This window comes from Trachurus japonicus, chromosome 10 (genome assembly GCF_045865225.1).
Source record: "Trachurus japonicus isolate A0001 chromosome 10, Traja_1.0".
Taxonomy (NCBI): domain Eukaryota; kingdom Metazoa; phylum Chordata; class Actinopteri; order Carangiformes; family Carangidae; genus Trachurus; species Trachurus japonicus.
Genome location: NC_140916.1, coordinates 20,451,325 through 20,735,370, shown reverse-complemented (window position 1 = coordinate 20,735,370; position 284,046 = coordinate 20,451,325). Strand labels below are relative to the sequence as shown.

The 284,046-nt window shown below is 42.0% G+C and overlaps 19 protein-coding genes and 3 long non-coding RNA genes across 32 annotated transcripts in view; 11 read left to right on the top strand and 11 right to left on the bottom strand.

The window, feature by feature from the left end:
* Window positions 1-19,434: 19,434 nt before the first annotated feature.
* LOC146979934 (CCR4-NOT transcription complex subunit 6) lies at window positions 19,435-32,026 on the bottom strand. The gene is made up of 12 exons (XM_085789978.1): window positions 31,952-32,026; window positions 30,717-30,838; window positions 30,053-30,239; window positions 29,285-29,370; window positions 29,082-29,186; window positions 28,848-28,916; window positions 28,212-28,369; window positions 27,340-27,494; window positions 26,017-26,171; window positions 25,558-25,791; window positions 24,712-24,914; window positions 19,435-24,486 (listed from the first exon to the last, which is right to left on the bottom strand). The coding sequence occupies exons 2-12, from the start codon at window positions 30,826-30,828 to the stop codon at window positions 24,271-24,273; spliced, it is 1,680 nt and encodes a 559-aa protein (XP_085646104.1). The 5' UTR covers window positions 30,829-30,838; window positions 31,952-32,026; the 3' UTR covers window positions 19,435-24,270.
* A 489-nt stretch (window positions 32,027-32,515) lies between these two features.
* Window positions 32,516-40,195, bottom strand: simc1 (SUMO interacting motifs containing 1). The gene is made up of 10 exons (XM_085789962.1): window positions 39,648-40,195; window positions 37,484-38,599; window positions 36,106-36,353; window positions 35,886-35,955; window positions 35,546-35,706; window positions 34,642-34,725; window positions 34,288-34,419; window positions 33,828-33,984; window positions 33,458-33,542; window positions 32,516-32,760 (listed from the first exon to the last, which is right to left on the bottom strand). The coding sequence occupies exons 1-10, from the start codon at window positions 39,786-39,788 to the stop codon at window positions 32,549-32,551; spliced, it is 2,406 nt and encodes an 801-aa protein (XP_085646088.1). The 5' UTR covers window positions 39,789-40,195; the 3' UTR covers window positions 32,516-32,548.
* Window positions 40,196-52,722: 12,527 nt separating this feature from the next.
* On the top strand, window positions 52,723-56,187 carry adra2db (adrenergic, alpha-2D-, receptor b). The gene has a single exon (XM_085789961.1). The coding sequence runs from the start codon at window positions 53,149-53,151 to the stop codon at window positions 54,418-54,420; it is 1,272 nt and encodes a 423-aa protein (XP_085646087.1). The 5' UTR covers window positions 52,723-53,148; the 3' UTR covers window positions 54,421-56,187.
* Window positions 56,188-98,357: 42,170 nt separating this feature from the next.
* slc34a1b (solute carrier family 34 member 1b) lies at window positions 98,358-109,969 on the bottom strand. Of its 2 annotated transcripts, XM_085789975.1 has the most exons (13): window positions 109,911-109,969; window positions 108,742-108,815; window positions 108,490-108,651; window positions 107,902-108,048; window positions 107,464-107,607; window positions 105,673-105,784; window positions 104,955-105,150; window positions 103,931-104,026; window positions 103,647-103,713; window positions 103,345-103,512; window positions 103,021-103,137; window positions 99,807-99,931; window positions 98,358-99,499 (listed from the first exon to the last, which is right to left on the bottom strand). In XM_085789975.1, exons 2-13 carry the CDS (start codon window positions 108,800-108,802, stop codon window positions 98,906-98,908), a joined length of 1,989 nt encoding a protein of 662 aa, XP_085646101.1. In that variant the 5' UTR covers window positions 108,803-108,815; window positions 109,911-109,969; the 3' UTR covers window positions 98,358-98,905. The 2 variants fall into 2 exon arrangements, with proteins under 2 accessions (XP_085646101.1, XP_085646102.1); XM_085789976.1 differs by lacking the exons at window positions 107,464-107,607; window positions 109,911-109,969 and having other exon boundaries at window positions 108,742-108,967.
* Window positions 109,970-112,617: 2,648 nt separating this feature from the next.
* On the bottom strand, window positions 112,618-117,222 carry LOC146979930 (uncharacterized). Its single transcript, XR_015036921.1, has 5 exons — window positions 117,003-117,222; window positions 113,266-113,371; window positions 113,113-113,190; window positions 112,968-113,021; window positions 112,618-112,873 (listed from the first exon to the last, which is right to left on the bottom strand). It is a non-coding gene; the product is annotated as an uncharacterized LOC146979930 (long non-coding RNA).
* A 738-nt stretch (window positions 117,223-117,960) lies between these two features.
* Window positions 117,961-128,814, bottom strand: rgs14b (regulator of G protein signaling 14b). Of its 4 annotated transcripts, none has more exons than XM_085789959.1 (15): window positions 128,617-128,814; window positions 125,350-125,371; window positions 125,034-125,185; window positions 124,822-124,914; window positions 124,088-124,231; window positions 123,809-123,985; window positions 123,633-123,714; window positions 123,423-123,523; window positions 123,060-123,272; window positions 122,444-122,520; window positions 121,960-122,086; window positions 121,212-121,293; window positions 120,279-120,329; window positions 119,550-119,639; window positions 117,961-119,093 (listed from the first exon to the last, which is right to left on the bottom strand). In XM_085789959.1, the coding sequence occupies exons 1-15, from the start codon at window positions 128,737-128,739 to the stop codon at window positions 118,810-118,812; spliced, it is 1,818 nt and encodes a 605-aa protein (XP_085646085.1). In that variant the 5' UTR covers window positions 128,740-128,814; the 3' UTR covers window positions 117,961-118,809. The 4 variants fall into 4 exon arrangements, with proteins under 4 accessions (XP_085646085.1, XP_085646086.1, XP_085646084.1 ...); XM_085789960.1 differs by having other exon boundaries at window positions 118,518-119,093; window positions 119,550-119,646; window positions 120,289-120,329; window positions 122,444-122,517; XM_085789958.1 differs by lacking the exon at window positions 128,617-128,814 and adding an exon at window positions 127,931-127,990 and having other exon boundaries at window positions 118,518-119,093; window positions 119,550-119,646; window positions 120,289-120,329.
* A 1,531-nt stretch (window positions 128,815-130,345) lies between these two features.
* LOC146979928 (uncharacterized) lies at window positions 130,346-131,305 on the top strand. Its single transcript, XR_015036810.1, has 4 exons — window positions 130,346-130,520; window positions 130,653-130,704; window positions 130,799-130,864; window positions 131,030-131,305. It is a non-coding gene; the product is annotated as an uncharacterized LOC146979928 (long non-coding RNA).
* A 42-nt stretch (window positions 131,306-131,347) lies between these two features.
* Window positions 131,348-133,074, top strand: LOC146979927 (uncharacterized; the record flags this gene model as incomplete). Its single annotated transcript, XM_085789955.1, has 4 exons — window positions 131,348-131,378; window positions 131,485-131,742; window positions 131,945-132,043; window positions 132,885-133,074. Coding segments are annotated over 4 exons (471 nt in total), but the record flags the coding sequence as incomplete, so codon positions are not given.
* Window positions 133,075-133,800: 726 nt separating this feature from the next.
* arl3l1 (ADP ribosylation factor like GTPase 3, like 1) lies at window positions 133,801-137,988 on the top strand. Its single transcript, XM_085789954.1, has 6 exons — window positions 133,801-134,075; window positions 135,091-135,234; window positions 136,378-136,494; window positions 136,937-136,987; window positions 137,103-137,288; window positions 137,494-137,988. Exons 1-6 carry the CDS (start codon window positions 134,058-134,060, stop codon window positions 137,542-137,544), a joined length of 567 nt encoding a protein of 188 aa, XP_085646080.1. The 5' UTR covers window positions 133,801-134,057; the 3' UTR covers window positions 137,545-137,988.
* Window positions 137,989-140,851: 2,863 nt separating this feature from the next.
* LOC146979925 (soluble guanylate cyclase 88E-like) lies at window positions 140,852-149,839 on the bottom strand. Its single transcript, XM_085789953.1, has 18 exons — window positions 149,590-149,839; window positions 149,278-149,418; window positions 148,400-148,539; window positions 148,097-148,231; window positions 147,612-147,735; window positions 147,392-147,511; window positions 147,196-147,280; window positions 146,713-146,799; window positions 145,806-145,923; window positions 145,170-145,299; window positions 144,827-144,973; window positions 143,546-143,692; window positions 143,297-143,453; window positions 143,110-143,219; window positions 142,921-143,010; window positions 142,019-142,177; window positions 141,773-141,910; window positions 140,852-141,629 (listed from the first exon to the last, which is right to left on the bottom strand). The coding sequence occupies exons 1-18, from the start codon at window positions 149,707-149,709 to the stop codon at window positions 141,477-141,479; spliced, it is 2,301 nt and encodes a 766-aa protein (XP_085646079.1). The 5' UTR covers window positions 149,710-149,839; the 3' UTR covers window positions 140,852-141,476.
* Window positions 149,840-151,489: 1,650 nt separating this feature from the next.
* On the top strand, window positions 151,490-156,717 carry LOC146979924 (myozenin-2). 2 transcript variants are annotated; one of them, XM_085789952.1, is made up of 6 exons: window positions 151,490-151,594; window positions 152,120-152,220; window positions 153,219-153,382; window positions 153,921-154,002; window positions 154,689-154,872; window positions 155,715-156,717. In XM_085789952.1, the coding sequence occupies exons 2-6, from the start codon at window positions 152,133-152,135 to the stop codon at window positions 155,896-155,898; spliced, it is 702 nt and encodes a 233-aa protein (XP_085646078.1). In that variant the 5' UTR covers window positions 151,490-151,594; window positions 152,120-152,132; the 3' UTR covers window positions 155,899-156,717. The 2 variants fall into 2 exon arrangements, with proteins under 2 accessions (XP_085646078.1, XP_085646077.1); XM_085789951.1 differs by having other exon boundaries at window positions 153,921-154,074.
* rbm22 (RNA binding motif protein 22) lies at window positions 156,249-162,777 on the bottom strand. The gene is made up of 11 exons (XM_085789950.1): window positions 162,713-162,777; window positions 161,361-161,414; window positions 161,224-161,253; window positions 160,967-161,099; window positions 160,742-160,842; window positions 159,935-160,107; window positions 159,526-159,726; window positions 159,204-159,368; window positions 157,674-157,762; window positions 157,249-157,377; window positions 156,249-157,021 (listed from the first exon to the last, which is right to left on the bottom strand). The coding sequence occupies exons 1-11, from the start codon at window positions 162,764-162,766 to the stop codon at window positions 156,867-156,869; spliced, it is 1,284 nt and encodes a 427-aa protein (XP_085646076.1). The 5' UTR covers window positions 162,767-162,777; the 3' UTR covers window positions 156,249-156,866.
* Window positions 162,778-164,723: 1,946 nt separating this feature from the next.
* ndst1a (N-deacetylase/N-sulfotransferase (heparan glucosaminyl) 1a) lies at window positions 164,724-207,492 on the top strand. The gene is made up of 15 exons (XM_085789949.1): window positions 164,724-164,938; window positions 196,416-197,439; window positions 198,877-199,359; window positions 200,096-200,183; window positions 200,516-200,670; window positions 201,587-201,772; window positions 202,893-203,021; window positions 203,768-203,950; window positions 204,454-204,550; window positions 204,774-204,897; window positions 205,843-206,017; window positions 206,138-206,308; window positions 206,701-206,810; window positions 207,045-207,147; window positions 207,275-207,492. The coding sequence occupies exons 2-15, from the start codon at window positions 196,894-196,896 to the stop codon at window positions 207,392-207,394; spliced, it is 2,670 nt and encodes an 889-aa protein (XP_085646075.1). The 5' UTR covers window positions 164,724-164,938; window positions 196,416-196,893; the 3' UTR covers window positions 207,395-207,492.
* A 1,249-nt stretch (window positions 207,493-208,741) lies between these two features.
* LOC146979921 (uncharacterized) lies at window positions 208,742-209,063 on the top strand. Its single transcript, XR_015036920.1, has 2 exons — window positions 208,742-208,802; window positions 208,835-209,063. It is a non-coding gene; the product is annotated as an uncharacterized LOC146979921 (long non-coding RNA).
* Window positions 209,064-210,432: 1,369 nt separating this feature from the next.
* Window positions 210,433-215,789, top strand: cd74a (CD74 molecule, major histocompatibility complex, class II invariant chain a). Of its 2 annotated transcripts, none has more exons than XM_085789948.1 (9): window positions 210,433-210,627; window positions 211,895-212,064; window positions 212,437-212,537; window positions 212,720-212,767; window positions 212,862-212,948; window positions 213,039-213,117; window positions 214,331-214,534; window positions 214,652-214,708; window positions 214,821-215,789. In XM_085789948.1, the coding sequence occupies exons 1-9, from the start codon at window positions 210,542-210,544 to the stop codon at window positions 214,826-214,828; spliced, it is 840 nt and encodes a 279-aa protein (XP_085646074.1). In that variant the 5' UTR covers window positions 210,433-210,541; the 3' UTR covers window positions 214,829-215,789. The 2 variants fall into 2 exon arrangements, with proteins under 2 accessions (XP_085646074.1, XP_085646073.1); XM_085789947.1 differs by having other exon boundaries at window positions 212,711-212,767.
* Window positions 215,790-217,733: 1,944 nt separating this feature from the next.
* On the top strand, window positions 217,734-222,431 carry LOC146979919 (osmotic avoidance abnormal protein 3). The gene is made up of 17 exons (XM_085789946.1): window positions 217,734-217,791; window positions 217,878-217,945; window positions 218,039-218,089; window positions 218,197-218,325; window positions 218,416-218,490; window positions 218,578-218,660; window positions 218,797-218,907; window positions 219,149-219,277; window positions 220,051-220,187; window positions 220,279-220,490; window positions 220,591-220,656; window positions 220,747-220,861; window positions 220,938-221,062; window positions 221,272-221,391; window positions 221,577-221,744; window positions 222,098-222,248; window positions 222,352-222,431. Exons 1-17 carry the CDS (start codon window positions 217,737-217,739, stop codon window positions 222,423-222,425), a joined length of 1,869 nt encoding a protein of 622 aa, XP_085646072.1. The 5' UTR covers window positions 217,734-217,736; the 3' UTR covers window positions 222,426-222,431.
* A 52-nt stretch (window positions 222,432-222,483) lies between these two features.
* On the bottom strand, window positions 222,484-223,844 carry LOC146979918 (putative UDP-sugar transporter protein SLC35A4). Its single transcript, XM_085789943.1, has one exon. It carries the CDS (start codon window positions 223,842-223,844, stop codon window positions 222,867-222,869), a length of 978 nt encoding a protein of 325 aa, XP_085646069.1. The 3' UTR covers window positions 222,484-222,866.
* On the bottom strand, window positions 222,921-225,773 carry LOC146979917 (SLC35A4 upstream open reading frame protein-like). Its single transcript, XM_085789944.1, has 3 exons — window positions 225,481-225,773; window positions 224,983-225,081; window positions 222,921-224,653 (listed from the first exon to the last, which is right to left on the bottom strand). Exons 1-3 carry the CDS (start codon window positions 225,493-225,495, stop codon window positions 224,456-224,458), a joined length of 312 nt encoding a protein of 103 aa, XP_085646070.1. The 5' UTR covers window positions 225,496-225,773; the 3' UTR covers window positions 222,921-224,455.
* Window positions 225,774-226,189: 416 nt separating this feature from the next.
* Window positions 226,190-236,235, top strand: hmgxb3 (HMG box domain containing 3). Of its 2 annotated transcripts, none has more exons than XM_085789942.1 (21): window positions 226,190-226,384; window positions 226,903-227,063; window positions 227,223-227,397; window positions 227,558-228,061; window positions 228,182-228,283; window positions 228,437-228,571; window positions 228,693-228,937; window positions 229,304-229,413; window positions 229,512-229,592; window positions 229,828-229,910; window positions 230,008-230,115; window positions 230,263-230,403; window positions 230,994-231,301; window positions 231,467-231,594; window positions 232,946-233,077; window positions 233,221-233,405; window positions 233,499-233,721; window positions 234,032-234,165; window positions 234,531-234,650; window positions 234,822-235,031; window positions 235,412-236,235. In XM_085789942.1, the coding sequence occupies exons 2-21, from the start codon at window positions 226,924-226,926 to the stop codon at window positions 236,006-236,008; spliced, it is 3,861 nt and encodes a 1,286-aa protein (XP_085646068.1). In that variant the 5' UTR covers window positions 226,190-226,384; window positions 226,903-226,923; the 3' UTR covers window positions 236,009-236,235. The 2 variants fall into 2 exon arrangements, with proteins under 2 accessions (XP_085646068.1, XP_085646067.1); XM_085789941.1 differs by having other exon boundaries at window positions 229,301-229,413.
* A 2,858-nt stretch (window positions 236,236-239,093) lies between these two features.
* On the bottom strand, window positions 239,094-249,904 carry csf1ra (colony stimulating factor 1 receptor, a). 3 transcript variants are annotated; one of them, XM_085789938.1, is made up of 22 exons: window positions 249,756-249,904; window positions 249,334-249,454; window positions 247,389-247,670; window positions 246,945-247,232; window positions 246,722-246,858; window positions 246,472-246,637; window positions 246,157-246,358; window positions 245,671-245,786; window positions 245,360-245,471; window positions 245,035-245,234; window positions 244,620-244,711; window positions 244,374-244,500; window positions 244,157-244,261; window positions 243,851-243,961; window positions 243,503-243,665; window positions 243,331-243,413; window positions 243,085-243,188; window positions 242,608-242,730; window positions 242,383-242,494; window positions 242,194-242,293; window positions 241,028-241,139; window positions 239,094-240,639 (listed from the first exon to the last, which is right to left on the bottom strand). In XM_085789938.1, exons 2-22 carry the CDS (start codon window positions 249,383-249,385, stop codon window positions 240,493-240,495), a joined length of 2,934 nt encoding a protein of 977 aa, XP_085646064.1. In that variant the 5' UTR covers window positions 249,386-249,454; window positions 249,756-249,904; the 3' UTR covers window positions 239,094-240,492. The 3 variants fall into 3 exon arrangements, with proteins under 3 accessions (XP_085646064.1, XP_085646065.1, XP_085646066.1); XM_085789939.1 differs by having other exon boundaries at window positions 247,389-247,667; XM_085789940.1 differs by lacking the exons at window positions 239,094-240,639; window positions 241,028-241,139 and having other exon boundaries at window positions 242,190-242,293.
* A 540-nt stretch (window positions 249,905-250,444) lies between these two features.
* On the bottom strand, window positions 250,445-277,146 carry pdgfrb (platelet-derived growth factor receptor, beta polypeptide). 2 transcript variants are annotated; one of them, XM_085789937.1, is made up of 23 exons: window positions 276,519-277,146; window positions 266,447-266,518; window positions 265,641-265,946; window positions 265,085-265,342; window positions 264,290-264,420; window positions 263,643-263,811; window positions 262,639-262,819; window positions 261,529-261,644; window positions 261,248-261,371; window positions 260,888-261,099; window positions 260,320-260,414; window positions 260,050-260,182; window positions 258,791-258,895; window positions 258,338-258,448; window positions 257,004-257,160; window positions 256,631-256,797; window positions 256,136-256,248; window positions 255,463-255,585; window positions 255,229-255,340; window positions 254,310-254,409; window positions 254,108-254,213; window positions 253,184-253,476; window positions 250,445-252,054 (listed from the first exon to the last, which is right to left on the bottom strand). In XM_085789937.1, the coding sequence occupies exons 2-23, from the start codon at window positions 266,490-266,492 to the stop codon at window positions 251,907-251,909; spliced, it is 3,306 nt and encodes a 1,101-aa protein (XP_085646063.1). In that variant the 5' UTR covers window positions 266,493-266,518; window positions 276,519-277,146; the 3' UTR covers window positions 250,445-251,906. The 2 variants fall into 2 exon arrangements, with proteins under 2 accessions (XP_085646063.1, XP_085646062.1); XM_085789936.1 differs by having other exon boundaries at window positions 263,643-263,804; window positions 264,280-264,420; window positions 276,519-276,896.
* A 4,509-nt stretch (window positions 277,147-281,655) lies between these two features.
* cdx1a (caudal type homeobox 1a) overlaps window positions 281,656-284,046 on the top strand; it is a 3,864-nt gene continuing 1,473 nt past the window's right edge. Inside the window, exons 1-2 of the mRNA XM_085789935.1 lie at window positions 281,656-282,181; window positions 283,278-283,426. Of these exons, the coding sequence (XP_085646061.1) occupies window positions 281,836-282,181; window positions 283,278-283,426 (495 nt within the window). The 5' untranslated portion in view covers window positions 281,656-281,835. The remainder of the gene's footprint in view (window positions 282,182-283,277; window positions 283,427-284,046) is intronic.

The window sequence follows — 284,046 nt, the reverse complement described above, 5'->3', positions numbered from 1 at the left end:
GTGTTTATACAAGAACAAAATCTTTGTTCACCTCATATATTTGTGCTAAAAAACACACACACACAGAAACACTGACAGAACAATGGTGTCATGGTAATATGACAATACAGAGATGTCATGTCAAAATGAAGACAACATCAAGCTTGTAGGCCGATCATTAAGCCCAGGGAAGAGCCATGGACCACGTACATGTGCTGTGTGAAGACAAGCAGCCTGCCAGAACTGAGATCTCTTCCTCTGTGCCTCTCAATGTCACTCTCACCCTCCTCTGTCCCTGGTGCATTTCTTTTTGCTTTTTGTCTCATCTTCTTCTCCCTCTATCTCTGAATCTCTGCATTCCTCTCAGTGGTGCTGTTTGTCCACACGGCTCTCTCTCTTTCTCTCTCTCTTTCTCTGCATCTACAGTATAGCCTACACCCGAAAGGAAAAGCCACATGAGAGAACCTGGCGTACTGTACGATGATGGGAGCAGAGGCCACACACATCATTCAGCCCCGGCAGATATTTGTTCTCTTTCTGTAGAGGAGGGCAACACTATTAGACTGCTTAGAGCCATCCATCATCCTCCGCTCCGACTCTGCGCTCAGTAGCATCTCTCTTTCAACTTTTTGGAGGTCAGAGGAACAGAGTGAGCCATCTCAGCATTCCCTGGCATTTCTGCTCCGCGCTGGCGACGGGGCGCCGCGGGGCTCGGCTACGACAGGAAGGAAAAGGCTACCGTTTCTGCAAGAACGGGCACGGGGTCAAACTAATAGACTGGATACTGACAACAAATATTCAGGTGTCACCAGGCACAGGTTAAAGAGATGGCGGGGCGGCGAGTACAGGTGCCCCCACTGGTTGTGTAAGAGGAGGAGGTAGTTCAAAGGCTCCTTCTGCTTACACAACAGACATTTACCACCTCTCTGCTGTCTGTCACCATGTTACAGGCTTCTGTTTAGCACTCTGAGGAAATGTGGATTTTCTGAAGACTGCTGCTTTCTATCATCTTTTGCCGATCTGCTATCGCTACAGCGTAATGGTGGAACATTCCCTGGAAAGATGGTTTCAACTTAAAAAGTATTCAAACCAGAACCAAACACTGCCACTCCAGGCTTCTCATTACCAGCTGTAAAAACATCGGACACAAGGTACTGCAGCAAGAAATTAAAAGAACTGACATCAGTTCCTAAGGATGTTAATACAGCCATAAAGTGTCCATCTGTGGGTCTGCTGAAGAATTCCAAACATGCACAGATGCTGAAACAAACAGCTGCGAAACACACACCACCAACGCAGCCAGAACATGAAAAGACAAACAGGTTGATGGATGGGATGGAAGCTGATTCGGGACAATGTCAGATAATAAACAAAGGAGGATGAGGTCAGAGTCGCTCGTCGATACAAGCGCGTTTGTGCAGATGAAGCTCTCTACCTGGTCTCATGACAACAACAGAGCCATCATGTGATCTCTATACCACAGGACGCAAAGGCGCTTTTCCCAGAATTCTCAGGGGCTCACACACCAGCTGCATCATTATCTCTTCTCACCTCAGCTCTTCCCTTCACTTCCGTCTCTCACAATAGCTCCCTCTCTCTGTAGATTACTTGTCAATCCCTTCTTGACAAAGTTAGTGTTGGGCATTGATAACGCCCTTCCCTTCACCCTGTGTGATGATGGATACATCACAGCAACATGTGGAGGGAGGCCAAAAGTGGAGAACAAGCCACAAGGGTTAAGAGTGTTAACACAGCCAAGACTGACTGTGCTTTTACCACCAAAACAATCAGAGTGGTTGTCAGTGCCCAGCATACCATATGTCGTCACATGACTCAGGCCTAGCCAGGCAGCACGTTTATGAACTTGTCTCATTTGAGCAAGCAGACGGACACAATAACAAGTGAAACAGTGATCAAATCAGTTGATGATCTGACCTTGTTTCTCAAAAGAAGGCAGATGCGATATCATATCAAGGTGCTTGTTGCAGGCTGTGTGAGCGTGGTGAATACAATATGCACTCTCAGGCAAGCAGACATGCGCTCATTCACACGCTCGCCTTGAGGATGGCTGCAGGACAAAACGGGCCGCATGAGACAAGAAGTGTTATATGATAAAGCAACTGAGACTGCATAATGAAATGAAGAAATGAAAGCAGCGAGTGGCCGCAGAGGCAGCTGTCAGTACCTCTGCTCTCAGATGTTGCCTCTGGTCGATAGCGATCGATACTCAGAGACAAAATGCCTTCCAACTGAACACACACACACACTGCATGGCTGAAAGTCTCTATGAAACCCGGCTAACTCATTTGTCTCTTTACTTCTAATTCCTTGTCAAAACTGTCATCGCATTACAGTCCCTATTGCCTTTCTTTGTTTCATATGCACGTTCAGTTGCTCACTAGATGCCAACAGGCAAATATTAGTTACATCAACTTATCACACATGTATTCCAGCTAAATTATGGAAAACTGAAATATAAAAGTGGCTTTTTTAAAAAAATCTAATGTTCAGAGTAAAGTGTTCCCCACACCACACAATGTATTGTTTATGATAGAGAAGCAGTGCTCTTTTATGAGCTTATACTGTCTGCTTGTCATATATCCACTTCAGCTCTCATTTCTTATCTTTTCTATACACTGTTCCTTGCGGTAAAATGTTCTAATTTATTCAACCTCTTATCAGATGATTGTTCATCTTTGTCCAGTTGTCTCTGAACTCCTGGTCTATGTCTTTAACATGTGAGGAAGTTCTATTCCCTGAAGAAGAAGAAAAGTTCATAGGTCAGCTAGAATAAATCTGCATGCTCATAGTTTGTTGTATTTGTGTCACTCTTAACTGTTATTATTGCCATTTATAACCTCCTGTTAGCGATTTTCACAGACAGACTGCGGTTGGGGGGTAAGAGTGTGTCTGACTTGAGCACCTCAGAAATACCGCTCTGCTATTTGTAGATGAGGTGGGACACGTTGCACTTCACTGGGCTGGTTCACAACACCGTGTGAAAGCGTTGAGATAAGAGTCAGCACTTCCAAGTCTAAGGCTATGACTCTAGTGTGCCAGAAAACGGTGAGATTACTTTCTCTACGATGGGGCTGAATTACTGTCCCAAGTTATAAGAGTTAAAGTATCTCCAAGTCTTCTTCACAAGTTAGGGTGAGAGGGAGTGGGATAGGTGGATCAGGGTGGCAAGTGGGAGATGAAACAGACCATTGCTGTGAAGAGAAAACTGAGTTGAAATATGAGGTGATCTACTGTCCGATCTTCCCTAGGATCCAAAAGATGAGATCACATCCAGGGGACTGCAGTGAGTTTGCTCTGTTTCAGTGGATGGACCCCCAGAGTCCAGCTGCTGCCAGTTGAGGTGGTTTGTGAATCTGATTATGATGCCTCTTGGGCACCTCCCAGTGGAAGTCATCTGGGCTTATCCCACCGGTAGCAGATCTTGGGGGAGGCCTAGGACATGATGGTTTCCAGCTCTTTCTGGGGGATGCTGGAAAATGTTGCTGGGCAGAAACACATCTGGCCTACCTTATGTGACATGTTGCCACAGCAACCTGAGCATGAATTGTGAGGATGGTAGGATGGATGGATTCAATGGATGGAGCAGTTTTACCTTGCTTGTCTTGTAAAAGAGATTACAGAATATTGGTCAGTGTTGCCAATATTGTGTTGGTCTGAAACCTCTACACACCCTTTCAACATCATCAACACAACCACATGTTAACATCTAAACTAAATATTTAACCATGCTGTTATCTAGGTTGAACATGTTTGAGGTAAATATAGGAAGTAGGAAAAAGTACTTATCTGCATTTCAGATTGTCTCACAAAATTCTTTGTTCCATATTTCTCCCTCAGTGAATTGTTTCAAACTGAAGTGTTCATGTATAAACACTAAGTCTCTTGAGGTCATGAGTTTGTGGACAGACAGACAAGATGAAATGTGTATCTCCCTCTCACTCTAGACTGTTTTTCTCCTGTCAAACCTCACTGACCCATCCCGCACACTTTCAACCCAGCACGCAGTGTTTTGAAAACGTGTCAGCCGTACTTCCAAACTATGCTGATAACATCCGCACTCCACATGTGTATGTGTGTGTGTGTGTGTGTGTGTGTGTGTGTGTGTGTGTGTGTGTGTGTTTGACTGAATCTGGGCCTGATTATCTTCCAGGCTTTACTCAATGAGCTCTCCATGTTCCTCTGTGTAGAACTGGATCAGACATCTTTGTTGTTTACATGCAAGTAGGAGGCACGTAGGAGTAGAACACAGACAGCCGTCTCTCTTCAGAGATGTGTAAATTCAGCATACCTTCCTGTCACACTGTCCACATTCTCCTCCTGATGCAGCCGCAAACCAGCTACACCCAGAAAAGCATGTAAACAAAACGCTAAGAATGCTGTGAATTGTATTAGATAGGCCTGGCCTACACATTAAATATTATCACATACACAAAAACACATGAGGTCATTTTGAAGTTCAGCGCTTAACCATCAGCCATCAGCCTGTGCAACATTGATATGTAAGTGCGCGGATGAGGACTTTGTGATGAATGTTAGTTGCATCAGTGTTTAAGTTGGTTAGTATTTGGCAGGAGGTGTTCAGGGGCCCTTTCTGTCTGAACAAACGACACTCTGAACTTTTGAACCAGAAGCCTGGATTAACAACTGACCTGGGAGCAGCAGAGTCTGGGAAACTATAATTAAGGTTGATTAAAGAACATTCCTAGGGTCTGTCTCTGCATGTAAAGTGAGCTGTGGAGGTTGTAGGAGACTGGGCCCCCGATCAAATACGTAATTGTAATAGCTGAGAGATGATATGTGTTGCCTCATCGTGCAAAATGCCACAAGAGGCCACCCCAGTGTGGTAATAAACATGTATTTTTTTCTGGGAATTTACAGAAAAACCCATGTACGTGTGTGTTCCCATTCAACCATGTAGCTACACAAAAATGTGCATACACAAAAACAAAAAAATTCCCTGATTGTGTCCCTATAGCAAAATGAACTGTGAGGAAAACAGTTCAGAATCCTTAGGAAAGCCAACCAGTCATTACTGCAATCATCCCTATGGCATCCACAGTATAATTAGCTGAAACAGGCTGCACTGTACCTATAAATACCAGACTAAACAACAGTAAACAAAGGGACAACCGCAGCCAGCAACCTCTTACGTTAAACTTAATTTCTTCCACACAAGCCCTGACAGCAGCAACATCAACAACAACTGTGGCAGCAGTGACAGCAGCAGCAGCAACAGCATAACTCAGGAAACGGACGCTCACAATTAAACCTTGCTCATGTTATTTATTGCAGAAGATGCTATGGAGGGACAGTCACTTCACTGAGGTTCTCATCATCACCCCAAGCCTCTCCTCCTTTTCCTCTCTGGGCATCCATCTTCTCCATCTCATCCCCAACTTCAAACAAATGCGTGCCACTTTTCATTCACTTTTGGTTTTGGCTATAGTGTTATAAATAGCCAGCTGGAGTTAAACCATCCCTATACTTCTGAGACCTCTGGTATGACTGTTGGGAAGCAGGCCCAGAGGACAAACTGGGTCAGGGAAAGCACAAGCATCATGTCGTAAACAACATGGGATCCAGCGGCTGCAGCAGGTGTTTATTGAACCTGTTTATCAGCGAACCAATTGAGCCTTGGTAACTTATTGCTGGACAGAAAGACTTTGCATTGGATTTGTATTTCCAAGTTTTCTGACCTGCTGTTGTCTGTTAAAGGTGCCATATGTAAGAATGTGGCCAAAAACGGTTACTGCAGTCAAATTCAAAACACAGTGATCTCGTTTTTTCTCCCAGCCGTAGCGGCAGCTCAGTGGAAGCAGACCGCCGCCGTGACTGGGAGAGAGGGCTAGGTGGCGCAACATGCCAACACGTAAATTCAAAACATAAACATAATTTGCAGTCTGCAAAAAAAGATTTTTAATGCGAATACTCTGGCTGTACTATTGTTGTTGGTGAGTTCATCATGTTATATGAACATTATTCCTGAGTCTCTGTGACATATTAGGAGGATTTTACGGCCAGTTGCTTTAGATTTCTTACATACTGTACCTTTAAAGGAATTGTTCAACATTTTGGCAAATTGGCCCATTGCCATAACCGCTATAGTCATAGGCTATAGCAGTAGGTTCGTTATCTTTAATTGTCGGTGTAAGCTATTTTTAGAACGGCAGAGCAGAGCGGCAGGCTGCTCAGAGCTACGCTACAGAGGTGTCATGAAGTTCATGGACTCGCTTGCTGTAACTTCACGCTCGGTTTTATTCTGGAGCTACTACACAGTTAGTCAACACGTAAACACACTGTTGCTACTTCTTCAACTAGCCACAACGATACTTGCATTACCCAGAAGCCCCCACTTCTCTGAGCCCACAATGCACACAGCGACACCTTGTGGTGTAACACAATATAACAATCCAAACCGAATCACATCACAGGAGGCTAATGGGATTTCTTGGTTTTCCTCATCAAACTCATCAAATATACAACTCAAAAACTCCAGCACACCTGACCTGACCTGACCTGCACATTGTGTATTTGATGAGTTTGATGAGGGAAACCAAGAAATCCCATGAGCCTCCGTAGCATAGCTCTGAGCAGGCTCTGCTCTGCTCTGCCGTTCTAAAAATAGCTTACACTGACAATTAAAGGTAACGAACCTACTCCTGTGACTATAGCGATTATGGCAATGAGCCAATTTGCCAAAATGTTGAACTATCCCTTTAAGATCACATTGTGTACTATTATAGGCTATAGAAATTTAAAACACCAGTTACAATAACAATATCACATAGGTGGATTTTTCCCTTAATGCTAGCTCTTCGTATTGTTTCCATGCCAAGCTATGGGCAGTTCGGTGATGCAGTGGTTACCGTTGCCCCACAGCAAGAAGGTCTCGGTTCAGATGTTGGGCCTTCAGTGAGAACCTTCAACCTCCTCTGGTCACTCTGACTTTCTCCCACAGTTCAAAGACATGCAGGGTAATTGGCAATTAATAGATGTGAATGTTACCCTTTTTACACCAAAACTACTGGATATAAGCAGATTTTGGAAATGTGCGCACACCTGCTAAAATGGTGATTAACACCTTTTGCACTGCCAGCTGAGTTTGCCTTCCTGTCCAGACTGAGGACACACAGCAATGTCATCTCCTACACTTCCAGAGCACACACACAGACACAGGGGAGGAAGAGTGAGCTGCTGAGCAGACTCTCATCCTCGGTGTGGAAGCTCCAGTCACTGTTGGAGCCTCTGTGTGAGATGCTTGGTCATTGTGTGTTTTTATTTATTTACTTATTTCAAGGCTGCGCTCACTCGTGGAAAAGAACCAGAAAAAATTTAGCCTGTTAAAGCAGAAGTAAGTGATATATTTGTGTTAATATAAGTCTTAAATAGTTATATCTTCCAACAGCAATCGCTTACATAGAGTGTTTGGACTGAAACACGGGTCTCTCAGTCACTCTGCTCTGCTCTGAGCCGAGGAGAAAACATTTATCGTATCCTACAGTTTTTATCCAATGAGGAGAGAGAACGGCATGCAGGGCTGTGTGTGCAGCCAAGGGATGCGCCTGAATGTGGTGACGTAGGGACGAGGACTGTTATGGTGCGTTCAAGGAAACTCGTATTTTTCCGACCGTGAAGTGGTACCAGTTCGATCTGGTACGAGTTCACCGGTCGGAAGTTACGAGTGGCCGTTATAGTGACTTTCACCGGTAAAACAGGTCAGAAAAACACGAGTGGGTTGCCTGAAACGCTACAAAGTCGTAAGTTGTGACTTGAAGCTGTAATTTACGATTTCAAAAGCCTGCCTGGAACGCAGCATTAGCGAAAACGACCGGACCACTTCTGCTTTAACTTGGGTTTTGTACACTGGTGATTGCAACTGGAGCTGATCTGCATCGACCTGAGTACAAGTGCTGATTGTACCCTTTGATCGCACAAAAGCCTGTGATGTTAGCACGTTGTTGTGGGTTTCTAGACCAGTGGAAGGAGCCATTTAGCTTTTTGTGGATGCATACCATACACACGTGAGAGCGTCGTCATTCTTCTCATCCAACTCTAATTATGAAAGCAAGTAAACATATTTTCCAAAATCCCAAACTACACATTTGGGTAACCCTTTAATTTCCAGGCCGTTAATTACGTCATAATATCAAGAAATTACCCAGAAAGAATGATTAATTGCGTAGTAATGTCAAGAAATTGCCTAGAAATAACGGTCAATTTCATAGTAATGTTGAGAAATATAGCCAGGAAATAACTTTTAATTGTGTAGAAATAGCCCAGTAATAATGATCAATTGTGTAGTAATGTTGAGAAATATAGCCCAGAAATAACAATTAATTACATGGTAATGTCAAGAAATATAGCCAAGAAATGACACTCTAGTAATATAGACAAGTTGTAGTAGTAGAATTGCAGTGAATTACTGCTAAGTATTGGGTAATTACAGAGTAAATAGCCTGTCGTTTCCATGATACAGTCAAGTACTTTCAGTGTGATTAACCTGATGTAATTGTAATTTCCACAGTCTTACCTTATGGTTAGCTGCAATATCTGTTTCCCAAAAGCAAATGGTAGATGTGGCAACTGCTGGAAATGTCACCATAGTTAACCCATAATTACCTTTCTGCTGCCTGCAAAGTGTAGTGAGCTTTGTTCCTTAGAAACGTATGGGTAGTTTCAGTATAACTAACATGGTTATGAGAACTTCCACTGTAATAGTCTTGCCCAGTGGAAATGTCACCGTAGTTAACCCATAATTACCTTTCCACTGCCTGTAAAGTGTAGTGAGCTTTGTTCCTTAGAAACGTATGGGTAGTTTCAACATAACTAACATGGTTATGAGAACTTCCACTGTAATAGTCTTGCCCATAACCCATTTGGATGAAAGATGGTAGATGTGGCAACTGCTGGAAATGTCACCGTAGTTAACCCATAATTACCTTTCTGCTGCCTGCAAACTGTAGTGGGCTTTGTTCCTTAGAAACGTATGGGTAGTTTCAACATAACTAACACAGTAATAAGATCTTACACTATAATAGTCTTTCCCAGTAACCCATTTGGATCAAATGTATAAATATTTTCCAACAAAGATAAGCTACGTACCATGAAATGTCACAACATGAACTCTTTTTAGGAACATAGAAGCCATTTCCAAATAATGGAGGAGATAATTACCTTCACATTTTATATTACAATATTCCTGCTATAACCTATCCACCTTTTTCTGAACTTCATAGAAGAAAGGCAAAGTAGATTAGAGTACATGAATGGGATGTTGTCCTGTTAAATCTCAAAACTCATATTCACATGTTCCCATGAAGAAAATACAATGAAGCTGTTTTCAGTTGTTTTTAATAATTTCCCTGCTTATGTCAGCGTATTGGAACATTCCCAGTAGAGTTATTCCCTTTCCGATACCAGTATTGGAAATGCCTCCGATACCACCAAAAATGTTGGCATCGGTATCAGCAGTAGGCTACTGGAGTCCATGTGTAGCCGGGACGGTCTACTGCGTTGTGTTCTGTGCACAATAACACGGGACGCAGGGCTGGGTTCACACTCAGGTTTATTCCTGTATGATGGCAACATAAAACAAAAAGGATGTGAATTAAATGGTCATCTTCTCCATAAAAGTCCTCTCTCAGTCAGGAACAGTGCAGACTGACAAATGCAGCACTATTTCTCCCAAAAAACTATCACATTTCTTCACATGGTAAAACATACAAGTAAACATCTCTAACATAACAATGGAGGCTGAGCAACCACACACATACCTGTATGATGGCCACATAAAACTAAATGGATGTGAATGAAATGGTCATCTTCTCCATAAAAGTCCTACCACACAAAAAATAAAACACATTTAGCATGTAGGCTAGTACATGGAGGACGCATTGACACATGCACACCACACACGCACACCACACACACACGCACACGCACGCACACTCACGCACACACACAGGGAGAAATCGCGGCAAAATAACTGTCTCTCTCTTGCTCAAAACAGCTCTTAAAACACACTACACGACAGAAAACACCATTCCAAACAGTTTTAGATTAACATTTGTTCATTAAATTGGCAATAAAACTCAACAAATGTAACTATTCGGTCCCGGAGCCTCAACTACATACCTCTCTCAGTCAGTAACAGCGCAGACTGACGAGAGAGAGAAGGGAGCGACGTGCGTCATATCCGCAGACTTTCAAAATAAAAGATGGGTTTTGTAAAACTAAAAAGAAATACAAAAATAAAACCACAAAAATTTAATTATATTAACAATAATCCATATTTAAAGTAAAAAAGAACTTAAATCACATCATCAGATGGATTTTGGTGAAATTAATAACAATAAAATGTGTCGTTTCCTTTTTCTATCTGTTACAGGCACCGATCCGATACCACGTTTATCTGTGGGTTATAAATACAACATGCAGCTAGAATAGAATAATAATTATTATAATAATAATTAAAATGATGTTGTGGGCCACAGATAAACAGAAAAAGGAAACTACTACACATTTTGGTGTTTATTTTATTGTTATTAATTTCACCAAAATCCATCAGATGATGTGTTTTGGTTTCTTTTTACTTCAAATATGGATTATTGTTATTGTTAATACTGTATAATTCAAATTTTTGTGGTTTTATTTTTGTATTTCTTTCATCTTTACAAACCCGATCTTTTATTTTGAAAGTCTGCGGATATGACGCACGTCGCTCCCTTCTCTCTCGTCAGTCTGCGGCTGTTCTTGAGTGAGAGAGGTATGTAGTTGAGGCTCCTGTTGAGTTTTATTGCCAATTTAATGAACAAATGTTAATCTAAAACTGTTTGGAATGGTGTTTTCTGTCGTGTAGTGTGTTTTAAGAGCTGTTTTGAGCAAGAGAGAGACAGTTATTTTGCCGCGATTTCTCCCTGTGTGTGTGCGTGCGTGCGTGTGTGGTGTGCATGTGTCAATGCGTCCTCCATGTACTAGCCTACATGCTAAATGTATTTTATTTTTTGTGTGGTAGGACTTTTATGGAGAAGATGACCATTTCATTCACATCCATTTAGTTTTATGTGGCCATCATACAGGTATGTGTGTGGTTGCTCAGCCTCCATTGTTATGTTAGAGATGTTTACTTGTATGTTTTACCATGTGAAGAAATGTGATAGTTTTTTGGGAGAAATAGTGCTGCATTTGTCAGTCTGCACTGTTCCTGACTGAGAGAGGACTTTTATGGAGAAGATGACCATTTAATTCACATCCTTTTTGTTTTATGTTGCCATCATACAGGAATAAACCTGAGTGTGAACCCAGCCCTGCGTCCCGTGTTATTGTGCACAGAACACAACGCAGTAGACCGTCCCGGCTACACATGGACTCCAGTAGCCTACTGCTGATACCGATGCCAACATTTTTGGTGGTATCGGAGGCATTTCCAATACTGGTATCGGAAAGGGAATAACTCTACTGGGAATGTTCCAATACGCTGACATAAGCAGGGAAATTATTAAAAACAACTGAAAACAGCTTCATTGTATTTTCTTCATGGGAACATGTGAATATGAGTTTTGAGATTTAACAGGACAACATCCCATTCATGTACTCTAATCTACTTTGCCTTTCTTCTATGAAGTTCAGAAAAAGGTGGATAGGTTATAGCAGGAATATTGTAATATAAAATGTGAAGGTAATTATCTCCTCCATTATTTGGAAATGGCTTCTATGTTCCTAAAAAGAGTTCATGTTGTGACATTTCATGGTACGTAGCTTATCTTTGTTGGAAAATATTTATACATTTGATCCAAATGGGTTACTGGGAAAGACTATTATAGTGTAAGATCTTATTACTGTGTTAGTTATGTTGAAACTACCCATACGTTTCTAAGGAACAAAGCTCACTACACTTTACAGGCAGTGGAAAGGTAATTATGGGTTAACTACGGTGACATTTCCAGCAGTTGCCACATCTACCATCTTTCATCCAAATGGGTTATGGGCAAGACTATTACAGTGGAAGTTCTCATAACCATGTTAGTTATGTTGAAACTACCCATACGTTTCTAAGGAACAAAGCTCACTACACTTTACAGGCAGTGGAAAGGTAATTATGGGTTAACTACGGTGACATTTCCACTGGGCAAGACTATTACAGTGGAAGTTCTCATAACCATGTTAGTTATACTGAAACTACCCATACGTTTCTAAGGAACAAAGCTCACTACACTTTGCAGGCAGCAGAAAGGTAATTATGGGTTAACTATGGTGACATTTCCAGCAGTTGCCACATCTACCATTTGCTTTTGGGAAACAGATATTGCAGCTAACCATAAGGTAAGACTGTGGAAATTACAATTACATCAGGTTAATCACACTGAAAGTACTTGACTATATCATGGAAACGACAGGCTATTTACTCTGTAATTACCCAATACTTAGCAGTAATTCACTGCAATTCTACTACTACAACTTGTCTATATTACTAGAGTGTCATTTCTTGGCTATATTTCTTGACATTACCATGTAATTAATTGTTATTTCTGGGCTATATTTCTCAACATTACTACACAATTGATCATTATTACTGGGCTATTTCTACACAATTAAAAGTTATTTCCTGGCTATATTTCTCAACATTACTATGAAATTGACCGTTATTTCTAGGCAATTTCTTGACATTACTACGCAATTAATCATTCTTTCTGGGTAATTTCCATAGGTAATTTCTTGATATTATGACGTAATTAACGGCCTGGAAATTAAAGGGTTACCCACATTTGCTAAACCACAATGTAACATATCACGGTTGTAGACCGAGGTTGACAACTCAGATCAAAGAACAGCTCCACAGACATTATGGTGCTGGCTCTGACAACTACCTATTATTTATGTCCTTAACTGATTTGCATTTTCTTCTCTTTTCGTCATGTTTACCTGAACTAAGACTGCAGCCATCACCACTCTCCCTACTCTTTTGCCTTTGGACACACACGCACACACATGTACACACACACACACACAAACAGGAGCTGTCATCCTCCTCTCTAGTTATTGCTGGAGCCTGTGACCCACAGATGCGAGTGCAGGGGCCTCGAGTGACAGACGAATGCTCCTCAGCCCTGAGAACAATTAGCACAGCTAGGACTGGAGACAAAGGGAGGGAGAGCGGGACAGGGAGAGAGAGAGGGGCTGTCATATGGAAGCAGCTCACTGAAGAGAGACGAGAGGTTGTGACCCTACTCCAGCGCACTTGTGTTCAGTCACTAGATGCTCCACACTACAAGACTTATTGACAAAGACAGAGCGACACACAGACAGCGACAAACAGAGCTGAGTCCAGTTCTCACTTCTAATTTCATGGTGTTCAAGTAGACTCTGGCTTCTCCTCGCCCTCGATAGCTGGTAGAGTAATTCCAAAGGGTCTTGGAAGCAAACTCAGCTGAAATCCGCCCATGTTGGTCTCCCAGCACTGTCTGTCTAATTGCGGATCATTAGACAGACACACACTGAGCCCTATCCCCATGAATAATTGCAACGTTATCACAATACACAAGGCATCAAAGCACTGATAAGCGAGTAGATCGTTTGACCTCTCACACCTTGACCGCAAATACATGACGCATTACGTTGTTTTGAGAAAAATCAGAGCATGTATTTTTCTTTCTCTCTCTCCTCCCCACCCCACTGCCAAACAAAATATGTGCTGTGAATTCCTGGCATGACTTCACAGGCACACGTCCTTGTTTTTCTGTGCTCTTTGTGGATAATATATGTTGGTGGTGGCAGGGGTGCTGCTGGTGGAGGGAGGGTTCACGTGTATGTTTGTGAGCAGGTGTGTTGTAGACTGGTGCATCCTTAGATTGTCTGTTCCCTTTCTTCTGTCACATGTTCGGTGTTAATCTTTTCTCCTTTTTTTTTCATGTGACATTTCTGTCATTAATCAATTTTATGCTGTTTTTCATTAATTCCATTTATCACTATCAAGATTGCGTTAGAGATTGCGTTTTTTTGGCACTAAGAATCTTTTCCTTTCCAGATAATAACTTCAACCAGGAGGAGCTCCGGTGGTAATGGGGTTATAGCATTTAACAGAGTAGGGTTATTTATGTTGAAGTTAACTGCTGAAAACATTCATTTCACAAATAGCACCAAAGCAAGTCTGCAGGAAACATGCTCAACTTTAGAGGCTGTCTGCCTTTCACAGACATTTTATGATGTTTTTTTTTATGGCCTATGACATAAACAGCACATGGCATCTTAAAATATGCTAAAGTGTTTGTCCCAAAGCATAACAATAAAACAGAGAAATGGGAAACAGACTTTGGATGACTCACAGTGAAAGAACTTGTCCAGGAAAACTGGACAGAGCATTTTAAAGGAAGATTTTATATCCATTTCCTGTAAGATCAGTCCATTTCAATCGATGTCCCAAGCAACTGCTACAGTACAGCTCGGTTTAACAAGAAGGTGACGTTTGGATAACAGCTTCAGCTACAGTTTGGGTGGGTTTCATTTCTCTGGTTTGTAGAGTTTAACTTCTCTGTATCCTCACGACAGGTGACTGCACTTAAAGGACAATTCCGGGCGAATTCAACTCTGGGGTGTATTTTCATATCATTTTAGGTCTAAAAGAATGAATCTGAAGATTTTCAGTTTAATCGCTCCTGTTTTGCGGTAGTTGCATCTGTCCCCGCGTCCCCACGGCAGCAATGAATGGGAGTGGATGTAAGTTCCGCTGTTTAGGCTGTTTCCAGCCCTCAAAGCCGCAATTTTTTCCACAGACAGCGTCAGATGGCTACTCAAACATGCACCGAGAAGTTTATTTACTTCAAGCAAGCCGGCATGTTTGTAAAACTAGATCTAATTCAAAGTCTGGCGGAGTCTCGCGCGAGCCCGAAGTTGCAGTGCTGGTGTATTCAGGCGCAGTCGGAGCTACCATTTGTGTCATAAACACAGGAATATCAACTCTTTACTTGCTTGAAGTGTACATTTTTTTCCACAGACAGCGTCAGGTGGCTACTCAAACATGCGCCGAGAAGTTTTTTTTTACTTGAAACAAGTAAAGAGTTGATATTCCTGTGTTTATGACACAAACGGTAGCTTTTCCCACTGCACCTGAACACACCGCGCACGGCAACTGGGTCTCGCGCGAGACTCCGGGAGACTTTGAATTAGATCTAGTTTTACAAACATGTCGGCTTGCTTTAAGTAAATAAACTTCTCGGTGCATGTTTGAGTCGCCATCTGACGCTGTCTGTGGAAAAAAATTGCGGCTTTGAGGACTGTAAACAGTCTAAACAGCGGAACTTACATCCACTCCCATTCATTGCTGCTGTGGGGACGCGGGGACATACGCAACTACCGCAAAACAGGAGCGATTAAACTGAAAATCTTCAGATTCATTCTTTTAGACCTAAAATGATATGAAAATACACCCCAGAGTTGAATTCGCCCGGAATTGTCCTTTAATATATTCCACATCTGGCCAGGATGCAACCTGACCACCTGGCTCTTAAAAGCCTAAAAGACACACACATACACATGGATACAGATACACACTATAAAACATTAGACAGAAATATAAGTGAAAAAATAGTGGAATCCACTCAATGTAAATACATAAGTTCTCTTAACATTTACAGTCAATGCTCACATCGAAAAACTCTGCTTTAATTATACATGATCTGTACCTCCTACATCTTACTGTTCTTTCTTTTGATAGTGATGAGACTTCTTACCATGATGAGGATTATATTTCACCCACTCCCCATGCACCCTTGCAGTTTATTTGATACACATTGTCTTCCTGCCATGAAAGCAACACGTGTCAGTGTGATGTCAGTGTGAAGCGTGTCCTAATAAACATAGAGTGGTAGTAAACACCAAAGGAGTGAGAAGTGTGACTCCGTGGCCTCAGCTCCATCACTGGTTTTACATTTAACTGACCTATGAGAAGGCATTAAACCAATTATTTATGTTGAGCAGGTAACTCACAGGAAGCAAGACAACATATGTGTTTAAGATCAGGCAGCTGACAATGTTTTACAGTGCACATCCTCCATCCACAGCTGCTACTGGCCAACACACACACACAGACACACACCAGGTTTCACTGACCTCTCTCAGAACAGGACAAAGCCACACCCCTTAGTTTAACAGGAGTAATAAAACACACACAAACATGTGCTCTTTTACGGAGCAGCAAATACTCAGGTGCCATTCTCTCCACCGGTAAAAGCTTTCGGGGAGTGATCATCATTTTGGACAAATTTGCATTAAATTGTTTCAATGTTTCCTGGTTCTGGTTCTGGTTTCTGTTCAGCAGAGGTCACGATCGGGGTGACCCCTCCTCAAGTCTGAGTGTGGGTTTGGCCTGCTGTGTTGGCTCGGTCCGTCCTGTCTGGCAAGTCCACAGCCCCCGTCAGACACACGCAGACACACACACACACAAACACAGCAATATTTCATGTGTTCATTTCTGGAGCTTTACAACTTGAATCCACAACCATGGAACCCTAAGAAGTATGCTGAGAGCGTGTCAGGAGGAGTTGGCTGAACATCACACAGGCAACTGGCCTAGTAGTCGTGCACACACACATACACACTCACTTTAAGACACAGCAGTGGGAATTTCAGAAGGGATGGATTTTTTTTTTTTTTAAGAAAGAAGAGGCGGGGGGAGCGGGAATAAAAGAGGATATCGAGAAGGAAGAAAACAAGCAGGAACAAGGGAGGAGAGATAGAGAGTCTACATCTGCAAAGGACTTTACAGGCTCTGCAATCATGCTGCCACGTCAACATGAGACGGATAGCTCGGCAACACCGGGTGAAGTTGAGAGGAATCTGTCCTCTCTTTCTCTCACTCTCTCAACCGCCCTCCTCTTTAATGTCGGCTCACACACAAAACAAACACACATTTGGACAGCTGTTCCCGCAATGATATTCCATTTAAAGCAGGAAACAGTTCATGACCTCGAGAGGGAAAATCGCCACTTGGACAGCCTTTGATATTCTCTTCCAACTTCCTAACTCTCATTTTAAACACATTAACTCGGACGAATTAAGGCAACATGTTTTTAAAGCTCCTTGTTTCCACATGTGCAATAATCAGGCAGGGATTATATTTACTGTCACAGTCCATTTCAGGGTAATAACAGAAAGCCCTGCGGCTCTTTGCACATAGCTTCTGCTGCATTAACGGGCATCAATGACTTAATATACAGAGGTGTGTCCATGTGCTAAAAACTGAATCTACTGAAATTTGTCTTCTGTTCTGCAGATCACTTCACATGACTTTTTCTTGTTGTCTTTCCACCTGTTTACATTTTGTTTTCGCTCTTGCATGAGTTTCTTAACTTTCTCATCATGTGCTGTGGCATCATGAAGGAGAGATGGTGGCTCACATCGCCGCTGGACTTTCACAGTAACTGGGACTAATTTCATGGACACAGCTGCTATGTTTGGGAAAAATAAAAATAAAAACGTCCCTTTCCGGTACCAGCCCAACAGTCTGAAGGAAACGTTCATCAGTCAACAAACCCGGCAAACAGACTTGAGTGAATATACCACATTGATTAAAGAGTTGTGCAGCGTTCGCAGCAGCACTTTGTGTTGTTTCATGGCAGGCCGAGCGTGATGAAGGGAGACAAGTTAACAGAGTGTTGAACTGTAAAGCAAACTCTGCATTTCAACTCAGATCCTAGGCTGCAAGTGATGATCATTTTCATTATTGATAAGCCCCCCTGCTGTCTTAAAATATGAACTGTTCATGGGTTGAACAGCCAAGGAGACTAAACCCATGAAAAAACACTGTAGAAGCACAGCGTTTAAAAAAACACTCCCTGAAAAGACCTGGCCATTGACTCAATGAAGTGAATCATTGTTTTTACAAAAGCTGTTCACCAGCAGGCTACGCAGATTGTCTTTAGGCTCTTTTTAGACCAGGCATTTATAAAAAACATTCACCGATTCATTAGTTAGCGTTGATACAGGGTTTCCAACAGATTTAAGGCACAGTAAATAAAACACACACTCAGAGACAAAAAATAAATAAATAATAAAAATACACACAAATTACAAAAAGAAATCGTGTATGTTTTGTTGTAACAATGAGTGGTGTACACTGAATAAATGCTCTCTACATTGTGAAGTAGTTAAACACAATTATTTCATTTTTAGATGAGATTAATGTGTTGAATAAATTGTTGTCAAATTGAAAAAGCCTGATTTGATTGTCAAAGCAACTGTTGATCGATTTTCTGTCTGTTCAATTAGTGATGACACTTGACACTCGATGAAGCACTAAAAAGAGTCAACAATGAAATGAACTTTATCTCCGGTTATAAAGGTATAGGCTACATTGTGTGTAGATCCATCAGCTCTCTTACATTTATCAGAGTCTCTAGCTGATATTTCAGTAACAGAAATATGTTTATTTACACCACTCAGGACAAATGTTTCAGTGTTGTATCTCTATTGTAATGAGATCTGATAAAGCCTCGGAGTATAATTATTATGCTCCTACAGTGTTTAAACTAAACTTTCCGGTTCTACTTCCTGTCTCGCTCTGTTCTTGTTTGCTCTAAATGAGCTCCAGCTGATGTTATGAGCGCTGGGTGACTGGTCCAGGCCCGGGCATCACAACTCCCTCAGTGGACGACATGCATGGATCAGTTTTCAGCGCCTTGCCCAGGAGGTGATCCTTTGGCTCCACCATGTGCGCACATACGATAACACACAAACTGTCAGCTCCAGGCTATTGTAGGTATTAAATGTTAATGTTAAAACTTCATTGATCCCCAATGAGATATTCTCTTTTCATTTGCTGTGCTGGAGGAAAATCAAAGGTCAGGCTCGGCTTCAAAACAGCACCCGTGGTGCTGATTATGGTTCACTGTCTTACTAAAGGACACTTCAGTGGTGAGTGTATTTATTGACAGAGGATTCAACCAGCAGTGCTCAACTAACTGGTTAAGAAACAGGTGTGAAACAAGAGTGTGCAGATTTTATTTTCAAACACTCATATTCACAAAGTTAAAGAACCTGCTGCGAAATCTGAAAAAGTGCATACTCTTGGGCCTCATAATCCAGCCTCTGCCAGCTGTTTGACACACTTGCAGTCTCAACATCAAGCAAACGATGTCCCTGAGAGAAAAAGAAAGACTGGTCTTGTTTAAAATGGGAGAGAGGAGTCATGTAAGCTCTGCAAGCCAGTGATCTGCTTGCTTTCTCCAAAGAAACGGCTGTAAATGTCACTGGACTGTAGAGAAGGTAAGATGTAAATATAAACACTGTCGACAGTTACTATGAGTTGTGCCAAGTGTTAAATCGAGTATGAGGAAGACTGGAATCGAGAAATAAAAATCAAGGAAGCAAAAGGAGGCAAGACAAGAACAGATATAGAATTTATTTTCAATATCCATTGCAAAGAATAAGAGGTGACACAGCTTGAAACAGATAATATAGAATTTATTTTCAACCAGAAGTAGGAAAATACATAGGTAGGTGTAAAGGAAACAAGCAGAACCTGTAGTCAAACGGAAAAAATAAAAGAACAAAACTAGTCCAAAGAGAATTGAGAGGACGGCTAAGGGGTACAACAGAAAGCATTGTTTACCATTCAGTTTCTTTTTAAAACAGTATGTGTTGATTTGAAAACAGCTGCCTTGATTTCTCATCTGGGTTAATGGACATTCTACAACATTGTGCAAGTGTTTCGTCTTTTTTTTTTCGTTTTTTTTTTTTTGCTGGTATTCCATGAATGGTAAACAATAGTTGGTCCAGTGCATAAACACAGTGACACAGATCAATATATGTACTCAGCTGACTACAGATAGACAATCCTGATCATTGAACAACTACCACTAGATTGGCAGGGAGGAGGAGATGAGCAAATATACAAGATGGATGATAAAAGGAAAAAAAAAGAAAGCTTAATACAGGTTTTCAGATCACAAATTGGTCTCGGAGGGTGAAATGGAGTTAAAAAGCGCAAAAAAATTATTGGAAAAACAAAAACAGATTGAAAGATGACAGCTACATTTCCCAGATAAAATATTTAAAAACCCATTCTGAAGGTATCTGAATGTTTCCGTGTCTGTATTATTGCCAAGTTTTTGGAAAGAAAGAAACAAAAACAAATGCATTTGAATTGAGCCGATGGGTTGAGAAACCAAACTCCAACCACAGTGACAAGTATGAGTGTGGATGTTCATGTCAAGGAAAAGGACAAAAGTACCTTGCTTTCCTTACAGCCCTACATTTCATGAAAACTATGATATGGATTTTTTTTTAATAAAAAGAAAGGAAAAAAGAGGAAATGATGCGACTGGTTGGTGGAAGAATTCGCTCTACAACAGAGGACTGAACTACAAGCAGCTTTGGTGTGCACCATTACAAAGAGATGCAGCCTGGGAAAAATCACTCTACGCCTAACAAGCCAACTATGAAACACAACGTAACATGTGAAAAAGTACAAAGCCAACAACGTGATCACTCGCTGAAGCTTACAGAGTGACAGAACGCAGCTCTGAGATTTGCCCGATTTTCAATCAGAAGCCATAATCTGTGGTTTAACAAGAGTGATGAAGAGGAGGAGGGAGGGAGAGGGGGAGGGGGAGGGGGAGGAGGGGAGTTTACAACCAAAAAGATATTTTTAAAGAGTCAAATCAGTGACTACTTATAGTAGCTAGCTAGTGTAACAGATTTAAGCACTGTGATGCACAAGAACAGAGTGAGATGGACAAGTAGTACTCAAAAAATCATCACAGGACCAGTCTAGCGACCAGCGGCACAACATTAGCTTAGTCTTACAAACACGTTTTACACCAGTCAGAACAGTGTTCTCTAGTACTCAGCTGCAGTCACAAGTCAGACAGCTCTGCTGCCCTAACCTACAGGCACTAGCACTCTCCAGCTAGTACCATGCAACATCCAAAATAAAGCTGAAGTAAAAGAAAGAAGAAAAAGAAAGACGTCTGAAAAAAATGTATCCCTGTGCTGAAAGTTTTAACTCAACCAACGACGCAGGTACTTTTCCTCCAATAAGCAGTCAGTCCTTCATTCTACGAGGCATCATCAGGAACATTCAACTTCTCTACATCAACCCATCAAAGACAACGTCTCATGATTTCTACAGAGGATTTGGTTTGTGATGGGATAAGAGTAAATGGTCGGGGGGAAATATTGAGTAAAAGTAAAAACAATGTAGCAAACATAACACCATCATAGAATTCATGATTTACACAACAACACAATTCAATATCTTTTTAGAAAGGAAACATGAGATACATCTTTTATTCACACTTTACAAAAAAAGCTAGCCTTTAAATCTACTACAATACTAATGCCATTCAGGAAAAAAAAAAGCAAACTGGACACATTGGTTTCCATTGGAAAACAAAACAAAAAGTTAAAAAACAAACATGTAGGGGGCAAACAAATGGGACAAGAAAACTTGATCTGAGGACTAAATTTATATTTCCTATTTACTTGCTTCCCTCTTTCTTTTAAAAATGTCATTTCAACATATACATTAAAGTAATAAGATCTTTACTCACTAATATGATGGGACAGGGGGTGAGGGGAGCTGCATCTGAATCTACTAAGTGCTCATCATCCGTTGTATCTGTGTGTAAAAGCATGGCTGTTGAAGTCGTCGTCTCACCACTGACACGTCTCTCTTGTCGGTCTGGGATGTGACACATTTGATTCATAGCAACGTGTTTGCCTGGCCTCCGAGAGAAACAGCTCAGCTCGCTGCCCCTCATCCCTTGTTCATCCAAAAGCAGCCTTCCACCTTTTCCAATATAGAGGTAGGGGGTCCACAGATGGCACTATAGCTGCAGTGACGAGGGTAAGAGAACTATACAAAGTGGTTGAGCAAGGGGGTGTAAAAGACACAGCTTGAGTAATATAGTGGGTCGGTAAAGTCTGAGGTTGGGCGGTTGAGGGTTAGGGGGAGTATTAGGTTGATGGACAGGCTTATACAGAGATTTAAAATTCATGGCCAGGAGAGGAGCTAAGGGCTTTGTACTTTAGGGGTCTGAGCATGGAGCCGTGCTGGGGTACGAAGAGGGAGCAAAACAATCCGAGAGTGGATTTTTAGTGAAGATAAGACATCCTACTCATGTTGTTAAAGTAGAGGGGAAAGGGTCGGTGGGGAAAGCATACCTGATTACTAGAGAGCTCAATGAATAGGAAGGATATACACATCATCATAACATTGTCACAGCTCATAAAAAAGGAAATCAACATTAACAAAACCCAAAAAAAGGACATAAAATCGTCACAAATGTCTCAACAGTATTTAAAAATAAAAGGAGAAAAGGTTGTTCAGGCGTTCGCCAAATGTAAATAGTGCAAGACGACGACAACTGCTACAGTGAGGCACGATGTTTTGTTGTTATGTGTGGGATTTATATAGGTTGTATCAGCCACATGTCACCGGTGAGAGTGGGTGTGAGATATATAAATGAACAGATGCGGAGTCACTGGTGGGCTGCGACTCGTTCTTGCATGTCCTTTTGTCTAAACTGATGGCAGCAGTGTGGATCAATGGCTTTGTTAATGGGCAAGAAGCAACAGGCAGAGTTTACTCAGTGTCTATTTACAATCGCAGCAATGTGCCGGCAAATCAAATCAACGGCAGAGAAACGGGGAGGAATAAAAACAATACTGATACATCAATTACAGTTAATCTCTAGGGAGTGCAAAGTAGTGACGGCGAACGCCTTGAACAACCTCTTCTTACGTCTTTTGTACAAGCTGGTAATATCAATTCATCTTAACATTAACTGGATAAAAATTTAGCCATAGTTTACAATACAATCTTTTTTTTTCAAATCTGATCATAATTTACTCTTAGTACAAAAAACGCCAGAAAACAGGTCTTTTGTGGTTCATATACAATCATGTAAAGACTGAGTCTAGATTTCTATTCTGTACAAACACTTGTGAAAAAACCACTGCTTTTGTGTATGGAATTTATGGCTGGGGAAAGTCACTACTGGCCTCAGAGACAGTGCTACAGATCTGCCTTCAAATTACCTGTATGCGTATCTGTGTGTATATCAGTGTTTGCTTGCATGTGTGGAGTTGGTTGGCAACTCCAGACAGTGAGAGGAATGCTGGTATTACTCCTGTGTATCAACCATTACTCGCTCTCTCTGCCTAAAAGCAATCAAGATAAGGAAAGATTTGTGATACCCCCCCCCCCCCCCCCATCGCTTTTTCCATCAGCCTAAATCCCCTTGCCCCAAAAAAGGTGATACATGGGCCACACGAGCTCCTAAGCACAAGACTAGCCTAACAACTATACAAGCTGGGGTGAAACAGTCTGCTAACAGGATGGTAGCTGCTCTCAGTTTCTCACAACATCCTTCCATGACAATTAACACTACAGGTTGCCCATGTGTAGCCGAGCAAAACGTAGTTCTCAAGACGTTTTCCCGAGGCATCTGTGGGTTTGGTAGCTAATGCACCAGGGCCGGGGGGGTCAGAGGTGTAGACTATCTTGTAGCACCACGGGAGGCCGTGACCACACAAAAGGCCTCAGCACCACGGAATGACAGCAGGAAATCTCACCTCGTACGAGCTGCGCTACATCCACCTCTCCTGGGACGCACATCTACCGGCTAAGAGTTGCTCTAAAACCCGACCACATCTGAGTCGACAGATGTGCCCACTATTCTAGAAAGACTGAGAAAGTACGCTGGCTGCCCAGAGTACAGGGGAAAACAAGCACAAGCCAAGAATGGAGGTCTGAGACTGACAAGTCTGCTGTCTTTGCTGGTTTTAGATTTATACAGGACATACAGACAAGCAGACCATCAGCTATGGAGCTTTTCAGGTGGATGTCATCCCCTCAGCCACTTCTACGTTTCCCTTTTCTCCGAAACCAAACAGTGCCCCGTGTGACAAAGCTGAATGCGCTACCATCCCCTCTAGTTTGGATGACAGAAGCAAAGTGGGTGGGTGGATTCTGAGGAGGAAAAGGGAGTTCGAAACACAAAATATGATGCACGAACAGGACTGAATTGAGCGGTTAAAAAAAGAACAAAAAAGAAAAATAGAGAAAGAAAAAAAGAAAAATATAGAATATCTATAACATTATACGAAATCCCTGTTGGCCAGACCTCACTGTACGAATATTTTACAGGTTGTGTTTTTTTTGTCTTCCTCCTCCAGTGTGGTGGAGGGAAGAGCTGGTAGTGGGAGGGAGGAAGGTTGAAAGGGAGAGGAGGCTGTGGTTGCAGCTCCCCCTGGCGGTGTGGCAGGGTCTCACTACCTGCGTGCAGGCAGATGAAGCCCATTGACCTGGGGGGGCAAATTGGGCAGGAGCAGCTCCAGCTGGGCAAAGAGGGAGAAGTGGTCGGAGGGGATGTGGGGATGCGGGCAGCCGCTGACATTGTTCTCTACAAGCCAGTGGGGGTCCAGGGGGCCCAAGATACCCAGCACGTTCAGGTGAGGCTTGGAGTAGAAAATATAGTCAATGACACCCTGAGGACAGAGAGAGAGAGAAAGAAAAAAAACAGGGTGTCAGATCTCCAAGAAAACGTTGGGATGTCCTTGATACACTGCCCTTTATAATTATAATAATATAATATAATATAATAATAATTAATCTCACTGTGGCATTTCTTATGTTTTTATTTTCTGGTTCTATGCACGAAACACAATCAACTACAATTAAGTCCAAACCTGTGTTCCATCATCTAAAATTACCTTGAAGTCGAAGGTGTAGTTGGTGTAAGGCATCAGGCCGTTCTCGTAGGCGCTCTTCAGCTTGAAGCCGTGGGTGATCCTGCCGTTGGACGTGCTGTTCTTGCCGTTGCAGTTGAATTTGGTCAGGCTGTCGCTATAACGAAGCTCCTTGAAGTCCTTGTGAGTGCAGTCCACTCCGCCAGTACTCAGGTACTCCACTACGCCTGAACAGAGGGGAGAGGAGACGTTGCCTTCATCAGAATCCAGAAAAGTCAAGTGACACTTCAAGGTCCCAAAAGTCTGTTTCTCCTTTACCATAGGCACCACTGAGTGTACTACTGAGGGTAGCAATAGTGGGTACTTTGGGTTACAAGCAACAAACACTTATAATAACTTATCAACAGTCTGCACATGACTTTTTACATGATGTGAAAATTGTGAAAGCTGTCCACTACAGTTTTGTAGTCATGGTGATATCTTCATATTGTTTGTGTTGTTTTTTCAAAGAAGCCAAAAATGATTAATTTTCTCTAATAAGTTTGACTTTCACTCACACCAGGATCGAGATGAACAAACTTTGGATATGCATACAACAGGATTTGTTTTTGGTTTTCCTCTTTTCTTTTTTAAAATTGACGGAGCAACCACACGAGACATAGATCTGCTCATTCAGGAAGAGACAGGCAAACAAAGCAACAACCTTATACAGTGTTTCCTCTACATTCATTTAGGAGCGGCGGGCTGCCATTCCTTTAAAAAATCCTAGCGGAAACACTGTTATAATTACCTGTTGCTGAAATGATAGTATTGTTGTAGTATCTTCAACTCAATGCATTAACTCCCTTCCCACTTGTCTTCCTCACTTACCAGAGTCGGGCAAGGAGTTGAGGTCAGCGCACAGCACCAGTGGAATGGCATTGGTCTCACCAGAGACAGAGGACAACTTGAGGCTGCGTGTGGCCTTGTCCACTATGTTCTTCACCTCCGACAGGAACATCATGGTCTGGACCAACTTGACGTCAGAGTACTCTGGGTCCCAGTGCATGTGGGCGTTGGCTACCAAGAGCAGCTGCTTCTCCATGCCATGGAGTGACTTTCCAGCTGAAAAGAGGAAAAAGAAACATACAATAAATATACTATACTATAAATACACTACCAATTACTTGCAACACCACCTACAAAGCCATGTTCTGTAACTTCTGTTCCACATGTATGTCAATTCTGGATTAGCTTGACTAGCTTATCTTAAAGAAAAACACAAAGTAAATCTTAAATTACTAGGTAGCCCAATCATTTTCAAAAGATCCAAGTCAGTCGTCTACTCACAGGAGACCTCCATCATCTCTTTGCGGACCTCAAGCAGTACAGCTACCCCGATGTTGTCCTTGGTCATCACCCTGTTCAGCATAGCCTCCGAGCCCTCGGAGTTAGCCATGGCCAGCTGGTTGAACTCCACTGTGTGCTTCTGCACTGCACTGAACCTTGATATCAACAGGAGGCAAGAAGAGAGGTTTCAATAGGACTTCTTAACATTTATGTAGCTAATACACAGACAGTGCTGGATTCTAACTTTCAAACACTAAATAGTAAAATCCAGGATCTGAAGTGGTGCAGTCTTAAGACATGAAATTATTGTAGTGGTGTCCCACACTCAATGTTTACTTATTGGGTTTTTTAATAATAAAACATCTGCAAGCAAAACTGATGCAGCTGAACCACCAGACACTGTGTTTATCCTGTGTAGTATTCTTGCCATATCGATGCCTACATAACCCATAAAACTGAACAATAGTTCAGTCAGGGATTGAAGTGTGTTACGCTAATAGCAGTTAATGCATAAATCCTGGAGCATGGATGAGGAGTAGGCTACTGGAGACTGGAAAACTCTCCACACTCTGTAAAATCTGCATGGTTCCCATGTATTATAAAATCATAACCCAAATCATAAGAACAAAATCCCACAGTTTAATTTCTAGACTAAAGCACAAGTTTCCATATCCATGAATGATCTTCCACCATCACTGTGGTTTTATGGGTATGAGATTTTAACAGTATCTAGCAGACTCAAGCATGAGGCCACATATGACCGTGCAGAGGTATGGTACAAACATTATCAACCTTGATGACTGCTATCACTGTAAAGCTGAAGTATCCTTTTCAAGGTCTGTCTTTTGTGTTCGGCTATGAATGAAGACACCTTGTGGTTTCATACTTCCTGAAACTGTATTCAAGTGTAAGGAGTAAACAGTGATAGGGGCTTGACAAAGATCCTTTTCAAGGTGAATGCAAGTAATGTTAACGCTGTCTAAAGACTACGAACTTCACAGGCCTTTAAATTTACAGGGTAATCAAACTGGTTAGGTAGGTCAGTGGCTGTAACTCCGCCCAGCTAACAGATATGACCTAGAGTGAAAGGCTTACAACGTGGCACTGTTTAATGGATAACAATGCACAATAATAAAAACTGTAATAATCACTCAGGCAATAATATTAGGTGCTAATGATTTGGTTCTTGTTCTTCATTAAGAATAAAACTTAAAATGTATGTTTAACTTTTGAGAAGATGGTAAATTATCTTATGTCCTATGAAGGCTAGTCAACAATAGATACACACCATACGATAACAACTATAAAACTGTAAGTACATACTTCTCTGTCTTATAGAAAATTGCACATCCGTCTACATGTTTACGGTCGGACTCTGACATAGTCCTAGCTCGTGACTTTGGACTGAAGAACCCATCATATCCCTGTTCCTTCAGCTCAGGCAAGAAGAAATTGTAGTACTGCTCCGTCTCAACTTCCTGCAATCAACAGAGAACATGTGTCAGGTTGGGCCACATGAAAGAGATCATGTAAATGTTACAAATAGTATAATTCTACCATAAACTCTTAAATACAAGAGTGAAAAGCAGGAGATAGCACAGTGTTAGAAAAATAACTAAAATTACACAGATAGAAAAGCTGGGAAAATGTATGTACTAATGAAAAGAAACAAGTGACTGTGAACAAGAGATCATTTCTAGACTTTAACCCTGCTCCCTGTGATATGGACATGTGAACAATAAAATATTAGACATTTCACTTTTGAATATATTAACAGAATAAAAAATAATTACTCAAGGATTTTTAGAAATTCATCTCATATCACCACACTTCAGAAAGTAATTATGGAGCTAGCACCCCAATAACTTATTGGTAGTTGCAAACATTCTGACCTGCTCCTGGAAAATTAGTATATGGCCACACAATGTTCAGTGACGACTGTGTGTAAACATTAAACATGACGCTTCACAAAAGGGAGCATTTATTGCAGGGTTATTTAATTGCATAACAATCTACAGATGTTGCTTTAATCGTATTGATTTGATATGTGGCCAAAAATGTCAAGCCACAACTTTAAAGCCCAATTTTCTTAAGATCTTGATGGATCTGCCCAGATATAAAAAACAAACAAGCAAAAAAAACCTTTTCCTTCAATATGTGCAAGCTAATTTCATGTTATGACGTCTATCTCTCACCTGCAAACTGATGATGTCTGCGTTGCAGCCCAGGATTTCCTGCATGATGGATTTCTTCCTGTATTCCCAGTTTAGAGCCCAAGAGGGACAGTAACCATATAGCTGTCGTGTGGCATACTTATCACACAGCACATTATAGCACATCACAGAGAACAGTGCTGAGGGGAGAAACAGACAAAACAGCAGGTCTCAGAAACATTGAAGGTGATGGTTTTTGGTTTCTTTGCTTTGCTTGTATGCACATGGAAAACCTCAATCATATACAACATTTTTCATAATAAAAGATCAATTTGACAAACAATTGTAAACAGTCCATAGCACAAAATTGATAGCTGCGGACACCCCCATTAGCGTCAACCAAAACAAACCCATCCATGGGAATAACTAAATTCTATTTTGTAAAGTTTTAGTTAGAGATTGATTGATTTTGATAGAGATTCCATGCACATGTCAGGATGTACTGAATCTTAATGTGGACATTGATGCAAGCAACATTTTTAGTCTATTCAGGTTGATTATTTTCCCACACCACCACCAGATAAATGTGGCAGTCAGTTTTTATGGATTCGAGTTGGATCAATAAATAAGGAGCAGCTGTGTGTTGTAAAGAAAAACATTTGTGTGTGTTGTTCTTACCTGAAGCCCGTGTTCGGTCTGGTTCTTGGAGTGAGATCCATGACCGGGCTGGGGGCTGCTCTGTTGGTACTGAACAGAGAGAAACAAAGGGATTCATACCGGTGACAAGATTAACTCAGATGTTCAAACAATGATGTCTATAAATAATAATACAATATATATAATAAAAAAAACTGGTGACTGTATGATCTCCTTGTGCCAGCCTCAAAACTGCTAGACAGGTAAGGGACTCACTGCGTTTGATAGCCCCTGCCAGATTGTCTAACAAGTAGTTGAGCAGTCTTCGCGTGCCATCAGGTTCCTGGTAGAGGCTCATGATTTCTTGTGCAAGTGGGTTTCCTGGTAAAGGGAAAAGCAAACCAGGCTGAATCATCTCTATGAGAATAATGGGATTTCAAGGCTAGAATGGCTACAAAAACCAGTGATAAGCCACTCACCTTTCAACCCCAGTGTTTGTAACTGAAACAGTTTCCCCAATTCAAATGGCAGAACCCGCAACTGGTTGTTATTTAAAAGCAGTTCCCTGTGAAGGACATAGGGGAATTTAATCATTGGAAACCAGCCCTCCTGAGAAATAACCACCTTTGTTACATTTCAAAAACATTATTTACCACATTGGTGATAAAGAATGTCTATGGTGCACTTTAGGGCCCGACCGATATGGATTTTTTGGGGCCAATGTCAATGTTAGGGAATTAAAAATTCTGGTATCTGATATATCTGCTGATTAAATTGTTACATTTTTCAGAACATTTTGCTACTTTCAAATACTATTATTGTCAAAAACTGTTGTGTGTGGCAAGCAGCATATGAGCAATTTTAACATCATTTGAAATGCACCTGTTACTTTTCACTATGTTCTTGAGGCCAGCACTGCACTGGATAAATAACAGCACAAGGACATCATTTTTTTATTTTAAATTAGTGACAATATAAGTGTTACCTAAAGCAGCTATCGGCCAACATTTGACCGGTTAACGATTATTCTCAAAGGGCTATAATCGGCCAATTTTGTCAGCGGGCCCTAGTACACTTCCCAACTTCTGACTGATTGTTATTGTGGATATTAAAATTAAATATTCCAATAAAAAGACATAGATTTTTCAAGTTTTCAGTTGATTCTGTTATTTTTCTTCAATATCTTGACAGCTGCTTTCACACCGTTCCTGCATCAGGGCATAAATGCCTTGCCTGAAATCACTCACCTGAGAGACACCATGTTGCCGAGCTCTGCCGGCAGGCTCCTGATCTTATTGGATGAGAGATCCAGGTACACCAGGTTGTGTAATTTGGCAATGTCTGGCGGGATGCGTGACAAAGAGTTGTCACTGAGGTGCAGGGCAGTGAGGTGGGTGAGAGACCACAGGGCTGTGCTGAGACTCCTTACTCGGCCTACAGCAACAGTGGGAAAAAGGACACACAAACACACAACATAGGTCACCATAAGTCAATCAACACGTGTCATATTTGAGATACAATACCCAAAGCTCACAGGTTGCAGCTTGTATTCTGTTACAAATATGGTTATTTAATGGTTGCCCTGATGATAATAAATTGATTATCTTTAGGTTTGGAACTATTACCAAAACATGAAATCTGAGGCTGTAGACAGGCAAAACACAGCTGTCCTTAAAATAGCTATACATTATTATGTTACATAGTATATATCTGATGTATGCAGTAGTACAGTGGCAGACCCACATCTTGGTATAATGCCAGTAGATATACATAGAAAGATGACATTTAAAGTCAGGTTAATGTGTCCAATGTGATTAATCTCTTTCCCAATGTCATATAATGTGTGTGACCACTGCAAAATCAATACAGTTACTTTACCTAGACAAGTAGAAAGTCCCAGACAATACTCACCGCTGATTTCCAGCTCAGCCCAGTATGACTTCTTCCCGTTGGCTGCCTCCTCGCTTGACATAATTGTGTACATCCGCCTGGGATCCGGCGGGTCATATTTTTCCTTGGGCATTCCTATAACACTGCGATAATAAAATGGGTTTTAAATGTCAATCGACAACATAGTAGTTAAAATGTGTCCTGATACACCATCATCGATATAGTAATTTTGTCTGTCGTTTGAAATAACGACTACAGTAACGTTAGTAGCGGTAGTCTTCAGGGGGCCACATTTGCATTGAGCATTTCAATATGCTACCACATGTAGACATGGAAACCAATGCAACTTAACCTCTTTTTGTTTGTTCGTTTGTTTAAATATGAGTAGACTGGTCACGGACACGGTCATTTACATCGCTGTGTGTACTTTAACATGTTGTATAATTAGTACACATTTAAACGGCACCCAGTAAAGACCGTGATTTAATTGAAGTTACATAATAAACAACATTACACTGCAACGTAGAGCAACGTTTGTCATGTTAACCATCGTATTCTCGGTTGTTAACAACTGTGTGAAACTTCAATTTCATTTCCAAAACAACTGAGCATGAAACTAAATTTCTAAAGAAGAAAAAAGAAATTGACAAACAGCTAGCTAAGGTTAGCCGATTAGCCTAGCTGGACCTACATAGGTAGCTACCAAAGTATACATAACAAACGCTAAATGGCTAACGCTAGCTCGCTTGCTAACCAACTAGCAAGGTGGAAACGGACAAGTCAAGTGAGATAAATCGACCAATTAACTGACTTTTACACCCAATCGAAGTGGGTCAGGGGAAAGTGGATTTAAAATTATATTAAAAGATTCAGTTCATTTGTTGTTTACATAATAGCGAGGCACTGGCTCTCGCGTTAACACTAGGCCTCGACACGGCGCATTAGTTAGCCACCGCTAGTTAGCATCCAACAGCAAGAATCATTATCGTCGAGATAAACAAGAGTAAACGAGCCCACAAAGCTGCACACAATGCTGGGTGTCTGCGAGCAACTGCGAGCTATTTAGCTTAGCTCGAGTTAGCTGGCTTGGCTAAAACCTAACAGATACCAATTACTCGAAATTGATCCGACTTCCTATTTAAATAAGCCCCTCTTTAAAAAATAAAAAATAGCCACGGCGTTTTTGACATCTAAATAAGATTCCGGGGAAATTAGTGAAACCAGTTCAGTTCTTAAAGCAAGGATGGGGCTTTTACCTGCAAGAGCATACCAAATCGCGAGGACGACTGCGTGTTCTCTTTTGTTTTCTAGCTACTTCTCACCCCGTTTCCGCTGCTGTATCATGGCGACTGTAAGGATTTTTTTTCTCTGCCGATAACAGCGCTTGATCCTATTGGTTAGCGTGTAGACGGTCCAACCAGCTGTTGAACCTCAGTAAATACAATCCTTGATAGCTGAGAGCTGGACCAAGAGATTGATGATAAAGACGCCACAGTTCAATTTGCTGTGGTTTATGTAGAATTGATGTACGGTAGTTTCAGAATCAACAGTTTATTAATAGCCATAGCCCGTGCAAAGTAGTGATGTAATGGTTTAATCTGCATGGACATCCAATGACAATGATGTTTAATGACAGATTCATGTATGTCTTTGTACCAACAATATCAAAATTAATGTAATTAAGAAAAATAATGCTTATTTTATTTATTTTCTCTTGACAACAAACCGAAACACTGCCTTTATCTAAAATACAAAAATTGTGCAAGGGATCCAGTACAAAAATATAAATATTAAATTAATTAAGTGATTTATACTTGTCCCATTAAAAGAGGCACAGCAAATGGCTTTTATTTTCAGCACTGACAGACATCTAGGAGGTGATCCTGCAGATAAGTGAGGGACTCTTCCACATGGAGCGGTAATTCTTGGCCAAGGTCAGCCTTGGATCTTGACAGGAAGGCCTCCCCAGCTTCACGTATTGCGTCCTTGGATACCTTATCATCGGGCTTGTAGACCAGCATGGCAACTCTGCTTCTTTGTTCAGTCCCTGAGCTGCACAGATAGCCTGGGGACAGATGAAATAAGTTACGAGTAGAAACAGAGTCAAGTCAAATTAATGTACTTAACATGATCTGGGACATGGTAGACTGGGTATCGAAAAGTGAATACAACTTAAACTTTGGAGGAATTGATGACAGTGATAACACATCTTTCAATCAGCATTTATATTATATGTCATAGGAATACAGATATCTTTGAACTGACAATCAGCTTGACCAAGAACATAAATGTATAATGTTGTATATCTGCCACTGCCATGTTTTGCATAACACAAATGGGATGGATGTAAAGCAATAAAGAAAATGCTTTGCTAAAATACACCCATGAGCTCAGGGAAATGGCAAATAGAGTACAGAGAAAGATATTTGACTGGGTGATCAGGATCAGACTTTCCATGTGGCATTACACCACATATTGCACATTCACTGGAATCTGAGGTTTCCCACAAGCTCCAAGCTCTGGCTTCCTCCTGGCAGCAGGACATCGATAAGCTTATCCAAATATGGTAAATATATTGCTTTTTGATTATGATCAGAAATCCCAACTTTGATGGGTAACAAGTAGTCAAAATCTTTTGTATCATTTATTTCATCATTTTAAACCAAACTACCTTACATCGAGAGGATTTATGAGACCACTGATTAATGCATTGAAGATTTTCAAAGAAATTGGGAATCACACATGGTTTACCAGAATCTCACCTTCCATTGCTTTGTTGTAGCTGAGCAGCAACATCCAGAGAAGATGAACCAACTCTTCCCACCGCTGCCATTTCTCACCGCCATCCTGGATAATACAGTCATGGATCAATTTTATTTAACAGTTGCTTGTTGTGGCTGACTTTTGATTTTTTAGTTTTTGCAGTCTTTTGTCAAGGAATATGGTAATCATAGAGCTATCCTAAATTCTTAATTGGATGGTGAAATGAACTTACACCCCCTCATTAAAATTAAATTCACACATATTTTCACACTGCCAAAATCTATTTAACCACTATATGTCAGTTATACAAGGGTTGGCCGACAAGGTAAAAGATGAAAATCAGATATGGAAAATTTAACTAATATTCACCGTAGGGTCTGGAGCCAGAGTGCAGTTCTTCATAAAGTGAAGCAGCAAACTAAGCGACATGGGCAGAGAGATTTTCAGTGGGCATGCATAGTCCAGCAGATGTTCCAACAGCTTACATCTCAGCAGCTTGCTCTGCAGGCTTTCCAGCAACAACATCCTGAGTCAGAAAGAGATTAGTGAATGTAGCTGGGAGCAAGAGGCACATTTTGCTATTGGAATAATTAAAATAGTTCATGGTTGTATAGTTTACAATTAAAAGAATGTATTAAGTTACTTATTTAATACATTTGTGTTTATACAATGCAGAATGACTAGATACATTTAAGGTAAGAGGTAAGAGATACTTAAACTGTCAAAAGAGGTTAGTCTGCCAAGTGTATAAAAGAAAGTACATCTCCCCCTCATACTTCAACTTCAACAGTGACTACAAAAAACTTGCTTTCTCATCTCTCCTCCTCACCTGTGTGCTCGCAAATGCACATCGCTGATGACCATATGGAAGAGCTCCTGGGACAGCTTGACAGAGGTGAGAGCTGGAGAGCGGTCTACCTCCAGGGCCAGAGACAGCATCCTCTGGAAGATGGACACTATCCTGTATGAGAGAAAGGGTACAAAACAGGCTACTTGTATGTAAAAACGACATACAGTAAAAAAAAAAACAACAACCCATAATCATACAAAATTAAAATACATATTTTGTATGTGTTTCAAATGTAATACTTTTTTCATTATTTCAAACTCTCTGATTATTTTCAAATTTATGTTAAAATATAAAATAATTTCAACGTGGTCTCAGACTCTTGGAATCACTGACCTGATTTGTTCATCTCTCTCCCTGGCTGTTTCTGTCTGATCTGTTGATTTTATAATGGAAGAAAAAAGCCACTTGATGATGTCCCTGGAAAACAAACCAAAACACAAAACATCACCAGCATTAATTTCACGAGTGAGAAAGTATTCATAAAAATCTGTACTATTTGTTAGGCACGTAGTATAAAGTGATCACTCTGACAAAGGGTGACTTCTAATATCACAATTGCATACATCCTTCTGTGGCCTTTATTATAAAGCGTTACAATTTTGGGATGTTTGAGCAAGTTATTTAGCTTCAGCACAACTTGCAATCTGATACTAACCAGTCTCACAAACCTGGGGGGTATTCCAGACAGTGGATTTAGTGAAGAAATAAGAGCTCATTGATAATGACTTTTTATATTCCACATGCATGTGCTTGACTCAGAGTTGATTGAACTCAGGACAGATAAAATCAGCTGATCTGTAACTGAAAACTCACAGTTTTCTCATCTCAGAGTTCATCAACACATAGTTTGGGGTCGGGCTCAGAGTTTGTTCCACTTGCTTTTGGAAGGTGTGTTTTTTGAAAACATGATAAAAAAAAAAGTAGGAAGTAGAAATTATGTCATTGCACTGGCAAAAATAAAGTAAATTGTAGGTTACTGTGTTAAAAACTGTTTGTATGAATAACAATCATTCATGTCAGATTACATGTTTTGATATGATCCCAATAAGTAAACTTGCTCAGATGTATTTCAAAAACGTTTTCCACTCTCATTATATAAAAAAATATAAAATATACTAAAATATTCCCTAAGTGTGCATAATGTAATGGCAAGTGACTGCATTCTACCATGGTAATGTGCAATATAACTAAAAAGCTTTGGTCAACTCCAGTGTTCTCCCCTGGTTAGCAAACTCACCTGACTCGAGGAAACTGCTGATCGCATGACAAAGTGGCTTTGGCAATTGAGTGGTGGAGGGCAGAAGCAGAATGCTTCGCATGGAAGTCATCCTCCAATGTCTGCGCAATGTACTCTAGGAGCATGCGCACAACCTCACATCGACATCTCTTTGTACAGTCCTAAGGAGGGACACATATGATGTTAGTTTATTGAAATCACAAACAAGACCTTCAGCCATAAATATGAAATTTGATCATCTACTCCAACAGTTATTCAGCTTCTGAGAGTTTACATCTTTTAAGCATATGTTTCATTCTACTGTTTGTGTGTGTGTGTATTTATTTGTTTTACTGCCTACCTGATTGGCCATGACTGAGGTCAACAACTCCCAGTCCCATGGTACTGTGCTTTTATCAACCATGTGGTGTCTGCCAACAGAGAGAAACTTTAATCCCTGAATTCAAACATGTAATCGGCAGAGGATGGAAAAGAAGCTATAAAGGGCAGATTATATATTTATATAAGAAAGGTTACAAATAATAGATTATAATCAACTCTGATTCCTTTTATTCCCTCACCTCTGTGTCCTCATCAGCAGATGAAAGGCCTGTACACACAGGTGATGCGGACACTGAGGGTCCAACAGAATATTGTGGACTAGATGGGTAGTGATATCTCTGGGGGGGTAGTAACCAGGCTGCAGTAGGTCAGACAAGAGCTGTAAAGTTCCCTCTGGATAGTTCTCATCAATCGTACTGTAAACCAGACTTAGGCTTTGTCGGCATAACACCTCTGGAGTTCCAAAGCCTTCATCTTCGACATCAATCTTGGGGGGGGGGGGGGGAGAGAAGATGTAAGGAGACAACAGAAACATATACATTAGGGGTGTAACGGTACACAAAAGTCACGGTTCGGTACGGTTTCGGTACAACAGACACTAATTGAATGTAAAACTAAAATCTGTCTTGTGTTATAGAAGTAAAAAGAAAAAAGAATACAAAATAAAACAAGTGCATTAGGAGTGTTATAATGCCATTCATTAATTCTAGAGGGAAAAAAACGTGCACTTGACAACTGGCAACTATTATTCGAATTATTAAATTATTATTATTATTAAAAAAACAAAACAATAAACTGACATCAATGTTGGTTTACACAGTTAAATTAGACTAGCAGTTACTTTGGTGATGTTTCTGGTCCTGCCTGTGTTCATAAAACATATTAGGCAGCTACACGCACATCCCCCAAAAAACTGAAGACTAGGTGCTGGACCACCAAGAAAGACACAGGTAAGGAAAAAAGGAGACCGCACACTAGTTAAAAGCTCCCGTGACAGTTTAATGTCACTCACACGTTTCAGGCATCAGCCCTTCATCAGACAAAATGTGTCTGATTATATATAGTGTGCGGTCTCCTTTTCTCCTCACCTGTCTGTGTTCATGTCAAGAGGCTTAAAAGCTGCGGGATAAGTTGTTGCACACAACTTGTCTTTTTCCTTGCACCAGTGATTGACATATCGGGGTGAACATGCGCTACGTGTTTGATACGTTTCTAGCGACTCACCGCGCATCCGTGAAACATCGCCGACGGACTTTGTCCGGTGGACCAGTCGCGCGAGCCGCCGCCGCCGCCGTTTGTTTCATTGAGAAGCCACAGTGACATGAATGAAGCAGACAGCTCTCCTCCTCTAACTTCACTCTCTCATCACTTCTCTTCTTCGTCTGCTATGACGGCTGCAGGCAGCTTCGAGGCTCATTACCGCCACCTGGATTCGAGTGAGGACTCGACTTTTTTTTTTTTTAATATTCATTCAGACGTATTCGTCGTGTGACTGTGTGCACCGAACCGTGACCCCCGTACCGTGACGGCACGGCACGGGACGAATACATACCGTTACACCCCTAAAGGAGACAACAGAAACATATACATATAAAAACAATGAGAATTGTCTCTTACCAAGGCTTGACCTGGCCCAGACAATATTTTCCTGAGCATGACAGGGCACACATAACGTCTGTCTTCTCGACTAGCTGCTCTGAAGTCCATATCAAATCTGCTCTCTTCGTTCACTTCTTCTCCATCACTCCCCTCTTGCCAGAGGACAGATAGTGGACTATCCATTCCTGCATCCCCTCTATATGTTCCATCACCAGATCCTTCGTCCACGCCCAAGGTTTTAGACACCGACACAGCAGGTTCACTGGGGATGCTAGAGCACACATCTGGGCTGTTTGGGGCACTTTCAACCCTAGCCGTGTCTGAGTGCAATTCAGTCATGTTCTCAGCTGGTTTATGTTCAGAGGAAGGTGCTATGTCAACTTGGCAGTTCGAATCATGAGATGCAGTACCACTGTGGGATAGAGAGTCAAGTATCTCAGAAGACTTCAGTGTGGTAGTAGGGGAGGGAGGGGATGGGTGATCATGGAGGTCATTTAACTGTGCACTTGTGAAGCCATTACTGTTACCCTCTTGTTCCTGTCTGATAAGCGAGTCAGCCAACTTAGGAGGAGAATTGTCCAATGAAGTTTTCATGACAGACCCATCTGATTCTGTAGTTGTCCTCAAACTGGTAATACATTCTGGTGCATATCTGTTTACGTCCAGCTGACCAAGGCACAGTGACATTTGTATAGACTCTTTTGTCAAATGCACAGAGCGGTTTGACATTTTCAGTTCATTCACATGTGTCTCAAGAAAAGACAGCCGTCTCAGTTTTACAGCTGGTGTGTGATGGTTGGGATGTAATTCATAGTTCTCCTTTTTTGGTTGTGTTTGAGGATTCACACATCCAACATTACCACAGTCCTGCTGTGGAACAAGAACTGATGAGCCTGTAGAAGAACTCATCATTGAGTTAGGATCTTCTTTTCTTGATATTCGATCATTACCGGTATTTGAACCTTCCTTTTTTATTTTACTGTCACCTGCTGGCGAATGAACTGCCTCCTGTTTTGGCTCATTTGATATCTTGATTTCAGTCAAATCTATAACTGCCAAGGGGGTGGGATTTTGTCTTTTGCGCAATTTTAGCTCTGGAAGAGTCCATCTGGGATCTGTGAGGTCAATAAAAGGCTAGAGAAGGGAGAAAACAAACAGTACGATGTCAAAAAATGCTGTGGTTACTCACATACTTACACAAATAAATAAAAGAGCCTACTCTACTTTGCTTTATTCAAAAATATATTCAAGTGGGAAACTTTGTCCAAAACAGTATAAACACATTTCTTCTCACATTCATAAGCTAATAGTATTTCTTCATTTGTATGTATGATGTTTTTAATGTATGATTTGTCTTGTATGACATGTGTTGAGTGGCAATGTGGGGATTGTGGAGCTGCTGTGCAGCACAAATGTCCGTAAGGACAATAAAGGTCTTTTAAGTTTAGTTTAAGTATAGATTCACAAGTGAATAAAACCTCAATTTCAGCATTGATTGTAGGTGAAAATAGATCAATTTTAAGTTTTCTACCTCTGTCTGTACAATTGAACTTAATCTATTACATGGTATATCAATATCACCATGGGGTCATTGCAAAGTCCAGTGTTACTTCATTTGTTACAGCTCAGTTGGAATCACTAGTGCTTGACAACCCACCAGACCCCTCTCATCGCTGGTATTATTTGGGACATAAATAATATGGTAAATGATGAATGATAGACACAGGAACTTATCCACATTAACCTTTAGGCTACTTATCAACTCCAAGTTGGCAACACATAATTTCCCATTATAGCCACAAACACTAAGTTATTTAGATATTCAATATATCACAGCAGGCATGTTATTGAAAACACATTGATTTATCCTAGCCACATAAGACATGTTTGCAGCATAAGAGCCTACAGCTTGCATAAAGAGATTTCATTTTAAGATAACACTAACGTTACTCTGAACACACATACGATGCCAAATTAAATGTATATAAATTTAAAATCTAAGTATGAGTAACATGTTATTATTTAACCCAGAACTTCTTGCTTTTCCTCACCAGTAACTGTCAGTTTCTGTGGTTTACCTGATGAGCAGCCTGATAAGGGTGATATCAACAAGACAGCTCTTCCTGTTCTAACGTTATCCGCGCCTGTTTCTATGGTAACGGTTACTTAGAAATTAGTTCACCTGCTGTGGTACTTTGACGTCTACGGGGTCGACCTCGACCCTCACGGCCGAGAGGGGCAGCAGCTCGGGCTTGGTGGAGAAGGAGCCGATGACTTCCACATCAGAGTCCTCCTCCGAGCTGAGGGAGATCACTTCCTCCATGTCTCCTCTCAGTCATTCAGCCTGAGAGCTCAGCAGCAACTGTGAGGTAACGCCAGCCCGCTCACAGAAGCACAACCTAAAGCAGCTAGGCCCACGATAGTCGCCATAGTCCTGGAGAAAGACGGTCTCGCGTTAGTGTGTAGTAGTTCCTCATCATGTTTCACACAGAGCACAAGATCCAGCTCCAGTGAGATCTGATATGCAAGCCCACAAAGTGCAGTGTTTCCTTGTTGAGGTCGTCTGCCATATGCGCCTGATGCTGGCGGTAGTTTTAAAACCTGTTCATAGTACCCGCTGTTCATTCAATCCACCTTGGAAAGAAATCGACTGCAACAGAAAAATAAAAGCCAATCGTTCACCTGTTTCAACTTTGCAGTTGGTCGCTTCCTGGTTTTGTTGACATCTTTGTGCATGGCTGATCATAACCGGCTGTACACGTGCCAAGAGCGCCGCCCAGTGTACTGGAGTGCTAACTTGTAATCTGACCCGGAAAAAGTGAGAAAACCAAGGCTCTCAGAAATAAATAAAACAGAAAACGGCTCTCTGTGTTGGGGAGCAGTGAATCAACCCCGTTTTTAAACTAAATTTAGCCTTAGATTGCTGATATTCCAACTACATGCAGATTTGCCCTTATATCTCTTTTATCCTAACCACAGAGTGCACAATCCACACCTTATTTAAAAGCTATGGACATGTGTGGCTCACACAGCCACAATATCACTATGGACAATCCTTGTGAATCTTATCCTTAGGAATAATCATCAGCAGTTATTGTAGGCTATACGAAGCCAAAGCTGGCATTTGTTGCATTTTCTCCCTCAACAGTGGGCAACCTTGTTTGTTTGTTTTTTTGCTACAACCTAATGTTGGGTGACAACATAACTAAACTTCAGAGAAAAAACAAACAAATTCCTCCCCTGCTCTTACCCTATATTTGAAGTGGGGCAATAATTTACTGTTTTTCAATGGGTAGCCCTTAAGGACCTATTTATCAACAAGCAGATGAGGTGGAAGCTGACTCAGTTTTTTAATAGACATAACTTACTAATTATTTTCAAATGTTGTTTTTGCTTCATCTTTTCTCACTGTCACAATGAGTAACATTAACAACGCGATTTAGGATAATTCTATGTTATGCTCACTCACACAAGACCTACAGTATTAATACATCACAGTAAGTAAAGCACTGCTGCTTCAGTTTTTTGTGATGCTAATGATCTAACTGACTGCTCTAAAATAATGTAAAAATATAATCAGCAAAACTTCTTCTCAAAATGTATGTTATCTGTGACAATATGTAGTCTCACTCCTCACCACTGGAGTGCACTCATGTTGTGCAAAAGATTTCAAATATTTGACAAATATGTCTATTTTCACAGGGCGGCTTAACTTCTGTGTGTACAAAGTACGCATATGTGTCTTCTTTGTGATAATTTACCCCCAAACTGAGCTGTGAACAGAAATTAGTATCTGGCCTTATTGGCTTCTCAATCTTACGTAAACTTAACGGAGCACATGCACATGCAAAGAGGTATCTTTGCAAAAAGCAGTCTGTCTGTGTCTCTGGGGTGATATGACGTTAGACACATCAACCCTGCAGCACTAATGTTTACTCCATCCTCCTATAACTTCTCTGTTCCCTGGGGACCTATTTCTGACACTCTGTGAGCCTAGTGGACACGAAACACGTCATACAAACTGTTGTGCTACAGTGATATGAACCCAAAGTGTCAGGGCTGAGCAGGCTGCCGGAAAAAAGATGTAATGTATTTCTGTATTTTTGAAGCCATTTACAAATGACACATTGAACCCAGTGCTACAGCTTCATTTCCTGTAATAAGCCCAGACGAAAGAGTGTTTTTGTGGTACATGCCATCACTAAAAGCTGCATCCTTTTGATGGAGAGCTGTGACATGCTGTGACATCCATACATATGCTAGTGTGTTGAGTTGATAAGGACACTGTTATTGTGATAAGCACGTTATTTAAGCAGCAGAAACAGTTCGCAGTGAACTGTTGTTGGCTTACAGCCTTATTTGTAATGTATCATTTTGTGAATTGAAATATCACTGCAGAAATGCAAGTGTCATGGTCAGGGTATAAAACAGGAAACAAGAAAAATATTAGGCTATTCTATTGCTTGTCCTTGTTTTTCAAAGAAATGTGCATTTCTACACTGAATTTTCATGTAATTGGATGAAAGTAGCTATTAACCACAGATGCCTTTAGAAAAACTGGGCAGGATGAGTCATCGTAGTCAGAAATCCATAACCTAGTCCCACCACCTATCAGTAATGTTAAAACTTTAAGAGGATGGTTATGGAGTGTGTACTGCAAGAGATAAAAGCTGTCTGTGCACACCAGTGTTTTCTAAGACTGGATCTTGGAAATCAGCCTTACCTTTAATACTCAGTGTCACGCTGCGATGAATTCTAGAGCAAACATCCAGCCTCAGTTTGAAAACAAACTATGTTATAAATTTTTGCTAAAAGTAGCAAGTTATTATGGGGGTAATCATTTCCGACACACAACAGTGGTTGATGCCAAATCATTACTGTCAGTAAGTCCACATTATTGTGTTCAGCGCACTAGTTCTGAGAACACAAATATTACCACAATGTGAAACCTAATTCAGCTGCAAAGGGTTGTCCAAGTTCAATTAGACAGAGGGGGATAACTGTGGAGATGTTTTAAATCCCAGGTGGACCTCCCAACACTCTGCTGCCCATACATGGACACATTATGGATGAAATGTTTTATCAGCAACAGAACATGTGTTTTCCTGTCTCAAAAGGTGAACAAAAGCATGTCTGTGCTCATTAGTAGTTACTTTCGCTGGGAACTAATAATGTCTAATATAAGGCCAGCTGGCTTCAGATAAAAATATTTGAGATCTGTGGATGGTGTTGGACTGAAAATAGGAAACTCTGCAAGTCTTTTTCTTAAAGGCTTAAAATGCATGATGTGGATTTGATTCAGTCAGTTTAATATTGTAAGAATTGCCTACTGTTTCTTCATTGCTATAGTCTATATCCATGTGTGGAGCTCTCTTTTCTTAAACAGCTTGTAATGGTGTGTAGTGTAATAAAAACAAAAATCTAAAAAAAAAAAAAATCTGTCTGGGTGTAATATCTCTTCTTCAAGAAGTTGCTGTGAGCAATGGACCAGCTCATAATCCATAATCCATGAAATTGTTGATTTTACATCAAACAAAGACAATATAAGCCTGTGAATATTCTCATTTGTCCAGGTCATAGTTATCTCAAGGAAATTTAAATCGAATGCAACTGGACCGGTCAGATGCGAACATGAACTGATGAAGCCTCTTGGATGAGAGGTGAAACGTCTTCCTAGACAAATAACCAAGTCCAGTTGCATTCGATTTAAATTTCCTTGAGACAAAGACAATATATTGTGAGCTTTAGTGGGGCTTAGTGATGGATTTAGTTGTCTTCATTGTAAAATAAGCTAAGCATCTGCAGGCTGGACCTTCAGGTTAAAGACTCTTTCAAATAGACACTTTGAAGAAGACCCCTCTTTTTTACCCATTGCCTGTTCACACTGAACCAGACTAAGCTGAGCCCGAGATAATGCAGCCGTGTGATTTTACATGAGCATGCGTCATCCTGGAATCTAAGCGTGACGTGTGACACAACAGCGTCGGCGTACTGCCCCGCCATGCTGTCTCTGCCTTTTACACGGATGTCAGCACAGAGTTTCAGCCACTACTGCTGCTGACATAGAGATTGAACAAGAACACACACACATCTCCCATCTCCCATTCATTCATTCATTTTAGACCAAATGGTGAGGTGGAATAAAGTCACAACCTTTTTGTATACAGCCAGTGGACAGTAACAAGGCAAATTTACTTGTGTACTGTACTATACATCTTTGGGTATCTTGAGTATTATTTTGGGGGGATAGGCCTACTACTTGCCTTCACTTACACTACATTTGAAGAACAAATATTGTACTTGTACTCCACTACATTTATGTTGATAGCCTCGTTACTAGATACTTTTGCTCTTATAGGTCAGCTGATTTTTTTCAGTTTTATTTTTTTGTTGGTTTTTTTGCTCATTTCAGGAAGCAAAGAAAATAAACTGCTTTTGCTGATTCGTGTATTGAGCAAATAGAGAAAATGAAATTTCTTTAGCCATTCATGTGCGATAGGGAGTTGTTTGAAGAATGGCCTTGGCAGAGAATCAGGTAGACAATAACATGAATAGAGAATTTGTCACAGATGCACTTTTTTCTTTTAATTTGTTTTGGGATATGTTGGGTGCTAATAAAGATGCAGGAAGTGAAACAAACAAAAGGATCTTCAGCAGCCACAGAAATAGGAATATTCTGCACAGCTGCAGAGTTCAAGGGGCCCGGCCGCACACGAAATGATCAACTTTTTAAAACACGGTTTCACATTTTCTGTGCTCAGCAGCTACTTTTGGTTGTTCGCATAATTTTTGAGCTAATATACAGATTGTTTTATAGCACAAGCTGCATGATTCTTAAAGGGATAGTTCAACATTTTGGCAAATTGGCCCATTGCCATAATCGCTATAGTCATAGCAGCGGGTTCGTTACCTTTATTTGTCGGTGTAAGCTATTTTCAGAACGGTGGAGCGGAGCAGCAGGCTGCTCAGAGCTACACTATGGAGGCTAAAGGAATTTCTTGGTTTCCCTCGTCAAACTCATCAAATACAAAATCCCAAAACTCCAAAACGCTTTCGTGGACAAGTTGTGACCTTTCACAATCACCACGCTATGAGATAATAATGGAACGTTATGAAACAGAGCCGTTTTTGAGGTAAATATAGGGTAAATACAGAGTCTGCTTGCTGAAAAACTGTCCCTGAACGCAACGCGCATCAGCGGTTTTGCATGAATTTACTCTAAAACAGCTCCGTCTCGTAACGTTCCGTTATTATCTCATAGCGTGGTGGTTGTGCAGCTTACAACTTGTCCACAACAGCGTTTTGGAGTTGTTGGATTGTGTATTTGATGAGTTTGATGAGGGAAACCAAGAAATTCCCTTAGCCTCCATAGCATAGCCCTGAGCAGCCTGCTGCTCCGCTCCGCCGTTCTAAAAATAGCTTACACCGACAATTAAAGGTAACGAACCTACTGCTATGACTATAGCGATTATGGCAATGGGCCAATTGTCCAATAAAACATGTAATTCAAATTGATTGTTAATCTGAAAAAAAATGGTTCCTTCAGATCACTGCAACAACACAAACGAAAACAATTTAGTTGTTATTTTCCTGTACTTTGGGTTATTTTAGCAGAGACTCTCACAGCAGGAGCATGGCTAACAAATTTACCTCGGACAGGCTGCAGTAGGTCAGAGGTCACATGTTGTCTTATCACATTTAACAGAGAATGGGTAATATTAGAGCAAAGGAATGGTGAACAAATATCCTCAGGAAGAAAAACACAGTGTCAAAAATAACTTTTCACTTGTTTTTAGAGTGCAAACACTATCTTTAATACTTGGGTACACACTCGGGGTGCGTATTGGCAAGAATCTGGCGATACCGTACATATCACTACACAGGGGCAAGAATACAATATATTACGATATATTGCAATAAAGGTGATAAATAAATTAGCTTACACTCCAGCATCAATGAGTCACATACCTGTACTCTAGCGAGATCTCATTGTTCCGTTGGAGTGGAGGAGTCAAAGGCTGAATAACTGCTGCCAACTAAGAGTTTTAAATGCAACACAAAAATGAACCACCGCCGTGAATGTTTGCATGTGTTGAAGAAAAATCACAATTCCAGGCTCCAAAGTTTACTGTGATGTGGTGAGTTTAATAGTAATCCGGAAAACGGTGAGCCTAGGGACACAGCGGGGTCTGTGACAATATACTGTCCCAGAGTGAAGGGCAAGGGAACAGATATACAGTTGAAGAAAGAGGGGGGGTCATATGTGGTTACATGGGAAACAAAGACATTTGCATCTCAAGGTGGAGAGTGAAAGCATTCGCATCAAAGGTTCTGATTAAAGGTTCGTTAAAGGTTCTGATGGCCAGACAGGATTGAATCAAGAGGAAGCAAAATGTATCAGAGAAACAAAGACCTAGACGAGACAATGTGTTGGGGAAGGTAGCACTGCAATAAAAGTGAAAAACATTGGTTAAGGGACACAAGATCAATAGGGTAAACCAGTGGGGTGTGGAGTCAGAGACACTCATAGGTGTAGGGTTTTGATCTCTCCACTACACCGAATGAATATTTTCTTCCACACATGTCAGTGAGTGTATCTACGTATATTTTCTTACAACCCTTGTGAACACTGGTTGAAAAATCTGTCATTCGCATAACTCCTCAAAGACATACCTGGAGGCATGTAACCTCTAGTCACATGACCACCCCCCGGAATGATTTCACCTGAAACCAAACATAGGACCACCCACTCTTAGGTGAGGGGTGAAACGTCTTCAAACAAGAGAAGAAGTCCAGTTGCTTTTTTACTACAACTCCACAAGAACTCCTCAAAGAACTATAAATAAATTGCAGTTTTTCTGGTAACTGTGTCCTCTCTCTTGAGAGCAATGGTTTTGAATGAATGAATGATGAGTCTCTCTGAGACATCATGGTAGAAGATGTTTAGAATGAACAGACCACATGTTTCCTTCAGTGTGTAAGGGAGGTGTACATGAGGTGGTCAGGGTAGAGAGAGAATCCCGTCGTAGAAATGTGACATGACCACATGAGGAAGAGCGACAGAGGCTGAAGTGAAACAGCAGCTAACTGAAGCAACAGGTGTCAGCTGTCACTACAGGAACATGGCAGAGACAACAAGAGTAAGATGTCTGACTAAGTGAGACAGAGATGGGTAAAAAAAAAAAAAAGGTTTCCTGTCTGAAACGTGTCCAACAGGCACCTCTTCAAGTTTCTGCTTTGCTGTCTGCATCTATGTCATGCTCTTACAGCATGCCTGTCACATGTTCTGCTTCACATTGCAATCAAATTCAGTCACCTGTTTTCTTATGTGGGTGTGTAAAACACTCGTAACATGGTTTAATTGACTGGCAGAGTGTGGCAGGCCCAGAGACAGAGGGAACTGATGTGGACCACAGCCTTATGACTCACTCTGCAATCCATGACCGTGGAGGCTAATGGATGTGGCACCAGGATCCTCTGGACAGCTGTGGAGCCATGGACCGCTGGCTGCAGTCCTGGCAGATGCCAAAACAACCTGTGAACAAGAATCAAACAGGTATGTTGAGTGCATATAAGATGTTTCTGTTGCAGTGTAGCTTCTGTTGTTGATGGAGCTTCCACTTGTTACCTTAAAAGTAAGAGAATAGATTGTTTTTACAGCACAGGATTGATTTCATGGAGCTTGTAAGGTACAATTTCAGTTCAAGTGGAGGCTTTGGTTATAGGCCTTATTAATCTAATATTCTGATGTCTCAGATAAACGTGTAAAGATTCAAATCCCTGGATCTTATTTTGTGTGTGTTTTGATTGCAATAACTGTTTATCCAGTGGCTTGTATCTGTCATCTTTAGGATAAAGAACCAATCATGATAAAAACTAAGATTACAAACACCAGAAATTGTTCTCTTTTCCTTTCTCTAATTTTTTATCCCTGTAAATAATATGCAGAATCTGAGAGAGCAGCATCGTGTGCCAACAAAAATGCTTACGGGTAATAAACAGAGATGTTTTCTGTGATAATAAAAAGGCACAATTATGTTGCGCAGGGTGACGCAAAACTAACAGGGAACGAGGTCAAAGTCAAAAGAGGTCAGAACGAGAGCTCTAATGAGTACTTGGCCTGGTGGCTGGACTCAAAGGGACATCCTGAAAACTTCCACCACAGTACACCGTCAAGAGCTTAGACTGTTTTATAAATGGAGTCAGAAAAGTGGCAAATCATGGAGATTACATTTATATTATTTACCCATTTGACAGAAATGTCCATCCTCAGGCTCACTGGTGTTTTTGTCCTGGTAAATTGAATATCCATTGTGACTGGATACTTCATATAGAAACTATCATAAAATAGCAGAGAGAGAGATTAAACAACTTTATCTGTTTCACTGAACCAACAGACTAAAAACTCATATATCAACAACAAACAGAGAAACTTTATTTAAGTATAGTGGTGCTTTAATTGCTAACACCAATATTCACCAGGGTCACCACCTTACTTTAAAATTTAAATGTTGGATTAATTAGATAACAGTCACTGCAATTCTTTTCTACCAAGTGGTGTGACGGTGGCTTATAGCGCCACCAGCAGATCAATATTTAAACTTAGCGTATTCAACACGTCAAATTCTTGACAAAAAATACAGATTTAGCATCCTCTCTTCTCTCTGCCAACCTGAGGCTTGACTGCCTGCAATTTATATGTTCACAATGTGTTAATCCCAGAATAGATGTTTTTCATCTATTTTTCAGTCATCAAACAATTACGCCTACGTATAATTAGCATTACACCATCTATTTATCTTATTCTCAGTGTAATTCTACGCCATCAAAAAAATCAAATGAATGAAATCACATTAGTGGAGCCATCATGACCCATGTTCTCACCCGTCTACGTCAGCCGATCACTCATACTTATTAGTTTACTACAATGAGCAAAATATAATGTGATGTGAGTCACTGCTGAGTTCTGAGTCAGTGCTTCACTTGTTGAGAAGGGCTCTGCCATTTCTGACAGCGCGGTGAAATGAAATGAGCCCACGACTGAGGACAAAATAAGACTTGATTTGCTTAAGGCCTTCATACTCACTTGTTGGCTCTTATTGCTCATGCATTTTTCTTCATTTTAAGGCATGACCAAAGGCCCACCATGCAGTTAATCAAATCACACCAAGCACCCTGAACATGGGCCACTCCTCTAACCAGCCACAAATTAGTTCTTTCTCTTAAAATGAGATGAAGGAAGTCATTCAGTGAAGTGTTTTTGCAGGAAGCCTATTCTCCCTGGTCTTGGAAATGAATTTCAGAAGTGCCTTCCTCTGCTGCATGTGTACACAACCATTACGGCCCTTATCAGAGTAAGAGAGACTAAGCTTTTCCTTCACTCTAATTCAAAGAGCAGCTGATGAAACAAGTTCCTACTTTAAATGCATTTGAAAACTTATTTCACTTGCAGCATTTACACCACGTATTTGAAAGGATTAAAAAGAGTCAACTATTTTTTTTAAATGACCAATTTACTGAATTGGTAGTACATTTCCTGCCATTGTCCCTAACTTCTGCTGAGATCTTAACGGGCTTCATTAACGGGGTCACACTCTCCAATTCCTATGCAGTTTTGTTCAAAGCTGTGGAAAAATGTGAGAAAAAACGTGTTTGTTTGGGACACAACAAAGGTCAGCAGCCATGTATTTATGCAGACCTGCCAAGCTCACTGACAGCAATAGCAGCGCTCGAAGAAGGTGGGAGAAGTGGCAAGATGTGTGAGCTCGCAGAAAAGAACATGTGAATCAGAGTGAAACACACACACACACACACACGTAATGATATTATCTCATAAAAGTAACAACATCAACAAAATCCAAGGTTCCTTTACCACACACACACACACACACACACACACACACACACACACACACACATGCAAATAATTATGCATGTATTAAGGTAATCATACAGGGTCATGGCTACATTGGCTACGGACTGAATTCCCTAAAGAAAATGTTTACTATTATAAATCACCTGCAACCTGAGATGAGGTTTTTACACAGCACCTCGAGCCATTTATTCCTGGAACATTACATAACGCAGCAGCAAGCTCTTGCTCACATCCAGCCGGAGCGCCTTCCTCTGAGGAAAACAGGAAGGTAAGAGGATTGAGACCGCGAGGGTAACACAGCCATCAGCTGCTTCTGTATATGGCTGCCCTGTCAAGGAGCTTTTCTTTTTTTATCTACATAGTCTTGTATGGTCAATAAACACTGTTATCAGCGTCATCTCATGTCAGCATCATATTTCTGACATGGCCTTTATCCAGAACGGCAAATCAGAAGAGGAAACGTCTCTTGATAGTTCACTGCGAGCACCTCAGCTCCACACTGTTTTAGTTACAGCTAGAAAGTAATCCACCAGTATCTCAGCCATCAGCCCAGACAGGGTGAGAAAAAAGGAGTAGGCTATATAAGTGTGTTTATCTGGCAGTTAAATTGTGTTCGACGAGCAAATCACTGCTCAGCTAATGAAGAATTTCTGGGAGCAGCAATTATCACCAAATCCTCATTACTCAAAACATTACCTGCTGGCAGTTCAGAGTGCTTATCTAATGATTGATGAGTTGACAAGATTAAAGCTCAGGAAATGTTTGCGATGCTCCCGACACTTCCGCGACTTCTCAGTGCTGCTGATATTTCAAAATGTGACAATAAATGAATCTGACATGTGCGTCACGCAGGGGTCATGTGTGTCACAAAGATGTCAAACATGTCACATGCTAAACAGTTCATTAGGTGTGCCCTTTGTTGATGATGACAATGTCCTCAACTTTATTTGTATCTGGATTCACTGAAATAATTGATTGGTGAGAGATTTGATTTGGAATTTCTGAATTTGTAAAACTAATTTGAAAACTTTAGCCACACAGGGCGGCTTGTACGTCTGCCACATCCTAACAGGAAACTGGACCCAGAGCGACAGGATGCTATGCATTGTTGTATTACTTAGAATAGAAAGTACAGAAGCCTGGAAGGAACATGTGGGTGATTATTTTTCATATTTAGTTTTCCTGTATTCACTTTTCTGGGATTGCAAAAAAAATTAAAAAAAATGTATACCATACAGTATGGTAAAGAGTGAATGTGTATGTATTGGCATGAATGTGTATGCCTTCTGTTTGTATGCATGCATTTTCTTTTTCCTTTTCTTTTCATTCTTGGTACATACAGTAGGCTACATCTGCAGCATATTCAGTAGGTGCACGTGTCAGTGCGAGGGAGTTGTGTATTACCTCATACCACAAAGCATATTGAAAGGTTACAAGACACTGAAACAGACATTGTGCAACCATGAATTGTGTAATTTTGGATTAGAGAAGACAAAAGTAGTAATTTGTCTTAAGCAAAAAGGGAGAACCTCCGCGCTTCAGCTTGACAAACTGTATTTGTAGTAATTTGTCTTGTTTCGTTCTCTCTCTCCAGAACTGTTGTCAGCAGTAGTCTGTGTAGGACGCAGAGCAGGTGCAGTAAAAAGACAAAACATTGTCAACAGTTGTTGCATTTTTTTGTTTTCTTTTTGCCGTTGTGAAAATTACAGGTACAGCAAGGCAGTGTATGTTTTTCAGTTGCATGCTGCACAACAACTCAAATATATGGCCTTTCATCACTATATTATCAGTCATTCATAGGTTCTGGTTTTGTGTCTGCACTGTCCTTCACTTTGGAACAAATCCAGACATTATTATTGTCCCATTAATGCTAAAATAAGCTCTCAGATGAAAACAATAAAAAAGATGTAATGTGCGTAATTGCATCTTCCATCAGAGGATTACATAACAAGTTGTCCTCATTTGTAATAATTATAACCGTCTGTAATTTCTTGGATCCCCTCAGGTTTCTCGGTCAGACACAACAGAGCATGTTTGTGTTGGAGGACACTGGGCAGTAAGGTCAGTGTTTTTCTGTGTTTATGCAGCAGGTAGACCCTTAAGGGGATGCCCACACACCGCTGATATATAGTGACAGTCACCCTTTAGATGATCTTCACTGTTTTTTACGTTCGTCCTGGGGAGTGAGATTAGAGCGAGGGAGGAGAGAGTGAAGGAAGAGAGAGGGAAACAAGATAGGCACTCTGAATCCTCCTCCTCTTCCTCCTTCATAACTTCTTCTGTTTCATCTCACTGCAGCCACTAAAACGTGTTCTTACCGAGCCTCCCAACAACTCACTTTCAAGGATGATCACGAATGCACACACACACACACACACACACACACACACACACACACACACACACACACACACACACAAACATTAATGTTGGCATCCATCACACAGCTTTAGCTGGACAGCAAATCCCACACTGACAGGCTTCCAGCAGATGCTATTTATAAAGATTTTTTTTTAAATCCAAAATTAGTGAAGCTACAGTCTGCTCATCAGCTCAACAGATTTTTTATTCCATAGTTTTATTTCACAATGACCCTTGACTGTCCATGTGTGTGTGTTTTTTGCATCACGTCCTGACTGGTAAATATCCCTTGACCACGGGACTGGCTGCACATACTGCCTCATACATGTTATATAACTGAACCTGCAGCACAAACAGAGGCAGTCTTCTCAGCAACAGGTGCAGTCACCTCCAGCTACGCCAACTTTGACCAGTACAGTGTATGAATTATGTAGAGAAGTGATGGTGCATACAAACAAGCCTGTATGCCACTAAAGAGGTGCATGCACCACATAAATGTAGCCTATATCCTTCAGAGTCAAGTGCAGATCAGTCAGTCACTCATACATTAAAGCTCTTTCACTCTGAAAAGAGTGGCCTCCTAATTAGTGGCCCTGCAGGGCTGATAAAGTTCAGAGAAAAATCCAGCTGTGCGGTTTTACCTCTACATCCATCAGTGACTCCTAATGGCTCTGTCATCCTAAATGTCCCAGCCGCCAGTGGGATGAAAACTTTTTTTTCCTTTCTTTTTGAATAAAACATTTATGATTATTGCAGTGGAAAACTACTGTTGAACAAGGCTCTGCAGGCTGTAGCTTATATATAATGAGAATTAAATATGAAAAGAGAGAAAACAACAAAGTGTGAGAGGATGAACTCAAACACGGCCAGCACTGGGCTTGCCTAAAGGAGAAAATAATAATAATTTCAAATATGTGTGTTTCTCTCTCTCTCTCTCTCTCTCTCTCTCTCTCTCTCTCTCCTTTCCTTTCCTTTCCTTTGAGTTTAGAGATGGGTTGGTCCTCCGAGTGATGTCACCTCACTCTCCCGTGTGGGCATTCATTCCACTAGCAGTGTGCATCTAACGTGTATCTCCAAAGCTATGCTGTTCACTAAAACACAGAGCAGCATTACGCATGGCGATGTGATTCCTGGGGAGACGTCTTCGCTGGAGGATTGTGAACTCCCGTTCTCCTCGGCTTTATGGGCTGTATTCGGAGCACGGTGTGCGCGACCGGACTATCTGGAGGAGTCTGTGATGAAGGGTTTGCTTTTTGAGGAGATATATTTGTGCTTGTGCAGTGTTTTCAGTTGGCCGCGCTCTGTTTGTGCTGAACAGGAACATTACGCACGACGTATCCCCGTGCGTTAGTGGAAAGCAGCTCAGCGCACCCGTTCGTAGCTGTTTTTGAAGAGGGAAAGGGTGCAAAACAACCAACATGATACGAAAGGACAAACTGGAGCCAACATGGATTTAACCCTGTTAAATCAGTCGGTGGAAAACATTTCCAACGATGAGAACACCACGGACGCACCGCTCGCCGTGCCACACTCTCAGGCAGCCACTGCGCTCATCATCCTGGTGGTTTCTGTGATCATTTCGGTGACTATAGTCGGTAACGTGTTGGTGATTGTGGCGGTGCTGACCAGCCGGGCTCTCCGTGCGCCTCAGAACCTCTTCCTGGTGTCTCTGGCATCGGCGGACATCCTGGTGGCCACGCTGGTCATTCCCTTCTCTCTCGTCAATGAGGTTATGGGCTACTGGTACTTTGGGAGTACATGGTGCGCCTTCTATTTGGCTCTGGATGTGTTGTTCTGCACATCATCAATCGTGCACCTGTGCGCCATCAGCCTGGACCGCTACTGGTCAGTCACCAAGGCGGTCAGCTACAACCTGAAGCGGACACCTAAGCGCATCAAGTCCATGATTGCTGTGGTGTGGTTAATATCTGCCATCATCTCCTTCCCTCCTCTTCTCATGACCAAACATGACGAGCGGGAGTGTGAACTCAATGATGAGACATGGTACATCCTCTCTTCCTGCCTGGTGTCCTTCTTCGCCCCGGGTCTCATCATGATTCTGGTGTACTGTAAGATATATAAAGTGGCCAAGCAGCGCTCCTCCACCGTTTTCGTGGCCAAGAACGGCCTGGAGAGGCAGCCCTCTCAGTCAGAGACCTGCTTCGTCCGGAAGGACCGCTTTGAAATGGAGAGCCCCAGTAGCCAGAGCTCGGGCAGCCACCAGCAAAGACAGGGGGAGCTGGACGACATCGACCTGGAGGAGAGCTGCTGCGCATCGGATACTAAACCCCGCAACCATCGCTTCACCAAGCGGAGGAAGGTGGAGGGGTCGGACTGCTGCCCGCCTCAGAACTGCCGCCTGTCGTGGGCTTCGGCCCGGGCGTCGCAGCTCTACCCGGAGCAGAAGAATCCAGCTGAGCGACAACAGCTGGCCGCGGCCAACAAGACCAAAGTGGCCCAGATGCGGGAGAAGCGTTTCACCTTCGTGTTGGCGGTGGTGATGGGGGTGTTTGTGCTCTGCTGGTTCCCCTTCTTCTTCACTTACAGCCTGCATGCGATATGCAGAGACAGCTGCTACATCCCCAGAGCACTTTTCAACCTTTTCTTTTGGATTGGCTACTGCAACAGTTCTGTGAACCCCATCATTTACACCATTTTCAACAGGGATTTCAGAAAAGCTTTTAAGAAAATCGTATGTAGAACTCCTAAACGCACATGAACACTGAAAGGGGAACATCTATCAACAGTGCTGGGAAGGATAGGCCTATTGTTACAGAACTCATTCTTCTTGGCTGTTCCCCACCTGCCCAACTCATCCTAATGTAACTGTATCCATACTGAAAAACAAAAAAGATCTAGTCTTGTGTATGCATTTAAATGTCTATGAATAAAATGTGAAGTGGAGCAAAACAAAAGTTAAATATTTGGATGTGTTGTTGCACATAAGACATGGTCAGTTATTTAATCATCAGATATATTTATCTCACTTGAGATATGCAAAGTTTTAATATATAGGTCACTGTATAACAAGTTGTGCAAATCAGCACCTTTGAAAAAGAAATCCTTCCATTGGATCAATCTTTTATGTGGCAGAAAGCAGTAGGAAAGACTTACTGTAGAGTGGAAATGAAGTCATGTATGTAACTGGATTTCAGTGCAGGCAGATGGTTCACAGTGAATGTTTTTTGTGTTGAGATAAACAGAAGATAAATCTCTGACTGTGAAATATAAGCATAGAGATAAACAAGCAACTATCGCCTGCAGGTGTCATTGGGAGAAAAAAAAAAGAACTGAAATCCTATAGATTAAAACAGGGTTTATCACAAGAGTGCTGCCTGGATGAATTGTCTGAGATTATTATGGGCATTTCAGATACATATATTTCTTTGCAACTGCAGTTAAAAGCTCCAGCGAAGCTCATGGCCATTTCTTATCAGTGAACCCCCAAAGTTACGTAAGAGTCTAATCTCACACCCCCACTACACCATCACACCACCTCACACCAGAACAATTGCCAAGCTGAGGCCTGCGTGTGGAAACTCTGTTGGATCTATCTGCGTATTTCATTTCAACCTCACAATAGCTCAATATTTTGTCAGTAAATATTTAAACCTTGTGAGATCGCACAACCTGATTCCAGTGTGATGGAACAGGAGTTTAAATCTGGGTTATGTTGTCCTGCTGATGTCTTTTTTTCACTTTGTGGTTTCTTTTTTAATGCTGTGATGCAGGAAAAGTATCTGGCAAGATGATAGCAAGAAACACAATACATTTGACTGATTATGACAGTTCTGAACATGTTAGAGAAAGGATCATGTAAAAAAAAAAAAAACAGCCCTGCACTCGCTATCCTAAAAATAGCATTTCTGGACACAGTTATTGCAGGTGGAGCTGAATTTCATCCACCATCAAATCTCCTTGGTTCAATAAGAGAGCTTAATATCCACAAGCCATGCCTCATCTGTAATCCTCTGCTTTATAAAACTGTATTATCATAGTAAAAGCCCCTGGAGATATGGCCATCGCTATTCTCTAACTTTCTGGCAGTTGAGAAATTATTGAAAGCAAGTCAGTAAGCTATATGGAAAGATATAAAATATACAGAGTCATTTATGATGAAGACATTCTCACAACTTACAAACATGAGAAGACAATATGGTTGAAGTTGAAGGTATATTTGAGCTGTGTGTCTCTGATTTCCACACAACCGCATGCTCAAAGCATCTGGGACATAACGTGGATGTGAATTCTTGAATACGTGATGTAGTTTGCATGTGGAGGCCTGTGCTTCTCTGGAAAAAGAAACTGGTTATTGAGGAGAAGCCTGACCAGCTCCATATCAGCCTATTGTCTGTATGGGGGTGCTGGGGATAAATACACTATTTATATCTCCTTAGGAATGTCTTCAAAGCTCTCCTACGGCTCACTGGTGCCTTGCCAAAGATAATCACCCTGTTTGAGTGGTTTGATGCTTGAAAGGATTTTTCTTTTTTTCTTTCCGAAAAAGTTTAATTAAGTGGTTTTCGTGAGGTGAGCTCATATTCATGAGCGTGTTGTTGAGCTATCATCAAGAGAAACAAGAGTGAAGGTGGTTGCATATTTCCCCCTCTCTCGGCGGGCGCTATAGCTTTTTATTCATGAGCAGAGTTAGAGAGTCTGAGAGAAGTGGAGCTGGTGCGAGGAAGGAAACTTTATCTCCATGGAATTCACAGACTCTTGAAACAAATGAAATGTCTGGGCCAAGTCATCTACACACAAGGGGGTAAAATTAGCTTTGTGTATCTTCATTTTCACCAGGATGCAAGTGATGTTAATTGGCATGTGTGCAACTTAATGGGATGCTGATGGCACATGTTGAGATACACATAACTTAATTTCCCCAGAGAGTGCGATCATCGCTCCTAATGTATGTTGCATTATCTGTGGTGGAAAGATTTACATGAACGTTGCCATGTAATTTTCTTTCTGATGTGATTACTCTCCAACAGGACACGCACCTTCCCTTTCAAATCTCACTTCCCGGTTCAATTATCTTTTTTAATCAACTGTCCCATCACAATAAGAATGGAGCACAATGCATTTAATTAGATGTATTGCTTTATGTGTCTCCTCACACACTTCATTTACTGTATGTTAGATAGAGTCCAATCTGAGGGACTTAGAGAAGCGCAACATGTTAAATTATCATAATTTTCTCTACAGAGAAAAAAAAAAACTTTCACACGCAAATAAACAGAGATCCCCCACAGTCCGTCACTATTCATTAGTTAAATGCCCTGCTAATTGCATTTTTATTCAAGACAAAATTGGTATTGTTTACACTCTGTTGATTTGCAATGCTTCCCAGCCCGCACTTCCATCTACCAAGCCTTTTATTTACCCCAGACTGTAAACAAAGTTGGAAACTAGTTCAGGAAGAAAAAAGCGGCGCTGTGGCGACCCTTAACCTCCAAAATCCTCCTAAAGGCTTAATGAGAGAAACAGACCAACAGGACAGAGCCAAAACATTTCCTGGAGTGGCACGCTGAGGGGAAAGCTTTAGTCAGGTTCTTTCAAAGGGAAGAGAGAGTGGACGGTCAGCGCCGTTTGCCAGAGCTGTTTAGGGTCAAACAGTGTGGGGAAGGCTATTTGTAGGCACAATAGTTGGAGGAGATGTGGTCATAAATGTTTCAAGATGGGCGCAGTGGAGTAAAAGAAAAGGAGCAGCCTCTTAGGAAAGGAGAGAGAGAGGGAGAGAGAGAAGAGAGCAGTCGCTGGTCCTTTGCTGCATTACCTTGTTTGTCAGACACAATGCAGCATCTGCAGGTAATTGCTTTTTTCAATTGTCTCTAACAAGATAAAGGTTGGACGCGAGCAAGGCCAAAACTCGCGTCAATCCCAGGAAGCTGCGCATCTGGAGGAGAAGAGCCGGGGTGTCATTAGTGTAAATCAGCTGGTGTCACGTCCGAGCGAGGGTGGGACTGAGCTCCCTGTCTCCAGGCCATTCTAATATAGCTCCATGTTTAACACAAACAACCAATGCCTGACTTGGGGCGTGAGAGGAAATCGGGCAGCGGCTAATAGATAGATTACTGGCCCCTGTATTTTTGTCTCTGCATCCAAACATATGTAGATGTGTCTCCTCGCACACTAATAGAGCTACTTTGACATTTTAATATGTTCACAATCATGGTGTGGATGCTCTGCGGCTGGAGGCGTACAGTGTAGGTGAGCTGGGGTGCGTCACATTTGCAGCTTTAAAGGAAAGGTAAGATGATATTCTATATTTTATTTAACAAAGAATCCTACTAACAAGTATTGTCTGTGTCGTCTAAGCCCGATATACTGCTGTTTATTCTTGTATCAAAGACTTGAAATGTTGTCCAAAAACTATTAAAAATGCATCAATGAACCACACTGTTGCATTAAGTGATATGTTCCTTCCTGACCTTAAACATGGGAACTGTAGTTTATTTTAGGGCAATCCCTCATGCACTGTCCCGCTGCTGTAAATACTCCCTAATGCATCAGACCCACCACTGAAAATAGTACAAGACCAAAACACTGAACTCAAAACTACAATGCCCACAAGAGACATACCAACAAATTATTGACCTTTACTCTTGTCACATGATTTTATTTTTGTGTATAATTAAGATCTCATCAACCAGTCATCTTATCTGATTCATTTCTTATGCATTTTACCATTTGTCAGAAGGAGAACAACAGCAGTCTTAGTCCTCTTCTGTCAAACATAAAGACACCTTATTATTAATGATACATCATTTGTGTAACATTCAGTGCCTTAAGGTGCAACACAAATATGGATTCATCCCTGTTAGTTGTTGAGCTGTCTTGTTGTTTGTTGTCCTGCATTGGGTTCACAATAACCATGAGAGTAAATACTAGATATTCATATATATTCATGTTTGAAAAGATCATGTATATATTCATTGAGAGATCTGAAACTTTACAGTTTTATCACTTTATCCACTACATATACTGTAGATCTGCTGCTCTGTGTGTGCGACTTCACATACAAGAATTCCTCCAAACACGCAAACCAAATGTTATTATACAGTACACACAGACAATGGGGTTTTTGTAATTCCACTGGATTGAATTGCTGTTATTGGAGACATTTTATTCACCCCCCACACACTATTTTTCATAAACTTAACATGCTGCACTAAACTGTTTTGTTTTCATCAGGTGAACACAGGCTACATTCAAATCCCAAACATCTGTACAGAAAATGTGATTTCTAGTGAAATTTTCAGTTGTTATTGTGTATTTCTCACAGCCTTTACAAGAAGGCTGCTATTCTTTCTACACTCTAGCACTTGTTCCTGTGCTGAGATGATGATACTGTGCCCCTGATGGACCAGAGTGCATCTCTCTTTCCTTTTATTTTCATCTGTAAAAACAAAAAAACACACACACACCTCCTGCACTTTGCCACATGTTCGTCCATTTGACACATTGTGGAAATGGCAGCTGCACCATTAAAGGGACACCTGTGACCTGTGATATATGTGGGAACTAGAGTAACTGTTAGTTTCACGAACATAAAAACACAGTGTGTGTGTGTGTGTGTGTGTGTGTGTGTGTGTATTTTCAGTCTACGGAGATCAGCTCTCATGTTCTTCACAACTGGCAGCAAACCTCAATGCACACTCTGCTGCTCTGTCCCAGTTTCGCAGTGAGTGGGAAGGAAATGCTGAGGGTGTAATTAAAGGGTCCCCATGCTTGTCTTTGCCTTGGGCCTTTAAGTAACGGAGTGCACCCATGGGTGGGACACAGGCAGAGACTGTGTCACTCTGGAGCAGAAGGTGTTTTAATCATGCAGACTTGGAGTTGTACTCATGAAGCTTGGATTGAGTCCAAGAACCTAAAATGAACTGGATATGAGTGGAAATAAATTGATTTTAACCTGGACTCCATGCAGAGTTAACTTCACTACACCTCCTATCTCATTACAACACTTCAAATTTAAACCCGGACATGACTCTGTCAATCAGTGCCAGCATGCAGCTTTGAGTACCGCAGTGAATAAAGGAATAAGAACTATAAGACAAAGCAATAATGAAGACGACCTCTTTTTTAAAAGAAAAAGATGTTCATGTTATGAATGGAACAAATTGCCTCAACAAGATCAATGTGATTCATGGCAAGAGTTGTATTTTGTTGTCAAACATTTCAATAATAAAATGCTTTCCAATATAAGCTTTCCAAAAAATGTGTGTATTTGATTGCCTTGTTGCTTTCAGCTAAACTATTAATACACTCTTACAGCTCTGCAGCCCTCCTAATCCTAGAAGAGATAGGATTTGTTTTTCTCAAAGCTAAAGCAAGATAGGGATAACATGCTTTTACTCCTGCCCCTGAAAGTCGGAGCAAATTTACATTACCCTGAAAATTTGTGGGTATTTTGGAGAATTTTGTATGCTGCTTATATTCAAGGGAGTGAAAATGCAGAAAGAGTGGTTACACTTTTTAGCGAATAAAACAAAACTGCAATCTGTGTACGTATAAATATCTAAAAGTTTTATCATATTTTTACATCAATTGCATGCATTATGATGGGGTCAGATGGACTGACTGAGTCCACTAGCGTCTTTCAGTTTTGGTTTTTACAAAGGTGCTACTGCAACCTACCTTTCTTACATCGGTTTTCAGCAAAAAGCTGTACATAAATACCAGAAGGCAGTCAGCCACATGTAGTGCGTTACTTAGCAGCAACAGAGGTGGATATTTCCCAAAGGATGTGATGCTAAAACAGAGCCAGAAGGGAACAAGTCATAATATTGGATGTGTTTACATGTTGTTCCAACCCCCCGCCCGCCCCCCAAAAAAAGTTAATGAAGGTGTAAACATTCATAGCAATCAATTACAGAGTAAACTGATCCACATAATGATGTACACTCAGGATACAAATCGTGTGGAGGCCCAGAGAGTTTAACACACTGCAACAGAAGAAAACAATTGCAAACAGAAAGAGAGAACAAATTAAAAAATGCTGATGAGAGGTTCACCTGGTTGTGTGCGTACTATGGAGACATAGTCTTACTGCAAAATACACGATTATAGTCCTTTGCTGTATATCATGCCCTCTCTCTCACTTAACCTCACTGTTGGTGTAAGATTTCAATTAAAGATGTGTGAAGATACGCTATTTCTAAGTAGTCTAATTCTATACCTCTGGAAGCCATGGTCGAGTCGGACCCCTGACGAAACGATATGAATAGAGTAGGGTAGAGAAAGTCTTGTCTTCTTCCCGACGTTTCCAAAACAAATCTACACGCGCCGGCCAGACAAACGTCTTCATGACAGTGGGAAATGCAGTCTTCATTCCGGCAAAACACCACCGCTTTCGTCCACAGGGGCCGCCAAAATCAACACTAAATGAAAAGTCTGTACAGGGGCTTTAAGAAAAAAAAAAAAGATGAACCTGCTGGGACATATTTGTTGTTCAATGCCTTTAACTCTAAAAGCTCTCAAGGAACCAAACAAAAGCCTTCCAGCCAGGTTCATCAATTTTTTGTGTCCCCTGCAAACACTTCTATTGTACAGCACGTTTCTGTATTTGTTTGTGTCCTGCAAAAGCACAACAATTGTTGTGCCTGTGTTGTGTGTCACATTAAATTTGTTTTCTGAATGTACGTTTTTTTCTCACATGTGTAAATTATAAAAAATAATTTAAATCTCTGCTATTGAAAAAGATGATCCATTCATTGCAGCACAGTTTTTTAACTTTTAACTATCAAGTTCAGTGGTGCTGATTGATAGACGGAATATGCTTATCCTTTGTTTAACAATGAACCACTGATGTTGACTCACAATGAACAGAATGAATGCGTAATGATGAATGCGTAATGATGAATTATCACGTTAAGAGGATGAGGACGAGCCAGCTGGTGGGACAGGAAATGGAGAAAGATGTGGGAAGGGAGGAGGAGGGTTCCCCCAGTGCTGACCCCTGTCTCCCCCTCTGGCCCAGAGCTGAATGTGACACTAATGAGACTTGACACTCGCTCCACCAAGACAATCACCCAGCAAAGATCTGGCTCCCATCTGAGTGCTTTGTAGACTCATTTGTCATTGTTTGCGGACAGACGAGTCTGATGAGGAGGTTATGTCTATTTTAACCATAATAATCCAAATATACAAGATTGTGGAACAATTACTCAAGTGTTGCCCCCACCCACCACTCCCTGAGGGGCCACAAGTCACCCAGGTCACCCGCACACAACCTTCATCTTGCAATGGTACATTCTCACAGGCCTGCAACCTGCCCATAACCAGCCAAGCTTAGGAAGGAGAGTCATTTAGTTTTCCATCCCATCATCTCTTTTATCTCCTCCCCTGACTCCAAACTATTTTGGACCCCACAGCTAGGCCTTGCGGTCAGCGCTCCCAAGCACCCAGCGTAGCAGGAGTTTTCAAACTGTAGTTACATAGAGACAGCGTGTAGTGAAATTCAGGAACCCCAAGGATAACAGGAAGTAATAAATCAAAGCAAGGAGTTGATTGAAGGCAATTGCTGAGGAGAAAACAGCTGTGCGAGATAGTGGCCCCTCATATGTGATGGATTCCACTGTGGCATCAAAACAAAACAAAAAGGCAAGCACAGAAGTAATGAAACATCAGCTGACGACACCCTAAGGAAATATGCTAATGCCTTGCAGAGAGAACAACACAAACTATTCCAAACAAGGGGGAATGTTTATTTTCATGACTTTTCACCTCTTTCTACTGAATCCATTTTGCTTATTCCTCTCTTCAGCAAAGCTCTTTAAGAAATAAAGTTTGTGTTGGGTTGGATACTTTGCCAGACAACAGACACTTAAATGTGTGAGATCAGAGGAAAATACAATAATCAGTCCGTACTTTACATCCCACTTTATTTTCCAGCAGTATCCTCTCATGCTTCATCTCTCCAAATTATTTCTCATTAACACCAAAATTCAAAGAACGTGCTCTCTTCCAACTTTCATCATCAAAGAGAAACTCTGTTTCAAAGGGTCCAGCACAAGTTAATATATTACACAAGTAGTACAATACTGAATAACCAGCCATTAATAGAATCTAAACTCTGACCCAGACTACACATTCATCAGGGTGTACATGATAAGATTTATCACCTTGCACTTGGCAAGCTCCCTGAGAGGAAATTCATCATGAGCTCAAACAACTGCTCTAATTCAAGTATTAAACTTTCAGCTGATAGAAATCTGGGGGGCTCTCTGAGGGTTATGCTGGGAATTGGTGGACAAACAATGGCTCATTAAGAGATTTCAGGTGTGGTATTTAAAAATAGTGCTGCTTGTGATAAACTCTAGAATGTGAAAGAAGTATTGTTTAAGTTGGGTTTTTTGTTTTGTTTTGTTTATCTCTTTGTGGAAGTTGGTTTGACAGGACATCAGTCTTTCTGGCGCAGATGAGACGCTGGGTATCTAGTGGAGGAATGGTGCATCGAAGGCTGAAGTACTTTGTATTTGTTATGCCTCATCCAAGTTCTGTATGAATGGAACAAGGAAAAAGAAAAACTTTGTCAGCTCAACACAAAGTCACAGCTCACATCTTTTTATTATATGCTGAGTTTGCTATGATGTGTTCTGCTTGACTTGTCTTTTTTTTTTCAAAACACACACATCAACATGAACTTTGAGTAATGCAGCTTTTGTTACACCATTTACTTAAAGCTACAGTATGTAAGAAATCTAAAGCAACTGGCCGTAAAATCCTCCTAATATGTCACAGATACTCAGGAATAATGTTCATATAACATGATGAACTCACCAACAACAATAGTACAGCCAGAGTATTCGCATTAAAAATCTGCGTCAGTGGCATTTCAGCCTCCGGTCTGCTTCCACTGAGCTGCCGCTACGACTGGGAGAAAAAACGAGATCGCTGTGTTTTGAATTTGACTGCAGTAACCGTTTTTGGCCACATTCTTACATATGGCACCTTTAATTTTGCTATTTTCTTCTTTAATTCATTTTCAATTGCAGGTTGTGAATAGATGCTGGCCTCAAGAATGTAGTTGACTTGTTTTTTCATGTGTCTTTATGTGATGATGTTTTACAACAATTTTCATATGAGATAAATGAATTAAGTATTTATCTACCTATCTATATCTTAAAGACACACTAAAAAAAAAGTTAAATATTCAAGAATGAATAGCTGCTAAATTTATTTAAACAGACTACCTAGCTATATCTTAAAGACACACTAAAAAAGCTAAATATTCAAGAATGAATAGCTGCTAAATTTGTTTTAACAGAATATAAGATACTGCCCACTATTCCTGTGTGTATTGTTTTGTAGCCCGGAGAATGGGACAGTTCTTGTGAGCCTGTTATCCGTCTAGAAATGGGGACTCGCATTTGGGACACACCAATGTGATTTGTTTTGCCAGTGCATCTGCTGGCCACTAGATGTCATTATCAAGTTTGCTTGCTCCTGTTGATCACCTTTCCAGGTAGACAGTTCATCTCTGTTATTTATCAGGTTGTACAACATGTACAGAGTTTTGTTTCCATGCCATATTACCTACTAGTTATAATACACTTGATGCAAGAGATGAAACCAAGTCTGGTTACATGCGAAGGGTTAATACCAATTTGAGGATTACAGGTGAAGGTGAAGGAGCAGTTACGTCATGAGTTTTGAATATGATTCATTGGGATTGCATTAGACAGTGGAAAGATGGAGGAAAAAAAGTCAACTGGTGGAGGCATGACAGTGAAGTATACTCCACAAGGTAATTGCAATGATATGGAGAGATGGCTGAGGAACAGCCGAAGAGGAGAGCTCAGAAGAAGAAAAATTGAAAGAAGTACAACCAGACAAGGCATGGCTTTCCAAAGTCAGACAGGTGAAGAATAGGTCTGAACTTATCTGCTGAGACCGACACAAACAAAAACTGACAGGCGCACAGACAGAGACTGATGGGGCTGGTAAAAAATACAATGATTTCACCGTCTACTGGCTGACCAATGCAGCGGTTCACTGCTTGGTCTTCCAGCCCATTGCAGTGGTGGGATTTCTACCAATAGGTGAGATGGCCAGTCTGACAGACCTCCAAGAGTGGAGAAGCATGACGATGGATGCAGAAGTTTGTTGACAGCTGGGTATGGTTAATTTTAGTGTTTTTTCAGAGACAGGTTGGTTTTCTCCTGTTTGTGATAGCTAACCCCAACTGGTTTGTTAGCAAGTAGCCTACTAGTGCATTTTCAATTTGATATTGTTCAATTGTTTCCCTACAAATGTTCAGCTTTATCTCTCGCCAGGATATGTTGTTAGTTTGACATTTGCAGGAGAGTATTGTTGTCTGCTGCTGGCCTGCTGCTTTTAACGATATTGGAGATAGCTAACTGTGCACGCTAGCTTTGACAACATGCTTGTGGCAGTATGAGGGCAAAAAAAAAAATCAACTTAGATTCAACTTTATTAATTTGTAGCAGGCAAGGTGAGTAAAGCAGCCACTGCACACCAGGAGTTGGTGAAGCAGCACCATCTTCATACTTAGTCCGGAGAGTTTGGCACAGGTCTCCATCAGTAGGCGTCCCCCTGTGATCCATTCAGAAATGAGCCATTCAATATCATGGCCTAACAAGCTATTGCGTTAGAGTCGGATGGAAACAATACTGCAATGTACCTGCGTATGACAAAGAACCAGGATAGTCAGTACACAGCGACAATGATGGTCCACTAAAGAAACAAACAAAAAAAGAAAAACAAGAGTTCATAATGGAGGCTAATGAGAGCTAAACAAACAAACTGCAGAACATGCTTGTCCATGAATCATAACCCTGAACACTCCTTTAACCACCCTCACTCTCCCCATTAAGAGCATCATCTCCTGTAAAACAAAAAATGTCATTTATATGCTTCAATGTCCCTGCGGTCTCTCCTACATCGGGAAAACCACAAGACCTTTAAAAACTAGGATCACAGAGCACAGATGTGCTATCCGGAACCAGGACCCGTCCAGTCCAGTTGCAGTCCACTTCACAGAAGCTCGTCACAGTGTCGCCTCATTAAAATACATTGGGATTGAATCAATCAGACTCCCTCGCAGAGGTGGCAATATTGACACTTTACTCCTGAGAACTATACTGGATAAACATGATTAAAATGTAAAAAATGTGATAACCTTGTATAGACTTTGAAAATTAGCCATCCTATTACTAAGAGGCGCCTCTAATTACTAGATCTTTATGACGGCCAGTCGGCCTGATGGGCTCTTGATCTATTTAAATTATGATGGAGTTTTGATAGATATTTTTATATATATATTCTATGTTTTTATTTTGCACAAGGTGTGTTCTGATTCATGTATTTCCCTTTACCATGTGACTCATCATGTGACCCTCAGGGGAAGGTTTAAAAAATGGGGCGTCTGATTTGTATGAGTTTGTCTGAAGAAGAGCAGTGCGCTCGAAATGTTACTGTTTATTGTTGATGTGCTAATAAATCTGCACATAGGGAGCTGAAGTGTGCAGTCTCCTTTTTTGCCTTTCCTGTCTACATTTCTGTTTGAGGCCAGCACCTTTTTTAAAATTGGATGTGCGCGACCGTGTCTACTCTTCATAACCCTGAAGACAAATAAAATTTTGCAAAGATCTATTTGGTTGGAGGGTTTCTTTAGCTTAAAACCTACAATCCTCTGTCTATTGTTTTGTAGTTATAAAGGACAGTGGAAACAACTTACTCTTTCTCTTCCATCTCTTCATGGTGGTTAGTCAAAATACAACTGGGTTTTCTTTCAGTGATAACAATACCTTGACAGCATATCACCACCTCCATCCCATGCCATGTCAAATAATTTCAGCGGTCCATCGGTGTTGCATTTCTGTCAGAATGCCTTGTTTCAGAAAATGTTTGCGTACGGTAAAGGACACATCAAAATGCCCCAGGGGTTTAAGCTGCTGAATATTGGGTTTATAATTGGCAGTGGAGTGTTATTTTAGATTGACTATATTGGGGGTTCATCACTAATGAGCAATTATTCTTCAGTCTTATGTCAGAGGCTACTAGTAATGACATCCTACAGACCAATTGGCCTCACGGGTTTGACTGCTCCCACCCCCCAACTCCATTGTACACAGAGGGAAACTCACAAGCAGTTCACCAGTCAGTTTGTGTGTCCCTGAACACATGTGGTTATAGATGTGTTATAGATGTATGTAAAACTGTGAGCCAATTGAACTCCCCTGTGTCTGTTACTTGGTCCCTGGGCAAGGTTTTCTACCACTCCTGCTCATGTGTGGGAGGAGACAGGAAGGAAAAGGTGAAAGGTGAAAAGTGACACATTTATTCATGTAAGATTAGAAAGGACAAATTATAAGCATGGTCCCATGATGTATGTGTAGGAGTCACAAACCATGTTATCCATAGATGTACATGTGCCTTCATGCTTTGCTTTGATGCACGTGGATGCACAAGTGGGTGCACAACTTGGAGAGCCAATTTTGGATATGGCCATGTGGGTTGTTGCTCATATTGCCTCCCGAGGGAGCATGTGATGTCTTTCTCAGTTAATTAAGACAAACTACCTATAGCATCAAGACTTAGACAATGCCATATGTCATTATTTTGGATGTATGGACTACCCATATAGATGTGCACAGAGAATACGGCTGGGAAGATCATAGTATGGAGAGGAATGGGAATTTCTCTGACCTCTTGTTGTGAACAACTGTCAGTGTTTAAACTCTAAGACTCTAAAAGATGGACTTTTAAAATACTGTCAAGAAGAGTGTGTGATAAATGCTTTAATATGAGAAGGAGATTCTGTCCTGCATGGGGCACAGTCATGGGTGCACCATGTTATGTCCTTGCAATGTGATCAAGGTGCTGCTAGAGACTGCTAGCTAAATGAGTAGGCAGTGCTGTGTCTCCGCCGCTGCTGGGAACCAAGCTCCATGAAGGGGGAACAGGTGTGGGGAGGGGACGGCCTGTGCACAGTGACTAACAGGCACATGGTGTAAGACAGGTAATCTCAGAGCAGCAAGAGGATGGTTGAAAGAAAGGAGGAGGCATAGATATGTAGAGAGAGTGAGGCAGAACTTGCCAACACAACACCCAGACAGGTAAACACGTAAGAGAAGCAGAGGAGGATAGGGTATGTGTCATGGTTAAAGAATAGACACAGAACAGTCAGGATGGATGTGAGAGAGAAGAGGCAGACTGCAGTGAACTTATTTTTACAAGCCTCGACAGGAGGGCTGGTGTTGTTTCCAAACTGTGAGTCTGTGTATGTGTGTGAGGCATAATGTGGTCCCAGAGACATCCACTGTAGCAGGAACTATCACAGAGGCTGTTTTCAGTACTCTGGCAGTCTTGAGACAGATTTTAGTTGACATGTTAGCATCACAACTGTGCAAGGTACAGCCACAAAACTTCAGATTGAAATGAAGACGGGTGTGATACAACAAATGACTACTGGGCACTCATGGGTCAGAAGAACATCAACATGTTGACAGGTGTTGGCTGGTGTGACCCTGTCGCACAATGGTCTCACAATGGTATTTGTGATGTGAAGCCATGATGTTCATGCTCAGTCTGCATTATGATTTTTTCAGACTGATTTACATGGAGACATGCATCATATGACAGATGCTGTTTATAATTTTCATTAAAAACCTATTGGAAAAGACTCACTGCTGCATTCAAGGATGAAAAATATTAGTCAGTCCAGTTTTCATTCATTCATTCATTTTCTATACCACTTATCCAGCCTATCTCAGCTGACTTCGGGGGAGAGGCGGGAAGTCCAGTTTTGCTCAGATAAAATATATGGATTTCTCAGACATACATGGTTCCTGGGAAATACAGTTTTTTTTTAAGTATATTTTTTGGCGTTTTTGCCTTTATTCGACAGCACACAGTGAGATAGACAGGAAAGGGGGAGGCAGAGAGAGGGGGAATGACATGCAGGAAAGGTCTGCCCGATGCGGGATTCGAACGCCTGCATTGAGGACTGTAGCCTCTACATGGGGCGGCAGCCTTAACCACTGCGCCACGCACCGTCCCGGAAATACAGTTTATATGGTGATCCCCTTATTTTTCATTTAGTGCCACCATCCAGTCAATATTTCTATTGGTTTATGACTGAATTACTGAAAAAGATTCATTACTGAATTTTATTCCATCAGCCTCAGCACTTCCTCAAGTATACTACTAATTAAGAAATGTTAACACCAAAACATACTACACTGAACATAATAGTGAACACAATAGGCTGCCTCAGAATGTTAGCATACTTTAGCATTTAGCTCAGACCTACTGTGATTCTAAACTGCCAATGAATAAAGTTGGTCCATTACAAATCAAGTTCAAGGTTCAAGATTTAAAGGAAAGGATCTGGGTTTGGATTTATTGCAGATTTTGTATAAATGAGTAACATGTAATAATATCACTCAGAAAAATACAACTTATTGGTGTGTTTTTGAATAGTTTGTGAATTATTTGTTTGGCAAACAGTACATTTCCCGATGTGAATCCTCTGACCTCTAATTTTCCCTATTCCATCAGTACTTGCAGTGCAGTTTTACGAATCACATTGAGTTTTGAATGTGACCTTTCTTTGATTAGACTGATCTGATTTGAAAAGGAAGCTGAATGTGTGCAAGTCAAGGTTGGTGGGGGTGGGTAATGTTTGCCAAACATCAGATGGGAGTTCTGACATTTAATTATAATGCCCCTTGCCATGCCAAACAATTATTCAATTTTTAATAATCCTTTTATCCAAGTTGGGCTCTTCTAAATTATGACAAACAGATTTCTTAGTCATTGCTGATTGTAATCAGTCTTAGAGAAAATGTGATCACCAAAGTCTGAAACTTCATCCTCCAGGTACCATGAACGTTTTGTGGCAATATGGGATATTCCCAACCAGACCAAAGTTGCACATGTCATGTTTTCTCAAGGTTACATAAATTCCATATGAAATATTTATGCTTCAGTGTTTACACTCTCCACGGCAACCTATAGCTCACCAAACTCTTCAGAGGGCTGATTTTTTTTTATTATATATCATCCTGTTCTTCCTGTCGCTGGTGATGAGGTGTCACACTGGCTTATTACAGTGATGGGTCCCTGTGGTCTACCTATGAATTATGCAATAGTCAGATGGCTTACATGACAATTCCTGACAATGGCAGCAGTGTAGAAATTCGTAGCATTTTATCCCCTGTGCCTGGATTCATTTCAAAATCCTCGGGCTGGGGTTCTGTTAGAGCTTGAGGAGCTCACACCGGAGTGAATGTGGTTTTCTTGCCAATGGAATTGACTGAAACTACTGAAAAAATGAGGTGGGGGAAGCTGATATGTATGCCATGCCATTGTTTGACATAAACCCATCAAAAAGAAATTCTCATTTGACAGTCTAAAAACACTGTTGTGGGATTCACCTACAATGTTGTGCCTCATACAGAGAGGGTTAGCAGCCACACAGACAGAGAGCAGAGCACAGGTTAAAGTCAGTGATACAATCATTTAAAAAATCATTAGACACAGTAAGCAAATACCAAAGAAAGTGAATGCATAAACAAGTTTTCTCCCTCATCAGCCCATCAAGGTTTCCTGCAGCTTTAGTTCCAACTCCACACTTACACACCTGATTTCACTGATTAGCATGGCATTAACCGGTGAGCGGATGGAGCTTACAGTAATTAATGGACTCAGCTGCTGCAGCATTTGGTTGGAAGGAAACCATGAATCCTGTTTAGCTACAAAAAAAGGACAAAAAACTGTGACAACTCTCAGCCCACAATTAACATTCAAAGCCTTTAGGGCTGGAAGTGACTGTGATGCAGGAGAGTGACAGATTAAAAGAAAGGTTCATCATTTTTCATGTCTGTCTTAAAATAATAATCAGGTACAGTGAAAGAGTTTTGTCTTTGGTAGTAATTATTCCTCCTGTTCATACTGATCACATCGTATTGCAAATTCAATGTAAGTGATTGGACACACATGAAACCATCAAACATTTCTTTCAACATGAACTTATTTCAACGAAGGAACAGTTCCTCAATAACTGCACTTTGTGGTCTTGCACCAGACATATATGTATATTTTTTTATTATCATATCATTATTTAGTACTATAATATTTGTATATATTTATCTATATTTATTGTGTATTGTTTTACAACTCTATAAAAACAATAAGTTCAGAATTAAGGATAATACACCAATACTACCACTACTACTACCTACTGCTAACAATAATAATAATGTTCAGTGGGACCATTATTGTATTTAGACTCGTACCAAAATCCAAAAAAGCTGGATATGTTATTTTACTGAAACAAGATACAAGCATGTTATTATTTCTGTTGCTAAATCTAAGACCTTGAGTAAACACACACAAACACATAATAAGGTTTCTCTCGCTCTGTCTACTTTCTCATGCACCTCTTCCCAGCACACAACTCCACTACGCCGAGACATCTGCATTCAATTAGCAGGAACCTTTCAGGGGCAAACTGCATGTATCACAGACTCCAAAGTTCAACAACAGCCGAACGTCTGCAGTACATCTGTCTTCACGCATGTCTCTGCTGTGAGAAAGAAGCTTTAATCTAAGAGACACAACCCGCTCTGTCTCTGTCATGGTTAATGATGTCTACGTGCAGTTGTGTCACAGTTGAGGAGAGTGTTAAATTGAATTAAACGTAATACGATGTGTTGCTCCAAGTGGACATCTTGGGCGAGAACATTATTCGGCTGTCTGAATCTGGGTAGTCTTACCTTTGGCCTCTCCTGTGCTCATTGACGGGATGCTTAACTGGCCCTCAAACAGGAATCCTCGTCAGACCAAAAGCATCTCCAGATGTTCCTTGAGTTAGTTATCCTGTGTAATGCTATATATGGCCCTAAGTGTCACAGATCTCAAGCCTTCTGGCACTTAGTTGATGGTGATGTTGGCCAAGCTTCCTGTTTTTCCTCAGCACTCCAACTAAGCATGCACCTGCTCCCTGACTCAGCCTTCAGCCACTGTAAGTCCTCATTTTCATTTTCGAACAGCTGCTCTCGCCATTTTGTCTGCATAAGTGTTAACTTTGTTGTTTTCACATGATAACCTGTAACCTTGTGATGCCTGTGGAGAGATTACACCACAGACACATGCAGGCTGTAGGGGAGTAGATCACAGGTTCCATCACAATAAGATATATCAGTTCAATGGACAATGTTGCTGAGGTCTATTTTTTTGTGGAAAAGTGGAAAATGGAAGTCTTTTTCTATTGTTCTTTTCACATGTCACATGCTCTGCAATTCCTCTAATAAAGACTAAAAAAGACAATTTTCAATTGCTGATATCAAAAAATCTGCTAAATACAATTTCAATTCAATTCATTTGAGGGACCAGTAATCAGTATGAGAGAATATCATCTGCTGATTTAACACAATCACTTTAATTCATATCAAATCACAAAAAGCAACTAAAATATCATTTCATGTTTTTATTTCTGGGCTCAACCGGACATTTAAATGAAAAACAATTCATTTTTTAATTAAGATTTTTTTTTAAAGTCCTGCTCTATGAAGTGTCACATTTATAATTTCCACATTCCATAAGAAAAACTGAGTGTGGGTATTAGAAAAGAAAATGATATGGATATACATAGCCTCTGTGTTTCCTCTGAGGTTCACAGCAAGGCTGCATCACCACTTTGTGAGGGCAAAGCTTCAAACAAGGACAAAGGATCACTGGGAATCACCACACAGGTACCAGGGCTCCACGGTGGCTGTTCATGGTTGGTTTTAATTTGACTGGAATTTAGTTTGAGTGATGTTCAGCATATAAAAGAATGACATTGGCATGACTTATCTGCTTGCTTTTAACTAATGTTTACAATTTTTTTTTTTCATTTTTAAAAAAATGTTTGTTTTTATGGGGTTCTTTTTTCTTTTTTTTTAACAGTCTGTTTATTGAGTTTTACATATTACTCAATAGAGTTTTGATTACAGATCTAAATACAGTATACCCCAGAACAGATACCACCCCCCCCCCCCGCGCATCCCTCCGGCACCCAGCCCCAGCAGATGGACATGAATAGTTAAAAGTAAATTAAAGACACTGTTCTTTTTAAATGTTTTGTCTTTATGTAAAGCACATTGAGTTGCCTTGGTATGAAATGCGCTATATAAATAAAGATGCCTTGCCTTATCATATGAAGGTCATAGCATGTGATCAAACCATTCAGTGACCCCCTGCATGAGGGTATTGTTATCTGTTTCTCCACTAATTTTTCAGGTTTTTCCTTTGATTTGTCACCTGTCTGTGTGAGCTCAAGTAGCACGCTAGAAAAATACAATACTCTATTGTTGAGGATTTAATACTGTTCCTTGTGCTGGTTCATCTGGTATTAACATTTATAAGTCCTAACAACCTGAAAGCACTCTGGAGAATGCAGCTCCGCCAAGGCAAAACAATCCAATACATGCACAAACTCATTGATCTCACCACCATAAATGTCTGTCTTTTATGTCCATAACCCTAACCCTACTGAAAAAATGACAAAAAAGATTATTTTTTCACCCAATGAAAGAAGAACTTGGATCTACACCAACATTTAATGGACTTTCCCCTGGCCCATGCCCCATCCCTCTAGTAAGTTCTGTGCAAAAACGGTTCATCCCTCTGTGAGTAATCTTTCTTTCTTTTTTTTTTTCTTTATTAACCTTTGACATCAACACATGTAGAAGCTCATTATGAAGGGCCAGAAGATAACAAATCAATCAAAAGAATCAAATTTCTGTTGTTGTTTTTTTGTTTGGTTTTTTTTTACCACGTTTTAGCCTATACTGTATGTAGGAAGAAAAAAAAACAAAAATACAGAGACATAAAAAAACGACAAACACAGAGACTGAGATGAACCACAACTGTCATATTAATGTCAACACTGATCTTCACTCAATCAGATTTATTGATCAGCCTGATGCTGCACAGCTTTTATTTCAGTCCATTAACACTTTAAAGGGATAGTTCAACACTTTGTCAAATTGGCCCATTGCCACAATCCCCACAGTCACAGCAGCAGGCTCGCCACCTTCAATTGTCGGTGCAAGCCACCCTTAGAACGTGCGTAATCTTTCTGACAAACAAACAAAACAGAAGTAAACACAGAAGAAAACATGAAAACATAACCTCCTTGCCAGAGGTGATCACATTGAAGCTGATTATTTGCAAAACAACTCAGTAGATCCGTGAGTGCACATAAAATGGAAATAGATAACAGTTGTTTATCTTATCTTACAAATTTCCCTGAAACCGTTTTCTTCCCAGCAGGTGTGGATGATGTGTCATGCAAAATAGAAATGGGAGGTGTATTATCTTCAGCTCCCTCCCCCAAATGGAGGAGGCCTGGTTGCCAAGGCTTGGTCCCTGTCCCACTGAGAAGAAAAGGTCAAAATGATCACATGATGTTGAAGTGGAGGCCATGCTGGAAAACTGAAGAGTGCTGCTCCTGGGAGGGCTGGTTTGCAGAGGAGGTAGGAAAGAGGAGAACAAAATAAAAAGGAAGTGTGTGTGTGTGTGTGTGTGTGTGTGTGTGTGTGTGTGTGTGTGCGTGTGTGTGTGTGTGTGTGTGTGTGTGTGTGTGTGTGTGTGTGTGACTGCATGGTACCTATGTGTGTGCCATGTCCAGAGACGGATTGAGAGTCAGCCTGTGCTGTTCTTTCTTGTTTTTTCCCCTTGTGAGATATTATTTCCCCCAGCTCCAGATGACACTGACAATGAAAGGAGAATAATCATTTTCTGCACTATTTTCGCTGCTTTACATTCATTAGATGGGGATCTTTTGTCATTTATGCTCCTGTCTCCAAACACAACGTTCACAGTCCCAGGGGTAAAACTAACAGTCCCTCTCCTCGCATAAACACTCGCATTTGCAGCAGGTCAGGCTGAAATGGTTTGAGATTTTTCTGTGCATGCTTCCGAAACCGTTGTTGGCTTTCATGGATCTGAAAATAGACAGCTGTGAATTCAGTCTTGCCTTTTCCCAAATCCCTCTGATCTTCCAAAAGATAGGCAGATACCAAAAAACAAGCTTTTCCTACAAAGTCACAACTGTAAAACTCGCAGTGGAGGTTAAGTGCACATGAAAAAATACGACTGAAAATGACGATGTCGAGTAACAGATGAAACTAAACTGCAAACACCATGCTCCTTGATACGTTCATTTTAAAAGAGGGACCTGCTGGATTAAATACTGTAGATTTAAATTCACTGAAATCAACCCAAATCACACACACAGTTTTTAGACAAGTATAAGAGAGTAATTTCCTTTCCTGTTAGGTTTGTTTGTCTTTCAATACATCTCAAGTGACAAAATAAAATAAACGAGTGGCTTCCTCCACCAATACACCGCAGCCTCTGTTTTATAATTCCATATATCTCATGTCTCCATCAGCAGCCCGCCATGAGCTCAAAGCACACAACCTCATAAAACCTCAGCTTATGTTTTCTTGAACAAAGACAGCATTTATGATGTGTGAGAACCACAGTCTCTGTTGTTGTAGTGTCAGCCTGCAGAGCCACTGGTGGCTCCGACAACACGCTGGTAGAGCCGCTCTCAGATGTATGAGAGTATCATTGTTGAACATACAGGCAGGTGAAGAGTGGCGGCGAGGCAGAGCAATGACGCCGCTCGTTTCAACTGCAACTCATAAAAGCTCAAATCTGCTGATCTCTAAATCTGGGGAAACACACAAAAACCAATCCCAGAAAAGCACAGAATGGCACATGAGATGTTTTAGAGGCAGCTTTCACAATATCGTCTGATTCCTTTCTGCCTGTCAGCCTTCTTTATCGCATGAATCTTTTATGCTTTTGGTTTATGCAAATCCTCTTTATCTCTGTCTTTACTCTAAGGCACAACCCAGTGGTGCACACTGTGTAGTAGACATCTAAGCCTTCCACAGAGAACCACTTTTAACATGAATCTGGATGAGCAGTAAAAGATTGTTTGAAGACAACAAGGATGCTCCGCCACCTCTTTCAGTTTAAATCCTTTAAATAGAGTCACTGTGTTCACTCCATCCCCTGCTCTTTATCTCAATCTCTCTTTTCATTACCCATTTCTTTGAACCCGGCAACAAGCACTTTATTGTTATTCACTTGCCATTTGACTTCAGTTGAATAGCTCACTTAAACATGTGCTTATGCGTTATCTGCTCTTTATTTTCCACTGATTAACTATAATGTGGAAACTGAGGATTTCCACAAACAAAGCTTTGTGTTTCCGTTGTTGATGACTCCCGCCAGCTGAAGCGCACAATCAAAGCCGAATGAGTCCATAAACAGACACTGACATGTAAGCTGTCACCTGATGGACATGTGGCTCTGCCAGTGTCCATTTGAAGCCAGGTGAGGTGAGCATATGCATGTGTGTGCAAATCACACACACACACACACACACACACACACACACACACACACACACACACACACACACACACACACGTAACACTCACTCCATTAGCGCCTGACAGTGTCATTTCTCATTGGAAACCAAACCAGGTAAGTCCCTCATGCATTACTCATTGCACATAGCCAGGCCACAGTGCAACAGGAACCTGCCAATTAAAATGGATTAATTCTGATCATTGTGCACCTACTTCAACCCAGTAAAGAGGGAGGAGGGAGGGCTCGGAGGAGAGTGGAGAGCATTTCCATAGGATCTTATCATGAGTACGTGTGAAAAGAAATTCACAGAGTGTTTGTGCATGTATCTGCAAGCCTGTTTTTAGTCTGTTTTTGTCCCTTTCTTTTGAGTTTCACACATATTCACGGTCTACTGTTCAGGCAGGGCTGACTGCAAACTGGAAATGACTCTCATCTGGATTGCCATGGCAACCTACGACCCCACCACCTGCCATCCACAGACAGATAACCTTCTCTAGTAATGTATTATGAGCGACAAGAGGGCGCCTCGTTAATTTCAATGAAAGTTTCTAACCCGGCACATGCACGGACATTTGCAGGCCTCTTCGTTGTTGCCCCTTCACAGCGAGAGTCTCTCTCCGCCTGCACAAAAGAATGAATGGAAAATCTCTTGATACGATTAGTGGAGGCTTCTAAGTACAATTCAGTGTAAGGGTGTAAATTGAGAAAAGAGTGAGCTCCTGAGGGACTTGCCTGCCTCTCACACTGTTGCTCAGGACTAATGGGGAGAAGGTTTATAGTTCGACCCCTGCCTCCTTCAGTCTGCATGGTATGACAGAGAAGGGCTACATTATGTAGAGAACATAATTATGTGAATGTGTGGAGTGGCCAATAAGACTAGTTATTCGAGTAGCTACACACAGAGAGAAATAAATGCAAGTAGAGCAGGAAATAAAATTAAATCATGTGTGATGTGATTGAGGTTGGAGGATTTTAATGATTGGGCTTTATCGACATCCAGTTATCACTCATGGGTTTAAAATGAATGAAAATCCTTTCTCTTCTGCCAGCTCTCACTGAGAGAGGTCCGTCTCTGATATTTAGTCTATTTTCAACACTTTCAATGTGCTATTACTTTGACAAAGTGTTTACTCAGCACGCCACATCTATTTTAGATTTAGCATGATTTCAAAAGTACTGAGGTCATTATTTTTAACTCCAGTAACACCCTCTTCAGACATTTTGACTGTACATCTAAAAAGTCTGTTTAATGTGTTTAGCATTTAACCTTTGATATTTAATTCACCGAAAACCTGAAAGTCACGTGAGGTCCTATTAAAATGCATGGGCCTCGATTACGTTCACATTTCACATTTTAAGAGGCCAAAATGTAAAACTGCTACGTTTCTTAGTGTGGACCAATGTAGTCATGACACGTTTTGCTGTGAGACTGGGTTGTTAATTCTGTTGCTTGTTTGTTTTATATTGTTGTTTTTGTTGTATATGTTGTTTTAATTTTTGAAAACCACTCCTGATACTGCAGGTAACCAAGGACACGACTTCCCAATGTCCCAATGTCTAAATGCAGGATACGTTAGTAATCTGAGATCTATTATCTGACAGAGAGTCCTATAATGGGCTTTCTCTGCCAATAAAAAGAGACTTTTTACTCACTAATGATCCTGTATGAGTGATGCTGCATGCACCAACTCTGTGGCTCCTTCCTGGTCGTGGACAACCCCTGTAATTATCTCAAGACCACACAGTGCCTTATAAACCACTATTAAAGGGACAACAAGGAGTTTTTGAAAAGCGAAGCATTTTCACACTACACTACATTTCACACTACGGAGATTCATCCACATTAACGTGAGACTTTTTTATAACCGAATAGAAACTCCTCGTTGTCCCTTTAACACATTAATTTCATAATGTTTAAGGTTTGATGAAGGCACGAAAACGACTTTGTTCGATGATTAAGGAACATTCATGGTTTAGGTTAAAATTACTTTGTGAAGCTCATAGTCACGGTTACAATGATGATCACCTGGTTATGCTTAAAGAATGATCAGACCATGATGAGGCCGTGTTGACTGGTGGGACAAGAGAAATTGACATCTATCTCGTGCCCCTGTCAGGGTTTTGCTGATAACATCACAGGCAGGAACCAAACACAGACACACAGGCTGATGCAGTGTAGTAGCTTTGAATAATTGAAAACAGGCTTACAGTCAGAAGGGTTGACAAGATGGCAGACACGTACCATTAGTACAGACAATGAGGACGTAAACACAGGTAGCAGCCAGGCAGGCACCCAGAGAAGGGACCAAACAGAAGTGCACAAGCAGACAAGTGACAAATGCAGTTATATATGGCAAGAGAGAGAGAGAGAGAGAGAGAGAGAGAGAGAAAGAGAGAGAGAGAAAGAGAGAGCGATGAGAAAGCTGAGATCAGGTGTCTGGGTGGGCAGGGAAACAGGTGAGAGTTGTTTTAGTAAGTAAAACAAGGAAAAAGTCCAGGGACATCTTGTGGATGAAAGGAGAATGGCAGGAGGAGAGGGAATAATATCTGGAGACAAGGAGACAGACAGGGACAGTCCCAAGGCTGTATGGTCCTGATGCTGTAAGGACGGTTTCACTTTTATTTATATTTTTGGTGCTTTTGATGTTGCCCTGTCTATTTAGGGAGAAGGAGTGTCCGACCTCGAACTTACAAGATTGCGTTATTAACCAGACATGTTCATATTACGGTCGTATTGCATCATAGCAGAGCTGTTTGGTTTCAACCTGCTCTGTGTTGCCGGTGACAGGAGGCAAAACAAAATATATTGATCAAAAGGAGCCACAGCTAATTCGTGCCCCTGGTCTCCCTGGTGGATTAATATTGTTTTGTGAAAATGAAATTCAAAAGGCTGCATACAGTTGCATGGAAGCAGGACACCTCTCTGGTTGTCCTCTCATGGTGAGATGAAGGTCGAAACACTCCAAGGCACATGGCTGTGCCGGTTGGAAGTGGGGAGCTGATCAAGCAAATCCCCACTGACACACAACACAAAAATTCACACGCGTTAGAAAAAAACCATGAGCAGGACACGAATGATGCAATTTCTTCTCTTATTTCTCAGCAGGGGGCAGAGAGGGAAAAAACAGAGAGCTGCACAACAGGACATGATGTTCTCGAGGTACAGAATAATTCATTTGGCCTGAACGCAGCACCACTCTGCTCCCTGCACATGAGAGGACTGATAGCACTATTGGTTTGGGTTGGTTCGGTAAATAAGGATATCGGTATACTGTGTAACGTCAGGATCTGGGACGTATTAATCATAGAATTTGTCTCTGCATTTCAGGTTTTGAAATATGAAATCTTTTTTTAAAAACATATGGCTGAACAGTTTTAGCTGGACATAAACCAGCTAAAAAGTGTTTGTCAGGGTTCATTAATTATTTAGTCACAGCTGTGCACAGACATGATAACTTTACTTCGAATTACTCATCCAGATTCTCCTGGCTAATTTTCACAAATTAAATGTCAAAGTTGTCTCATAAATGTTTTGAAAATATATTTGAATCTATGCTGTGCAGGATATTTTTTTTTTTTAGGTAGGTATAAGATTCAGTTTGGGTATATCACACGGTAACGGAAAACTTCCTCCTGTGACATCTGGGTTGCTCCTTTTTGGCTAAATTAATTAAATTCCTTGTCTGGCTGGGGTCGCCAACAAACTGTCATCAACAGGGAGAGAGAGGCCCCAAAAAAGCAACAGGCTTGGACTGAGGAGAGCTCCTGTCTCTCTCCATCTGTACGTCTGCAAATAAATCCACATGGCGGAATCACAAACTGGATGTCACTGTTTAAAGATACACAAAGCAAAATACGCCTCAAATTATCAAATGCTGTTTCTGTGTCATTGTAATTACAACATAATGAATTTACCTCAGCCTTCTGTCGTGGAGGCATGCAACTAAACCAGCACTCCATTAACCTCTCAACACTTTTCTTCCATTCTAGATAAAGTGTGGAAGGTAAAGCAGACAGCGCCACTTGACTTTTAAAGATCAAAAACATGAGGTCTAACCTCTGATTCATTTGAATGAAGAGCACTTTACTTGCAGAGCTGGATGATATAACTGCACTTTACACACTGTTGGGAAAAAAACAACACTTAAGCTGGTAGAAAGGCTTGAAGGGCCGAAGAATTTGAGTACTTAAATTGTCAATAATAATTCCATTACTTTTTAGCACTTGATCATTCAAATGGAGTGGAAATGGGCCAAACTAATGCAATCTAATGCAGGATTTCCTTTGACTTCATGCTGGGAAGATGGAAAGTATAACAATGCCACAACAGAGAAAAAAGAGGGTCATGCCCACTAGAAATAAGACAGTGAATGTGATTATAAAATAACAGGGTTTGATGAAATAGAACAAAGTATTGACAAAGCACTAACATGCAAGTACATAATAGTCTCAGGAAAACAAATCCTATTTGAAAGCTGACACAATGCCAGAAGATCAATGTGACACTGAAGAGAAAACTGCTCCAGTACAGTTTTACACAGCGGTTTGTTTCTTTAATTTGAAGAGCAAACAACCAATGACCTGGTGGACCTGAAAGGCCGCTCACAACAGCAGGGAGTTAACGGTTCATTAATATAATCTGGCTACAGGCCACATAAAGCTCTGTAAAAAAAAACTGAAGTATTGTGGGAAAAACAGAAGAAGGAAAAAGTGTGGGCTCCCGAGCATATTATTTAGATTAACAGTATTTAAAAAAACATGTCAAGACTAAAGAAGAGTTCGAAAAATGGGCGGCCTCGCACCAAACAGCACAGTTACCAACTAGCTGGTGAGCACAGTGGAGATCTGAAACAGAGCCAATAAAAGTTAATGTTAGACTTACAGTAACCAGATACTGCTTCATTGCTACTACTGGATGTGTAAGTAAGCAGCTTTCGGTGAACAAGTTCATTGTATCAGCTTAAAATGTGTCACCTCCGGGTGGCCAAAAGTAATCCATTTTGTGTGTCTAGCTTCAGGGGAAAGGACACCAAAAATGATCTGTATTTGTGCAAAGTGATGTTTAGAACCTTCAAAATGTGTCAAAGTTGAACCATAAACATACTCTGTCTTATGATAACTATGCAGCTGCATGTGTGAGGCCAGCGTTCTGAGGTCACTAGGTTGTATCTATATCTGCACATTTAGCAGCCCAGCGGTGACATAAGCTGGTGTGATAGTGACCAATATTATATCTTATAGGGAAGCATATACTGCATTACTCAGAAGTTAGCAGGTGAACTTATTATAAAGAAGAACTAGTCCAAGGCCGGTTCAGAAATAAAATAAAAAAAAATCCCTGTATGACCGTTTGTATCAAATTTGATACATGGGTTTTTGAGACCTCTATATCCTCACTGTGATTTTTTTCCCCTTGAAAAACCTAATGTATACAATCAGATACATGTAATGGTCAGATAATCCACCAGGGTGAAGTAATTAATACACCAGGGGGTCTTCACTTGGGGCATCCAAAATGGCCACCATCAATCAGTGACACATGTGTTTTATCGTTGATATTTTTGGCAATTTTGAAAAAAACTTGAATAGGAACAGTTACTACATTGATGTAATGTAAAATCATTTAATATTTAATAACTTATTTTATAGTAAAACCGTGTTGAAAATGTGTGTATCAAATTTGATACAGCAGGTTTAAAATGTAATTTTTTTTTTTTGCAAATCTGTCAATAGTCATTTTATTACATTTCTGCATTCCATAAAGCAACATACAGTCTTCTTATTATTTAAAGTTACTGTCCCAGGTGGCTATAGCCTATTTAAGATTTTTTCATCAAATTGCACAACTAAACACCCACCCCCTCTGTCCAAGACCATTGCTAAGTAAAACAAACCGTTGCTAGCCGCTCTGATAAGAGTAGCACACAGCTATGCATGATATTTACCTTATGTTTCATTTTTACCTTCATTAAACAGCTTGGGACTAATTGTAACTTGCCTTGCACACTACTGCTGAAAACCAAACCTGCATGATCAGAGCCTCAGAGCCAGTGGGTCCGAGACTCTGATCATGCAGGTTTGGTTTTCAGCAGCAGTGTGCAAGGCAGAGAGCCTCCACTCTCCCTGTAACAAGTTACAAGTCACTTATCTAACATCACAATTAGTCCCAAGCTGCTATTATTATTATAAAATAATTTAGCAACGGTCTTGGACAGAGGGGTGGGTGTTTATCAGGTGTGCAATTCAGGAAAATCAGTCAATCAATGAATAAATGCAGCCGCCTTGGATGGTAACTTTAAACTAATTTAAGGTTTAAATGACATGATTAGGTATATTTAGATTTGTATAACCATATTGTATTTTCAGTCTGCTGTGTCATGATTGAATATTGGGTTAATGTTATAAATAAATAAATAAATAAATAAGTAAAAGAGTGATGAAAATTAATTTTCTATGTTTACCTAACGCTTCCAAAGTTTGAATGAATGAATGAATGAATGAATGAATGAATGAATGAATGAATGAATGAATACTTTATTTCAAACAAACATGTGAATAACATATTACACTTGAAGCACTAGTCAATAAAAAACCTTGTATGTTTGAAAAGGAATAGGAAGAAGCATTAGCTTATTAATTCCTATCCCTTCTCCACCTAGAATCCTAGGTTATCTTACTTCCTGTATATCCTGTTTTTTTTTTGTTTTTTTTTTAATACTCTCACAAAACAAACAATCACCAACAAACAACAACACCATGACTGCTTGTGTCAAAATAAATACAATAACTAACAAGTATGGCAAAAGTGTGAAAACCTTAATGTTTGTCATACCCCTCTTCTTCCCTGTACCTTGTAAATACCATCTGTTTGTTTGTACCGCTGTTTGAATTTCCTCACGGTTGGACATTGTCTGAGCTCCTCCGCTAGTTTGTTCCACAGTTTCACTCCACATATTGAAATGCAAAAGGTTTTTAACGTTGTGCGTGCATACAGATGTTTTAGGTTCAGTACCCCCCTCAGATTATATCCCCCTTCTCTCAGAAAAAAACATGCTTGAATATTTACTGGTAGTGTGTTATTTGTTGCCCTGTACATGATTTGTGCTGTTTGGAAGTGTACCAGATCAATGAGTTTCAGTATTTTTGATTTTGAGAATAAGGGGTTTGTGTGTTCTCTGTAACCACTGTTATGAATTATCCTGATTGCTCTTTTTTGCAGAATCAACAGTGGTTGTAGTGTAGATTTATAAGTATTGCCCCAAATCTCTGCACAGTAACTCAAATATGGTAATATCAGTTTCATTGGTGGATTTTTTATTGCTGCCTGAAGAAAAAGTTGTTTTCTATATTTAATGTTTTGAAGTTTAATGAATTACAAGTAACACATTAGTTGTATATGTTTTTGTTTGTTCAAAAAAGAAAAAACGGACCATTAAGACCTGGTGTATCAAATGTGATACAAATTAAAAATCAAATGACCGGATCGCTTACTTCTGCTTTAATGTGTCAAAAGTAGAATCACATGATCAGTCATGTAAAAGGTCATGGTAATTTTCTCTCACTCTCCTGAATTAGCACAATACTAATACATCCTAAAATCTTAGATCTGCATATTGAATAAAATGCCCGTTTGGTAAAATTGTACCACAGGCTGTAATTTTTCCATCAGCCACCAAGTTTCAGCCTTAGCTTAGAGCTATTGCTTTGCAATTATAGAACACACTGATAAATGCATCATATCACTCAGATCAACACTGGCTTTGTCCTATCGGGACAAAGTTTTGTTTTGCTCTCAAGACTCTTAATACTGTGGTGGAATTAAACATGAACTGGCAAATGATTTATCGCTCTGCCCGGAATTTGACTATTACTACAGAGAAAACATTTTTATCTGTGTGTGTGTGTGTTTGCGTGTCTCTAAGCAAAAACAGTGAATGGATGTGTATGTTTCGAGGCGGCCTGTGAGAAAGCAGTCATTTTTTTCTGTTTCAGATCCCGAGGATAAACAAACACATTGTCCTGCTTCTTTCTCAGTAATTTGATGGATCATTTGGTCCGTGTGTATATGTACGTCTGTGTGTGTGGCTGTCTTTTTTGTGTTTGCTCCCATGTTTGGGTGGATTCTGTGCACGTGCATGCGATTAGAGGGCTAACCACAAAAACAAATGAACTCAGCCAAACTCATCCATGACTCCTGGTCACGACACTAAATGAGGTACTAGGATATAAGTCCAGTTCACACAGCTCAAGTCTGTGTTGGATTACAGGAACCTGTTTACAAAAAAACACAGCTTTGTTCTGACTCGCCTCTGACAAATGGCAGACTCCATTACACTAACTTCATGGCATCAATGAGTTATGATCATTTTACACATTTTAAAGTGGTACCTTAGCTGGCACTCGTTGATACTGTTGTTATGACACGCTGGCAAGATCTAGGGCTATAAAGACGTGACACAGCCCACGCAGTGGTAATTTCATCCGGTGCAACACCATGTAGCTACAGCAAATTTGGCAATTTGGCAGACCAAGGTGTGCCGAGATGGGTGTAGCGGCGCAGCAGGGGGAGGAGGAGATTCCGCTTGGTGCAGTGACAATTTCGTACCAAAAGACTGCGCCTAAGGTGCGCTGAAAGCTCGCCAGCTCCAAATTGGTCTACTCTTGGCGCAAAGTGCAGCCAGCAAACCTCAGGCAGGTTTAATGTCAGGCACATTTCAATGTAATAACTAATCAAAACAACCACTACTATCATCTCTCTCAGCCAACCTCAAACAGCCTTGGCATCAGATAGTGAGTATTCGGCATCTCTCATCTCAGAAGATTTAAAAGAAAAGAGAAAAAGATAGACGCTCTGCAATGCGTCCTTTATGCTTCTGGTTTCGTCCTTGTTTTGCATGATATTTGTTTATGTTGTGAGCTGTGCACATGTAACATTGTCTGTGTTGTGTTGTGCATGTAGGAAGGGCCAACACTCTCAGCTTTTGGACCAAATTTATGGGTATTCTGAGTAATTAGGCCTAACCTAACCTGGTCCTACTCGAGTAACCGACTCATTTATGCGCTCTGTCTGTGACAAAGTTCAGAGTTAGGTCTCATCTCCTGCTCCGCTTTTACACAGCCATCATCGAAAGCATCCTCACCTCATCCATTACAGTCTGGTTCAGCAGTCTTGATATAGCCTACTTTCAAGGAAGAAATTACAGAGCATCCAGAATCACTGGCTCCCCTCTACCATCGCTGAACCACTTCACCACAAACGGACACTGCGCAGTGCTCGAAAAACTGTCTAGATCCCACTCACCCTGCACACTATGCCTTCCAGCTGCTGCCCTCTGGGAGACGCTAGTACAGGACAATTTCCTCCAAAACAACCCGCTTCAGAAACATGTCCTACCAATAAAATAAACATAGCCTACATGAAAAGCCTGCATATTACTACAGAACAACCCACAACTTTAAGTTGTAGAATCGAAAAAACGCAGCCTTTTAATGTGAATGCACATACAGCCTACTCTAAGACATACAGAACAACCACTGCACTAATTATGAATTAGACAACAGAAGCTGGGCTACAACTTGTAAAAACCATGTTTATAAACACAGCCCAAACACTACTCAAATAATCAACTAAACAAACTTCATGAAGCACCTCTGTGTGGACCCAGTCGCTACATTTCTGGCTCGTAGGCCTATACTACCGTACATAAATGCAAAACACATCAGGCCGCAAAAGGCTACAGATTGGAACAATAGGCTACATAGCACCCGCGGCACATAGTCCAGGCAATTTAGCTCATTTTGGACCCAAAAATAGAACTAATTGTCACAGAAGGTTTTTCACCATACATCATTTCTATGAGGTGTCTAGAACAACATACTAAAAGTCCTAAGAAATCCTAGTTGGGGAAATATGTTTAATTTGCATCATTATTTACTGTATAAAGTCTATGGTGCCGACAACAATACACCCCAATGGGGCTATTTTTTTTTTTACTCCTATCACAATGAAACTTTACATGATGAAAGTATCCATGAAATGTAACATTTTTTGTATTACAAGTTTCTTTGAAAATTAATTTGAATATGCAAATGAGCTTTACACTAATCAAATATGCCCAAATAGGCTTCTTTTTTTCCTTTACTCCTACCACAATGAAACTTTACACAATGAAAGTAGACATTAAAAGTAACATTTTTTGTATTACAAGTTTCTTGGAAAATGAATTTGAATATGCAAATGAGCAATACACTAATGGAATATGCCCAAAATACACCCGAATAGGCTTATTTTCTTCCTTTACGCCTACCACAATCACACTTCACACAATAAAAGTATACATGAAAAGTAACATTTCTGTATTTCAAGTTTCTTGGAAAATTAATTTTAAATATGTAAATGAGCTCAACACTAATTGACTTATGGTCAAGAAGCCATAAAGCCGCAAGCAGCAACAGGGGCCAAATAACTTAGTTCTTAGTCCCGCTCATATGTTATTGAACATAACAGCATATTTAATATAACATCACATACAGTCGTTGAAATGACTTTGATGAATTCTGACTTTCTTCTAATGTTCTCTGCAAACTGGGAGGAAAGTCGTTAGGCTTGTTCACTAATAAAAAAAAATGAATTTAGAAAGCAACTGGAGACAAGACTGTGTAATTAATTCTTAAGGTCAATATAGGTCTTTTAAGTGGCAAGTGACATGTGTGTATGCATGTCAAGTGTGGCAAGTGATAGCACTCTTAGCACTTATTGAATGGACATGAATGTGTTAGTTATTTGGCCCCTGTTGCTGCTTGTGGCTTTATGGCTTCTTGACCATAAGTCAATTAGTGTTGAGCTCATTTACATATTTAAAATTAATTTTCCAAGAAACTTGAAATACGGAAATGTTACTTTTCATGTATACTTTTATTGTGTGAAGTGTGATTGTGGTAGGAGTAAAGGAAGAAAATAAGCCTATTCGGGTGTATTTTGGGCATATTCCATTAGTGCATTGCTCATTTGCATATTCAAATTCATTTTCCAAGAAACTTGTAATACAAAAAATGTTACTTTTAATGTCTATTAATGTCTATTTTCATTGTGTAAAGTTTCATTGTGGCAGGAGTAAAGGAAAAAAAGAAGCCTATTCGGGTGTATTTTGGGCATATTCCATTAGTGTAAGGCTCATTTGCATATTCAAATTTATTTTCAAAGAAACTTGTAATACAAAAAATGTTACATTTCATGGATACTTTCATTGTGTAAAGTTTCATTGTGATAGGAGTAAAGGGAAAAAATAGCCCCATTGGGGTGTATTGTTGTCAGCACCATAAATAATGATGCGAATTAAACATATTTCCCCAACTAGGATTTCTTAGGACTTTTAGTATGTTGTTCGAGACACCTCATAGAAATGATGTATGGTGAAAAACCTTCTGTGACAATTAGTCTGTCGTAAAACGCTATTTTGCCTGGACTAACAGAAGAGAGAGAAGCCAAAAACGAGCAAAGTCGAGCAAACACAGACACTGCTTCGCCAAAACATGGTTGCAAATTTCCTCTTACCTTTGCTGTTTTGCGTGAAAAGTTTATTTTATGGGTAAATCCACAATATCTCCAGTTTCAACTTTGACCGGTGTTACATCTAAATTGATCTGGCCGGGCTTTAGGAGCCAGGGGAAACCTTTACTAGCGCCTCATACAACAGCCTGCACGTCACACATTTCAGGATTCTGCTGATTCTGATTGGCGCTGCCAGTACGGTCTAGAGTGCCTCTAGTACGGTCAATCACATCAACGTGGGTATAGCCTCATTCTATTGGCTCTAACAGTTCAAATGAGCTGTCAATCACTCGAATTAACCAATCCGCTGCAGAGATAGAGCCAGGCGTAACTGCACCCACATAAACTGCTCTCAGTGCAGATTTACGCAGAGCGAAAGTAGTAGTTGTTATTTAGTCCCAGTTGATTCTTTTTCAGTTATTGTGTGAAAAGATTAAACAATGGTTTATAGTGGCAGGTGGTTCCAAGCTGTGCCAAAAATTTACATTTTTGAAAGCTCGCCTGAATATTTTGTTTGATTGTAAAATTTCAATAATTTTGTACTGCTTCACTTCATCCGAATCACCCGCTGCAGAGATCATGTTCATACATTGTACAATCATTTGATAGAGGTTTTGAGCTTTATTAGCATCATTCTGAAGGACACTCATCCAAAAATCTTTTTTTTTTTTTGGGGGGGGGGGGGGTGGCGAACATGAAATTTATTTAATTTCTGCTGTGTGTCATCTTCCTTTACTCTTCATCAGTAACACATATACTGAAATATACACATTTCAGCAATTTCTCATTTTTTTCCCCTTTACTATGACACCAAAAGTATTCAGATAGACCTTGTGAGATATACTGATTTTATTATGGATATGTAATTTTCGAGAAAAGGCCTAGAAAATAGGCTTGGCTTTTACACTTTATTGGACATGTATCCTAGGCCTAGTATTGTTTAGATAGAAATCATATTTGGAAATGTCCATGCAAAAACCATATTAACGAAGTAACTTGATTTATTGAACAATATATTCAGTGTTTGTTTAGCAGACTCAAGAAAGTTGAGCAAAACAAATAGGCTATCCAATTATAAGCAAGCAATAATAACAATTTGGTGAAACAGTTAAACAGTGGACTTTTATCTAATGCTCCTTTACACAGTGCAAAATAAAATTTAAAATGTAAAATTAGAAACACCATAGGCCTCCATCTATGCGCAGTCAGACAAAAATCAAAAATAAATAAAGAAATCAAGGCCTTTTTGATTGTCAAAATGTCTTTGGGAATGTAAAACCATTGAACAAAAAAAAATTTTTTTTTAAAGGCTATTTTTAATGCAACTGAACTCAGAGTGCTTCACAGTTTAAAAGAATGAACAAGTACAAACAATACTCCAACATTTCATCAACACTAAAGTGTACAAACATTTAACAATATTCACATCACACACAGGTTAAAAAAGTCAAACGATCTTCATGCAGCCTACTCCTTATCTCCTCTCCGCCTGCATATGTGTGTGCATTTGTGCGTGTATGATGCCTGCCTATTCATTTTTATTTACAGTAATGCGATCAGCAGTCGACATGCTCAGGTGAGAGCTGATTCCCAAGTCTGTTGATGTTCAGTCCCGCAGCTGAGAAGACTCTTGATGTAGCTGGGGCACACAAGTATTTTGAGGCAAGTTTTCTGACAGTTTTTGTCCCACCACACAAGTGGGTCGCTGGTGAGGGGGATTCACGGCTCCACGGCGTACCGTAACACCTCATTGATCCCAGTCGTCGCAATGGGTCGCAATGGGTCCTCAATTCGGAAAAAGTCTCCATGTAAGTGAACTGGAGTCAAAGTTTTATTTCGTGATCTGATTGAACTGTGTCATGAGAAAAAAATATGACCTCTACCTGTTTAAAACATAACGTTTCATGCCTTGCGCCGATAGTAGACCAGGTTGGATCTGGTGAGCTTTCACGAACCTTCAGTGCAGATTTTTGGCATGAAACTGTCACTGTCACACACCCATCTCGGCGCACCTCGGACTACCAAACAGTGTTGCCAACTCCTCAGTAAGCAAAGTCGCTATTGGCTGTCGTAAAAGTCGCTAGAAGTCGCTAAATGACGTCATTACCTCTGCGGGGGGGCGGCCAGTGGCAGCGGCCAGCTGCGGCGCTCTTTAGCTAGCTATATGTCTGTGGCGTGAAGCAGTGCGTCTTATGCAGCTGCTCGTTGAAAACAGCTGTGATAACGTAATTTCAGGTCCAGAAACGTTTGTAATATCACTGGAAAAAGTTGCTAGATTTGTCGCTAGTCGCTTTTGACAAAAAAAAAGTCGCCAAGAGGGTTTGGAAAGTCGCCAGATTTTGCGAGAAAGTCGCCAAGTGGGCAACACTGCTACCAAACTGCCAAACTGACTGCCAACTTGCACTGCGCAGGCTGCGCCACCTTGCGCCGCGCCATGAAACTAGTTGTCATCCAATAATCAGAGGGTTCAAATCTCGCTCTCTCCCAGTCTCTGTCGTAGTGTCCTTGTGCAAGACACCTTACCCACCTTGTCTTGTGTGCATGCGTATGAATGATCATGGTGGTGGTCGGAGGGACCGTTTGGCGCGAAATGACAGTCACGCTTTCGTCAGGGCAGCTGTGGCTACACACGTAGTTTACCACCACCGGTGTGAATGTGTATGAATGAATAATGGTTACTGTACACGCTTTGGGTATCGGGTAACGATAGAAAAGCACTATATAAATATTATTATTATTATTATAGTGTGAAAATTCATGTCCTGCTGCAGACAAAGCCCAATATTATATTTAATCTTTTCTTGAGAGAATTGAAGAAATGCACATTTATCCTCCCTTGCACAGACGCATATCAGGAGAGCCAGACTGAGGGGAGGACAAGAGCGTCCTTGCACTCACCACTGCTACTACCAGCTGCAGTTCATTCACACTGTTGAACTGATTCAGGTTGAAAAGGTCATGGCTGCAACAATGTGTATTATGGAGCAATACTCCAACAATGTGCTCTTTATTTATGTTCTGATAACAGCCAAGTCAAAGATACTTTATGGGGAGAGTAGACGAGAAAACATTTCACCATGTCTCGCATTTTATATCTGCTAGCTTTAATTTGAAATCAGTGATTTAGTGTCTTTGTAACCCTGCTGCTTCATGCTACATTGAAAACCCCCATCACATACGGTTGTTGTTGTTGTTGTCAGACTTCATGACATCGATGTTTGGATTTAACTGTTGACAGTGGTGGATTCTCTCTGTTTATCTTTAGAGACAGTTTCCAGCCAGCCATGGTAAATAACACCAAACAGAAGTAAACAGCACACAGTGAAACTCACTGTTCTGCTTGCTTAGTGTGTGTACACTCCCATCAGCTAGGCTGTCATCATAACACTGTGCTAAGTCAGATGCTGCTGTTACCAGCAAATAAAAAACAATAAACCAGAGTATGTCCTCAGACCCACTGTGGATAAGTGAGTGCTGGATTGTCTAAACCACTCTGGCTCATACACACCAAACATCCCAAGCTGTATGTCTCACTAAGATTGCCACACACTGGCTTAGCTCATTTCTTATTGAAGTGATCATCAGTGTCACTGGAGGGATCCAGTGATAGCAGGCTACATATTATACTACACCAAACTCCCTGAAAAAGGATTGCACATTACAAATTCCTGAAATAAACTCACATTAATATCAATTATAATTCTTATTCATTCCAAAATCCCACTGTGAAGTGAACCCCAGAGACCACAAGACAAACGTCAAGAGCAGCTTCATTTTGGGGTAAAATGAGAGACATAGAAACCTTGTATTTCTCAATTGTTTGTTAGGAGTTGATGGGCATGGGCATGCATGGGATCTGGCTCATTTAATGGATGATGGATCTACTGGGTCTTTTTTTTTATAACAGTAACTCACTTGTAACCATCAAATTTTCTTAATTTTTAAGTTCCCTTATGAATAAACCCATGAATACATTTCTTAAAATCAGACTTATAACCATTGCTGTTTGAAGCTAATGCATTTAATGAATAATGAATGTGCATTTAATGGAGAAACATGTGTTGTAATTCATAGGGAAAAGGAAAAAATGTTTAAGATTGAAAATATTTCCATTTAAGATGACCCACATGAGTAGTGTAGTAGTAATCAGCGTTTTAGAAATTTTTGTCAAATGCCTGTTAATTGCCTCTACAAAGAACGGTCCACAACATGTTTTTGGGGTCAGTTCAAGTCCAAGAAATGGTTCTATAAAGTTTAACTGTGGCCCAACCATTGATGAATCTTTAACACTGACCGGTTTATAGTTAGATGTGTCTGAGGCAGGAGGGACAGATTTAATGAAGCTCTCTTTGCGTTTAATGATGGTTAATGATTTTCAGCGGGTATGCTGCCACTCAACCATATCATGTGCTCTGGGTTGATGAGTTCATGCCAACTATTAAACTTTGAGACAGAAACCATCACCTCATCTCAGATCCTTTACATGGTCATGACTCATGTTGTCTTTCCTGAGTTTAATTCACAGGATAAATATCAAACATAATGTATTATATTATATAATTATAGATTAGATTGAGGTTTAATGATTCCCATTGGAAGGAAGTACACCATACACTATTAGATGTTTAGATTACTAAATGAAGCTAATGTTGAATAGTATGCACTTTATCAATGAAATAATATACTGCATACAATATGAAGTTCTATTAAATGCGTGAAAAGTATCTGAAAAGTATCTGAAAAGTAAGTGGCATATAGAGCAAAAATAATGAAATAAAAAAGTTTGAAATTCCAAGAGTAACTGTTGAGGATACAGAAATGTTCTTGTCTTGTCTGGAAATCAGGCTGCTGGTCTGATGTTGTTCTCTACTTTTCTCTCCAGTCCTGCTATTTATGTTCCGACTTGTTTATGTTCAGTCGCGTCATGAACAAGCAACAAGAGTTTTAAAATTAGAAAACCAATTTGTTATGTCGACTTCAGATTCAGCAAAGATACTGTCAGGACCCTTTTCTCACTAACTTCACTTTACTTTATTCTGGCTTCTCTGAATGCTGTTTTACTGTCTCGTGTTGCACAAATAGAAAAACATGCCTTCTGATTGTGATTGTTCGTATCACTTCAGTGCTCATGTTTCATGACGTTGGCATATGTAAACATTGACCAAACAAATACTGGAATTAGTGGAATGTATCAACACATTATGCAAGATTTAAGCTTGATATTGCTTATTTCCAAACGCAGCATAAATTGCGTTCAGCGCAGAGGTTAGCACATTCCCACCACACACACACTCAGTTGTTGTATTCTTCCCTTGGTGTATTTGTAATTCCGTGTTTCATCGTGGCAACAAACCTGTTTATCAGAACAATTGAGAGATTTTACGCATCAACATGATGCTGCATCATTTAACATAATGGTCACAAATGGCTGTAAATAAGGATAATAACGGTGCCCAACTTCCTCTTTAAACAAGAATAAATGACACATTCTGTGGAGTAAGTAACTGAAATAAAGTCTGACTCCATTAGCCAACATTCAGTAACACCTAACATGCTGTGAAAACCACCCTCACTATCAGCCTGGCCTGCACACAATAACAGCAGCAACACGGAATACATTAATGCGCATACACAAACATATTTCAAATCAGCCACCCACCTTCACTCTGCAGGAGGAGAGTGTTTCCCCCCTCAAACAATCTCTCTCTTTCCCTCTCCCTTTATCTGTCTCTGTCTCGCTTTCTCCTCTGTTTCATTTGCATTCAGTACAAATGGAGGTAATTATGTGAGTGTTCAGTGCAGATAGAGAACTGCTCAAAACTCATAAAAACTAATCTCTGGTTGATTTATATCAATTCTGTGAAAAGCATTTGCATGCATTCTGATACCAATCTACTTTTATTATGATGAGAAGTTTTCAAAATATCTCAACACTTTCTGAAATAAATTAAGTGACGAGCACTTTCCAAATTCCATAAATAATATTTGATATTGTGTTTTTTGTGTTGAACACTGAAACCCTTTACTGCTAAACTTTCCACTTTTCTGTCTGGATGCAAACCATGCAGCTAAAAAGCAGAGCAGCTCTTCTGACACTGCAGTTTTAACTCTTCAAATTAAATGGTAAAAGGTTTCAGTGATAATTAAGGCTGTGTGTGAGTGGAATTTGAATTGGGATCATCTTCTTGCATTTAACATTATTCCCAGCTGCTGTATAGCAGTGAGAGGTGACCTGGGCCGATCACTCTGCCTTCACCTTTTTCTCCTCTATTACTGTTTAACAAGTTACCTAACACATCTGCTAATGATGCCTGTTGAAGCACAGGGAACTTTTAGCAATTAAATTCACCATAATTTAATACATTTAGACTCATTTGGCAATGGCTATAAATGCCTGATCTTGCGTAATGATGTGCAGGTATGTAGATCTACTGCACTAGAAGTAAAGGTTGAAATGCCTGTTCACGGCTCCATTAAGCATGGCCATACCTTAGTCATTAGAACAATAAATGCAAACACAATGTGCATTACATGGATATCATACTATGTTAATGGCAAACTGCCCACATTACAGAAATAATGTGATGTGGATAAGACTAAACTGAGTAAACTCGTGTATGAGTGGAGCGGCTTCTGCAGGTTTGGGTGAACAGGCCCACACAGTGCTGACTTAACAACAGCCACTGGCAAGGAAAGAACAGTTTGTTTTCGTATGAGAGGCTGAAAGAGTGGATAATTTTCAGTCTATTACTGTGGTAAATATTTTAGAAAAAGTGGGTAGCTAAAGCCTTGTCCTGAAAGCTTTAATAACATGATCTTGAGTGATTTTTGCCTGAATCTGTTCTTCTTTCACATCTGTTTACGTTTCGTGCACATATGCCTATTGCTACAGCTATTTGTTAGCATATAATTTAGTGATGTTTCTGAATGCTGCAACTTCTTAATTAAAAAAAGCAGAAGACCTGGGTCACTATTGGAAAGTAAAAAAAAAACAGGCCAAGGCTAACTGGTTAGATTCAGTGGATAAAATAGAATAGAATAGTTAAGCAATATATCACGACCTATATAATAGAATAGAAAATATCTGTCTGTCTGTCTGTCTGTCTGTCTATCTATCTATCTATCTATCTATCTATCTATCTATCTATCTATCTATCTATCTATCTATCTATCTATCTATCTATCTATCTATCTATCTATCTATCTATCTATCTATCTATCTATCTATCTATCTATCTATCTATCTTCATTTTTAGTAAATGTGCAGAGGCTACAACATTTCACCACCACACTCTTCTGTTGTTTCAGCAGTAATGATGTCTCCAGATGATCATTTCGATCAACTATATCGTATTCTAATCCCTCTCTGAAATACTTACTGCTGCATCATCCACTTGGTGGTGAAACAAATGCTTTGAAAGCAAAATCTGAGGGTACTGAGGATGGAACAGGTTCATGAAATTAGCTGTTAAAAATGTGTTATACTTTTGTAGCTTCCACTGCACAGGGCAAGTTGCGCTTGTATAGCAGAAATAAATTACTTTTTGGTTTCTTAAAGGGCCTGCGAGATTTTCTACTTTATACAAAACACATCCCACCAAAACACCCACAGCTCCATAACAGATTCCTAATTGGATAACTATAATAATACTGGACAGAAATGGAGAGAACTTCCAGTGTTGATAAAACTTGTGTAAATCTTTTGTCTTTTTCTAATAATGTCCAGACTGAACTCTAGTGATTACAGCAGAGAGCCTTGGCAGCTCCAAAGTCTTTACTGTGAATTCCTGGGCACGAGGGCTTGGCAGGACCATGACCTGACCCAGCTGGACTCCAGCACTGATCCAAACTGCACCCACTCAAGTGATAATCAGGGCTCAGGTCAGCTCTCAGTCACATGGGTGTGTTTTGTGAGTGTGTTCAAAAGCAAAGTGTCACGGCAGATTCTTGTCCCTGGCATCCCTGCCCTTTCTTCTCTATGCTCTTGAATGCCTCCAAGGTTCACATTAGATTCAGCAGCATGATGCAAACCTCGTCCAGGCTCTGCTGACGGAGATGGCTGCATCTCATTTAAAACACCAGAACATTACAGTTTTTCTCAGTCGCTTTGGTGCTTTTCTCACATCACTCTTAACATTTGCACAACAGTTAGTGCATTTCTCAGAACAATTATCACAAACTGCAAAACCTAGTGGATAACCTGCAAAAGCGCGTCACTTGCTCAAAATGGATTGTCCATCCCTCAAAAGCAAGTACTCATGTCAATGAAACTGTCAGTGTCGTCAAAATGAGAAGTCCTGACACCATCGTTTATGAACAAGATAGTCAAATGGCTTTGTCATGTTTTCATTAGGACACTTTATTCTCTAAGTGTTTTCCAATGCAAAAAGTGATGATACTACCTGAAAATGCTCAAGACAGCACTATACACTACTTGTAGCCACGTGAAAACTACAGTAAAGTTACACATTACTGTATTTAGTGGAGATACTGAATATGTATGTTTCACATTTCTACTGCATATGCTCTTTGCAATTCTGATTTGTTCACAGCATTGTTCAAAGGAAAAATACACTACAGTCATCTACAACAAACATATAGTAACTGAACCTATAGAGTACTGTAAATCATTCCTGCACATCCAGACGTTCCTGTCACATTTTCATCTACATCACTCTGTCAACTGTAGCGATTGAAACAGATTCAATATTCCCAAAGATACAGTAATGTCATCCTTACATTGTATCTCTTTCAACCTTATGCCATTGTTTGTAATGGGCTCAGTCTCTTCCACCTCTGTGAGGTTGTCTTGTAATCCTATGTGATGCAGAGTAAAATTACAGTAATGTACAGTACATGTAGGCTACTGCATCAACCATTATTACTGTAGTGTATAATACTGTAAAAGTGCTTCCTACTTGTAAAATACTGTAGTACAGTACCGTACTGTAAAGATGGGAAATCTTTACTGTGGTTGCTGTAATACATTACAACACAGTAAATCTGTTCTCTAGTGAAGCTGTAAGTCTAAATGTAAATGTAAAAAAGTTCTTGTCCCACTGTATCTTACAGTAATGCCTGACACAATGACAGCAGTGCAGATTGTTTAGTGCTGAATTACTGTCCAATACCATACATACCTGTTGTTCCTTACTCTAAATGTTTGAATAATTGAATTCACAGTGCTTCTCCCAAAATTTAAAACTAGTTTGACAGATTTTGAAAACTAGTTCAAGAATTTTGTATGTAATGACTCAAGCAATGAAATGAGGACTATTAGTTCTATAGGGAAAGACCATTCAGCGTTCAAAAGTATAGTTCATTTTGACTGACATGACATAAACAAACGATAATGTTGTAAAACAGCAGAGAATTGTATGAGAGCAACTGATACATGTCCAAAAGCATTTGCAATTTGTTCAGAGGAAGGAGAAACTGCTACTATGATGTGGACAAATGACTACATGTTGTGGAGGTTGAACTAATAGTTATGAGAACTTTCATTCTGATCTGAGAATAGCACCAAAGCGACTGAGAAAAACTGTAAAGGGCATGACTGGATCAGAGGAGTATGATGAAAGTGTCTGGGGTGCAAGTTTGCAGATTAGTGCCGTCTTTGAATGGGCACAAAAAAAGAGAGAGGACATATCTTCCTACTGCAAAGTGCTTTCATGGAAGACACACAAGACTGAATGAGCTCTCTTTTGACAGTTCTGAGCCCCAAGTGGCGAATTTTACCAGCAGGCATAAACAGTCTTGTTAATAGTAATATGTGCACTCTCAGGCTTTGTACAGTGCCTCAGAGTGTCTTTCCTTTGTCAACTTCAAAACCAGAACAACATTTTTATCAAATTACAGGAAGTCAACATTTCTTGTAGTATGCATGATCAATTGTTCCTATGAAAAAAGGAAAAGGAACACATATACTGTATTCATGCATTAAATTGCATTTTCTAAGTGTATCTACTCGCCCACTTAGGCAGGCGCACAAACACCAGCACACACAGCACATTCATACAATCCTTTGTAGATAACATCAAGTAGCTAATGTGATGATTCTTTGAATGCTTTGTAGTGTCTGTGTGTATTCAGTCTTCCGCTTATAAGAGATGACATGCTCTTAATCAATCATTTATCAACATGGTAATAAGATTAAGTTGTAAGTCCTGTGCACAGCAACTAAGTGCTTCTTCTAGGTGCCAGCTGGTGCAGGATAAATCACAGTCAAAAATTCAAAAAACTTCCAGCGCACACTAGAACATAGTGTATCTTGTCTATCCTATGTTCTAGTGTGTGCTGGAAGTTTTTTGAATATTTGATGGTAATAAGATTGTTTCATCATTAGACAGCAGTGCCGGTCAGAAAGCAATACATCAACAACTATCTGAAATTAATTGTCACAAATATGAGTAAAAAGTATAGTCCAACATTTTTTATTTACATTGAATATCACACTTTTCCTTTGCATTATCACTTTATTTTACAAGCTTAAATTAAAGAAACATGAGTTTAATACGACTTCTCTTGGATATGAATGTTAAAAACTGCAGTTTTTGAGTTTGACCCCCTAAAATGCCGAGATTACGTTTCAGCAAGTGCATTATCTTTAATATGAAGTGTGGGGTATTAGATCTTATCTGTAACTGAGTAAAAACCTCTATGTGAGACAAGTCCTAAATGGGGACCCATTCCTGGAGCACTGATCTCTGTTACTATATGCTCCACACAGTACTGCAGTCTCTTTTACTTACATTGGAATAACCACTGACAAAAAATACAATCAGTATAGGGTCCATTTAGAAGCTGTCCTGGAGCTTTTGGTCATAAGCTTCATCAGTGAAATGAAAATTGATTATGAATGACAAGTCCTTTAAATGCTCTGTAGATACTGAGATGTCAACATTTTCATACTATGTGACCATTGGACAAACAGACTATGATGAAGATCATATGATATGATGGAAAGCTCCAGAACAATTACTTAAAGAATTTTGAGATTGTTTTGTCAACTTTATCATGAGTTTTGTGAACTGGCAAATCACATCAACATGAGCCACTGCAACTCTTTGTTGATCCGCGGAGCTCAGTTGATTCTTCTGAGCCTTAAGTCTCACGCTGAGCTCTTGTTGGATTTGGGAAGTTATCTCTAATGATCAGTCAGTCAATTATTAGAAAGTGGTTTATTTTCAAAGCATTATAAAAGGGCTTTTCTCAAGTTGTTTTGATATTGATATAATCATCAGTCCAACTACAGTGGAGTGCTGTTGCACCTCTCCAACCCTTTTAATTTAAAAACCCGTACACCTGGTTTGCTCTCATCCAGGTAGTCCAGGACTGGGTTGTCATACGCCAGCTTTTCCTTCCTTTCAGCGGACTCTGTCTTTGGGTCAGCACTGTTCGTCTGTGTCGAGGCGTGGTCCTCTTCCTTTACGGCGTTCCCGTCCTTGTTTCTCGGGCTACAGCAGATGGTTGCCTTGGTGATCAGGCGGTCCAGTGGTTTGAGAGAGTGCATCCACTGAGGCAGGAAGTCCCAACTCTGGAGCTTTGCGGGCAGGTGACGGGGGCTGCGGGCCTGCAACACGTTCACCATGGTGATGAAGACGGTCACACAGAGGAAAGGAGCCCCGATGCCGGCCATCACCCGCCAGCCGGCCAGGGAGAGGCCCAGCACCAGTGAGGGGAGGAGTAAGAAGCAAACAAGAAGGTACAGGACTGCAAACCAGCGGTACTTTGCGGTGCGCTCACCCAGGACACAAGCCATCCTTATTGGCAGACGCGTGAAGGGAAGAGGATACCACAGCAGGATGCCAAAGACGTTGAAGAACAAATGACACAGAGAAATCTATGTCCAGATAAAGACATACAGAACATTAGTGCTAAGGGACCTAATCAATCACAGTCAATGTATTTTTATTCATATACCATATCCTCATAGTTGCCTCCAAAGTCAAGATGCATTTTTGCATAAATTGATATTCGTAAATAGACATTCAAAGTGAAATAGATATTTGTACACTCCCTTATTGTAATATCACTGTCTGTGTTCATTCAGAGGCATCAGTGGAAAATACAGTATATGGTTTTTCCCTTTCTCATTATTCTGCTGTTGTTAAAATGGCTGTTGTATCTGACAGAACACCAGCCTATACCTGTATGGCTGCTGCTAGCTTGTTCCCAGGACTGGCCAGAGCTGCCAGCATGGCTGTGGCAGTGGTGCCAATGTTGGACCCGAGGGTGAGAGGATAGGCCCGCTCCAGACTAATCACGCCAATACCTGAGGCAGACGACAAGAACATGCTGTGTCAGAAGAAGCAAGGCGATCAAATAATGACGGTTAACCAGGAAATGTAATAGCTGCTATCATCTTCATCTGATGCAATATCTGCAGAGCACTAACTACTTTGTGATGCACTTGACACCACTTGCATCACATTCATCAGCTCTCGAGATGCAAGTTGTGACAAATATAAAGTGTCAACAATGATAAACTGCCCTGCGATACATCTGTCAAAGTTAAACCTCCCTAATCTATCTTGTAGAAAGTGGAAATGTTTGATTGGGATGCCATTTGTGAGCAGCTGATAAGATCTGAATTAACTGCTTTTACAAGGAAAAGAATTAGTTTCAAACCACAACGAGTTGAAAATAAATACACTGATTATCATGGTGGAAATCATGGAAGCCTTTCTCCAATACACTTTAAAAAGAGCTGTTTCAATTATTTAAAGTATTCGACTGAAATTACAGCTCAGACAAATAGACGCAACATGAAACCATTTGTACTTTGTGTTTTAGATGGACAAAAGCCAATATTAAAAAAAAAACAACAGTTCAACGACTGAGGCTGAAATATTACTTTGCCAGAAGATGACTAATTATTGTCGAATGAGTGGCTGCTTGACAGCAACTCACCACCAAAGTAGGACAAATCTGCTACAGCTGAAACTGAAATCGTGTGAAAATGATAGCTCTGTCATTTCCTAGTTTGTTTTCAATACATGATACGATGACATGGTTAGAGTGCGGGCTGAAGGGGAGGTAGAGCAAAAACCCAAGGTAAAATAAACGAATGCTTTAATTACATTAAGTATATCTGTGCATTGTAAATCATGCTCTATATGGTCTCTTAAGCCGGTTAATTATTCATGTTTAAAAGGAGAAATTATTCCCACCTCACATTTATCACTGTGTAGCAGGCTGATGACTCAGTCATTGCTGATTTTACATGCTTCATTTAGCCAGTGGCATACAGTGTTGGTTATGCAACCTGTTCTTATAAACTTCACAAGACTCGATCAGTGGAAATAAGCAGCCTTATGTCCTTATTTGGATCCATCTAGCTGGCAAATGAGCCACTAGTCAACATGGAAATTTGAGGAATTTTCTCTTTAGTATGAGAACACAGGGATATCAATTAGTCATTAAATACATGACTGAAGCAATCAAGTAAACGTTTGCTCTGGGTATGATTGGTTTATTATTGTAGCTGTAATGTACGTCTGTTTAGAGGTTGTGGTGTTTGAATTTACAAACCAGTAGCCTTGAGACAACTGGTTCATGTTCTGCTAGATTAATGTGGTAACTGCCTGCTGTTGTTTTAGCTATTTTCTCTCTGGTACATATAACAATGTGAAAAATAATCACGCACAAATTGATATACTTAAAAAAACATAAAAATTAGTCAATCGAAGTGCATACATGCAGCGGCTATGATTTTAAACCTCAACTGCCAGACAGAGAAACCAGAAGTAATGTGCCTGACATCCACCTCTGCACAGTGATAGCCCACCAGGATAAGATCTCATACTCAGCAGAGTTTGGTTCTAGTTTAATGAGACATTACAGAAGACAATTTCCCCAAAGGCTTGCACCAAATGAAACATAAGTCATAACTGCAGAGACTTCACATCAGCCCAAACATCAAACTGAACAGATGTTGGGATCGGGCCCTGACAATAAACACAACTTTGATCATGCAAACACAAAAAGACCCCTGAGAATGATTGTTTGTGTTAACAGAACAAGATCTACAGTATACAATAATACTGAGATTACGTTTCAGGAAGTGCATTATCTTTAATTTGAAGTGTGGGGGTATTAGATCTTATCTGTAAATAAAAACAATATGACTGAGTAAAAACCTCTATGTGACACAAGTGAACACATTTCTGACCGCTGTTATAAAATCACTTGTCACCTGTAATCACTGACACTAAGATTATTACACCTGTAGATAATGAACAGGGTCATAATAAAATTGTCTGTACACTTTATTACAATTCACAAATTTCACAGCTTCCCACTGGAAAACAAACGAGTGAGTGTTTCCAACTTTGCCAACAAGGATTACATGGGGAAACTTTGCCAAAGAACATGAAAGGACACATGATGAATATTGGCAGCACATTCTTTGGTCAGATGAATCCAAAATACATTTGTTTGGATCAGATTAGGTCCATCGTGTTTGGCATGGACTCGGCCAGGACTACCACTGACTGCAAAGTGCTGAGTGTGAAACATGGAAGTGGGTGTGTGCTGATGGGGCTTCATCAGTCAGCTACAAAAGGTGTAGGGGAGATAACAGATGGCATTTTGAATGCAAGTCTGTGTACACTAACACTGAATGGAACCTCACATAATGGACACTAATGAACCAAGTACTGCTGCAGTTGCTCGTCCAATATCGACATTTCATTGTACTTTATAATAAGCCATAAGCTTTTTTTTTTTTTTTTTTTTAATATATTTGCTGCATTCTCATAAGCCGAAGATGTTAAATACGTCTGAGCTGATATTCAACGGGGAAAAAACAATCACCTTTTTCTGAAAAAAAAAATCACTTTTGTTTAAAGGCAAGTTGCTCAAACAAGTGTTGAAAAGTAGAGTTGTGAATATTTCAGTATTTCATACAAAATATTTCAATGGAGAGAAAAGAGATCGAACACTACTTTAACTTAACTAACATTTCTCTTAATCTGAAAAGGCGATGCTGTTTCCAGAGAAAAAGTCAGAGAGCCAGAGAGATTCATTTGATATTCCATATTTTAATTGCTACGATTGTTTTTAAATGCTGTCTGGTTTAACGTCCTCAAGTCACAGAGGTGGGTGTTAGACAAGACAGTGCATTTCCATAAGAACAAAAACTATTAGAGTAGCAAGGCCTCTGCCTATTCTGTGTTCACATTGCCTGGTAAAAAAAAGAAAAAAAAGAAGCTGTTTATTTAAATTGAGGTGCTGCAAAAGCAACAACAAATTACTTATGTTGTCATGAATTTATGTAATTTTTCTTACCACCCCTCACTCCAATGAGTTTGGATAAACGTCTTATACAGAAATTGATGAGACTTTATTAATTTTACTCACCTACTAGTGGAGTCATAGCTGAAGTAAAGACAGAGCTACTCTGGACCACAAATGTCACTCCTGCACCCACAAGCATGGCCACGTATCCTGTCAGCCAGCCAAAGGGATAAGGCAGGTCTGTAAAGATACAGAGAGGAGAGACATTAGCCGCACGAATAAACAATTCGATGCTTCAATCTCTGTGCAACATATTTGGTGTCATTTGCATCCAAAGAAGCCTTGAAATGTTTTCCTATTTTCCTACATTCAGACTGAATTCGATTTATTTATTTACTGCATGCAGATACATGGGGTAACAGCTCCAGCAGCTCAAGGCATGCCCACCTGTGTTGATGACTTTATGGATGACCTTTGCTACTTGGCCTTTAAGAAGAGAGTTGAGCAGCTTAACCAGGAGCAACAGGCAGCTGCAGAGGACAGCTAAAGAGGCCGCCAGGAGGATCAGCCCCACGGTCAGGTCTGACAGCCCCGTGGAAACAAATAAATGCCGACCTGTAGAATGACAGAAACAAAGCATCACGGCATTACCCCACAAATTCAATTTTAACATGACTAAAACTGAGAGAAAAAAATGCGTTGAAGAAATGCATAATGTTGGTTACAGACAAAATTGAGTTATAACTCACACTTCACTGATGTCGGGGACACGACATGACTGGAGCCACAGTTTTCAATGCTCACATTGTCTGCAGACTGTAAACAGAAAGAAAGAAAGAAAGAAAGAAAGAAAGAAAGAAAGAAAGAAAGAAAGAAAGAAAGAAAGAAAGAAAGAAAGAAAGAAAAACATGTGATGACAAGACAAATTAGAAACACAGTTTTCAGTGGCAGCGGGGACAGGCTCTGTTTGGCGCCAGTGTGTGACACAATGTGTCTGAATGTGCAGGAGACAGCGGTGGAGATGAGCCATTACCATAACAAGGTCAGTCTGGCACCATTCTTTCACCAGGCTCCTGTTCCTCATGTCCTCATGTCCCATGGCGATCCCTGTGATCACACACTTGTCAAGCTGAGGGCAAAAGGAAAAATATTCCTTAGCTTTCAGAAGAGCAAGGTTAAATGACTTGAACAACCATCCTTGCTCCTTTAACCAGACGCCCTGTGTTCAACTCTCTCACCTCACAGACATCCTGCTGAAGTGCATCACTATGCTACTGTGTTTACTAAGATCCTCCTCACTCCGTTACTGTCTGTCTGCTGTGTGTATCAAGTTGTTGTCACTGCTTTGCAATTTGAAATTCTTTTCCCATGACAGAGGGAGACAAAAGCTGAACAGTGACCATCAGATTTGCGAGCTGAAAGGACACCTGAGTTTTTATCTTCAGTACAGTGCATGAAAACATTTGACTGTAAAAAGTACTGTAAACATATGCCATCCAGTTCTTGCTAAATACATTTCAATCTTCCTGAAAAAAACATTGGACAATATTTTGGAGTTGTGGTTGATGAAGTTTGGCAAATATCAGAATTTTATCTCAAAAAACTGATTTTTTGAAACATTTTGAATTCTGGTCTCATGGGAACAACTGCAGTCAATGTAAGAATGGTATTTTTAAACTTTAGATTTTATCTTATGAAGCAAAACACTTATCGTTAAAAGATGCAATTTATGTATTATCAAATTTTTGTTTCGATAACAGAATTTCTGACATTTTGACAATTTTTGTCAAAAAATCTGCCCTGACATCTGCTACCTGGCCGGTGACTCCCTGAGTCTATTTGAGAAGCCACACACCAAGTTTCACTGTTGGAAATTAGCTCAATGAGTTAGGAGCTGGTTCTTGGTGTCGGAGGTTATGAGTTCAAGCCCCAACAAGGGTGATTATGATAACACATCAAAATGCTAGATGTCCTCAACTGGAAACTCAAGACAGCGGTGGTGTTACTGCAAGCCTCTAAATGAGGGGGGGGGGGGGATATGGGTCAAATAGTTTTACCTGTATGATTAGCTTGGTGACTGGTTCGGTGATGACTTTCAGCAGCTCAGGAGCGTCCTCCCCGGGCTGGAGCCTAAAGCTGGTGACCAGCAGGTGGGACAGCCGGGCCATGAGGCCGCTCGCCACCTCCAGCGGCAGCAGGACCAGGACGGACAGCCAGTTGAAGCAGTCGTGGATCGTTGCCCCGGCGAAGGCGCTGCAGTGGATCACAATAATTTTCTGTGGTAAGGTCAGCCATCAGCATCATCAGCTACTCTGAATGATTACTTGTTAATCTGCTTTACAAGGCTTAACTGTTTTTGGGATGTGTGTGATGTAATGGGCATTTCAGTTTTGACTCAATCTGTGTGAGACTATTATGAAAGATTAATAAATTATGTTTATTTTACCAGACACAGATTAAGTAACATGCCATCTGTTCAGTGCTGTATCTTTTCATTCTGAAGGGTTACTGGTGTGGGATCAGTGTGGATTGCTGCCATTATTGTAACTGTTATAGAAATAACACTCAGATGGAGGCTGAAGCAGAGGCAGCGAACACCTGTTAATGCTTTCTCTTCACCTTCCCCTGCTTTCTACCTGCACTTTCAACACTTTTTATCCTCCTTTCTTCCAACTCTGCACTTATCCTCTTCACTTTTCCATTTCAATTTCTTCTCCCCTGATCTCCAGCCTCTCCGCCACTCACCCTCTTCCTTCGCCAACTTTCTGAACTTACCGCTGAAACTCGGTTCTCTCTGCTGCTTGCATCATGGCCACTATGGTGTTTGTGACTGAAGTCCCAATGTTGGACCCCATGATGACTGGAACAGCCGACTTCACCTCCAACACTGTGAGGGGGAGAGCACATAGAGAAACAGGTTTCACTTGAAAGACATCTTTGAATTAAAACTCTGCATAGAGAACAAAATGAATGAAGAGTGACAGCGACATTGTGTACATAATTAATACACGCATTTGAGAAATTAACAAGTTTTAATAGAGATGAGAGGTGACTGTAATTTGAAGGGGAGTGGAGACAGTTCACATTCTGCAGAGGGGTTTGTTTCTATGACGATGACCTCAAGGACACATACACATATGAACACACTTACAGACACACAACCATGACTCTGCATCTTTCTTTCTCTCTAATCTTCTTTCTAGCTCCACAGCATACTGATTCACTTTAATCATAGAAAAGGGACGAGACACCTCACAACCTGCACGGACAGGTCATAACCTTATAGGTCTTAACCTCACAATCTTAAATTCATTTTTTTTATTATTAAAAACTGTGTGTTAAATCTACATAATTATGCAAAATGATTCAAGTGTGTCTTTCTAACTGCTAAAGAGAAGTTAGCTTCAGGAATAAAGCAAAAATAGATAAATGACACGAAAAGCTGAAACTTATTTTTTGATGTGACAGAAAAATGTCAGACAAAGATGTTACACAAGGACACAAGTTGTTGGACTGCTTTTTATCCTCCTATTTTCTGTTTGCAAAAAATAATATTTGCAGAACATTTGTGGCTCTTGTAATACTTTACTGAACATAAAATGTGATACTTCCCTCTTTTCTTGAAAGTATTAAGTTAGAGGCATAAGTGGGAGTACTTTCATAACACCTCTCACTTTCTCTTTAATGTAATAATTAGAATTTCTATCTTTTAATGTCACACAGTGTCCTTTGGTGTGACACATTAAAGAACCAAATATTTGTTTTTCATCTCAAAATATCTTATAAAAACATGCACTGTTTGACAGTCCCAACAAAATCCAGTTTTACTCATATGTTATAATTTAATTAAATAGGACAATATGATATGAAAACAGAGGAGGGGGGAGGGGTGTATTTATGCCACACCATAGGACACATTTACAGTGCAGTTTAGCCAGTGCTAAAACAAGATTTCTGTCTCTAATTTTTCAAATATTAGATTCCAGACTATAGTTTTCCGTCACTAATTGTGTTTTACAAAAAGAAATGTCAGCTGCTTTTCTTCATCTCCTACTTGATGGCTGATGGCTAGATGTGTGGATATGTCTAAATTCCCAGATTGAAATCTTTGACTGCCCTAATATTTTAATTTTTTTGGTTACATTTATCTATTAGTTATACACTCACTAATTTTGGTCCTTCATGCTAAGCAGCAAATCAAATAGAATAATTTAGCCTACTGTATTTTCCATAGGGAGCACAGCGTGTGACTGGGCAGGGAGCCAGCGAACTGAGATAATAACCATAAAACTACAAATTAATTAGATCTATTCTATTTGTTATTGCCGCAGATGCACCATGGGAGTTTTCAGACTTTTCTGTTTTTACTGCTATGATGCCGTTCTGTTGACCATTATATCTTTGCATGAGAAATAATCTCTAACAGTCTGCAAGGGCTATTAGACTAAATGAGGCCAGCCTGAACGTCTTTCTGGGTCAGTCTGGTGTAACACTTTAAAGTGCTCATGTTACAGAATGCTGACATTCACATACAGTATTTACAAAGACATTCATGAGCCTACTTACGTCCTGAGGCCACCAGACTGACGATAATAGAGGTGGAGGTTGATGAGCTCTGAACCAGCACTGTAACCAAGATCCCCACCACCAGTCCCGCCACAGGGTTGGACAGCACCGCATTGTCCTGGAAAATATCCCCTGCCACCTTCCCTGGTTAAATATGCCACCCACACACACACACAAACAACCACACACACACACACACACACACATCAGTGCTGCTGACTCAGACATGACACGGCTGCCTTAAGCAATGTTAAACAAGATTCAAACTGCTTGTTTCCCCAAATCCAAAAAGGTCAGTGGATGAAGCTCTGCAGTAAATTATACAGCAGAGCCCCGACAGGACACTGTGAACTGTTCTGTAGTGACTCACGTATTTAACAAACATCAGCTGGCTTTATATCTACCCACTGAGGGGGAACTGAGGGTTAAAGTACTTACCCCCTGCTAACTGAAAGGCCGAGCTCAGAGTGTCCAAGGAGCAAACAAAGAGGAAGAGCAGGATGAAGAGGAGAGGGATCTTGGACAGTTTGATAAGAAGCTGTCTGATCTTGTGTGCGGTCACAGCCGTGGTCTGAGGAGAGCAATCTGAAAGTGGATGGGTATAGTCTCATTAAGTGCCTTAAAGTCTGGGCTCCAAAGTCACCCTTCTCAACGAATGGATCACAGAAAAGACAAAAAAAAACCTGCTTCATCTCTGGCCACAACATCACACTCTCTTTTTTGCTCATTCTTATGATTTTTGTTTTCTGGATGAGGACGATAACCTCAGTGAGCAATCTCGCATGTAGAGAGCAAAGCCATCTGACATACTACATTACCCACATGAGGCCAAATGCTGCTGAGTGGCAGCAGGACTTTGCCTTTATTGCCCAGTCCCAGTCGCTCTGTGTCTTTTGAGCGCGAGTCCTTATCTAATGAGCTTGTGGTTTAGCTTCTGCTCTTGTTCTTTGCCTTTTATAAGAGATCCAACCCACAGACAACACAGGAGATGAGTGTGTGATCTCCCTCTTTATGCCACTCTTGTACCTTCCTCAATGGGGAGGCTGTCTGCTTCCCTGATTGCAGGTTTGTTGTGGTGGTGATTGGTATGTTGGTTGAAGCCCTCGAAGTTGCTGCTGAGGTCAAGGGTGGAACCTATACCGGACTCCCTGTCCTCCTCCAGTGGGAGTTTGCTATGTATCGTCCTACCTGATAAGAAAGAAGGAGAGCACATGCTGTGGGAGATCGGCTTAGGAACAATTCAAAGACACAGGATGGGAATTGAAATTTGTAAGTCACCATTGTGGTCAAGGCCCGTGCTCCTTCCGGAGGACACTATAGTTATAGACCGAGAGGACATGGTGCTTTCAGCGCTGTGTGGAGACACGGAGGTAATTAAAATCACAGGATGTCACCATTGCAAAGGGAGTGACTGTGAGTATGAATGTGTTTATCAGCCACCTGCAGCAGTAAAAAGAAACCAAAGGATGCCAACTTGTGCGTATAATCCTATCTCTCACCATGCTACCAAGATCGACAGACAAGCAATTAGGAGAGAACAAAAGCTTCCCACGCTGTTTATAATTGGCAGCTGTCCTTGATTTGAGGTCAGCTCAGCACAGTTAAACCACAACACGTCGTCTCACCTCTGCACAAATGAACGCCTCGTCACAATCAATAATGAAACATCAGGATCCATGTAACTTGTCTCGTCCTCTGTTTCTTGCAACTGCAAGCCACCTTTTAACAGGGCTCTCCTCTGCCTCCAGAGCAGCAACTCCCTTCAGAGGTTTTCACAATGTTGCTTTAAAGAGACCGTTTTTTCCTACTTTTTCATGTCAGCCACTTTGCCATTTTTTGGAGACTCCAGTAGAGGAGTGAGTACAAATGTGACTCTTAAAAGCAAAGAGGATGGAAGTGGGTTCAGTAATTACAGCAGCCGAAATTACAGTAATTATACTCACTGAATCATTCTCATTCTGTACTGCATCCTCTCTGCACATTCAGAGGTGCACAGGGGCCCTGTTAGCATATGCATCCATCTATATGGGAGTAGAGTATATCCGCCAAGTTCCATAGATTGCAACTGAATAAACTCGTACTTGAGTGTATACTTCTTGTGCGTCTGTACTGGATTTTATCCTCTAATCCACCTGCCACACACTCATCTGTCGCCTTCTGCCACCCGCTCTGTCTATTTGTAAGTTTCTTTAGGTCTGAGTCATGACTTAGATGTACTGCATGTTTATTTTGTTTATGAATAACTAAAATGTTCGTAATTGAGTTTAACCTAGTGGAATAAAAAGATTAATGAAACATCTAGTAACTGATTTTCCAAAGATTTTGTTTTAGCAGGTCACAGAAAACAGAATTTGATTTAGAGTAAAGTTGATGATCACTGCTTTCAATATATGATATTAACGCTCATCCATGTTTGATATTGACATAACAGTATAGGTTTTGCTTACCTTGTCTGAAACAGTCGTGTGTGTTGTGTATGACCCCCTGGAAAAGTGAAGTGTAAAGCATCTTTAAATAAGCGGCCAGGTGTGGAGGTGTCAGGAGGAACACCTCATCCCATGTAGATTAACTTGCTGCTGACCTCATGGTTAATCAATAAGACAAAACTTTAACTTGATGATGCATAAGTTGAGGGAGCACATTGTGTATTAGGTGATGAACGATGTTTGCTCAACCAGCTATTTTTCACCTGATTTGGGGACAGATAAAGCTCCCAAGACGAAGAGGACTGTTTTGATGTGATTAATGATCCTTGCTGTTTGAGACTCACAGCTTCACATGCAACAGCAGGAGGAATCTGACATCTAGTGGTAAAGGATGGAAAGATGCGTGAGCTCTGCATTCTTCCTCAAGTCTGCTCATGCACTCACACAAGTCTCTTTCCGTCACGTTCCGGCAAAGATTGAAGCCAGCGAATTAAATGATGATTTCTTCCATTAAATACATCAGTGGGAGTATTTCAAACACGTACATTGTAATCAGCTTGACTTGTGCAGGATGTTCAGGTACTTAGCTTCTATGCCAGCCAGGACTCAAAATCAAGCATGTTGTGATTGGAAATGAGCTATCGGGTATATATTCTGAGATCCTCTTAACACGTACACACATTTATTTACACACCCCACTACCCAGAAGCAATGTCCTCCTGACCATGGGGGAACGCTGTGATGGGCTGAGTAATTGTTAATAATTAGACCAGCTACAGTTCTGTCATATCAGCAGTGCTCTCATCCAAATCTGCCAAACCTGCTGACCTCACACGTGCATCCATGAGCTCAGAGGAGCAGAACTTAATAACCCCCTAAACTCAGTTGTTACTTTCCAAACTATTATGAGAGCTGGGAGTCGGAGAAAGATAACAGCTCTGTTGTTGTGCAGGCAGCTGGACCGGAGCCAAGGCTGCTGCAGTCAGTGGAGGCAGAGGAAAAATCCTTGAGATTTGGAGCAGCATTAAGCAGTGGCGAGAAAGGAGGAAAAAAAAGATACAGAGATGCTCACAGGCATATGGACACACACATGGCAATGCCTAAAATTTTTGGCATGGCTCCAGAGCTCTTTGGTTCAAAAAAAAAAAAAAAAAAAAACCTCCATACTGCTGCTAATCCCCTCTCCAGATGTGAAAGTCATAGGGAGGTCACAGCCAGCGTGCAGCCCACAGGGATAAACCAAACACAGGCCACGGGGTCATCATACACCGTCCTGCCACTCAAAACACCTGCCATGAACCTACACCTACATCAGTGTGCTGTAGACAGCGTCAGTACTGCTCTCCCCCGAGGGACACCGTGTTATCCTGTGTTAATCTTCCACTGAGGAATGCCAGATGATGCTTTCATTAAGCCCTGTCTGTTATTTAAGCGAAGGGGATCATAGAAACATGTCAGTTAATTATCTCTGGACATATGGTCGGTGATGCATGAACACCCATGTGCTGTAGGTGTGTGAGTTTGGGGCTGTCATGTTGTTTTTATCACTGTTGTGGCAAGGTGACATGGTGCTGTTACCTGGACATTTCCACTGCAAACAGGAAAACAACTGACTAAAATTCTATGTGTGTGCTAACAAAATAACCTCAAATAATATTTGTGCAGAAAAACAAAGCCTTATTCAAAGTTCAGCTTTTCAGGTTTGGTGGGAAAATAAGTAATGTTAACATAAATATTGAAAGAAATCATTGTTTGAATGTCTGTGCGGAGCAGATTTTGACTAAAAGGGGCCAAGTATATTAATGAACACTTGTTATTTTTCTGGGCCACCTGGTGAGTTTATCAACAATATGAGATATGCAAATGACTCCTTCATCCTCTGGGAAATGCAACAGTCTGTCAGTCTTAGAAATATTAGAAAACTATTAGAAAACTAAATGATTGAATGCTCCAACGGCACTGAGCTCCTTGAACTGCAGCTTACCACTGTACAGTAGGTGGCATGTTCAGCACAACTGTTGTGAAAGCCCAGATAAAGCTCAGTGAGCTGTAAACTGTCAGGACAAAAGTTAATCCATAAGTATCCTGACAGACATTTCTCATCCTTTACTTCCTCAGTCTGAGGCTGCAGCCTCTGGGAGGTGCACCAGGACAGGACAGTCTTTTATTTTGTATTTACATATTTCATGTATTCATCTTGTGCTCATATTTGTTTGATTTGTGATCTGTTTTTACTTAATACTTTCATATAAAGACAACTTCCCATTTTGATGGACAATAAAGTCATGAAGTTTTGTTCTACTCTAGCTTCATTTTGTTCCACCAAGGTCTGTAAATTGAATGATAAAATCATTTTACATACATTAGTTAATAATTTCACTGGGATTAATTTGTGAATTATCATTTCAGATAAAGGACCTTTAAATGATCTCATCTGATTATCCCAAGAGTCACAATTACATAAAGCATCTGCATTTCCTATCCTTATATAATGTCTTGAATTATGTATAACTGTTAATAATTATTCTTGAATCATTAGTTTTAGACAGAGATTTGTAGACGCGGATGAAATTTGATGTGAGGGAGGAATTCACTCAACAACATAACTTTATTGTCAATACACATTCAGTTTTGTATGTATATGACACAGTACAATGAAACAGCATCATCATGGGTGTCCTTGTGTTTCCATGCGATTGTCTCTGACTGATGAGTTTGGGTGTGTGTGTTTAATTTACGATGTATTATACAGTTTCCTTCAACCAATCACGCCACTGCATATGTTCTAATCTAGTTCACTACTATCATCAGTACTTTTGTATGTTTCCCTGTGTACATATGTACATTTGTATGTATGTATGACATTTTATGTGTGTATGATGATGTTGTAGCTTGATGGCAGTTCTTTTGTCCTGTTGATGCTTTTATTTGTCATTTAGTTCTTCAGTGGAGGGTGAGGGCATGTCAGAGCCATCAGGACACTCCTGCAACACAGTAAGTATGTAAGTAACGAAATTTACATTTACATTTTACAACAATACTACCGCACAGAGATGCAGGTATAGATGTACACTTCACCTTCACTCCGTCCAGTTCTGGTCTGCCTGGGAGTGATTTTTGTGAGGAAAAGGCCTGTGAGATAACACAGAGCAGACAGAATAGGTTGGATAACTGATGGAGCGACAGAGAGGCGAGGGTATGGAGGAGGAGTGCAGCTGCTCACCTTCTTGGACTGTTGCATCTCCTCTGTGGACTTGGACCTGTTCTTCATGTGCTTCTGAGGAGAGGTGGTGGTGGGGCTCTGGGGAGACGAGAGCCTCGTGTCAGACGTGGCTAGAATAATTCAGATGTTTTGCATGTCAGGCTTTGTACACACCTCATTTGTCTTCTGCTCCATGGCTGGCTGTTCGGTCTCCGGAGAAGTTCAGCGCTGATAGAGAATTAAGATGGATGATATCCTTTGGAAAACTCTGATTGCGTAGCTGTAAAGACAGGAGAAAGAAAAATTAGAAGGTTTTTTTTTAGCCGTTTGGTTTCATGCAACAACAACGCAAGACCGTTTAAAGCCTGTAGTGCATCACTATAAAACCACCGAGTTTAACTGATCCCCACTCTGACAGGCTTGATGAATACCACTCAGTCTGCAGTATGGTCTCTTGTCACTAGATGGCGACGGTGACTCAGGCTTAGACATGTTTCAGTCATCCGAATCTTTTGTTGAGTGATTTTCCTCTCTGGATTTACCCTGGTGTTTGGCTCCAATTATCTCACTAGGATGTACAAACTGTTGCTCCCTTTATTGTTCCTCATTTTGTTTTGAAAAACTTACTTAATTCTCCTGAGTATTGACCTAAATCAAAGTTTCATGTTATCATCATGGATACAGACACTAATGGTAGAATGGCTTGTGCTGGAGGATGATGGTTTATCCCAGTCCCATCAAAAAAGGCATTTTAATGTTATAAATACAGGCAGAGAGAGTCCTACTGGTTATTATGTTTAGACATGTGAAAAAAATCAAACAGAAGGCAGATGAACCTTATAAATGTTTTATGAAAGAATGAAAACCCAGAATCCCTCAAATGAGACAAAAGGGGATGAAGCTGGAAAGATAGGAGAACAAAAACTGCCTCCGACAGAGCTGAAAGGCCACAGCGAGCACCAGTCAACAGTCACAGCCACATCCACAGCTGGTGTCAGGAGCCCCTGTGGCCAGAGACAAAGCACCTCCGGGTCCGGGTCAGTTTGCATGAGAATGATTATTATAGTCCAAAGAGCTCGGTGCTGCCTGTGGACGTCTGCCTCTATCTGACGTCTGACCAGTTCGATCAGATCAAAACACTGGCATCTCAGCATGAACAGGTGGTTTATTGGGGTTCTGTTCTGCAGGGCCTGAAAATGGAGGAGACACAGATGGGTTTCTAATCGCATGGAAGACATCGGGGAATTTGGAGGATGTGGTTCAAAAGCTTGTTCTAAGTGAACTAAAACATCCTAGACAATTCTGTGACTAAATCTGACTAATGTCACATTTGTGTGTTAACCTTTGTCTCACTGAGCCCCGCCCACTCCAGGACAGTAAGAGGAGCAGAGAAAACCAGAAATGTAGAAATCGCTCAGCTGAAATAACTAGAACTGTTGTAACGTAGATGGAAGTGTGTGTGTGTGTTTGTGGAGTACAGAGCCCACTTGCACACACATGAAAGTTATTGAGCAATTCTGTGGATTTTATCACAGATGGTGAAACGATTTCTTCCCAAAAATTGCTAAAAATTTTGACAAAGTCTGTCGAGATCTGGGCTGGTGAGAGAGCACCGTACACAGAGAAAAGATACAACACCCCGGTTGAGCCTGCTGCTCCACAGGAAGCATTCAGCTTTGGGCTCATAAAGAATGAATGGGAGCTGATTGACAGAAACTCACTCACCCACTGTGGAGCCTGACGTCAGCCGCCATGGAAGCACCGCGTTTGGTGCTGCGGGGAAGTCCATTAGAACGTCCCAGTTGGACCGGGATGTGTGTGATATTCAACAAGGACCTACCTGCCAGCCAACATTTACCAACACAATGACCTTTACCAGAGGGACTGGAGGACTTCTTTCATACAAGGCCTATTACCACATACATGACGGTTCAGTTGGCACACCCAGGGGTATACAGGCTGTTATACTCCCTGCACTTACTTTAAAATGTGCATTACACAGCCCTTTGAGGGACAGAGGGGGATAATCTGGGCCTTGATGCATTCATTGAGGCCTGAGTGCTTTCTTTGGCCATCACTAAGGGAAATACTCTGCATGAGAGTGATTACCCTGCGTGCCTCCTCCTGCTTTTTCTCCGTTACCGTCTTGTCTTTGTGTAGATGAGGAATTCCACCTTTGTAATTCAAGGCACAGGACTGGTGAGGACCATGTAGGCTAAACCAGAGGGTGGAAAGGCGACGGAGGTGCTTCGAGAAACGTTTCTGCATCGATTAATACACATGAGGAGGCCAACAACAGACCCAGACAGTGACACGTCCAAAAACACCACACCTCTTTGCGGTAAGCATAATGAAATGTGAACATGCCTAAATGCACAAAACGCTCATACATTATTACGTGGGCACACCACACAAAAGCAACACAAAGACTTTCCCCTTAAAAGCTACTCAAGAACTCTTTCTGCTAGGATGGTCAAATAGAATATTTTCTTTTCAACCCATTTCTTCCTCTGATCGTCACTGGCTGAGACTTCAGTCGAAGAGGAAGATGATAAATCTGGAGGTTGAAAAGTTTAATAACAAAGTATTTTGCCTTTTTGATCCTGAATGAAATGATAATGTGAACATCTATATTACATAAGCAGTAAATCTGCTCCTTTGACTCGAATCCACAGGATTTAAGGCTCAGGATTGGCTGAGCTTTGACTGTTGGGTCGGTAGTAATTAACTCCACAACTGAGTTGCAAACCACGACAAGAACTTCTCAAGTTTTACTTAGATGTGTGTGAGTTTCACAATGGCTGTCTTTTTGCACCTCTCCATAAACGCTACCCACAGTTCATTCACGCATCCGGCAGCAAAGACACAGGAAACATCCCTTCAGTCATGCACTGAGCGATGAGAAAGTTTCCACTCCTCTGGGTCAACTAATCACTGTACTCATGCAGGAGGTGAAATTGAAGCCTTAGTCTGACACTGTCACCTCACCACATCTGTGCTGGTGAACATGCTAATCACAGATCACATGCCAGGATATGTGTATTTATAGAGGCTGTAATAACACACACACACACACACGCACACGCACACAGAGGTGGTTCAGAGCATCAAGGTGAGCATGTGGGCAGTAACTGCACCAGCAGACGGTTGGAGAGCACATTAAGACGGCTCACAGTGACAAGGACATAATGTCCTGTAATTGATGATGATGGGCTGTCTGTTCTACCACATTCAGGTGTCTCTCACACACACACACACACACACACACACACACACACACACACACACACACACACACACACTAACTCCCCCCATCTGGATGGATTTAGTCAGGAATCGCCTGCCACAGCTGCTCCCAGCCAGAACCTCAGATCAACCATGTGCATCTCACCTGATAACTGAGTCGGTGCTGATGCAAACACTGAGCACAGACTCTGTCCTTCACCGGGCTGAGCAGAATCCCTGCAAACACTGATCTGATGGATGGGTTTTGTTTTACACCATTTATGTATTCTTCTGCAGGACTCTCAAAGGCACAGTGGGAATCATTCAGGGGATTGAGCTCAAAAAATAAACACAAGAAAATATTCCAAACATGTTTGTCATCTTCCCCAATGCATACTGGACTAAATCATGAGACTGCACTCAAACTGAAAGTGGTAAATTACAAGGAGATAGGAGGAAGCAGTGGCACTCAGTCTGAATGAAAATGTGAGCTTTTTCTGTGAATGAGATGAGGTGGTTTATCTTGAGGGACCATAAGACATTTAATCAAGCACAGAAACAGAGGAGTGACACACAGAAGGAGAGGATGAATGATGGGAGTGACAGACTGAAACAAGCACAGCAATAGACTCCCCTTCAGAAAAAATGAGATTAATAAAATAGCTGGGGGAAATTCAGACACTCACCTCCTTTCCTCCCGTCTTCCTTCTCTTTTCTTCCCTCAGTTCAGCAGACGTGCAGTGGAGTAGATGGCACTCCTCATCTCACTGCTGCGATGGTGTCTGTGAGAGCACACCCCTCTCTGCCCATTCATAGCACCACCGACGCACCACTCGTACATTTATGGACACACACGTACATGCACACACACATATACCACCAGGTGTAATCAAGGCTCTGTATGCAAATGTGCGCTGCCTGCCGGTCGGAAGCTGTGGGTGTGACAAACAGGTATTGTATGCTGCACGTCGATGCTTACATGCACAACTCTGTTCATGTCTTAGGTTAATTACATCAGTGACAATTACATCTACAAGGTGATGATACAGTCAAGGTGGGCGAATGAGACACTTCCCAAACCTCACGCTGCCTCACATTCTGAAAAATGTGGATGAATTCATCTATGACTCATCTAATTTGTTTTGTAACCAATACAATAGCCAAATGCACCCCATAAGAGTCCTTCCAGGCTCCTCAACTGGAAAAACACCCTCCAGCAACAAGTCCGTACACAGATGAAGCATGCCATTGGCCACAATCTCATCACAAAGAGCCAATCAAAGCGCTCCAATGATCTCCGTCACCGCGCAAAAATGACATCATTAGATGACGGCATTTCAGGACGGTGGTTTCTCTCCAAAACACTTGAATGTGTAATGTAATCAAAGCTGGTCACAAGTCACACCTACACAGGACAAGATACAGATCAGAGCTGCTGTACTCTGCATGACTCACACAGCCGGTCCAGTGGGGCAGTGGGGTCTGGCTGCACTACATAGAAAACCACATCACGTAGCATTTGTCAAGCCAGAAACTGACCTCAGTGATACATCCACAAAAATCCTCTCTGAAGAGTGGAAGCTACAGTAAAAACCTTGTGTTTGTGTTCACCCTCAACAATAAACACAGACAGAAAAGATCACATTTTTATCATAAAACACTTTAATTTTTTTTTCATACACCCTGTGGGATATTTTTGATGATCCAAAGCAACTGATTCACTCTTCCTAGCGCCACATTTCTAATTAATGATCTGGACTCTGATACTGTATACAGACTAAAGTGACAGGACAACGGGACCTGGCCAGGGCTTCACAAAGTGCCATCACAGCAAACGCAACAGCTGCATATATAAGTACTGCAAACACACATTTCAAAACCGCAAGTAAAAGCACACAAAATGAAAATAGTCATTTAAAATATTAAAAAAGTATTCTGTGTAAAAATATTCAATAATCTTAAAAAGGAATAAAACACAAATCGTGCAATACACTTCAAAAACCCCTTCAGGACAGAGGCTAGTTCCTGTTCAGGGACATTCGGAGACATTCAGGCTTAGAGTTCAAAGAAAAGCATGAGCGCAATTTTCGATTGAGAGAAACAGAAGGAATGTGAGCTGCAACTCAAACTGTTAAGCGGTAATCGTCAGGGAGAATCTATTCAAATACATTAGCTCAACATTTTCACGCATTTTGGGGTGCTTTAAACAATTCATAGCAAACATTTTCCCATAAGGATGTGTAGTGTTTTGAGATGACACTATAAATGCTTGCCATGATACCTCTTCTTTCCATATCATCAGTAGCAGATATGGTAGCACCCTGCTGTCTCAGAGCTTATTTGTAAACAATTAAAGAAAGAAAAAAAATAAAAGTGCTTTGAGATTGTGGAGTTAACGTGAGTCTTTGGACGTGATCGGCCACAGTCATGCTGTAAGATGTCTGTTGTGGTTTTTGATCTTGTCTTTGTCCGTCTCACACACACAAACAGCTCTTAAACTGCTGTTTCTCTTACGTCTTTGGTTTCTGATCCGGCCGAGTCAGAGGCTCCCTCCGCTGCCCCAGCTGAGCTCGAAGGTAATGACGTCTTGTCCTCTGATTCCTCTTCAGATTTGGCGGCGGGGGGACTGGTTGCACTGGGCTCCTCTGGCTCCGCTTCCTGCCCCTGGTTTACAGGCACCTGCAGGAAGTCGGGGATCTCCAGCTGCTCTTTGGTCAGGAGGCCTCGCTGGTCTTCCACCCTGGAGCACTGAGCTCTCGTCAGCATGTCCAGAAGCCCTGACACAGAGAAAAATACCCTGTTCATTTTGGCCTCTTATAGCTCATATCAATAACACAAATATAGTGATAAAAACACCTCACTACTCATCAAACCCCTGTCCTGGCTGTATATTAGGGTTGGGTGATATGGAAGCACATTTATTTTGCAATATTGAAGTATTGATGCATGTGTTTTTAATGTATATCTCCTGGAAATACAGGTGAGAAACTTTTATTTATTCATTTAAATGTTGAATTTCGATTTTAAAAGTGGGAACTGAGCTTTGACATAGCATCCACTCTTGTGCTGCATCTTGCCTTTAGAATCAGGCAAGAGCAAATCAGATGAAAAAGATGAAATTAAGAAATATCTATAGATATTTCACCACACTGATTGAAAACCTTTCCTCTGTATCATGTTACAGCATGCTACCATATTCCCCAACCCTCCTAGGTACTGCCGACGTCTCCTACCATCCATGTCGGGGTTCTTACTGGGCTTGGGCTGAGTCCTAGCTCTGTCCATCTGTGGCGATGATCGAATGCCCACGCCTCCACTCCCCGCTCCAGTCTGGGATCAAAAATACAATAGAATTCTGCATTATCAATACATTAAATATTGTTTTACAAGGATGAAATACCAGTAAAATGATAAAACTATGAATTATAAGAAAATTATTATAATTTTTTTTTTAATCATACAAAGATAAAATCCGTCAGCGAGGTTGATAATGTGTGTTGATGTGACAAAGATCAAAGATTTGGTGATGTTCAAGAGCCTGGTGCTGTGTCCAAAAATTGCTCCCCACTTTACTATATAGTGCACTATATTTACAGTCAGCAGTTTTATTAAATGTGTACTTATGATTTTATTTCGTTCATTGCCCAAACAAAACAACTGAAACACAAAATGTCAACTTTTCAATGATAAAGGAGCAGAAAGAAGAATAATCGTATATTATCTGCCCACTCTTTCACAAGACATTCATTAACAAAGCAAACAATTCAGCAAAATTAAAATGTGAATTTTATGCTCTGCATTAGTTCATTAAATATTCCCACAATGGAATTCAGTGAAGGTTATTGAGAAGTCTTTCATGTGTAGCCTTGGCCTTCAAATGATAAGCTTCATTAGGTTCTTATTTAGACAATAACAACCGAAAGCATTTCAGCAGATCACCCTTTTCAAGTCAGTTTATTAACAGTGTCTCACCTGTGAACCACTGCCTCTGGAAATGCTGCTTTGGTCTCTTCCTGTTCAAACCAAACAATGCTGCATTAGTTTCTAGCAGTTATTTTGCTTCCAATGTAAAAAGAAGTCAGCGGACTGCTGGTGATGCTACACAACTTAACTTCCCCATTGTGTTAAACACCGACATCAGCCAGATAAAATATTCTTGACAAGAATTAAACTGGTTCTCCTGGGACACAGCTACTCTAATCGAATATATTTCCCTCCCCCTGCATTCAGTGTGTGGAGCTGAGGTGGGGGGGCGCTGATCCAAAGTGAAGTTGGTTCTGGTTTCTCAGCAGTCAGGAAATGAGGTGAGTGAACTCAAAGTGACACGGCACTCAACAAACCAAATGAACTCAGACATGTCGACCCATAGAGGAGAATGGAGAGGCCGGAGGAGAGAGAGGCGCACACAAAGAAACCAGAGTGGGGCAGAAAAAGAGGAACATGCAGACAGTGACGCAGAAAAAAAAAAGAAACAGGGCAGTGAAAGGACTTTCTCTTCCCCCGCCAGCTAGAAGTGAGCGAGAGCCAAGAAATACAGAGACACTTTCTAAAACCCCTTTAAAGAATCAGTTAAATGAAAAACACGGCACAGGCAGAGGCAGGGGTCGGGCAGTATTCAGAGATCACATGAAGCATCACTGTCATGTCACACATAGTATCTACCAGCAGTGGATAGAAAGGTAGTACTGTATGTGCCTTTATCTGATTTTATTTAACTCAAGTTCATTCACTGGTGGGACGAGTAAGGTTTTTTTTTTAATCTTGTGGCTGCTTGTGCTTTTGGAGGGTGGAGCAGTGCATGTAGTCATGATTAAATGATGCAAAACTGACTTCAACATGATTCTGTCTGGGTCACATAAAAAAATTTTTTAAAAACACTGGGTCGGTGCATTTACCTTTGGCTCTGTCGAGTCGTAGCGTCTTATTGGCCAATCTGAACACAGTGCCATTCATGTTCACAGGCTCCTCACTTCCGAGCTTTAACAAATAAAAAGAAAATAAACACATGAATGATTCCAGTCGGGCAGATGCTGACACACAACACATCAATGCATAACCAAGATGGTGTAATCTCACTTCTTATTCCACAAACAAAATAGTGTAACACCTTCTGGTTTTGGTAACCACATTACAATTACAGATTTGATATGAATATTAACATGCACACTGACGCGTAAACTGCTGCCTAGCAACGGCTGCTGGAGGCAGGGGAGGCAGACGAGAGCTGACAGAAGAGATGGGCAGAATAATAATAGTAAAAAAGAATATCTTTAAAAATGTCAGACAGACACGGGGCGGTGCGTGGCGCAGTGGTTAAGGCGGCCGCCCCATGTAGAGGCTACAGTCCTCAACGCAGGCGTCCCCGGTTCAAATCCCGCGTCGGGCAGACCTTTCCTGCATGTCATTCCCCCTCTCTCTGCCTCCCCCTTTCCTGTCTATCTATAAATATAAATCTATATAAATCTATCTATAAATCTATCAAATAAAAGGCAAAAACACCCCCCCCCCAAAAAAAAAAAAAATGTCAGACAAGGCAGGTTACCATTAAGTGGATTTACTTGACTTGCGAGAAAGTCATTATCCGAGCGACTCCTCAAGCACAGGCTGCACACTGTCTCGTTCATAGAGGCGTACATCACTCACCATGGTGACCAGGGCCTCTTGCGGCTTGAGGTGGTGCTTCTGCATCACCAGAGAGAGGGCGTCCTGCAGTGTCTTACTAGACTTCACCACGATCCCCATTGTCTTACCAGTGAAGGCAATCTCCAGCCTGAAACACAGGAACGTCAGTTAGCTCCCTCACACAGTAACAAGAAACTGAAGTGGAGCTTCACCAAAATCTAGTCATGGTGAGCCTGAGGTCGCAGACTGATCCTCCACCCAGTCCTATCAGAGCAGGATATCCTAATGTGACTTAATATGCCATCTTATATAATTACAGAGTCAGTGCAAATGATGACTAACATGATTTCTGCACAGCAAACCAGACTACATCTTGTGGTAACACAAGGACTTCCCTCTAATATGGTGAGGAGCGATATGCTGTTGTGGGGATGGAGGTGTGAAAGCCTGCTAGTGTGTCAAAGACAGAAAAAAAAGGAAGCAGAGGAAGTGACAGTTGACTCACGCAAACGTCACCCTGAGCTCTAGAGAGACCTGCTGATCTCTCAGTACGGAGCAGTCCTGGTCCAGCGATAAGGGCTGCTGTGGAGAGAGCAACAGTGTATCAGACTGGAGGAAATTAAAGGGAGTCTCAGAGATGTGCGCCTCAGCTGGGGAGGGACACTTTAAAATAAGTTTCAGACATTAAAAGAGGGAGTAGGACGTGGCAGTGAGAGACTGAGAGGATGTTGGAACAGGAACAGGGTAGTCATCTTTTTCACACTGCCTGTTGCAAAACAGCTTTGCAGGGCCATACAGTAGGAGAGTGTGAGCAGCTACTCAATTTAATTTAAAACACATCCTTGTAAATCTATCTTTGTGAGGACATGTCATTGCATTAAGGTATTCCCTAGCCTCTTACCTTAACCTTAACCATCCAAAACAAATGCCTAAACTTAACCATTACTCTAAACCTAATTATAACCTAAGATCTTAACCCTCAAAAAGCCCTTTGAGGACATTTTTGGCCGGTCCTCACTTTTTCAGTCTGTTGGTTAAAAACTCGTTCCGGTCCTCACAGTGTAGCATGTACAAGAACACACACACACGCACGCACGCACGCACAGCAGCTCAGAGCTCACCTTGTCCTTCCCGTGAAGGTAGATGATGACATCTTTCAGCGGGAAGCCTCTCTTTTCACACAGACTGGCCAGCATGTCTTTGATGGGTTGGCCGTTGCGTGTGGGGGCGAGGGAGGCGCTGCCGTCGGGTAGGTAGACGCAGCAGTAGCCCCCCTCCACCTCTATCCGGCTCCCACCTCCCTGATCTGGAGACCTGGGACTTGATTTGCCATTCTAGATAACAGAGGAGATGATTCAAGAGTGGAAAAACGTGCTACAAAATGTATGTATTATTTGAAGGCAGATTTTCTTCACTCCATAAAGTCGTTCCTGTTGAAAATAAACAATACTTTCTGATCAACCAGCTTCAGCAGCAGCACTGACCTCCATGTGCCTGTAGAGGGAGCCAAGCTCCACACTGCTGGTTGACTTCACAGACATATGGGAATCTTTCCGGGGGACTGTACTCTCAATGTTGGAGGTATCTATTGTTGTCAATGGGAGGAGAAGAACAGGCAGGAAGTGTCAGATAAAGTCACAGGAAATATTTTAAGGCATAACACAAGGTCTGCTCTGCCATCTGACAGGCCCTACCTCCCCAAGATCCTCTTTTCTGTCGCTGTTTCTCTGAGGCACTCTTGCCACCTGGTAAGCTGTTAGAGTCTGGCTTCTTGTTCTGTTTGAGGCAGAAAGTGGTGAAATAAAATCATTACAGCACAATCAAAACAAGAATCACTCACTTTGACCAAATCTTATCCCAGTCCATCTACCTTCTTGTCACCGAGCGAGGGGCTGCGGGTGGCCACGTCCTCCCAGGATCCCATGCGAACCGGCTCATGAGAGACCCGAGGTAGAAGTTTTCCTTCTACACTCGCCAAGGTGCAACTCTGGTAAAGAGGAGAGCGCACAAAGCGCCTGTAGCTGTCCATTTTCATCAGCTTAAATATCTGGTGCAGAGCAGAAGCAGCGGTACAGAAAGTCAGCCATGGCACAGAGTGACACTGGGTTATTGAGCTGATAGGAGCAGAATGGCCTCAGTCTGAGCAGACCTGTGCTTGAGCTTTGTTAAACATGTCAGGTGTGGGCTGCTCCAGGTCCTTCTCCTCCGTCTTGGCGGTGTCATCGATGTTGACCGAGTAGGGCGCGCTGTCAGACAGGTAGGTGTGGTAGATGGAGCGAGCCACTGTTTTCAGCTGGAAAAGCAACAGCCTCTTCAGACTGAATCACCCTGATGATTGCTTATGACCCAGACCTCGTTTCCGAATCATTGTCATTTTAAAAACCAGTGACACATCGACAAAAATGAACCCCAGTGACACACGGGCGCAGTTTTCATTGAAGTCTTTAGATTTCAATAGCCACCTACAGAGCCACTCAGTGTGTTTATCTTTTCTGAGGCTCTGTGTTTTCCCCCCTCGAGTGTTTGGGCGCTTCCTTTACCAAGAATCACATCGACCCTTTCCAAGCACCCACACTGCAAGTCAATCAATAAGTCGCTAAAAGTCCACTCATTTCCCAGAGAGCTCAGAAATCACACAACAAAAGATGGTAGCTTTTAAAGTGTCCCATCTGGCCACCCTTATTGGAAAGATCAGCGTTGCACTGTTTCATACATCACTGAAGTCAACAGGAAATGTTTTGTCTACTATATGAAGCATGTTAAGATCATTATACAGATATAATTATGTCAAGCAACCCGCCTACATTCAACTTCTTGTCTACAATGGAAAAGAACAGCGTTACCTAATTCGCAGAGTAAAGCAGTAAAACAGTGTCATCTTACCTCGTCCAATGATGTGGCTGGGATCCTCCTGAACTTTTCACTTGCTTGCCAGAATAAAATGTTCTCTGCACTCACTTCAGACTTCAAGAAGGCCTGTGGTGAAACGTACACACACACACGCTGTATGATCATGAAAACATTAACACTCAATTATTCTTGAACATGTTGCACATTACAACACAACACTAGTACGCGTGTCGAGTGTGACTCACTGTAAAGTAACGGACCCCAGCGGGATCCTCCAACAGCTTTTCAAATGAAACGGCCCAGCTCAGTACGCTGTTGGCGGGCCCGGCCTCTCCGCCCGGAGTCCCTGGAAGGCTGGAGCTGCTGCCTCCACAGCCCCGTGCAGACATGTTCAACTCTACAACACATTCACACACAAACACACCCATTTATCAGAACAGAAAAGCATGACCAAGAATGAGACTGAATCAGATATTTTCTTATGGCGTGCTCGGACACGTTCACACTGTAGAAATGCAGCATGTGGAGGTCTGCCTGTGCACGTTTACGGTTCACACTTACCTCCATCTGACACTGCCTGACTCTGTGGAGAGAGAGAGAGAGCGAAATGAAGAGAGAGCAGATCACTTACAACAGCAGTGAAACAAACCAAAACTTAAGAAAACATCTGACGAGATGAAATACACCTCACTGAGGTCACCAAGTGGTATTACCGAGTAAAATCCCACAGCACTTAATCAAATCAGCTCTCAGGTCAACAGTCACTCGACTGAGAGAGAAAGGCAAAAAACAAAGTAACTGTATCTAATCATCGTAAAAAACTAAACCACAATGTTCTAATAATCATTAGCACAATAAAATATTACACTAACACTTTTACCATGATCTTGAAAGTCAAAAATCACGTTACACTCGCATGTGTTTAGGGTACATTGGCATACATTTAGGAAGTGAAATGTGAACAACAGCTGCATGTGTTTTTTTCTTCTTCGGTTTTTGTTTTTTCCCCTCGATGTAACAGTGTAGTGCAATCAGCCAAGGCTGTTTTCACAGGAAGTGGTTGTGACATTGATGACAATAGCTCATTCAGCTTTCAGCTCACAAATCCACATCTCGTTAAAAAAAAAAAGAGGCTCTTTCCGTTTCTATTCAAGCACGTTCGCAGTTATAACCTGAAATCTGCAGACTCTGCTTTCAGGCCTGTGTTGAGAACAAAACAAAAAAAGTTTGCATATTGATCAAACCCCATAGGGGGGTTGGATTTTAGAAAAAGATCAGCAGGTTAACTGAATCTGTTACAAGTGACTGAGTAAAACCCCGGATGCTCAGATCCATGAAAACACACAGCAAAGCTCAATAGTCATGTGACACTGAAACAGTCTTTAAAAAAAAATGGGTCCTGGGTTTTAACAAAGTCCTCTCTGAAGTTTATGCATCTTTTGACGGTCTGGGTTTCCTCTGGGTGCTCTGGCTTCCTCCCACAGTCCACAGACGTGTGGGTTACAACACTAAAATTGTCACTACGTGTATGTGTGCGTGTCTGCATAGATTCGTCCCGGATACAAAGGTTTATTAATGTAAACTTGATTAAGGTCATCGTCACGAAAAGTCATTTGCAGTCTCCGTGCCATTTGACACAATCTGGGTGCTTATGATGAAAAGTGTTTCACAGAAAATGACTGATAACGTGTTTAATAATATAAAATCTTATTGAAATCTTGCTTTCATTTTCATTCTTTCATTCACAGTTATCCTCCTCCTCATTGTGAACTATCTGTGGCTGACATCCCATCTGTCATTCATGCCTATACAGCTCAGAATAAAGCAGATTTGACTTCACCTGATCATCCTGGCCCTGTCATTTCTGCGAAATACATTGAATGTGAGTCAACTCTGAAGGTTAAATGAAGTCAATTTTCACAGAAAGTCCACTTTATCTTGACCCCGTTTCAATTATAAACCACACCAGAGGAGTCTGTTGCATCATATCTTATAAAATATCATGACTAGAAACAGTTTCTCTAAAAAAACACTCCAGGTAAATCCCAAGAGGCTAAATCTAGCTTTGGTTGGTCATGTGAGTGACAATTTGAGTAGTTTCAGCTCAATACAGGAGGCAAGAACAAGGCCCTACTTCTACTCAGAAATAATTTATTCTCCCTAAACAGATTGAAAGTGAGATGCAATGTGTGTGTCTGAATTTCAGCAACCAGCTCAAAGACAACTTTGAATACACAGAGCTGATAAGGGCTGTTTGTTTGTGCAGGCGTTAGCCTCACTGTGACTGCATCACTTCACTTTTTTTGCTCTAGTGCTCAAACTCACACACCAACATACACTTCATGCACAGTTAAACCGAAGGTTCACCATCATCTTACTTGTGCACTTTTTCGTTCTCATTGATTGCAACAGGATATAACATCTAGGGATTGGGATTCTCCAAAAATCCTTTGACAGAGAGTGTGAGATATGCAAACAAAGTCTATGGGAGGGAAGCATTTGATGCAGCATCAATTGTTGGAACAATTCCAATCACACACACGCACAAAAAAAACCCCAAAGCACAGAGTCTTTTTAAAATGTAGCAACATCCATCTCTTCATCTCATCTTTACATAGACGTTCACACATTTAGCAGTGTTTCAAGAACCATAATGGTCTTGCAGAGAGTAGACCAAAGCCAGCTCAGCCTACATATGACAGATTGGCAAACAGGCATGGCTCCGTTTCCGCTTCTGACTCAGGCAAGCCCGGTCTGTTTTCAGTAGCAACCAGGACACAGCCTGATTGGTTCTGGCACAGCTGAGGAGTGGAGATGGATGATACAAGCCAAAACAAGAAAACCGCACTGCCGTGCTGTCGCTGCTGTGACCTGGATGTCATTTTAATAGTATCGGCATGGTTTAAAAAAAAAAAAAATTAGCAGACCGAGAAAGTAGTTCAAACTTCAAAGAGATTCCTGCTCATTACAAGGCTACAACTTACAAGTACTCACCCTCAACTCCATCTTATTCCTCTTAAACTTGAGCACACTCCCAATCTTGTACTTCCACTAAGTGAGGCACTGATAAAACTTTCTCGTTGACGCATCATAAATACATTAACAAACCAATGGACAGCTGCAAAACCAAACCACAACTCACCATGTGGCCAACAGGAATCCCTAGAGCATTGCAGTTCTTCGCCATGGTGGCCCAGACGCCAGACTACAAGCTGAAGCCTTATGCGATGTGCACACTGTCAGGGGACACAGTAAAGTGCTCCACCCAAAGATTATGCACACTCTTCATACACACACACACAGAAAAATTCATCACTTGTTGGGTCTTCTTGTCACTTCCTGCCTGGAAGGGAAGTCTTGCCATAGCAACAAGCCACAAAAGAGGAAGTATGGTTACTATGATCAAACTGTTCTCAGCCTACATCTTGAGAAATACTGTGATGTGGGAACAGACAGGACAGATGTACTCATTTTGCTTTTGATGCACAGTCACTATATAAAAGTTACTTCACACAGCTTCACATGAGACACTCCAGGAGGCAGAAAAGCAGAAAAAACACCATGTTTCCTCCATGTTCATTTCATATTCATGCCACACAGTGGTTCAATAAAAAAATAAGACTTAGTCACTATGAGAATGTCTTTTCCAAAAAGCACAATTCTCTCATGCTGCATTTTGCAGTGTCATCTCAAAATAACACGTTTGTTTGTCATCATTGTTCTTTGGTTGTAGTAATTAAATCAACGTAGTTAAATTCACAATTAAAACACGTGGTTAACAGCTTTTCAGTAGTTTGTGTTCCCCTTCTCCTTTGCACTCATTCGTACCTTGCTATGCACCGTGATGCCAGCGGCCGTGGTGCACCGTTTGTCACATTTCCTGTTTTGCTGTAGTGCTGCAAATTTTGCCAGGCGGTAGAACCTGTGGTGAAGTCCTCGGAAAGTGACCATGTTCACGGGAAAAACGAAACTAAACAAGACGAGGGAGCTGGACAACTGCAGGTCAGAGTTAATCACCTGCGTCGATCTTACCTGACTGCGCGCGGGCCAGCGGGCCAGGTGGAGCTGGGCTTTTTAATTGAGTGCACATTTGTGACCCCCCCCTCTGTGAGACTGATGGTTTCACAGGCAAAGTTCCGTCAGTTATAAGGTGCAAAGTGTCAGCAACTCTGCCCGGATATCAGAGCTATTATGCAAAGTGGCTGCGGTGCATATTCAGCGAAGGCTTGTTTGGAAAATACTGGCAACATTGTTTCTGAGCTTTGGATAGGTCAGACTGAAACAGGGAAAGCAGTTCAGCCTTGAAATGCTCGTTAACTCGTATAATTCATTTGACTACAGACACGTTGACTCCTCACAGTTCAATGTTAAAATGTCAAATTTCCCACTTAGAAAAATAAAAGTGCAAAGAAATCTGCCTGACTGTGGGCTACTGTGCAAAAAGAAAGAAAACAAAAATAGAGTGGTGTTAGAAGAAGTCAAGCTGTTACTTAAATTAACATCTCAATAGCAGCACTACGTGTTCTGGAGCAATTTTAGCATTGTGTGGTGTTGGTAATGTTTAAGGCCTTTGACACATCTTGTCTAAATTGACACGTCAGTTTTAAAGTGGAGAGAACTTTCCACTTTGTGAGTGTAATGATCAGTATTTGTGCTTCAATTTCCGGCATTCTCATTTATTATTTTTTGTCATTTAGCAGGAGCTGATGTGATTTGCATCTCCAACCTAAATTAATGAAGCCATTTCAGATGGCTGTTGTTTTCTTCAAAATGAGAGGTCACTGAAAAGTCAGTTGTCCTAGTTTACTTTCCCCACAAGCAGACGAACAGCAGCGCAGCTGACCTCAACCTTATTTGTTGGTTCCCTGTCAACAAAGCATTCACAGGCAGGTAACGTAGCTCAGAGCTTCTGAATAGCACTTTCACATGCTTTCTATTGTTGGGGTTATGGTTATAGGCACTGCAGTAATTACTGGTTGGGATGAGGTTATAAAGTTGAGTTGATTGAAGTTAAAATACCATAACAAATAATTAGATGAGGGGACAGCAGTGGCCTGATTTTGATGTTAGAATGGTAAAGCATCTGAAACCAGAAAACATATGCTTTAAGTTTACAGGTTTGGTTGAATAAAACTATGAATTTCAATGATTTAAGCTGAGAAAAAGGATAGCTTATCAGCAGTGCTCTCTACTGGCCACTCTGTGAACATCCTGTGTAAAAAAGGCCATGAGAGACTCCTGTGAACGGTGGTGGTGTAGTCAGTCAGGTTGGCTGTTATCTGAGCAACTCTGAGCAAAATAACTCCCAATGTTTTTCCTCTATGTGATGAGTGCAAAGGCTGTAGACAATTTACATAGGTAAACCTCTGTTTTACTGATAGCAGGCTGTACATCAGCGTGCCTCTCTGCCTTTCTACTTCACTCTCTCTCTCTCTGTCTGTCTTTATTTGTACAAGTGTAATAATCGCATCATTTTATCCTCAGTGTCATTCAACAACATGCAGAACACATCAACTGACTGCCTGTTATCCTTGCCAATGCTCCCATCAACAAACACACAAACAGACAACAGCCCTGTTTGTGCTACGAACTTCCAGAAAAAGCTTTATTTGCATCAGTATCAGTGTTTATGATCTGCTGCACTGTTCCTCTTCCAATGCAAAGACCATTAGGTGACGCACAGCAGAGCAGGTCATCACTCAGCTCTTTGTGAGGAGACAACACCACAGCAGGTAAAATTTAAAAGAAAAGAACACATTATTACATATTTTCTTTAAGTTTTATGATGATATAAAATAGATCATGTTGAAATTGTAAATTTGACATTTATTAAGCTTATTTTAAACCTAAATCTTCTCCAACAGGAAATGGTCATGAGAGCGATATCCCTCTATATTTTACTTGGTCACCTAATTGGTAGGGAGCCTATAATGTGTTTGTGTGTATTTGCTCTATGCCTGCCTCTCTACATTAAATCTACACACCTTACCTTTTCATGTCGTTATTTTAGTTGACGTCGCCTCCGACTGTGTCTCTCATGACTGTCTGACATGTAACTCTACAGACTGGACTTCAAGTAAAAAAACACACGCATACAAAACCTCTACTTACTCTATTTATAGACTGTATCTGTAAATGTTATGTAGCAGCTAATGTACCTGAACAATGCCTGCCATTAAGTAATTGCGAGGCAAGATGCGAAAGAAAAATGTTCTTAATGGCTTCTCTGTTTTCCCTATAGAGTCTTGCCAGTCCTGCCTACAACATAAGTGCATTAATGGTCAGTGCCTTCTTTCTTCTCATTTGTTTTCCTCAAGATAAATACAATGAATTGTACACTATGTAATGTGGATGAAGTATTGTAATTGACAGTGGGGTGTGGCAGCAGTATGAGGTTGACTCTAACATGACAAGCCTGACTAAATTATAATAAGTTTGGTGATTCCTGTCTTGTGTGTGTATCACTGAAGCTTGATAAGAGCAGATACATTGCTGTTTTAATTAATGCCTGTATTCAATTCATTCACCGGTGCCAATTCTTTTTATATGCACAGAAACATATGCAAATATTCCGTCAAACTGCAAAGAAGGTAACCTGTACTAGTATCTTTGTTTGTGACACATAAAACGACTTGTGGGTTATTACTTAACAGTGTCACTGTTTTTCTCTGCTTAAATATTTATTCTGCTCATCAGTCTTTCAGGTTTCTATCAACAGCACTGGATCCGAGGTCAACGAGGGTGATGATATCACTCTAACTTGTGTCCATAATGTTCCGGATTTGAATCGGACGATTGCATGGCAAAAGGACGAAAAGGAAATCGAGGACTACAAAAACAAGAGTACGCTGTTTCTCAAAGAAGTGCGTGCGTCTGTGGAAGGGCTCTACATCTGCACTGTGAACAGCTCATGTGGCAATTACAGGTCTTCACCAGAGAAGGTCACTGTAAATAGTAAGTAGACAGTTCCCTGCTTCCTACACACTGTTACCTGCATTTTAAACATGGAATTCTACATTTGAAAGTAAAATAAAAATAAAAAAACAGGAAAGCATGGTTTTTAACATATGAATAGTGAAATGCTTGAACGCCTCACTGACAGCCAGTATCTTTGCTTTTCTGCTTCTGTCACTGTCTGTGTGTCCTCCTGCTCCAGACAACACTGTGATTCTGCTGGTGATCTGTGGCGTCGCAGCTTTGGTCTTGGTGGTGATTATGGGCCTGGTAATGAAGTACAAGCTGAAGAGAGACAACGGTAAGAGCTCTATTCAGTTGTTGTTTATGCTACTGACCACACAGGGCCCTGAAAGAAACAGAGAAAAGCCTTAAAGGCCTGCTTCTTCCTCAAGTACAGTATGTATTATTACATTCATGGCAATGATATAGATAATAGGTCTATGTTACTTCCTGGTACAGTTCATATATTTTAGGTACTTGAAAATAACAATTTGACATTTTATTTCACCTTAATTAGAGACGCTCATTAGAAATGGTAATAATTTCATATAGTCGGATATAATAACTAGCCTATTAATTATGTTTTCTTCATATTTTAGACATAGGTTCCCTGCTAGTATGTGTGGATATTATATACATTTGGGGTTCAAATGTCTGAGACCATGAATATAAAGACAAACTTGTTTAATATTATTATTTCTTCAATGTAAAAGAAAGTTAAATTTGTGTATGCATTTTTAATACACTTGCATAAATTTAATAAACACAATTAACTTATATGGTCGTGTACACACAACCACAAATTTCACCAAGCCAGAGCCAAGTTAACTTAGCTGTTACTGTGTCCATGACTTTGTAAAACATGATAATCAGTGAACTTTAGAGGTGGATTTTGTTTCATTTGGAAAGAGCAGTTTCCCTCCGTCTCTGTGCTAAGCTAAGATAATCAGCTGCTGGCTCCAGTTATTTATTCAGTGTGCAGACATGAATGTTTCATTTAACTCTGCAATTCCCAAATCATTGAACTATTTTGTAATTTTTGCAGACACTGCTAATCCTAGAGTATGAATTCTCTTCATTTACATTATCAAGTGTGACATTGACTTTGTCCCTCTCTTTCTCTCTCTCTCTCTCTGCAGCTAAAAACAAAGCAAGGATGGCGCAGAGGATACAGGATGGGAGAGCTGGTGGTCCACTTCCATTCACGCCAAGGGAGTCCTAAATAACTATCACATCCAAAATGAACCAATAGCCTACTGAAATTATTTCACAATCTTCTCTTGTAGTATATGATATATATGACATAGAAATAAAAGCTCTTTAACCCTTGTCTTTGAGGCTCGGTGTGTGTGATCAGGTGAGGTTACAATCTTATGTACGGGTCATTTCCAGACGAAGGTGGATCCATTGTGTAACGCAGCATTCATGTTAGCCCCGCCCACTGACCAGAAAGCCTGTTCAGTTAAGGAAAAGAGCCTAGAAATGTTTTAATCCAGACACAGGACAGGCGTGCTCAAACTAATCCCGCTGAATGCTCTTCTTACAGGAACGCACACTACACAGAGCAGCTTTATGGTGGCTGGCATGTAATGGATATATGACCTGATAATGCTCTCCATTCCTCTTTAAGAGAGGGATGGATGTGGGATTTGAGAGATGATTTATGAGCAGAGAAATACTAAATTCCTTGGTTTAACAACAAGATATAATCCCCTGAAGTTTATGTGCTGATGTCTATGCAGACTGCCACTCGTTCATGCTGCCCTCAGTGTCTTTGTTTTCCTGCATTAGCAGCATTTTCCCCTCTCAGCCATATGGCAAAATAGCTGAACTGTTGTTTTTTTTTCCTGCCCATAATATCAGGGTGTGTGAGAGTTTGTCAGGAAGGACTGTTTATTCAGTTTCCTCCTATAGCAGGTGGCCAAGGGATAATCCAGGTAAAGCCACTGCAAAGTGGAGATGGAGGGATGGACAGAGGAAGGGGGGAGGGTGGATGGAGTGGCCTTTGCATGGATGACTAGGGCTAATTCTGGCCTCCTAATCCCAGTCCCGTCCACCCTCCCCCTCTTCCTGCTTGCTAACTCCACGGCGACTGTGCAATTGACGCCCAGGTAGACATTACTATCAGATACACACATAGCACTTAACTCTCCCAAGTTTACGGAGGAGGAAGGGGGAAAATTAAAAAAGGGGGCTGCTTGTACCTGTTTTGGACAGCTAGCCTGGGTGACCTGGATAGCTAACACACCTGTGTGAGCTTCACTGGAGAATGTAGCTGCAGCCTCCAGCCAAGCCACGGGAAACACGCCACCATGGGAGAAGCTCAAAAGGTAAGTGACCTGATCTGGAGCCACAGGTCTTATAAAACCAAATGTGAACCTTTGGTATTTGTTTGACACAGAGGAATTTGTTGTAATGGGTTTAGACTCATAGTATGAGCCATCAAGTATGAATCATCATGTGTTTTCATGGAATTTCTGTGTAGACGCAGCTCCCAGACATGATTGTTGGATTATCTAAATTCCTTGTGTCAAATTCTGTTGATACAATATACAAACTGTTGTTATAGTTATAAATGGAGCCTATAAAGGCCTTTGATGTACTGTTAAACCACACATATACTGTAGCATCTATCACCTTGACTCAAATATCTAAAGCTCAAGCCTGCTGTTGTGCAACCTTGCGTCAGATTGATCACTATAAATTATAAATAACTAAATGGATAAAGTTCAAATCAACACTGGTGTTTTTACAAATAAAGCAACAGATTAATTCTTACAGCATGGGGGGTGGGAGCAATGTAGTAGCTCCAGATATTAGGGCTGGAGATTGGTCGTTGGGTGGGTGGGTGGGTGGGTGGAGCAAGATGGACACTATGTCCATGTGTGTGTGTGTGTGTGTGTGTGTGTGTGTGCTTACCAGTGCTATACGTAAGGGGAGCTTTGACCTCAAACTAGAAAGAGGTCAGTGGGGTTTTCATTAGTTTTTAGCTTTCTCTTTATTTGTCTTGAGATTATTATAAGAAACATTTTGCCTCCAAGGAAAGAAAAGATGTTGCTCTTTCTCTCATTGTAATATTTTGGTTTTTCAGATACATAAAGACAGGTATTCAATGTCATTCTGACCATTATTGTAGTCACACTTTTCTTATTGCTAAATCGTTCCTGTGCTTCCGTATTCTAACCCCAAACATTACAAAATTGAAACATTTGATGATCTGTCATGACGCTTCTCGATTTCAACACAAGATCAGTACCTTCACCCTACTGAAGGAGGCCACGAATGATCTGCCTGGTTCTGTGTTTTCCCTATTCCTCTACCTCACCCACCTCTACCTGCGTGCAGGGCTTACTCTCTGTCATTGAGAAACTGAAGGGATCCACAGAGCAGGAGGTCAGGATAGTGCTGCTGGGGCTGGACAACGCCGGCAAGACCACCCTGCTAAAGAGTCTCGCCTCCGAGGATGTGAACACTATCACGCCAACACAGGTGAGAAGAAGTCATTGTTAAATGTCACACTCACATTTTCACATCCTCACCTCAGGGATACAGAGTTGCAAAAAGCAGGAAATGTCACAAAATGTGTTTTGTTTTGTATTTTGGTTCCATTCATTCATCCTACCAGAAAAAGCTGCGTCACTTTATAACATAATTACCTGACGCTCATCTTTAAGTCTACTTTAGATGAATAAGGTTCATTTGGCATAAATATTCCCTCAACATTTAGTGTTTTCATGGAGCTGTAACCCAGCATTAGGAAGGGCAGGGGGGCTGCAATCTAATCGTGTGAGACAAGCACACTCTCTTGCTCAGAGTAATGAGATTCAGATGACCTTTGCTTTTCTGACACCCAGTGAAGTGAAATGAATGGTCTCACAGTACACATGCTTTAACCACCAATAAGGAAAACAATAATGTGAGGGTGTCAGATCATCCTGTTATGCTACATGTTAAATAACCTTTCAGCTGGAAATAAACCATGGCCTTATGTGACCCTCCTGATTTGCATGATCTCGACACCATTTTGGGAAGATCGCTGCAAGTTCCTTTTTTTTCTTAATCACTCCCTTTGGATGTGATCTAACGTCTAATATGATTATCTAATACCGCTGCATTAATCTGAAACAGACAAGAGACAGAGCAGATGTACTGCCAGCTCCTGGACTAGTGTGACAGCGCATCAGACACAAGGCAGAGAGGATGCAGTTCAGTGCGACATGTCAATAGACACCACAAAGCTAAATCAGACCTGACACATAAACACATAGACTGCACTTGATCCTTCCAGTCTTATCCTCAGATTTGCTCCTCAGCTGGCCCTCGGGATAAACTTGTTATACAACCGTGCCAACTGAAACTGCGTTATGAAAAACAACTACGGATTAACAAAGGGACCATTACCTTGCAAACACCCAGAGTATGTGTCGCACCCCTGCTGATACATAGTAAGATTGAAATACAAAGTAACCAAACTTAATTTAATGCACACACCTGTAATACCAGTCCATTGGCCATTTGATGAATTCTTTCATAGCCATCTGCAAGGCTTTGCAGGTGCAGCACGCTGGCACCACGTTCAACTGAAGACACCGAGGTGCAGTGCAGTGACTCCTGCTTTATGTTTCACTTCAGGGCTTCAACATTAAGAGTGTTGCTTCTCATGGAATGAAACTTAATGTTTGGGACATTGGAGGACAGAGGAAGATTAGGCCCTTCTGGAAAAAGTACCTGGAAAACACAGACCTGTTGGTGAGTGGCCGCTATAAACCCCCAACTCAATAGACAGGTCCAGTCTGGATCTCCGTTAGCTTCCTCAGTGTTGTTGCAAGTCTCTGAAAATACACCACAGAATAAACATGATGGAAGCAAGAAAACAGGAAATATATCTCAAGTATTTGGTCTGCATGCATAGAGTGACAATGCACACACTATGCATACATACATGCATGATGTGTTTTGCTCATGACAGGAAACCACATACAAGACACAAGTTCAGCACCATAATCATACTGAAACTGGACATTTTTTAAACGATGTGACGACTGTTTGTTTAATTGTCAGGTCAAACTGACTTGCTTTAAACTAAGAGAGTCACTGACATGCAGACCAAATACTTGAGATATATTTCCCTTTTTCAGTTTGTTCTAATCAAAATTATTAGGATCTCACTGTTTTGTATTCTTTATTTCAGATTTATGTTATTGACAGTGCAGACAAGAAGAGGTTTGAAGAGACAGGACTGGTGAGCTTGATACAGTTCTCATTTCAGCATGCCAATACATTCAGACAAACAAAAACATACCAAAAATTAGAGTCCATTAAATTGATACAGGTCATTGTTTTGCCTGTGTGAGCAGGAGCTGTCTGAGCTGATCGATGAGGAGAACCTAAAAGGCGTTCCAGTGCTCATCTTTGCCAACAAGCAGGATCTGGCCACAGCATCACCGGCCAGTGAGATCGCTGAGGGACTCAACCTGCACACGTACCGGGACCGTGAGTGGCAGATTCAGGCCTGCTCAGCTGTGTCTGGAGAGGGAGTTCAGGTCAGCCCCACGTTGATTTATTGATCTGTCTTTCAGATGTAACATAATTAACCTTATAACAGCGCTCTCTTCCTTCCTGCTGCACAGTATTGTACTGATGAGTCTGAAGTGATTAGATGGAGACTTTGTTGACCTAAGCAACCTCTTTCTCTGGCTTTGTTTTGCTTTTGATCATTTTCTAACTGCTGTGTTTTTGTTTCTGCAGGATGGCATGAACTGGATTTGCAACAACATTGTGAACAAGAAGAAGAAGTGAGCCTGTGTCGACACCGACCAGTCAAACTGTAAACCACCATCATATAAGGGATTCAAAGAAATATTCCCCTTGATTAAGTATCAACACACCTCACCTTTGACAGATCCTGCTCCCCTCACAGATTTGAACGATAATATTGTTTTTACAAAGTGTGTTATTTTTACATACTACATTTTGCAAATGTAGTTTATTGAATTGAAACATTTCTAGCTACGATAAGTGGATTATTAATCATTGTTCTACCCCAAAAATGTATGTTTTTGTTTCTCCCTTATCCCAAGGATCCTTGTCTGGTGAATCTGTGTGCTTTCGGAAATACTGAGAAAAGTTGAGTGTGTAGCCATGTAGAACTGTTGGGGTTTGTCAGTCACATAGAGACCAGTTCAGTGTGAGTGTAAAGTATGTGTTTTGAGACTTTTCACAGTAAAATGATTTAGTCATTAATGCTCTTGTGCTTTCTTGTAATCGCATAGCACACATACATATACACACACACACACACACACACACACATGAGCCATAAGAGCTGACGTATATACTATGGTCAAATTATAGTTTTAAGAATTGTCAGTGGAAGACAGAAGACACATGAATGTGTCTGTGAATGGCAACCCTTCCCAGAGAGACATGGAGAACAATAACAAGTTGATCCGCTGCTGCTAAGCCATCATTTTGTTTTTTTTTCCACCCCACGATGGCAAGCTCCTGCATCCTACAGTGAGAGAGCGAGAGACTAATTGAAAAGCAAGAGCGAGCGAGAAGAGAGTCTACAATTATGCACTTGCATGGCAGAACAAGATATCAAATCTTCAAGGCACAGCAGAGCAAACAGTGCAGGAAATTACACGCAGAGAGGCTGACTAATTTTCAGCGGGGACACTTTTTCCTCAAAATGTTTGTTTTATATGTTAATTCTGGGACTATTACATAGTGTGTAGACTCTTTTGAAGCAATGTGTACATCTGTTAGAGTTTGCCTGGAAGCCTAGTCTCCACTGAGGCACTTGGCTGTATTACAGCCCTCAAGTCCAGCTGTGAGCACTGTGTGTGCTCCATGCTCAAATACAAATAGCCTTCATCAGAGCAACTCTGAGGTAAAAATCCTTCTGTTTTCAGTCACAAACAACATTGTGCACATCCTTGACTTCCTCATGCAGGTAATCTCATCTCCCACAGGCTTGAGGGCCCACCCCACCCCACATCTTCCTTCACACTTTGTCCTTTAGGCCGACCTTGGTGTATAGGCCATGTCTTCCATTCAGCCATTTTACTTTTACTCAGATGCATTTGGGTTTAATGGATCTTTTGCTTCTATTGTTTGGAGCTGTAATTAACCATCTGAAAGCACTCAAAAATCACATCAGCTGGCAGGCTTTGTTCTGTGTCCTCCTCAGAAATTATGTTAATGAATTTTTTTTCTTTTGTCTGGTATTTATGAGTGGTTTGGGGGGAGGGGGGGGGGGGGACTTTCTGATTTACTTGCTAAGTGTTAACAAAATGACTGAAAATCAGTAGCATAATTGAGTCATCTCCATGGCGACTAAAATTTGGTGCCATTCCTAAAACATTTTTTAGACATCAGCACCCGTTGAGCGAGCACAGCAGGGGTGTGGGACCAATTACAACTTGTACTAAAGGATCATTATGGGCTGTTTGAAAGAGACCAGACGGCACAGGAGCTAGGCCGCTGACGAGATGAGTTTGCATTTTGCAGTGTGTTGCTCAGTGCCGCTTCTCTTACCAACAGGTGGCAGCATTGGAGAGCCTGATCAATCTCAGGGCTCTGCTCTTTACAAGTGATTGACACTCACTTGTTTTCACTGTATATATTTGTTATTCCAAAGCTCACCTTTGATTGGGGAGATATTTAAATCCCTGCAGAGCTCCAAGAGACCACCTGTAAATTATTGGGTTTGGGTCATATTTTAGTATTTCAAACTTACTGCTCTTTTGCCTGTTTAAACTACTCTTACATCTTCATTTGCATACTTCAATACACATCCTTGTGGTGGTATGATGTCACTTCCATGCTAGTGGCCCTTCAGCACGTGTTGCCATGGCAACCCTCCCTGTTATCCGTGGTCAGCCAGCCACCTCGCTTCTTTGGTCCAGCCCCCTCTCTCTCTCTCTCTCTCTCTCTGGTCCTCCGTCTTTGTCATTTCCCCAAGCTCTGCTTATCAAAAGAGACAGAGGCAACACGTTCAGGTAAGAACACAAGACGGACAACAGACATCATATTCTTGTTTGTTTTCATAAATGCAATATGAAATTGTGATGCTAAGACTGCATTTTATTAAGAAGGATGCAAAATCATTGTTTAATGTCATTTGTGCTCATTGTAAAGAGAGAGTACAGTGAATATTCATCTTTGCATGTGGTAAACCAAATCACAAGATGCATTTCTCTCTAAGGCTGCAACAGGTATCTCAAAGTCACAAAGTGCACCCAGCCTCTCGTCATGCCGGAAGTCACCCACCTCGCTTCCATGAAGCCGCAGCTGCCTACAGTGACTCCCCAGCCCAGTTTCACTGCTGCTCCACTGACCCTCAGTGTCCTAACCACCAGCACCACCACGCAGCTCCCACGGGACGAGTTGCACATGCAAGTGCACACCATCCTGATTGTGGTTATTTTCTGCGTGGTCTGCTTGCTGCTCCTGCTGGCCTTCTTTTATGCTTTCTGCTTGCATTGCTCCATCGGTTCATCACCTAAAGACTCCAACAGAGCCAACGGATGCAGCCTGGAACGTGAGGACGCCACCTATAAGTGCAGTTCATCTGATAACCAGTCTGTGGGAAACGTTGTCTGACTGTGACACCAGACCAGGATAGCTGATATTTCTATTGTCTATCAAAGTAATTATGGATTATGCTGTTCTTGGATTTGTGGTGTCTATGGATGTGTGCTGCATTCCTGAAAAAAGATTGTAGCAACTTTGGTACATTTGTTTACCTCCCATTTAATTTGATATTTATTTGTGCCTGATACCGAGTTTTGCACTAACAAGGACACCTGTCAATCACAAATATACATTTATCATTCAGTTTAATGCTGGAATACCGAGACTATTTACCAGGCTTCAACTAACATCACTGGAGTTCCAATGAGATGCAGGTACACATGTTGTGCATGTCAGATCTGACAGACACAGACACAGACACACAGTAAAAACACATCTATATCTACATATCCACTGAGAAATGTGTTCAATAAAAAAAATGTAAAATATATGCAAATGTTGTGTGCATGAATGCCAATGCCTCTGAGTGACAAGACAAGACAAACAACACACCAATCCACAGAAAGCCTCAGCAGTCATCGCTCTTTATTTTCACTGAGCTGACAAGTGTTTACATTGCGCTGTGGCTGTATATTTGACGAGACTGATATAGAATAATGAATACAGACGTGCGAGATGAAGGAATGAGGAGGGAGAGGGACAGAGGAGAGACTCCAAGTGGTTTATTTTCTCAGAGGATGATGTCAAATCTACAAGGTGCAGTGGAACAAACAGTGCAGGAAATTACTGAGCTCATGTCCAGCTGAACCACATGGCAGCGAACACTTTTTGGTAATAAAACATGCAACACGATCAGAAAGTTTTCCAGTGTTGACTTTTTAGTGGCAAGTGCCCCTAAAGTGACTGATGTGATGTATTAATTAAAAAAAGTGTCACTTAATGGAGCTGATAGAGCTCTGAGGCAGCTGTTCAGAAATGATGGCTCCAACTGATATCTATACTGTCAGAGCTAAAGAAGTTACGCTGAGTTTTAGTACCACACAAAGGCCACAAGAGATTTTCAAGCATTACAGTCTAGTCCATGTACAACAGCAAACACTTCACTCCTAATATCTGGCGCTTTAAATGAGCTGTACAAGAAGTGAATTACTGACTGTAGCATCAGCTAACAAACGCTGGTGCCACGTTGCAGTTCACGACACAGAGCACATCGCACTCTTGGAACAGCGGGAGTCACAGGAGCTGCCGCGGGACTCCATGATGGAGTCTCTGCCGTCAGACTCAGGTGAGTCCAGTTCCAGGTGAGAGTCCTGAAGGCCGTCCTGCAAGGCATCCTTATAGTGGGACTAGGGAGGGAGCAGTTGATTTTATTACAGAGTTACTGAGAAGTGTAAAACAACACTAACAGCTAATGACCGCCCAATAAATGAAAACAATCAAACACAGCAAGACAATGTTGTTAAATCAGCCAGCAGATCTTCCCTCTCACCTTATGAACGGACATTTCCTCCACCCGGCACTCTTCAATCGACTCCTCTAGAGAATGGCCTGAAATTTCCATCTTGATGCGATGAGAGCGAATAGACTTGACATCATCTTCGTCCTCCCCGGCCACCAGAGGAAAAACCTGGGGGCAAAGACAGAGGCGAGTCAGGCGATCAGAGATGACGATGGTGGCAATAAAGCAAATGAGAGCATACACCATTCAAGCTTGTCTAAATCTGATTTTTTTTACCAGTCCCTCCCCATCCCCTGTGGCCTCAGGGCCAGAGATGGTGGCCTTGCTGATGGCCTTGCTGATGGTCTGAGTCTCGAACTGAGGACACGCTGCCTGAGCATTCCCATCCTTATCCCTCTTTCCTTTCAGCCAGTAGGTCTCAATTTCAACATTGCCCTTAAAAAAGACGAAGAGAGGAAAACGGTAACGAGATTCAGCTTTGAACCTAAAGATGTCTGATATACAGTGTGTAACACCTTCAAAGACATACAGTACTATACACTCACAGGCACAACTTCTGCTGTGGAAGAACGTAAAATGGCACATATTCAAAATTCCCTGATGAAGAACGACTCACTAGTGTTTTCTTAAGATTGGCACCTGCAATCAGCTGCCTCGGAAACCTTTGGGAGTCACTTTGCTTCCATTATCACTAAATGTGCAGCCTCAAAGTCAGACCCACTGATAAAATAGACTGGCAAAGCAACAAGCAAGCTCCAAATACCAACCTTGAATACTAAGTGGACTGACTCCCCAGAGCCAAAACATTGTGAGTTTTTATTTTATATATATTTTTTTACACTCAGAAACATTTTTAAGTCTGATTGACGATAGGCAAATCTTCCATTAACACAGATTACAGCCTCAGCTCTCCATATAGGCTGTGCACAATGTGGGGATATTCACTTCTTAGAGGACATATATACTTTAAACTTTATTTTATGCATTTTTGTGTTTCCTGCTGTATATGCCCTAATTGCTCTGCTGGGGATAAATGACAGTTCTTTGAACTGAACTGGATTGAATTCAATTGGAAGGATGTTTTCCTCAAATAGCAAATGATAACATGACACAAAGGCTGAGTAAATGCAATTAATCTGGTGGGTATAGTTGCCATGGGGACTGTTTTGACCCTTCACCTTGATGGTAATGATGCCTCTCCTTTCAAAAATGAAGTGACTTCCTTTCAGGTGCTCATAGGTGGCACTGCTGAGCTGAATGTGCATCTCCTGACCGAGACAGAGAGAAGACCAGTCACACAACAGCATCACACAAACCTGGTGCATCGATGTGCGTTATCACCACAGTTGTTTACGTTGCCCTCCTACCTTGCCGTTGCTCTCCATGGCAGATGCAGTGTGGACCGTGTCACCATGCAGACCATAACGGGGCATTTTATGTCCCACCACACCTGCCACCACCATGCCAGAGTGGATCCCTGTAAAACACAACAACAGGTTGGTAAACTCAGTCAAACACCAACATAAACATACTGTCCACCTACTCTTTACCCACCAACACGAATCTGTATGTTGTTGCCATTGGAGGGGTCTTTCAGGTGATCGATGGAGCGCACCATGTCTAGAGCCATGTCACAAATGTTATGCGCATGGTACTTTGTCTTCTCTGGAGCCCCGGCAACCACCATGTAGGCATCTCCAATCGTTTCCACCTTGAGAGAAGAAAACAACCGCAGCTCTTTCACAGGAGAGCTTCTGTGTGAAGTGCAGTACACAGAGGGAAAAAAAACATACACACACGAACCTTGAAGACACGGTGCTTCTCGCTGAGCGTGTCAAACAGTGTGTACATGGTGTTGAGCATGGAGACCACCTGCATTGGAGTGATGTGGCTGCAAATGCGAGTGAACCCCACGACATCACTGAAGAGAATGGTCACATCTGGGAACACCTGGGAGGAAAGCGATAAGAGAATTGATGAGCAGGCAGGTTGAGAGGGGAGGCAGGCATTCATGGATCATTTTTAATGTCTGTTGTACTCTGTGTGGTGTACTCTCACTCTCATCCTGAATTTCTTTATAGCAAAAAAAAAAAAAGAAGTACAGTGGAAAAGAAGCAAGAATTCAGAAGATATGGATGTGTGTGGAGCTACACTGCGCAAGAGAAGAACTCAGTTCTTCTTTAGAAATGTTAGATATTAATTATAATGCAAGTGTTTTGGTGCACATATCTGAATAGCAGTACCACTCAATGTCTGCACATTAAAGGGACAACGAGGAGTTTCTATTTGGTTATAAAAAAGTCTCACGTTAATGTGGATGCATCTCCGCTACCCACACTTGATAATGGGCCCATTTTTCGATAAATATATCGTTTTGTCTCTATCGTTATTTTGTTATTATTAGTGGTGGCGGAAATGCTGGTCGAGCCGACCAGTGATTCTTTACTTTCAGTTTTGTGGTGAGTCATGAGAATAACGCAGCCGAATCGCCGCTTATGGTCGGACCTACGACGGTATCTGATCGTCTTCGAACCTCTGACTTTAATTCTTGATGAATGAAAACATGAGTCTGTCTTGCCCCGGTCAAAGAATTTGCGCAGAGGCTCATAAATGTAGTGTGAAAACGCTTCGCTTTTCCAAAACTCCTCGTTGTCCCTTTAAATGTGAAATGTGTAGGTATAAGCCATGTAGCTTATCTTACAAAGACAAGAAACTGGAGGGAATAGCTGACCTCTGTAAACAAGTAGCAATGCTTTTCAGCCCCATTACACTTTACTAACTAAAATGTTTTGTCTTGTTTGTAATTAATACTATGAATAAGAAAAGTTAACTATCATATCATATCTATGCAGTATATAGTAGCTGTATGTAGAACCGACTGCTGTAACTTATTGTTCAAACACAAGAGTGCTTTATATATTTTCTAACTCTTGGCAAAAGAGCTGATGAACCTATTCCCACTGAGTTAAACTACTGTTTTAAAGGGCACCACATGAAAAAAGATGGAGGTCGTTGTTTCTGTTGCCTCAGGCACTGCAAGTGTTAAATCACTGGTGAACTGTGGGCACCATGTACAGTCCTGACCTCACAAGTGTTGACAGCAGGCTCTCCTTTGCGCAGCCTTTTAGCCACTGGCTTGGGAATCATCCTGTACAGGAGGTCATCGGTCTTCTTCATCTCGTAGTCCAACATCTTCATGCTCTCCTCCAGCTTGCTTGACTTCTTCTGCTCCTGAGCTCACATTGGAGGATAAGGCAGAAAAAAAACAGCAAGTTTCCATCTATTTTGTTCATCTCAGGTCTGCAGGCAGAAGGTGATCTGGGGATGCTAGACTGAAATAAGGGCTTCAGTACAACTTTACATAATACAGACTGACAAGTGAGTCGATCACACATGTAAAATGCATCTGAACTTCGGCTCAGGGAACCTGTATGAGAGCTCTCTTCAGCTCCTCTGACTGCTGAGTCCCTGCCAGAACCAGGTCTCTGCTGGAGTCGTGCATGCTCAGGTCATTGATGTACAAGCCGGTCTTAAACATGGCACTTAGACTCTCCATCCTGCACTCACACATACAGACAGACAGAGAAAGGGAAAAGGAAGAAATGCAGATTATATTGAATTGATTCCAACATTTCTCTCCATAAAAACAGGAGAATTAAAAGGCTGAAAGATAATATCCTATGTTTCCTATTGTATAAATAATGTATGTTTTGTCAATACACAACAAAATGTTTTAGAGGTGGAGGGGGATGTTTTGGTAATGTACTCTGTGGAAAACACTCAGTTGCAAATGGGTTCCCATTACGCTCACAAGAGCTGCACTGTCTGATTACAGGCTAATTAGCAGCTCATTTCATGCATGGTAAGTGATGTTAGAATGGGCCCCTGATTTGATTCACTGCCCGGGCTTTTATTTTCAGCTTCGTAATTCAGTTTAGCTCTTGGTGCTTTTTTAGAATGTTTTACTTTTCAGCTGCAGCATTTTAATAAAGATCTTTGTCAGTGCATGTGTGTGTGTGCATGTGTGTGTGTGTGTGTGTGCGCGTGCGTGCTCGCGCCTTACACAGGAGTTCCCAGGAAGATGATGGACTCCCACTCTGGCATGTATCTCATTTGTCCTTTTAGTTTCAGGCAGCGGCTCCCATCACCCCAGCTTTCCATCGCATTAGCACTGTTACCGTCTAAAAGAGAAACACATTCAAATGCCAGAAACACAGATTTGCAGAGGAGAGTTAGGGTAAATCTCTGCAGTTGATAATGAGTGTAAGTGTGTTAACAGTATCATCCTAGTAGCAGTTTGGTGCTTTTTTAAAGGAACGGTTCAGTGTTTTGGAAAATATGCTTAATTGCATTCTTGCCAACAGTTGGACAAGAAAATCAATACCGCTCTCGTATCTGTAGGTTTGATATCAAGCTGGAGCCGGCAGCCAATTACTGTAGCTTAGCATAAAGACAGGAAACAGCTAGCCCAGTTCTGTCTGAAGGTTGGTGACATTTAATGGTGTTCAGTGGGTGTTGTGCTGGGTTGTTTGTTGGATGGGAGCAGTGACTTCCTGCAGTTTCTCCTGGTTGCTTAGCAATCACACAAAGAAAACAAGACTTAACAAAGTCACCAGCCAAGAAGACACATAATACCCCACAAATTCATTCAGTTTTAGTACAAATTAAACAAAATAAGAGATGACATGTTTTTTTAGAGCTGCTGGTAAGGTTGACTGTCACCTGTGGACAGAGGTCGACTAGCTTTTCCCCCATGTTCTCAGTAAATTATGCTAAATTAAGATAATACCACAGCATCACAAAACAACTCTAAAAGCAAACGATTATAAATCCCCGTCAAACTAGTGCTTTCTTTGTATTTTAATGTATCTGTGTATTGAATTACTTTCGTTGTCAGACAGATAGCCTAATTTCATTATTTGTATGTCCAGGTCTTGCTATGTGCCTGTAGATAACAGAAAGGCCATGACCTTTGTAATCATCTCCAATGATGGACTGGAAAGCCATGAGCTCCACATCTACATCTGCAGAGCGATTGGCGTTTTCATAGTCAGAATCTGTGGGGAAAAACAGGGACAACAATCAGAGTCACAAACATTCATATTCAAAGCCTTTATCCATAACAAACAGGGCTGGGATCAGTTCCACTAAATTTGATCAATTTGAGTTGAATAAAGACATCAAACAATTCAATTTCAGCAACTGAAAGACCTCCTAAACTCACAACTTTAATTCAGCTGTGTTTTCAAAGTTTAATGTTGATGTTCTGAGAGAAAATACATCAATTTTACTGAACACCTGCTCTTTTCTATTTCTATTTTTAATTAGTTTAATGAAACTGAAATTGAGTGTGTCTTTTGTGGCTGCATTGAAATTGATCTGACCACAAGTCTGTGAATCCTCGCCCACCAGACACACACCCCTGCGAGTGTTTGCATGGCTCCCACTCTTACTCTGGACTCGGTTGTGAAGGTTCCTCTCTCTCTTCACAGGCTCCTTGGACATGATCTCAAACAGGTTGTTTGGGTGGGAAATGATCTGTGCACAGATTACAACGTCAGCGTTCTCATCAGCAGCCTGATCAAAGCTCATATGCAAGACACATTTTCCTGCAGATAAGAGGTTGTGACATGTGAAGCGATGCCTTACCATGTTCCAGGTGAATTCCACTAGGGGGCGAGCCAGCAGGAAGGCGTCATTGATCTTCTTCCCATCCAGATCAGGGAAGACTGTAGCCAGGCCTGAGCCTACATTGTGCACCACCATGTCCTGCAGAATCAAAGAATCATGAGCGTTTCATTCATTTAACACTTCATTTGGGTCATTAACTCCCGTTATGATGTTGTGGAGGGTAACTCAAAAGGATTACCTGTCTGAAGACGATATTAAAGGGGAAAACCTCAAAGAAGAAATCCGAGGTGATGGGCAAGATCTCCTGCTCCTCCTCGTCCTCCTTCATGATGTAGCGGTAGGCTGAGTTGTCAAAGTTCAATCTGCATGCACACACACATTAGATTTACATTAACATGGACACTCTCAGATCCTTTATTTAAGTAAAAGCATCAACACCCAAACCAGACACTTTCTTAGGTCGCAAATCAAAGTCGTTTGTAAACTGTTTTTGTATGATTTCTATATCGAATCTTAATCTATGAGGTAAAGAAAGAAGAAAGAAAGAACAAACTGTTCTCACCAAATAAATGTAATGGAGTAAAAATTACAGTATTTCCCTTTGAAATATATTGGAAATACAGTGCAAATACCTCAAAGCATTACTCATGTGTATAGTGAATAGATTAACTTCCAAAGAGTGAGTCTAAAAAAGCTTTGCAAGTGTGTGTGTGAGTGGAGTACCTCATGGTGACATGGGAGTAGTCTCCGACCATCTGCTCAGACAGCACCTCCACATGAATGTCAGTGTCGTAGAACTGTTTCCCCATCTGCCTCAGCTGACCCATGGCGTAGTGCAGGTAGCCTTTACGTTTGCTCCTGCAGGTCACAGAGGGAGAAAATTCAGTTTCTCTCTGAAAAGATTAACGGCCCAGCTTTCAATGTTTTTGCTCTGCTCTTCTATTGATCTGCCCTGTTCTTCTCAACATCTGTCGCCTAATAGTCTATCAATCTGCCCCCTCTGCACTCCTCCACCTCCTCTCAGACCTGTAGTGGAGGGTGACTCCCGTGGCAGACTCCTCCTGGCAGAAGAAGGTTGGGGGCTGCACCTTGGGGTAGCTGAAGCGCAGGTATTCGTGGAGGTTGTCAAGGCCATTGACGAAGTCGCGCACATGACGTCCCAACACCTGCAAGTAAAGGGTAACAGGTCACATGCATTTGCGCTATCTGTTTGTAATAATATTCTTAAAAAGGATTTTAGACCAATATAAGGGGAGAAGTTGAAGTGAAAACATTATTTTTTACATTATTACTATATGCAGTACACTGTCTTTTGAAGCTGTGGAGGAAAAATACAACAGAACCATAAAAAATGTACTGAGACAGATCATTTTTGGAGCCGGATTCATATAAATGACAGCAAGTCAGAATAATTTACCTTTTTTTCTGCTGATGATTTTAACCATTCATTTTATAATCCATTTTTGTGAGCCCTGCTACTTCATGAAAGCGTTACTGTAAATCTCTGGAGGACCTTGTTCTTAATTTGCCCAGAAATGATTTAATAGTGTTGGAGCTCTGAAACAAAACTCACCTAATGGCTAAAAGGAGCTGTGTGCAGCAGACTTCTTTGTGAGCCAATGCCATAATTCTCTACTTGTACACAAGCTACACATTGACTTTTCAATGCTCTGGACTTCATACAGAGGAAAATCTACTGATGAGAAATCAAAACAACAACTCTTTTGAATGAACTGACAGATTTTGTTTTGAAATGTTAACAAAAATGAAGACACAGTGAGTGAGGTGTAGATAGATAGAGTTAGATGTAGACATTAATCTACAGTTGAAACATTTCATTAGCAGGATAACACATTGCTAATTCTCTCACATATCACAGACACAGACACAGTGTGAAATCTTACCTTCAGGATTCTGTCATAGCCGTATTTTCCTACAAAGCCCAGGAAGTAGACACCCCAGGAGTTCATCAGCTCATTGTACGGCGTGCCTGTCACTCCACTGGCTGCCTTTGCAATGCGGGGAATCACACTCTCGCTATACACCTGCAGATACACACATGCAGACAGTATCAGTCAGAAAAATAGATTTTCTGACATCAGGGCCATTAAGCTTCAGAGAAAGAGCATGCCATAGAGGCCTCAAAGCTATTATTATTATTCTCTGTGTACACATAGTAAGACATATTATTCATTTTAGGAGCACAGAGACTTTACCTGATGAGTGACAAAAGAGTGTAACCTGACATCTGCTCTCTCTCTGACCAGCTTCCAAACATCATCTCCATAGGACTCCTTGATGAAGTCGTGAAGACTCTCACACAGCAGCCCATACATAATGTCGCACTGGATTGAAGCTCAAACTGAGCACTGTCAAGACAGCTCCCCTACTGATTGACTTCCAGCAGTCTTCCCAAAGGCACCTGCAAGCAAATAAGAGAAGTTCAGACTGAAGACTTTCTCCGTGCTGCAAGCTGAATTTTAATGCATGCAGCTTTCGGCGTTAAGCTATAAAAAGCCCTGCTTTGAATATAGCTGCTTTTGCCTTCTCCTTCTCTCAACACTACCTGTGGAGTTTTCAACTTCCTCAGACTTGCCAGTTGTATGAGGTTTCATCTGAAGGCCAACAGGGCAAACGGTTTTAAAGGGGCCTTAATCACACAACTCCTTGTGTTTGAGTGGACCTCTATTGTTCCTGAGTCAGCTGTCAGCGACTGGTGGCCATGCACCTCTTTCTATGTGACATAAACATCCTGCGGAAGCCACCTCTCAAACACAGATGACTGAGTCAGGAGACGTCATCCTTTTTTCATCATTGCCCTCTTCTAGAAAAAGACTCTTAAAAGCACTGAATAATTCACAGTCCCTTGTCATAATAATTCAACTTGAAATGAATTGTTATAAACAGTGCATCTGAAAGAAATGGACATGACAGATTGATTCTAATCACTAAGACTCTGTGTGATTTGGCACAGCACAAAAGCTACTTATTTTTTGGTTAACACAAGGCGACTAACCCAATCTGGCTTCCTTTTATAAAGCTAAATTGCTTTTTCTGCTAAACAAACACACTTGAATAAACCCTTAATGGGCAGAAACTCTTCAACTTCCATTGTGTGTCTACAGATGATTTTTATGTGACTCGGGATGACTCCACATTTTCTTTCAGAGGCTCGGAGGCTTCCCACCAGGGGATAGTGGTGTTGTGGAGCAGGGCAGGTGCGGAATCGATATCCAATCTCAACAGGGATAAAGAAAATGTTTTTTCCCTCTGGGCTCCCGCTGAGCTCAATGAATCAATTTGTGGGGAAAAAAGCTGCTCGATAAAGACTAACTTGAGTTCAAAAAGGGCAACCAAATATAAAGTTAAAGGGCATCACTTCTGCTGTAACACAAAAAAGGGCTCATGCTGAAATCACGACTGGAGTCTCAGAGCGTTTTGTAAAAAAAAAAAAAAGAAAACACCTTGGTAAAGACATTTTATTGTTATTCATTACAATCTTTTACACTGCTAAATAAAGGGTATGTACCGTACCTGTAAGTCACAGCAGTGTGCAAGGAAAGGACGTCAAAGGTCTCGCACCATCAATAATAGAGGAGCAAACTGCTGCAGAATTTAACCTTTGACCCTAAACTGGAAAACGGCATCGCAACCCCTGATTGCATCAATTTTACGGCTTCTCCCGTAAAACTGTCTGTTTGTGGGAAACACATGGAGGGTGAAACTTATATATAGCAGCAGAGTTACAAAGGGCTTTACTGAAGGGAGAAAAGACAGAGAGGAAATAGAAATTGTGTTTGTGTGTCCACGTTTGCAGTGGAGAGGTTACACGTTTGGCCTCTCATATAGCTGTCACTGTCTGGACAGCAGCTGTTAGGATGCATGCGCACACACAGAGGGGATCAGATTTTTATTATCAAAGAAGCTTGAGGTCAGGATGTAAATCTTTATACATGCCCCTTCCCCTCAATCACCCCTTTATACCCCCACTCCCCTCCTACCAAACACTCCCTTCATCCGTTTTCACTCTCTTGCCCCTCTGCTAAAATAAACTGAGTGAGGTAAGCACCAGAGGCATCCTGGGGAGGTTTATACAGACTGCCCCTTCGCCGCTGAGGAGTGTCAGAGCGGAGCGTGAAAGCATCCCAGCCCCAGCGCGGGAACGACCACACAACCATCCAGAGCCACTCCAACACCCGACACATAAAAAAGGAGACACAGGTAAGGACTGAGGTGTGGGGGAGAGAGGGCTTTCAACCACCATCAGAATAAGCAGTGACAGAGGGCTCAGCTCACGGTCTGACTGGAGGGAGTGTTAGCTGTGGAAGACATTCGGTCCTTTAATGAACTGAACAGAGTCATACATTTCTGTGCTTTAAAGCAAAAAGGTGTGCTGTGGCTTTTGCTTTGGTTCTGCTGTTGAATTCACAGGTTAATGCACATTTTAATATTTGAGATTTAATCAAAATATCAGCAAAGGCATAACTTGGATGAGCACATGGCCAGAGTAATGAAGTCACATTCACTTAACTAAATGGAGGTGCCCTTAATGAAACTCTAGACTATAATATTTGAATTTGTACTTGTGGTTTACGGTGTACATGAAACACTAGGAGTGTACCTTTTACTTGGTGTGGCATTCAATCAGAAGACATAGATTATCAACTGAAGTTATGCCATAACATATACTATACCATAGACAAATCCTTTGAATAATTATGAAAATGAAATTTGTGTCCATCACAGAAACACTGCAGTGATGATGATGATGATGCAGGCCAGCCAAAATGACATGACTAAACAGAGGATGTTTCAAGCCAAGGCTCTGGCTAAGGAAGCCAGAGGAGGTGAGTGCTCTGTGGATGCATTGGTTTTATTCCAGCCTGTGACAGGACGTTGGCACAGACAATCGACATATGCGTACATAATATTTGGAAGTAAACTGATACACAAATTAGCTGACGTACTGCGTCAACAACTGCCAAAGTGTGTGATCACAGCCGGGGCTGTCAGATGTAATGAAGTCAAACATCAAAGTGTCTTAGCCCACCGCCCGGGGACACGTGGAGTGTGCTACACCCAAATCCCCGGAGTGCCACTGTGTTGTTGAAATTCTCCAAGCATTCCAGCAGGGACCATCCCAGTTGCACCGTTTGTTTTCCAGTTCTGTCCGCCAGCTAGGCTTTGAAACCAAGTTTCGAGTCCCCTAAACTCAGCAAAATGTGACTCCCACCACTGAATTATACACAGGCCGATCAAAGGCAGCTCCTCAAGGGTGGCATATGCCCAGACTTCTCTGAACACTTATCGTGTGCGAGGAGGAAGGCCATCCGCTCTCTTACAGTAGTCTTTCATCCAAAGATCCTATTTATATGCCCAGTTACCCATGCAACCCTGGACCACAACAAATATTACACACCTCTTGACATCATCTGGAGGCTATTTCAGAGACTCCTCTGTACCATGGTATAACATGAGAAGAGACCCTGAGCAAAAGCTGCTCGGATACCAACTTAGTGATGCTGCACACGATTTGGCTTTTTCATATCAGGCCCCCTCAGCTGCTTAAAGTTGACAGAAACAAGAAGATCAGAGGAGACATTAAGATTTGCCAAAGGTCCTTATTAGTCTGTGTTACTTTCCTTCTCTTTCCAAATATCTGGAAGTTGCTGCTGTCACTGCCTCTGCACTGACAACGAAAATGTCATGTTGTATTTTTGCAGGGTTAGAGTCACCTGAAGCAACAAAGACACAGCACAAAAACCCGGGGCACCCAGACTTGCAAAGGGACATTAAATGCGATCACTCATTAAATCCTCTGCATTTGTCTGTCATGTTGTGCCAGTGGGTCTGAACCTGGGGAAGAAGATCAGTGTGCCGAAGGATGTGATGATGGAGGAGCTGAACCTTCCCTCTAATCGAGGCTCTCGCATGTTTCAGGAGAGACAGAAGAGGGTGGAGAGGTACACGGTGGAGAACGCTGCCAATGCTGCTTACGACACCAGTAATGTAAGGAATCGACAGATGGCACATAACACACCATGACTCACATCCACTGAACTATAAACGTACTCTATCTGAATCTGTGTTTCGGATATCAGCGTAATGCCTAAGAACAGATTATTGTCGTGCTCAATATATCAAAGGACTATAATTAAGAGCCAATGAAGTCTGATTCTTCAATGGCTCAGTTCTTTGGAGAATCAACATAGATAAAACATCTTAGCACAATAAAAGCATCTGCAAAATTACTTTTGATGTTTCTCCCAGTTAACACAAAATACAATATAGGTGATATAATACAGGTGACGTTAATGGAAACTCCAATTGAGAATATGCACAGGAGATATTCTCACTTTTGGTTTTTAGCTTGAGTTGAGAAAACCCTGGTGGCATCATCAAGTTTATCTCTGGGTTCAAAATTTAGAAAGCTCCCTCCAAAGCCACTGGGGATATCATAGCACTGCACTCATGGTCCCCTTGAACAAGGTGCAAGTAGCATTTGTGGAGCTCATAAATGAACAAAAGTTGAACTTGGCTCCTTCAGGTCTATCTCGAAGCCACTCATCCTCCACAAGTCATCCCAGGGCCACAGACAGGAAAAGAAAACCAGGCTTTCTCCATCCCTGGTAAGCATAGCCTGGTCATGAACCTACAGAAGACTGTTGCAAAGAAGGGCAGTCCTGAAGTCCTCGCCCCAGGTAAATGGTGAAACAGTGATGAAAGGATTGCTGCAAACAAACTGTCACAAGCCATAGGACTAGTTTACCTTCTGTGCTTGGGCAGGGCTAGTGCCTGGACAAAGGCTGTGCTTGCTAATGCATGGGCACTGCATCCCACTTTGATCTGTTAATGTTTATCTTTCATATGGAAATGTGTTCAGCATATAGATTTGGCAGTGCCAGGAGTGTTGTCAGTTTGTCAAGAGCAGTTATCTATACACATCTTTTGCTGACTGGCGTTGTGTATTTGGTCTGACAGAAGGCACTGCTTATAGCCTGACTGACAGTGAGCTAAGCTCTGTTTATTAGCAGGGATTCGCACTGAGATCTAATTACTGTACTTCCTATTGTTGACGGGTGTGACATCAAAGATATTTGTATGTGTATTAGATCTGCCTGTGCTGAATTAAAGCTTGCTCTTTTTGAAGTTATTGAATGGGTTTTCTTAATTAGTTTCAAAACCCAAGGATTATCCATTTTGCTCAACACAGGAGACCTGCTTTTGCTTACTTTGGATTTAAAACACAGCTTTCACTGTATCCATAGCGGGATGACATTTTTACACACTGACATTAGACTTTTGTCTCTGTCAGGATATTCTGGCCCTCTGAGGGGAGTTCCTCATGAGAAGTTCAACACAACAGTAATCCCCAAATCCTACTGCTCCCCATGGAGTGAAGCTTTGGGAAACAACGAAGAGCTCCTGAATGCTCTCAATACCCAGCTGCCCGAGCTCCCACAAACATTACAGTCTGCCAACTACAGATGCTTCAACAGGTAAACCTGACTCTCTCTGCCTTCTACCAGTCACTACTCTGTTCATCCAAATAAATCATGAACCTTAAATCCTGTTCCGTTGGAAACACAGGCGTTGAGACGTACCCATCTTGAAATAGAAATACATATGACCTAACCATGTTATCCATCACCATCATCTCCTCCCTCGGCTCCACTCCATGTTTCCACAGTTTGAAAATTAATACAGCTTCTGGCTTGCACCTCCTTGGAGTGTGACTGCACGATGGCTATTTTGAACTCTGGCTCTTGAAAGATGATCCACTGTGGGGGCTGTGAGCTTATAATGTCCCCACCAAGACAGATTGCGCACGAAAGGGAATCACCTTTCTCTTGGCACACAAGGAATTGCATCACACCAGTGAGGCAGAACAAAGGTTGAGCTTGGGAAGATGGAGAAATAGAAAATATAGGAAAGATAAACTGAGACTTTACTCAATTAGGATTGTCACTCAAAATTATTCCTGCCAGCCAGTCTGGAAATGTACCCCAATGGAAGGATCCGTTTACATCCTTAAGACGATCAAGAAATGATGACGCTGTAAGTAAATCTGAACTCAAGTAATGGTTGGAGCACAAGTGGAGAGGTTGAGTTCACCACACACCCAGTTTTATCCTGAATCCCCCTGTGGTTCTCTCCTGTTGGCAGGACCTTCAGTTTAAGCCACGGGTATGACCTTGACAGGGTATCGTTTATCGTCTATAAGATTCCCCACCCTTTTCGGGAAGGCGTGCTGGCCACAATACCTCGGCTCATGTTTTGTCAGGAACATAAAACAATGCACTAAGCCTGCTTAGCAAGGACTTTCCTTTGTTTTTCTCAGATCTGCCAGGCCATTCGGGGGCACTATGGCCAGCAAGAGGGTGATACCAGTGATGAGCTTTGAGGCAGTGGAATCCCAGAACTTGCCCGGCATCGCCCTGGACCGCATCTGCAAACGACCCAACTTCAACAGAGCACCCAGGGGCTGGGGAGCTGATTACAGCCCTGAATCGAATGAACTATGAAAAAAAAGGGCTGACAACTTAAGACTAAAATGCTGACATGTGCTTGCTCCTCTCCTCCTGCAAAGATGGTCCCCTCGATAGTCAATGGGCACTGTAGCAGGGGGCGGGGGAGGGCACACTCCTGCGTGATATAGAAAAATGCTGCTGCTGTGTGGTTTGAGCAGCTGAGGCAAACTCTGGATGCTGGAATCAGATAAATGCTGCAGAGGTTTATCAGTCCCACCAAATGTTTTTCTTCTCTTTTCATAAGGTGTCACAATATTTGACACTTCGCTTCACCTCATTTCAGTCTCTTTTCATATTGTGTAACATGGTGTTACATAACTGAATAATAAGAACTCTGACATGACCAATGACAAAAATGAGTCATTTTAATGACAAGTGAAAACAACTTACAAAGAAAGCCTTACAATAACAAGTCTTTATGTTGTTGAATATTGTGTCAAATAAAAAAAACATCAATGTAACTGAAAATTAATAGGTTTAAAAATCCTCCTCAGAAGTTAACTCCATGAATTACTTTGTACGATGCGACAATGACAAGTTTTACCTAAAGTATACACTTTTATATGTACAATGGCTCCGACCACAGGAGCCCTTTAAAAACAACCCTGATCACATTGGTCAGTACTTGTACGTTTGATGTCTTTTACTGTGTTAATCTCTGCTGTTTAGATGCTGCTCTGATACTTTTTGAGTGCGAGTTGTGGCTAAGTCACCTGGTAAGATTCAGGTTGTGTCTCTCTATTCACAGATTGTGCTCCTTCAGTTCATTCACTGCACTGCAGGTGGCATAATAAATCTGACATTATCCTCTAACACATTACTGTCTTTTCTATGCAGTGTATTTCTTCCAGAAGCAGTCTGCAGCTTTCACACTCACTGGCAGCATCTCAAGTGAGAGCACCTGACCATGTTTGACTCAAGGAAAAGAATGAAACCTACAGTACAGCATTTCAGTTTAGCAGCTAATCACCATGGCGTGAGCCATGTGCGGCGTGGGCACCCATGCGCTGAGGATCCTGGGATGGGTAGTGGATTTGACCTGGAGGTCTCATGCTCATTGGAGGTGGCATAGGAGGAGCCATGGGACCCATGTGGTGAAACATGGGTGGGCCGAAACCTGAACGAGTAGTTGTAAAGAAAAAATAGAGAATTAGGCATCTGCCTTTTATTTACCGTGTTAAATCATTGACTTATTTAATGAATATATTCTCATCAACATCAAAAACTAAATATGTAAAAACATTGGTATAAGATTAAAGAGATTACTTTTACACTTCAAATGTATCCTTTTACTGTGCGTGTATGCAATAAGCAGAACCTGTGTGATGAAGGTTAGAGTTTTACCTGGAGGAGGTGGGTTAATGCCAGGGGGTGGAGGCAAAGCAATGTTCATGACAGCAGGAGAGGTGCTGGGGTCCAGGTTGAAATAGTTTGCAGGAGCCTCCTCATCCAACGCTGGTGGTGGAGGAAGAGCTATAGTACAAGGAGAAAACACAAGTTAGGGAAATTAATAATCAATAATAATCCTGGTGTTGCCTCTGCCCACTCACAATAGCAAGAAGAGTTTTTTCATTTCAGTATGTAAAGTTGTCAGCGTGTATTACACCAACGTGGTCAAATAGATTAATGATTCAACAAAAGAAAAAAGTAGATGTTAAATACTACATCAGATTAGACTGGTCTCACATGGCTGTGTCATTATGCAGTCTCTCTCCCTCCAATTCACATATATTACACATTTACAACTCTTCCTGTGTTTGTAGACTCACCTCCAGGCAGTCCAGGTACAGGATCAAGTCTGGTACCCATCTCACTGACACCATCTTTCATGCCCTCCTTTCCTCTTGCTGCCTGAGACCTTAGGAGGAAAAAAACACACACACAAGTTGACCATACTGACCACATCTAGGGATGGAGTGATTTTCGATCGGATCGTCTATCGGCGATCGAAGGGACGATCGTGATCTTTTTTTCAAATGGTGATCTTTAAGGCGATCTTTAATTAATTTACTGCCATAAGATGTTAAAGAAATAATCTCTAGAACCTGCGCTACTTGAAAATGTTTCGTGGAGCAACATGTCTACATACAGAGCCCTTGGATCTGTGCAACAGAGGAGTGAATATTAAACTCTTAATTACACACCCTGTTGCATCTTTTTTTTTCCTTCTCACTTTTTTTCGGAGGTGCATGCCGCGGACGCAGGCTGTGCGGGGTGGGGCGGGTCATTAAAAAAACTGATGATGAAGTCCAGAGTGTGTTATCAGGGGCGCGCTGATGTTGAGGGGAAAGCCGGCGGAGGTGTGAGGGAACCGGTGAGACGGCGGCTGGGAGCATCCGCAGAGCAGGGTTGGTTTCACCAGAGAGCAGACCGGGGAGAGGGAGAGGCGGCGGCGGCGGCGGCGGCGGCTGCGGCGGCTGCGGCGGCTGCTGCACTCGCGCTGCACTGTGACACTCTCACTCCTCACGAGCTCCACACTGACAAGCTACCGGCAACACAGCGCCTCTGTCTGCCCTTTCAAAGTAAAAAGCCGCTGTCTGACGTTTAATAGCGGCGGGGATGGTTGTGGAAATAGATGCGGTGGTGCGGGGCGGGTCAAAATACTTCGGGACCAGCGGGTTGGAAAAAAAAAAACCCGACCCGCGCGTAATGCATGCGCGCTTGTCTGTGTGTGTGGACGACAATAACAGAGAGTGAGTGCTATGCGGAGATGAATGAACGGAACTATATAGCAAGTTTTTTTTTCTTTTTTTTCAAGATGACGTAATTTACCCCCCCCCCCCGCGCGATTGGATCGCCTATCGGCGATCGACAGTGTCCACGATCGAATGATCTGAATATAGGGCCGATTTCCCATCCCTAACCACATCACTTAAATAGCACTGAAATTGTGTTTATCAGCAGCAAAAATGTGTCTGGAACAGAAGATGTCAAGTTCTTGGCTATGGTAAACATACAGTGTCAACAATAATACTCCTCTAAAGGCCGTGCTGACAGTGATTGTGAAGGTGACACTAGCCCTGGCTGTTAAGTAAAAAAAAAAAACACACATGCTTTCCGAGCACTACCTGCTGTTAATGAGAAAATTATCACTGTATATTATCACCTCCCTTCCCAAGTGGCTCTGTCTAGTGAGGCTGATGGTGGAAGCACAGAAATTTTACCAGACGGCAGGAGACTGCTTAAGTCCCATCCACCCAATGCACTGCTGAACAACCTTGTGTTATTGGTTTTAGCATCCGAATGTTGATAACAGACATCTGAGTGCTCATGCTCTACATTCTTAATCAACTTCTTACCTTCCCCACTTGACAGTGAGCCTGCGTCCATTAATGATCAGTTTGTTGAAGGACTTCTCCGCAGCCATTTCCGCCGCCTGCCTTGTGGCAAATTGGATGAAGGCGCACTGCTGCCTCTGGACTATGGTAATGGTGCGAATCTCACCGAACTGGTAAAAGTGACTCCTGCAACAGCACAGAAAAATGTCAAATAAAACCTAAACACTGCATATTAAAATATTTAAAACAAGTGGAAACAGTAATTGGATGGTCATATAATTCTATTATAGCTAAATAACAACAGAAAATTCTGCAATAGCTTGTTGTAAAGGGAAAGCCTTACTTGAGATCTCCGTCTGTGACAGTATCTCCCAGACCACCTATATAGAGGGTGGTGATGGACTTGTCCTCTGGTGGGTCCAGTCGGGGCATAGTTGAGGCCCGCTTCAGCAGCTTGTCAGCCACTGGGTCATTGATTCCATAGTAACGGTCCTTTATGTTCTGGTCAGCAAGAGGATCGTCAGGATCTGTGGGCTTCTCGTGCCTGTGTGAAAATAGAGAACCACGATAAATAAATGTTTACAGCACAACCAATACCAAAAGAAATTCTGTCAAAATGACCCATAAGAATACAATGGTTACTGCTTTGCTTTTGGTAGTAAATACTCATAAAATACATATTAAATTCACATATAAAGAGTAAATCAAGCTGACAATCAGCTCCACTGACTGAACCAGGTTTGACTACTCACCGGTAGGGACACTCTTCCCCTCTCTTACACTCTCCTTTCACCCAGAAAGAGCAGATGTGCGGTCGGTTCCTCTTGTAATATGGCGTTGTTCGGGCTAGCTTCAGCAACATATCACTAGAGCTGGTGGCTTTACCGAGCTGGCCCACTGGTCGCGTACCATCAGAATTGGCTATCTGAGAACATAGAGGAACAAACAGACATGAGAGCTGAGTGATAGACAAATTACAATTCAAGATGGAAACCTAAGGTAGGGAAAGAAAGATGTTCATATACATATCGTATTTACTTTACTTGTTTGGCACATGTACAGTGGGGCCAAGAATAAATACATACAGCATCGGAAAAAATAACAGTGATCAAATCACACTCAGGGCTGTACAGTGTGACAATTTTCCTCACATTTGCTAATAAAATGTATTCTGTGTGAAGAGAAATATGCATCCACTCGCACATGTGCAAGGGAGCTGCGCTGGTATCATGTCTAAAAATAGTGGGAAAAACTAATATTATCTGTTGTCCCATCCGATCTACAGCAGTTCTGATCAATATCAAATTAATTTCACCAATAAAACATGTTCTTTGTGCTATTAAAATTCTTAACTTGCTAGCACCAGTGCTACCATCTACAAAAGTAAACGTACAGCCCTGACATTCTATTTCACCACATATAATTGACAAATGTAAAACTAGGAGCAAAGACTAATAATAATAACATTTGTAAATTTCGACGTGGATATTAAAGCTAATAAAATCACTATAAAAACAATAGAGAAAGCATTTTTTTCCAGCATCAGACAGCAACTGTACCTCTCTCTCCATGTTCTGTGTGTAGTACTCTTTGTTTACATCCGACTTTGGAACCTCATCTTTGACTGAGAGCCCAGTGTCTCGGACCTGGATGGGCAAACCTGAAAAAATGCAAAGGGGGACAAGAGGTCAACTCACATAACTATTTGTCTTTGTAAACTAGAACAAGTATACAAAGACCAATTAACATTTATATATTACAAGGGGACATTGCCAGAGACTCACCATACTCCAGGTCAAGCAGACACGTCTGACAAACATTCTTCATTTTACTGCAGGTCTGACAGACCTCCGTCTTCTTGAAACGCATTCGTGTCCCTGGACACCAGCGGAACACAGTGAAGGGTCGAGCACAAATCTGGTGGGAAAAGGATGAAAATATATACATATGCCTTCTTACAAGGGGTTAAATGTTAAGTATCCAAGTTAAACTACACTGTGTGGGGCATTATAATGATCTGGAACAGTAAGACACAACATACCTTGCATTCTTTCCCATATTTCTCCTTGGTCTGGAAAGGAAAGCATGAACAAATTTAAGATCCGCAGACTCATTGAAATCAACAGAACAGAGAATATCCCTCAAGTTTATCAAAATGACAGTATCACGTTCACTCACCATACGGATGTAGGGGTTTTCTCCTAAACATGTCTGACACAGAATTGGGAAATCCTGAAAGACAAAATAGATGTTCACTTAGTAAAAAGTCAAGCACCATGTCTGATACACATCCATCAGGTCACTGATTCACGTTTCTGAAGCAGCACATTGGTCTTCATTCTGCTTCACTTTCTACTGTGGGCATCTTGGCGGAGTCAAATGTGTGAATACACAAAGTGCAATGGGACTTGTTCATTCCTAGTTTACCATCTGTTGAAGGATGCTGTTTCAGTCCAAGTGCTAGCAGTTGAAAATGACCTGAATCCATCCCAGTGACAACATCAGCCAAACATCTAAATATAAGCAGCGCTGAACCATGTAGTCTAAGGTTGCAAAGTTTATATTCTGCTGTCTTCAGAAAACCAACATTGGCCAAATGCCCTGTTATGTCTAGACTAAAGGGGGAAACTGATTTGTGGCCTTATATAGAAGAGTAGAGAGGTTTTAAGCAGTTTGAAAATCCAACTGCTTTATATACAAACAGTTCACTGGAAAGTACGATTGGTATTTGGGATTTATTCCACAACTTCCAGAGTTTGCTAGTTTCCACTTCTTGTCAATTTGCCAAATGATGACTGACAAAATTCAATGTCCCTCATGAACGAGCAAATATTCTGTGCACTGAACAGATAGGAGGGGGTTAATACACGAACCAGAGTTACTGTAACAGTCTCATTAGTTGAAAGGCATGGTTATTTAATTTTGTCAAAGTTGTATGATCATTAAACAAGCGCGTTTGGCCCGTTTCCGTGGGTGCCTGCTAAGCTACATTAGCATCTTCATAACTATAAAAAAGAAACTAGTTTTAGCTATTAACCTGATCCAAACCCAGAGAACACGACATCGCGACACACTGGCGTGTATGATCAGTGTGATTTTATTAGGTTTTTAAGTTATTAGTCGGTTACTTGACGCAGCTTTTGTTTTATTGTTGTTAGCATACTAGCGCTAGCCACGTTAAGCTTCGACAGCTATCCTTAGCATTAAGTTAATATTAATCTGGTTGTGATTATTTTTATGGCTCATCTGAGATGATAACGCCCAAACCACGCATACTGGTAGTTCCAGGAGATACTATTGTGTATATTTTCCAACAAATTCACGTTAACAATATCGCTTAACACCGACATGCTAGCAGTTAGCAACCACGCTTCCACTACTAGCTAACGGGAAGCTAACTAGCTTTCGAGCCATGTTAGAAGCAACCTGGTCGGTTTTAGGATAATTATACCGCCTGGAACTAAATAAAAAACGTGTTGTGGTTTAGTCCCACTCATTCTTGGGAACACTATATTGTTTAGTTTACTTACCGCGTCTTCCCAGTTCTGTCTATTGTACGTGTTAGATCCCAGGGACGTCGCCATTTTGCAGAGTGCGAGCCAAGCAGCGGCCCAAGTGTCGGCCCACAATGCACCGCGCCAGAGGGCCACGTTTCACCTAAGGGTGTCGCCCTATTTCAAGTTGAGTTTCTGGTTTAGTCACAATCAACCCAATAAAGAAAAAGACATGCAAGGAAATAAGGAGCAATAAGAGCAAACTAAATCTGGCACCTGCAGTTTATGTGTACAGATGTGCATGCTCATGCATTAGTTTGATGAAAATGTAGGCTATTTAAAGCCCATTCTTCTTAATTGTTTAATTTTAACGAGGCTATTTAAAATAAGATTTTGTAACAGAGTGGATGGTGCTAGTGCAACTACTTATAGAGTGTGTGTGCTTTTTCCACTGCAGTGTGAGTGTGTAACACGGACTGATTGGCTGGTGTGTGTGAGCTTGTATAAGCCAATTGTGTAGTCCACTTACAGTTTATCTGCCCAACTGTTCAGACTCAGGTCAGGGTGTCTTTACTATGTGAAACACCAATTAGTGGGCCAGAGGATGTTTGAGATTACGGATGGGCATTAAGCCTCTAATGTTTATTTAAGGTCAGGGTGAGGTTGTGGAGTCAAAGTATAGGGATTAAACGCAGGCCTGAAGAGCTGGCAACTTTTTAATATATCAGCTACAATTCAGAGGGTCATAAAGGAAAGTCACAGCTTTTAGAGTATACTCCTCCGTGGAAAATAAACCCATCTCTATCATCTAGATGTCCAAGTGAGATGCTGTCACTGCGGCATAATCAGTTGCTTCATGCTCATCAGCTAAGTGACACTGATTATTGATCAACAGTTGCTCCCGTGATCATATTTCCATGAGAAAAGGTTAAATTGGAGTCTGTATCGGCTTCCCCCTCCTCCTCATGTTTCTCTCACAGCCAAACACAGGCTGTGTCTTGCTCTGCGAGTAGTGGGGCACCAAAGTAAACCTTCTGGGCATTGCCTTCTTTGTCTTAATGAGTCGTGTGACCCTGTCTCCTCTATCATGTGATGAGGATGAGACTGCCAAAGCTGTTTTGAAGGACGGTTTTGTCTTGGATTTAGCTACTCCGTAATCAAAATCACTAACCTCATGAGTCACAAGGTCAGGGGACATGAAGGTGTGCCACTACCTCACAGCTGCCTTACATTTTAGACCTCCAATCAAATAAATAAGAGCAGTGTCAGTGGTTGTATGCTTCAGATGTGGTATGCTGAGATATTAGTTTCCATTAGGGTGTGATATAAATACTGTGTTTATGTGTCTTTGTTAAAATAATCAGCACCAGAAATAGACCTGTCGTAAAAGTTATTATTCAGATATTTCATTAGATATTACGTTCAAGATATAATATGTTGAATATTTGGTAAAAGTCTAGCCCAGTATCGGAGGAAAATTACATGTCTCCAGAGGAGTGCATGAGTATTATAAGGCCACTATGATTAAGAAGGCTACTGTGAATAATATATTTCTGAGAGGAATATTGGAGTGATAGTTTAAATTTGGAAACTGATTCAATTTATAAAACCACTGATGCAAAACTGGTTAAAGAAAAATCAAATTTCACATGAGCTCACATTGTGTGATCTGCATGATGTGGTGACTAATCAAAATCATCACGACTACCCCTGAGCCCCTGTAGCTAAGAAACAGGAATCATTAAATAAATAAATAAATAAAACTTTCAGGATTATCCCAACATCGAGGCACAATTAAATTCCGACTGAAATAATAACACACAGCACAACAACACGGCCACTGTAATCTCGCTGCTGAAGAGCACGGCTGCAGATAAGCCCCTGCAGAAATATGATCGCACACTGATTTCTTTGAGGAGTTGTGTATATGCATGTATGCGCATATCAGAGACAAAAAAAAGAAAAAAAAAGAAAAAGAAAAGGTGCTGCGCTGGCGCCTCCTGTCGACAGTTATGGGCCACTGCGGGTGCACAGAGCCGCAGAGAGAAGAGAGGCATTCTCAGATTTCCAGATCTCTCCCAGCCGAGTCCGCTGCCTGCGCCGCCGCCGCTTCCACATCCCGGCCGACAGCAGCAGCAAACCCGACACGACGAGGACGAGGACGACGACGACGACGACGACGACATGCGCCCACGGTGCTCGACTCCCGCATCCAACCCAGCCGGTCCGCGTTGTCCCAAACCCACCTAGACTCCAGACAAGGTGAGTATACGTCGACACAACGCGAGGCTCGCCGCGGTGTTTTCGCACGTTTTTTTTTTTTTGTTTTTTTTTTTGTCGGTACACAACCGCCGTCCGTCTCCCAGGCCAGGCTACAGTGAACAGCTTGTCTGGCGCAGACGGAGAATGAGGCCAGTTTTTCGGCCTGACTCTCTCCCTCCTCTCGCTGGAAACATAAAGCCCCGCACACGGACGGTATGTAGCAGCTAGTGGAGGCTCGGTGCAGCTTGCAGCTACCAGTCTGCACGGCAGCGGGGGAGAGGAGAGGAGAGGAGGCTAGGTTATTGTTGTTGCTGCGGGTCATGTCGAAGTTTGTGCCCGGGATAGAGCTGTGTCCAGCTGCCCTGGCTCTGGGCTTTATTATCGGCATTCCTTCATCCAGCCGGACCCTAATGCAGCCCGGTACCAGCGACAACCGAGCAACTTGTTTTTCTAACTTTGCAGCAGCTGTGATGTGCATGACTATAATCAAATGCTCGCCCCAAGTTAGCTGTGACAAATCGGCAACAACGTAGCAATTTATCCACTAATGTTGCTCCACTGTGTCTCTATGGTCGATGATGAGGCCAAACGATTTTCTTCTTTTTTTCAACGCAAATTATAATTAAAGGTCGATACGACTGCCTGCCACCTAATCTAACTGCACTGCACATGACAGAGGTGGACAATAGACTGCCACAGGAATGCAACGATTTTTACCTAACATTACCTAATTAGTCTAAATGATTTCATGGGGAGAATCGGGGTTAATTATGAGCTGTGATGACTTGCTGGGTTATGACAGATGATTCATTATGTAGGAATCCTCTGCATGCTGGTCAGCACTGATTTCTTCCTCCAAACATCCTCTCCCCCAGCCATAACTCATAAACAATAAGATAATGCAGAGTTTTATTTTTCCACAACAGTGTCCAGTTCGTTTTGGAGGCTTCCTCTTGCAGATGCATTCAGTTTGAGTAGTTTTTAATATGTTGTTTATATGTAGCTTAGTGGCTGTTGCACACAGCACCAGCCATGCAGTGTGCTTTCTACATTATGTTCTGTATGAGGCTGCTTTGTGAGATCTATTAATATCTATTAAATGTTATAAACACTTGAGTTGGTCTATAGAAGAAGGGAGCAGTCCGGACCTGCCTGAATCTATTGCCTTGGGGTGTACACGCATGCAAGCGTGCGCCTATGCGAGTAAGAGATTACCAAAGAAGAATGACTCACACTCAGAATGTATTTGGCAAAGTCATAAGGACTTTCCCTGCATTTTACCCCGGCTGCAGAAGACATTCCTATAACTGAAAAGTGTTCCTGCTTTCATGTATCATGAGATTTCTCCCACCGGTTCTTCTCTTATTCTATTTTATTTTTTTATTTTTTGCTGTCTGAAGCCATGTGTTGTTTATCACATGTTTCACCCTGCATTCACAAAAAAATGGCTTATTCCATGTAATTAGATAAAAAAAGAGAGTGCGTGGTTGCTGTCATTTGTTTGTCAAATTTGTGGCGAGCTGAACCTTAAGTTGCGTTCTGTTTATCCGTGCCAACTGTTTGTCTGGTTGTTCTAGCCCTCCATCTGACTGCTCCCACCGGCTGCCAAACATGCTGTGATCTAGCGCTTTCAGCTGATGAAGGCTGCCACTGCTGCCGCAGCCATTTGATCATATATCAGCATCTCTTCACTTAGATATGCCTGCAAAATGCTGCGGCTGGGTTACAATGCCTATGTGGAGGATGATAAAATACTGTTGGAGCCACCGTATATGACAGATCATGTCACCGAGCAGCGTTTGGCCATTCATCAGAATGAGACATGATCACAGACAATGCATCGTATGAAATTTTAGGCTCGAATGGGGAATGGCAAGGAGAGCGTTGCCTGTTGTCAATCACGCCGTTGACTGTTTTATCGCGGCTTATCTCTGCATAGAGGAGGACGTAAATTTAATTGTACTGCAGTAAGTATACGATCACATTTAATGCAAGATAAGGTGGCTGGAGGGAGCTGCAGTGCCCCAAAACATGCCAGCTCTTGTATTTTTCCATGTCAGTGGCCGTTGTAGCCACACTCGGTGTGTGTGTGTGAGGGCAGACCTCTCTTTAGAGTGCACTGTTAGCCTTTGCTGTAAAACCTACAGTTAATTACTTTAAAATGTCCAGTAAAATAACTTAAAAACATTGAACAGTATAAAACTGTAACATGCATTGCATCATGGGAGTTTTATTATAAACTAGAGTATATTACTGTATAATTTCAAAAATGCAGTAGTATACTGTTGTAGCATGGGTCCACAAAACAAAAACAGTTATTTACTAGATTACTTACAGTAAACTACACTTTTGTATTTTCTAGTAAGGTACTGTAGTTTGGATTAGGCGGGAATGCATCTAAAAGCCATTCACCAGTTGCCAGTTACGTTAAACAAAAGAAGAGGACGAAGAAGCGAAGAAGACGGTGGACAAGTAAAGTTCATTCATCAACCTTGGTGGAGAGAGGCTACACCGTTGCGGTAAGTTTAAATGTAGAAATTAAACGTCTTGATTAAACCTGACCTGATTTAGCCTTTGCTTAGCATAATGCTAACATTACTCTGAATGATGTTATTAGCCTGAGATGTTCAGACAGTCACAAACACATAGCTACTTACCGACCAAGGTTAGCTAACATTATGTAACTGTTAAAGTCATGTAGAAGATTAATATCTAGATAGACACCACTTATGAATTTCACCAAAACATTATTAATTCGCCTGGGTCTATGTGCGTGCGTGTGTGAGTGCGTGCGTGCCTGTGTTTCATGGCAGGAGGTAACGTTAAGTAGCTAGTTAGGCTATGTGCTCTCTGGTGATAAATGTTCATACAATATGATCATTTGAATGCGGCCAAACTGCTGTATGCTGCTCGGTGTAACACCCAAGCCCTCCTGTGTGAGTCCTGCAGACTTGAGTCCGTTAAAATATTTTTTTTTATTTTTGTCCCTAATGTCCTAGCTTTATAGCATGCTAGGATAGCCTTAGCCTGCTTGCTATTGTCGTCCCTTGCACTCACTCTGTTCAGAGAGGAGCCAAGGCAGCCAGCCCAGTCACGTTTCTTGTCGAGAAGATTATGATTTATAATCTTGTGTGTGCGTCTGTAATATCAATTTGATTCAATACCATTGTGAAAGCCTTGACTTTCAACTAAAATGCCCAGTATAAATCTTAGAAACATTGAAAACAGTACAAAACTGTATAATTTCAAAAATACGGTATGATACTGGTCTCCAATGCATCATGGGCCCACAAAGCAAAAATGGTTACCTACTGGATTATTTACAGCTAACTACACTAATACATTTTTCAAGTAAGGTACCGTTGTTGATAACAGTTGTTATAGATAATTTACAGTAAACAACAGTTTGTGTATTTTCTAGTAATGTAGGGCTACCGTAGGTTGGATTAGGTGGGACAAAGCACCTAAAGCTAAAAGATCACTACACTCCCAGGGTTCCCTTAGGTCTTTGAAAATTCTTAAAAAGTTAGACAGAATTTGTGGCAAAAGTATCAAAGTATTGAAAGTTTTTTTTTTTTTTTTGAAAAAATATAAAGATATGGGAAAGTGATCTAATTTTTGTATGATAGTTTGTGAATATAAATTAAGTGGTGCAGCTGAATCTATACATTGCTTTATACATCTATTTAATTTGTTGTTTGTAGCATTAGGAAGCAACATTCCAAGGAAGGGGGTGTGTACCAGGCTCCAAGAGAGTCCAGGCAAGAGAGAGGAACCTTGAGGCTGGCCATGCAACTCCAGTGCTGGGCTGTCTAACCAGAGATTTGTAAGTTTTTATGTAAGGAAAAGTATAAATTGGAAATGCTATTGATAAGTGGCGCAACCAATTGTGTATGTGCTTAATGTGTGTGTCTGTTTGTTTGTGTTGGTTGTAGCATCAGGAGGCAGGAAGTGACCTTCCAGAGAAGCAGGTGAATACCAGGCTCCAGAAAAATCCAGACAGGAGAGAGGAACCTTTAGACTGGCCAGGGGCCTCTGGCACTGGGCTGTCTAACCAGAGTGTCAGATTCTGGTAAGTTGTATTGTACAAATTAAACATCTTGATTAAACTTGACCTGAATTAAAGCAGATATCAGTGGAATGTTTTTGTTAATATAAGTCCTAAATAGTCCTATTTTCCGTCAGCAATCACTTACATGAAGTATTTCAGCCTAAACACGAGTCTCTCCGTCACTACTGCTCTGCTGTAACCGAGGAGAAAAATTTTCCTTGTGGGATACAAGTGTTATCCAATGAGGGGAGAGAACGGCATGAAGGGCTGTGTGTGCAGCCAAGGGATGCGCGTGAATGTGGTGACGTAGCACGAGGACCAATTGATGCCTGACAAGGGCGGGGGCTGCTAACTCAATGGTGCGTTCAAGGAAACTCGTACTTTGTGTTTTTTCCTTCCTGTGAAGTCATACCAGTTCGATCTGGTACGAGTTCACGGGTCGGAAGTTACGAGTGGCCGTTATAGGGAACTTTCACAGACAACAGGACGGTAAAAACACGAGCTACGGGTTACCTGGAACGCTACCAAGTCGTAGTTGTGACTTGAAGCTGTAACTTACGGTTTCAAAAGCCTGCCTTGAACACAGCATTAGCCGAAACGGCCGTGCCACTGATATCTGCTTTAACATTTGCTTAGCATGACGTTACTCTGAATGATGTTTAGTTAGCCTGAAATGGCTACCTATAAATACATTTCATAGGTAGGAAAACTTTCAACCATCTCACACATTCTGAAATTTGTGGTTTGTAAAGAACAAATTTCATCTATACAGTGATGTGGCCTTGTTAACAGAGGAAAGATGTCTGTCTCAATCAAACCAGATAAATCTTACACAAATTAAAGGGACAAGGAGGAGTTTTGGAAAAGCGAAGTGTTTTCACACTACATTTATGAGCCTCCGCTGCGCACCGTACATTTCTTTGACCGGCACAAGACGGACTCATGTTTTCATTCATCAAGATTTAAAGTCAGAGGTTCAAAGAGGTTCACATACCACCGTAGTTCCGACCATATAAACGGCGATTCGGTGGCGTTATTCTCATGACTCGCCACGAGGGAAAACGCTGGTCGGCTCGCCCAGCATTTCCACCACCACTAATAATAACAAAATAACCATAGAGACAGAACGATTATATTTATCGAAATGGACCCATTAACAAGTGTGGGTAGCGGAGAGATTCATCCACATTAACGTGAGACTTTTTTTTATAACCGAATAGAAACTCCTCGTTGTCCCTTTAAGGTCTGGATAGTGTGGCATTTGTGTGTTCAGTGTAGTGTACTTTACCAGCCCTTGGCAGGTGATCTTTTAAAACACATCTTCTCCATCTAACTATCTCCTTCATTTACTTCAGAAAGATACTCTCCACTGAAGTCCTTCCAACATCCCACTGATCGACACACCCATCACCAAACGAAGCTCTGTGGTCTGTGGCTCCCCTGGCCCCTTGCCCCATCGTTAGAGGTATTGTTCAACCTTTCCTGGGAATTTTTTAAATTTTTTAAAGGGACAAAGAGGAGTCTCATATTAATGTGGATGAATCTACGTTACCACTCGTTAATGGGTCAATTTTCAATAAATATGTTGTTTTTGTCTTTATAGTAATTTTGATATTATTTTAGTGGTCGGCTCGCCCAGCATTTCCTACTTTCGGTTTCACAAACACTGCCCGGCGGGTCATGGGAATAACGCTGTCGAATCACCGTTTATGGTCGAAACTACGACGGTATCTGATCGTCTTTGAACCTCCGAATTTTATTCTTGATCAATGAAAACATTCTTAGCAAATGTTTTCGCTTTTTTCATCTTGTGCCGGTCCAAGAATTTCACTGTGTGCGCGTAAGCTCATGGGAAATGTAGTCTGAAACACTTTGCTTTCCAAAACTCCTAATTGTCCCTTTAAGTTAGTACATGCATAAAATTTGATTCAGTCTTTAACTCTTTGAAAAGTGTTTATGTTTCAAACATTTGTAAGCACTTTGTACTTTCATATTGTATGAATTGTATTGTTGTATTGAATTAATTGTACTGAAATACTACAACTGTTGTTTAGCGAAACTATGAATTTCATACTTGAATTTGATACTGTTTTGATTTTTAAAAAAGTTTATGTATTGCAAAATTTGTACTGTTTTTGTGTGTATGTTTTTAAATAAAGAATTTGAATTTACTGCATATTACTGTAAAATATTTTTTATCTTACAGTAATCTACAGGCCACTGCAGTTCAATAATATACATCAATATTTTTCAGTAATACATTTCTTACTGTAAAACGGTTATAACAGTAAGGTTTAATTTTACTGGCAGCAACCGTTGCCTGCTTCATACTGTAGTTTTTTGTTTACAGTAACATATTGGCAGCACCGTTGCCTGCTTTATACTGTAGTTTTCATTTACAGTAACATATTGGCAGCACCGTTGCCTGCTTCATACTGTAGTTTTTGTTTACAGTAACATATTGGCAGCACCGTTGCCTGCTTTATACTGTAGTTTTCATTTACAGTAACATATTGGCAGCACCGTTGCCTGCTTCATACTGTAGTTTTTGTTTACAGTAACATATTGGCAGCACCGTTGCCTGCTTTATACTGTAGTTTTCATTTACAGTAACATACTGGCAGCACCGTTGCCTGCTTCATACTGTAGTTTTCATTTACAGTAACATACTGGCAGCACCGTTGCCTGCTTCATACTGTATTAGCCGTTTACAGTAACTACTGTAACAGTCGTTTACAATAATAAGCAGGCAACGGTGCTGCCAGTATGTTATTGTAAAACAGCAGGAAAAAGGCTAACAGTGTGGGGCTGAGGCCAGGCATCTTTCCAAAACTCAAGCCCCCCAACCCTCTCTGCTGGGTATAAGCAATGCTTTGTGCCCCAGTACTGCTCCCTATGGTTCTTCTCATTCTGCTGTACTACTACAACACCACTGGCTCCACTCGATACTGGACTCTAGTATACCCCCAAAATATGGTGCAGTTTGATAGACACACTTGTTTGTTTTCCTGTTAAGTCAGTTTTTTTTTTTACATTAATATGCCAGAATGCACAAGGCAGATTGTATCATCACAGCCTGCAAAGTATTGAGTTTGTATTGAGGCGCCTTTTTTTTGCCTGGAATGTGGCTGTGGCATTTTTTGGCTTAGGCTGTGCTTTTCGTGAGGGGTATTGGAGAGCAGGAGCAGAGTAAATACATTTCAAACCGCACAGCACAAGCGAGTATTAGCAAATGATCCGATAGCATCTGTAATCCTCGGGAAAACCTGGAGAGTTGTTTTTGAATAGTGCTAGCCTCCATCAGATAGTTGGCAGGCACCGGGGGTGTCCACATGTGTGACTGGCTGGCTAGGCTAACGTCCCGGCTGAATGCTACAGTATGCAGGCAGATCAGATTACTGAACGATTAGCCATGGCCTCCTATCCCCCGGCCCAGGGAAATGATTTTCCACTGTCATAATTCCCAAGACTGAATTACGCCGGCCAGTGACTCAGAGATACTCAATGCTACAGGCCGGAGTACTGTAAGGTATAACTGTTGCTCTCTGGAGAGGGGAGATAGGTGCAGAGTGGTTGTCATACACTGGTCCACTAAAGGACAGAGTGGTTTTCTAATTTGAATTTCTGGTTAAGCTCTAGTGCTTACTCTCAGCTACTGAGGGTGCTGTGACCCGTTGACAGTGTACAAAGGATAGTGTTCATTGTAATGTTTACGCTTTAGCTGGGACTGGGACATGAAGGCATTTAAAGCAGGCAGCTGGAAAACTGGACAGGTCCCCAAACTCCAAACTGTCCCTCACACGTCCATCCATCGCGAAGTGTAGGTCAAAAATGTGAGCACGTGTTAGATGGGCAATGATGCAGTGTAAATCAAGCAGGCCTCCGGTGGAATTTTGCTGAATGGAAAGATAGACGTAGAGAGAGAGAGAGAGAGAGAGAGGGTGGGGGGAGCCGGAGAAGCTAGCCTGTGGAGGTAGGGACCGTGTTTCCAAGGTGCTTATCCCCGGAGGCAGGAATCCGATACATTCCAGAGGCTCGTGTATCCAGACGAATAATGGTGGCTGGGGTGTAGCGTTTCATCAGGTGACACATGATTGGAGCGTAAGTGCTGGGAAAGTAAGAGCGATGTCATAGGCTCAGAGGTAGCCAGCTCTGGTTGCCTGAGGGATCGGGAATGCCAGAAGAGCGGGACAGGTTATGTGGGATATGGATTTATCCCCCCTGGAGAAGACAGCCTGGTTTTTACAGATCTTCCTCTTATCCCACCCCACACCCCCCACCACCTCCCATTGCAACAATTCAGAAACAGGCATCTGCATCCATATACGCGACACTGACCCTAAACAGTGCAGTAGGAAAACCCTTAGGTGTATTTGGGACATTATACTCCATTGTGCTCTGATGAGGCCTTCAATGGAAGTTATTCTGAATTAGGATGGGCACATAAATGGATTATGATGAATAACCAAAATGTCATTAGATCAGGTTGATCTACTTTTTCGGCAGGTTATGACACGAAGCTGTTTTCTATACAAATGGCTTCATGAGAATAGCCTGGCATTTTGACTAAACAAATTTTGCCTGAGCCTCGGGTCACCACCTCGCGATGATTCAAGTGTTACCAATCCCCCATCTGTGTGTTTTTAATTTTTCTTCTTTTAAAGCAGAGTTTTCAGGCCCCGAGAATTTTCCGTCCCCCAGCTCTGAAGCTAAAGGCTATTTATACCCTCCGACACAGAAAAATACCCTGTTTTATTTAGTGGTCAAAAAACAAGCTGTCGGGTCTTAATGGACTTCACCTCAGCCATTCTGGCGGACCCTCTGGGTACAGCACGTTCATACACTCGGCGAGGGAGCTCTCGGCACTGGTCTGCTAATGAAGCCATTTTCAGAGATGGAGAGATGCAGTAATGGGAACGCACCACTTCACTGCAGGATATTCTAACCCCCGTCCTCATCATAAGTGCTATCAGTCATTGGATATGATTTAGATTTTTTTTCTCTCCTCCTTTCTCCATTTAGCCATTCAGAAGCCTTTCTTTTTTTCAGTGTCAGAGGCAAGAGACGTGTGTGTTTGCTGCCTTTTGTGTAGCATTGAGACGTACAAAGTTATTTAAACGGAGGATTTCTGGGCATTTTCTATTGAAGACAAAAGTTTTGCACTATAACAGTAAATCAGCGATGATGGCTGCTCTGCCAGTGTGTGTGTGTGTGTGGAAATATTACTGTCAGTCTGTAGAAATGTTAGACATTAGCCTGACATCGCTGGACATAAGGCTGGGTGCTAAAAGCTTTCTGAGAAGAGCAATGGAGGGCAGACAGGTGGTGGGGGTGTGTCAAGGGGGTGGGGGGTGGCTTCTGTAAGTTTACCTACTTGTCTGGTTGTCTCAGCTGGGCCTGGCTGGAGAACTGTGTACACCCACAGTCGTGCAAGTTGTATACGAGTGTTGTTGTGTATATGAAAGTGTGAGCCTCATTGTGTTGAAGTACAAATTTCTCAGTTTTGCACGTGCCAATTTTAAGCATCAATGAAATTAGAGGCTTTGCTTATTTCATGTTTTTCAGTGCATGTTATGCTTAAACTACTTTCCTAACATGCATATATTTATATGTAGAACAAAAGATTAAAATCATTATGTTATTTTTATGGAGGTCTAGGTATGGAGGTCATTATGACTAGTGTTTATGTCATGAGTATCTCATTATGCACCTTACAGTTTATTAGGTACACCTGAACGTTCAGTATGAATAATGACCATTTCTTACTGTTTTAGAGAAGTGGTGAAGATTATGCATTTTTATAAAATGTAGTCTACATAATTAACAACTGTTTTTGTATAATGTTATAGATTACAAAAGCACCCCAATAGCCTCTTAATGTAAAAGGCCTTTTGTAGAAGTTACAGTTATGTGCACCTATTCATTGACAACGAAGCATGTGGCCTTTGTCCTTATGTCACTAACAGTTGTCTTTGCTTTCACTGTTTGACTGTTCTTCACGATGCCTAAACAAAATCACAGCTGCGACCTGATGCTGTCAAGAAACCCATGCTTTATGTTTACCAGCCAGCGGTTGTGTTTACAGCACATGTCACGATCAGCGGAGATATCGCAAAGAAAGCGAGGAGCCGACAAGGTCGCGCAGAGGTTTCGGCTTTCCTTTGTTGGCCTGTGACGATAGAGACTGTTGTTATCCGGGACAAGAGTGTGCCATAAAAACACAGGCGCGCCCGTGACACGCTGTCTCTGTTCACTGTCCTCCTGATGCTCGAGAGCAGACCGGGCCGGAGCATTATGGCATTCCACCAGGACAACAGGTCTGGGTAAACTTTAGCAGGGCATCTGGTGTCCCTGTTCTCTTTTTTCCCTCTCTCCCCTGCCTCTCGGCCCCAGAGCAGAGCAGACCAGACCACGCCACCACACCACACCAAGTCATCTGGTGTCCAGTCGGCTCCCATCTGTGAGCGCATTTGGCTTCGCTGCAAACAAAGCATTGTGGCATGCGAACGTCCTCCACTACATCTAAACAGCTCAGCCCCGCTATCAAAGCTTAATCTTTGGGTGGAAACTATGAGCGCACCGCCAGGGCTGTGGGTCATCTCCATTTCAATTCATTAAATTGTATCGGGGCATTTAGAATCCACCGTAGCAAACTGACCACAGCTGATGGCATACCTCTTTTCCATTTTGAGTCGTTGAGGTGGAAAGAATTGTAATGGTGCCGGCCCGAGGTTTAGCTTCTGGCAGCTCCAAGTGTAGCCCTCCACTGATCCGAGGCGGTGCCGTGTCTGCCCAGCCTGCTGTCTCTCATCCATCCTGGGTGGTAGGGAAGCGAGGGTGTTTGTGTGTGTGTGTGTGTGTGTGTGTGTGTTTGTGCGTGTCTGTCCCCCGTCTGCGCAGGACAGGTGTTGGCAACGTGGAGGTCAGTCCACACGCAGCTGGGGCACCTTGACAGGAGGGGGGCGGCTGGAGACTGCGCAGTGACAGCAGGATGAATGATCTTTGTTTTGCCAGTTTTTTTTTTGAACAGTTTTTATCCAGAGGGGTGGGTTTGCAGCTTTTGAACGGGGTCAGTTGCGACGGTCAGGTGGTGTAACGGCTGGCTGCTCTCAGCGGAGACGCGCTACAGCCGCTGGCGTTTGGTCCAAACAGACAGGACTCGGAGGGTTGTTTGGGTAAAAGAAGCTAAACTAAAGGAGCCATATTGGGGTGCGCAAGCCTGCAAATACAAACAACACCCTACCCCCTCTGTGAAGTGTTAAGTGGCCGGATATGTTTGGTGAATGGGACACAGGTGTCTGGGCCACGCTTTGTGTGCCTGGCCAGTGGTCTGTGTTTGTTTTCTCTCCATAATGGCCCCCAACTCTCTGCTGTAGCTCGACCAGAGCTCATTGGTTCTCAATGGGCCGGGGTGGAACCCCCACCCACCGCACACCTCCTCTTTTTTTCCCCTCCTCTCTCTCTTCCACTGTGGGACTGAGCCGTGGATGAGTCTGAGTCAAGAATCTGTTAATGAAATTCAAGACATCCCTCAACATTGTGTCGAGGCTACACATTGAGCAAGCTTGATGCTTTTTAGTTTCCCCTCTCTTCCTTTATTCTTCCCTTTATCCATCTGTTGCCTCTGATCTACCCCAGCAAAGCAGGCGTTTGAAGTCGTCAAGGCTCCGGCTTTATTGTCGAGTCCTCAAAGTGCTCGTGTGACAGGTAGAGAAGAGCTGGAAGGGAGTAATGTGACTCCCACACAGTCCACAGCCTCCCCGGTCTCTGTCCTCTACACCCTCGTCTCCCACTTGCCTCCTCCTCACAGGCTTCATCTCTTTGCTGATGTCACTCCGCTGAGCTCCCCTTTGTTGAGTCAGAGCCCAAAGGTGCTGCTCTGGGCTCTGAGGAAGACTCGCACACCGCTACCGCAACCCCATACTGTGTCTCCCCCCAGAGAGCGCAGCATGGTGAGGTAATGGGCTGTTAACCCCTCCGCTACCTCCGCGTTTGGACGTTGTTCTGGCAGCAGTGGCTCTTATCTGCACCCTGATCTGATTGTTTGAGTAACCCCCGTGGCCCCTCCAGATGGCCCGGCCTCTGAGCTGGTTTATGATAACCATACAGTTAATATCTGGCCCACATAACACTCTCCCAGCTTCCTGCCTCCCCTCTCCCCGCTCTGCTTCCCTCAAACTCTGCTCTCATTTCTCTCCACCACCCTCTGTGCTATTGTCTCCAACGCCTTCTCCTGAGTGTCCTGTTTTTATTTCTTTATTTCATCTTTTCAAATTCCAGAATCCATTTCTTTTGCCCCCAAGGCACGGGGAGGGGTGGCTAGAGACGGTGAAGCAAATTAAATTTGGTCTCCCTATTTTTTTGCTCCCCTTGGACATGGCCGCGACAGAACAGCAGAAGGACGACGGGAGCAAAGAAAGCTGGAGGAAAAAGCCCATTTCCCATGCATTACTGTCTCTTTCCTCAGGGTCTATAGTGGAGTAACACTAACACCTCTATCGCTTTTTTCCCTCACTTTAATTTTCTTTTTCTTGCTCTCTCCCCCTCCTGTGTTGCTCTCACTGCCACTATTCGTTCTCCCACAGCCTAACCTGAAGGTCTCTCTGCTCTTGCTACCACCGCTAACACAATCTGACCCAGTTTATTAGTTAAGGTCTAGTGAATCATTAATCGAGGTTATCTAACTGTTCCTGTAATGATTCCGCTGCGACTTGTGTGTCAGAGTCGGCCCTGTGTTCGTAACCAATCAAGCTGTACCCTAACGCCTCTCACGCTACACATTTGTAGCTCTATCATAACCATCTCGCAAGGAAAAAAAAAAAAAAAAGCATCGTCCCTCAAGCTAGACTATATGTTTAATAGGTGTGCTGTGCACTGTAATATGTCATTGTGTCAGAGCACAATACGAGGACTAAGTGCACTGCATGCAAATTAATCTTGTGGGATGGCAGCAGCTGAATAGTGTGGTTTTGGGGAAAGGAGGGGAGCGAAGGGAGGGACAGAAGGAGGGCTAATAGTGGCGACAGAAAAGAGAGTCAGAGAAAAGAGCATGTGAGGAGGGGGTGGAGGGGATGTGGGATGTAGTCATCGCCAGGCCCATTCATCATGCAATGCCTGCTGGGATGCGCTGGGGTCAGTCCTGCACAACACAATTACAGCCTGTTCTGGAGTGTTGTGCTGGGCTCGACTCTGTTCCGTCTATGTTCTGTTGTCTTTTGTTAGATTTCCTCTGTTCTCGCTCTCTTGTTTGCCACTTTGCGTGCTTTCTTCTCTGCACTGCTCAGTGCGCTTCTGTTCAGTGACAGATTCCCCCCCCCCACCCATCCACCCTTTCTTTTTTTTTCCCTTTTTTTTCTTGTTACATGTTTTTGAACTTGCTGTTCAAGCTATCAGTAAATGATCAGCTGAAGTTCTTGGAGCAAAACATCTCAATTAGCTGAGCATTTGTTGTGTGTCTGTGTGAATCCTTGCGTCTTAAACTCTTCTGCGTTTTGCAATAAATTGCCACATTTTTTCACTCATGGGGCTGATGGAGCAGTCTTCTTTCATCCACGTCTGAATCGCAGCCTCAAGCTTGATTCATGTGATTGACAGGCCTGGTTAGCATGGGGGTGTGAGATGCTAGTAAGCATGTTGTTTACCCTGCCTGCCTGACAGTCCTCTGTGAGCCTACAGATGTTTCCAGAAAGCTGTAAATATCTGCTGTGTGCTCTAATGTCAGTTGACAGCATATCGGATCGTGAGGATATCTCTGTCTTCCTGTCCGCGTGTATTCTTCGCACAGTGAAAGAGAGTTTTCCCTGCCAGGGAGCCTTTAGGTGGTCTGAAGGTTTAAATGGAAACATCAGACACGGATCCAGCAACAACAACTTCTGAAGGCAGATCCAGATATCCAGATATTTTTGTGAGCATCACAGCACACGGCAGGATTTAGTGCTGTCACCGTGGCATCTCTTTCTGTCAACCTGACCATGTATTTTATAAGAGACCCATACTACTTTTCTTGTGAAAATATGGACAACAGGTATCACAAGTGTATATAATTGGGTCTTTAACCATCTAAATGACAACAAGAAATTTAGGTTTGTAGCAGCCGTGATACAAATATATAGAATCATGGCTGCAGTAGATAATTAGTAGTAGAAAATGATCTTTTTAAATTAATTGAAGTATTAAGTGAATGAATAATATGAAGTATTTTGGCCAATAATGTTTCAAAATAGTAAAAAAAAAATTAAAAAAAATGCAGTTTTACATGTTCCCAGACCCCCAACTTGATGCCTGCACCTAGGGGTGGGCGATATATCAAATACACTTGATATTTTGTGGTACCTACATCGAAAAGCGTGATAGGCTACATCATGTTTAAATGGCTCCTGATTGTAAGAATGAATTTATTTTTATTATAATACATATTTTATTTATTTTATACACATACCTAATATATACTGTATTTATAATGCCTGTTTTACTCAGTAACTTTTACAGTTGTATAATGTTCTTCAGTGCATCTGTCATGTTCACATAAAATAAATATTCAAATTAAAAAAACCCTCTAATATCTTCAAATCTCGCTTATGACAGAGAAAATTTAAGCTTGACAAAAATTGTGATTTGATATCGTGATGTATCTAGATATCAATCAACAGTTCAAAATTCCTACAATTGAATTTACTATCGTATGTGACAAAGACAAGCAACAGTGATTGTCAACTGTAACAACAGGTGCAGTGCACTCACTGTTTAAAAAGTCCTTCATGATGGAAAAAAAACAGCATCTGCACAACGAACAGGTGAAACTGTCTGTTGTAGTTTAATGGTTGTGTTTCTGCTTCGCTGTGGTGTACGTTCAAATGACAAATTGTGCCTTTTTGATTAATGACATCATTAGTACAACTGGTCATGTTTTGTAATATTTCAGGTTGATTAGGGTGGATTTTATTTTCTAAGCCTCATATGCAGTGTTAAAGATAAACCTGCCAGAACCAGAATATTCCGTGAAATGACAAATACTCAGTGTTCTTCTGGAAATGTATTCTTGGCATAAACAAGCTGTTTATTAAACAGGATGAGGACCATAGGGAATTCTGGGTTTTTCTTAGTTTGTGTTTCGGAGCACTGTTGTATTCTCGGCATAAAATAATTTCCAGGAGTTGTTCAAAGATTTCTTGTAAGAGAGGAGAGGACAAGAAGTTCACTTGCTCACTGAGGATGCACTGGGTGGTGGCTTGGCTGACGAGAATTCATAGGAAGCTCCAGAGCTGAGTGAAGGAATGACAACTCATGGCCAGAAAATGCAACAGCTTAGAGTACAGAGCATCTGGAAACAATTTCAAACAATGGATTGTCTTCAGAAAGCTCCATGTCAAACTGTATGCATGCCTGTGTCTCCTGACTTTCTAAAGTTTCAGCCTCCTGTGACAGCTCGGGGAGAACTTGGTTGTCGTCGAGGGATTGGGACTTGATTTGATGTTCACCTTAAAAACTCATCACTGAATGTTAAGTCAAATACTGGTGGTGTATGGGCTCAGCGCTGAGACGGGTTTTATGAGGATTTCATAGACTGCTGCTACCTCTAAACCTGACGGGGTAAAATCATATCCTCGTCCCATTCATGTCAGTGTTACTTGGCTTTTTCCTAATGATGTTGGAGTTTTACTGTCTGACCAATCTAATCAGCATAAAGGTCTCACCTTCATCAGACAGAAAGATTCATATATTCCTGCAAAGGTTATCAAAACATAGCAAAATGAAAGGAAAATTTTGCATTAATTAAGTTAAATATTTAGATAATAATTTAGATCAAGGACACAGCAAATTAACCTCCTCTTTTTAGACGCGAGATTAGGTGTTAAATAATTGTTCGACGTCCTAATAATCAAGCCAAGTGATAAAAACAGGAGGCTGTCTTTAATTGAACGTGGCCTTTGAGCTCCTTTTTTATTTTTATTTTTTTTACAACCTCTACTTCCAACAATAAACCTGGACAAAAACTGTGTTATGTGGGACAAGTTCTTACCGCGTCCCATGTCGACAGTCTGCCTCGCGAAATACACCTGCTCTGCGCCTCCCCAACCTGCAGACACGGCGGCCTCCAAGTCCCCACTTTGTGTTTTTGCCAGCCAGGGAGACGCACTGTGACAACATGCCTCACATTTCACTCTTCGCCCTAATTGTGTTGATGTGGAGGCTGATATTTGTGTTGTGGTGGTTAATCTTCCCAGTGAGAGGAAATGGCGGAGTCATCAAGGGATACAACACAGCTAATTAGACTTGTATACACGTCTGTATGCAGGGGGCGGGGGCTGAAACGAGAAGTAGTGCATAATGATAATAAGAAGAAAAACGAAAGAAAATAGCTTTTTTCCCCTTTTGAAAGTTTTCTTATTGATTGAATGGCTGCTAAAAAAAAAATACTTTGAAAGAAACCTCTGTTGAATACGTGACATGTTATTTTGAAAGTCCAAATGACAGCATTCACTTTGTGATAAGGGAAAACTGGGGAAAACCTCAACATTCATTACCGTCTGACATTTTACCCACTCCACAAATCACCATCTTGGTGAGTGTGAAATTAAAGTAATTTGAAGTTGCACACATAGCAAATGGCCTACTGGTATAATAATGCTGTTTTGGACTTGGTCCTCCCCAGAGGAAAGCTGTTAGTAGGTTTGACTGATTAGAGCCCGAAGCCACTGGCTCTCAATTAGACTGAAGACAAAGCTTCAGCCCTTGCTGCTGGAAAATCAGAAGTAATGAATTAGTGATAAAGGTTTTAAAGACAACACCATTAGAGAGGCTGTTGGGAGGAGGCGGGCTGCTTTTTCCTCGCAATTTGCAGAGTAGGTATTAATTTGAAGTCTGAAGGAATACAAGTGAACTGCTTTGGATTTCTTTCTCTTTCATTCTTGCTCTTTTACTCCTCTTTTTCTCCCTCTGGCTACCAGTGACAGAAATATTAACCTCCTCTCCTCCGCCGTCCCCGTGTGACCTCGAAGTCGTCTCTAGCGAGGAGTGGTCGACCGTCAACCGTTTCTGCCGCTCAGGGTGCTCCAGCCTCACTGGAGCTCGTAATGCATTATGACTCCATCGCTCAGGGGCGGGAGGATCGAATAATATATTAAGATTATGTTGCGAGCTGTCACACACACCACTTGGGTTGAGAAGTACTGTGCCAGCAGAAATTTCTGCAGAGTCATCCTCTGGTCGGTGTTATTTATTTATTTTTTAATATTTTCAAAGGCTGCCCAAGGGCTTGTTTGATTTTTGTGTTTGATTCTGACCTATTGCCAGAGATATCCACACCACTCATCCCCTGTATTGACTTCCATTAGCACACACACAGAGCCCACATTTGTCTGGCTCATAGTGTCACTGCTGGCCACATCGCCCACCACTTAGCTCCCCTGTGTCCGTCTCTGTTAGTGCAGGGAGCTCAGCCCGGTCACCTGAGTAATAAAGTGTATGATGGACAGCGGGGCATGCGGAGCAGATACAGATCCTCTGTTGATTCAGCTGTTGTGCCCCGTGTAGACAGGGTGGGCACAGTGTGGCTCCGTCTTTGTTGTTGGAGGAGTTAGAAAGCAGGGTGAGATATTTACGGTTTGCAAGAAGAAGTCCCCATGTGTCTCTTTGAATCTCACTTTACAGTCATGGTGGTCCTTTAGCAGGACTAATTTATCTATCTATCTGTCTATCTACAAATCAATTAGCATTGCTTATTGGTAAATAAACATTCAACTGTAACCTCTGTTCAGTTGTTGTATACTCTGTTGAGTTGTAGAAGGAAAAAAAACACAGGCTTCCTAAACATCTTTAACCTCTTGTTCTTCAAAGCCGTTGGTTGGTGGTTATGGTTTCGTCGGACGCGGTGGCTTGTCTGAGGTCAGCCCACTTGTGCTGTTGACGGCAGACAGCCAGTTTGTCTTTTCTTCTTTTTTTTTCCCAAGCTCTACACTTGGTTGTTTCTTCCAACCGAAAACTAATTAACAAAATAATTTTTTTGCCGACATAATCAGCCAGTGATGAGTTCCCAGGAGTCACAGTAACCAAATTCATTCTGTGCATAGACAAACTATTTAACATCTCGGTTCATAAAATGGGCAGAGTGAATAGCGGCAGAGGAATTACAGATCATTTGAAGGACTTTCAAGGACATTTTTTATCCTGATCCCTGTTCAGTTCTGACCTTATTACAGAGAAACACAAGGTTAAACTTCCGCTAATGATTATAACAATGACTTTAGCCTCACATGTCGACAAAGTCGGTACAAAGCGTTTGTAGCTCCTCGTCTCAGAGGTCACTTAGTTTTTCGAGTAACATGGTGCGAGAAGCCCGGAGCTGGAGTTCAGGCAAACATCTCTGTGACTGGGGAGCGATGCTCTCGACAGCCACTGCACTCTCTCTAACCTGCCTCCTTTATTTTAGAAAAACAGCCCCTCTTTGTTGGTGGAAGGAGAGGTGACAGGGAGCAAAGTGATGGGATGTTACAAGTCAGTCAGTGCCAGTGTGAGAGAGATCCGTCTGTGACAGCCGGATAATGAACATCATCCTGTTGCTGTCTCTCTCTCTCTCTCTCTCTCTCTCTCTCTCTCTCTCTCTCTCTCTCTCTCTCTCTCTCTCTCTCTCTCTCTCTCTCTCAGCCACCACTTCACCTTTCCGCAGCCTCGCCCATTCACTTGATACAACGGTGACATCACCCTTGCATTATGGCATCCGGCCCTCCTTCCCGCTCCTCTTTGCTCTCATCAGCTGCTTGCCCTAATTAGATGAGGGTGATTTCAATAAAGTTACCGTCGTCCTCACTCCATTAGTTATATTAACACTCGGATTCCTGTCCTGGAGTCGTCCATCTATCCTCTGCCTTTCACCGGGGGGGCCAATCCTCTTCTTTTCATGGATCTGTGTAACCTAGTTACTGAGGCCCAGCAGGGGAGGCCAATCAATTAATGAACAAAGGAGCCCGCTCAGTGAGCGAGCGGCGCGAGTCTGGGACTATAAACAGGGCGCTCCCAAAACATGGTCGCTGTCAGTTGAGTGCTCATCTGATGGATGTTGTTTTGCTTTGTTGTTTTGCTCAATTCTGTGTGTGTGTGTGTGTGTCAGTGAGCGCTATTTCAGACGAGTGTGGAGCCAGTGCATACTCGCCGTGTTACCTGTTTGAACACCAACCAACCAGCCAATATTAAGGTGTCTCCTATTGACGACAAAGACTGAAAGACGGGGATGTGTTTGAACATTTTCTTTTTGTCAGGAAATCACTGACGGCCTTTTTACACTGTTGTGTTTCATCAGCTCAGATGTGAGTCAATGGACTGTGTCGTTTTCTGACGCTGTGCTGTGAAAAGCTCTGAAATAAAACATTTTAGATATTGCTCAAAAACCTCTGCTTCCCCCAGACAAAATGTGGTCATGAGCTAACAAATTAGCAATGTAGTCAAAGGTTAAACATCCATGTCTAGTGGGTCTGATCTGTCTCCCCTGGCAACAGGCAGATTTGGATAGACACCCCCTCCACCTGTTCTCTCTCACCGTCTTTCACCACTTTCTCATCCTTCCCTTTTTCTCAATAACTCTTTTCATCCCATTTTTTCCCCCTTCTTCCTCCACTCACAACCCTTAGGTCCACCCCTCATTCTCTCCTATCTTTCTTCTCTCCAGCCCCCCGGTCTCTCTGTCATCCCTTTTTCTTAATCCGGCTTTTCGTCCCCAGCGTTCCCCTCCCTGGAGTTTCCAGCTCCGTCTCCCTGTGTGTGAGATCAGGGAGCAGGCTGTTGTAACAAGCTGTTGAATAATGTAAGCACAGGGCTATAGGCCAGAGTTTCAGTTAACCCTCTGATCTCTGATCACACAGTGGGTGAGGCGGACACATCACAAATGACAGCTCGACAGCAGGAGAAAGCAGCCCGAAGGCCTTCTTTTTTTTTTGCTTCCGTCTTCTTCCAAGCCTTTACCTAAAGGCTAAAGTTCCCCCATCCGGTTTCATTGTCATGGCGTTTGTTAGCGGGAACACAGTGAGCGTCCCTAGCCTTTGTTATTCTAACATTGATGTATAATTAAAGGGTTAGAAAAGGCAATGCTGAATAATTGATACAGGAGCAAAGATGTCATGGCATCCTGAACCTTATCGTACTCTGTATTTTTACTGGCAGCGCAGATAAAAGATTTACCAGTTTGCTTTCTTTCTGGTCGTCTGGTTCAGTCTGTGCTGATTCATTGTGGCACCGTGCTCTCCTCTGTCGGTGGAGCTATTATCATGATTTCATTCAGGTTTACTTCACCTTTGTGTATACTGCTAAGCGTCAAAACACAAGGCCATGGGCCATAGAGTAGCCGTTTTAAATCCTCAGCAGCAGTCAAGTTGTACGTGTGTTACCAATTTGTAACAATTAACTGAGTCGCACATTTCCAGTCTCCCAAAGAAAAGGCAGAGTTGGCACAGAGGACTTGTTAACCCTTTGTGATCAATACAGACTTCCCTCTCCTTGAGTGCTCCCAGTTAGCTCCAGAGCCTCATATCCTGAGGCGAGGGTGTATTGATCTGATGGACTGATTGGAAGTTTCCCCTCCAGGGTTGTGTCGGGGACTGGGGATGTTTTGGCAGCAGTGAGGAGGGAGCGGGTCTCCGTGGCTGGATCAGCTTACCGCTTCCCCCCACCCCCCATCCCCATCCCCATTCCCCCTTAGCACACCTGTTACATCCAGCAGGAGGTAAAAACACACCACCAATCTGCATGTGGAAGTGTGTGTGCAAATTGATATTGTGTGTGTGTGTTTGACACAGAGTAGAAACGGCTGTTTGTGTGCTCAGGAGAGCAAATGGCTGAGAGGCGTATCAAATGAGAAATGTGTTACATAGGGTTTATGGTGACGGCGTGTGCCTGAACTGCACTGACTTTGGCAGCTGCTGGCCTGCTACGGATACAGATAGGTGGCAGGAAACAGATTTTAGATTTTACGTGGCGAACACACTACGTGACAATCTGCTTTTTAGGTTGGATATTTGGACGCAGAGCCACATGGACGCACGTGAACACGCATACACACACACACCAATAAAGTGTGTGTGTGTGTGTGTGTGTCGGATGCTCTGACAGGTTTTCCTTGAACTGACAGGGAGAAGAAAAGCTCTGTTTCCACATAAATACCCACACACCTCTCTCTCTCTCTGCCTGCTGCAGCCCTGTCTAAAAAGAACAACAACAAAAAAAAACAGTTTTGATTTCAAAGTGTTGTGTTCCTGTTCCTGGACACACACCACACATGCAGCTCTGTTGAGGTTTGACCCTCTGCACAGGCTTCAACTACCCCCCCCATCTGTAAACTCTGTGTGTGTGTGTGTGTGTGTGTGTGCGTGCGTGCATGCGCGTGTGTGTGTGGTCACGGTAGGATACACAGCAGCTGTAGAAGGCTGCGGCAGTGAAGAGGGGAAATGGGAAGAGCCAGCACAGTAGACAGAGCCCAGATAGACCTGTCAGCTCTGTGACACCTGCACATGCCTCACCCTCCGGTCCAGGATGAGAACAGAGGAGGGGGAGGAAAAGGCAGCTTGGCTGGGTGCAGGTAGAGCGCATCGGTGAGGGGCTGAAATAGACCGTCTGGAGTAGCGGCAGCGTAAAGACTAAAGCTGTGAAAGGGATAACAGTGAGCTGTGGCAGAGCCCCGTTTATTTTGAGGAACATGAGGAGACTTAAAGGAGAAGAGACGGGAGACCCAGCAGACATAATGCCCTAAAAAAACAATGCTCACCTTCCTTTGCCTTTTTCTGTTTTACTTGCAATGGGTAATGAAACCTTCTTTTTAAATGCTAGTCAACAGATGAGTGTTCCTTCATGGCAATGTTAAATCAGCAATCTGCAAATTAACCTAAACTACAAACAAATATGAATAAAAAAAATGACGATTAAAGTATTTATCCACTTGAAGTTAATATTCTGTAGTGGCTCTACTGTGGCAGCAATTACAGCCATACGCCTGTGGGAGCAGGTCTTTATTGGTGCATGTAGTCTATTATAAAACTGCATGGGCTCTGTCAAGTTCCGTAAACTACAAGTTTAAGGGCCTGCAGCTAATTAATTGTTATGTTCAAGCTGTCCCCGTGTAGCTCTTGGCCTAATATTTGTGCTTGATGACTTACCACAACATAAATGTTCTCCCAAGTCACGGTTTTCTGTCAACCTGCAGCAGGTACTCGGGGGTCTTCAAAGGTTTGTGCTGTGTGTGTTTTACCCCCTTACCTCCACCGTTGCTCTAAAGCTTACACACCAAACACAGCATTTAATACGATGGCCAAAAACACTATATTTTGGTCTTGCCACTTTATAAAATCTACTTGAGCTTTGTTTCAGATTCTCCCACACGCCTTCTGGCAAACACTCACTTAAATGTCATGTCAGTGTTTTTTTTTTCTTAACGGTGGCTTTCTTTTTGCCAGTCTGCTGTAAAACTGCGACTGGTGAATCACCCAGGCAACAGTTGTCGAACACACTGTCCTCCCATCTCCGAGCCATGAGACCTGCGGGCCTCTCGGTGGCCTTCAGCGCGGACACGGCCCGTTTTTGAGAATGGCCTCGTCTTAGCAGAGACACAGCTGCGATGTACAGATTTAGTTCCTTATGACAGACTTCACTGCACCACAAGGGATAATTTAGTTCTTGACAGAAAAATGGCAGCTGTTATAACATCCAGATGTAAATGTATTTATTATGAGGTGTCTACTTGACACCAGTCTTAGGTCAATCACTAGTTAGTGAAGATGATGGGTTTTTGTTTTTTCATCTTATTTACAGTCGCACCAATGTAATAGCACAGAAAAAGAAAACAGTCCGACGGGGGGTGAACACTGCCACGTCGGAAAACAGTGGAGTATAGCAGAGCTTGGCTGCGGTTGTGTTTTTAAAAAACCTCGACTGAAGCAGCAAGTATGAGAGAGGAGGGAGAAGCTAGAGCACAGGCTCAGTTTGGGGAAGAAAAACACAGCAGATTCGTAATAGGATTCATGACTGGGGCTACAATTGGGAGTGTAATTATTGTTATTGCTATAAGACAATCATGAGGCTGGGTATTTGTCTACAGTTGGAGTTTTCACACATTTAGTGCCTGCAATTACCACGATGGGGGCGTGTGTCAAGTGTGCACTGTTTGTTTATGTAAAACATAGTGTATACAGCCCTCTAGACAAATTTCCACTTCTATCCATTTATCTGTTGTTCTTGATTGTGCTTTGAAAGCAAGCTGATGATTATGAGCGTGTTTTCATGCAGGAGGAAAAATCCTATCTGTTTGATCTCGCAGGCAAAAATATGGGCAGGAAAACAGAATCTCATCTCTTGTGTCAGCTATTCTTCCACACCGTGATATTCCCATGGGGACGTATTTCTGCTGCGCGAATCACAGTCGGATCAGTGCGGGCTGTTTCTTATCTGGACATGAAAGAAGGGAAGATGGAGGAGGGAGGTGTAAAAGGCAGGGGAGGGGTGGGGGGCTCCCCTGGGAATGATAACACCTGAAATTCACTGGGCGGCCTCTTGAATCCAGCTCATCATCATTTCATGAGCAGGAATTGTACTCGTCCCCATTACAGCCAAGGATACACCCGGTGCTCGGCTGTTTACCCCTCAGTCTCTCCCAGATTGATTGAGTACATTAGACAGTTATGGCGTTTGTGTGTGTGTGTGTGTGTGTGTGTGTGTGTGTGCCACAGCCCATGTTACAGCGGTGCCTGGGGATTTTATTATTAGTCTGATCGTTTTCTTTTACTCATCTGCGGTCATCATAGGCGTTGCCGCTGTTTTTCTTTTTTTTTCTGTTGATGGCTTCTGTGGTTCATGTAAGGTCAGCAGATCTGTTATTGCCGTTACCGCTGCAGGTGTTACAGCCTTAATAAAACTGTTGTGCTTAAGTCAGAGTTTCTGCAGAGCTCAGTATAGGTTTGCTCCTCTGAATAGGCAGTTGATTTGATCGGAGGACCCTGCAGCATAAAACCGCACTGACAAGTACTGTTATCTCTACTTGCCTCTTCCGCTCAGTCCCCCCCCCCCACCACCCCCTCGTCCCCCAGCTCCCACGCTCACTCACACATTCTCACACACAAACACGCAGACGTGCGCTATCCACAAGGAGTATGACTTTCACCTCTGAGTGATGTCTATTGTCTGTATAAGGGGAGACCCATTACGAACCCCGTCCTCCCAGCGGAGACATTGCGCTGCCCGCCGCGCTCCCTTGTCCTTCAGCGGCGTCCTGAGATGACGGTGGATAAACAATGGGAACAAACAGTCACTCCCCACAGCATTGATCTGGCTCCCTCTGCCCCTCCCTGCTCTCACCAACAACGCCACATTGATTCCACCTACACTCAATTTATATGAAAGCCACCCCCCCCCACCATCACCACCCCCACGTTCGGGCCCCACCTCCCTTTTACACCAGGACTGACAAAAATGATAAATGACCAACCCCTCGCTTCCTCTGCCACCACCTCCCCGTGCCTCGCGTTGGCTGTCCGAGGCGCTACAAGCCTATTTCTCCCCTCAGAAATCCAATAGAGTGAGCTCCCCGCTTTTTCTCACAAGTCTACTTTTTTTAAATTATTTTTTTTTATAGGAGGAACAAGCAAAGGGAGGGGGGGTTATTCAATGCTCCAGGTCTTTTCCAGACATAAACATGTCAGTGGTGTAATTTCAACCCTGCAGGACATCCATATGCATGATGTCAAAACATCAGAAAAGATGAATGAAGGAAATTATAATGTATTTCAGCGGCGTGCGGCGTAGGATGCCCTCTCTCCTGTGGCTGCTGGCTAATAGTCTGCCATGTCACTCACAGATGAAATCATATGCAGAGCCTTTCATAGTGGGGTCAATTATTTCTCTTTGTCAATGGCTTTATCAGTCCTTTCTCTCATTATGTCTCTGATTAATCCATCCTGCGTGTAATCACATGAATCAGACGGCAGTTAATTCAGACATGGCACCCTGGATTTGTCATGTGTACAGAAAAACAGTTATAGACTGCTGCGCGTCTCAATGCAGTTTGATCTCACTGCGGTATTTTCTATATGTGTCTTTTCTTTTCTCCGTACCGCCCTCGACTCTTTCTCGGCTGCTAATAAAGGTCTGCAGTATACAAATGATTTCTTCCATGTTTTGTTTTTTTTAATCTACGTACAGATCCAGTGTCCCCATGCCTGTAAATGGGGCACAGTGACTATAAATAGATATACTGTGGTGGTGAGCTGCCGGTGGTTATCAGCAGGAGGAGTGGGGAGGGGGGTATGTGCGTATATGTGTGTGTGCTGCATGGAGGTGGCTGGGGCTATTGATGAAGGCGCAGGATCTGCTCTCCCCGTTCATTCCCACAGCCCAGGGGAGTAATACTGTTGAGGAAAGTCTCCATTTCACATCTTAGCTCCACCGTTCCCTAATGACCCTTCCTTGCTCAGTCTCCACCCCTCCACATTTCTCCCATGGCTCCCACAGCTCATCCGCACTGCTTTCCCCCCACCGCGAGGTAATCTATTTTACACTACCTGCCTCTCTCCCTCTCTCTCTCTCTCAGATCCGCCTGTCCCCATAGCTGCTGCTTGAGAGCCCAGATCTGAAGAGAACAGGAGGTCTGGGAGTCCGTATGAGATGAAAAAGACTAAGAGAGTGCCATGTATATTTTATTCTCTGGCCTCTGTGTTTTTATTCATCTTAGTCCTAATCGTCTCCACATAATATGAATGTGTAATCACGCCATAATGCCTGTGCCTGCTCAGGTTATCCTCATGGAGGATGATATGTGTGTTGATGGGATCTGACATGATCCCCCTAATGGAAGTCTACGGGTGGGATCCCGCTCCGTCTGGTGCAGAATACACAGTACAGTAGTGGATACAGAGACGCCCCAATTCTCTCTAATTGTTATTGAACACACTTTTTCTGTCTCCGCATTCTGTTCATAATTGCTCTTAGGAAAAGATTGCACTCCCTTGTCTGGATTTGAAGATGAGCCTCTGCCTCTTTGTCCCATTACTCTGTCAACGAATAACATTGCAATCATTTCAATTATGACAGCAGTGGGATCGAGGTCTTCAAGTGGGGCCTTGAGATGTAATTGGAGGGGCACGGACGAACTGAGAGAAGGCATTTTTCTTCTGTGAAATTGCCTCAGTCTTGGGGACAGTAAATTGAGGTGCTGAAAAATGATGTGATAATTCAGCCGCATGGTTTGGTAGGGGAAATGGTCTGAAAGTCACTTTCTAGAGAATTAGAAGGCAAAACTACATTTCCCTCCCGAGTCCTCTGTCCTTCACGGCGGTGGCATGAAATGAATTGATGAGACAGAGAGAGAGGGAAGTGTCGGTGTAAATGTTTGCAGCTAAAATGAAGCCGCCTGCCTGCGCATTCAGAGTGGCTGAAGGGTGGGAGGCGGAAGCCGGGAGTGAGGATACGCCACCGCGTTCCACGCTATTTCACGGCCTGAGCCTTTAATCGCCGCAGCCACAATGGATGCATAAAATGAAATTCAAATTTCAGATTGATTGATTCTATATTGATGAATGCCAAGGCTGGCTTAATGCGAGAAAAGTAACCTGCTGGAGAAGGCGAGTCCTTGCTCCTCTCGTGTGCCTGTTTGTTGCTTTAGTCGTGCTTCAGAAATTATAAAAAATTCTCGTTTTTTGACGTTTAATCTCTCACAAGAAAAGGTAGGAGGTAGAATGCAAATGGAGAAATTTGCCATAGCTTTGCTTGTTACCGCTTCCAGCACAGCGGTACACAACACCTCAGACTGTTTGGTTTTGAGTTCATCACCTTATGTTTTAGTGAAGGGCCTCTAAACGAGCAACACAGGCACCATCAAAACAAGTCGAGGCCTAAAGATACGTCGTAGCATTTCAACCCCTCTTCTTCTTAAGACAATGTTCAACCCTCGCCTTCACCACTCCATTGTGTCTCGTTTCTTAATCCCCTCAAGGCATCTCACACAGTAACAGAGCTGGCATAAGCACATTTGGTACTGTTTGCAGTGTCGAGATTAACAGGATTACAGATTAGGGATTACACTGGCGTCATTCTTACACATTTAACCTTGACCCATGCCCCCCCTCCCCCCCAAACAACTCAGCCCAAACTTGTTTTTGTGTTTTTTTAGAACCTGAGTGTTTGTACAAAAGCTCAGCGATGTTTGTTCAGGAATAAACACAAACAAAAGGTTTGTGTGCGTTTTGGAGCGAGATGACCGGGGTTGTAGATCTTGTAATGAGTCTCTGGGGTCCGTGTCCGCTGTGATCGAGCCACTTTGGTACACAAAGACAGAAAAGTGACGACAGCAGTAGCCTTTTGATGAGTGTCCTATAGATTAGGACCCCTCCTCAAACCCCACATCCCTCTGTTTCCCTCTGCACAGTTTCCATGACTCTGAACACAACGTAACTCTAGCGTTTCCATGGAGAACGTGCTGTTGCCAAGGCCGCCAGTGATTGAACACAGAGGGTTGTCGTTTATTTCTGTCAGTCAGCGACGAGGGGACGGATCGGGGAGGGGAGGGGAGGGGAGGGGGGGGGGGCACAGAGTCCTCAGGGGCTCCGAGGGTCCAGCTCTCCTTTGTAAAAGTTTATTTGTCAAAGGGATCACCTACTGCCAGCCAGACTCGGGCCGACAGTGTTAATGTACTGACTCTCATCGCAAGCCCTAGGACACTTAGTGTTATTCACACTTTAAAAGAAGTGCAACCACAGTGTCGAGAGGGTGGGAGAGGGGGGGTGGGGGGGCAGGAAGTGTGAGACTACATATGGCCAACCTTAGCGGTGTTTATCCAGAGAGGTTGTTACAGCTGAGGACCAGGCTCCGTCCTCCTGTTCCTCATCGTCTCTCATTAATCTAGCAGTGCGCTTCTGGCCCGCTTCCCATGATGCCGAGCGAGCAGGTTTTGACTGACCACCCACCCCGAGGAAAAGCATTAGTCTGTCCTCTCAGCCGTCACCTGCTTTTGTTTATGCCGCCACTTCATCCTGTCACCATCATTCAGCCGCTATAAAATAATGAGGGAAATATTTTAATTGATGTTTTCAAAGCTTGGAGATTGATGGCTGCCCTCGGGGTGAACGTCTCGCTTATTTCTCCCTCCAATCTGTTTTCCTTAAGGATTTTGGAGCTGAGCATCCTGCCCTTTCCTGTGCTCTTGCCCCCCCCCCTTTTTTTTGTGCTTTGCTTTTTACTCTTTTTCCTCCCATCGCTCCATCCTCCGCCTCCATTTAGGGAGACATTTAGTCCACGCGTACAATTACAGAGCTCATATTCAGCCGGAGCTCTCTCCATCATCGAGACTGAAGAGGTTGGCTATCAGATACACATCAGTCTCCATCTGCCTCTCCTTTATGCATGAGTTGAGACTCTGACTCTCTTTTGCACAGCGAAACACTGGGGTCTCTCTGCACCTTTTGGCTGCTCTTCACCTTACGGGTACGTCTGCTGACTGTACTTCTCATCAGATTCTGCCAACATGAAATATTCATGTTCACTTTTCTTCCTCCTCTGCATTTTTGCATATATTACACCGGAGGATGGAGACGTTTGCGGTTGTATCCCCGGCTTCTTCTTAGGTATATACATGGCACACAAAGCAGAGGACGCATTAGGTGAGATGAGCATTTGAGATCCATTAGCCATTATTCAGTTCAATGTGTGCTATATCCTCATCTCCATTATCGTCTGATGTATTATATTCTCTATTTAGACTGGCTGATCTCACTGCCTCACACTTGAGGCCTTGCGCTTTCCCTTTAATTGTGTCATCTCTCGCTCTCTCCCTCTCTTGCCCCACTTTCTCTCATCTCCCTTCCTTCCTCCAGTTGCAGCTCTCTGTATCACAGAGTGAAGGTCAACATTGGGAGGCAGTCATCGCTTGCTGTGAATTGGGCAAGAAGAGAGCTTTTCTGTGGCCCTGCTCTGTTTGTGTTGTGTCACCACTTAATCTGCTCCCAAGCCATGTCAACAGTGTCATTAGAGTCGTGGCAGAGCGCTTTGTCTTTGTGCAGACGTTGGCCAACGATAACATTAATCATTACCAGGAAATGACTTTAAAATAGCTTCTCTCTGAAAAAGAGGAGCTTAGTGATATACGCTGCTTGACATCGTTACAAATGAAGTTATTTACCTGCTGCAACATGATAAGGAAACATGATGCTTGTCAGCATGTACTGATGTTCAAAGTAAAGAAATGCGTCTCTTTGTTGCATGCTCACTGTTATAAACTTCAACAACAGAAAGACAATGTGAACATGAAGCTTTAATCAACAATGCTGATATTTGATTAATTGTTTTAGTCGTTTGTCAAGGATGACTTTCAATGACTCCCTGCTCCCGGCGTCTGAGATGTAATGAGTGGCTGCTCTTTTCTCTTTCTAGCATCTAAATATTTAATATCTTTTGGTTTTTGACTGTTGGTTTGGAGAAAACAAGCTGTGAGAAGACTTGTCAAGTTTGGCTATGGGAACTCGAACTCCTGATGGGTGTTTTGTGTTTTTTATGGTTTCTGACGTTTTATAGACTAAACAACTCATCAGTTATTCAGTGAAATAGCCAACAGATTAGACAGCACTCACAATAACAGTGAGTTGAAGCCCTAGATTTCAGCATAAGTAGGATTTGGTGATGAGAAACCTCATTGTTGTAAGTTTTGATTTATTTATTTTTAAGTGGCAGCACAAGCCCTCTGGCCACCAGACCTGAAAAAATAGCCGGGTTTCAGTGTGGAGTGTTAAAAGTTGTCTCCCCCGTCTTCTTTTCTGCTTCACTGTTTCGAGCAGCAGTCACTTCCTGTGGCTAATCATACTTTGATATGCAGTGGCACGAACCCTGGCTCCCTCCAAAGTGAACAAACAAGGTGCTGGGGGGATCTTCGAGCGGCCGGGGCTGTTGTTTTTTTGTCTGCTCCGGTGCGATACATTCTCCGAACGCCCACTGCTTTTTCACGGCCTCTCTTTACATTAGACTCTGGCTCCCTGTGAAGAGGAAACTTGGACACGACTCAGAGAAAGGGAAGTGTGATTTTCTTCCACTGCACTCGGAGGGAGATTTAAGGCATCCTGTTAAGCTAAGCTGGAAGGCCTAGAGGGGGCAGAGATACTCGCCAGAATGCTGACCTTGATTACATTAAAGGGACAGTTATGTGAGCCCGATTTTTTTTTTCTTCTCTCCACTCTTGCACTACTGCATGTACACGAGTGATAACTTCAACGATCAAAGGATTACCTTTATGGAATCCTGTTGGGAGTTGATGTATGGTGTGATGTGAAATTTATCTTCAATCAGGCTTTGAGAAATCAATCATTTATTGATTGTAATGCTGTCGAGTTTGGATTCCACTGTGCCTAGCCAGCCACTCCTATATTTTACTCCCCTTTAATTAAACCTCAGTTGATGGTGTTTCTAATAAGCCCTTTGATGGCATTATCAGATGTATTTTGAGTGTGATGAGTCTTGATGGGTTTGGTGGTCACTGTTTAATGTCTTTGGGTTGAGAGGGCTGCGACTCTGCTCTAATGTGGTATCCAGGGTTTTATAAAGGGATGCGTGTGCACCTTGATGGCTCTTCAGTTTAATGGACAGAGCATTTCCATGCAAAGGTAATGATGCTCTGTCTCATTTTCTCCAGCAGGCGTCCAAATGGAGAAATGATGTTTTTGTAAGTGACTAGCTCGAACCGTTCCCATGCTGAACCTTGTACTTTTCACACTTGGCGTGATGGAGAGCGGCTAAAGGGCTGAGATATTGAGATGGGCCTGCAGAGGGTTTGGAAATATTGAGTGCGATGAGGGGGTTTTCTCCCAGAGTAAAGGGATCCTATTGTTGCCAGGTCTGTCTGTCACTGTCATCCGCCCCTCTCTCTCTTGGATCGTTTCCCTTCCATCAGCTTGTTTTTCTCCCTTCCCCTGCTCTCCATTTTAGTACTGCGAGGATTTGAGGGAAATAGAAGGCGAGTGTCCCCGCGGGTGATGGCTTCACTTGCATGCAGTCACACAGTCCTACTGGACTGAATTGGGAATTGGCTCGCCCCGAGGCTTTGTTGTCACTCACATTCTGCCTATTGATTGTGTGGAGGCTGCAGGAGCGGGTGATATTTTCTCTCTCTCTCTCTCTCTGCCTCTGTGTGTGTGTATGTGTGTGTGATTATGTTTGTGAGCACAGGGGTTGTGTGTGCGTGTGCGTGCATGTGTGTAGGGGGGAAATTGGCAGCTCTTAGTTTGTGTAGGTGAATGCAAGGACTACTTGGGTGTGAACTTTCGGAGCGTTGGCACTGGCAGTATACACACATCTCCCACACACGCTGATAAACCCACACAACAAAAGAATGTGATATGTCGTTTGTTCTATAGGTTTGACGCTGCGTTTTCAGATTTTAACATTATTTCCCTCTGTTGTTCTGTTATTTTTTTCTAGGTCGAGAGATTCGTACCAGGGGAAACGATGCTGGTGAGATGACCTGCGTGACCCGACTTTCCTCAAGAGATCGTTCTCCAGTCAGCAGAGCGGAGCCGTGTCGAGCTGGTACATGGTTGGCAGGTTCACATGATGGACAGGTGATGGAGTCTTCCATCATCTTTCTTCGCCAGTGACTCGGCCTTCCAGCCCCTCCCTCTGAGGCATAAGTGTGTACCAGCGGTCCAAGGCCCCCTATTTCTCTGCCATGGTGACATAAGCAGCGCTGCAACATGAGGGAGAGCCAAAGTGAGACCGTCTCATTTCTTTCCCCCGTAGCTGCTGCAGCCGCTACCTTGTCATCGTTTGTGTTTAGCTCCATAGCAAGACTGACTCTGTTGTGAAAAACCCCTGCTCGCTGTTTTCTACCTGCACCAAGACAGACTGCCCCCAAGGCGTGTTGCTGGGCCGGTGGGGCGGAGAGGCGTGGCGTGAGACGATGCTGGGATGCGTGACACGCCTCCGTCGGCTGGTCCGTCTCCTCCCCCTGCAGACCTCCCTGCTCCTCCTTTTCCTCTTTTGCACCGTCAGCGTCTTCATCTCCGCCTACTTCCTCTATGGCGTCAAGCGGGAGCTGGAGCCGTCGGGAGGGGGCGTGTCCGGGGCCGAGGGCGCGTCGGCCGACTCCGACGACCCGAGGGTCACTCCGTCCCGTCTGCTACCTCTGCGGAGCGTCTCGGGGGGCCCCGGGGTGGATCCCGGAGGGGCCCGGACAGATCCTGTGGTTCTGGTGTTTGTGGAAAGCCAGTATTCTCAACTGGGTCAGGACATCGTGGCCATTTTGGAGTCGGGCCGGTTCAGGTACCGGACTGAGATCTCCCCCGGCAAAGGGGACATGCCCACGCTGACGGACAAAGAGCGAGGGCGTTTCACACTGGTGATCTACGAGAACATTCTCAAGTATGTGAACTTGGACGCCTGGAACCGCGAGCTGCTGGACAAATACTGTGTGGAATACGGAGTGGGCATCATTGGCTTCTTCAAGGTTAGGACAACAGCACACTCCCTCTGCCTCCTTCCCTCCTTCCCTCCCTCCTCTCCTCCCTCTCCCTCCTCTCCCTTCTCTCGCTCACACCTTCTGCCCTGTCCATCTGGCTGCACCGTCTCTAAGGAGATAGGATTCACAGGGTTGGAAAGACCTGCCTGGTTCAATATCACTCTGTCCCACTGCACTATTTCTCTTATGTTCTGTCTCTCTCTTGTTTTTCTTTATTCTGCGATCTGTCCTCCTTCACCGTTCTTGCCCAGTCTCTTGTTTCTCCTTCCTCATTTTCTCTCCCATTCAGTCCACACACTGCATCGTTCTCCTTCTATATCTCTTACTGTCTCTCTCCTTCTCTCTCCCCCTCACTCTCTCTCCAAGTAATCCTTTGCTGAGCCTGTTTGCCCAAGGCCAGTTTTCAGGTCTTATGGTTTTAATCACCATCTCTGAGCCATGAAAAGAATATAGAAAGATATGTGCAGTGGAGGTGCAGAGATGTTAGGCAGTGTAGGTGAAGGTCAGGAAAGCCTGGTGGGATTTGCCATCTATTGGGATAGGAGGAAATAGAGTGAGGGCGTGCATCCTAATAACCTGGACACACAGCAGCGCTCTGCTCTCTGAACCCAACTGTTTGCAGTAGAGCCAGGCTGATATCCACAGTTGGTAGTTTATTAGGAACATGTAGCTCAAACTAATGCAGTAACTAGACACAGTACTGAAATTTATGACGTTGAGGTTTTATTGAAGCTGTTTTAGATACTGTAGCTGTTGATTCAACTGTACATTACACAAGTGTTTCTGTTAATCTTTTCTAACCTATTTATACCAATAAATGTGGGCTAAATAACAAAAACACCCCCAACACGACACTGGCAAGAAGTAACATCACAGTGCTGGGTGACATAATGTAGAAAAAAGTTGACAAATGAACTAATATTATAACTGTATTTTCAAATACACAAATGGGATTTATGGGGCCTAAGATAATAAGGGTAAAAGGATAAAAATAAAGAAAAGAAAACTATGATGTATGCTGTCACCACTGCCCACACACAGCTGATGGTGAAAGGACTAAGCAAAAGAGCAGTAGAAGGTGGGACTGCATATCCGTGGTCGCAGAGATGTGAGAGAGTCAGAGAGTGACAAATGTGGGAGGGCAAATTTCAATGAATAATCACCGAACCCTCAGTCTTTTGAATTTTAGAGGGCACAGCGGGAGGTTATTCATTTTGACTGCAATCTCGGAGCATGGCAGATTGAGCATAGCAGGTAGAAGCTGTCTCATGCCTTCACATCTGAGTAGGCCTGACATTCCTTATTTCACACATGATTGGAGAAATTTGGGGGATTATATCCAATCCATTTCTGTCTTCATCACTCTCTGGTGTATGATGAATCTGTGTCATTCCTCTCTCTTGTTTCTGTTTCTCTGTTGACCAGGCCAATGAAAACAGTCTGCTCAGTGCACAGCTGAAGGGCTTCCCCCTCTTTCTCCACTCCAACTTGGGTCTGAAGGACTGCACGGTCAACCCCAAGTCCCCCCTGCTCTTTATCACTCGATCCGGGCAGCCCCTGCCAGGCCCTCTCCCCGGGGACGACTGGACCGTTTTCCAGTCCAACCACTCCACGTACGAGCCCGTGCTGCTGGCCAAGACCCAGTCGGCCGAGAGCATCGCATCCATGGGGCAGAACGCCGCCCTGCTCCCGTCCGTGGTGCAGGACCTGGGGCTCCACGACGGCATCCAGAGGGTCCTGTTCGGCAACAACTTGGTCTTCTGGCTGCACAAGCTGGTGTTTGTGGACGCCGTGGCCTTTCTGACGGGGAAGAGGCTCTCGTTGTCCCTGGAGCGCTACATCCTGGTGGACATAGACGACATCTTTGTGGGCAAAGAAGGCACGCGCATGAAAGTGCCCGATGTGAAGGTGAGTTTCTTGTGCCCAACTTTGCTTTGGAGTGTTTGGGGGAAAGTTATGAGAATAGAAAGCTGAACCCGGTGTATTTGACAGCCGTTCTGCAGAAAAATAAAAGCCGCCTCACACATAGCATGTGCCATCCTCTGCCAGTCATACAGAAACCCCTTCTTCTCGCTCCTCTTCTCCTTTTGAATGCGTTCGTCCCAGTAGGCCGCTCAAAGCTGACAGGCCCCACTGCTCACACTGTCACAGAAGCTCCACAGCAATGAATATTTCAGGGGCCCAGACACATACAAAGAATGTTGAAAAGTTCCTGCATGCGTCCCCCTCAAGAGCAGAAAAGACCCCCCCCTCACATGTGGAGGCAGAGGGTGTAAGAAAAAGTTATGGAAGAGGCATCAAGGCCTCCTCACTGGCAGCGCAACAGCAAGCTTTTAGGAACAAATCACACCCTGACAAGACGGAGAAATCTGAGAGAGTGAGAGGGGAGGGTGTGCACTGGGAGTCTCATCCAGCGTGGAGATCAAATGAAACAAACACCCGAATCAGAGGAGAGCAAAATATCAAACAGAATGAAGGAGAGGAGTGAGGCAACTGGGAGTGGATGTTGGATGTTTACTGAAAGAAACTTGCAGAATGAAATATGTATGTGGGCACGCATGCGCCGGAGTGTTCGCGTTTTCCTCATTAATGCGGTCATGTACCAACGTATTGACCCGCTGGTCTTCTCCTGTGACTGTTTCAGGCCCTGCTCGAGACACAGAAGGAGCTGCGCACCCATGTGCCCAACTTCACCTTCAATCTGGGCTTCTCAGGGAAATTCTTTCATGCTGGTAAGATGTGGCCTGTGAAGAAAACCTCTGCTGATGCTAAACGCACGCAGAGAGAAAAAACGCTCTGATGTTGTTTAGATCCACATTATGTTATTTCTCTGTTCCATTTCTCCTCCTTCACGTCCTGACTTTTCCTCCTGCTGCTCATCTCTCTCATTCCTCGCCTCCCTCTCCCACCACTGACCCCGTTTCACCTTTTGTTTCATTTTTATCTTTGTCCATTTTTGTCTCCATTCCCTCTTCACCCTTCATGTCTGTTTTTTTCCTGTTAACCTCCCTCGTCTCCTTCCCTTCCCGTCTTGACTGTCCGCCCTCTCTCCGTAAACGTCCAGGCTCCGATGAGGAGGACCTGGGAGACGACCTGCTGCTTTCCTACGTGAAGGAGTTTTGGTGGTTTCCTCACATGTGGAGCCACATGCAGCCACATCTATTCCACAACCAGTCCGTGCTGGCCGAGCAGATGTTGCTCAACAAGAAATTTGCCATGGTGAGTCACAGGGGTCGAAGGTCAGATCACAGCTTTTTGGAAGAGCGCCTCAGCCAGAGCTCTGCCTCTTTTCTAATCCCTTTCTCCTCGTCCAAATAATCTCAGGCAAGGCCTTGAAGTTTATAATGGGTAAGATGCCAGTGCGGGGTGACTCAGTAACACCTGTGGTAATATCATGTGTGATCTAATACCACAGCAAACACAGCAGGTGAACCTGTTTCACGTTACAGCCAAACGCATTCATATGGTTTTAATGACAAAGTACGTCAATAACAATTGCACCACCGATCTGTTTTCATGCTGCTCATGTTGTGAGTAGTTTTCCATGCAGCAGCAGGTCACAGAGGAGTTAGTTACTTTGCTGAGGAGTTGGAGGTGTGTCGCCCGTCGCCCGCAGCTCTTCATCAAACAGCTCACTGTGGCTGCTCATTCTTGTTCAATCACACGCTTGCACAATTTTAAAATGATACACTGCCAAAAAAAAAAAAATGCTTAAAATGATCGGGATTTTGTTTTTGTTTTTTTTTAAGATGCTTTTTTGATGAATGATCAATGTCAGCCCAATTTGTGGCACTGCGTTTCCTGAGCCTGTTTCACAGTGAGAGCCAGTTGAACGCTGTGAAGCGGTAGCGGCGGCAGCAGCTTAATACAGCTCTGACACGGTGTAAAGACGGTAACCACTGAGGCTGATGTCAGCGAGATAAAATTACACAGGATTACATGCTGCATCGTTTTCCAGTGCTTCCCTCGTGCTTAAGAGAGAATGTGAATCCAGCATGGAGAGTGGTGGACTGCTAATAAAAACTGTTATAATTACCTTGAGTGCTTATTGCAGCAAACAGAAATGATGAATTGTATCCGAATAAATGTTTCCTGATGTCATTTTGCTCAGTTCCCATGTCTTTTCTTCCTCCAGGAGCATGGGATCCCCACTAACATGGGGTACGCGGTGGCACCTCATCACTCGGGCGTCTACCCCGTGCACATGCAGCTGTATGATGCCTGGAAGAAAGTGTGGGGCATCAAGGTGACGAGCACAGAGGAGTACCCACACCTCAAGCCCGCTCGCTTCCGGCGAGGTTTCATCCACAGCGGCATTAGCGTAAGACCAATTTTCATCCACCCAGGCATCCATAAGGCCTCATTATCTTGTTACCTCTGGCCTGTTGCTTTCCCTCCACTTGGCTTCTCAACATCTATTACCTTTTCTGCCAGTAATCCCTTTCAGGGTTGTCTTTCACCATCTACATATACTACTCTTGATCCATTATTTCTGTCTCTACCTCCTCCAGTTCTTTTGTATTTATTCTTCTCTCAAGGCCAACAGTTACTCGAACGTCCGCCGTCCTCCACTTCTCTCCGACTCTGCTTTTCTTAAGTTTCGTGCACAAAGATGATGAGCAGAATCTCACTTTCATGGAGGCAACGGAAGCACCGAGAAAGCCAATCATCTCATTAGACCTGCTGGGCTGTTGTATTCTTCTGCTGTGTGGGAGATGATAATGTTGTCAAGTCGACGCCCCTCTTGCATATGACGCCTATACCAGGCAGACCTCAGCACCGTAACAAAGATTGACATCTCTGGCAACAGCGTAGCACGTGCAGGCTCAAAACCAATCAATAAAATGTCAACAAGAAAAAAAAAAGTGAACTTTATTCAGCTTGAGGGTGGGAGCTGGTGCTGAATAACACAGAGCAAAATTAAAGTTGAATAGATTACATTTATGAGGTTCAAAAGAAGGGAAAAATCTTATCTGTTTCTTTCCCAGGTTGACCTTCAGCTCTGATAGGAAACAGTGCAGCCTCAGTCCGGCTCCTTTGTAGTGTTGGCATTCAGTCGGCCCTGTGTGGTTTCAGCGCTCTGTTCCTGTCCTTGAGATAGTGCAGTCTGAATGGACAGTTTCCACTGCTTACTGATGATTGATATTCACTTCTACAAACACTCCAAACTGTAAACGCATTTCCATGAATTTCCATATAGACTCAGAGTGAATAAGAGGTTTGCTTTGGCTAGATGAGCTGCATAATATGAATGTTATTGAAAGCAAACAATGTGTGGAGTAACTGCCTGGAGCACTGACAGCCCGGCTCCTCTCTCAGCAGAGGGCTGATGGTGTCTGTGTTGTGTTTATTTGAGAATACATTTCTTTGCGATTCTTTTTTTTTTCCTTTCTTCTTCTGCAATTTTGATTTTGGTGAATTTGTGCTTGTTCGTATCACAGGTGCTGCCCAGGCAAACATGCGGCCTTTTCACACACACAATCTTCTACAAAGACTATCCTGGCAGTCCCAATGAGCTGGACAAACTCATTAATGGAGGAGAACTCTTCCTCACCGTTCTGCTGAACCCTGTGAGTCAAATACACAAACACGCAGCGCCGCTTTTGTCTTGCACACTTGGAAATCCATTTAACTGGTGGTGTAAATTTAAATTTAAATGAGGGATGGGAAAATGGCTTGTCAGTGACTCACGCAGTCATGTCTGCGTTGTACCATCTCTTTTAAATCTATTGTGAATGCTTCTTTTATTGGACCTGTAAATGCATTCTGTAAAAAAAAATAAAAGAATAAAATCCTTTTATTTGTCAACATGTTTTGTTGTCAGACGATGAAAAAGGGTTATTTTTACTATTACCATTTGTGCAACAAATGTCACCCTGAAGATAATTGTGTTCTTCTCCGTCTGTCTTTTTAAAAACGTGTTTTCAGTAACTTAACAAGGACGCTGTCCAAATGTAGTCAAGTCAAATTTTGCAACAAATATTTTTATGAGCCAATTATTTTTGTGATTGACTCATTGTTTAATTTATGAAATAATCAGAATATAGTGGAAGAATATAAATCATAACTCTCTTGAGCTCAAGCTGAACATCTTCCAGTGACTTGTTTTATCTTGTCAACAGTTAACATGTAGTTTGCACTTTAGAAGCTGCATTTTCTTTTTTATCCGACTAATCAGCAAATTGACAAATTGTTTGAGTCTGGAGAAGTTCATATCGTAGCACATGTATCTAAGTGACGTGACCACCGTGTGTGTGTGTGTGTCCATCTCTAATGTAGTCCATATGCTCTCTCTGCTTGTTCCCTCCACACACAGATCAGCATCTTCATGACCCACCTGTCCAACTACGGAAACGACCGCCTGGGCCTGTACACCTTTAAGAGCCTGTTGATGTTCGTCCAGACTTGGACCAATTTGAAGATGCAGACCCTGCCTCCTATCCAGCTGGCTCAGAAGTACTTCAGCCTGTTCCCCTCCGAGAGGGATCCCCTCTGGCAGGTGAGAAGAAACGTCTGATCACCATCTTATTTATTAATATATTTACCGAATCACATTTTTTTTATTTTTCTAGCCAAAGGTTGCATTGGGTAGTATTTTTTCTGACAGCATATATTCCACTAATGGAAAACTGCAATAACAACACAGTATAGCTGTGAGTGGTGCTGCAAAAGAACACCTTGTTGTGACATGTTAAGTAGCGTCCCCTTTAAAATATGTCATTAAACAGCAGCAGCTTGAATCCTTTGCATACATACCATACACAGACACACAGTGTGTGTGCGCCTGTGGTGGTGAACAGCACATTGCATTGTTGCTGGACCTGGATGTTGTTACCATCCTAAAGGGTTTAAGGTATCCTCTTTGTTGTTGCGCCCAGAGAACATTTCTAGTAAACAAAGGTCAGCGCTGCTTTCTCTTGTATTCTTTAATCTACATATTTGTCAGAGTTTTGTTTGAACCGCACTTGAAACAAAGTATTGTTTATCTCTCCGTGGCTACAGGATCCCTGTGAGGACAAAAGACACAAGGACATCTGGTCCAAAGAGAAAACATGTGACCGCTTCCCCAAACTGCTTGTCATCGGGCCTCAAAAGACAGGTGAGGCGTAGTGCTTCAGCGCCCCCTACAGGGCAGAGGCGGAAGTCAACATAAGGCTTCTCATTCAGTTCAGACTGCAAGTGGCGTGTGCTATTCCCAGTGGATTGGATGCAGTTGCGACTATTTCCTTGAACGATGAAGCACTCGTAACTGTGGAGTGTTGTCGCCACTGTGCTCACACTCCCCCCTTTACTCACCACTCGTCTTTCCTTTGCCATCGCAGGTACAACAGCCCTGTACCTGTTTCTCGGTATGCACCCTGACCTGACCAGTAACTACCCCAGCAAGGAGACGTTCGAGGAGATCCAGTTCTTCAACGGACACAACTACCACAGAGGCATCGACTGGTAAGAAACCTCCCAGGCACTCCAGTGTTTAGTGGCGTGGCAGTAAGCAATCAACTACACCCACCAAGTGTAGTTATGATGAGAAATGTTCCCATTACGCTATTAATATTCATATTGTTTCCCCTGGTTTGACCGACCATTACATTTGGACACTTCAGTTAACATCTTCATTAACTTTGTGACCATTAATGTTTATCATTCCTCTATATAACCTGATGGCGCTGCAGCTAACAAATCTTGCCTCTTCTGATCAGCAGTAAGATTTGAACATTTCTAATTAGCGTAATGTCAGCAGTGTGTGTGGAACAGATACACTGTGACTGAGCGCAATGAATAATGGTCATTGTATCCCTAATGGATGTGTATTTAGCAAACTGCTGCTGCAACTTCACTGTGGGAAACCCCTTGATCCAGAATCATGTTTTTTACATATCTGTAAAAGCATGTTAAAATATAAACATGTAAAATAACAGTTGGAAAGATAGTTCATATAATGTAGAGTTATTCTGAGAGTTTATCAGCATTAATCAAGAATTGACACCATACCGCATCTTGTCCACTTTATTCCTGACAGTCCTGAGAGTGAGACATGCAACACAATTAACACCTCTTTAGTTAGACATCCACTATTTTGAGTTTCCTGTAGGTTTAATTGATTTGAAACCTGCATCAGTGACAAACTTCACACATCACAGCACCTGAAAAGAGTCCAACACAAAATTCACTTGGCAGGCAAGACTGTTCTGTGAGTGGGCTGCACAAATATTAACATTGTACACTGTTGCTAGATATATTTTGTGTGTGTGCGGTGCCAAGCTGTTGCACATGGTCGATCACCCACACAGGGAACAGAGAAATTATCCTTATCTGCAGAGAGCAAATTGGACCAGATACACTGTGGCAGCTTGTAATGCTTTGTATGTTTGTGTTTGCTGTGTGCGTTAGGTATATGGAGTACTTCCCTCTGCCCTCCAACACCAGTTCAGACTACTACTTTGAGAAGAGTGCCAACTACTTTGACTCTGAGGTGGCTGCTCAGAGGGCTGCAGCTCTCCTGCCCAAAGCCAAGATCATCACCATCCTCATCAACCCAGCAGACAGAGCTTACTCTTGGTACCAGGTCTGTCTTCATCCAACCCAAACCAGATGAATAGCATGGAATCTAACGTGTGTTGTGTTATCCAAGTAAACGGTGTACAGTGTAACATCATTGATCTTCTACATCTCCGTCTGCCCACAGCACCAAAGAGCCCACGACGATCCGGTGGCGCTGAAGTACTCCTTCCATGACGTCATCACCGCAAGCCACGACGCTCCAGTCAAACTACGGGTCCTCCAGAATCGCTGTCTGGTGCCAGGCTGGTACGCCATCCACCTGGAGCGCTGGCTCAACTTCTACCACTCCAGCCAGGTACCGTGTGTTTTCATGCACATAGCAAAGTTTGAGGTGAACTAGGCGCCTATTCTTCTCATGGCAAGTTCTTTAGATGCACCTGAGTATGAGGGATGGGATTTTCACTATTACGAAATGTGATATTATAATTAATAGTTGTAGTTGGTTGTTGTTGTTTTTTTTACCATTCTTTACCAAAGAAGAACCTACCTGTCAGCTGAACAGTTAATGTATGAGTTGAGGTGTTAAATGAGCTGTAACTAGTACTTAAATTGAATAATTTTGAGCTGATAATGAACTAATTTCAGACTATAGTGAATCTGATACTAATTAGAGGTTGTTTGTTTCATATGTTATTTATGCACGGATGTTTCTGCACTTACACGCGGTACTGCTTGTGTCTTACACAGTTGTTAGTCTTAGATGGACAAATGCTGAAGACTGAGCCCGCCTCAGTCATGGATAAAATCCAGAAGTTTTTGAGCCTCGCCAACATCATCAACTACCACAAGATCCTTGCGTGAGTATCCTCCCTCACTTTACATCACTCACAGTCTCAGCTGCCAGGTTTTAAAAATTCATTTACAGATCTATTTAAACCTGTGGAAACCACAGAGTATTTGGACCCTGATGCCTTTTACCACATATCTGGATCCAAGAAAGTTTAGTTTCATGTTTGTATCGGATCAGATTAGTCATCTACACCTTCACCCAAGTCTCTTCAATCTAATCATCAGTGTGTCTTTGTGTGCAGGTTTGATCCTAAGAAAGGTTTCTGGTGTCAGCTGCTGGAGGGTGGGAAGACAAAGTGTTTGGGAAAGAGTAAAGGGCGCAGGTACCCTGACATGGACGCTGAGGTATGATCTTTTGCAAGATTCATGTTTTCTGCTGATGTTTGACCTGCATACTGTAGTTTCTTTGGCTTTACTTTTTTGATGACAACTCTTTAAATGTAATTTTGTCTTATATCTTTGTCTCCTAAAGTCCCAGGGGTTCCTCAGGGAATACTATAGGGATCACAACATCGAGCTGTCGAAGCTGCTCTACAGGATGGGTCAGCCGCTGCCCAGCTGGCTCCGAGAGGAACTGGTCCACACCAGGTAGCAGCACCACAAACGGGAAACCACAGCTCTACACACTGAACCACTGCTCCACCCTCTGCTGGGGGACACCGGCCAAAAGGCCCGAAACGTCGAAGATCCCACGTAGTTTTGAAAGAAACTGAAATATATTGAGGATGGGATGCCCAACTAGAACTCAACTGTGATATTCCCAAATGAGCAGGGCGACAGTGGATGGTGAGAACGAAAAGAGCAGAGATGCTTCCAGCAGCAGAAAGCTCTCCCCTCTCTTCCTGGGGTTTGAGATGCCATTGCTCTGGCAATGGCCTCCACTGTGCCCTTGAGGAGGAGGAGGAGGAGGAGGAGGAGGAGGAGGAGGGAAGGCTCAGTGATGCACAGGAGGGACCCTCAGTGTTTGATAATCACACCCCTGCTCTTGTTAATCAGACCTCCTCTTCTTCGCATGAACTTCATCTTGAAAATCAAAGAAAGGAACAAAAAAAGAGTCTGAAGCTCGAGCAGGCGTCACACTTTCAGCTCCGGAAAACGGGTGAAAAAGGACAAACGCAACATCACCTGTGTCTCCAGCTATGAGCCGAGGTGTTTGGAGCACGTTGAAACAGGCAACATGATACTGACTGAATGGATGACAGCCTGATTGACTAGAGAGACATTGACTGCAAATGCCTTTGATATATATATATATATATATAAATATACATATATATATACATACACATATGTATATATGTGTGTGTGTGTGTTTTTATGAGAGGAGAACGGGACATCTGGCATCTTGACTCAGGCTGCATGTTGTAGCCTTACTTGATTAGGCCTTGGTAGAATCTAGTTATCACATTTACAAGTGCCAGGACAGGATCTCATTAAACTATTACCACATGGACTTTTGAGGGGTTTTTGTTTTTTGTTTTTTTAAGAAGGTTTTATTTGTTTATTTTACTTGGATTCTGTTTTAACATTTCTGTAATGTTGATGGCAATGCATTGTGTAGAATGTACCAAAACTAAACTCATTAGCTCAGTTGTCTCATACAAGGCCAGGTGTATGGTTCAGTTAGTCAAACTGTTTGGCTCGGCCTCCCCTGTAGTCAGCAGCACCATGACCCAGTGAACTGACTGAAGCAGGAGTGGTAGGATAGATGTTTGAAAGCACAATATTTAAGGCACTCGAGCGAACGTCGAGTCTGAGCATACAGGTTACTGGAAAGCACACTAACAAAACGGCTCCCTACTGCAAATCTGTGAAGAAGATCATAAGCTAGCTACTGTATGTTTAATGAAACACGCTGGTTCAAGAGATTCAGATGGTGTACAGAACAAGATTGTGCATTTCAAAGATCTGTTTTCAGCATTGGACTTTTTTTTTTCCTTTTCGGTCAGAACTGTATATTTTGTCTCATATTTTGTTTCATTTCATTTACTAGATGAGTTGTTTTAAGTTTGGGGAGGGAGGAGTGGCGGAGTGGGGGGGTTGGGTTGGGGTGGGGGGCTGTCTCTGGGAGAAACATGTAAAGTTGCCAGGCAAGCCAACAGTATGCCCATACAGACGTTCGGTTGTCGGTCGAGGCGTTACCACTGCAACTAGATGTCAAGCATAGATAACAAAAAGCTGCTCTTATTGCAATAGTTTTGTACAATGTTCTGATGTGATAACAATGCACATGTTGGTCCTTTTATTTCCTGACTTTGTAATGTACATAATAAGCAACCCTCGGTAGACCTAAATTATTGAATGTGTTTGGGTTTACACTCTCCATCGGCCCATTCCTATGGTGTGAAATGTCAGTGCTGTACTGAGGGGAGTTTGGATCATTTCATTGTGCGGAGATGTGTCGCTAAGATTGTTTCCTCTCATGTCCTCTCACTGCCAACTATTGTACAGAGGTACTGAGTCTCTCCATATAAAGTATTAAGTGATAACACATAACAGCAACGATGGTACTAATCTCCTGGACTGTATGATAAAGATTTGTAATTGTTGTCAATAATTTTTACAGTGTAACTAATATTGTCGGTGCTTTTTAATTTGCAAATAAAACACCACTGTATTTTTCAGTAGTTGGACTTTTCTTTCCACTTTTTTCGCAGTCACATTTTGAGCAAACTTACAGCTATTGAACAATACAGATCTGACTGTCCACTCCAAATAGGAAAACTGACAGGACGATGGTGGTGTCTGTGCTTTGGGGCAGAGATTTCTAGAAATCTGACAGCTTCTTGTTTTTTGCTTCACTGCTTCGCTTCTGGTTTCACTTCATGCAGAGATACTTTTGAGAGGAATTTAACCTAAATCTCAAAATCACACAGCATTGACCTGTTCAACAACAAAATATACTTAGATTTTTTTATTAAATGTATTCTTCCACTGGTTAACACAACCTAGAACATAACCTGTGGCTCATGCTTGTTTATTATAATTCTAGCAAACACTTGAATCCTCTGTTGATCAGAGACCAAATAAAGCCTGAAAGTAAAATGAAAATATGAAAGTATGAAAATCTTTGAAAATTTAGAAAGTTTTAGAAAAAATGTTAAATTAATTAACCATAATTCACAGATTCTAATGGTTATAACTGAAATAGTTAAGTTTTACTCATGAAAAACATTTTAAGAGCTTAATCACTGTCAGCATTACAGAAAGTGGAACTTCTACTGTTTGCTTAATTCTTATCCCCGTAAAACACTTTTGGCACAAAATATCATATCTCAAATATGTCAAATGTGTCAAAGAGAGACAAATAAAGTGATAGTCTACGTATAAACTTGACTAACTTAAGAATGCATCACACGTCTCAACAATCTAAACAACAAATTAATTAAATAATGTGTAATAGTTTTAAAGCTACCTGTACAAGTACATTGTTACCATTATATTATTACTATACACCCAATTTTATGATGAAGTACAGGTTGTAAATAAAAACTTGCTCCTTTCACAGATGTCTGCCTCTGTCAACAAGTGATGGTGTTTTATTCTGACCAATCAGAAGTCATGCCCGGTCACAGCTCCACTGAGCCAACCCACAGGCCTTTAAAAAGGAGGGACTTTCCACAACCCTTCACCTTTCTTAGGAACCTGTCTGGTGCTTGTTCCTCATTTTCAGGGCATTTATCCTCTGACCCGTCCGACTTTGACCATTTTGTTAATCTGACCAAGCAGAGAGAGAAGAATGGCCCACAACCCCGAAGATGCACCCCTGGGCAGAGGAAGTGTGTCCAGTGAGGAGGTCCTGCTCCCCCCTGCAGCGCCCAGAGGGTAAGAAGCATCCTATCATATATTAATGTAACATCATCTTCATAACAACAGCTGTTTGCTCAGAACTAGCCCTATTTTTCTATTATGCAAAGAATGTGCATCATTTTTTTTATAGTTTTTTTTTTTTTGATAAGCCAAGTTGACTTTAAAATGAAATTTAAAAATCACAAATATTCTTTAAGCGCCTGAAGTTAGTAGTTTAATAATAACTACTTTTTTCAACCAATAACTAACACTGCATATATTTGTGTTATATTTTCTTTTTATTCTAAATAACATGAACTTAAAGGCTATAAAATATTGAGTAATTGTGTTATTCTGTTGAATCTACTTATATGTTTGAAACTTTTTTACTTTCAGTATAAACTTAAAGTATCCTGATGAACCTGAACATCCACTTCCCCTTTGCACTAGGGGAAAGTGTCTGCCTAGTAACTAATGACGCCATCCAATAATAAACTGAGAAAAATGTATTCTTTTATATCAGTGTTCATTATTAGGCATTAGATATATTAATAATTGTCGTGACTTGACAATATATCTAACTTATGTATTTGTGAAAAACTAGTTGGACAGGTACGTAGGTGGATAAATAAACCAACAATGACCATATTGTTCCTATAGATGTTGATTTTATGATTTTAATGTTCTTCTTTTGAAACAACAGATCTACTTATTAAAGAATAAATAATGCATTGTTTACAAACTGAGCACAGAAATATTTGTTTTCTTGGGCTGAAGTTTCACTTTTCATTAAAGCAAAGCTGTTTATAAAACAAGTGAATGACAGTTATTGTGGCTTTGCACTTTTTTATGGAAGAAAAATCAGTTTTCAACAGTTTACACATCTGAAGAGGATCTGAGTCTCACCAGGTTGTGTACTTCCTTGTATCAGTGGTAGAAAACTTCTGCCTGGTAACTAGTGACGCTTACATTCTATTGGCTGTTTATTTAAAAAAAATACTGCGTATGTTTCTCAGACCTTTTATTATTATTTTCTGAAATATAATACAACCTGATTGTGTTTATGTTTCCATATGGCCACTTTTTGTTTCGTGTGTGCCGGACTTTCTGATATCAGTAGCAAAACAAATCAGCAAGTGCTTTGAAAATTCCACACCACACTTTTGGAAACCCCCCTCAGCCATGAATTTTAAAGTTAAGTGTTGAGTTAAGTCTTGGTTTTGGTGCATGGTGTTGTCCCCCCCCCCCACTTCTTATCACCTCTCCTCAACAAGTGACATTTCTCTCTCTGTCTCTGTCTCAGGGGCTCCAACAGCCGGGCTGTGAAGATCGCAGGCCTGACCACCCTGGCATGTCTGCTGCTGGCCAGCCAGGTCTTCACTGCCTACACGGTGTTCAACCAGAAACAGCAGATTCACAGTCTGCAGAAGAACTCTGAGAAAATGAGCAGACAGCTGACCCGCTCGTCCCAAGGTAAAAGAAGACATTAAGGTCCTAATGAGGTGAAGGAGGAGGAGGAGGAGGAGGAGGAGGAGGAAGACGAGGGGGAGGGGGCTGGAGAGGTGGACAAGGAAGTGAGAGTTTACTTTACGGAACTTGATTTGAAAATCGGACATTGGTGATGAAGTTTCACTGGTGATTCAGAGGGGGGGAAATACGCTGTGTGATATATCTATGTAAAACTTAATATCAAAAGATTCCAAGCTGTTTTACATAGAGTTCCCATATTACACTAACATATATTGTTCCTGTGATGAAAAGCATCTGTTAAAACAGTTCTCAATGTGTCATACTTTTTTATTTTATTTTAAATCAAGTAATGAATTAACTTTTTGGTTCGTTCAGGTGCATCTTCAGTGAGGATGCCCATGTCCATGAACAGCCTGCCTCTGCTGATGGATTACACTTTGGATGACGACTCAAAGACAAGAAAGACCCCCCTGACCGTGAGTTCAGCAGAAAGACTTTTCCATTTAATTGCATCCAAGGGGCCTCTGACCTGTTGAAGGCCGAAATCATTGTCCTGGATGGGGTGTAATGGTTGCTTTAGTTGTACCATATATCTATATAAATCTAAATAAATGCTGAATAATTTGACTTCTCTGCCCCCCCCCATCAGAAACTGCAGGACACTGCCATTGTGAGTGTGGAGCAGCAGCTGAAGGATCTCCTGCTGGTATGTTTGCTCTCAGTGTGTTGTGCACCCTCACGTTGCTGATGTTGTGTATCGATGCACCATTGAGGCTTAACTCTGGTCTGGCTTTGATCAGGACTCCCAGCTGCCACATTTCAACGAGACCTTCCAGGCCAACCTGAAGAACCTGAAGCAGCAGATGAACGAGAGCGAGGAGTGGAAGGTGAAGCCTCACGCTCATCCAAATGCAAAGCAATAAGATTAATAGAGAAATGAATTAAGTTGAATTATCTTGTCACTTTGTTCTCTGCAGAGCCTGGAGTCCTGGATGCGCAACTGGCTGATCTTCCAGATGGCCCAGCAGAAGCCTGCAACCCCCACATCTGAGCCAGGTGACTGTGACTTTCTTTCCTTCACATGTCGGTGTTGAGCTGATGTTCATATCCAGACTGTTCAGACTGGAAGACTATATTAAAGTGGCTTTTTTACATCACAACAAACATCACAACAAACTTACAAAAGGCTACAAAAAAAGTTATAGGCCTAGATACATTTTCTCATGACACTGCAATTAACAATTTAACCTTGTTCACTTTTGTTTTAACATGCAAAATAAATCAGTCCATTCAGCATTGTCACAAATGAATTGATGACTGTTTTGATATTTTTGTGAAAAACTTACTGTCTCAAAAATTAGTAGTGGACACAACAAAATGTGAATGATTTTCGCATTCAAATGATTGCTTCTTCTGAGGAAAGCAATAGAAAAAGCATGGAACTATGTATTAGTATGTATAGCACAGTAAAAGTCATTGTTACAGATGCCACGTTAGAACATGTCACCTTGAGCAGCACCTGTTGAGCAGCTCCACCCAAGCTGAGGCCACAATTGTTACTCCTCTCCCTCTCTCCCTCTCGCCCTCTCTCCCTTGTCCTCTATGCGCTCCCTCCTTCCTGTCATACCACACATTTGTTCAGACATAACGCCCTCTCACAAAGGTTCTTGCCTGATTCTGCTTCATGGTCAACACCTCCACGCATATTTGTGAACAATGAAAGTTTGTACAACACAATGAAAAATGCACACATATTTTTTATGTGCATTTCTCATTGTGTTTGTACAAACTTTTACCAACAGAGCCCACTTTAATAGTGCTGAGAATAACACCTCTCATGTGTAAATTCCATCTAATGGACTGAGAAAATCTGTAGGAAAATATTTGTTTTTTTTTTGTTTTGTTTTTTTGCAGAAATAAAATTAACAATGACATACCAGATATTACTTTCACTACTGCCCTTGGGTTTTAAGTAACAATTACAAGTGCTGTTTTCAACTTATAGAGGGTAAAACCATCTTTCTCATCCAGGTGTGCACTCCTAGCTGTAGCTACACATGATTGAACTTAAAGAAGTTTTAAAGGTACAGCTTGATGACTGATATGCTCACGGGCCAAGATCAATAACCAGCCACTCAGTATTTATGGATTTCTGTCTTTTTCTTCATTGCTGTTCATTCTTCATTGTTACTTTTGTGCCAAAATTGATGATTAATACCAAACAGCAGGTCACTAATGTCCCAATGCTCCCTCCTCTTTTCTTTCTCAGTCACTGTGATCAAGACCAAATGCCAGAGGGAGCTTTCTGGACCCGGCAAGATCGGTTCCTACAAGCCCCAGTGTGACAAGCAGGGCAACTACCTGCCCATGCAGTGCTGGTACCCCACCGGCTACTGCTGGTGCGTGGACCAGGACGGCAATGTCATTGAAGGCACCACCATGCGTGGCCGTCCAGACTGCCAGAGAGGTGCAGGTGGGTAGATTAAAGGCCTTTGATTCAACTCTCCCATCTGTTGCTTTTCATTCAAGGCTTCCCTGAGCGATGAAAGGAACTCACAGTAATTACCTCTTCTTCTTTTTTCCTCTTCAGCTCCTCGCCGCATGATGCTCACTCCCAGGCTGATGCAGAAGACCATCGCTCTTGATGGTGAGAGCCTCAAACACTCCTAGATCCTTGACAAGATCAAATTTTCATTTATTCTCAAGCATTTGCTAGTTGCTACACATATTAATTTATGTTTTTCTTTTTCTTTTTTCAGATCAGTGAAACAGATTAAGCACAATCTAAATCAAAGTGTTTCCTCTCACCATGTAATCTTAGCAGGCATTTTAAGATGGATACAGACCCACTCAGACATGGTTTTGAAGCTCGATCACTCTTTCTTACATGTAACCTGTTGATTTCTGCTGCTCTGCTAGCTGCTTAAAATTAAATCAATATAGGCCTGTTACACTGTAATGCATTTATTCTTTGCTGTTTTTGTCCTTTGCGACAGAATGATTTTGGGGTGTTCTCAGTTACTGTAGATATTCACATATAGCTACAGTATATTAAAGTATGTGAGTGTTTGTGCAGAGTGCCTTAAGGGTCGGTTCACTGTAATCACAAAAATAACAACAGCAGTCAAGGATCTAGACATGGAGGTAGCTCTAGTTTTAAATGACCAGGTTTTAAGATATCATCTCTAGTTTTGTTTATCGTGTTGAGAGTATTAAAAATTAACCTTTAAAATGATATGCAGCCAAGACTCTCTCAAGAAACAATGTCCCCTGTTACTCTTTTACTCCACAGACCTCACAGTGGGCAGTTTCCATGGGCGCTATTTCCAATAAAACTATTAACAAATAAAATCTGTGCACAGTGTGTTCTGTGGATTATTCAGGGTAATGAGGAAAGTATTTGTTGAAGAAGTAAATTAGTAAATGTTCTTCAGTGATGTGAAATCATAGAACTGAAACCCTCTGCATGGTTAGATAAGATTAGAGAGAGGTGAGTCAGTTTAGCTTTGTTTTGTTTTTTTGTAATTTGGGCGAGCCGACTCTCTAAAGGAAGTGCCAGTGACTTTTCTGTTTGTACAGAAAGTTGAATAAAGTTTTCCTTACAAGACTGCTTACTTTGTTATACATATGTGTTCAACTCCAGTCATGTTGTCTTGAGATCGCAAGTTTGTCAAAGCTATAGACTAAACAAGGCTTAAATAAAATCAAAGCTTATTAGATGCAATGAAGCTGCTCACTCAGTTTCTGTCTTTCAATTTTCCTATTCCTCCATTAATTTCTTCTATCCACACATGTTTTCAGATTGTCATGACTGAGAGACAAAAGATGCAAAGCCAACAAGCTGGCAGTTTCAAATGAGGCCATGCTTGTCATTAAATAATCATCACATTAAATTAACAGGATCTGAGAGGCAAAGCAGAAAACCATGTTGGTTTCTGTCCCAGCTGAAGCCCTCAGTGGCGTCTTCACAGTCCTCAGAGCTGCTGGTGGGAGCATCGTGTTAGTCGCTCAGACTCGAGGGATGCAGATCTGCCAGCTTCATTTAGACCGATGGAGAAGTGTTAATTCCTCTTGCTCTCCCCTGGGCTGACGGCAGACAAAGATCACACTGGTAGAAATATTTAAAGGGAGGTGGGGGGTTCAGTCATACTGTACATTATGTCCCAAAACACTGGAAGTGTGAGGGAAAACAAGGGAAGCACCAGCAGCACAGAAGCAGGAAAACAGCAGACACTGAAGCCATACACAGATATAAATAACATAAGTGATAAGGTCATCTACAGGTTTAAGTGTGAGACTTGGAGCTAGTTGGATTCATGGTTTTCTTTTTTTACACATTTTAAGTGGGTTTTATTTTTTGCAGCTTTTAACTAACATGGCATATAGCACATGGCATCATTGGTAAAACAGATGCAAAGTTATATTTCTCTGGAGGTCTTGGTCTTCAGTATCCCACCACGGACCGTGAAATGGTTTGTGGTCTTCTCTCCCTTCTAGTTATCCAACTACTCCAGGAAGTGAGAGTAATCAGCTCACCATTTTTGACAAACGAGACAGGAGTGAGCTCGAGCAGAGTGCAGCAGCTGGATATTCCCCATGCAGAGAAGCCCTATTAATATGACTGGGCCATATTAGAGATTTTCATCTCCCTGAACATCACACAGACTGGCACACCAGAGGCCCAGCAGAGGATTCAGATGATGAATCTGTCTCTGGAAGAGTGTGCAAAGCTGTTGAACAGTGAAACACAACGCCACTGCTCCCCTCTCCGTTTGATGCCACGTATCGGCTTACTGTCATTCCTGATGTATTTTTCACCTTTTAACAAGATGTCCTTTAGAAGGAGTTTATGAGGTGTAAGTAATGGCTGAATTAATGGTCAATAAATCATTCGCTAAAGGTCGGCGATCATTTATAAGACATTTATAAGTACAACTTTTAAGGTGCCAGTTTGTAAAAAAAAAAATCCCTTTCACTAATTGGATTGTACAGCCACTTACCCACAGGCAAAGAGCTGCAGAGGATCTGGACCAAAGTCTATTAACACATTTTTAAGCAGGCAAAGGGGTTCTCACAACCTATAGCAAACACAAATGTGCTCTTATCAATGGCTTATTAAACCTCGAACCCTCTTTTAAAGGTAGTTTCACAAGGAAGTCACACATTGTAATAACATGAATAAAGTATAAATCCGTATTCACTGTAACACTGTTACTAATTTGTCATCCTTGCTCAAATATGCATATAATGTACAATGAAGGATCTAATAAAATCATACTTGTCAGTGATATCATATCAGCTTCATTTATCTCTGTTCCACATCTGAAAATGATACAATGAAGACATTTGACGTAAATTATTTTATAAATGATTATTCCTCAACAATAACCCTGGTTATGACCTTTCTGCCCATCTTGGTAACTGTACGCCTATCACACCAGTGAAAGTGGATTCTGGCTCATTAATAATTCAGCCTATGTGTAATGAAATCCAGCTGACCCAGTGGCTGTGATAGGACATAAGCTGCGGACGGCCACTGGGACGATGAATACACCTGTAAGTACCATTTTCTCTACAAAAGATAGTGTGACGTGATGAATAATGACTGAAAATACTGTAATTTAAAGAAATGGAGGGGTGATGTTTTTATGAGACTCTTGTAATCTCTCTGACAGATGGGTGAGGGAGCTGAGGCAGTGAGAGTGGGTGTTGTGCTCACTACAGTCTCAGGTACAGCAAGGACAATAATATGAATTCTGTAAATTTGGTTTTGGTGGAGATTTACCGTTAAATTCCTTATTTGTGCACATGTACAGAAGGTGAAGCCTGTGTGGTCATTAGTGATGATGGACATAGTGTGAACTACACATCAGGAAAGAACAAGGTATAACACTTGCATTTACTTGCTATCATATCACCGATCATTCAATCACTTGTTCTCTGAGAGCTCTCACTACTGTGTGCATTCTTCACTCAGGAAGTAAAGTCCTTCTCCTTTGACCAAGTAGTGAATGTTGACAACATACAGGTACAAAAGAGCCTTAGACCTCTTTTCAATGAGCCCCTTTACAACGTCTCTTTATACACAGATATTGTGATGTCTGCATACTCAAACATCTGACTATAAATCTGCAGAGTTTCCACCTTGAGCTGCTGCAGCCTCTCGTTGAGTCTGTATCCAGTGGTTATAACGGAGCTCTGCTGACATGTGGAGCCTCCACAGAGAAGATCTGCACACTGATCGACCGCAGCATCATCAAACAGGTATAGAGCCCGAAACCACACCACACTTAAATATTTAATTGGATTTGACGTTTTCTCTCTGTTAATCTCACTCTTCACTCCATCGTATAGCTCCTGGCAAAACTCTTTAGTCGCATGATGTCTCAAGTGAAGGAGGAGTTGTTCATCTCTGTGTCGTTCCTTCAGGTTTGTCCTTGTGCGAAAAGAGCACAACCATAAATCATGTGAGACACGGTGTGGTGCAGCGTGACCTCTGATGTTTCTCAATGTCAGTTTTATCCAGATGGTAGTGCTGTGGATCTCTTGAGCCCCAACAGACGGACTCTAAAACTTGTCACACATCCAGTCCTTGGAAGGTGAGTCCAATGATGACCACCAATGTAAGATGAATACAATAAACACCAACGAGATGGGTTATCAGTGCAACACTTAGCCTACATCCTACATGTACATTTAAGTTTATAAATGTGACCCATATATTTTCTTTCCCAGTCTTGTTGGGGATTTATGTGAGGTGTGTGTGTGTTCAGAGGAGGAAGCCTACGCTGTGTATGAAACATGCAGGGACACACTGAAAGGCAGCGCAGGCTCCATTTCCAGCAGGCAGGTCAAACAAACTCTCAACATGTTGTAATCCATTAACTGAATTACTTTGAAGTGGATTAATTAATGGTCGGTCGCAATAAAGCTAAGTGTCTTATTGTCACCCTGTCACGCAGTAGATTTACCTACTGTGTGTTTTCAGATCAGGTTGCTGTACACTGTGTCATTCATATTGACCTTTCCTGAAATGCATGGATGAATGAATTTATGCTCATCTCTTCATGGTACATGCCTCGTTCAGATGTAGTTTCCTGTTCTCAGTGGCTGTTGAGTGGAAACTTGATCCAGAGGAGGTGGAGTCAGAGGTCTGCCGCAGCAGACTGCAGCTGTTCAGCCTGGCAGGAGGAGCCAGCAGGACCGACCTCCGAGGGTCAGTCATGTACTTACACACAGTGAGCTGTCTATTGCAATATCCAATATCTGGGCTAACCATTCATACCTTTTAACATTTTACTTTAATGTTCAGTGTGACAGGTACTTGGTGCAGTCTTCAATCACTCTAGAGTATTAGGAACCATGTTGTAATAAGGAAAACCTTGCTAAAGGGTTAATAAGTTGTGCATAACTTTATATTATTTAGGTAATTAGTAACAACTGCCCTCACAAATAAAAAGGGTCTACAAATAAACATTTAAGACAACTTTATTTTTTCCCTCGTGAACAGTTCTATACTCAACCTTATTATTTCATTAAAATTGTATAAGAGCTATAGCCTAACACACTTTAAGAAGCCTAGCTGTTTCATGCAACATTAAAACATTTTTTAAAAACCCATGAAAAATTTACAATACACCCTGTGTACCAAATCCATACTGCATACCAAGTGTTTTCTGAAGACATTTTTTATGCACGCTGGGAAAGTGCCCAAAGAATTAGGCTCAAAACAGCCAATATGAAAGCCCTGAATTGCTTTCCCATGATACAGCACACAAAAGAGAAGGAGGCAGAAAAAAACTGAGCTAATTGTGAATAATGGCGAGATCTGTAATAACACATTTGCTGGCAGTAATGTTTGGAAAAACAATATTGGACACTAAAATTGCAATTTGATTTCCTTCTGATGGTGCACACAGTTGTAGCAGCTTAAAAAAAAAAAAAAAAAAAAAAATCCATAGCATGTGGTAACAGCTGCATATTCTCCAGAGTCAGCCCACTGGTGAAGATTGTCGACCAAATACCTCATGGAGCCACAACAACTGACAAGCTCCTTCCTCTCCTGCTGCGTGACGCCTTAGTGGGAAACAGTAGAACGGTCCTCCTCTACTGTATTAATCCTCAGGGTAAGTGGTCCTCTGCCCCCTCAACCACAGCAACTCGGTGGTGTGATGAAGTGTGAACTGATGTGAAACTGACTCTCCTCCTCACCCACAGGTCTTCTAGATGATGAGACCCCCTCCGCCTTAGCTTTGGCCCAGAAAGTAAAAGGTTTGGCAACTAAACCCATCGTCGGCCACTGGTGTCCAAGGGCAGCCGAACAAGAGATCCGTGATAAGATCATGGATCTCCAAACCTTAATGATGTCACAGGGGGAAAGTGAAGTTCACAACACCTACAGGCTGGCAGAGCTGACTCAAAACCTGCAGGTAGCTCTCTGAACAGGACTAATGTTAAATGGTGTTTCCTCTATTACCTGTGGAGACCGACTGAGCTCATGGCTGAAACCCAGTGTGTGACCTCCCACAGATTGTGAAAAATCAGTCATGGCAGAGCAGGAGGGAAGAGTCAAAGAAGATGAAAGGCAAAACACAGGTTACTTTCCCACACAAGTTTAGCTAACGATAATAAATGATGCGTGTTCCCGGTCTAATGGAATGAGCGTCATGTTTTGCACTGATTCAGCAGAGTTGTTGGAGCCCAAACGGCACTTGGCACAGCGGTGATCATCAAGAGAGTCCTGACGCAATGAAATATTTACAGTACCAGCTGAAACAAGAAATGGAAGAGCACATCAGAGGTAATGTGCTGTGATATGAAGAATTTGTCCTCTTAGGGACATCAATGATATTGAGTGCGTTTCTCACGATGCACAGAAGGTAAAGGGAACGTGGAGAAAGTCCAGGAGAGAGTAGGAAGAATCCAGCAGCTGAAGGAGGCTCTGAGAGAGGAGGCACTGAAGAGCAAGGCTGCAACGGAGAAAACCAACCTCTGCCAACAAGTAATGCACTCCACATCACTTCTGATATCTGACTGTATGATTGTTCAGCTGACTGAGAAACATGTCTTGCAGGCTGTCTGAATACCCTATTAAGCATATGAATGAGATTTGTGTGTGTGTGTGTGTGTGTGTGTGTGTGTGTGAGAGAGAGAGAGAGAGAGAGTGGGCAACCCACACCAAGACATTTACTTTGCCAGTTTAATGATCAGTCTCAGTTGGAATACAATAAAGCAAAGGAGCGGAGGAGGCAACTTAAGGAGGATCATGGGAGATTAATTCAAGAGGAGGTGGAGAAGATGGAGAGAGCCTTGGCACAGGAACAGTTACTGGTGAGATAATGAGATACACTTGTTTAACATTATTCAGTTTGTGATCTATCTTAACTGAGGGTGCTGAGTCAGGTTAAATTAATGCAAGGTTGGATTAATGGTGGGCAGAGGAAACCACTGCATTTGCAACTTGATTCTGTTACTTCCTTGCATTTTTCTTCATGGCTCCATTCATTCCTGTGTAGAGCGAAGGCCCCGAGAGAGAGCTGCCGGTGCTGACCAGGGAGAGGCAGGTCCTGGTGCTGCAGATGGAGGCCCTGCGCACCGAGGCCCTGCAGGTTGAGAGAGACCTGGAGGATCAGTATCAGAGGCACCAAGCAGAGCTACACTGTCTGAGGGAGGAGAGCCTGCAGGTGGGAGTTAGAGAACACTGATTCAACTAATACGTCTTTTATATATACTGTATATATATATTTAGTTTATTTCTTCCTCCTGCGAGTCTCTTTATTCTTATTGTGATTAAACCTGCACACAGCAAGTTCTTGTTCTTCAAAGAAGGTTTCTTCTTGCATGTTTCCATAAACTAAATCATTATGCAATGGGTGTTAGTTACTTAAAATCATGCTCCATTAAATCTAAGAATTGAACAACTCCACAATAAGCAAAAAAAAATTTCTTTCTTTTGTCCAACAGTTTTCATCAGTTATAATCAGTTAAAATAGTTGTTGTCCTTCCTGTGCTGACCTTGTGTTTCGCTGCTCTCCAGGTGTTCAAAGTGTTTCGTCAGGTCAGTGAGGAGCAGAGGAAGTTGTCAGAGAGCAGATACAGGAGCGTGCTGCTGGAGGCCGTGCAGGACGCCGTCTACCTCTCTGCCCAGAACCAGCAGCTACAGGCTGACAACAAGCAGCTCTGCAAAGGTCGGTGTACGTCTCCTAACCTCTACCAGAGCAGCTGTTACTGTCATTACAGACGGGACATAAACTCTCAGCATTTAAATGTGTTCCTCTTTTTCTTCTACAGCACTGGGAGAGTTAAAGGATGCTCTGGCTGCAAGAGGTCACCCTAAGGCTGAACAAGTATCTCAACAACAATGAATAAATATATGACTCTTTATGAAACAGCAAGCTTACTACACATTATGAGAAACAAAACTGTTTTTTGACAATTTATTAGTTATTATTAACACACTTTATAACACTTGAGCTTTGACATGTTCTTGGCAGAGAATGTGACACAAAACAAGAAAACAGGACAATAGCAGCACTCTTCAGAAATGTTTAACTGAAGATACAATGATCTTTACTTGCATTACAATGTGTATTTTATTTGAGAATGTGTAAGATAATTGTAAATTAAACTCTAAAATATTACGCAAATTGACATGTTTTGAATTCTGGAGTCCAGTTCAAGCCAAGACTCCAAAGGCAGGTTGATAGAAGGCAGGGAAAAACTCAAAACAAACAAAAAGCTAGGAAGTAGCGGTTTAAAAAGACTGTGATGAGAGTTCTGTTTGCGTTAAGACGGCCTCCACTCTTCTATATGTAGTAAAGGTAAGCTGCCAGTCCAACCATAGAAACGGGTAGGAGGAAAAAAGGAGTAAGCTGCAGCCCTAATATGGCCCACGACAACAGAGCATTAACCAGCATGGAGCAGGAAATGACAAACAGTCGTGTGATCCCGCTGCCATGCTTGAGCACCACAGACATGAGGAGTCCGTTAGCTGCCTGCCCTGCTATAATGACCCAAACTGCCCCTGAGTATCCCTCCAGGAAGCTCTTTTCACTTGCTACAGAGGAAAAGGAGGACAGCCCGTTGATGGCCACACCGAACACATAGAGGTAGAGATTCTGCAGGCTGAGGGGCAGCTTCTGGCTCTTCAGCACCCTCTCTGTGTAAACCGCCGCCAGCCCTGAAACACAGCAGTACACCAGCACCAGGAAAAGCCCCCAAGCTGTGATATGAAGCCTAGCAGCTTGCTCAGCATCAGCCCCCTCGGGGTCTCTGAGATCCAGGCTGCTGTAGCTGTGACAAACCCCCGCAGCCATGAGGAGCCCCAGGGCTAACCACTGAGCAGGCCGCAGCCGCCTTCCCAGGAAGACGGAGTACAGCAGGGCGGTGGAGGCAATTTTAAGATTAGAGAGGACTTGGTACGAGCTGGGGTCCATGTAAGCCTGCATAAGAACGACCAGGTTGTTGTTAAGGGCGTAGAGTATGGCGGGGACTGCATAGGGGGCCACGAGGAGTAAATTTGGAGGGGCTCGTAAGGCCGATGTAGCCCCAGTTAAAACGAGAGTCGCCAGTGAGAAGATGAGTTTAGTTAACTCAATCATGACAACACACGACGAGGGGTTGAAAGGGACTTGGCCGTTTTCTTTGGTGAGGGTGATGAGCGGTGCATGAGAGCCATAGATGAGGACCATCAGCCCCAAGAGGACGCCCCACTGAATCCGTCTCATCCACTGCCTCCTCTTCTTTGCCGGGGAACTGGTCCCTACGTTCTGAATCACAATCATCCTCACTGATGCAAAAATAAACACTTCCGATCTCTAATAAATCTGAGTTCTACCTTTAGTGCAAAACCCCTCACTTCAGGCCATTTAAAAAATAAACTGCTATAAATCTCGATCATTTAAATATTAGTCATAAAATACTTGTACACACCATTCTCTGTATAACGCTGTATATGTAACTTGAGCTGAACAACAAAAGGTGGAAACGTGTAGGAATCACTGCTTATTTTGGAAGGATTGATTCAAAGATCTAACGGCCTTAGACAGTTGCTCCGGGCAACAGAACTAAGAAAGGTTATGAAATCTGAAGGACACAACCTCGCGGGCATAAGGTCTTACATATTGTGTTAAAAACCAAACAGTAACATGTGGAAAAGAAGCCGAGCAGTGTTTTAACTGAATCTGAAATAAAAATGCTAAAAAAAAAAAATAAAAATAAAAAATCAGTCTTTTTTCTTTGAGTCCCAAATGAAATTCCAGTTACTGTACATCAAGTAATCTTGAGGTGTTGATCTGTCACGAGTTGCTGACAAACCATCAGCCGCAACAGTACTCCATCATGTGCCTGTTATGCCACTGGCAAAAAGACTGTGAGGGCCAGCGGTGAGCCAAAATTACTTTGGTCCTTTCTTCAAGCTGCTCATATACCCTTTCACGGTCCTTTCAATGTTGGGCACATCATAATTCTGTGCTGCGTATATGCCAGTCATTGTTCCCAGTAGCACTCCCAGGATGGCAGAGGAGCGGAGCTTGGCCACCACATAGCCGGCCAGGAAGCCCTTCAGAAACGGGGATCCTAAGAAAGAGCCTCCCTGTGAGGGGGAAATGTAACAGCAGGGTCTTTAGCAATGTCTCAGCAGCTCAGGGGATACATACAACACATAGCACATTCAAAGGACATGCTGGGATAAATCATTACTTTGTATTGTCAACAAACACTAAGCATACTATAAACATGACTGGACTACAGAGGCAAAGCAACAGCACTGACAGACCTATTTGTACTGGGATATACGGAGGAGAAATAGCTGCATACTTGACAACAAGAAATGTATAATGCTGCATTAGGTTGGCAGACAAGGGGGAAACCTTTCCATAAATCACAATGCTCATGTGGTCAGAGACTGTGCACACAACTTACCTGTGGTATTCCTACAGACACCTGGTTCTCCACTCGCCTCTGGATCTCCTCCAGCTGGTTTTTGAGCTGCGTCAGATCTTTCAACTGTTTAAGAGGATCCTGATAAATGAAAAAAGAGGATAGGCTATAACATTTGTACAAAGAGACACAGAGGTATAAAACAGTAATGTTACCGAGGGTATCCAACGTTGCAGCGCGACACAAACCTAAAATTGCAGTTACTGTCTCATTTACCCTGAGAGCTCTTCCAGCAAAAAACAACCGAGCAGCGTTTCTCTAAGTTTGCTGCTTTTAGCTCACAGCAGCAGAAACTCAAGGATCCACCACTTTTCATCCAGAGGCGACACTCGCCCCGGTAACTTCATCTGAACATGGAAACAGCTGCTGCTCAAATTCAATGTTTTTTTCTCTCTCTCTCGTCCTCCTCTAGCCATTGCTGTCATCTGACGGAACACGTGAAATTAATGAATTTAAAGCAGAGCACACAAACTCACTCACCTTGTCATCCGCCATTTTGCTCGGTGAGGGGATTAGTGATCGACTCGTACGCCTGAGCCGCTGGGTTCATTTCAGCTCGATTAGTTTGGGCTAGACTTGATAAATAAATAAATAATACAGGATTTAAAGCTCTCTTCGTGATAAGCAATGTTTATTTTTTCTTACACATTCACTTGTAAAGTAGGCTAAGACAAAAACCCAGGGCTCCAGCTATAAATAGCCTGGAACTAATGTCTCTGACCTAATGCTAAATAAAGATGACAGCATAATTCAAGAAGATACTATGTTTTGTTTCTTGTGTTTATGTATTACCTGTTCGAATATATAATTTCTTCTTTCAATTAATCTGACAAAGCTGCAGTAGGGCTTGGATGAAGAGCACAATGTAAAAAATATTGGTGCATTATTAGCCTATTTAAATAATTTTCTGATGCTTTATTCCTTGCTCTGAGTGTCAATATTTTCTATTCAATGAATATAACAAAACAAAGTTCATACAATAGAACTTAATTCATTTATTCCAACACAGTAGCATATACATAGACATGAAAAAGAAACAATAATAGCCTACATAACAGCGGCTGCTTGTGGCTACTGCCTGTACTCTGAACGTCTGTGGGACGCACGCTTTACTTTCACGTGTCAAAAACGTCTTCTGTGATTGGCCCGTCTCTGTTCATTCGGTCTTGTGATTGGTTGACGGCCATAGCAACAAACCGCCATGTTTTCTAGGAGTCGTCGAGATACGAAACTACTTTTACAGACATAAATGCATAGTAAATCTCCAAAATACAATGAACCGTGGACTCGTTTCAGCTGTAATTGCCCTCGGCACAGTGCCGGAGTTTTTCGGCGACTTCTAGGGGTTGTTGGAAGCAGTTTGTAGAGCCTCGGGGCGTCGTAGGTAAGGCTTCAACAAGAAGGCATTTCATTGGATAACTGGGTAGCTGTGCAGGCAGTATAATCACACGCCATTAAACCTACCGTTAAAGCAGGGAAGGACCACTAACATGTAAACGCTTTAGGTCAGTGGTCTCCCTAAGAGTCCCTATTTAATCATGACTAAGAAACTGCAGTGCTAAAGTCTTTCTGAGGTACCGGCCCGCAGTCACACTGTCCTACTTGCAGCAGCTTTTATTAGATAAAGTGTCTCTACTTGCCTCTCATCAGCTGTGATATCCATTGCTATTATAAGCTTCACAAATCCAGACCTCTCATCAAAGCACAGAGGAGTGACGCTGCGCTCATGCTCTACTGAGGGAGATCTGGTCTTCAAGGATGTTAAATACAGAGTATTATGCAATGTGTGCACCTAACCAAACTACTTCACTTTGACCTAACACACCTGCAATAAAGTCTGCCCTAATGAAAGTTCAAACATGAGCAACAAACTAATCTCATTTATGTTAATGCTTTTTCAAGTTGGCCCCATCTTTGGATGTCATGGAGAAAGTGGAGGTGTTTGAGGTGATGAAAGTCACTGAGGAGGTGGAGAGCTGCTACAGCCAAATGGAGGTGACGACCCCCAAAAAGAGGAAGAGCAAAGCTCAAGAAGACTCTGTTGAGAAATCGAAGAAGCCTAGGTAATTAGATCCTGCTCAACGGGCATTCACACACTACTGTTGTAATGTTATAGCAGTAAGTATAGCTCGGTCTGTCTCAAACAGGGATTGATTCACCTAAAAAATCAAAAAATGATCTCACTCATTGTCATGCATTGATAGCAGACATATCTGTTTTAGGTCTGCCTACCTGCTATACTACTTTGATGTCCACCAGATTATGCAACAGGATATACCTAATCTGCCACAGTCTGAGATCAACAAGCGCATCAGTGAGAGCTGGAAAAGGCTCAGTGTGGCAGAGAAAGCCTACTATCTGGAGAAGGCCAAGTCTGAGAAGGAGGGACTGGATACAGTAAGCTACACCAACTCTTTCCATGTAGTCAAATCAGTGCATCTGAACTTCGGTGGAACTTTGCTCATATTGATCCTCAGTAAAAGAAAAGCTACCTACCTAATTTATTGGTGCCAACATTATTCTACGAATAATCATTCTTAACCTGTATTTTCCTCAGTCCTCACTCGGTCCTTCCAAAGACCTGCCAGGCTTCCGCAAGATCCTTCCTAGAGCCAGCTACTTCCTCTTGTCCAAAGGCAGCCCCGCAAATCACCAACCAGTAGCCTCTCAGTCAGAGGTGAGCGTGGAGTCTGTGGATCTTCTAGCTGAAAATGGCTTTCCCTCAACCTCCAGTGCCCAAGAGCCCCAGTTCACAGCTCTGGGGTTGGCCAGTGAGGTGGAACTTTCCGAGCAGCCCATTGTCGTTGAAGAGATAGCAGAGAAAACTGCAGCAGTGTCTCGTCCCACTGCCCTCCAAGGAATTCCACCCTCCTCTTCCTGCTCTTCCTCCTCTGTGCTACCGAACGTCCCAGGCTCCACAGTCCTGCAGGGCTCCGCTGACCTCTTAGTAAACGGGGTAACACTGAAAGGAAATGAGAGAGCTGGCACTGGTTATGGCAGGATGATCATGCAGCAAATGCAGGGCGAAGCTACACAGGTGGTTGCCATCATACCATCACAGGTGAAACTATATATTCAATATAGAAAAATGCTCAATTTATCATTCCTTAGATAAAAATCCATGTAGCTCACTTAACAGTTTAATTACGAATGCAGTAAATTGATTTTCCCATTCCTACAGAACTTGCTGGAAGCGAAGTCTTTGGCAGGTGTCAGCTCTGTGGGCCCAGTGATGATGGTCTCCGTAGGTGCCAATGTACAACAAAGGCCTTCATATAAAACAGTAAGAACCACTTGGATTCATCCAGCTCAGACATGTCAGGGCTTAAACGCGCAGTTATAGTCTGTATACAAAAAAGGAAAATCAAAAATATTATTATATTTAAACAATCTAATTTCTGGATGTGGGTTAAACAGTTGTCTTCTTTTTTTATAGTCTGTGAAAACGTACACCAGGAGAGGTCGAGGGAGGTGTCTGAATCCTGGATGTTCATTTGTGTATGTCACCCGCCACAAGCCGCCAACGTGCCCCGAGTGTGGGAGCCTTCTGGGTGGAAAATGGATACCTCCTGTAAGTGTTGAATAACAGTAGAACAAACAGTGAGAGGCGTTCAAACTTTTTCATTACTAACACAGGGATTTGGGCTCCAGTTTTGACCTGAAATTCAACTTTTCCTGCTTTTACGTATCAGGAAAAGAAGACACAACAGAAAGAAGCAGCATCAAAGCAGCTTCCGCAGAAAGCCGAACCGAAGTCTGATGAAAGCTGCCAACCCACACAGCTCCCTGCTCAGGAGGGGGATGCTGATGTCGGTAAAACAAACACCACTGGGAGCAAAAAGGAAGGGCGCGTTCAGTGCCGCTCCAGAAAGCAGCGTGCAGTTCCAAGTGGAAATCCACCAGAGGGCAGCAGCACCCAGCCACAGGATCAAACTAAGTGAGCATCCATTACTACGTATATAAACATGGACTTTCATATCATTTTGACAGTTTGGATTATAACATGTAAAAACTGTACTGACCATTTGCAAACTGTAGCGTCAGTACAGGTTTTAAGTGTAGCGTCTATGCCTAACAATTTCCCATGTGTCTGAATTTATATTTTTGTTACAACATATGCGGCTCATTATATTTTTCATCTCTCCTGATGCATTTTTCTGCTTATTTTAAACACTGAAATGTATGAAAGTGTGGGATACCTGAGAATACAAAACAAAATACGATTACATTGACACCTTAGTGTTTGTGTGAATAGTTTATGTTTCTTACTTGACTTACTTACTTTTTCTCTGTGTGTGAGAAGACAGTTGAAAGCCAGTCCTAAAAGTGCCACAGCACAAAGTCAAGACAGAAGCAGTGTCGTTGTCCAAAAGAGGCCTGTCAGACCCATCCTCCCCGCCTATTATAACGCAGGTGAGATTTAAAAAAATGTATATCTACAACACAGAAAATGTTCTGTTGTCAATGTTAAAATAAGTTGTTACCATTTGTGTTTGTGTTTGTATTTCTAGGCCGTGCCTTGTTCCAGATTATAACTGTCCCACCTGATAAAGGAAAACTTCCGACTGCAAACAGCAACAAATCATCAACTGGTAGTGTGCATCATTTGGCTTTGTGTTTAATTACCCTTAATTAAGTAGATTAAGTCAGTTTCAGTTTAAGTGCGTGCATGGTTCAATTTTATATTTATTCAGTGCTTGTTATTGAGTATTAGGTATAATTGTAGACTGTCCTCACCACACTAACAGGAAGTGAGGTGTCTATGTAAGTACCTGTTCTGTCTGAGGTTTCTGCTCTTAGCTGATGTGGTTGTTTCTCTCACCACAGTGCCCAGAGAAAGCTTGTCAGGTCTCAAACCCAGCACTTTAAAGCAGCTCGGCCAGGCGGTCACAACAACCACAGCCAAGCAGGTTATTATACACACGCATTTGACATGCACACAAATAACAAACTGTAAAGCTGCAGTTCTGTGTTCAGTTTCCTCACACTCTGCATGTCTTTCCACAGGAATATCCTGCCCCAGCAGATGGAAACCAGCCTGTATCTTCACTGACTGATAGGAGAGTGAATATCCTGTCAGTCGTGCCTTTCAAACAGCACACGGTCTCTAACTTTGTCAGTATACAGCTACTCCTCTTGCAATTTAGCCCGCTGTAAATTGTTTTTTTTTCTATTAGATTACACTCAATGTTCCTTTGTGGAATGTGATGCTCCGGAGTTCCCTTATTTATTTATCTGTGATTCTTCTCTTTACTCTCTCAGGACTTGGGACTGTCCACAGCAAGAGGGAGGGGTCACTGTAAAAACCCGTCCTGTGACTATATGTACAAGAACAGACACAAACCTGCAGTGTGCCCCCAGTGTGGCTGTGAGTTGACCCAGAAGAACACCAAGACAGCAAAGGTACAAGCCTGCAACCTCTAGGGTTTTCTGAAGTGCAGATACAATGAGATCAGTTTCTAGCTGTCCCCTTGTCCCTCTTGACCTCATGTGTGAGCCTCAATGCAACTTTGGAATCCAGAGCATGTTCATAAATCAAGACCAAAGACTGATAACAACAGGCCTTTTATGTGAAGTCATTCATCTTTCCAGGTTTTTCCTCCCAGACTTTAAAGTAACTGGTGTCATCTTTTACATCCGCAACGCCAAATTCTTTTTCTCACTTAGTGTATTTATTATGCATATTTTCCTCAGTTTTTCACCGTGAAGCATTCTTTATTAGCATTTTATTGGTACTAATTATATTACAACTTAATTTTTTTATTTTGTTTGTCATGACATCAAGAACTGTCTGCTTCAGTCACCAAAGGAGTTAATTTAACCTTGCTGACACACTTGAGTGACCCTGTATACTCAAGCTTTCCTCTCCCTCATCTTTATTCTTACAATGAGTCACTTTCATTTTAAAATTTATCAAAGCTAACATCTTAACATTCTTTTATATAATTTAATGTGGATGAATATCTTGTATTACTTTTGATTTCCTTTTTCAGTTTGAGACGTTGCTGGATCCGTACCACACCCTGACTCCTGCACAGAAGGACGTCCAGCGGCAAAATACACTGCAGCTGCTGCGCCGCTCGGTACAGATTCCTGAAAATGAGACTGAGCTTCAGGAAACGTTAAACCTCATCCAGGAGCTCAATAGTCTCCAGATTGTCTTGGTTCAACCAGGAGACCAGGAGCATGAAGACACCACGGGGACGGAGACACTGGTTGAAAATGGGTGGCCTCAGTACTTTGAATCAGCTGCTACTCACTGTGGCCTGTGTAACTACCCTCTGTTCAAGGGAGGTCAGAGGTGAGAGCATGGAGAATGACGCATGATCTGATATCACCAAGTAATTAACAGCCCAGGACCGCTGTTATAAGCTATGACGTGAAGAGATATTTTGATATATTAAAGGGAAATAGATGCTACTGCTTGTTGAGATTTGTAGTGGTTGATTGTGTGTGTGTGTTGTAGTTCTGTTGCCGGGCAGGAGGACTGCTGGCTGCTCACGGAGGCCCTGGTGCAGACAGCTTCTCTCCAGCTCAAAGTGTGTCTCAACGTCCAGTGTCTGGCTCTGCACAGCTTCACTGACCTGCACCCAGGTAAACAGCAGCACGTATTCTCTGTTTTCCCAGAGCATCCAGCATTCCTCCTTAGTTTTGTGTAGAGTCTCTTATTGTATTGCTGTACATTTCTACACACAGAGCATCTCAAACACAGCAGATCTGACAGTGGGCATATCTGTGTATATGTGTTTGGCATTTACAAATACTGGTCGGAAGCTTCTGTCTTTATTTTGGTTGATTTGTTTGCACATCAGATGCAATTTATAAAAAATCTTCAGATTTTCTTAATCACATCAGTCTTATGCTCTCTGGCAAAATACTGATGATTTTTTAATTACATTAGTGTTTTGCTGCCAGAGCTGCAACTCTGATGGTTGTTTTTCTTTTCTTTCTCAAACTCATTCATGGGGAAAATATGTTACCCCCTTACTCCTTCTGGGAGAGTATTGATGTATACCAGCCAAAGCTTTATATTTTTTAAAGATTGAGATACCTAGTCCATTCTCAAATTTACCCGGTTCACCTGCCAAGGAAATATATCAGACACATTGCGGCACGACACATTTTGATATAAAGATTCAAAAAAAAGTTATTATTGCTATTTTCTATCTGCAAGGTTTTGTTTTGTTTTGTTTTTTTACAGAATCTGTAATACACACTCATCCACCAGCTAGTAAACTCCTGTTATCCAAACTTTAATGCATCACTTTAAGATATAAAGCAAAATGTAATAAGTTGCACTCCCTCTTTTCAGTTTGACGGGAATCTAGTAATTTATCTTTTATATACAAACAAATTGCACTTAAAAGACACAGCGTTTTTGTTAATGGTTATAATACATATATTGTATATGGTATGATACTGTAACTTCTGGGGCTGTACAACAAATTACCGAGATGACCAGTCTCGAGCAGCAGACGGGCTTCAAACCCTTGTAAAAATCGTCAAATTCCCAAATGAACATTATTTTAATAAAACAGACCACACATTAAAATATCTTTAAAGTGAAAAAAATCATCATCAGTATTATTTGGTTTGGGTACATAAAGCATGAAAGTATTTATGAGGTCTCAGTCTATCACCACCTAGTGGCTCAGAGCACTTCCAGTGAAACTGTGTGTTTTGATATGTTTTGCTATAACACAATCTCCTTAATATTTGTGCTCCTCACTCTTCTTGTATGGTTTCTGCTCTTAAATGCCACCGTAGCAGAGAATCACAGTTAAACAACAATATTTGTCTTGTGTGTTAATGGTAACAGCAATGCTCTGTCACAGTGTATCAAGTGTATATAAACAATGTCTCCTGACAATATTTTTCTCTGATGTGGTATAACTTGCAGCTATCTCTCTATGGGAATTAAAACACTCTGTCTTTTTTGTAACAGGTTTATTCAACGTCGGGAACAAGCTGCTAGTTACTATTGACCTGTTCCTGAAGATCAGGATCAACATCAGACTGGGACAAGCCCCCTCTCAGGCAGCCAAGACTGTACTGGACCACATCCCCAATCACCCTTGTAAATTCTCAATTGCTCCCTACATACATAGATTCTGCAAATGTCTTTGATTTTGTTCAGGATAGTCACGTCTCATTTTCTGCGTTGGCAATTTTGTTCCCTCTGTATTTCACGCTGTGTTCTATCTTCCTCTTTTCCATCAGTCCATGCACTGAGTCGAGAGGAGTTATCTCAAATTCACGAGCTGCTCCTCAGCGGCTACTGGGCCTTTGAGTGTCTGACGGTGCGAGATTACAACGATATGATCTGTGGCATCTGTGGTGTCGCTCCCAAGCTGGAGATTTCACAACGGCACACAAACAACGTGCTGGAGCTCAAGAATGTGGAGGTGACAGAGTTACTGCAAAACTGTTGCAAAATGAATCGACTTCTTTGAGCTATTTAGCAACTTACATTTCCCTGAACCACACTGTCTCCACAGTTCACTTGGCCCGAGGTGTCGGTCTCAGATGAGGTGCATGTGGACGACTTCTGGCTGACCATGGAGAGTGAGGCTATCGAGCAGGCGGCTTTCCCCACTGACATCCCCATCACTCGGGTGGACGCTTCCATCCTCGCCCCCTTCATCCCCCCTCTGATGAGGAGTCTAAATGTCATCAACACGGAGAAAGACAAGGTTCTGTCGCACACAGAGCAGCCCTCAGGTACTGACTCTTTTGAACGCTCAGATTTTAAGCAGTAGTTATACTCAAAGTGAGAAACGAGGGTGGACGTTACCTGTCACAGATTCACGGCTTCATAGAGAAAAACGGAGAAAAGATAATTGATTTCAGAACCACAGTATCATACATGCAGTTTGAATGCTTTTGCTGATTTTATTTATTGATGTCTATATCCAGCTGCAATTGCATTTTTGATGCACCACTTGTGTTATCATTATCAGCTTTGTTTTGGTTGTAGTGGATTGCATTGACTGTGTGTTTTAAAGAGATTGGTTTCCACCGTCTGTCTCAGGAGATCCATCAGTTTTGGTGCGTCTAATTCATGATGGTCAGCTGAGACTGGATAAGATTGAGGATCACAGTGAGGAGGAGCTGAGAACAATACTGAGCAGCTGCGGGGCGACAGTCACCCCAGGGTCCACCAAGGTGTGTGTGTGTGAGTGTGAGAAGCATGTGCCTATGCGGTAATTATGCACACAAACACACGATTTTTCTGTTGTATATGTTAGAAAGTTGAAGTAAACATGTTAACCATTAAATAATTGTTGTAACACGAGTGTCACTGGAAAAACACGACAATCATGTGATGACTTCTTGATTTAAAGCAAAGGAAAAACCCGCTCCCCTCCCTTCCCCCGCACCCCGGGGTGTTTAAGTTTTGCTCAGCAAATTTGTTTGCTTGAATCAGGCTGAAAAAATGACCCCAATTCCTGGTATGAGCTAAACTTATCTCTGACATACTTATATCTGTGTGTAAATATAAGTCTCCTCTCTGTCTTCTTCTGTGTTAGAACGAGCTGCTGGCTTCTCTCATCTCATTGTGCACGCTCGTTCAAAGCGGCCTCTCCACGGCGCCACAGCCCCCTCCACACCTCACTGCTGGCAAGCTGTCTAAGGTCTGCCCCCACAAGGTAAAAACAGTAGCTCTGTAATGTTGTTCTCGACCAGTCACCCAAATCAGTCCGAAGCAGTAATTTCAGGTTAAATGAGCCCAAAACACAAACACTCCCCACGTGTTTTCCATGTGTAACATTCCTCTGTGAGCTCGTCACCGTCCACCTCTGTGCCGTTCATGTGACCAGGTGGTGTGTGGCTCTAAGTGCTTGGTGAGAGGAGAGACGGCTCGAGATCACGTCGACCTGCTCCTGTCGTCCCGCTACTGGCCGCCGGTCTATGTCAGCGGCTGTGCCCGTGAGGTGGCTCTCTGTACAGACATGCTGTATCCAGACCTGGCAACCCAGATGTGGGGCAGGAACCAAGGATGCTTCTGTGATCCCTTTGAAAAGCCAGAGGTGAGTGAGCCCAGTCCAGTTATCTGTCAAGAAGCTCAGACTTCTGCTGCTTAAAATGGAAAATGAACCAAATTAAAGGGTCAATGTGTGATTTCTTTTTTAGATATATTCACATTATTCACACGCATATGATTGAATGGCGACTATAAAGTGTTTTTTTGTTTGTGACCTGACTTAATTGAATTGAAACTATTTCGTTTTTTGTGTTTGCAAAATATTTAATGTAAAATATCAAGTGTGAACAGAACATCTATGAGGAAACTGGAAAGTAGGTTTATGTAGGATTATTTATTTAATACATATCTCTGCTGAAAAATGAATGGCAGTGTTTTTTTCTTCTTTAGTAAAGGCTCATTGTCGTTCTCGTCTTTCATCTTCAGTATGTCTCGTGTGCTGAGCTACAAGATCAACCGTACAGTGCCGACCTTTCCTTGGTTGCAGAGAACCAGCAGGTCCACCCCATCACCAAATCTTCTTCTTGTTGGCTGGTTCGTCCCTCTGGAGCAGAGCAGCCACCGGACCACCACTCAATGTCCCTCTGCAGAGACCTGGAGCCCTACGTCAGCCTAGTGGGCGAGCTGGAGAAAGAGAAGGAAGAGGTGGGTGATGAGCGATCAGAACAGCAAGAAAACGCCGAGACAGAAAGTATAGAGAAATCAGAGGAGGGTTCCCCTGTGAGCCATGCAAGGGGGCAACCTATGGTTTTCAGCAACACAGCTTATTACTATCTATACAACCGTCTGGTAGATTACCTCACCAGCAGGGACATTGTGAGCCAGCAGATCAACCAAGTGGTGAAAGCCTGCCAGCCGGGAGAGGTGGTGATCAGAGATGCTCTGTACCGGCTGGGAGTGGCACAGATCAACACGGAGAAAGAGGATGAAGAAGGAGGAGGAAGTGGAATAGAGTCGCAGACACAAGAAGGAGGGATAGAGAAATATGAGGTGGAGATTGTCCTGCCTCAACAAGAGAGCTGAGGATGGACGGACGGCTGGATGAATCAACACATGTCGGACAGAGGAGTGGACTGAATGTAAAGATGGCTGCATGCAAAGAGAGGATGGCAGAGCAAAAGAGACGCACAGAGAGATGGAGACGCCATCAGGAGAGATGAAAATCCAACCAGAAGCAGCGGTGCTAACCCTGAGAACGACTGTATCTCAACTGTTAAAGGAGGACTAGCATGCTCCACCAGTGATACAGAGCTGACAGGTTTTACTGGTGTCAGGAAATGTACTAAATATGCATAGATATATACACATAGATGTCGCCTCTGAGGCTGTTGTCCATTGGAATGATACGTCAACGCGGCCGCCATCTTGGGTCGGAGGATGCCATGTCAACTTAGTCAACAGAGACAGAGGTCTATCAACGATTAAAATCGCCACAACGCACTGAATATTCAACCAATTTTCAAGCCGTTTGGTTTATTATAAATTTCAGACATATATTTATGATACAACATTTTTTTTTTTTTTTTATAATTTTAAACATACACTTACATACTCAGACACACACCCACATACATATATACACTGAAATTTGTTCTACAAGGGTCTGACCGGGTCTGACTGCTTGTCAGACGTATATATGTCTATGGTCAGAAACCCCGTCCCAAGATGGCGGCGTTATTGACGTACGCTGAGAAGCAGAAGGTGGCATCTAGTCAGTATATACTGTATATCTATGCTAAATATGGATGAAGTGAGTTCTATTCAAAACAAGTGGACCTTATAGAGAGTAGTGAGAGGCCTTCAGAGTGATCTGGACTGGTTACTGTAAAGAAATACAGTGTAAAACAGGTTACTAAGTCATTTTTAATTATCTATAACAATAAATGCAGAAAAAAGTTGATGTTAATATGGTGGAGAAAATGCAACAATAACACAAATATGGTGCCAAGACATAAAAGATGTGAAAAGTGTATGATAGGAAATTGAGCCCTAAACTTGCTCTCCTGTGACTGACCGAATGTAAACAGGATTTTAATATGCTAGCTACTCAAAGCTTAGGAATATTTAATGACAAATAATCAACTATTTATTTCCCTTTTATGTCCAGAGACATTTTTGCTTTGTGTTTTACACTCTTACCTCTCACCTGACACTCGTTGCCTTTTGGACCGATGTTTTTTTTGTTTGTTTTGTTTTTGTTTGAGTGATGATCAGAAATGTGTCTGTTCACTTTTGCTTACTTACTTATATTATGTGATGAAGGACTGTGTGGCCTTTTGCTTCTTTTTGTCCAAGCAGTGACATATATTCACAGATGCACTCAAGCAAGTTCTCTTGACTCATGTCAAAAAATCAAAGTCAGCAATTGACAATAAATGAAATAAAATATGGACCTGCCAGCATGAAATGGAATTGATTACTGTTTTTTGTTAGAGTTGTTTTTAGTTTTTTGCAGCAAGTTGTGTGACTTTAGAGCGCTGATCAGCTTCATTGTCGAGGAACTGTTAAAGGGATCTGAGTCTTTAAGTTAATAAGATACATTGGTGTCTGATTTAGTATTGTTCCTGCCTACTAAATCACTTGCTCATGAGGCTGTTGGTAGCATTTAAAAATACAGAGGGGCAAGATTTATGTGATTAGCTGAGCAGCAATGAAGCTTCTCTACAAATGTTCTTTTATAACTCAGCGGTGGTAGACAGTGGAGTGACCCACAATCTTATGTCGGCTACAAACCTAACAACTGTGAAACGGTTTCTTACCCATATATCTTCATAAAAGCTGCCCACCAGAATTACTATCATCATTCCTGCACCAGTCATGTGATATTAAAGGGGCTTCAGACATCATGGGTGTCATGGTTATCTTCAGTGCCATAATGAAAAAAGCTCCAGACTGTGTAAAGAGTGGGACAGGCAGCTTCCTTAGCATCAGGCATTGCTACTCTGACACAGTGAAGTGAGGATCATACTGCACATTGTTGTCTACTCTTAACGACTTGTTTGGTATCTAAAAGTAACTCCTGCAATATTTTATGATTTTATTTATTTTTTCTTTTCCGGTTTCATTTGGACTAATTATAATAACTCCATTTTTAGCACCATATCACTGCTAATTGTGGGTTTTTCCCACAAGGGAAGTTATACAGGGATTGTGGAGTTACAGTAATTGTGTGTGAGAGACTCATTGGACTTTGATCCACTAAAATTCAAAGAGATAGATTGTGTTTTTTAATGCTTTGCAGAATAATGTTTTGCATGCAATATGATGCGTAGCTGTGGGCATCCCACCACCTACACTGGTTACAACAGTACAAAGCTCCTCAGTTCAATCATTTGTCATATGTTTACACGTTACTGCTAATACAAATAGATCTTCATATACAACTTCAGATTCATTTTAAAGTAACACTAGCAGTGTGATAAGTCAGTCCAAATCAACCAACATGACAACAAGGGAATTATACTAACCATTTACTTATTGTACATTAGTGCTGTTTATTATAGATGTAATCTTTACATTTGTGAGAAATAATTGTTTTGAACCCTGATAACAAAGTTATAATGACAAATCCCTGAAATGTTATGTTGCACAAGATTACAGAATTGAAAATGACAAGCAATCATCTTTTAATAAACACACCATACTCATGTGAAAAAAAGATAAATAATTTATTACTTAATTTAATTTAATTTAATTAATTTCTTAGGTATCAGTGGAGACTATTTAATGATATGATTATGCCCCAAATAACACTTTGAAAACAGATATTAGATTGTTGATGAAAACGTACTTCATGAAGTAAAAACAAGGATCTGTGAGTGTTGAGCCAGACAAAGGAAGAAAAGCGTGCCAGACTCTCTGTCTGCCTCAACGATGGATGAATACTGATGAATACTTCCCTACTAAGATTTCAAAGTTGTGCAATGTTGACCGATTCTGTGGGAAACGTTCCAGAGGAAATGCAGATTGGACACTATCCAATCAAAAACAGGAAGTGAGGAGAGCAGAACATCAAGGCTCCGCAGTTTCTATGTGCACATATGTCGGACATATACAGTACATGATGTCCCCATAGTAAACACATTTTAAAATGAATCAATTGAACCTGGAGTTTCAATGGTAAAGCTTTATTCAACACATTTGCAGTTTCTCCGTGATTAAATTTGCAGCTTTTGCATTGATTGTCTCATTTGCACAAAAAAAGGACACGACACAATATATGAAATATTGATGTACGACTGTCTACTCTACATTCAGTGAAAATAGAGATAATTCTTGATTTACATGAATAGATATATACATTAAAAAACATCTCACTCGTCTTCTGTTCAGATGCAAGCACATTTGAAATGCCTGAAGTCATACAAATTTGCTGTCTGTATCTTTCACATAGCTTATATGTTATTCTAAAATCTTCATACAGCTGGCAGTGTAGGCTGACTGGTACATAACTTCATAAAAGACACAAGTGAAGCTTACATCCTAACATTCATCTATCTTTACAGGGATGAGAAGATTTAAGTTGTGCCAAAACAAATCAAAAAAAGAAAAGAAAGAGAAAACCTTCACATTGTTCAAACATTGTTCACCTGATCCACCGTGGATCCACAGATTTCCCTGCTCAGTTCAGTTGTATTCCCTGCTCCCAAATCACACTGAACGCTGGTTAATTAATTACATTGAAGTGTAACAATCACATGTTGCCACCAACTGACAGCTACTGTAAGTGAGTCACAAGAAACGCAGCCATGACCAAAGCACAGAGAGGAAAACAACATGGTCATTCTTTGCCTCCTCCACGGTCGATTTAGCATGTTTTAAAGCAGGGAGAAACACTTGCACTCTTTCGATGTTCGATGAAGATGATTTGAGAATACGGCCACGTACAGATTCGATGCTCGGACGGCCCTCACAGTTTTGGATTCCAGTGTTTGTGACTGTTGGCATGCTTCCTCTGAGAAACCCATACATGCAATAAAGTGATGAAAAGGAAGTGAACCTGCTGACAAAAGTGACCAAAGTCCTTACAAAAAAACAAGACATCAGCTCTCAAGGGGCAGTAATAAAAAAAACAGTAATAAACACAGTGAACATTTTATAATTCAAAACAAGACAGGACAGACAGGTTTTGTGTCGTTTACTTAAACTGTAACAGATTAAACCTCAAACACATAACATGAGGAGTCCGTGAGGGAGTAACGTGTAGGATAAGATACAGCTCTGGATGTTTGTGTGGTTTGTCGACATGTTTCCTCCTTTCATGTCTGCAGTCTGTGTGAGACTTGGCAATTTCTAGTCATGGTCTGCAAAGAGTCACATGCCTGCTGCAGCTGCTCGTCTGTCTGTCGAGCAGGCAACAAACAGCAAAAAATAGCTGTAAAGGCGACTGTCTGCAACTGTCCAGTGGTTGGAACATACTGCTGGTGCTTTGGCCACAATCTACAGCTTATCCCATGATGCTTGCTGATGAGTGATTGATTTATTGATTGATTGGTGGCGAGGGTTTTTCAACAAAACTGGTAGTTGTTGGTCTTCATCAGGGGCTGCTCCTCTTCCTCGTGGTCACAAGACTGGTCACAGGGGCCGTCACAGCACTTGGGCTCGTCACACACTTCACCCTCCGTGACCTGCTGCTGCACATTCTGGTAGATTAGCTGTGGAGAGAAGCATCAGTGCGGTGGTTAGACTTGATACAGAAAAGCCAAATATCAGCTTCATCCTTCATGGGGCTTCAGTATTATGGTGTTGTAAGTGAAAGATGGGTAACTAAAATAACGCATCAGCTGCTTGTTATGTGCCAGAGAATGTTACTTCGAGTATCTACTTTGGGAACAACACCCAAATAAGATTTTATCGCAAACAATCCAATTCACTGAATTGGTTTGACAGCACTGCTAAATTTGTTTTCTCTTTAGAGAATTAAATTGAAACAAAATAAGGTTTCCTGAGGACGTGTTGGCAGGAGATTCATGTTTTGTTGCCCTGTATAGTTGTGCTATTAGCCAGACTGGAGCCACTAGAACCTGCTCCACACTAACCCACCTGTTCCTGCTCCGGCTGGTCCCCGAGCAGTCGCTCTATCATCTGGGTGATCTTGCTGAACGTCGGACGCTCTGTGGGCTCCAGATTCCAGCACATCTTCATGATCATGTAACTGAAACAAAAGCAAATCGTAGCTACTTAGAGGACAGATGTATTTCTCACAAATCTAACCAGACAAAACGATAATTGATGCTGTTCATCATTGTCTGGGCTTTATATCTGAGGCGATGCACCTGATCTTCAGTGCAAACTGCTGAGCTTTTTGTGGTGGAAAAAAAAGGAGAAAGCAGAGCCAAAAATTACAAATAAGAGGAGACTTATGGAGGCGGTGACGCAGTTTGATAAGAGAGACTCTTCATAAGAATCCCTGCCCCTCCAGTCTCATTTCGCTGCCGTGAAATACCAGTTACATGGGCTCCTAGCTTTGAGATCATGTGGCTAACAGGCAGAACTGAGGCCTGACTCACAAAAGAACAACAGATGATTAGGCCCTGACTCAGATTCAGTCCCCTCCGTTTCCACAACACAGTTATTCCGGGTGGTGTGACAGTCACATCAAATCAGCACACACAGATGTTAGGGCCCTCTGAGATACTGGGAAAAACACTCTCTTCATTTTCTCATCCCGGCTTCTTGTAAAAGTGTATGAGTTAAGACCCACTGAATTATACTGATAATCCAAAGCAAGCTAAAAATCAGGAATAATGGAAGTACTTCATGTGTCAGTTATTTCCAGTGGTAGATAGCGTGGCAGGCTGGCAGAGGAAAAAAGGATTTCCTTTGTTCAATTGTGATGAACATGTGGGGAGCATGCTGTTTGAACTGTCTGTTGGTAAAGTCAGCTTAGGATCCACTATTTTTTTTTTCTCATAAATCAGTTTTTGTTGATACTTAATGCTAACTCAACGTTGTGTACGAGCTGATAGTTGCCTTTTTGAAGCAGGTCTTAGTAGTTACTGTAGGACGCATAACCACAGCATTACTACTATTTTTCCTCTCAGTCTGAGGTCGAGCACAATTTTTACCAGCAGATATAAAGGTGACTATAACTATTTAATAAAATAAAAGAAATACAGTTTTAAAAATAGTGATGGAAAAAACGGTGTGCGGGAAAGGCAGCAGCGATCCATCCTGGTTTGGAGCAAACCTTCAAGTGTTGAGCTTACATTTCAGGGGGGGCAAAGTCTGGTTGGGACATCTGGTATCCACGCTTCACCATCTTGTAGAACCTGGTGTCCACAGCCATGCTGGGGTAGGGGCTCTTGCCTAACAAGAAAGAATAGACTTTTATTTAAGAGAGAAAATTCTTATTTAAATGTGAGTAAATGTTGTTGACACATGGATGTTGTTCTGACCTAAGGAGAAGATCTCCCACAGGAGGATGCCATAGGACCAGACGTCACTCTGGACGGTGTACACACATTCAAAAATACTCTCTGGAGCCATCCACTTGACGGGCAGACGAGCCTTCACACACAAAAGGACACAGAGCGTTTTGTTTTGTTTTGTTTTGTTTGTTTTAACTAAACTCATCTCATATGAGGGTATAAGAGGTGAATCTATTGTACTCATGTGCTCACATTGCCTTTCACCACGTAGTTGGAGTCATTCATGATGTCACGTGCAAGGCCAAAGTCACAAATCTTGGCCTCTCTGCGGTTGGTTAAGAGGACGTTTCGAGCAGCCACGTCTCTGTGAATACACTGCAAACACACACCAACACTCAGTTCGTCTTTAGTTGTATAGTATTTCACGATGGAGTCAGTAGATGGAGCACCATGAAGAATTGCGTTACATTGTCAAACTGTGACAGTGAGTGAACATGAACAACGCAATGGGAAATACCCGTCATAACCCCCTCACAAAGGATTTCACACCCTTCATTTGTCATATTCTACACAAAGTCATACTTTGTCATAAATGTCTATCATCTGGGTAATACCCGCTTTCTAGGGACAGTCCAGCAACTTCAGCTGAGGAGGGATTTATTTATTTTATATTGTATGTTTGTATGTATTTGCACATTCAAATGTGTTCATTGGAGAAAAATCACTCACATTTTTGGCAGCCAGAAAGTCGAGGCCCTGAGCCACTTGAAAGGAAAACCTCAGCAAGTCATCAATGTCCAGCGGCCAGTCACCAGTCTCCTCACACACAGGGTCTGAGAATGAATCAAAGAGAAATAATATTAGTAACACCCAGGGACAGGAAGAAAAGGCGGTGAATGATTTCCTTCAGCGAACTCCTGCATAATGACTGTGTTTGTGTAAACTAAAGTGGGATTGGGTGGGAAAACATTTCACCTTGAGATGATTCCACTCTCGGCAGCTGGCTGGGTCTCATCTCCATGTAGCTGCTCGACGACGCGCTGGAGATCCCGCTGTCACTGTTGGACGGAGAGAATGCGTCAGAGTGACGTCAACGCTTTTCAGTCATCCATCATAAGACTGCAGGTACGTTTGTTTGGAGGTGTACCTTCTGATGAACTGTTTCTGGTTGCATATGTTCTTGTAGTCATTTGAGCTCTCCATGATATCAGGCATGTTCATAACAAGGTTCACAAATGTCTCAGCCTTGTGGCGAAGGAAGTTGAGGAGGTCACCGAGGCTGCAGTATTCTGTGATCACAAGCACTGGTCCTGATGATGAGGAAACACACCGAATTAAGACCCTTTCAACAAAGACAAACTGTGTTTCCATGCAAATTACTTAGTTGTACTAGTTAAGCAGTTAACTGGCTGAGTGAGAACATTCATAATCATGTTTTCACTATATTTGGATTTGATCAAATATGATATAAAACATATTAGAGATGATATCAGACCTCCGTAGGTGCAGGCTCCCAGTAGGTTGACGATGTTCTTGTGGTGTCCTAAGTGACTCAGGATCTTCAGTTCAGACATCAGAGCCTCCCTCTCATCTGGATGGGCACTGGCTACATAACCACATTACAGATGTTCATATCATTAAATCTCATCGGCTCTCTCTTTCTCTCTCCCTCATTCTCAAATGCTTAAATCAGGCATACTTTTCACGTTATCTGGAACATCTTCAGATTTGCCAGTCATTCTGACTTGTTGGAGTAAACAAAGATCTCTCTGTTGATTCAAAGCTCTGAGCCACGCCTCACCTTTTAACATCTTCACAGCCACACGAATCACATTGTCATCCTTTCCCAGTCCATAGGCCGTGGCCTCAACGACCTTTCCAAAAGCTCCTGCACCCAAGATCTTCCCTGCTTGGACAGAAAACAAGAAAGTATAACAAGAGCCAGCGTATGTGTTTTCAAATAAAGATCCAAAATAAGAGCATAGGAACAGTTTAAGATCAATTGCTGCAGTGCAGACCTAGCCTCAGCTTGTCTCTTGGGAACTCCCACTTCTCATTGTACGGCAGCTGAGTGGGGTCAATGAAGGTGTAGTTGTTTCCATCTCTTGCCTCAATGATCTTCCATCGGATCTCATACCTGGGTTTCTGAAAACAATAGTAGGACAGAACAACACTCAGTCAAAGTGACACGACCTACATCTCCTACATACTGTATGTCTGAGCAGGATTTACTACGAAGATGCCACATATGATTTTACACTAACCTGCTTATATTTGTAAAACAGGAAAATCAGCAGCACGAGGAGGATGGACAGAATTCCTGCTGCTCCAGCCAGCATGGAGGTGAAGAGTTGATCTGTCCAGCCAGAGAAAAATCAATATTAATACATACATACATAATAAAGTATTATAAGTAAGTATAAGTATTACCGTAATACATACTTATTGAAGCATATGCACTGATGTATGATTACGTCTCACAAGCTGATATCTCCTATGTATTCCCTACAGATTTTGTAGTATTTGTACTACTGCTACTAGTTGATTGGAAAGGATTTTTAAAGAAAGGGGCCGTCCGATCATGAGAACATAGTTTTACAAACCAAATTACATTTGGGTTGAGCCCAGAACAGACCAACAATGACAACTCTTGATCATAACATAAAGTCAAATTCTCACCAGAAACCTCCATGGCAAAGGTGTCGCTGCTGACACCGACAAGGTTGAAGGCCACACACTCCACCGTCATCCTCTGACTGGACGGTCCCACAGTGAGGACACTCTCCACCCCCACGGCCCCGTACTCCTTCCTCTGGACCTCCACTGTGGGAGCCTGGAGGGGGATCGCCATCTGCAGCCCTGATGTGTTTTCATTGCACCTGCCTCATTGAAACACATGTGCAGTTAGACACAGAGCCCAAACATCACACACGAGAGTTTGTACTAAAACCTTACTGGGGGAAAGTCTCTGTTAGATGGCCACCAGTTACACAGTGATACTTACGTAGGCCGTATCCCAAAGCACTGGTACCAGATGATTCTGGGAGCAGGATACCCAAATGAGGTGCAAGTGAGAGTGGTTACATTTTCCCATCTCACAACAGCAACCGGTCTCTCTGCCAGTGAAGAAAAATTAGGGAAAAGTTGAAATATGCAGCTTTGCTAACCTGCCAGAATCATCTATCAGATTATTCAGCAGTATGATCCACAAAGAAACTTTTATTTCCCCCCTATCAAACTGTCAGAAAGAGAAATAGTGCCACCAGACCATGAATGTTTTTACTGCCTTGATTTGGGTTTAATCAAATCACTTACGATACATTTGGACTTGGAACGAGATGGATGCATTTGTCAAGTCACTGCGAGCATAAAAGGTGTACTGGCCCTGCTCCTGCGCATTCATTCTCTTCAGCTGCAGAGTGGCATGGTATCTAAATAGAAAACAACAAACCAAAGATATTTAAACCAAGAAAAAGAGGAATGTCTACAGAGTCAAAGAGGTGACTAATTTTGCGGTTTGAATTCAGACATTTCCTATGTATCATCGGCGAGTATGTCAAGGGACTAAAAAGAGAACACAACTCTTCCCTCTAGCAACAGTTTCATGACCCAAGAAAATATTTTGACCTTGAGGTTCCCTGTCAAATCCACCCAAAATGCACCGACAGCATTTTTCCCACTGTAGCTTCCCCTTCCCGTAGTACACTTGATTGTTTTTAAAATTGAAACTGTGCCGTGGGCCTGTCAGAGAGCCGCTTTCACTTGACTTTTGACTTTTGTTTTGGCTCCAGCAGCTCGTACCTGTTGTTGTATCGGATGAACTTGTGCTCCTGTGTGGACGTGTTGGGAGATGTGGGCGTGTGCCATCTGTGCTCTACGATGTGAGGGTACGCTTCAATGAGCACGCTGAGCTCCAGATCCTCTCCCTCGTTCACCTCGACTGAAAGACCCTGGTGGGCCAGTTTGGGGGAGAGCTGGGGCAGCAGCCTGATGTAGGGCTTATCTGTTTGCATGAATCAAGAGACATACTTTTAGTTTGTCATCTATCCGCGGTTAATAGATGTTGCAAGATTCTCACAATCAGTTATGGCCAGTGTGGTTGTTTCTGTGGCTTACCCACAACCAGCAGGTATGTGGTTGAACTGTTCACCCCTGCTTCATTGGTACCAATGCAGGAGATGTTTCCTGTATCTGCGAGGTCCACAGCAGGAATGGTCAGGATGCTCTGTATGTCCAGACGGTTTTCTCCACTAGAGCGAACCCTCTCCTCAATGGTTGGTTTCTGAAAGAAAACAAAAAATCAACCTCAGTGCATAAAGCTCATTATGTGCCCCAGTTAAAGATCCCAATGTGCCTTTATACTGACCGACTTGGTGGTATATTTCCAAGTGACATTGTAGTTAAAGTTGGGGTTGTGTGTGGTGCAGCGAATCTTAAGTTCCTCCCCAACAATGCGTACATACTCATCCGTCTCCAAGAAGACGTACGGAGGGAAACGGAGCTCTGGAGCGAGAAGAAATCACACATGAGTGCAAAATTGGATGCACCTAATTGTCATTTCACCTTCCTTACATGCAAACGGGTCTCACTCTGAATGACGTTGATGGAGAAGGCCTTGGAGGTCCTCTCCACTCCGTTGACCCTGGCTGTACAGACGTAGTCAGCGTTGAAGCTGGGGTGGAGACTGTGGATGAGAATACCACGGTGTCTGTCAACTGTGAAGTTCATTCCCGGCGGTACGGTGGTGCCGTTGTCCATGCGGAGGCCCAGGTCTGTGGCTGCGGGGTCGGTCAGCAGGCAGGGCAGCAGGTAGTTCTCTCCTTCTTTCTTCACCACCCGCAGGGAGGTGCTGCTGGTCCAGAACACACGGTTTGGATCTAAAGCAAGGAGATGGGGAGAAGGTTTTATATCATACATCAGAATACTGAGAAATTCACCTCAAGGGGATCTAACAAGTAATCACAGACAGGTATAACCAGCGTGGACAATAATCCTGAACCTTAAGAAGCTTGTCCGCATTTATCTGAGCTCACCTTTTACGTACACATGCACCGAGGAGGTCGGGCCACGAGGCTGAGCAACGTAAAAACACTTGTATGTTCCAGTGAACTCTGCAGAGGGACGCTCCACCTTTAAGGTGCGGTTGTTGCCGTTGCCCTTTGACACATAGCGCCGATGTTTGGCCAGCCTGGTTTGCCAGTTTACGTGTCCGTCACCCTCGCACCTCAGATCGAGGGGGGTCCCAGGTTTGACCACCAGCTCAGAAGTGCCTACCACCTTAGAGTTGAACTTGATCACTGGACGCCTCCATTCTGCTGAGAAGGAAGGAAAGTATAAGTGAATGAATTAATACTTTTACTGAGTTTTTCAGTAAATGGAAGCACAGAGTTTCTTAGGTTTTCAGACTGTGCTTATTTTGCTGCTCAGGAAGTTTTTGTGTTTTACTCATTTTAAGATAATCGAGAACTCAGAGATGTCTCATCCGCTCCAGGATCCAGATTTATGTTGGAAGTAATTTCATGAATTCAGGAAACAGATTGAAGACTTGGACCAGAATAACATCTCTCGATCCTTCTCACTTCTGCTTTTCACAGTGTTGCTAGCTAAACACTGGCAGCATGAACACAGAAGATATGGAAAGATTCAAATCTGTAACTATTTAATTTTTTACTGGGGCTGGGGCTGCACACTTAAGCATTTTAAGCATGGAAAATGGAGTTATATCTATCAGGCATCTTTGAGAGATGGGGGGCGGGGCGGGGGGGGGGGGTCTAAAAAAAAAAGGAAAAAAAGAGCCCCATCCCTGGGGGGATAAAACACATTTAAAGATGTAGAACAGGGCTCTCTTTGATGACTTTGAAAGTTTTGGAAGTTTGTAGAATAGAAACTGAACAGGACAGTCCTGTTGCCTTTTGGGGTTGTTTGAGGTTGAAACTGGAATTTTGTTGACGCTGTTGTTGATGGGGAGTACCTTTCCTGTTAATCTATATTTCTCTCTCATTAAGTATTGAAACTGAACTTTCAGTAAAGGTTATAAAAGTTTCCATTTCAATGTTTTTACAGTTTCTTTTGGAGCTTGAAGCAGAACTGAGATTCCATGTTCAGCATGTTTTTCCATTCACCACTACTAGGTCATGAAGAAAAGGCTGGGAAGGAGCTGTTGGTGAAAACCTTAACTTTTTTTCTGAACATCCTGACTGTCAGAGTAAACAGTTGCCTTTCACCCAAAGCCCTCTCTCCGATCATCTAAATGAACTATTCATCCAACCTCAAAATGACCCCAATTACACCTCACACAATAATCCACCAGAAAGCAAAACGATTCCCTCAAGCTGTAATTAACCCAAACAACAGATGCTTTTATGTGCTCAAATACAAATACATGAAATTGCAATTTGATGCCCTGCGGGTCATACCCATACTTGTGGTGTTCAGAATCCCCCAAAAAAGTATCACAATAATGACCCCCCCTCAAAAAAACAACTCATGATACTGCAGACACTTGTTCTGCTCATTACAAATAATGGAGTGTCAGATTTCAGATGGAGAAGTGTGCAGTTTTTCTGCGGTCCTCCACACTGACTGTAGGTTTATGAAACGTATAGGCAATTTCCACAAAATCACAAGAGCTTTTAAACAGTTAGATATTTTCAGGAGGATTTCATTATTTATTGATTGTCTTATTAGTTGTGGGCAGATGAATATATAATGTAAAAAAATAATATTATTACAACTTGGTTCAAGAAAGATTTGTTTAAATCCAAGATTTAAAGTTGTTTTAACTTAACCCTACACAGTATGAGATATTTCACCCTTCAAATCTTTAAGAAAACAATTAAGACATTTTTATCTGTGTTTGTTTTGTTTTTTTACGTAATTTCAGATTATCAATTACTCAATCAATTATTCATGATCCACAATAAAAATCACAAATCTCTGCGGTTGTAAAGTTAACAGTTGGTGTTTGATGGGCCTTACCTGAAGCAGCAGAGGCCACGATCCCCAGCAGCAGCGTGAGGTAGGACTGCATCCTGGACCCACTCCAAACCTGGAGTTTAAGTTGTTGTCTGTCTGTGCTACACAATGCTTTTCTTTTGATCTATGGTGTTGGAGAAAGAGAAGAGAGCACCACCTCACAAGTTGTTCCCATAATGAACTTCTCTTTTCTGACTGGTCAGAGCAGCACTGCCAGTAAAGATGAGCCTGTACTCGACTACAGTCTACTGCTGTGTTAAATTCTCATTGGCGTACACTGAAATAAAGAAACAGGCTAATTTATTAACTACATTGAGGAGGCATTTCTTAGCCACACCAAGGGAATTAGTTTGTCTCTATATCTAAAAATACAGATTAATTGTCATGCATTATGGAGGCATCACTGATTTATTTCAAATCCTCACCTGTGGATGTCTTCAGCTGAACAGATGGGTACAATAAGGTCCCTGCGTTTGGTGATTCCAGCATCTGGAGCAGAGACAAGAGTCTCTTCTTCCCTTTCTGTGTGCCTCTGCCCTTCTTCTTCTCTCCTCTGCTTGTTTACAGTGTCTTTGACCACAGAAGTCACACAGCAAACATGAAATCTTTCAGACAGCAAGTGGTGGAGGGTGGAGGGAACTGTGTGTGTGTGTGTGTGAGAGAGGGAGGCGGATCAGCATATCACGCTCAACTAATTAATGAGCTAGTACCAATTTGCCACAGAGAGGCACAATTCTCCCGAGACACCCGTGGAGGTGAGACTAATCGTCTCCATCACTGTAGAGCCATGGCTGCCAGGCTTTTTCTAAGCCGGAAAAACGTGGACTCATGGGAGAGGGGAGGACAGTCAAAGGGCTCTTAGAAATCTGACCCGCGAGTCAGAGAGAGATGAAGGTGCTGAGTGAGAGAAGTCACTCTCCTAGGCAGGATCTGCTCTGAGCAAGACTTCACTTGGGGAAACATCCTTTGAGATCCAGCCACAAACCACTGACTGTGCTTTATATCATTGAGACCAATGGGATAAGAAGTTTTTTATAACATTTTTAAACAGACAGAGACACATGAGAACCACTGACTTTACATGACTCACAAAAGACTCAGACGTTCAGTAATATACTATGATAATACACATTTATTGTCACATTTACAACATATAAAATGACACATATAAAAATACATTTGTAAACGTTAAGAAGAGCTTTGGTACCATAGCTTGTGATACAGTGATTTTGTGCATTTTAAACTGTGTAACATATGCTACAGGAAAACAAAGTGTAGTGTGTAAATGGTGGTTTATGTAATGGAAGTAAACACTGTGTAAGTAAATGTTAAAACAATGCAACACAAGACTAAAGGCGTCATTTACACATATGGCTATCTAGCTTCCTTGAGTACAATAGCCCTTGATGTCAGCAAGCAACAATAGCTGCAAGACATAAATCTCTGTCTGTACAAAGGCATTTATGTGTGCCATCTTGTGCTAAGGCAGTGATACGCTGTATTTATTTATATTCACTTGAGCCGCCTGTCATCACAGGAACTGGGTGTCATAATCACGTTAACAGCCACAAACTTAACTCATAAATCAAAGTTCTGAGTTGTATTGTTCTATCTTTAACATAGTGTACATGTATCTTTCTTTATACTGAATTTCTAGATAAAGTGCAAATCTGGCACAGAACGGCGAGTCGAGCCTACACAAAACAAGTATTCAAAATTCAACACACTATTCAAAATTCACAAATGAAATAAACATTTCATAAAATCCCCAAAAATCTCATATATTTCCCAAAGAAAGAGAAGAAAAGTGGAAAATTCTGACTCTATGGCATATAAAACTAATAAAAAAAGCTAACTTCATAGTAAAACAGTGCATGTAGATTCTGTCTGCATTTCATTTCCTGGCAATAACATCTTTCAAAAAATATTACACTACAGTGACTGCAGCTGTCTAAATTCAATTACCCATATTCTCACATATCTGATGATAATTTAGGACCTAAAGCGATGTTACTGATTATCATTAATATTGGAACTATTGGAAAACTTTTTATTTTTCTGGCTACACTTTTTATTGTTTAAACTATTTTGTATTGTGGATTTATTAATGAAATTGTTTATGTAAAACAAATATTTTTTCTGAAAGGGAGGAGGGATATAATATTATAATCATAAGATCTAAAATGGTACAAATAGCTAAATGTTTTTAAAAAAAAGCCCATATCTAAAATGGAAAACACAGTAAACATGACTTTGCTTACTGTAAACCGATTCTAGGAGAGTGAGGACAGTACCGTATTAACATTGTGGTAAGCTTCCAATAAATGACTGGTTGATACCGTCGTGTTCATTATTTGTGATCGTTTGGCAGTTCCAGAGGTACTAAGTGTGAAACAAAAACTCAGGGAAGGCAAAACTTTCGAGTGCTTAGTGTGGGAATACAAAGATTGCCTTCTCGGTCTCCATTTTGCTACATTCTACTTTAGTCATGTTCGCTTCCCTCTTTGTGTTAAGGCATATAAAAAAAAAGGGAAAAACCAAAATGAGCTCTGGTTTCTCAGGGTTCTTACGTGCGACTACAGGAAACTGTCCTCTACCTCGGGCGTCCCAGAGGAGCCCAGCAGAGCATCTCTCTCACTGGTCTCCTCCAGCCTGTCCTCCTCTGGCAGAGTGTCAGCCGTGTCCTGAGACATGGAGTCGGTCTCTTCCTCCAGAGCAAGAGAGCTGAGGGACAAAAACAAAACAGACACAGTGAGCTCAGTCACATATTCCTGTATACAATCCTTACATCGTTCTCTTTTTAACTTAGTATGGTTTTTGACTTTTGTGCTCATTACACATAAATAAATCATTGCTTTTAATGCTCAGTGTTTCAGTATTTTCCAATACAACTCTGCACTGTGCTCCCTGTGTGCCTCTGCTATTAAATTAATGGGACAAATCGATTTACTGCCACGCTGATCTTAATCAATTGATTCTTTTTTTTCCTGGTAATCAATAATACAAGAATCAACCAGAATCTTAAAGTTTAAAAATAAATAAATTCTGAGTTGATTTACTGGAAGTTATACAACTGAAACTCTAATTTTAAAAAGCCGTAAATACAGCCGTAACTAATGCATTATTTTTTATTGTTGATCAATTTCTTTTTATTTTGTTGATTATCCAAGTAGTTTTTTGCTCCATTAAACAATGAGAAAATAATGAAAACACCCATCACAATTGCCAAATGATTTCTGTTAATCTAGTAATAAATTCATTGATAAATTGCTTCAGCCATAGCTGTACAGTTTTCTTTTTTAAGGATGGTCATTGAATAATCTTGTTATTGATTGGCCCATGGTTGATTTTAAGCTCATTCTGCCTGATGTGTGAGCTCTTCATGGATAATGTGTCAGCTATCCCTGACCGAACAGTTCTCCTCTGTCTTCTCTCACGAGGAGGTCAAACAGCTCCAGCCCAAACAACGGTGTAAAAGGTACAATATGTGACCTGAATGTCAGCAGAGGATTCAAACCACAGGGCTGTAACATGCTATCACTCTCTGAATGACTCAAAACAAAACAGAAACTAAACCCATGTTTATAACAATGAGTACTGAAATAACTTCTTCTTTCATTCTGTATATGTGTGGATTTATCAGCATTTTGTGTAGTGAAACATTTATTTGGTCTTTAAGGCCAGTTTTGCTTGGCTCCGTGTCTGCCTTCATAATGCAGCTATTGTCTCGTAGCTCAACATCTGGATGAGTGGGTGTGTGGTGGAAAAAATGCTCTTGTTAAGTAAATACATCCTCATTTTTTTGCAACCCCACCATTCAGTACACGTCTGCTGCATGTTTTCATGTACCTACCTGACAGGGCTTTCTGACGGCTCGTCGGTGAAAACGTCCTCCGGCTTGGGGTCTGGGATGGGAATGATGTACTCGTTGTATGAAGTCATAACTTCCTGTGTGTCTCCTTCTTGTCTGAATTCCCCTGGACTCGGGCTCTGGTTGTAAGGGTCCGGGGGGAATGAGAAGGTGGCCGGCGTGGGGGAGCCGAATGATGGATTGGCGATGGGAAAGGGTGAAGAGAGTCTGGGTTTGGTGCGAGCAACAGCGGGGTGATCACTCTTCATGAAGTTCTCGTTGACTTGGCTGTATCTCTGTGGTCAGGAGACAAGAGTTTGAGAGATGTTTGATGAGACTGTAGGACGGCAGAGTGCAGATGTGACAGGTGGAGCATCAAGGAGCTTGTAAAAGTTCATATACATAGATTTATATTAAATCTATGAGAAATCAAACATGTGGCCGCAGTAGTTCATCTACATCTTTTAAAATATAGATTTTGTGAACGTTTTTTCTCTGACCATCACAGACCAGCACTCATTCAGTTTTTCATTCAGGTTTGCGGCGGAGTCAATGAATGATCAATCTGTGAAAAACTGCATGAATGTGCAGAATGAATAATAACTTTCAGGTTACCAGCTGTAGTAGAACCAACATTATATGGAAATTTAATATTTAAGGATTAATAGTTTGAAAGTGTTTCCATATTGTCATGTAAAATGCAGATGTTTAGTAACTTTAATATGTATTTGGTTAGTTGGCATGGACACAGCTCAGTAGCAAGAGTCCTGGCTAAGTGTATGAATGTTTACTGGACTAAAGGGCAGATATGGTCAACACTGTGTGAGGATCAGGAGTGTGTGGTAGGATGTTACATGTATTAGCTGACGCTCTGACATGGATAAGGCAGCTCAGGGCCTGGACACAGATGATGCATAAATAAAGTACCTTTTTATAGCTGTCTGTCAGCATGTTCCCCACACTATGCACCAGAAAGGAGAACTCAGGCCTCTTCTCAAACTTCTCATCCCAGCACTTCTTCATGATTTCATAACTATAACAGAAACAAGATACATTTAGTCTATTTTTTATTGGAAACACCAGGTAAGAGTTGATGTTGTGAAGGCAACAAGATGACAGGAAGACTCACACTTCATCAGAGGCGTGGGCGGGTTTGGCCATTCGGTAGCCTCTCTTCAAAGCGCTGTAGAATAACTCATTCATGGGCAAATCAGGGTAGGGGGTTCCTCCTGTACACAACATTTTAGATCATTCAAAAGCTAGTTTAGAAATCAGAAGTCATGCACAGACTGGAAATCTAAACCAGATCTTAATCTAAAATAAATCTAATCTAGACTAAAGTAATAATCTGAAGCCATGCAAACAGAACAACATTGTCTTAACCTATTAGACATTTCTCATATTAAATGAATTTCATTTATTTTCCAAGAGCAACACTGATTTTTTTTTATTTTATTTGAATCACATTTGTTGTGCAATGAAGTGTTTGTTCTGACCCAGATCTGTAAGAAAAATGGATCTCAAAAGTCCAATGAATGTCGGACTGAAGCACAGAGAATCTTTGGTTATCGCTCACAGAGGCTGGATTGTGAGTTTGTTTTCCACCACTCAGGCTTACACTGCTCATACTATAAACTGCCCCCTCTGTTTTCGTGGTAATTTCAAAAAAATCGTGGGAAGAGGGTTGAAAAAAAAAAGAGCTCACAATACCGTGAGCAAAGAAATGCTGAGTTAAAAGCTTGACTGTGCCTAATGCGATTTAGACCTCATATGAGTCTTAAAACAAACTGGTATGTGCTAGCAATCAGACATGGAATCTGAAATTTGCTGTAGACTTGCATCCTCCAATTTACTGTCTTTTTTTTGTTGTTTTTTTTGTAATTTATAGTTAACTACAACTACACTACTGTTTGTGCCACTTCAGTGAGTACAATGTGACCGACATAAGCAATTAAGGAAGACGAAAACCACTTAAGTGTAAGCCAGCTCTGATTGTGGTGTGTACTATTTTTGTTTATGTGTGTGTGTGTGTGTGCGTTAGGACTGACCCAGTGTGAAAATCTCCCAAAGAAGAATGCCATATGACCAAACATCGCTCAGGGTGGTGTACAAGTTATGAAAAATACTCTCTGGTGCCATCCACTTCAAGGGCAGGAAGGTCTGAATGAATGAGGAACAAGACAAAACTCCATGTGAGAAAGTTATTGAAACATTAAATGTCCACAGGTTTACTGAGGTCTTTGTGTATATGTGTATTTTCTATCCTTTATTGTGCTACTTACGCTGCCTTTAGATATGTAGTTGGAGTCATGCATGATGTCTCTTGCCAAGCCGAAGTCACAGATCTTCACCAGTTTGCCTTCACAGATCAGGACGTTCCTTGCAGCGAGGTCACGATGGACACACTGTAAATAACATGAAATAAAATTACACTGTTGTTTTTACACTTGGTTTGACAAACACCATAACACTTTAGAGGTGCTGGTAGGCAGAAGTTGTTGTGTACCAGCAACAAATTGTTGTTGTTTGTCCCCAGTCTAGTTGTTGCTAGGCTAAGCAAAGTTAACAGGCTGCCACTCATGGTTTCAAATTTGCTAGGTTTGGTTTCAAATATGTGTGAGGTTACCAGCTAGCAGAAACTACAGGATGTCACTGTTTTTTTGTTTGTTTGTTTGAACAAATAGTACGTAATAGCTAGCTTCATATTTTTTGAATGAAGTTGCCAACTAGCAGATAAAACAAGCAGACACTACACATAACAGACTGACATTTTTATACTTATTTTGATTTTGTTTGTTTTCTTTAAACAAATAATACATTGTGTGCTAATAAGTGACTTTTAGAGGCACCATAGGCAGAGCTCTCTGTTCCCAGTTTTGTGCTTAGCTAACTGGCTTCATATTTAGGGTGTTGCTTTCTGAGCATAGACACAAGCTATTATTATGAATATCCTACGTTCTTGGAGGCGAGGAACTCCATCCCCTTTGCCACTTGGTAGCTGAAGCCCAGAAGGTCATCGTAGGTGAGAGTGGAGGAGTCACTGATCACCAGGTCCAGTCTGCCGCCGCCTGAACATGATGAGACAACAGACATAAGAAGAGGAAGCAGTGATGAACATAAACATTGTCTGTGTGTTGAGGGGGAACTCAAGCTGCTGTGACCACATGGGCTTAAACCCTCATATTCTGTAACATTTGTCTGTACATCCTCTGCAGTCTTTGATCAAAAAGCAAACCATATTCATTGATTTATCGGGCCAGGAAAATTTCCATTTCAAGTTCATTGATTACATACAGTGCGTTTGCACACATGCTGATAATTTTACCAGACTTCCTTTCCCTGTGGGAAGCCGCTCATGAGTGGATCCTATTCTGCTTTGCTTCCTGTGTTCACTCACTCTTTTTCATTAAGAAGATGATATATTAATTTATTATATACTTATAATCAAACCTTGTTCCTGATAGATGTCTTGCTGGTAGGGAGACTCATACGGAGAGGGCTGGATGTCTGCATACTTGATGCTATCCATTTGCTCTTGCATGGGCACGTAGATTGAGGGTTCGTCTTTACTCATGTCCATGTATCCTCCATCACTCTCACTTCCGAAAGACACATAACTGCAAGGATGCATGAAGTGTATAAAATTGCAGTGCAGTAAATGACCTAAATCCATATTTATTCATGGTCCCGAATCATATCAAAATTTATATGACATCTATGCCTACAGATATTTCAAAAAGGAAACCCCCCGCCTGCACAAATTACACAAAATGCCCCTTTGTGTAGCTCTGAATGGAGATTTTGTGGACTCCGTTTCTCTCACCCTTTCCTCTGGCTCAGTGGAGTGCTTCCTCCGGAGATGAGGCAGCCGCTGTCCGGGTTCTTCTCGGCGTTGTACTGCAGGAAGGTGTGCTTGTTCCTGTGCAGGTAGTCCACCAGGTCGCCATAGCGACAGAACTCAGTCACCAGGTACAGAGGGCCTGGTTGGTTGGAAGAAGAACAATTTAAATGTCATATTATTAAACACTGATAAGACACCCATTTCACTTAGACAGGCCACATTTACTAATCACACATTAAAATACATAAAGTTCAGTCAAATATTAAGGAAAGTTTAAATAATAATACTTGATTAGTACACATGATTATCAAATGGTCAATATAACATGGCTTTTATATTAGCATTTTATATAATTAGTTGAAATATCAAAGTAGTTTTCCCTTGCCTTTTCACTTTGAAGTGCACAATGGACATTTATAAATGAACTGCATGGCTGCAAGCAACACTGGAGCTTGACAGACTTTCATTCTGTGCTGAACAGCAACAGAGGCACAAATGTTGACTGACTGAGTGAGTGGCCAGATGGGTTATCATATACTGTATGTGCCATTGGTCGGCTGAATGCCATGTTGACTGCGTTGGTGTGGCCAACATTTGTCACTACATAGACATTATTTTTTGATTGCATAGGCTAAAGGTAACAGACACACTAAGCAGAGAGAGCAGGAGAGCAAAGTCATAAAAAAAACTAAGAGACCTGAGAAGTCTGTGAACAACAGAAACTCTATCAACCAAAAATGAGACAACATGCTCACATTAGCGCAGCAAAAGCCCAAGTAAGAAATAAAGTGTTTCTGTCCAGTGAAACAGAAGAATGCTTTTAATCTGAAATGTCATACAGGAAGTGTTGTTTTTATATCAACGTGTAATGCTATGACTGTAACACAGCGGCTTCCTAATGACACAGCAGTTTGACCAATTATACAATATTAAATCAAGGGATCTGAAATAAAGGCCTGACTCAAATCAAAGCCTGTCTACTCATTTTCTTAGTAAATATAGCCTCAATAAATCAGAGCACAGACTTAGCAGAGCAGTGCAGTGCAGCCACTCAGAAATCCCTTGGCAATGACAACTCTTTAACAATAAAAACATGGATGGACACATACAGTACACTTAATGGAAGTTATTTAAAATTTATAAAATAGGATAAAACAATTAAGAAATGTGATTTCTAAAGTAGCCACCAGAGCCAATTGAACAACCAGGTCAGGTTCCCTTGAACAAAATGCACACTACTTTGTAAACAAAATAAAAACACCCAATTATCATGTATATTAGCACTGTATACTGTCGGTGCTCACTGTGATGCTCACCGTGTTTAGTGCAAGCTCCCAGCAAGTTTACAATGTTGAGGTGGGGACCCAGGTGGCTCATTATCTTCAGCTCTGACATCAGGGCCTGGGTCTCACTCCTCCTGGCCGTGGCTGGATAGAGACAGAACAAAACAGAGTGAGAGACATGTATAAAAGGCGGGCAGTGTGAGGTAGGCATGAGAACAGGAGAACTAAACAGACTGAGAGCAGGACACACTGCGTCCTTGCCAAACTGTTCAATGACCCTTTGGCTGAAAACTGCAAACCCAGCTGGCAGCCGCACTAAAGCTCAGCAGGCTGCTGCTGTCGCTCCTCTGCGCTCGCAGGAATATGGCACCGGTGTCACAACATCTGACAGCTATGCAGGGGACTCCACTGTTGCTCTCTGCATTGTTCACACAAATACACACATGGCTTTCTGAGGTGTTTTTTTTTCACGTTGTGTTGTCTTACATTTCAGCATTTTCACTGCCACTTTTGTGCTGGACTGTGAATGAGTGAGACCGTATGCAGTTGCCTCGACCACCCTGCCAAAGGCTCCAGATCCAAGAGTGCGACCTGAAACACAAAGACGGACTCAGTGGGAGACAGTTTGAATAGAGCACCGATCAGACCTCGAATAAGATTTCTGTTTGTAAAAATGATAAAATAATATGTTTTCATTGCTTCAACCAAGGAAGGTGAGATTGGAAACTTAGAGCAGGCTATGACAGATGGTAGGGATTATGTTTTTGAGCAGAGGTCTGACTGTGTGGGCTTGGGAAGCTGTTTATGGGAGGAGCTGACGACCAACAAAAAGTTTAAAAGAAGCTTTTAAAAAAAAGTGAGATTAAGCTTGAGAATGAATTTACTGACTAAACCTCATCTATTCTAGCCTCAGCTTTGTCCTGATGACCCAAACCACCCAATGTAATGTGTCCTCATCTGAGCAACATGCACACTGTTGCCTAAAAGTCTGTTTACTTTAATCTAAAATAATAGATATGGATACATTTTTAGTTTTTAGTTGTTGTTTTTTTAGAACTGCTACACTTGAGAACCACAAGACCTCAGCAAATGGTAATAAAGAGATTAACTCTATTATCTACAATCAAAGACAAAGCAATAAAAATCAGTAAAGGATTTGATTTTCCATGTGTCAAATAAAATATGATTTATCCAAAGCAATAACTAACTAAACAAAACAATAATAGTCATGTCAATTAAATGTAGTTTCATACATACATAGATGGATATCAATTAATATTATTAGTATTTAATATAAGCAAGTAAAGATTTAAATTTAATTAAGTGATAATAAAGAGGTTGAATGGATCTATAATGGTAAATCAAAATGAAAAATATATTAGTACATTTGATTGTAAAAATTTTATCAGTCTAGTTTTATTAGTAGTCATTTAATTAAATACACACTGATTGTTATCATTATTAATAATCTTTTTTTTATCTAGTTAGTAACTGTCCCTTCTAAATTTCATATCTTTTAATGGACTAGTATTTTTGTCTGTTCTTTTTTTCTTGTCAAATAATACATTTATTTATTTCTTATAATTTCTGGTCATTTAGGGTTAGGGTTAATATTGTAATGTACTTTTATACATTTTGTTTTTATAGTTATTGGTTAATAACACTTTGTGACTGTACTAATGTAAATGCACTCAGTTCTACATTTTCATATCAGCATTTTGTGGCTGACCCCAGCTCAGACTCACCCAGCACCAGGTTGTCTCGTGGCATTTCCCAGGCCAGGTCGTAGGGCAGGTGGATGGGGTCCACGTAGATGTACTCATGACCATCCTGGCTCACAGACTCTATCACCTTCCATCTGATTTCGTAGCGAGGTTTCTGACAACAGAGAAGAAACACACAAAAACTCAAACACCCCGACCAAAAAGGTTTCTTCTGTGTATTATTTGTTAACTGTATTTCATATTAATTTATGCCTTTTGCAGAAAAAAACGTTGAGTTTTCTTCCATCTTACCTTCCTCCACACAGCGATGAGGATGATAAAAGACAGGATAACGATTACCACTAAGGCGAGAACCGCAGCCAATACTGCCACCTGGGAGAACAGCGCTGCAACAGGCAACAGCACACCGAGCATTAGCCAGGATGAAGACACAGTCATAAATTCAAGCAGGGAACATTTAAACCAAGTTGTCTCAAATTCTCAACAGGCATGATATTCCACTTTATAAACATGTTGGCAATGATTCCCCAGCGAAAGTAGTTTGACTGATATTTACAGCTTACAGTAAGTGCAACTTTGCATATTTTGACTTCAAACACACAGACTAACTTTGCACTCTATCTTTCAGATATAAACTTTTCAGATTCTTTACTCTTGTTTTTACCAGACCACCATGTGTTTGTATAGTTTAACCCAAATGTGGTAAGATTTTATTTTTTTAAAATATTTTTTCTAGAAGCAGTACACTGCACATTTATATACAATACAATATAATGTCCTGTAATTTCACTATGCATTTGTACATGTTCTTAAGCTTGACATAGGAAGATACACACTGCTATGCTCAGTTGACACCTACTGCTGGACACCAGTTTGACGTCTCTCCTGTCGACGAGCCCTGCCTGGTTGCTGGTCTCACAGCGAACTGTGACCTGCTGGGGTTTGTGGAAGGTCACCTGGCTGCGGACCCGACTGGTTTTACGACTCTCACTGTAGCTCACGTTGGTCTGGATGCTCAGCTCCTCTGGCTGCGGTTTCAGCGGCTGCCACGCTGCTGTCTGGTTGCTGCACCTGCAGCAGCGACGCAACATCAGCACAGTGGTGTCAAGTCAAAGCAGATGTCCATAATTTGAAAGTAAAACAAATTTCTGTGTATGGTCAGCCCCCTAGTGTTCACTGTGTGACAGTTCAGTGATGGATGGGTGGTGGTGTGACTTACTTGTGCATGCTGTCACAGCTGTACCACTGAATGGTCGGAGTTGGGACCCCCTCGGCTACACAGGTCACTAAGTGTCGTTTCCCCGGGAGGTGGTGGTCAATCAGGTCTTTAATCTGAGAGGGGACTACACACAGGGGGCGCAGCAGCAATTAATCATTACTGACGTGAATAAAAACAAATGTCTGGCACTGATTTTTCCAATGAAATATCCTCTGCATCAAATAACTTATACCGAGGCCCAAAATTAGAATTACAGCCTGATACTGTGAGAAGCCGCTCACCTCGGACCTCCAGGTCAAAGGTCACTTCCTTTGCATCATCTTCGTTGGTGACAAGGACGGTGTAACGGCCCCTCTGCTCCCCCCGCACCCTCACTAAGGTGAGAACAGTGACGTACCTAAAATAAAATAAAACAAAGACAAATAAATAAGGACAAAACTTGCAAGAACTGCCGAACATTTCTCCTGAAAGATAAATATATCAAAGACTTCAGCTTCTCCTGAAGCTACATATCTGTTAGGAATCTATTAGGAGGCTGCTCTCCCTCTTCTGTGAAGTCAGATACAGAGATTTAAAGTATTTCCAAACTCATTTCTAGACTCTAGATAAATATCTTCAGGCAACTCCAGGGAATATTTGAGAAAATGAAGAAAGAACATGAGCTTTTCCTCTCGGCTCGACACGCCAGGGGAGAGCTTCAGTTCAGTATCTTCAGTTACCGTTTGGCTCAGGGAGTAAATAATTTTAAATATCATCTCACAGTCTCATAACCAAAGCTACACACACTACATGGTGCATAATATTGTATTCGGATGACCCTGGTTACACTTAACTCTGGATATAGTCATTTGAAACTGACTTCATTAATCTGTCTATTATCTATTTATCTTTGAAACTTTACATGTGGTTGTTTAAAGTTCACAATGAAAAATTGCCTCGTTTGATGTGTTGAATTATTAAAGGGCTTGGCAGTGTTTGTGAACACTTTCTCCATCTGTGCATCAGACTTGTGGATGATATGTTGCTTCGTCTGTCTGATTTTTAACATGTGTTGGCAAAAATGCGAAAACACGGTCCTGCAATTAAAGCTCTGTTTGGCGTTTTTCTGGAAGACGCTTGTGAGTTGTGACAGGTATGTTGTGTTAAAGGCTCCAGTGTGATGAATGACGGAGGCCTGTCCTTTGGAGAGTATTGTGTTTCTCTCTGCGGAGGCCTTAGCCGGTGATGACAGATGAGAGCTAGATGCCTCTGGAGGCTGGTGGCACCCTAACAGAGGTCCAGTGCTAATTGTTAACATTCATCAAGTTCTGTAAGGTGTTTAATTGCATTATGGTATTCGGAGTATTTATAAGGTCAAAGGGCAGCGGAGGTAGTCCGGCTGAACGACTCACCTGATCTCACGCAGTTCTCTGGTTATGATGGTTTTGTCCTCCTTGATGGTGGTGCCGTCTTTGCTCCAGCGGATCTGAGGGGGAGGGTAGGCTTCGATCTCAACTCTCAGCTCCACGTTCTCTTGCAACTTGGCAGAGATGTTTTGTTGCTGAGCAGTCTTCACATCCACAAAGCCTTGCTCTGAGGAGAACAACAGAATATACATATATATATATATATATATATAAATATTGATAATGTCATCAGAAATATCAGCTTTTATGGATAAAAAGATCAAATAAACATCTTTTGCATTTAGGATTAAAATCCATGAATTTTAACTCATATACTTATTCTTCTTTGCTGTTTAACTCCTTGTGTATTCAAGTAAGACAGCGTACTGCGCTGCTGCTGTTCATTGTTGAACCTCTGTGGCCAGAGAGTATCTGTCTTTTCCACTGAGAAGTCCAGACAGCTCTACAACACTGTCCCGGTCTCTATGGAGCACGGTGGTTCTAGCTATTCAAGGATTTTATAAACAAAACACACCTCACTGCAGACAGAATAAGCATTCACCCACCCAAACACATTCAGTGAATGTGAAGAGACGACTCAGGTCCTTAGATGCTGACTTACTGTTAATGTTTGAAGTCAAATCTAAGCTACACAAACGCCTCTCGTGAACTTATAGTTTATTTCCAAAAGTCTAAAAACAGAATTGCTGCACCCCGAGGTTCAGAGTTGTGTTTTTCAGGGTATCACTCAGGGCATCAACTCCATGTCAAAGGTTTATTTCACACTTTGAAAAGAAATAAACAGAAGTGATCTTCATTTCCTGTAAAAGAAGTTCTTCTCTCACCTTGACTTACAAAGGTTTACAAAATAATAAGCGGTCGTCTCTCTTTCAGTGAAACGCAATAATAATCTGTCCAGCATCAGTTTGTTTTATTTTTGTGGGCATGTGTGTGTGTGTGTGTGTGTGTGTGTGTGTGTGTGTGTGTGTGTGTGTGTGCTTGTGTCTAACCGAGCACAGTGATGTTGATTCTGGCAGAGGCAGTCTGGCCCTGGACCCTGTCTTCGGCATGGCAGACGTAGTTTCCACTGTCGGCCATCCTGGCATGAGGGAAGATCAGGTAGGAGTGCATCTTCATGGTGGGCAGCTGGACTTCTGTCTGCGCCTCCACCTCTTTATTCTGGTGGAGAAAAATAACATGAAAGTCTCTTAATGTGACAGTTTAAACATGATCAAAAATTACACAAAATTAGAAGGAAATTTATATTCCCCTGGATACCACATGTTGGTGAGTGTTAGGCAGTGTTGCCTGATCAGCGGCCAAGATCATATGACAGATTCAACCGTGAAACTATGATGCTGCCTACACATGTAACTGATTTTATAGATATGCTTCATATTATTAGTAAAAATGCAGGAACGTTTCTCCACGGATATTTAGTGGATTATCTTCAAGAGTGAACCAAAGTTGAAGTTTCCGGATGTAAGAAGCACTTATTAAAATACCAACACCATGTGTTGTGAGTACAATTTCATGGAAGGATAAAATCCGAGGTGTGTCTCTACATCTTGATGCAATTTGGGCTCGGCCATGGAGCCTGAGAGCGATCAGGGGGAAAGCTGAACAAAAGCGCTTCTTCTGCTTCACTCCTACTCACCTCACTGTTGGGGATATCCCAGGAAAAATAGACCAGCTCCACTCCGTGAACGGTGCAGTTTACTGACAGCGGTTCACCCTGTTTCAGGACGGTCTTTGAGGCATTGACGTAGGCGTCGATGGCCTCGGGGACTGGGACGGGAAGAGAGAGTGTGGGGGAGAAAAGGAAGAGGAGGTGATGCATTTCATCAAAACAATATGTAGAAGAGTCCTTTTCAATTTTAATAAGCCACTAAATCCTGATTAACATTTTTATCCAACTGCCCTTTTATTACTGTAATCAAAATTGAACTTGATAGCTGACTCCCACACTTCCATCTTAGAAAAAAAAAACATTACAACTTTTCGACAAACAGCTTGTTCAACATGTTTTCAGTGTATCAAGCCAAACAACTGCACTCTGAGAATAAAAGTCCACAAATTACTTCATTAGCTCCTCAGTCCTCAAAAGAAACACTCTTCCACTAGAGTGTGTGGAAACCAAAGTGTTAAAATGAGAATGAATTATACTTTTGGACTCGGCTTTGCTTTGGCTAAACTTGAAGATTATACATTTACTGTTTGGAGAAATGCGATGGACATTTTATGAGGTTCTTTATGGAGCTTTAAAAAGATAGACTCATTAACTTTAATAGTTTGGGAGTAGACTGGTATTGAATTAAAGGGGCTGAATCCCAGTGTGTGTCTGTGGGTTTCTGCACATATGGGGGGGTTTGAGTCGATAATCACCACATTTTTATTGCAGGGGTGGAGCTGTTCCTCTACTGTAACTTGTCTCCATGACCTGAATACCTACCAACGATGGTGACAACGTTGAAATCCTGAGACTCTTTCTCCTCCCCGTTCAGCTCTCCACGACACACGTAGGTCCTGTCCTCCAGCATTGCCTTGTACCCCTCACTGGGGACATACTGCCCCTTGATGAGCATTTCGGTGTCTCTCTCATACAGGGTGACGCTGATATTTGGGTTGGTGACGACACAGGGGATGATGCTTTCCACACTGGTCTTAGTTACCATGCCATGGGGGTTCTCTCTGAACCACACCTCAGGGTCTGTGGACAGAAACGAGACTCCTCTCATTATTTCAGTGCAACAAATGCTGTGTCCCAACTCCACACTACACGCAAACTAATCCTTGTAGTGTCCTGTTACAGTTTGTGCATTTTCTAGAAACAATTAAAACAACCTTTTCAACGGTTTCTTGATGTGCATACTGACTTTTTCAGCGTGAACACTGAAAAAGGGACATCCTTTTTGTTTCTCTGTTTTATGAAGGAGATACTATAATGTTGCCTCATCACAAAACATCAATCTGCAAGCTGGACTTTATTGAACTGCATAAGACCTCACCTGGGACAAATACAACCACCTCCTTAGTTTCTCCACTGTGATGATCAATGCACTGATACACCCCTGTGAGGATCCAGCTCACGTCCCACAGGGTCAAAACACTGGTTGTGGGTCCGTTTTGAGTAACTTGGTAAGATAGAGCCAGCTCAGCTTGGATGAACGGTCCATCGTCCCTCTTCATCTCCCAGGTCGTCTCCCCTGAGCCCGAGCAGGTGAGGACCAGACTGGAGCCCTTGGCCAGGACGTACTCGTTGCCATCGGGTGTGATCTCCAGGCAACACAACTCAGTGCAGAGATACAACAGAGCTGCGGTTCACACAACACAACACAACAAGGATAGAGGTCAGGTTGGAGGTCAGAGAGACGGCAGCGCGAGGTTAAAGGTTAAATCAACAATACAAGGCAGATCCTGCTCTATCCGGGAACGATGAAGGATATGAGTTGTCTGGAGCCGTAAGTGGGAGGATAATGATGCCGTGTCAGTGACTGATGTATTTAAAATGACAGGGGTCGGTTTGAATTCATCAGTTGTCCTTGTGTTATCTCACAGGCTCGACAGCTACCCACTACGATGTAAGTGTCTTTACTTTGAAGACATAATTAATGTTTACACACAAGATAAAACCCTCTCGAAGAACTAAGTCAGCATGACTTTGTTGTAATTGTAAATTCTACAAATTCTATAATGTAGACTTTTGAAATTTGGACTTTTTCCATTTATATCAAATTTCTTTTGGAAAAAAAACCACATTATATTACACATTTGACTTTCTTTTTTTTCTTATAGATTGAAAGTGAGATCTCACCCGTAAGTGTGACTGCCAGATGTGTGGACAGTGCCACCCTCTTCATGTTGGATGTCTTCAAAACACTTTCTTCTGCAAACAAAAAAACAATACTGGTAAAATATCTTGTGTCACTTTTGGGAATATTTTTTTGATCGAAGCATACAGATTATTCTGTTTACAACACTTTCAACAAAATTCTGTCAAGACAATGAACAACAAACAGCTGGAAGATTCAATCTGCATTCACCCAACAGAGTTGTCACCTCTCTGTTAGAGATTGACTTTATATCATGATGGACTGATTCCTGCCCTTGTGAGACCCAGCAGGTCGGGTTTAAGAAAGAGTTTACAAAGTAAATCACATTGCATGTCAGCAAAATCTGCTTCCTATCAAGGAGAACGACACGGAACTATGCTCCGGTCACACTGAAAGGAAACAAACAAACACAAAGCATTGGGTTTGTTGTCAAGCTGCCTCCTTTAATGGTTTCTGGCCTGCGTACTGAGTCTGAGGTGCAGATGCAGCTCACTCTGGTAGGTATTTGATGCCTCACTGCACCAGGACAGAGCGACAATGTCTGGCTCTTTTTGTTCCTGGTTCACCAGCATTCTGCCCACTAACAAACGGGTCACTGTGTGCGGCTTTTGCAACACGCTCACTGGCAACAATGCTGCGTCCAAGCTATTCTAGAGCCATGCTGAGCCATTAATTGGTTTTGGTGTAAACAAAAGTGAAAATGAGGGCATTCATCCCGAGCCGCTGACATAGGAGTGTAGGCTACTTGTTTCTTTTTTTTTGTTTTGCTTTTTTTGAAAGGTTGCTATGGTTTCATAATACTAATGGGATATTATGTTGTACACCAAAGTGGTATCAACATCCCAGCATCAACTCAGCAGCTATTGAGGTCTGAGGTGACTAACACTTACCATCACCAACGTTAACCACTGTTACTCAAGACCTTAAAATGTTGCGCTGGTGACTTGACTGCAGAGAAAGACTGAAGAGGAGAAAAGGGGGGTGGGGGGGTTTGTTGTTATGTTTGGGACGGAGGGTTAAGGCCTGCAGCACACAGGCGTCTGGAAACAGTTAAGGATGGATCGCAGGCCTGTACACAAGAGGGTGGGAAAGAGAGAGAGGGCGGAAGAGGGAGCCTTGGGAAGAGCGAGGGTGGAGGAGGAAGAGAGGGAGTGAGGTTGTGGAAAAATTGTGAAATATAACTGAAGAAATGTTAAACCATTTAACTTGATAATGCAACACACACGTCCAATTTTGCAATTTCTATTTTAGGAAGTTGGACTATTTTTATGCATTATGTAATTTGTTTTAAAGATTACTTCACCTAATCTGAAATTACTAGGCCATTTTTCAGCTCCCATTTATCAACTGAACATATACATACATACATACATACATGCATACATACATACATAAAAGTAAGATTGCTGAATCATCATTTGCAGGTACATGAGAGGCAGATGGTGCTGAGATAGAAAAAGTTCCATGACCAACTCAAAGTCAGTTATTCAAACCAGATATGAGTTGTCTCTGCAAATTAACTGCCTTTGGCACTTCCGCTCCCAAAACGAAAACCTCTTGAGTTGCTCCAAAAACATGACTGGTCCATTTCCTCCCCCGCCTCCTGGTTCTCATAAAAACGGAGCGAAGGAGCGACAGAGAGCAAGAGAGAAGGAGAGAGATTTTCTTTGCGTTGTCGTCGTTCATACACATGCGCGTACAAACATGCACTATGTATGCAGCATGCCAGCATAATGCTAAAACTCAACACACTGTACACGCTGACATATGCTGGGTGACACCAGAACCCCTGCCCATCCTCCACACACACACACACACACACACACACACACACACACACACACAGACCTCTCCCTCTTTTAGCCCCTTTGTCACTGCTGTCTGTGTACAGTTCACGTTCCCACAGTATCACTCTGAAACTTTCCCAGGGCTGCTGATACACTTGGGACCATGCTGGCGATGACGGCCAGAGCGGCGGGGTCACCTTCATCCCCGTGGGGGCCCCTAGCGACCAGCATCAAGGGACCGTCCACTGAGGAAGCCATCAGTGCTTACCAGTGCCAATAACCTCAGTGTCAGTGATGATGACTTTGAACGACAAAAGCCAAACATGTGACGCCAACGGCATGTGTCACTTGGCAGGATGAGAACTAACAGCTCTTATTGTGGACTGCTGCTGATGCTACATTTGCTAAAACAAGCCAGACCGCTATGTAAGGGCTTCGGCTGCAGATCAGCAAGCAGAACAAGAATCTATAGTGTTCAACACTGGATTTGGCAACTTTGAAAAGGAGACGGAAAAATAATGTTTGGCTACTGCAACACGATGAGGTTTTGTGTTGACCAATGGGCAGTGGGGGACTCTGAGAGGGAACCCGACCCTTGAAACGGGATGTGCTGACTAGGACCAGAGGGCCAAAGGAGTCCACTTCAAAAAGAGCTTGGAGAGTGAACATTGGATGAATCCAAGGTTTAAGAACATGCAACAGTAACATCAAAGGGTTAGTCTTGGTGTGAGGAGACACTTAAGGGCAGTTCTAGACACTACTGAAAACATGGCTGCTCCATGCTCTGTCCTGGTGAGGTCTTTTTGCAAGAAGAGAACAGACAACAGTATGAAGCGTTAAAAGGGTCAAGACACTAGTGAATCTGCCAAGAAGGTTTGGCAGCGTTTCAGGGGTCCTGTCTCCCGATTAATAACAACACTTAGTAGCAGTGTGACCCCTTAAAACATGAAGCTGCACTTTGTTTGAACCAAAGAGGACAATCGTGTCAAGGTTTGAGGCAACTTACAGTAAGAAACATCCAAAATATTCCCAAACCAAGTCCAGTTCAGTCAAGTGGTTCTCAGTCGGGGAGGAGAGCTTATATTAAGGATGACAAAGAGGATCAGCAAAAGATCCATCTAACTCTGATGTTTATTGTTGTCTTTTAAATCTTTGAAATGGGATACTGCAGTCCCACAATGATTGTAGGGGTCTGACGAAAACAACCAGTGTTTACGCAAGTGATGGCACAGTAATCAGCGTGAAGCACACTCTGTTATCTCGCCATATGAGTTTTCCCACAGATGCTGGGAATTTGGTGGCTGATTGACCCTCCCCGTTTTTTTTTTTTTTTTTCATAAACAACTCAGCTACACTCAAAGTGTCACCAGCTAACGAGGAAGAATGCTCAAATCGACCTCAGCGGGGTGCACGCGGCCCACGCACAGCCTCAGGATACAGCCCGAGTGTGTAAACTCACGTCCCTCGGCAGCCTGTTAATACCACTTCTGGGATTATCTATAGTGTATCTGCATGTTTTATTTAAACATCTGGCAGTGATGAAGCAGTCTTCAATGAGGTGGGAAATGTTTTCCAAAGCACATTTGCTGCCAACTGTTGCTGCGTGTGTTTGCCCCAGGGGGGAAAGGTTGCACTTGGACAAAAAGGGGGGAAAGAGTAATCTATAACAAAAGAGAGAAAGATGTCCAAAAATGCCTCCCCAAGTGCAGCTGGAGAGCTCTGGCTTCCTGTATGGGGAAATTTTCTGGCCCCTGTGTGGGTGTAAGCCAGTGATGCATCAATGACACAGCAGAACACCACAACCACTAACCAAATACTCATGAAGACAACAAGAGATGCCACAATGAGAAGAAGACCAACAGCACATAATGAAATTTGCACAAAGAGAAAAACAGCTTTTCAACAACAAGCTGCAAAACAAAGATCTAAACTCACAATCAGAAATGAGGATAAAACAAGAACAAAGAGCAAAGAAAGAGAAGAATCAAAGAGCAAGAGAAAAAAACAATCAACATGCAAGAGCAGACCAATTAGACCAATGACAAAGCATGACAAACCATCGACACACCACAAGCATACTGCACACAGCTCCAGACAGTGGAAAAAACAACAGCAAAGGGAGAAATGCAGACGTACAGAATACGATTTATGGGACACCACATCAAAGTAGAGAGTGGGACAGCAGAGGGAGCGCACACACAGTCTTACATCACAGACAGTGATGTTTACTCTGCTGGAGTACAGTAAGTTAAGAACAGGAAGCTGTGATCTGCAAAGCAAACATCTCCAATTTTAGTGGGCACGTCTTTCCACTGCAAACAAGTGCAGTTAATAAAGGACATGTACTAAATCATATTTCTAAAATAGCTCTACAGGATCATAAACACTCTGCACATGCCCTACTTGTCGTCTTAGCTTTCTTTTTTAGGAGGATGTCAGGTTTTCTTGACATATCTCTGAGCAGCAGGACTCTGGCAAGCACTGTGGGAAAAAAATGACCCAGTGCGTCCTTGTTAAAACAAACCTCCATTTTTATCACTCGTCTCGGACGGATCAACCCCGCGCCCGCCCCCAAACCCCATCCCACACCCTGAGGAATAACTTCTGGTCCCTCAGCAGCAGACCCAAGATGCACTGTTCCCACCTCGGACAGCGCCCGCTGTCCTCCAACATGACCAACACACACACTGTGTATTGCCGCAGCTGTAAAAATGACTGATGAACTGCAGCGTCACAACTAAAAGCTGCTTAAGCTGGGAGAGCACACATGTCACCAACATGCTGTCAAGTTAGTGTAAGCAGGAAACGACCATGAAGCCTGTTTGTATATCACAATAATCCATGTATCATACTGGAATAGATAAGAGACAGACAGCATGACGTCACGCCACTCAGGTTTTGTTTTTAAAAACATATGGACCAAAAATGTCCATATGTTACATATTTAAATCTGCAGCCATGTTGACTTTTTTTAATTGGCCTCTTGGGGGCAGCAGAAACAAGCTATATTAACTGATAAACTAATAAAATAATTTTGCTCTATTTTTGGTCTCAACCAAGGGTGGACTGGCCATCGGCCATACCCGGTCCCAGTGTTGACCCACTGGCCTAATGGGTTGGTCAGCAGGTGATTTATTTATTAATTTATTCCCCACAGAACAGTGGCTGACTGGCCAATCGGCACGGCCCATCGACACATCACACTGGTTAATTGTCAATCAGCCAGTTACTGGATGGGCTGGGCTAATGCCAGTGTCATGGCAATGCTACTTAGTGAGCCAGGTCTCAGGCGACGACAGGGATAAACAACTGCCAGAAGGAAAAAAAAACACCCTGGTGGCACCGAAAACCGATAGTGTTGTGGGCCGGTCTGTGCCAAAAATGCTGATTTTTTTGCCCCAGCCCACCAATGGTCTCTACCAACTCCTAATATCTGAAATATATTTTCCAACTGCCTCATATATTCCCTGCAAGTTACTTTCACTTACTCAATTTTTAACATTGGATCATAAAAGCTGATAAAACATTGATTTAAACTTATTATCACAATATTGCTCCACTCTAGGAATCCTTGTGTTGGGTAAGTCCATCCAGGAGACACTGGGGCTAGAGAGAGGTATTCATTTGTTATTACAATATGTGGCTGACAGAAATAGTTTGTCGAGCATTTTGGCTCACGTCGTACACTGACCCCCAACTGGATTTCGAAGTTACACATCTGGACACAGGATTGTGAAAAGTTCTTTATCAGCAAAAGCTTGTATCCTGTAACTTTAGAGCTTGAAGCTTCCAGTGAAGCCTCTCTCAAGTTTGCATTCAGATTCTGGAGCATTTAAAAATATCCTCTACTATTATTCCTGTTCATAAATCTCCCTCTGGTTTTGCTCAGCTCAGCTATAAGACACAGCGACTGTGAGGTCGTACCTCAGCAAACAAAGTGACTCTGTACTCGTGCTGAGGCAACACATGTTTGGGAAACTGTGGATTTTGGTTTGCTCTCTTTCAAACAGAGTTGTAAATGCTGTTTGTAGTGGCAGTGGGGGGATGTAAAGGGCTCCTGGGTAAAACTGATGGTTGTAGAATGACATCCTTAGATGTGGCTTGTGTTTGATATCGGTTTAATGGTCTAATTTTCTACTCATTTAAGGACCTTAATGAAAGAAAAGGGGATTAACTTAAGAAAAACTAAAGCAGTGCTTATCTCTGACAATTTTCCCTTACTCTTGAGTAGTAAATCTTGCTACCACTTAAGGCTATAATTTTGCATGTGCTTTGTCCCATTTCCCACAAATGTAAATTGCTCCCAGGGAATACAAGGAAATCAGATATATTTGCAAACATATGCAGCTCCATATCCACCCACATTTTTCTTCTAACACTTCCCCACCTATGCGTAGGGTAGGTCGACCCACCTCGTCTTTTTCCCACACACAGCCTGTCTTGCGTAAACTGAGGGGTATAAGATCCCCAACCTGCCTCATGAGAAAAATGGAGGACGCCTACACACTCTTCCAGCCCCCCCCCCCCAACAAGACAGAACCAGAAACAGCTGAATACAATTACAACTGACTGGCTTTAAACTCCACGTACTTCCCTAAACACAGAAATACAGGCCTGAGGAGGTAAGGAGGGAGAACAGAGGGGGCACGAATCAGTGAGAATTTCTACTATCTGCACAGTTTCGGCATGCAGAGTCATGTTAAAGTTGACATTTGCATGAAATGAATCTTGCATTAGTTCTTTTGGATGTAGTAGATTCCTATTAATGGGTGTTGACAAAAAAAAGGACTGATAAATAAGCAGCACATGTAACTATGAGACAAACTGAGAGAAATCCAAATGTCTCCATTTTACCCTGTGTGGAATATTCTTATCTTGTAAAAGCAAAAGGCTGCTTTTCTTTGTCATCCTGTCTCACTGCACTGTATCACTAATTCCAGCTTGTTTTTGTTGGAGCAGGGACAGCACAAGCTCCACAGAGAAAGTGTGTTGTTTTAACAGAATCTGATGGAGACCAAAACTTCCTGTCGAAAATTTGAATTTTTCCTTATGTAGTAAATTCAGAAGCGATCATAACACATTTCTAAAATTATAGCCATATGGGTGGAGGAGCCGTTTCCTAAGAAATGGCAGAAATAGAAAGTAGAAGAAAGTCCTGCTTTACCCACTGAAAACCTATTTTTAAATCTTAAGCAAGAGTTTCAGAAATACACCAATGAAGTTAGATGATGAGATCAATACTTATATTAAATATTCTTATATGTATACGTTAACATTCAAAACCTCTGCCAATATTGTGCATTGTATCGTTTGGATTTGATTGACAGAGGTCTGGAAACACAAACCTGCAAATATTCTCACATAGTGACTAAAAATATTTCTAAATTCTGATCGAACTGTTGCACGCTCAGACAGACATGATGTCACCACTTTCCAAAAGAGCCCCACCCACTTTAAAAGTGTGAGAATAACACATCCCAATCCTAACAAATATCATAATCTACTCTCACCTCAGAAGAAGAGTTTAGTGATGCAGGACTCATCATCATCATCATCTTCATCATATCAAAGCTACCTGAGAAAATTGGCTTTCAGGGCGTTCAAGTACAAGTACAGAGATCACCAAAAAATCACCAAAAGTAAAGCATCCATTAAACTGAATGGTCTCTTTTATTATTAGTTATTATTATTAGTTTTTTGGTTTTGTTTTTTTAGAAATGTTGAGCAAATCATTAGATTTTTCAAGAATGAAGAATCATAATATTGAAAACATTCATAGTGAGTCACAACACTTTCCACCAACTTTCCTAAAACTTCTGTTAGATGCGTGAAAACGACACCTTTCTTTGCGTTTTAAGGCAGCTTCCCCTCTAAAGGTTTGGTATTGTAACTCATAAAAGAAACATTTCCTCCAGGAGTTGTCCGACAGGAGTGGCTCTGTCCTCTGACTGAAGATGAGACGCAGCTGCCTGTCAGCTCTGTGTGAGTGGGTGGGAGGGAAAGAAGGAGGGATGGAGGGGTGGGGGGGTGGGGCAGATGGACGGGAAGCCATACAGGATGCTTTATGGAGGCACCACTTAGTGCTCTTCATTAAAGCTATATGACCAAAGCATAGTGTCTGGAGAGGCATGATACTGATGGCCTTCCAAGGAAACACAGCCTCATGTCCAAAGTATGGATGAGGAATCATGAATCAGACATTAAGTGAACTCCAGAGAATGAGTCAGAGTCTGCTAAATCTAAATATGAAATATACACACTCATCAATAATAATCATCATGTGATAAAATGTGTGAGAGCTCAAAACAAGTTCTGAAACTATACACTTTTATCCAGATACGAACAACGTCACAGCAGTTTTGAAATCGTGATTGTTCAACAGCTGTGTGTCCAGCACACAGGGGGGAAAATCACAAGAGCACAGAATGGGATCAATGTGTTTCAAAACTCGCCGCTGAGCTCAAACTGTTACATATCGGCACTCTGGAGCACATGTGAGCCGAATCAGACTCCTGGCATGTTTTCTGCACGGTCATAATGTGAAGCACATTTTCTCAGAGCGACTGGCATGTGGAGAGCCCCGAGAGCCAGGAAACAGCTGATGACGAAGGATTAGGTCTGGGTCAGGGGAATGGAGCCGAATGGGCCGCGCTGCATCAGGGCCCGGGGAGTGGAGGCTCTGCTGTAGTACATACCAGCAGCCTGACGCACAGGCAGAAAAATCCCCACCGGGTCAGAAGACAAATGAAACTTCAACATGTTTTACACATCCATGTTATAAAGATCTGTCAAGACTAAACCTCCTGTTTTCAAGTTGCTTCTGCAAAATGTCCTGCAAGAGGCGTCCAGCCGATGGTGGAATTATGATATGAATGCAACACAGGCTAATACCGTTGATGGCAAAAGTATGACATGCATTCAAGTTTCCAACAGCTCATCTGCAGCAGTGCGAGACAAAGCCCAGACTAAAATATCCACAGAGGTTGAGAACTTCAAAAGAAACCTCCTGGGTGAAGAGGAGAGGAGAACAACACACCCACAACACACTGTTGTCATTACAACTGATTCTAATTCAGATACTCCCGTATCCAAAAGGTCATCTGTAAACAGAAGAAGGATGTGGCACTCAACCGAGCCGACGGCTAAACAGCACAGCAGTCATCCATAGGAGGGAAGCGGGGAAGCTTTCAGGTGCAGAACATATGGCGGGATTAGAGTGTAAAGACACGCATGCCACGCGTGTCTCAGCCATGAAATAGCTCATGTTCCCGTAATGTAACTGATTCCAGGTAGTAAAACCTTCTCCTGTGATGAATGGACGGAGACGATTGAACAGATTGTTTATTTGTGCTCGGCTTCGCGTTCCTCTGAAGAGACCGACTCACTGAAAAGGTTTATGAAGGATTTACATAAAGGAGGGTGACCGGAGCAATTGAGCTGTAAATTTGAGCTGGTGTGTGTTATCACTGAGAGGAGTTAAAGGAGACGCTGGTGACAGTGACTGATGCCAGGTCGCATGGTATCACTGCACAGCCACTGGCTTTTCAAAGAGCTTCTCCCCGGGGCAAAGCAGAGGGGACAGGGGAGGAAAGAGACTGATGGTTTAGCAGTGAGGACCGTCAGTTCACTCAGGGTGACTGAGGAGGGCTGTATAAACAAGCCCTTTAGCAGTGGAGCACAAAGTGGAGAGCATACAAACAGCTTGTGCTGTAAAGCCCAGTATGAGTGTGTTTGTGTGATGGTGTGTGTGTGTGTGTCTGGGACCCTGGGATACCTTGTCAAACGTATTCTCTTAGTGAGAAGATAAACATTGTTAGAGTTTCACTATGCAAAGCCTGAAAAGGTATCTATGTACAGAGATGCAACCCTCAACATGTTGGTGTTTGAACAGGTTGCTCACGCTCTTTCACATTGTAATTCCTGTTGTGTACACACTCAAGTATGTGGCTAACAAATACCACCAACACTGACACATTAGCATTAACTAGTGACAACGTCACACAATGAAACAGACTTTTTAAATGATGTTTCTTGATGTCTTCAGGCATCAGTCATATGAACCAACAGTCCATAGTTGTGAGGATGAGGTGCGTCCTCTCTGAGACAGACAGCTATGTAATTCAATCTGCCACGGTGGGCTTCCCATGCAGGCTAAGTGAATTTTCACCACTTTGTACAACACGTCTTTACATCTGCCAACAGCTGCCAAGCAGCCGTGACTAAAAAGTAAAATCCTTGCCAGTGTCGGGGAAGTAAGACCTCTTACCTTCAGAGTGATCCGAGATGCACAGACTGAGTCTTTCCCTCTCTCCGTCCGAGGAGGTTGCCGGTCAGCAGTGGGTCTCTTCCTTCTGAAATGAGGGGAGAGATTTCCAGCTGGTGGTCTCTACAGGGGCCGCTGCTTCAGATGTATAGATCCCTCAGATGTTCAGAGTCTGAGGTTAATCTCTGCTGTCCCGGCAGTCGGCTGGAGGAGGTACTGCTCTGAGCCAGGCTGTTTGTTTGGTCGAATCACAGCACCATGGGGGTCTCTTCTCTCTCACCACTCTCACACTCTGAAAAAGCCTGCCCACCTCTCCAAGAAAAAAAAAAAGAAGTGTTCCCAATGGAGACATGCACACTCCTACCCTGACAGATTCACACCGAGGAGAGTGTCAGTGGTCCAACCCTCCCGAAGCTGAGAGAGAGCAGAGGAGGAGGAGAGGGAGAGGAGGGAGGGAACAACGAAGGGGAGTAAAAAGCAAGAGAGGGAAGTTTCAAAAACAAAGGAGCACACTGAAAGAGAGAGAGAAAAAAAGGTAGGGGGAGAAAACTTCAAAATAGAGATCAAGTTCTGCTTGTTGTTCTTAGGTAGCTGCTCCGAGGTCCCGAGCTGGAGTGATTTGTTTATGAATGGAGTGGCGAGCAACTGGAGGTGAGACTGAGACAGTCTCTATTGGCAACAGCAATCTGGACCGCATCTAACCCCTGCATAAAACAACAAACACAATAAAAAGGAAGAGAAAGAGTGAGAGAGCGAGTGAGAGGTCCAGGCAGGAAAAAAAGGTTTTGGCAGAGCTTATGGTGGCCTGCTTTAGAAACAAACATGGAGGTCTGAGTTTCTCAGGAAAATAACCTCACTTATATAATCACACTGAAAGAATAAATTGTAAAATAGTTTAAGCACATAGACTAGTTTAAGCTTGGATTGATCACATGCTCGACCCTTTTTATTTCCTTTTTTCCCCCATTAGTCCCACATAAAATCACTCCACACCTCCCTCTGTCTTCACCAGCTCCTGTCTCTTTTCTCTCCTCTTTCAGTCGCTCTCTTTCAAACAAGTGCGCACACACACACACACACACACACACACACACACACACACACACACATACTACATACACAAACGAATACGTCTGTTTTCTACATTGGCTCTCCTCCTAATTTCTTCCTTTCCCAGGATATGACTGGATGGCTTTAAATTCATAACACAACCCTGCAGCTGACGAAGGCCTTTCTCTCTAACAAGAGGTTGGGGCAGACAGGGGGAGGAGGGAACAGGGGCTAAATTGGACAGTAACCATGTTCTCCTCTAATTGTGAGGGTAAATCTAAAAGCCTTGCTAGCAGTAATTAGAGACCCGCTGAAGGTCCCAGTTATTAAATAGGAGGGGAGCAACACCACACAGAACAGTCCCACCTTAACGTCTTTCTAATTCTGTCTGTGTAATTAACACCTTCTTGCAATAAATCTGTTCTAAATCAATTCGTTTAGCCTTGTGTCGACATATTATTAGTGTAACAACAATTAAAATGTAGGCACAGGAGATAGCACGTAATAATGCAACAATAATGCACATCATACTCACATATGCATACTTCTCCCCCACACAGTCCTTTATCAGCTGGAGATAAGACACCCACTCTGTCTAAACATCCTGCAGAAAGCCACAGCTCCAACACGACGCACTAGGTGGAGGTTTTAATACAGAAAAGACCGACAGTTCTCATGCTGACATCACATTATGTTATTATCTGCAATTTGGGATATTGTTACAGTGGAGTGGTGGAGAAAGGGAACACAAGGGAGTATCTATTGCTTAAAATTTGGCAGCTGTCTTTGTTTATTCATACAGCTTGAGAGAGTGGCGCACCACTTAACAAACTGGATGCCAGATCATTCTACTACAACAATACCCAGCCTATTCAGCCTATCTGAACAGCTAAAGAGTGGTTTCTCTTGCTGCTGATCTGGATTGTTGCCATAGCTTGAGTGCTCAGTCCCAAGTTTTGCTGGTTGTTTTGGATAAAGCATCAAGTTATCTCTATGGGTCCTATGGTGGCCCTGCGAGGAGGGGGAGGGAGGCAACAGCAGGAAGCACCGGGGCTGTGGCCTGGACCTAAAGCTGAACTCAACTCACCTCTGATAGATGAAGATGGATGAAGCCATAAGATGTTTGATCTAGAGTAAAATCCACTTGAAGTTGCACAGATAAAGGGTGACTGGCCAGAGGCCCCTCGAGGCCTCAACCTACAACAAAACCCAAATATAAGACACAGGATTAAGATATAAAATATAATATATTTTGTGTTTGTCTTATACAACAACAGCAACAATCGTCACTTCTCAGAAATAATGTCACTGTGAACAAAACAACATAACTGCAGCAGCACAGAAGAAATGTGTTTTCATCAACAGCAAATTGATAGGCAAAAAACGTACCTATTTTCTTTTCCTAGATCTGCTACTTTGTTTTTCAGCATAATCTGTCAAAGGTGTTGTGGGACACAAGAGTATAAGATGTTACAGAAAAAATGTTGAACCAGTTGATTAGTTGCCAAATCCGATAAGGAAATAAGCAGCCCTAACGCAGTTAACGTCATAAAAGAGATTTAAAGACCAACATAAGTGACTAATTAATCTAGTGACCTATGAATGAGCTTCATATCTTGTCAGTTCTTTAATGCATTGTATCAAATGATAAGAAAGTATTTCAAAAACAGAGAGACTACACATGATTCTTCTTTCTCACTCTCTGCTGTGTTTCAAGTTGTTTCGTTGAGTGTGGTTGACCTATTTTCAGTTGTGATTACTCTTCACACCTGGTTTTAAAGATTCAATAAAAATTACAAAATAAAAATTTACATTTTTTTCATCTAGAACACTTGGTGTGGTCTTGTGTAGTGAAATATCACTTAGATCAAATTTGTATGTTGTCTTACCTTTAATTGGGGAAGTCTAAACACAGACATAGTGGGTGAGCACAGGCCACCTCACACTCTGTCATCAAATACAACAACTGAGACTGCAGTGATGACTGACACTGAGCAAACTATACAACTTGAACCACTTGTTGTCTAGTCCCTTGTTTATCATCATGCCAACAGCCACTGAGCCGTGCTTGTTGTACTTTTAAAGGATATAACTCTGCCGTACTGTAAAGGTTCAGCACTGTTTACAGCCTGCAGGTTTTCTGTAGACTGTAATACATCTGAGTAAAAGCCTGGCTGTGGAAGACCAAAGCTCTGGGTGTGTCTGTGCACCTACAGTACAGCAGCTCACTTTCTAACACATGTGAGCTTTTAGATTCGGCGAAAAGAGGATACAAACCTTTTATTAGTTCCAACTCAGTGAACTTGAGTGACTGTACGACTACAAAGAGACCAATGGAAACAATGTTTATGCTGCACTGTTTAAACTGGGGCACTATACATGGATCGCCCCCTACAGTAACCCCTCATTTAGATAAATATGAAAGATTTATACAGGCTGAAATAGCACAGGTTATTATTTCTGGCACACAGAAGCAGACAAGTGCCATAAATTTAAAGTATCAGTATCTTTTTTTTTTTTTTGGGGGGGGATGTTTAAGGACATCCTATTTGAGTGTTGTGAAAAGCTCAGTCCAGTTCCGATCTACTTGCGGTTCATTGCATTTTGTATAATAGAAATTGTCAGCAACATTGTTTTTTTCCCATGCCAATAAAATACCACTGAATTGAACTTAAAAAATCACTGTACATCACTACATCATGTAAACATAAGTGCTAAAACCACATCCCTTTATATCTAGCCATGTTGGTTTCTCTCAGTGGCTATGATCTAATGTACTTCAAGTTTCTCAAGACATACTGTATGAAGTTTGATGTTTATCTTGCTCTTGCTTTAATGCTCAGGCTTGTGGCACTTATGTCTCCATTAACATGAGCCTGTCTCATGCTGCGAGCTGTCAGTTGTTATAGCTGATAATGAGTGTTCTGACCAAGATATGGGCATGAATCTTTTATGAGTGTTTGAGCAGATTTGAGATGCAGATGAACCCACAGATGAATATACAGTTCAACAACATCAACTTATTGTGGAAAAGTCATGAAGTCTGCAGCAAGTTGGACAGAGAATAAACATTGGACATAATGATTGTATAGTATGTTTGTAGACGGCAAATTTGAGTATCTGGTGGATCACTGGCCTGGTGAATTACCTGCTGGTATGTAGATTTTTGCTGCCCTCATGTGGTTGCTTTTTTTTAAAGAGGGGTTTACTGTAAGTGGAAAATAGTGCCACTTCAGACCCACTCACAGGTTTGATGTACCTGATAAACACAAAAGTACCTAAATGAAACAGTTACTGTATGAGATGCTTTTATGTAAATCATGCTATCATCTCTTTCAACTTGTCTTAACAGTGAATAGGCAAATACCTTCAGGCCTCAACATTAGTCTGACAGCTACAATTAGACCTACTGTAAAGATTGACATTTACATAAAATATAATAATAGTAATTATAACTATAAAGAAAATAGAAAATAGGTTGGGTGCTCTCTCTCTCTCTCTCTCTCTCTCCAATATGAATCTGGAGCACAACATGATATCAAAATAATCCACTGCTACACAAATAATGCATGTGTTGTTTTCTAATTTAGTGTAGGCTACATATTCTCAAATACAACTGTTTCCAGGCCAAAAACAAAACTAAAACTAAACTAAACTCATGTACAAGTACAAGAGCATCATATCCACTACTTGGCCTTGTAGACAGATGAAAAAGTTGGACAACATTTACAGAAAATGTGTTCAGATGTATTCTGCTTATTTATCAGTAATGCATGTTGTAGCCTAATATGCTCTGGTATTGGTTTTAATGAACTTCTTGAAATTTTAAGCCGATTCATAGTTTAATATACAATCTCTGTGTGCTGGATATCACATGAGCACACTACGTGCACACAGGCCTGCACGTAATATACCCACACGCACGCCACACGCACCTTATATGATGGCCTTATCACGTCTGATCCACCGGGGTAAAAAATGAGGGTCAACGGCCTCGTCGCGCCAAGACGAGCAGGCAGGTGGGTTGCAGGTAAACCGTGACGTCATGTTGATACTTTTGAACTCCTTGGCAGTAAATCTATAAAGGTGTGTAGTCTTCCTGCACAGGTGGTGCAGTAATAAGCCTGGACCTTAGACTGGAGTGGGAACAGAGCGCCAGCGGGTTTTGCCGGGAGGAAACACACACGTCCGGAGGCCTAACATGAGCCAGGAGGTTTGAATCCCCGAGGTCTACTGAGAGCCCCCCACCCCACCCCACCTGTCGGACGGTATGTACCCCGGTTCGCAGTCCGCCAGACACCCGACTCAGGCTCTGTCCATGAACAGTCAGTACATCCCGCCTCCGTATGACTTCACCGGTTATCACCACGTCCCGGGGGTCGGTGACCCGTCCGCGAGCGCCTGGAACTCGCTCTACGCGCCCCGGGAGGAGTATCCGTACGGCTTCCCGGGGTCAAGCCCCAGCGCCGGGCAGGTCAGCTTCGCCTCCCCGGAGCTGAGCGGCACGCCCACCGCCGCTGGAGGGGGTTCGTTCCCCCCGTACAACTTCATCTCCGGACAGGACCCATTCAGCAGTAGGAGGAGACTGCATGAAACCTCCAGACCGTCCGGTTCAGGTAGGACTTCATCATAACATAGAAACTGGACGAAGCCTTAGAGGTCAACATGTTGGCTTGATATAGGCTATTTGTTGTGATCAAGCACTGGCTTCCATTTTTAGATATGATTAAGCATTTCATTTGCCTGTGTAATCTTGGAGTTTCTTAGAAATAGTGTTTGGTTTTGTCATGTAGTTTCTGATAACAAAACAGGTATGTTTTAAACCACAAACAAACAGGAAGCAACGTCTTGATAACACACTATGATTAAGGATGCTCAAACAAACACAATTCTTGTTTTGAGATATGGTCCCATGGTGCGTGAGAAACTAAACCAAAGGAGTTGAGTGGGAGTGCAGCTGACAAATATGGTAAAACACATTTTCATTGATGGTAACCATTTCAACACAGTGGAACGAGACTGCACACACATTCATCAATCTTTTCACCTCTCCCTTCCGCCAGCAAGATGTCAATAAGAGAACTAACAGTGGAGTCTGCAGAAGTGTTGCTCCCCACCCTCTCTGTCCACTGGGTGGGTGCAAAAGGTTTACAGACATACTAGATAACACAATCACAGCAGGAAGTTTCTGCAGAAGTTAAACCCTCTGTAGAGAGAAGCCTCAGGCCTTGTGTGTGTGTATGTGTGTGTGTCTTAGTCTGCCTCAATCGATGCTGTCACACCGTCAAGATTTCAGATCAATAACTCACTGACTCACCCTTTCCAAAGAGTGCATGTGTGTGTCTGTGTACCTGTGCGCAAACATGCATGTCAATGAATAGCTGCCTGTGTAAACACCACTCACAGTGATAAGGAGAACCACTGATGCAATGCAGTGGGGAGTCTTTACATTAGTTATAGTTAATGTGATTGATAGAGCTGATGAGGCTTTAAGTGGCGCCTGAACTTGAACGTGGCACCAGACGTCTTCACATTAGGCGTTTGTTTGGCCACGACGCCTCACACGTCACATGACTCACTGACAATCTAATCATAATGTGTTACTGGTAGGAACGAAGACAGGGGAGGACACACTGTTTACCCACATTCACCCCATCAATCATCCAATTTCATGTTGTTGTGTAATTCAGGATTGTTTTTTGCACGACTTAGGAGGGAAGACTCGCACTAAGGACAAGTACAGGGTGGTGTACACTGACCACCAACGCCTAGAGCTGGAGAAGGAGTTTCAGTTCAACCGCTACATCACCATGAGGAGGAAGACCGAGCTGTCGATGGCACTTAGTCTCTCAGAGAGACAGGTGAGTGGACTGGACCACATTCAGTCACAGTGCACAAGAAAAGAGAATCCAAGGGACCTGATGGAAATTAGCAGACGTGAATCTCAGGGAAACGTTAACCTCAAACCACAGACTGTGTATAAAAAGCCTCAAACTCTTAAGAATTGTCAAAATCTATTGCGAGATTAGCTTTCAAGGATTTTCATCCTCGCTCTTTAAAAGTTGATCCTGAAAAACATTTCACATTTTTCACATCACATTTTTAAATGAAGGGAAAAAAAGCTACATCCACTGTATCTGCTGAGGAAGTCTGCAAGATGCAGCCCAAAGCTCCAGTTAAAGCTGGTAGTCCCCCCCCCCCCCCTTTTTTTTTAAATTGTGTGACTTTCGCTGTACAGTAGCCACTGACTATTGCAGTAACAACTGTAGCTGCAATTACTGGAAACACAGATATGAGTGCCCCTTGCACCAGGTCGGTGATAAACCACATTATGTGTGCCTGTGGCACCAAAACCCTAAAGTGTCCTGGATTGAGCAAACATGGGTTTTGATCAAATTCCCACTGGAAACAGACCGAACCTGTGATTTAAGTTAGTTAGTTCGTTTAGTTAGTTAAGTTAGTTAGATACATCTAACTTTTA

Excerpts from the sequence above, each read along its gene's own strand:
- LOC146979934 (XM_085789978.1), bottom strand. The coding sequence starts at position 30,828 with ATGCCCAAGGAAAAATATGACCCGCCGGATCCCAGGCGGATGTACACA. Across the intron at positions 29,187-29,284 it reads ACAAACACTGGGGTTGAAAG|GAAACCCACTTGCACAAGAA; the intron begins GTGAGTGGCTTA and ends TCCCTTTACCAG. Across the intron at positions 24,915-25,557 it reads CAACTCCTTGCCCGACTCTG|GCGTAGTGGAGTACCTGAGT; the intron begins GTAAGTGAGGAA and ends CCCTCTGTTCAG.
- simc1 (XM_085789962.1), bottom strand. The coding sequence starts at position 39,788 with ATGGAGGAAGTGATCTCCCTCAGCTCGGAGGAGGACTCTGATGTGGAA. Across the intron at positions 35,956-36,105 it reads CTGCTGATGAGGACACAGAG|ACACCACATGGTTGATAAAA; the intron begins GTGAGGGAATAA and ends CTCTGTTGGCAG. Across the intron at positions 33,985-34,287 it reads GTGCATTTGCGAGCACACAG|GATGTTGTTGCTGGAAAGCC; the intron begins GTGAGGAGGAGA and ends TTTCTGACTCAG.
- adra2db (XM_085789961.1), top strand. The coding sequence starts at position 53,149 with ATGGATTTAACCCTGTTAAATCAGTCGGTGGAAAACATTTCCAACGAT.
- slc34a1b (XM_085789975.1), bottom strand. The coding sequence starts at position 108,802 with ATGTCCTCTCGGTCTATAACTATAGTGTCCTCCGGAAGGAGCACGGGC. Across the intron at positions 108,049-108,489 it reads CAGCCTCCCCATTGAGGAAG|ATTGCTCTCCTCAGACCACG; the intron begins GTACAAGAGTGG and ends ATCCACTTTCAG. Across the intron at positions 107,608-107,901 it reads GGCCTTTCAGTTAGCAGGGG|GGAAGGTGGCAGGGGATATT; the intron begins GTAAGTACTTTA and ends ATATTTAACCAG.
- rgs14b (XM_085789959.1), bottom strand. The coding sequence starts at position 128,739 with ATGGTCACTTTCCGAGGACTTCACCACAGGTTCTACCGCCTGGCAAAA. Across the intron at positions 124,232-124,821 it reads CAGCCACATCATTGGACGAG|CTGAAAACAGTGGCTCGCTC; the intron begins GTAAGATGACAC and ends TTGCTTTTCCAG. Across the intron at positions 119,640-120,278 it reads TGGTTCACAGGTGAGACACT|CGGGGAGTGGAGGCGTGGGC; the intron begins GTTAATAAACTG and ends CCCAGACTGGAG.
- arl3l1 (XM_085789954.1), top strand. Across the intron at positions 135,235-136,377 it reads ACACTATCACGCCAACACAG|GGCTTCAACATTAAGAGTGT; the intron begins GTGAGAAGAAGT and ends GTTTCACTTCAG. Across the intron at positions 136,988-137,102 it reads GGTTTGAAGAGACAGGACTG|GAGCTGTCTGAGCTGATCGA; the intron begins GTGAGCTTGATA and ends CTGTGTGAGCAG.
- LOC146979925 (XM_085789953.1), bottom strand. The coding sequence starts at position 149,709 with ATGTATGGGCTGCTGTGTGAGAGTCTTCACGACTTCATCAAGGAGTCC. Across the intron at positions 147,281-147,391 it reads TGGAATTCACCTGGAACATG|ATCATTTCCCACCCAAACAA; the intron begins GTAAGGCATCGC and ends ATCTGTGCACAG. Across the intron at positions 143,693-144,826 it reads CTGCTGTCAACACTTGTGAG|GTGTTCCCAGATGTGACCAT; the intron begins GTCAGGACTGTA and ends CTTTCCTCCCAG.
- LOC146979924 (XM_085789951.1), top strand. The coding sequence starts at position 152,133 with ATGATGATGATGATGCAGGCCAGCCAAAATGACATGACTAAACAGAGG. Across the intron at positions 152,221-153,218 it reads GGCTAAGGAAGCCAGAGGAG|TGGGTCTGAACCTGGGGAAG; the intron begins GTGAGTGCTCTG and ends ATGTTGTGCCAG. Across the intron at positions 154,075-154,688 it reads TCCTGAAGTCCTCGCCCCAG|GATATTCTGGCCCTCTGAGG; the intron begins GTAAATGGTGAA and ends TGTCTCTGTCAG.
- rbm22 (XM_085789950.1), bottom strand. The coding sequence starts at position 162,766 with ATGGCGACGTCCCTGGGATCTAACACGTACAATAGACAGAACTGGGAA. Across the intron at positions 161,254-161,360 it reads AAAACCCCTACATCCGTATG|ACCAAGGAGAAATATGGGAA; the intron begins GTGAGTGAACGT and ends TTTCCTTTCCAG. Across the intron at positions 157,763-159,203 it reads CTCACTGTCAAGTGGGGAAG|GTCTCAGGCAGCAAGAGGAA; the intron begins GTAAGAAGTTGA and ends TTTCCTCCTAAG.
- ndst1a (XM_085789949.1), top strand. The coding sequence starts at position 196,894 with ATGCTGGGATGCGTGACACGCCTCCGTCGGCTGGTCCGTCTCCTCCCC. Across the intron at positions 204,551-204,773 it reads CATCGGGCCTCAAAAGACAG|GTACAACAGCCCTGTACCTG; the intron begins GTGAGGCGTAGT and ends TTGCCATCGCAG. Across the intron at positions 207,148-207,274 it reads ACCCTGACATGGACGCTGAG|TCCCAGGGGTTCCTCAGGGA; the intron begins GTATGATCTTTT and ends TGTCTCCTAAAG.
- cd74a (XM_085789947.1), top strand. The coding sequence starts at position 210,542 with ATGGCCCACAACCCCGAAGATGCACCCCTGGGCAGAGGAAGTGTGTCC. Across the intron at positions 210,628-211,894 it reads CCCCCTGCAGCGCCCAGAGG|GGGCTCCAACAGCCGGGCTG; the intron begins GTAAGAAGCATC and ends TCTCTGTCTCAG. Across the intron at positions 212,538-212,710 it reads CAAGAAAGACCCCCCTGACC|AAACTGCAGGACACTGCCAT; the intron begins GTGAGTTCAGCA and ends CCCCCCCATCAG.
- LOC146979919 (XM_085789946.1), top strand. The coding sequence starts at position 217,737 with ATGGGTGAGGGAGCTGAGGCAGTGAGAGTGGGTGTTGTGCTCACTACA. Across the intron at positions 217,946-218,038 it reads ACACATCAGGAAAGAACAAG|GAAGTAAAGTCCTTCTCCTT; the intron begins GTATAACACTTG and ends TTCTTCACTCAG. Across the intron at positions 222,249-222,351 it reads CAACAAGCAGCTCTGCAAAG|CACTGGGAGAGTTAAAGGAT; the intron begins GTCGGTGTACGT and ends TTTCTTCTACAG.
- LOC146979918 (XM_085789943.1), bottom strand. The coding sequence starts at position 223,844 with ATGATTGTGATTCAGAACGTAGGGACCAGTTCCCCGGCAAAGAAGAGG.
- LOC146979917 (XM_085789944.1), bottom strand. Across the intron at positions 224,654-224,982 it reads TGTCTGTAGGAATACCACAG|GGAGGCTCTTTCTTAGGATC; the intron begins GTAAGTTGTGTG and ends TCCCCCTCACAG.
- hmgxb3 (XM_085789941.1), top strand. The coding sequence starts at position 226,924 with ATGGAGAAAGTGGAGGTGTTTGAGGTGATGAAAGTCACTGAGGAGGTG. Across the intron at positions 230,404-230,993 it reads AGAACACCAAGACAGCAAAG|TTTGAGACGTTGCTGGATCC; the intron begins GTACAAGCCTGC and ends TTCCTTTTTCAG. Across the intron at positions 233,078-233,220 it reads CCACATCCCCAATCACCCTT|TCCATGCACTGAGTCGAGAG; the intron begins GTAAATTCTCAA and ends CTTTTCCATCAG.
- csf1ra (XM_085789938.1), bottom strand. The coding sequence starts at position 249,385 with ATGCAGTCCTACCTCACGCTGCTGCTGGGGATCGTGGCCTCTGCTGCT. Across the intron at positions 245,787-246,156 it reads TTCATCCGATACAACAACAG|ATACCATGCCACTCTGCAGC; the intron begins GTACGAGCTGCT and ends TTTTCTATTTAG. Across the intron at positions 244,712-245,034 it reads CTTTGCCATGGAGGTTTCTG|ATCAACTCTTCACCTCCATG; the intron begins GTGAGAATTTGA and ends CTGGCTGGACAG.
- pdgfrb (XM_085789936.1), bottom strand. The coding sequence starts at position 266,492 with ATGAAGAGGGTGGCACTGTCCACACATCTGGCAGTCACACTTACGG. Across the intron at positions 265,343-265,640 it reads GGTGGTTGTATTTGTCCCAG|ACCCTGAGGTGTGGTTCAGA; the intron begins GTGAGGTCTTAT and ends TTCTGTCCACAG. Across the intron at positions 262,820-263,642 it reads AATCAACATCACTGTGCTCG|AGCAAGGCTTTGTGGATGTG; the intron begins GTTAGACACAAG and ends TGTTCTCCTCAG.